Consider the following 281,038-nt stretch of genomic DNA (forward strand, 5'->3'; position numbering starts at 1 on the left):
CAGAAAGCACTGGCAGAAAAAAATCAAGGAAAAGACGTTGAGATCTTTTGATATTTGTTATTTGCAGCAAACAAAAAACCACCCAAGTGGTCATGGGAAAAACTTGCTTAATATCCTTGCACTTATTTTATCATTTATTATTGTTTAAAAAATGTATTACAGGGGCGCCTGGGTGGCACAGAGGTTAAGCGTCTGCCTTCGGCTCAGGGCGTGATCCCGGCGTTCTGAGATCGAGCCCCACATCGGGCTCCTCTGCCGGGAGCCTGCTTCTTCCTCTCCCACTCCCCCTGCTTGTGTTCCCTCTTTCACTGCCTGTTTCTATCTCTGTCAAATAAATAAATAAAATCTTTAAAAAAAAAATGTATTACAGATCGCTGGGGGCCCATAACCTTTCCACTGCTTAGTGCCTCTACAAGTCTTAAGCTGGTCTTGGATGCAGTCAGTTGCATGGTAAGGCTGAGAATCATGCTGGGATGGCCCCCGGGCCCAGCAGCGCTGCTACGAGCACGTCTGCGTGGTAACAGGAGCCTCGGCCTCCTCGCCAGCGAATTCCATTTTCATTAAAATCCCTTTCTCTAGAACCTGGGCTAATGATCGTGGTTTTGCCTTTCAGCTCCAGGGTGAGGGTTTTTTCCTGTAAGGGAGCACTCAGTTACTGGCAGTAGACGTGGCACGCCTGGGAGTGGACCAAGATCCGTGAGCTGCGTGCGTCCAGTGGGGGAACAGGGGGGACACCTGGCGGAGGCGTGGGCTCCTGCTCCTTCTTTACCAGGTGAGGACTGGGCTGCTGGGCGTCCCTCTGTTGGGTGAGTCCTGCTTCAGCGGTAGGTTCTTGGGTGGAAATGATGAATACTAATGGCTGTGCCTTTTTGGCTGCCGAAGCTAGACTATTCCAAACTGCTTGAGATGGAATATTCTTGGACCTGACTTTGAGAACTTCCAGGCCCCTAGGTGACCTTGTCAAAGTTCCCTAAACCCCCAGTGGAGAGGAGACCCACCTGGCCGGTCCCTGATGAGCAAAAACAGCAGCGTTGGCTTCACGGTGGCTAGGGTGTACTGAGCAGCGACCCCGCTTTCCGAGTCTTGGGACCCGGCCTAAAGCCACCTGGTGACTCGACGTGGCTTTGCTTTTCTTTTCTTTTCTTTCTTTTTTTTTTTTTTAGTAAGTTCCAAATCAGCAGAGACATGCCATAAATGCAGGTCTGAAATATAGGAGCTGTTGTTTCGTTCCCAAAACCATCCAAGATGTCTTGTGAGAAGAAATAATCCTCTCCTAAGTTTGTGGAATTGTTTTTTTCTTTCAATTTTCAGCGGTCTTTTTTCTTGATGAGGGAAAGTCTCCACTTCTCTTCACAGAAGCTCACCAGTGAGTAACGGAGAACCTTTCCGGCACATTAGGAGACTGAGAAATAGAAAATCGATCGTTCACCATCTAGAAGACCAGAAGTATTTCCAAACAGAATTCCAGTCAACACTACGCAAATTCTAATTTCCTAGAGGTAGCAGTTTTAATTCTGATAATCTGTAAAAGCAGTACTCTGTGGTAGTTTCTGAGTAAACTTTAGTCTCTCAAAAGTTTAGTTTTAGTGGTTTAATAAATTCCGAATGTCAGCTGAGAAGTGTAGTTCTTTTACTCAGGAAGTCTGAAGTCTGTCCTAAGCACCCCTGGCCTTCAGCTCGCCACGTTCATTCCATACCCGTTGCCCAGAAGCTCTGTTCGGGAGAGAGTTAGTGCCTCGGGGTGACTATTACGTGAATACTCAGATCTGGGGTGAAGGGAGGGTTGGCTTGGAGCTACCAAAGCGGCCCCTTAGGGGAACAGCCACCATGTGGCTGAATGACTACAGGATTTTCAGAGCTCGCTTCCTCAGTTGCACACTTCCTGACAGGGGCTGCTGCACAAAGCAGACGGGACCTCCAAGAACCCAAAGGTACTGTCGGAAGGCCCCCTCATCCCTTCCCCTCTCATGTTTGGTCCTTACCAGCCTGGTGCCTCTTGCCACAGTGGGTGACGGGTCCACTCAGCAGTGAGCTGCCACAGAAGGTAGTGGACATCGAGCCTGGCCTGCCAGGGCCTATCACGGCACAGTGGTGAAGGCTGTGAAATTTGGCTCATGCAGCACATCCCGGCCCCAGCCACCCCTGACCAAGTCTGCTCCTCTGAGAAGCCAGCTGTATGGATTCAGAGGTCAGATGGAGGAAAAGGCCTCAGTTGCTTCCTTGGCTTTTTTTGATCCCTTGGTAGGTGGAGACGGCAGCAAAGGACCATCACGCTGACACCTTGGCCGTCCTGCAGCAGGCTCTTCACAGCCCCACACGCCAGCGCCCCACCCAGCGCAGGGAGTATCCTGAAGGGAGTCCAGGCATGGAGTCCAGGGGTCCTAGCATGCTTATCAGTCTAAATTCCCTTTGAAAAATCCCAGACTCGGGCAATTAGAAATAATGTTTTCAGTACTTTATTAAATGAATTGGCAAAAGAACAAGTTATGTGGTAATATCACCACCCCCTCCCCCATTTAACGCCCAGCACGTTGCCTGCCATGATGGTCGGTGTAACATGCTCTGCCAGCTGGGTTCTCAGCAGCTCCCTCAGCCTTAAGTCCAGTTCAGTCATCCTCACTAGTCCGGGGCAGGGAGAGACCTCCCTTCCTCAGGAGGGCAAGAGACAGAGAGAGAAGCTTCTGTTTGGACCTCAGGCCACAAAGGCAAACCGGGCCTTATTCCTTTTAGAGGATGGGCACGGCTGCTTCCTCCTGACGCAGAGCACTTACGCCCACCCTTGTCGGCCCTCCTGAGGAGCTCAGCCCAGCATGAGAAAGCCCTGAGTGGAAACCCAGCACTATGAAGACCCCACCCTTTCTCTTAGACCTGCCAAGAGGCTACCCCGTCATCTCTGTCCACAGACCCTGAGACCCAAGGACGAAAACAGGAGCCTACGAGGAGCCTTTGCTTTGGCAAAACCTTGGGTGCGTCCAACCCGACACTGCATATCTCAGCATCTACAGCTGTGAAGTGGGCAGACCGTCAACCTGTGGGGGGGGACTGAGGAGGAAGAGAATGTTCCAGGTAAAACACTTATTTGTTGAGCACCTTTTCTCCAAGAAGCTTGGCACTGACTCTCTACCGTGTCCTCAGCTCCTCCATGAAGACGCATGACCAGCTCACTTCCCTGGTCCTGAGGGCCGGTGTTCGAGCTCAGTCTTATTCCTTTCCTGTCCGATAAAAATAATCCCGGATATGCATTATGTCTTCTCACAGTGTATTTATAGTCACGGCAGCGGCTCACCGGGCACACTCCTGCCCTGCAAAATTGTAACAGCTACGTGGGGGGCTCCTCCCGGGGCGAGGACCCCACACATGGAAGTGGCCTCTCAGAAGCAGACAATCCGCTTCTCATCCTCAAAGACTTTGGCCTCCTCTGGCTTTATCAAGTTTCCATTTAGGCTGTTGGAGAAAAACAAAGAACACAAGTGAGATGTTAGGAACTTGTAGGAGGTGTGCCAGTGTGTGTTCCTGACACACTCCTGTTCTTCTCACGGCCCTCAAGTTATGGGACGCGCTCTCGTCGGATACTTGTTTGATAACATTACTCCTTTCCAGCTGTCGTCACTCTCCGAGCTGGCTCTCACTAAGGTCACCAATAGCCTCTGTGAACCTGAACTTAATCTTTCAGGCCTGGTCTGTCTTGTCCTTCACAGGCATTTGGCTGTCATGCCCTCTGCCCCCTTGAAACACCACACCTGCCTGGCTTGATAGTAGGCTCTCTGTTTTCTCCTGTGTCTGCCACTCGGTCTCCGTCTCCCCTCCCCTGTTCTCCTGCATGTGGCCTCTAAATGTTGGATTTCCTTCAGGCTGGGGAGAAGGGCCTATCACCGCCCCCAGGTGACCTCATCCCGACGTCAGTGGGCTTGCAGCCCAGACCTCTCCGGTGTGGCCCCACCACACCTTCGCTTGGGTGCCACCCAGGCACCTCGGGGTGGCCACGCTGGCCCAGGGCCCCTAGCTCAGTGTCGGACACTCTTCATCCAGCTGTGTAAGTTAGTGACTTGGGGACCAGCCTTGACCCCTTCTTCCTCATCTTCATATTCTATCTATCCCAGAGTTCTATCTTATTCTCTAAACATCCCCAGAATGCCTCCCTGGAACCTCTCCATATCTTCACCACCACAGGGTGGTCTGAGCGCCATCATCTCTGGATCCCTGCTGTGCCCTCCTCGCTGGTCCATTTACATGTACTCATCTAACTTCTTCAAATCCGTTTTCCTGGAGGAGCCAGAGTGGTCTTTTTATAATGCAAATTGGATCATATCCCCCTTTGCTTCAAACCCCTCCATGACTTTCCATTGCTTTTAGGATAAAGACCAGAATATGTAACACGACCCACAGATCTCTTTTGGTCTAGTATACCCCAATTCCTCTCCTCCCCCCTTTTGCCCTTTCTTCTATACTGTCTGAACCCCAGGGCACATCAACATCTTGCTGTTCTTCAAGGATAACATGCTCCTCTTTCCTGCCTCAGAGCCTTCACATATGCTGTTCCCTCTACCTGGAACACTTTCCTCTCACCTCAGCTGACTAACTCCTATTCATTCTTCGGGGCTTGGCTTAAATGCCACTTCCTTAGGGAGAAGTTCCCTGAAACCTCATCTGTATTAGGTCCCCTTCTTAGCTTTCTCCTTTATAGCAATCGTAATGAATTGCTTGAATGATTTTTTTCTTTACTCTGCGTCTCCCTCACCAGGTGGCGGACCCATGAATGAGGGCAGGTCCATTTTGGTCACCACTGGATGGTGCTAGTACCGTGCCTGGCACTCAAGCACTTCGTTATTCAGCAAATGAAGATGTCACGCTAAGCCCTGGGGACACAGTAATGACCACTGTTTTTTTTTAAATGAAACTCACAGGCCCCAAGTCAGTAAACCAGGACTCAGTACCTAATTGAACTGCAGTCTCACCTCCCCGGGAATACAGCCTTTAGCCGGGCAACCTGACCCGCAAATTTCCCGAGAGACCCTTTCTGCTCCTTAGGAGAGCGACCTGGCCTGCGCACTGCATTCCTGGCTAGTGAACTCCCTTTTGTTAATGCCTTCTCTGCCTTTCTCTCGTCTGGCTCAGCAGAGCTCCTCTCTACTTGCTAGATGGCATGCTGCCCAATTCGTGAATTGTTTAATAAAGCCAACGAGACCTTCCCGTTCACACGGCTGGATTTTGTTTCACAGCCGTGGTGGTGGCACTGGATCGGCAGTGAGCTGCTGGCGGCCGTCGGGACGAGGAGAATCACAGGCACGGTGCCCCGCGAGCCCGTCTGCGTGCCCTGCCTTTCTTGCAGCTCCCCAGGCGCCGCCGGTGAGTCCTCTCGGTTTCTGCTCCCCTCTTTGCCTTCGAGCTACTGACCTAGTGCGCTTTCTAGCCCAGGGTCCCCGGGTCAGCATAGGCTGATGGGGGGCTGTCACAGAGCGCCAGTCCACACGGGAGTCCCTTCCCGGCTCCCGCCCGCAGGCCCGTGTACTGGGCTCTGCTGCTTGAGTCCTTTCCCATTTCCAGTCGGCAGTCCCCACGATGGGTGGAGGCTGCTGGTCATCCGCGCGGGAACGGCCCGTGCTGGGCGCGCCGTCTCTCGGCCCGTCCGCGGCAACGCCTGGTGCGTTACTGCTGGTGCGTTAGGTGCGCATGTTTAATTGTCTCGTTCGTGTAAACAAAGCCTTAGCTAATAGGATCCTTAAGTTCTGAAGAGTCAAACATGCCACCTTCCGGCCCCCAAACCGAACAGGATGCAGGTTTACACTGGCAAGCAGAGCTCCAAAAGGTTTCAAAATTCCAAAATAGTTTCCTTAAAAGAGTAATTAAAAGATTTAGCAAAACACCCAGGAAAATTAAAGGTAGAAGAGGGACCTAAAATAAGACGGAAGGAACTTCTGCTGCCCCTCTCTGTCCTCTGAGCACTCGTTCTGCTAATCCTCGGTCTGCATTGTCTTTCCCGCTCTGAAAACGCCACCAGAAACAAAATTCGCAAGGTGCTGGCCTTACAGGCGCCCCCCCTTAGGCCCCTCTCAGAGTTAATGGGACTGAGGAATTTTTTGGTAAACAGCTACAACCAAAGGGGAGGGGAGCACACCTGGGTGGCTCAGTCACTTAAGCATCTGCCTTTGGCAGCTCAGGTCATGATCTGGGGGTCCTGGGATCCTTGGGCTCCCTGCTCGGCGGGGAGCCTGCTTCTCCCTCTCCCTCTGCCCTTCCCTCCGCTGGTGCTCGTTCGTTCACACGTGCTCTGTCTTGCTCACTTGCGCTCCCTCTTTCTTAAATAAATAATGCCTTAAAAAAAACCAAACAGCCAATGGGAAACTCCAGTAGATAGGAGAGGCCCCACAGGGGACCGTGGAAAAACTGGCAGAATCACTTCCTCTGAACGTGCCTGCAGTGCCCCGTGGGGAGGGGAAGAGAACTGCACGTCACCCTTTCCTTCCTGAATCCAAACCCACTGTTCGTGGATGCCCCCTCTCCCAGAGGCAGCTGTCACCCTCTTCCTTGTCCCATTTGTGTAGCCAGGCTTGGCTTGCTGCCTGCCCGGGACGTGCAGGCGGTGGTTCTTTCTTTTGGCTGTCTTTGGGAGTGACTCTGGATCTCGAGAAGGTAATATCCTTTGCTCCCTCTTTGGGAACCCATCTTAACACCCCCGGGGGATTACTCAGTACTGCCAGAAGTATCTGAAATTCAAATATGTACCCAGGGGGAAAGAAAAGGAATTGACGTTAATAACGTAGTTGGGATAGGCGGGCCGACCTATCATGTCATTCAAGTTACAGCCCAGTTCTTTGAGAGATTGAGAGCAACTGTCTTTATCTTACAATTTTTTTTTTTTTCAAAATAAAAATCCGCTCCAGGCACAATTCAAAATTCACCTATCCCTTTACCTGTTCCGAAACTTCCCTCATTTATCTCAAAGGCTCGTAAATTACTGGTCTTGGGAAACCCAAGCCCTTCTTGCAGGAACTTACATTCTTTCTCTGTCCCTTGAAGTTATACATCTATCAAACACAGCCCATCAATCACCTGAGACAGAGGGAGACAAAAGGGGGGGAAAGAGGCCTTTTTAAAGTACAAACTGCTAAAAAGGGCTCTTGTGCCCAAGCTCTAGCACAGCCCCCTTAAGATTGATTCCAGGGACAAATACAAATCTTAAAAAAATCTTCTCCACAAATATTAGTAACTATAGGATTTTTGCCTTTTTTTTTTTAATTTTATTGGAGCGAGAGAGGGCACACAGAGCGAGAGGGAGAAGCAGACTCCCTGCTGAGAAGAGAACCCGGCCCGGGGCTCGATCCCAGGACTCCGGGATCATGACCTGAGCCGAAGGCAGATGTCCGGTCGAGCCATCCGGATGCTCCTGCCTCTATGGTCTGTGGGTATGTCATAAATGTGAGATATTGTTTCTAGATAGTATTACTAAAATCAGTTTGTGAAAGAGCAGTCGTGTAAACAAAGCCTTAGCTAATAGGATCCTTAAGTGCTCGCATGCCACCTCCCAGCGCACCTGCTCATCTTAGGTCTAAAAACCATGGTGCTGGGAGAGCTGTGAATATCTACAGAGCTGGTGTGTTGGTTTTGTAGGGCAGGCTGCTCCTGAATGTGCCACTGTGGCATACTGATTATTTTAAATAAAACATATGTAAGGGACAACCTGTACAAGAAGGGCCCTCGGACCCTCCTCTGTACCCCTGAACCTCTGTAACCCTGAACGCAGGAGATAAATCTCCCATGTGAAAGGCACCCTCCCTGTGCCAGGGAGGTAGAGACATTCTTATCACGAGAGAGAGAAAATTCAGAGCCAAAAAAGCTGTATCAACAATCCTGGTTAATTTTTACTAATATCACACCCTAAATTCTGCCTAGAGTTCCTTACTAATTGGAGCTCCCAAAGTTAAGTTTTCTTCGTCCCGTCAGTTCCTCATGATTTGTTGTCTCTAAAAGTATAAAAACTGCCTGCCTTGGCCATCTCTTTAGGTCTCAATTTCATTATGTGTACTGTGCCCACATAATTACACTCTAGTTTTTTTCCTCCGGTTAATCCGTCTTATGTACATTTAACTCTCAGTCCAGCTGGAAGACCTTGAAGGGTGGAGGAAGAATTTTCCCTCCCCTTTGGTTGGCGTAGTCGGCGGATACTCCTTCGCGGGACGGCTGCTCGCCCCAGGACCGCGGACACGCAGCCAGAAGGTAGGGTTTCCGACCACGCCAGCCTCCCGGCTTCTCCGTCTGCAGGGTCTGCTGGATCGAGAGCGGTAAGAATCGGTCTCTAAATTTAGTTAGCAGAAGAAAATGCCGTAGAACTAGTTCCTTGGGCTGAGCAACTTTTGGTAAAAATTTGGTAGCGTACTCTTGGGTGACTGATCATTTCCTCCCAGAGATGGTTTCTTTCATGTGTGTCTTTTACGTTGAGGGTCACAGGAAGGAATTCTCCCAGGACAGAATGCAGGCTTCGGCTAAGCCTGCTGTGTAGCTGTACTCACGGACTGGTGAGGTCACGGGTCTCCTCAGTCCAGGGCGTGTTTAGACACATGCTGCTGTGGGTTACCGCACGTGTGAGGGAAGGGCTGTTGCTGAAGAAACATCTTGGCAACCCCAGCTACGGAATTGGTGGTCATGGGTCAGCACTTAGAAGCTGTTAGCGTGCTTATCATCTAACTCAGAGACCCCCGTTAGGATAACCTGGTCACGGAATGGGTTAGGTTGACACTCGGCCCCTTGCCAGCCTCAAGAAAATGTCCATGCAGCAAGGTACACGGTAAGCACTGCACAGTCCCTAACCTCAAGGCACAGTCCTTCTGGGTATTGGTTTGGCCCCCAGAGACCCAAGGCTTAGGCAGGGCTGTCAACGTGAATAGATTTTTCCTCTTGTTCTGTGTCCAGCGAGCGTATTTTCTCTGGTCTCCGTCACTTGGGAGCGCCTACTTACCAGGGTGCATCTTGGCGGCCGGTCATAGACCGGGGGCCCGAGAGACACAGTTACGAGCAGCGCCCTCTGTCCAGCCATGCCAGCTCGCAGGAAAGCTTGTCACAAGAGGTCCCAGCCCATAAGGGGCCTCTGTTGCTTCACCCCTCGTTGCTCCTTAGTACTGGAGAAATCTCATTCCAGGAGCACCTGCCCGATGTCACAGATTAGCAGGTCTGTGACTAGAGGCGTCTTACGTTCTGGGAGACCCGAGGTACCGTACCCACTACCTCATGCTTACGGCCTGTACAACGAAGATGGTGGCTTTCTCAGACTATTCTTGGGAGTCAGCTTTTGGGTCGGGGGGCGGCATCATCCATGCTTTCTCTAGGGACACCTCATGAATCTTGGATTAGGCCATTAAAAGGCTTGTGGGTTTGAGTCACTACTGAAATTAATAAGATCCAGTCTGTCAATGGCCAGACACTAGATCCTGTAAATTGACTATTTGGAAGAGAAAAATTATCTGTGAAGAGCTCTCAATTGTCTTATTAGTATAAGGGTTAGTCTTAGGGATTCCCTTGACAAGATGAAAGAACAGAAATTAGACTTAAGACAGATAAATGTCTACATTCCATGAAAATTCCCCTTCTTAAAATCCAGCCCAACCTCTAGGTTCAATCCAGGTTACTCTTATAAATGCTAGAAGCCAGAAAGTGAATTTAACAGAAGGACTTGTTTACTGTGATCGACCTCTGTCAGCCTCAGACATTTCTGTATGCTCACCTTTGCCAGGTGTATCCTAGACCCCGCCCCCTACTGCCAAAAATTCATGTCCCCCAGACAGCAGCAGATCTTTTATAAAGCCTCTTTTCCTCCATTTCAGAAGATCCTACCAGACTTAGAGAAACATTAAAAAGATTTGGCTGTTCACAACTTCCTCTTCACAGAGGAAAGAGATGACCAATAAAATTTCTCCTAGGCCCGCCTCGAAATGATTAGAGGAAGGCTGATGCTGAGGGGCTAACAGAAGCCAAGGCTGAACTGTGTAAGCATGAAGAAGGCTTTTGTTAAAATGCTTTATACAGACCGTGCAAAAGCATCAAATTCCCCTTGATATAAAGAAGCAAATTTAGTTAAAAAGGTAGGCCAGTCCCTTGATATTCAGGCTGGAATCCAGTTCTTTGGGGGAATTAAAAACAACGGTCTTTGTCTTACAAATCTCCATAAAGCCAGAAATGCAACCCTAGCAGTAAGTCAGAATCCACCTATCTTTACCAGTCTCCAAACCTCACCTGCTCCTCTCAGAATACTTGTGGATATTATCAAAGGTCAGGATATTGGAACAAAATTGCCCTGTACTTAAGCGGGGAAAAAAGGCATTTTATTTCATTACAACAAGGAAGCACTCACCTATTCTCCCCTTAAATGCCATATTTGGGCAGAAATAATATTCAGGCCTCTACTGATAGTTTCCAGAGCATTATTCACCATTCAGGACCCAAGCTATTGGGATTTAAAATCACTTCTGGCAGTGTACCCCAGGATGCTAAATAAACAGGCCTCCACCCACATCACTTTGAATTTCTTGATATCTTGTCCTGTGTTCCACTGCCCGTTGGAATAACTGAGCTCCCTAGAAGCATCTGAACAATAGCTAGGTATGTGCCCAAGAACCCCGCACCCTCCATGTTGTCAGACGTGAAGAGGTTACCTGCGCAAGTCAGGATCTGATCCCCAGTAAACGGTGACGGCTTTGCCAATACACAAGACTGTGCTCTTCCATGGCTGGGAAGGGAGACTACCACAGCTGACAGGTGTAAAAATAGGTCAAGTCCCAATTGCCCCCAAAACTCTTAGAAAAAAAGTTTTTTTGCATTCTTTCCCTTTAAGTCATAATCTTGTCTTTGAAATATGAACACAGGACACCACTGCCTGAGGCTTAAGGAAAAATGGGAAAGAGGCCTTTCTGTTGTTGGGGGGGGGTGTTATGTTCCGTTAGCCAACATACAATACATCACTAGCTTTTGCTGTAGTGTTCGACAGTTCGTCAGTGGCATGTAACACCCAGTGCTCATCACCATCACCAGCCATCAGGGAAACACAAATCCAAACCACAAAGAGGCCTTTTTAAAATACAAACCGGTACCAGGGTCTCGTGCCCACTCTAGCCCCTCCGGTAACAAGCAGATATGCTCCAAATCTCCACCTTGGACAAAACTTTGATACGTTCTCCGTCCATTTTCTACCCCATCTTCTCTAGGACCTAGGTAGGAGCCGTTCTTTGAGATGCAGACAAGAGAGGGAAGCTCTTCATCAGAAAAAGGAAGAGAGGGGGGTATTTGGAATTTGGGCCTGTAATCTCTCTACAAACATGAGTGAAATCAAGAGCTAGGAGATTTGTTTGCCTCTGGTCTGTGTATTTGTATGTGTGTCCATGTATGTTGTAAATGTGAGATTTTTTTTCTGTACTTCTGGATGGTATGGCTAAAAGTAATTTGTACAGAGAGCTCTAGTTTGTCTGAAGGCAAGCACTGGTGAGAATTGGGCATTCTAAAACTCAGAAAGCTTGGGGCGCACCGGGGAGGCTCAGTTGGTTAAGCATCCAACTCTTGATTTCAGCTCAGGTCATGATCTTGGGGGTCATGATCTCAGGGTTGTGAGCGGGAGCTCTGTGCTCCGAGGGGAGCCTGCTTGAGATTCTCTCCCTCTGTCCCTGCCAACCACCACCCCCCACCTGCACTGTTCTAAAATAAATTTTTAAAACTCAGAAAGCTAAAAACTAACCCAAATGTTTAAGGTCACATGATCTGGGAAGATATCTGGTATTAAAACTAATTTAAGGTTATTAGTTTAATTAAAAAAGACCTGTCTTTAGAGTTATCAGCATTAAATATAAACCTTTTATTCTGCCTGTGTTTACTGAATATCAGGTGCGTTTCATGTTCTCTCTGTTGCAAAATCTGTCAGAAAAAAACCAAAACAGAATAATGGTTGAGTCTAATGCCTCATGAAGTTTTATGGGTAGTCCAAATATAATAAGAACAAGTAAATTAAATAGGTGTAAATAAGATTTAAAAAAAGTTTACCTAGAAAACTGAAGATTTTATTTATTTGAGAGAGTGAGAGCGAGCACGAGTCGGGGACAGAGGCAGAGGGAGAAGCAGACTCCCCACCGAGCAGGAAGCCCCACACGGAGCTCCATCCCAGGACCCTGGGATCATGACCTGTGCCGAATGGAAGACGCTTAACCGACTGAGCCACCCAGGTGTCCCTCTAGGTAAACTTTTAAATAGCTTCCAAAATTTTGGTGGTAACCCAAAACTTTAAAGTTTTACTAAATTAAATGGATGGTTAAATTGAGTATCTAGGGGCCTCTGGGAGGCTCAGTTAAGCATCTGCCTTCGGCTCATGTCATGATCTCAGGGTCCTGGGATGGAGCCCCACTTCCGGCTCCTCCCTCTCCCTTCGCCCTTCCCGCCACTAGTGCTCGAGTGTGTGTGTATATGTGTGCACGCACACAAGCAATCTCTCTAAAATAACTATCTTAGGAAAAATTCATTGAGTATCTAGATCATTTCCAAATAAGAAAATAATGTATTAATATAGGTTTATCTACTTTTTCTGTATAAAACAAATTTGGGTCTGTTAGCAAAACCTGTTTTGTGGTGGTGTACTATGAAGAAACATGTTTCTAAATTATGAAATGTATTCATAAATTTGCCAATCGAGGGGCACCTGGCTGGCTCAGTCAGTGGACCATTTGACTCTTGATCTTATGGTCATGAGTTCAAGTCCCACATTAGGCATACAGCTTAAATAAAAAAATATTTACTTAGTTTTCACTAGAAATTAAGGTTTCTAAGAGTTAAGAATTCTAATAAATGTAATTATAAGGGTACTGAAAATAAGACAAATCTATATGCAAGAAAATTAAGATACGTGTCTTGGGTGCGAAAAAATATGAGGAATAAAATACCTTTTTGTTGAGGAAAAAGAAAATAAGTCTGAGGCTGAAAACTTAGGGCAAAATCTGGATGTAAAAAAAAAAATTGTCGGTTTACGGGAAAGAAATCTTTGGAAAGAAATATTTTCTGTGTAGCCAGTACTGGGTAAGATAAGGGTAAATTTATTATCAAAATTGTGGTGCAAAATTAGAATTGTTTTCTCTTTGTTTAAAGGTCAAGGTTTTCTTGAACTTTTGTTTATATAATTTCTTACTAAGAGCAGACCAAAAGTTTTTCTTTAAAGTTATCGGCCTAAAAAACAAGGATTCTGTGTTTTGCCAGAATAACTTCCTATGTTTACCAGGTCTTTCATTACCTAAACTGAGTCTTAAAAGGGCTAAATTTTGCTCACAACTATGTAACCTTCTATACTGGCTTTTATAATCTGTCACTTGGGTTAAATGGATAACTATTGTTTTATAACGAATCATGATCCGATTTAACCACATGTCCAAACCTTTTGATATTTTTTGACATACTTCCCAAAAGTCAAATTCTAAAATGAAGTCCTTCCAACCCCAACCTAACTGAAATTTTCCAGAGGGCCCCTTGAACATTTCAAAGATTTTGTGAATAAACTCATTAAGCTTGTTTGCTCTGTTTAGTCCCATAGACAGAACTGTCAAATAAGAGCGACCAAACTTTACATTTGTGTAGATGTCGGTTATCAAAATAAGTGTTCTAAAACGTATGTGAAACTCCAAACAATCTGATACGTCCTGGTATGTTATTATCTTAAAGTGTTATATGTCACAAATATAACCAAATTTCCTTGCCACCTGCATTGTAATAAACTCCAACCACATCTTTAACCATGGCCATTTTTAAGACTTTTATCCTTTACAGTTGTACTTTTGCAAAAGCCTCTTGCAAATGTATTTTGTCTTACATGAGATTCATGGAAAGACCTCTCTGTCCAGGTTCCTAATAATCTTCACCTCATAAAACTAAACTGGGTAAGAATTTCCAGAACTAATGGAAGAACTAAATTCAAGAACAAGAAAAACATGTGATTAAATGAACTAAGGAGGATAATTTTTATAACTTTTTAAAACATCGCTGATTTTTTCTAAAATGTTGTTTTTCCAGATTTAAGGAAGTTTTTATCTTAAAACACTAAAACATTTACCATACTGGTTTATCTATGTTTGACTACTTATTACAGAGAAACTAAAAGCTATTTTGATATGTTAGTGCTACTTTGGGAAATTAAAAAAGGCATATACTTCTAGAAACTATGAAACATATTCATAAATCTGAAAATCTAAAGAATGCTGACATAACAGTTCACATTTGCTTACTTATTAGCTTTCACTGAAAATTAAGGGTTTTAAGAACTTTTTAAAAAGTTCTAATGTACTTGGCGCCTGGAAATAAGAGAAACAACTCTATGCAAGGAAAGAAGGAGATGTGTGGTTGGTAAGAAAAAATATGAAAAACAGAAATACATCTTTGATGGAAAAGAAACTAATTTTGTCCTAAAGTGAGACTGGGTATTTAACAAGGGAAAACTTAGGACACAATTTGAATGTAAAAAAAGAAAGTTCTAGAAGGTTTGTGGGAAAGAAATATTAATACGTGCTCAAGGGGACTTTTGTGCAAGGCAGCAACAAGATTCTATAAAGATGTGGACTAACTCCATTCTCCTCCTGCAGAAAATGGTCCCTCAGGGCCAGACGTTTGCCATCCTGACGTCCTTACATGGTCTGCTCCAGAAGCAGAGAAAGTAAACTAACAGACTATGGGAAACCCAGGACGGCCGCTTGGTTCTTCCTCACTCCCCTGACCCCGTTTTTGGTTTTTGCCATCCTGCGCCCATCACGGTGCATTCAAGATGACTCAAATAATAAACAGACATTAGCGGGTGAATGTCTATAAAATTGCAAAAACAGTCTTTCAGCCATGTGTAACTGGTCAGGTCCATAATCCTGAAAAAGCTGTTTTTGTCCCCAGAGGCCTCAGCCCTCCTGCTCTGGCCCCTTTGAACACCTGGAGCTGCACTGCATTCAACTGCCTTTGGGTCCGGGTCACCAATAGTCCTGTTATTGCATGTGTGTTTTCTGGAAGGCTTGAAGCCTTTCCGTCCCACAAGACTGGTGCCTTCACAGTGGGAAATAAACTATTAAAAGTGTTTCCCACTTGGGGTATACCTTGTATAATCTCCAGTGATCGAGGCGCCCTCTTCACTTCCTGAGAACCTTGCAGATTTCCTGGAACTCTCTGCGGGTACAACCTTCTGCTGCTCCCTTGTTTCATGCCAGTGTGACCAGCCACTGTGAGCCTTTGGTGTCTTGTGCTCCAGCCTGTTATGAACAGCTTCAGGAAACCATCTGGGATCCCAGTTCAAAGGGTCCTGTTAGTCACAGTCTAGAGCCTTCTGAGGATTAGGGATTCTGGAAACAGCACCAGAGAAAAACAGCTCTTGGGACTTTACAGAATGCTCCTGACCACTGACACCGCTGCACAACCAGAGCACGGAGCCGTGAGTCCCCATCACACCGCTGAGGAAGGTTCCACCCGGGCCCTGGTCCTGTACAAACGCTGGAGACCTACCAACACCCTGACCAGGGAGAGAAACAGCTGCCACCCGATAGACCGCCTCCGCTCGCGACGCCGGATCAAGACTTCCCACTGGAGCTCAACAGGACACCATTTGCCCTCTTTTCCTTCCCTTCCCTCTGGCATTGGCTTGGCGAGATAACACCCCTTCCCTCCCAGGCCACCGCTCAGGGGGCAACCTCCGGAATTCAGAGGCCCCTTTCGTTTCAGGCTAGGAGAAAAATCGCACTTTCATCATTGGTCGGCTCCTGTGAATTTACATCCTGAGTCGGAAGGGAACTACCAGGAGCCTTGCATGATTCAGAACGCTCCTTCTGGCAGATCCTTACTTCCAGGGATAAATAGCATGAGGCTATGATCAGGAACTTCTCCTTAATTCTTGAAATGTTGGCCGAACTGCCACTAGCAAGACCCGCCCCACAAAGACCTTCGACTCCCGGCCACAGTTGTTCTCGGCTGTCGTTCAGCTGGGCACGGAGGCGCCTGCAGCCAGAGCCTCCCTTCCGGGAGAGTTGAAACTCAGTTACAGCAGATCACGAAACAAGCCACTTGCCTTAAAAAGATGACTCCTTCCAGGGGGTCTTTGATTTATTGGATTTTGATTGGATTGGAGACGGTGGCTTCAAAGTGCCCTGCAAACACTGGGAATTATCTTATCATCACAGATTTTCAGTGCATGTTTGCAGCCACTCACCACCAAGCAAGTGGTCTCCCTCAGACTGGACCAACAAACAGGCACAAAGAGGACAACCGACTTAAAGGCATATAAATCCGAAGTCGTAACCTGTGGATGGCACAGAGATACAGCCCCAACATCATGACCCAAGAATGTCAAAGGTCAGCAGAGGCGTGCAGAACCACAGGGCAGTCGCTGAGAGGAATGAATGGAACCTTTCATCAGTCAACCTAGAATTTCCTGGTCAATGCTAGGAAATTTGCTGAGAGACGCCTTCAGCTCCCCTTAGGAGGGCAACCTTGCATAAAACAATGCATTCCCTGCTAATCAATTCATCTTTGTTTATGCTCTCTGCCTTTAAGAACCTTTGTCTCGTTTGGCTCAGCAGAGCTCCCCTGTACGTGCTAGATGGGATGCTGGCCAGCTCATGAATTCTTTAATGAAGCCAGTTAGACCTTCCAGTTTACCCGGTTGAATCTGTTTCTCCAACACCATGACCCGGGCCGCACCCTCAAAGAGCTCACGGTCTGCAGCAGACCGCCTGGCAGGATAAACGTGCGTGACGAACGCCGTACAGTGTCAAGTCAGGAACACCCGACCTGCCTTTGCAGCAGAGCCCCCGGCGGGACTTGAGACTGCAAGGGCTTCTGGGCCACGGGCAAGGCAGAACTAGACGTCCAAAGAACGAGTCACTGTGCCGCCGGTGACTGCAGCCAGAGCGGCTCCCTCACCCCCCACCCTCGACAGGACTTCACGGAGCCCCGCTCCATGACGTCACCCACGTGGGGCAAGCCAGGGACTGAAGGGAAGACGCTGCCAGGCCAGCACCTGAGCCTCCTTCTCAATCTACCCCCTGCCCCCCATCCATGCACAAAGTGCCCTCTTCCGGCTCTGGGTAGCACACCTGGGAGCTAGAGACACCGGGCCCTGCACAAACCATGCTTGTGTAGGAACAGTGGTCCTTCAGAGGCAGCAAATGCACCTTTTCAAGCTGACAGAGTTCCAGAAAGCAGCTGTGTGTCCTACAACTGTCCTCATCAGCCCCTGAGAAGAGTAGAGGCCAGCCGTTGTCTGCAAACTTCTGCAGCCTGGCCTGCCTCCTCCCTGCTCTGCCCGCCGTCCTTGGACAACAGAAGTGGTGGGAGATGAAGGGCTTCTGGGGAAGGGGCCACAGGCAGGAGGGGGGCTGGAGATGAGCACGAACTCAAGTCCCATCCGCTCTCACATGCCTTCTGGACGGAGGAGCGGGCAGGGCCCCGGCGCCTCCGTCAGGCTTGCTGGAGCTGGCCTCTCTCCTCTAGGACAGTGTTTTCCAAGCGTGTTTTCAACCATGACCCAAATAAGAACTACGTTTTACACTGTGAACCAGCATCTGTTCAGAGACACATGCCCATATCTGAAACAAGAGTATAAAATCATACTTCGGACTACGCACGGTGCCTGCGGGTACTCTGCTCGAGTTCGTTTTTTAAATAATGCTGGTTGCAACCCACCAAACTCATTTTCTGACCCGCTGACAAGTTCCAAACCAAAGTTTAAAAAGCACTGTTCTTGGAGCCAAGGTCAAGGGGCTGTACCTCAATTTACTTTTTTTTGGCTGGGAGATTCTCCCCAGTCATGAAGAAATAAAGTAGTTAATGAGTAACTACCCCCTGAGCGGAGGATTCGAGTGCACAGTGAGGCTGCTCCTTGGATCTCAGAGAAGCCACAATGAGAGCGTGAACCCTTCCTCCAGTCTGTGTCCTAAGGGAGGTCTGGCTCTGCCCCCCTGCCGGGTCCCCCACACCGTCACTCTGCAGGGCTGTTTCCGCCCGACGCACAAGACAAACTCCAGAACACTCAGCAGTCTGTTCAGCCCCCTGTTCTCAGCTCCGGGAAGCCAGTCCTCTTAAGCAATCAGGGTCCTTTCTGTCCGGCTAACTGCCATTTCCCCAGCACCCAAGCCATGGCTGCAACTGTTACTAATGGGAATTCCCCTCACCCCCACTTGGCCCAGCACCTTCTACAGGCCCCGACCCAACAGGGGTGGCAGAGGTATACGGAGTGGAATGGGGCTCAGTGTTGTAGAAAGCAAAGGATTTGGCTCCCTCCCACTAGCCCCATAAGCAACTCCTCAAAGCAGAAATAGGAAGCTGAGGAAGAGCACAAGTCAGTTCAAATCCAGCATGGAAGCATCTCCACAAGCCCAGGAAGCCCAGAAAAGGAGAATGAGCCCCCCACTCCAGCTAGCGCGTTCATCTCTCAGCCTCCTGAGTCTCCGAGCGATTCCCTTCCAGTGGGAATCCCTTTCCTGGGCTGCTTGCCCCATGCAGCCCCGGGGGGCAGATGAGGACAGGTGGCCTGGGAGGAGAGCACTGACCAGAGTCAGGCAGCCTGGACCAGACTCCAGCTTCTCCTCTTAGGTCGCACCTTGGGCAAGTTTCACTTCACTGCTCTGGGCCTCAGTTTCTACATCGGCGAAATGGAAACAATACCAGCTACTTTACAAGATAATGGGAAAGACGAGGAGTAGGTGCACAGGGCTCCACACTGTGCCTGGCACCCAGTCAGTGCTGACTGAGTAAGCACGGTTATCATTATTATGACGTGTCTTACCAAATCTCCATGATGCCAGTGTTCCTCTGTAAGGCGTCTGCCAGCTGGGCAATCCCCTTGGCTGTGATCTGGTTCTGGATAAGCCTGAAAGAAGAACATGTCTTGCAGCAGATACTTAATACTGGATTAACTCCGCCCCCTCCGTTAGGGAGCTGTTAAGGGTATGGTGGGAATGAGACAGGGTCAGTGGACGAACTGTGTCTGCGTCCTTGTAATCTGGCTCAGATGGTCTTGATCAGATCCGCTAGAATAAAGGACATCCTTTCACATGTTTAATTTTTTGGTGTATTTTGAGAGTGAGCATAGTATATCTGTGTATTTATACATAGATAATTTAATACATGAATACATGTAGGTGTGTGCGTTGGCATTTTTTGCTGCAGGGGTGCCCCATCAAAAGTGTTTGGAGGCGGGGCGCCTGGGTGGCACAGCGGTTGGGCACCTGCCTTCGGCTCAGGGCGTGATCCCGGCGTTATGGGATCGAGCCCCACATCAGGCTCTTCCGCTATGAGCCTGCTTCTTCCTCTCCCACTCCCCCTGCTTGTGTTCCCTCTCTCGCTGGCTGTTTCTGTCTCTGTCAAATAAATAATAAATAAAATCTTTAAAAAAAAAAAGTGTTTGGAGGCCACCAGGCTGAACAACAAACTCTAAGAAACACCCAGGGGACAGGCAGTCTGGTGGCTTTTTACAGTTAAGCAGCTGCCAACTGGCTGTTCACTTCTTTGGGGAAACAAAGGCTTCTAAGAACGCACCATGTCCTTGCCAACATCTCGTGGGGGGAAGGAAGAGAGATTCTCCGGCTGCCTCTCATGGGTCCCAGCAGGAAAGCATCGATACTGGGGCCTCTAAGAGTGTACCCCATGATGTCAGCGGTGATCCAAATGAAACAAAGGTTTCTGATACAGCTGGGGAGCGTGGGCAGTTTCTCAAGTGCTCCCCTGGGCAGCAGGGCTTCCAACCCAACCAAGAGCTACACACCGCACGAGGCACTGATGGGTCTATGCTTCATCACACACCCACTCCTCGCTCCTGGCTGTTTGCAGTATAAAGCTACTGCTGAGCTTGCCCCTAAGAAATTCTGGGCACCGACCCAAGAAAGCAGCCCTACGAGGAAGATGACGGCTTCGCCATCGTGATTGATGAGATTATAGAAATTAGGTGAGAAGGGGCCAATCCCCGAAGAGGCAGGACAGCATAGTGGCTCAGAGCTCCCCTCCTACACACACCTACTCCCCACTTCCCCCCCCACAGATCCTTGAAGAAATAAGCTCATGCTATCTGTGCCTCAGTGGCCTCATCTGTAAAAGGGGAGCAAGAGAACACCCCCTCCCCGGGTGTGTGAGGTCTCTGGGAGGATGTGTATGAAGGAAGTGGTTCTCACAGTTTCTGCCCCTGTGCCCGGGGGCAGGGGGCTTGTCACCATCACTGCCCCAGCGCATAGGACTGCGTCCCAGTCTCCCAGCCACATCTCCCAAAGTGGGACCCCTGGGCTCTGCGGCAGAGGTGATAACCCCCTGGTAAGTATGACCACAACATAATTTGGACATTTTGGCAAAAGGAGCAAAGATAGAACCTGGAAGTGGACCCAGAACCGTGCACGGGGTTAAACTGCTGCTTCCTCGTCACCTCCGTGGCTGCCACCACTGGCATCACCTCCACTTTGTGGGGAGAGCTGCTTCCAGCCAAGATGCGGCAAGAGGCCGGGTAGTAAGAGAGCCAGAAAGGGTGGCACTGCTCAGGGACACATGCCGCCCAGGGCTTCCTTCACGAGGGCCAGTGTGGTCTGTGCGAGCGCACAAAGCAGCAGAGACTCACTCTCTAGCCCTGGTCCAGCTCGGGGCTCCCTGTGGGGGCTGGCCGGGCACGAGGGCAGGAGATAAAGTCGACAGGCCAGGAAAACGGCAACGACCGCAAAACAGATGTAAAAGCACAGGCTGGCTGTTGTACAGAAACTGACAAGGTGAGCTGAAATTCATATGGAAATACAAGGGACCCAGAAGAGCCCAAACAATCTTGAGAAAGAAGAACAAAGTTGGAAGAGTCACACTTCCTGATTTCCAAACTTACTGCAGTTAGAATAATCAGGACAGTGTAATCCTGACATAAGGATAAACAGATCAGTGAACTAGAATAGAAAGTCCAGAAATACACCCATATGTTTACGGTCAATTGATTTGTGGCAAAAGTGTCAGGGCCATTTAAAAGGGAAAGATCGTCTTTTCGACGAGAGGTGCTGGGACAGCTGGAGAGCCACATGCCAAAGAATGACTCTGGGCCCTGTGCCTCAGACCGCGCACAACAATTAGCTCCAGAAATTAACATTTACGGTCAAAGTCCTCAATGCAAGAGCCAAACCAGAACACTTAACGGAAGACCTGGGTGTCAATCTTAGTGACCTTGGATTAGGCAACAATTTCTTGGTAGGACACCTAAAACGCCACCCAAGAAAAAAAATAAATTGGACTTCCATCAAAATTAAACACTTTTGTGCTTCAAAGATCACTAATAAGAAAGCAAAAAACCCCACAGAGGAAATACTTTCAAACTGTCTACCTCGTAAGTGTCTAGTACCCAGAATATATAAAGAACTCTAAGAACTCAATAATGAAAAGACAAATAAGTTAAATCTATTAACATTTAGATTAAATCTGGGGGAAGGATGTGGAGACATTTCTTCAAAGAAGATACACGAAGGCCAACAGGCACATGAAAAGAGGCCCAGTGTTAGCACGGAAACACAGATCAAAACCACAATGAGAGGCCACGTCACAACCACTGGAGTGACAGGATTCAAAAAGATGGACAATGACCAGTGTTATTGGTGAGGGTGTGAAAGCTCGGAGCCTTCCCACAGTGCTGGTGGGAAGGTGAAGGAGAGCAGCCGCTTCAGAAAATATTTGGGGGCGCCTGGGTGGCTCAGTCATTAAGCGTTTGCCTTCGGCTCAGGTCATGATCCCAGGGTCCTGGGATCGAGCCCCACATCGGGCTCCCTGCTCGGCGGGAAGCCTGCTTCTCCCTCTCCCACTCCCCCTGCTTGTGTTCTCTCTCTCTCTCTCTCTGTCAAATAAATAAATAAAATCTTAAAAAAAAAAAAGAAAAAGAAAAAATATTAGGCGGCTCCTCAGAAAGTTACATACAGAGTGGCCATATGACCGGCAATTCTCTTCCTAAGTGTGTACCCAGGAGAAAAGAAAGCAAACATACGTCCACACACAAACATGCACAGGAATGTTCAGGGTAGCATTATGCACAACAGTCAAAAAGTAGAAACAACCCCAGTGCCTACCAACTGACGAACGGACAGACTGTGGACGAGCCGCACAAAGGGATATCAGCCACACGGAGCCGTGAGGTCTGACACGTGCGAGAACGTAGAGGAAGCTTGGAAACACGTGCCAGGGAAAGCACGCAAGTCACACGTCCTAGGGTTCTATTTTCATGAAATGCCTGGAATAGGCAAATGCATAGGGATGAACTAGTCGATGAGGGCCTGGAGGGGAAAGACGGGGAGGCACTACTTACCGCATGGGGTGTTCTCGGGCTGGGGGCGGTGGGGAGTAAAACCGACCTAGTTGGATTGTGGCGCTGGTTGCACAACCTTGTGGGTACACTACAGACCACTGACCTGTACGTTTTACTGAGATTTAACTAATCCTCTACACCCAACGTGGGGCCCGAACTGACAACCCCAAGATCAAGAGCCGCCTGCTTTACCAGCTGAGCCAGCCAGGCACGTCGTCTCAAAAAATAGGTTTTAAAAGTAGCCCAGCCTGAAATTCGGAGGTTCTCTGAGTTACCATAAATGTTTCAACGTCTGGTTGACTTTCAGCATCTCCGCCAGGCTCTCTGCCACTTCATCGTTGAGTTCGTTTTTGGTGAGCCTAGAAAAGAAAGGACGTGTTTACCCAGGAGAGCCCCTACCTGGCACACATTTTTAAATGCGTTCTCAGAAGTGGGATCCCAGCCCAGATCTCTCCAGCTTAGGCTGCTAATCACTTGCTGGCCCGAGCAAGCAGCCAGGTCCCAACCCCAGCCTCTGAGCCCCTTAGACAATAAAGGGTGATTCATTCCTAGTGCCAATCCTGTTCCCAAGCTCCTACTTCTTAGCTCTGCTGCTCTAGCAGAGCCCATGCTCCCTCCCCATCTTTGCTGGGGCCTCAGATCCCAGAAGATAGGGACCTGCTTCCCGGGCCTCTTCCAGCCCCCAAGGCCCCTTGAACACCCTGGACAGCCTGTTACCAAGGCCAGTCGTAGGAAGACTTAGAAAAGCCTGTCATCTACGTGTTGAAATGTGCTCAGTGCTCTGCTCTGAAGCCTGTTGTGAAGGACCCACATTCAGGGACTCAAAGTTCAGGAAGTCCTTCAGCTGTTCTTAAAACTTGAAGTGGTCTGGATAAAGCACAGAGGGCTAGAAGCTCCTGGGTGTAAATAGGATTGGACCCCGTTGTACCGTGGATGAAAGAATAAAGAAGAAGAATGAAACAGAACCTTAAAATATCATTCCTCAAAGGGCAACTTGGTAGTGTCGACCTGAATTTCAAATGTGTTCTACTTTGAGCCCACGATGGCACTTCTGGACGCTGACCCTGCGGCGGGAAAAGAGCTGTGCAAAGATCTGTGCACGCGGTACCGACCGCGGCGTTATCAGTCGTAATGTGAAATGTGGACAGCAGTAAATATCAGCAGAGGCTACTGGGAAACTAAATTGCGAACATCCATTCAGTGGGACGTTGTGCAGCCTTTAGAGGGAAGGAGGTAGAGAGAACAAGGCAGAAGAACACGGCATTGAAGAGTACTCGGGAGCCAGACACGCCCGGTGTGTGTCGCTCACTAGCAGGACAACCTCGGGCGGGTGGTTTAACTTCTCTGCGCCTGAGTTTTCTCAGACAATTAAGGGTGAACAGTCACAGTATAGACGTTATGGGGTGGCCGTGAGGGTGCGTGAACACCTATAAGGGGCTGAGATTAGGGGCGCCTGGGTGGTTCAGTCGGTTAAGTGTCCAACTCTTGATTTCGGCTCAGGTCATGGTCTCACGGGCGTGCGACTGAGCCCCATGTCGGGCTCTGCACTGGGTGTGGAGCCCACTTAAGATTCTCTCTCTCTTCCTCTGCGCCCCACCCTACTCACACACTCTCTCCTGCTCGCTCTCGCAAAAAAAAGTAAAAGTAAAAGGCCAAGAAGAATGCATGGCATACAGTCAGCACTCGAGAAATGCTCGGTACTAACATTGTTACTGTCCATGTAGAGTATTGGTTCTCAACTGGGTGCTTCTCCGTCTACAGGACATTTGTCAACATCTGGAGACATTCGGAGCATCAGATTGGATCTAATGGGTAGATGCCCAGGGTTCTGCTAAACACCCTATAATGGACAGGACAGCCCCTCGCAAGAATGATTTGGACCAAAATGTCAACAGTGTTGAGACTGAGAGACCTGGACATAAAGGACATGTAAAATGTGGACAATACATGGTTAAGATTTTTTTTTTTTTAAGATTTGAGAGAGAGCGCGCGAGAGCACGCACAGCGGGGAGGGGCAGAGGGAGAGAGAATCTTGAGCAGACGCTGCACTAAGTGTGAAGCCTGACACAAGGCTCGATCTCACGACCCTGAGATCATGACCTGAGCTGAAATCAAGAGTCAGGTGCTTAACCGACTCAGCCGCCCAGATGCCCCTTAAGATATTTTGTAAAATACAAAAATTCTATTTTGTAAGAAAAGGGATATATATGAATACACATTCAAATGCTAGGAAAAAAAAGTTATATCTGGAAAACACGAGGGAGGAAGTACTTTCACTTCCTACTTTCTGACTTCCTTACAGTTTTTTAAAAATAAAGTATTTTTAAAGATTTTTTTTTTAGAGGAAAAGAATTAAAAATGCATTTCATGGCCAGCAGGTCTACTAGGAGAACTCTCAAAATGACATTGTCAGTATGAACGAACTCAGCTGATAGGTGCCCTGAGTCCCTAATACAGTTCTCTCACCCATAAGGAATTTATGATACAGGCAAGTAAATAAAAATTCAAATAAATTAAATGACAAAAGGAAAAACAAAACAAAACAAAAAAGCACTGTCAGAAGGCAACCTACACTAAATTAGTCCCCCTGGAGGGCAGAGGAGGAGTGAGGAAGTGGGCTTTCGGTGACTGGTGAGCTGGACCACGAAGGACCAGACTGTGATGGGGTGCGTGGGGGGGAAGGCGGCTTAAGAGGAGGAAGGGAGAAAAGTTTGAGGCAAGTGCACTGAAGTTGGACTCTGCAAGCTTATCTGAAGGTGCTCCGAGGATAATCCTGACAGAAGGGCCAGCCTTCAGGTTTTCCTGAGGTCTGGGCTGGCAAAGAAGGCTAAGGTCCAACCCATGCTCCTGGGGCCCCCTTCCCTCTTCTGTACCTGTTTGTGCTTCAGGAATGGCTGTTTTCTTTTCTAGGAGGAAATTAAACTCTCAACTCAACACTGAGGAAAGGCCTAGAGCCTTTTCAATTAAAAAGGTGGCTTTTCAGTTAAGATTCCAGGCCATGCAGTCTTTGGAATGATCCCTGAGACCCAGCCTTTCAAGAGGACTCTGGTTCTTACCAGAATATTCTCAGAGTGGTGTTGTGCTGCAGGGCCTGTGCGAGGCTCTTTCCTCCTTCCGTGGAGATGCCGTTGAAAGCAAGACTGGGAAGGAAAACATGTGGGGTCAGTCATGAGAGACACGTCTACATTTGGCTTTGGCTTCAGCAACAGAAGCTCCCAGAAGGTGCTGCCTGGAGGTGGCCCCTGCCCACAAAGGAAGTGGACTTCAGGCAGGAAGAAGTGCTCAGCCTGGCCAGCAGCGGCTCCAGCTTTGTTGCTCCAGAGCCCACGCTCCGAGCGTGAGGACAGGCACAGGCCCGCTCAGGGAGAGGCCAGGCAGGACATGGAACGTCTGCAAGACCTGGTCCGAGGCACATCAGGGGCTGGGAGGACTCTGCTTCAGGTGGCTGACCAACGTTTGCAAGGTGCCCATCAGTGAGACCTGGAGAAGCGTCCTCTGCTCTGGGGAAGAAGAAACTCTGCTATCGTCCCCACTATCTTGGATTCTTTTTCAGTGTCAGGAAGAACCCAGGCAACAGGGAGACACCCGAGGCTCTGGGATTTGGCCAGTGGCCTAAAAGAAGGCCAGGGAGGAGCAGGTCTCTACAGAGATGAAGGTTCCCCTCTGTGTCAGCACCATCCTGTGAATGAGGAAGGGACAGCATCCCCTTCCAGTGTCACCTGGACTTGAGAATCCTCCCTACGTCCCCACTGCCAAGGGGCCCGGGGCAAGCGCTGAGGGGCTGGCAGAGTCCTAGGTCTTGATCTGGGTGGTGGTGACACATGACAAGTGGCCGAGCTGAACGGTAATGTGCTCTGCCTCTTACGTGTCCATAAAATGGTTTACAAAAGAAAAATCACACACACACACATACCTTCTCCGTTAGGCAAGCCAACCCCCTCCCCTTGGCTGCTCCCCTGGCACAGCAGGAGGCACACGGAGTGCCCAGGCTGGACCCCGGGGACGGCGGGTCCCAGAAGGCAGCAGTACCTCAGGTTGGTCAGGCTGGGGTGGTTCCTCAGAGCCTCCGCGAAGGCCGTGGCTCCCTCGTCCCCGATTCTGTTGCCCCACATCCTGAGGGCAGAGGCGAGACGGCGGGGTGAGCTCGCACTCACCCCTTGCTTTCTGCCGGGGCCCGTGCTTGCCGTGTCCTCACTCGCAGGCAGAGGTCTTGGCTTCGTCCCTGGAGCTCGGCCTGGGGAAGACTCCCCGGCAGCCCCTTAGTGAGGCTGCTCCAGGCTTCACAGTCACAGGGAAGTGTAGGGATAGGACCGGCAGAAGCCTCGGGGACAGAAGCCCAGCGGGCAGTCGCCCAATTAGAGACCGACATCGCCGTGCGCTTTCGGAGAGCTGTCAGAGGGCCTGGGCACACGACTGTCGCAGAAATGCCCCCGCCGCCAAGGAGACGGGGTGGCAGCGGCCGAAAAGGGAGGCCTGTGGCGGTGCCGACTGCCAGCGTCCATCTGACCCGCCGCGGGCTCCGAGACGTTCGTGAGGACACGGTCGGTCTTCCAAGAAGCAAAGACCAGGAAGCACCCTCAGAAACCTCACCGGCAATGCCGCTTTAGGGTGACGAGGGCCCTGCCCTGCGTGCGAGTGGGTCGTTGCGGGCTGGGGGTCTGGGCAGGGAGCTGCAGTCACGAAGCCCCACACCTGCCGTCCCCACCGCGGCTAACCTGCGAGGCTCTGCGCGGCAGGACGCTGGGCTCCTGTTTTAACTGGATTTTTACCTGGATTTAACTATGTAATTCACATAATCTCTTGGACCTTAGCCTCCTCATCTGTAAAATGCAGCTAATAACATTCCCCCAGAGTAGGTTTGGGGTTAAGTTAGTTAATTTATGTGCAAAGCACTTAGAAAGGTGCCTGGCCTACAGCACGGTTTTTAATAGGCTGAGAGCACTGTCTGCCCGGCCCCCACCCAGAGACCTGGGGCTACCTGGGCAACGGGCTCTCACCAGACCAGTGACCTGCCACCATCCCCTGCAGATGCTAGAGCCCTGCAAGGAGTTCTCAGTGTTTTGCATAAAAAGTGTGTATCCGAGGAGGATGCAGAGAAAGGGGAAGCCGCTTGCACTGTGGGTGGGAATGCAAACTGGTGCAGCCGCTCTGGAGAACAGTGTGGAGGTTCCTCAAAAAGTTAAAAATAGAGCTACCCTCTGACCCAGCAATTGCACTACTAGGTATTTACCCAAAGGATACAAACACACAGATTCGAAGGGATACATGCACCCCAATGTTTACAGCAGCAATGTCCACAATAGCCAAAGTATGGAGAGAGCCTAAATGTCCATCGACTGATGAATGGATAAAGAAGAGGTGGTGTATACACACACACATACACACACACATACACACACACATACACACACACACACACATACACACACACAGAGGAATATTAGCCAACAAAAAGAAAGAAAGGTAGTCATTTGCAACAATGTGAATGGAGCTAATGAGTATAATGCTAAGTGAAATAAGTCAGAGAAAGACAAATACTGTAGGATCTCACTCATGTGGAATTTAAGAAACAAAACAAATGAACACGGGTGGGGGGAGGGAGGCAAACCATAAAACAGACTCTTAACTACAGAGAACAAACCTCAGTTTGGAGGCAGGTAGGTGGGGGATGGGCTAGATGAGGGATGGGCATTAAGGAGGCACTTGTGACGCGCACTGGGTGTTTTAAGTGATGAACCACTAAATTCTACTCCTGAAACGAATACTACACTATGTTAACTAACTGGAATTTAAATAAAAAATTGAGGGGTGCCTGGGTGGCACAGCGGTTAAGCGTCTGCCTTCAGCTCAGGGCGTGGTCCTGGCATTCCGGGATCGAGCCCCACATCGAGCCCCACATCGGGCTCCTCTGCTATGAGCCTGCTTCTTCCTCTCCCACTCCCCCTGCTTGTGTTCCCTCTCTTGCTGGCTGTCTCTATCCTGTCAAATAAATAAATAAAATCTTTAAATAAATAAATAAATAAATAAATAAATAAATAAATAAATAAATAAAAAATTGAAACTATGAATAAAAAACTGAAACTATAAAAAAAGGTATGTTTACCATACAATTGAATGGTATCAAAGTTTTAATAGAGTGGAAAGCTACTCGTGATAGGAGATTAAATGAAAAAGAATAAAACTCTGTACATGGTTTGACCTTTCCTGTACTCAGAGCACACACCTGCATGTGAGAGCGAGAAAGCTTACCTGACCTCAAATGTTGACAGTATTTCTGAGATGATTTTTAATATACTTTTCATAGTTTACAGATAAATTATGTGTTTCTTTCATAATCAGATAAAAATTATAGCAATATAAAAAGGTTTAAAAAGCCTCCAGAATCAAAACCACAGTGAGATACCACCTCACACCTGTTAGGATGGCTACTAGCAAAAGAACAGAGAATAACAAGTGTCGGCAAGGACGTGGACCGTCTGGAACCCTGGTGCCCTGCGTCTGGGCATGTAACGCGGGACGGCTGCTGTGGGAACCGGTGTGGCATTTCCTCAAAAACCTCAGAATAGAATCAACAGCTGACCCAACAACTCCGCTTCTGGGTGTACAGCCGAAAGAAGTCCAAGAGATCTGGTGCACCCATGTTCCCAGCAGCAGCCCTCACGACAGCTCCAGTGCGGAAGTCGCCCAAGTGCCCACTGACGGACAAAATGTGGCGCGTACATACAGTGGACTGTCACCCCGCCTTAAAACGGAAGGAAGTGCCAACACAACTGCGGCATGGATGAACCTTGAGAACCCCGGGCTGGCTGAAGAAAGCCAGTCCCAGAGACACAAATACTGTACGGCGTCACTTCTACACTCCCAGGGACAGAAGGCCGGGGGTGGTGGGCGGGGGCTGGAGGAAGGGACGACGGGGAGTTCTCCTGAACGGGTGGAGCGCTTCTGGTTTGCAAGATGAAGAGTTGAGGAGATGGACGGTGGTGATGGTCGCACAACCATGAGGATGCGTAATGCCCCTGAATTGTGCCCCTACAAATGGGCAAGATGGGGATTTTTATATTATATGTATTTTACCACAAAAAAAGGAATTAAAAAAAAAAAAAAAGGCCTCAGCCCCTAGGTGGCTCAGTCAGTGAAATGTCTGCCTTCGGCTCAGGTCCTGATCCCAGGATCGACACTCGCATCAGGCTCCCTGCTCAGCAGGGAGTCTGCTGCTCCTTCTCCCTCTGCCCCTGCTTGTGCTGTCAAATAAATACATGAAATCTTAAAAAAAAAAAAAAAAAAAAAAAAAAAAAAGCCTCCAGGGACTATAGAACATCGCCAGGGTGAAGGCCGTCTGCCTGTGGAAAGCTGGCGCACGCGGCTGGATCGGGTCCTCCGTTTGCTGGCCGTGAGACTGACGGACTCTTGCATGAATGAAATAAGTGTGTGCAAGGGAAGCTGCAGTCAGCCCCAGGGCTTTTGGTATATTTACGTTCGAGAACAGCGGCTGGCGCGATCGTACACAAAACAGCGTGTATCTCTCTCTCTCTCTCTCTCGCCCTCGCCTCTACTCACCCGATTTCAAAGATTGACTTGCTGTTCTTCACAGCCAGGGCGAGGCACTTTCCTCCTTCACTCGTTATTTTGTTCTCCCCCAGTCTGCAGAGAGAGCCGTGCACAGGTCAGCCCCCAGCGGTGGGGGGACTCCACCATCAGCACCCTTGTGCCCCGCACAGGGCCCCTCCCGCCCCCCATTCTCCTGGGACCTGCCGCGCCCATGCCCGGGCTTCCTCCCAAGGAAGGACCCACCGCCCTAGAGAGAGCCATCAGAATCCCCTCAAGACGTGGTCGCTGTCTCTGCCAAACCTTAGGGACTTAAGCTTTCCTGGGAGTTCTTTAAGTGGCCTGCAGAGTATCGCTCATTTCCATCAGCAGACCCGGGGGGTTCCCGTCTCAGCTGCAAGTGGCCAAGGTCTCCAGTGCAGCACCAGGGGCTCCTCCGAGCCCGGTGCTCGGTCACCTCTGTCAGAGCATTTCCGTGACAAGGCCAAGGATCAGGCTCTTACTGGCAACTAGATGGGTGCCATGTCTGAACGTTTGTGTCCCCCCAAAATCCATATGCTGAAACTCTCAACCCCTCAGGTGATGCTATTAGGAGGCAGGGCCCTTGGAGGGGATGAGGTCATGAGGACGGAGCTGGTGTGAATGGGATCAGTGAGGCGCCCCCCAGAGCTCCCTCGCCTCCTTTTCCACCGTGTGAGGACACAGCAGAAAGGCCCCGTCCGTGAACCAGAAGCCCACCCCTCACCTGGCCCTGTGGAAACCCGAGCGTCCCGGTCAGGCCACGATTCCTCCACGCGGACAGCTTACCTGCCACACACAGTTCTCCTCACTGGACCAGTGTGACTCTGGGCAAGCAGAAGGCTTTAGGGTGAGCGCTCTTTATAGTGGCATTTATTCTTTGACTAATGAAGGGGTGACCACAGAGGCGACTGAATAGCCTGCCACGCACACCCCACTTACTTCAGGTGTGTGAGGCCTTTGCACTCGTCCAGGATTCTGGCGATGTACCTGGCTCCGACATCAGTGATCTGGTTGCTGTATAGGCTTCGAGAGAAAGCACAGCATGAGACTTTAGGATCCCAATGTCAGCTTTTTTCTTTTCTGTTTTTTGAGTTGACGCAATGTCACATTAATTTCAGGTGTACAACACAGGGAAACCGCAAGTTTATAAGTTATGCCATGTTCCATACAGTGCAGTTCCCATCTGTCACCACAGGATGCTCTGCGACATCACTGACTAGGGGAAGCCTCTCGCACTATTGGTGGGAACGCAAGCTGGTGCAGCCGCTCTGGCAGACAGTATGGAGGGTCCTCAGAAAGCTGAAAAGAGAGCTACCCTGCGACTGAGCAATTGCACAACTGGGTATTTACCCCAAAGATACAAATGTAGCGATCCAAAGGGGCACCTGCACCCCAATGTTCACAGCAGCAGTGTCCACAATAGCCAAACTACGGAAAGAGCCCCGATGTCCATCAACAGATGAATAGATAAAGGAGAGGTGGTGTGTGTGTGTGTATATATGTGTGCATGTATAGACACACACACACACTAGAATATTATTCAGCCATCAAAAAATGAAATCTTGCCTTTTGCAATGACATGGATGAAACTAGAGGGTATTACGCTAAGCAAATAAGTCAATCAGAGAAAGACAATTATATGATTTCACTCATGTGGAATTCAAGAAACAAAACAGAGGATCATAGGGGCAGAGAAGGAAAAATAAAATGAAATCAGGGAGACAAACCATAAGAGACTCTTAATCATAGCAAACAAACAGGGTTGCTGGAGGGAAGGTGGGTGGGGGGATGGGGTAACTGGGTGACGGGCATTAAGGAGGGCACGTGATGTAATGAGCATTGGGTGTGATATAAGACTGATGAATCACTGACCTCTACCTCTGAAACCAATACTACATTATGTTAATTAATTGAATTTAAATTTAAAAATATTTCTATTGAAAAAAACATAACAATATCACTGATTTATATTCCTTACGCTGTTCCTTTTATTCCCGTGTCCCAGTGTCATCTTAATGACCCCCATTTTTAAAGTGGGGTATGTGCTGGCTGCCGATTTCTGAGGTCTGGGCTGAAAGGAGAGAGGAAGGACACGGAGAGCAGTCTGGGGCTCCGGGGTCCCGCAGGCCGGGTGGAGAGCCCGCTGTGCCTCTGGCCCGGCCTCTACTTCTGCACCCGCAGGAAGGAGCAGGAGTCAGGGCTCCCCCACAGGCGCATTGGGACAACCGCGGGCGACCGCTCCAAGCCCGGGTGCACAGCCAGCGGCCCTGATGGGTATTGTTCCATTACGGTTACAAGCGGCATCTCGAGGGGAAAATGTTTTGAGAGTTGGAGCCTCCTCACTCCTCCCTGTTCGTCATGTTACCACCTGATACCAGTTCAACAAGAAGGCAGAGAGAAGCTGACAGTGGTAACCAGACAGGTTTCAGGTGTCCCACAGTCACACACAGCTCCTGAGCCACACGGCCGCCTGGGATCACCCCAGCACGGAGGGAGGGGGGGCCCGGGGGCTGACGACAGGCTGCTGCGCTCAGCCAGCAGTGGCCAGGGGCCGGCTGGACCGGCCGCCCAGCGCTTACGCTCCACCTCCCAGAGGCTCTGAAAACCCAAAGCTTTTCACAACAGTTCTGGCCACTGATGTGCCACCATTCGTGGTCTTTATCCTAACTGCTTTGACTGTTCATCCACTTTGCTGCCGAAATAGTAAAGTACTTGAAACCAGGGTGCATGCCCTTGACTTTGCCGGTCCTATCACCACGATAGAGCATGTACACTGAACTCTGATTGGTGTCTTGCCCTCAGGGTTCTGGATGAGAGATCATGGGCCCATAGTGGCGAATCGAATGTGTAAACAGTATCTAGCATTTATAAAACACGTCCCCAGGGGCACCTGGGTGGCTCGTTGGTTAAGCGTCCGACTCGATTTCGGCTCAGTTCATGATCTCAGAGTCCTGGGATCGAGTCCTGTGTTGGGCTCCACTCTCAGTGGAGAGAGTGCTTAAGATTCTCTCTCCCTCTGCCCCTCCGTCCACTCAGCTCGCTCTCTCTAAAATAAATAAATCTTAAAAATATATATATATATCCCCAGCTATTCCCTCAGCAACCCCCAATCACCACTCGTAAAACACTTGCCTATATGAGGATCCCAAAACACAAGTGAAAAGGCTGCAGCTTCACATTTCCTGACTTGCTCAAAGAGCGGGCTGCTGGCCGAGCCAAGAGCAGGACCTAGGACGCCCGGCTCCCCGTCCGGGATCTTCCTGGCGCCTCAGCCATCATCCCAACCGTCCAGTGACCCACACGAATGGCAGTTCCCCGCTCCTCTGTCTTACGACTGCATCCCTGGCCTGGCGCTGGTCAGAAATACGTACCCTAAGAAGGTCAGAATTTTGTACTTGGTCAGCTCTTCATATAGCACCTTTACCCCACTGTCTGTGATCTGGTTTACGCTGAGTCTGAAACAGAACAGCAAGGAAAGTTACAAGTCACGGCAGCTGATCACTATGAAGCAGCATTAATGCCACAAGGATCCAGAAGCCTGGAGGTCCCGGAGTTTTCCCAGCTATAAACCGCCTGAGAGGGTGGCCAGAGCAGTCAGCCAAAGAGCTCCTAAAAAGCCCGGTCGTCGTGGGGCCGACAGAACCACCCAGAACCCACCGGTCAGCAAGGCTACGGCACAGCCCCGACCCAACAGTAGGGCAACGAGGGACACATAAAGGACGCGCGAGGCCAGCCAGCTCTGACATCCATCCTTTGTGGGCGGCCTCTGTGTCAGCCAGGCTCTCTTTGCGTTTCTCACTGCACAGCAGGGGCCACGGGATTTGGAAACACGTGGAGCTGCTTCTAGTGATGGAAAGCTGGAGGAGGAACGCTCCCCTGTCTTGCAGGTGAGGCCAGAGATAGTAGGTGTCCTACAAGAAGCAGACAGTCCCCACGAGAACGGTCTCACCCACAATGTCCACAGCCTCCCCCTCTGGAAGTCCCACTCACAGAGAGGGGCGGGAAAAGCGAGCCTTCTCGATGGCTGTCTCCTGCACGAGGGCCAGCCCCTCGCCGGAATTGTTCTGCACAATCCCTATACTAACAGGATATTTTGATGTGGCTAAAATGTGAAATACTATTTTTTTACTACCAAGTAATCTGTGTAACAAACTACCATGATTTGTTCAATCCTCCACCCCATCATTTAGGGGAGGCTCAAAAAACAGCAAGGCTCAGGGATGGATGAGAGTGAGATATCAGGGGTGGGCGAGATAATAATCCAAGGGTCAGCAAACTTTTTCTGTAAAGGGCCAGAGAGCAAATATTTTAGGGTCTGCGGGCCATGTGATCTCTATTGCAACTACTCAACTCTGTAGTGCGAAGCAGCCGATGCGTAAATGGTTTGGCTGTGTTCCAATAAAACTTTATTTACAAACGCAAGCCTTGGGCCAAACTGGGCCCACAAGCTGGTCTCTGTAATAAGTGAAAGGCTGAACAAGTAAAAGTTTGATTTTCTGACCTGATCATTTTGATGTGGCCTGATACTCAGGACCCCTCCTCCCCTCGTGCCCACTTCGGTGCTGGGGCACAGGGCGTACACACACTGCATGGCCATCTAGGGTGACAGAGGCTATTAGTCACTTCCGATATCTATGCTTTCTTAGAAATAAAATCCGCCGGGGGGCGCCTGGGTGGCACAGCGGTTGATCGTCTGCCTTCGGCTCAGGGCGTGATCCCGGCATTACCGGATCGAGTCCCACATCGGGCTCTTCCGCTGTGAGCCTGCTTCTTCCTCTCCCACTCCCTCTGCTTGTGTTCCCTCTCTCGCTGGCTGTCTTTCTCTGTCGAATAAATAAATAAAATCTTTAAAAAAAATAAAAAAATAAAAAAAAATAAAATAAAATCCGCCATTTCTTTAACTGGGCACATGGGATTAAGTTCTACCCCATGAAATCTAATTAGCAATTAGAATTCTCATTAGCAATAGCTGAGAAGTCTTCTTAAAAGAATGAGGTGTGTCCTTTGCCCATTCTTCTTCCTGGTGGCTAGAATGTCAACTGAATGGCTGGAAATGAGCAGCCATCTTGGGCCAAGAAGTGGAAATCAGGAAGTGAGGGCAGCAGGGCCACCGCAAAGGAGAAGAGAGCCTGGGCTCCTGATGCTCGTGGAGGCACACAGCAGCTCTGAACTGCCCTCCTCTGGACTCTTCCATGAAAGACAAGCTTGTAACCTATCTAAGCTTTCGCCAACTCTCAGTCAAAATAACCCTAATTGATGGTCTCAGGGAGCTCAAAATGCTTCTCTGGAGTTGCCCATTTCCTCCTGCTGCCTCTCCTTTGCTGGTGTGGAGGAAAACGTCATCCGAGGACAGCCGCCTGGGGCAGAAGCATCGCCCTGGTGCGTGCCATCTCGTGAAATGAGCACAGGGGGGCCCGGAATGTGAGCATGCCCCGGGCTGAGAGCACAGAGAACAGGCCAGGGCAGCCTCAGGCTCCCTGCATCCCCCGCCCCCACATATCGTACACCGGCACTGGTGTAACAGGTGAGCAGGATCAGTTCCAAATCCCCTCTGCTCTTCAGAAATGAGGAGCCGAGTTAGGAGAACCGAGAACTGAAACCCTTGTAGAGATTTACAAGGTGTATTTTATATAGGAAATGCTAACAGAAGAAAACAGACGGGCCTCTCTTTCCTCTAAACCATCAAACAGGAAACCACTCAAGAGTCAGCATTCTGTACTAAGATCCCTGGCAGCTCAGGGCTGCTGGCTTTGATCATGGAAAGTAACTGAGGCCAAGAAGCACAGAGTCTGCGTTTTCGGCAATCACAAAAGCTCCCACGCGCCAGAAACTTCACGCGCTATCTTTGAGCCTCCCATGAATCTCGAAAAGGTTGGTTCTTTATGATTCTGGCTCCATCATGGCCCTGCTGTGTGACCTTGAGAAATCTCTGTGCCAACACTTCCTCGTTTGCCAAAATGAAGATAATAGTACCTACCACTGGGGGAAGGTTCGATCACGTAAAATTCGTACTGCACTTCACCCATTCTCAAGAAACGCTGGTGGTTATTACTGTAACTGCTAGGATACCAGCATCTCTTTTTTCCAGATGAGGAATCAGAGAGGTTAAGCAACTCATTCAAGGACGCCCAGCCGGGGCCACCCGCCACGGAAGCTTTGTTCCTTGCCCTCTGCCACCCTGAAACAGAATAGGTCCGGGGGTTCCAAGACCAGTGGTCACGAGCGCCAGGGTAAATCAGGAGCTCCCACCCCTCGAGGCTCGTCCTGGTGTCTCCCGAGCCGGGCCCGCCCCGGCCGCACGGGCTGCTCCCCATGCCTGGCGCCCTCACCTGATGACAGTGAGGCGGCTGAAGCAGGGCTGCAGCTCCCGCACGCCGTAGTCGTTGAGATTGTTGTTGTCCAGGTCGAGGGCGAGCCGCTTGCGGAGGTGGTGCAGGACGAAGGAGAGGGCGCTGCAGTCGGCCGAGCACGCGTTGCAGTAGGTCAGCTTGAGGTAGTTGGCGCAGATGCCCCTGGCCGCCAGCCGCGCCACCTTCTCGCTCTGCGTCTCGTAGATGCAGCGCAGCATCCAGACGAACGTGGGCATGGCCTGCACCTGGCTGAAGCCCTCCACCTGCGTCCGCGGCAGGTTCTTCAGGTGGGCCCGCAGGCTGGCGAGCAGGTGTGCCCACAGGGCCTTGCGCTTTCTCCGCAGGGCCGCGGCGGGCACCAGGTGCCGCAGCAGTTTCTGCTTGGCCTTGGACAGCAGCCCGCACAGGAAGAGGTTCGTGAACTGAAAGTGCTCCTTGTTCTTGAAGGGGTCCTCCCCCGCCAGGCCGCTGCCCTTCAGGCACTGGAAAGGGAGGAAGGAGGGATAGCAGGAGTCGGCCCCTGCCCCGCCAGGAGGCGCCCACTCCTGGAAGAACGTGAGCAGCTGCTGGGTGCCCACCTTGCCGTCCACCACGAGAAAGAAGGCGGTAAAGAAGGCCTGCAGGGTGAGGTGGAAAAACTCATAGGACTGCTGCTCGCCGCCCAGGCCCTGCTCCGGCACAGCCCGCAGGAAGCCCAGCTGCAGCTCCCCCTCCTGCACCTCGGCCGCCTGCACCTCGGCCGGGCCGAAGACAAAGAGGTTCTTCTCCATGCCCCAGTGGGCCACCTGCCCCAACGAGCGCAAAGTGCCGCGGCCGGCGCGGAATGTCTCGGTCCGGCTGCGCGTGTTCCGCTGCACCAGGCTGGTGGGCTGCGTCCTGTTCAGGTGGACCTCGGTGACCAGCAGGAAGACATCGGTCAGGGTCACCGTGCAGTCGGGCAGCTGCGCAGAGCCCTCCCAAACGCTGTGGAAGTGCTGGAAGCAGCGGAAGATGATCCAGCAGAAGAGGGGCACGGCGCACAGGCTGCAGAGGCTGGGGCTGGCCTCCAGCTGGGCCAGCAGGCGCTCCTGCACGGCGCGGTCGGGGAACATCCTCCGCGCGTAAGTGTGCAGGTGGCTGGGGGAGAAGCCCCGCAGGAGCACCTTCTTGCGGAGGAACTGGCGCGGGATCTCGATGCCCGTGCGGGCCGTGAGCAGCTTGCCGGCCCCCTTGAGCAGCTTCCCACTGAGCAGGTTGGCCAGCAGGACCAGGGGGTGGGCGGGCTCCCAGGGGGAGCAGGTGTCCGGCGCACCGCTCAGGTCGAAGTCCGAGTGCAGCTCGTCCAGGCCGTCGAAGGTGAAGAGGGCCGTCTGGGGGAAGCGCAGCAGGAAGGTGAACACCTCGTCGGGGTCCTGCTCCGGGTAGCAGTAATGCTTGAAGAGCAGGTCCTGCAGGCGCAGCATGTCGCCCTCCTTGAAGCAGCTGAACACCCGGCAGCGGAAGCAGAAGAAGAACTTGAACTCGGCCTCCAGCCGCCCCGCGGCCCACTGGCTCTGCAGCCGCTGCAGCAGCACAGACTTGCCCACGCCCGCGTCCCCGCAGATGAAGACGGTCTCGCCCTGCTCGCTGAGGACGCCCGTGGAGTGGTCCAGGAGGCAGGCCAGGCTGCCCAGCGGGCCGAGGCTCTCGTTCTGGAAGCCCACCAGCTCGGCGATGGTGTCGGTGTACATCTCCTCCAGCAGCAGCTCCTCCTTCTGGGCGTAGCACAGCACGAACTTGGAGTCACGGCCCAGTTGCTGTCGCAGCTTCTCCGTGTACCTGCTCACTGGATGGGGGGGGGGGGGGGGGGAGCAGGGAGACAGCCAGTTCCCCATGAAACGCTTTTTTTTTTTTTAAAGTGTTTGTATTTAGTTAAGGTCTCTCTACACCCAACGTGGAGCTGGAGCTCCCCAACCCCCAGATCAGAAGCCGCAGGCGCCGGGGACTGAGCCGGCCAGGCACTGGAAAATTGGGTTGCTGGGGAAGAAACTGCCCTAGCCTTTCTTTCGCTTGTCGCCCTGCTCCAAAAACAACGGGAAGTCCCCAAACTAAATGCCAAAACTTGGGGCGCCTGGGTGGCTCAGTCGTTAAGCATCTGCCTTCGGCTCAGGGCGTGATCCCAGAGATCTGGGATCGAGCCCCACATCAGGCTCCTCCGCTGGGAGCCTGCTTCTTCTTCTCCCACTCCCCCTGCTTGTGTTCCCTCTCTCGCTGGCTGTCTGTCAAATAAACGAAATCTTTAAAAAAATAAATAAATGCCAAAACTTTCAGGGAGAAGACACAACATTCGACAATAATCTAGATTACAAATGAGCTGCGCCAAAGCACAAAAAGCGTAAACAAAGATAAAAACTACCCTGTTCAACGACGTAGCGCACAGCAGCCCCGGGGCCCCCGCCGAGACCTGGGGGCCACTGACTGAGCACCTGCCCGCCGGGGAGCAGACACGGCAACATGCAACATGGGCCTGGAGCTCGGCAAACCTGAGCTAGAGATGGGCTTACTCTGAGAGGGAGGTGGTCCTTCCCCAAACAAGAGGTTCCATAAATTCCTTTAAAATACTTCTGGGATTTTCACTGTAATTTTGTTAACATAAGTGAGACACACATGCCCATTTCCAGATTCATCTATAACTTTTTCCCATCAACTGAGTCCAACTTGATTGCTCAAAATTTGTGAATTTTATCTCTTACATCTTTAATAAGGCATAATTTACATACCATAAATTCACATTTTTTACAACAGGCATTGTGTACTACTCAATGATTGTTAGTAAATTTATGGAGTTATGCAAACATCACTACAACCCGGTTCTAAAACCTCTCTATCGTAAGCCCACTTCTAGCCAATCTCTGCCCCCGGCCCTAGGCAACTGCCAGTCTGTTTCTGTCTCTATTAATTTGCCTTTTCTGGACATTTCGTATAAATAGAATCACACAATATGTGGTCTTTCACATCTGGCTCTGTAGAGTGACTTATACTTTAAAAGTTACTGAAGTAGTTGGCTAAAGAAACCAGGGGAGGGGTGCCTGGGTGGCTCAGTTGGTTAAGGGTCTGCCTTCGGCTCAGGTCATGATCCCGGGGTCTTGGGATCGAGCCCCGCATTGGGCTCCCTTCTCATCTCACCGGGGAGTCTGCTTCTCCCTCCTTCTCTCCTTCTGCCTACAGCTCCCCCTGCCTGTGCTGTCTCTGTCAAATAAATAAATAAATCTTTAAAAGAAAGAAACCAGTGGAGACCTCTTTTGAAAGAATGATCACAGGCAGGAACATTTTCCTTTGCTCCTGGGGAAGGAGGCAGAACGAAGTGGGAAGGAGCAGGAAGAGTAAGAAGCTAACAGCAGCCACAGAACAGCTGGGCCCTGACCCTGCTGGCTGGCCCGGTTTCCCCCAAACACACCCCTGCTGGTCTGGGACACTGTCCTCTGTTTCTGTGTTCAAGGTCACACTGGATTCTTTAGACAGCAGAGTTGGGGATCTTGGTGCTGGTACACTGCCAGCAAGTGTCTGAAGCTAGAGGGCACACGGGCACAGAAAAGCTCCCCGGGGCCCAGTCCAGATCATGGCCCTGATTACATGCGCTCACGGTAGCCTGAACTCCTCTCGTCCTTGTCACCACGTGCAATCACACATTCGTGTGACCACTTACAGTTGGGCCTCCTGCACTGGCCTCCAAGCTCTCAGAGCCAGAACCATATCTGGTCTGCTCCCCATCATACTCCTGGCATCCAGAACAATGTCTTGGCACAGTGGGGACACCATCACTACTTGTTGAACGAATTGATTAGCTAATGCAGTCCCACTAGGCTTTGGAAATCAGGACTGGCCACTAGGGCTGATAAAGGAATACTTTGCTTAGGATAAAATTTGGAAAGATTTTTAAAAGGAAAAAAAATGCACCCTTGAATTTGCGTGACCATTAAAATGTCTATATGTGTCCGAATGGGAAGCAAGCAAGAAGCCAGAAGAGAGGCCATTCCCACACTTCCACAGACCTCACTGTAAGTCAGACCAGCTACATGTGGTCAGCTCAGCCACAGTCCCCGGGCAGCACTCGGATGACGGGGAACACAGCACCTGGGCCGACTGTGGTGGACCACCACCCCCCCCCCCCCGTTCATACCCTGCTGAGACCACACGCCACAGCATTTCCAAACCCCAGGGCTTTGCTTGGTGTCTGCAGTCCTCCCCGGGGCGGACTCATACCTGGGTCGGTGTTGACGACAACTCTGCTTTGAATGAGCTCTGACGGCAAGAAGCCAGTCTCCGACAGCCAAGGCCTGAGATCCACATAAGCATCTGCGAGCTGCTGGAGAACGTAGAGGAGGAACTCGGCCACCTCCTCGCCCTTGCTCTGTACCAGGTCCAGAATTTTGCGGACCTGGTGGAGGCACAAGCATGAGGGGGTGAGCTGGTGCTTGGGGAGTCCTCCTACCAGAGAGACCCACACGCAGGGCTCCAAGCTCCTACCACAGCCTCGAGCTTGACCGTCCACCCAGCCGGGTGAGATGCTACCTGTTGAAGGCCTAGAATCTGTGAAAGGGACCCCCCCTTAGTAAGGAATTAAGGCACACAGCTCTAAAAAGCCAGGAGGCTTCCATAAACCTTAAAGTAAAAAGGCGAGACTCACAAACGAGAGGTGTGCCCACCCCTGGAATTCTCCGTGTCTCCTGTCCCTCTAAGCTAACACTACTGCTGACCAGAATGAGTGTTGCTGGGACAGAATGACTGCACAAGCAGAATGAGGTGGGTGCTGGGCCACACAAGGGGCTAACAGCTCCCCATGTAAATTATACCCTAAAAAAGGCTTGTTGTATTATTAAAAATGCCGGGGGGAAAAAAAAATCACACATAGTCAGCTACTGTACTTGCCCCCAAGAAACCCTCTGGTCTCCCCAGAGCCCGGCAGGATCACATTACAAACAAGTTCTGTCACCCCCCCCACCCAAAGAGTTTTGGGTCTTGCCAATTCTATTTTTCGGGAGATGACACAAAGCTGAAAGGAAACTAAGGGCTGTTTAGACTTCCCATGGTGGAGTGTGGAGAAGTCTTTACTGCGGACCCAGCCTGGGATGCGTTTGCTCCCAAACCAGAGGCAAGGCCGTCCTCAGAGTCTCACCCAGCAGTGAGCAGCTCTCTGGAGTTTAAAGTCACTGAATGAACACCACTGCTAGTGTTTAATGGTCATTTTCGTTTTCCCTCCTCCTAATCAAAAGTGGATTTGAAAACAATTGGTTTGGGGGCGCCTGGGTGGCACAGCCGTTAAGTGTCTGCCTTCGGCTCAGGGCGTGATCCTGGCGTTCTGGGATCGAGCCCCACATCAGGCTCCTCCGCTAGGAGCCTGCTTCTTCCTCTCCCACTCCCCCTGCTTGTGTTCCCTCTCTCACTGGCTGTCTCTGTCAAAAAAATAAATTAAATCTTAAAAAAAAAAAAAAAAGTGAAAACAACTGGTTTGGGAAGCAATACACTTAAGCAAGGAGAGCGGAGAGGTAAGCGGAGTCTGCTCTCCACACGAACACAGAAGTAAAATACGGAATCGTGTCATAAGCTGATAACTCAAGTGTTTCTGTTCTATAAATGACCCCAACGGGAAATCCCGCCAATGTACTAAATGCCCAGAGGTCCTCACTCAGGTCAACGGGAGAAGCCCCTTCCGCCGACCAAGACACACAGCCCGCCAAGGCCAGCCCCTGTCACCAGCACCTTATCGGGCTGCGTGGGGCAGGCACACACGATCTCTGCATCTTCAGAAGTGAAGTAGTCGTTCTTCAGCAAGTTGTCCACCAGACACTGAGTGTTGCGGATGTGAGTGACCAGAAGTTCCCGGTTGATTTTCAACAATTTAACGTGGGAGTGAGGCTCTGATGGGATCATTCCCATCTCACGGTGGCCCTGCTTTTCCATGGCTAAAGGAGCAAGCGGCTACTTTGTCCAAATTCATCTTCGGCTACATGCGTCTTCCTGGCAGAAGGGCAATCAGGATCCAGGACGCCCGCCTCTCTCTCAGTGCCGCCCCTGAAGAGACAAACGAAGTCACCAGTGAAGCAAAAGCCATGGGAAAGATCCCTCCCCTCCTCGTTGGTCCTGGAATTTCTGTACTTCAAGGCAGAGGAGTCATGCTTAAGATGGTGATCTGAGGGGTGCCTCGGTGGCTCAGTCGGTTAAGCACGTGACTCCTGACTTTGGCTCAGGTCATGATCTCGCAGTCGTGAGATCGAGCCCCACTTCGGGCTCTGCGCTTGCAACAGCCTGCTTGAGATTCTCTCTCTCCCTCTCCCTCTGCCCCTCCCCCTGCTCACGTGTGCCCACACACACTCTTTTAAAAAGAAAAAAATTAAAAAATTTTTAAAAAGATGGTGATCTGAGATACATTAAAGGAAAAAATCATAATTGAATTGTTTCTGCTTGTGGGTTACATGCCTAGAGAGGGTGACCAGAGGTAGACAACCCTTTTGTTTAGCAAAACTTCTTTATTATCTTTTAAATAATAAGAAAAGTGTGCCTCAATCCCAGCCTGGGATACAGATAAAAGGTGTATTATTTTCCGTAAAAAGGAATTGGGAGCATCCAGAATTAGAAGCAGAGGAACCATGGTTGGGGGGCGTTGAGGGTTGATGGGAGAGAGGGTCTGAGCCCAAAATGGCCTGAGGAGGGAGAAAGCCAGCATGAAGTCTCCTATGGTAGCCAGAGCCCAGGAACCTGGGAACAGGGACGTTTCCATCACTGTTGCCCATTCCGGGTTGTGCCGTGGCCTTCCCGCACCCCTGCTCCAGCTATCCTCACACCTCCAGCAAAGTTTGCCTTTTACCAAGCACCCTGGGGAATGAAGGAGGAAAAATGGCCATGTGTGGAGTGAAGCGGGACATACAACTGACCACAGTGGAAAAGGCTGAGTTAACATCCAAGAGGCAAGCATATGTCTAATACAGTAGTAACTAACCAGTCATTTCCATCCCTGAAAGTTCCTTTCTGATCTATTTTAGGAACCACAACTTAAGAAAACTGTTCTCTGAAGGGATACCAGTGGATAATATCAAATTAAAATTAGGGGTTAATGATACCTTTTTAAGTTTCCAGTATTATTCTTTGAAGTGAATCAAAATATTTTAAAACAACTGTCTCTTGGGAAATCTTCAATCTCCAATTTCTTTCTGGAATTTGCAAAAAAAAAAAAAAGACAAGTTTCTTTAAAAATACTATCGTAATGAATGGTGAATGAACAAATGAAATTGATGACGGGATAGTTTAAATCCAAAACTCTAGGACGTTGGAGTCCTCTCTGTACCTTCTTCCTTCAGGACAATGTTTTCTAAATGTCATTTGGGCGACATATTCACTTAGAAGTATATCTTTTTTGGCCATAATTGAGTCCTACCTATACTTTATTTGCTTAACTTAGTGCTTTAGAGGGACTGTTTTATTTTTTTGTTTTTCATTCGTTGCAGTTCCAGTATAGTTAACACACAGTGTGATGTTTCACGTGGACACTACCGTGATTCGACACTTCCGTATGATACCCGTGCTCGTCACGGCACGTGCACACCCTAATCCCCGAAAATTGACTATTTTAAAACTCAGGTTAATTTTAAAGGAAACCTTAGATCAGCATTATAAATGAAAACTATCATCTCCCAGAAATAAAAAAGTAACGCAAAAATAAATTCGCTGGAAATAAACCCAGGCTATTGTATTGCACCTCAACAGTGCTGCCTGGAAAGGTCCGAGGTCTGAGGCCCGTGTGCTCGCAGAAGCATTTGAGGGTGTTAAAGACAGAGTAGCACAAAACTGCAACCTTCTTTACGCTGATCCTTCATCTGCGAGAACTGGAGGGGAAGGGCCTGTCTACTTCATGGGTCAGTGTTTCGCAGACACGGCTGCTGTGCCAGAAGAAGGCCCGGAATGGGTGTTACATTTCATCTGTTCGAACCTAATCCACGTCCGTCCTGTTTTACTCACAGCTCTTGTCTCTTCCAAGCCTGGGAGTCCCACAAAACCAGTGATTTCTCCCCTCAGCCTGCCCGCACTGACCCCACAGACGTCTCCCCCTCTTGCTATCCGAGGCAGAAACTTCAGTCTCCTGATTTACGGCCACCTAAGCCAAGCAACAAATCACGTGTCAGCCAGCTGGCAAGGAGGCTGTGGTTCTCTCATTTTCGAAGCCCTGGTTTGAGATTTAATCAGATTTGCGGAATTAGCGCAATTCAGCGAGAACTTAAGGCGTAGATGGTGCAAGAGGAAACAGAAAGCTGAACCTGCCCTGGGAAACAGAATTCAAGGGTAGACCAAATCTATATCCTGGGGCACCGCAGAGAAATTCACTTCATGGGCATCTGGTTACTACCAAACAGAGCCAGGGATCTCCCGGCCCTGATAGGGGATCCATTATGGTCTTCACCTGGTAAAAGGTGGGTCTGGCTAGTGAAGACGGTCAAGTTGTCACATCCAGGCAAACAGAAGACCAAGGTTGGGCCGGAATCAGGTTTGGTGAGCTGAATCTGCTCCGATGGCTGGGGTTCCCCCCCTGGGCAGTGGTGTAGAGCAGAGAGGACTGAAGGTGGAGATCCCGGTGAGGAAAGGCCAGGGAACAACCAAAAGTATCCATTATGCCAATGGAGATGGCCAGAAAACAAGACCAATCGCAGAATAAAAGAGGAAGATGAAGCAGAGAAATGAAGGAGAAAAGATCAGGGGAGGGCTGGTCTACCACCTAAAGCCATCTCTTGAGACAAAGGCAAGTGGGGGTAGAGCCTATTGGTGGGCAGGGAGCCCCTTGGGAACTGAGGGGTTAGATGGTACCCCCAATGCGTCCTCTTTTTTCCCGGCTTTCTGATCTGCCCTCAGAGAGGTTTAGTTCCCAGGTAACAGAACCCCAGGGTCAATCCACTGCCTTAGGCTCCTTATAGAGATCTGTGCCTAGGTCCCATCTTGCAATCTGATCTTCTGAACTAAATATAAAGTCTGCAGAGCCTCCGAGAAAGGCTAAGGGAAGCTTCTCTGAAGAAAACAAAGCGAGAGGGCAGGCATTCAAAGGGAAAATGAAGTAGAGACAGGAGAGAGAAACTCTGTAAGGCTATAGAACACTGTAGATTGTTGAATAGAAATAAAATGCAAGCCATGTGTGTAATCTAAGATTTTCTAGTAGCCACGTTAAAAGTAAAAAGAAATGAAATTAATTTTCCTAATGTTCCGTTTAACCCAATATACTAACTACCTTATTTCAATACGTAATCAATATAGAATGAAACATCTTCCATTCATTTCTCTCGTATGAGGGCTCTGAAATCAGTGTGCATTTTACACTCACAGCCCCTCCCAACATGGACCAGCCACACATCAAGGGCTCAACAGCCACCCGTGGCCAGTGGCTACTGCGCGGGACAGTGCAGCTTTAGAGCCCCACTGGAAGCCGGGGTAGGAAGACATCAGAGCTCCTGCCCCATCCCCCCTGCCATCTAAAAGACTGATGCCAGGAGGGAGTTAAGATGGCGGAGGAGTAGGGGAACCCTTTTTCAGCCGGTCCCCCGAGTCGAGCTGGATAAGTACCAGACCAGCCTGAACATCCATGGAACCAGCCTGAGACGCAGGAAGATACATCTGGATCTCTACAAATGAACATCTCCAGCGCTGAGTATTGAGGTACGAAGCGGGGAGCCATGAAACCGCGCACAGATATCGGAAGATAAACGGAAGGGGGAGGGAGACTCCGCGCTCGGGCGCCGGGAAGCAGTAGCCACCTGCACAGGAGAGCGGGCGGGGCTCGCGGACGGCACCCGCAAAACAACAGACTGAGACCGTGAGCCGGGTAATGCACGCCACCAGACCGAAAACCGGAGCTCCGGTGCGCTCACTGGAACCAGACTGAGACCGGGAGCTCCAGAGCGCGCGGGGTGGCTGGCAGCTGGCGGTGTTAGAAACACAAAGGACAGACGCGCTGGCCCTGGAAGTGAGGGCAGGGACGCCGGGTGTGGGGCTCACATCCCGGGACGCTGCAGGGTTGAGCAGCACCAACAGAAGCAGAGTGAAAGTGGCCAGAACATCAGTGGAGAATGGTCCGCGATCCCTCTGTTCTGAGATAGAGGCTGAGATTCGGCCACTGCAGCTCTGACTCTCAGAAGAGGCACAGCAAACCGCCAGGGAAAGCTGCCAGAGAACAAAAGCCTGGAAACACCGGCTCACAGTGTGCCCATCCCTATCCCCCCTCACAGGGGACACAGAGACTCTACCCAAACAGGGTTGCCTGAGTATCGGTGTGACAGGCCCCTCCTCCAGAAGGCAGGTGGAGAAATCAAGAAGCCCACATCCCTAAGATCCCTATAAAACAAGGGCGCACGGCCTGGGTCCCGGTCAATAATTTGGGCTCTGGACAACCCCGCAACCTCTCCTCATCAGAATGACGAGAAGAAGTCCCCCCTGCCAGCAAAGAAAAGACAATGAGTCTGTGGCCTCTGCCACAGAACTAATGGATATGGATATAACCAAATTATCAGAAATGGAATTCAGAGTAACAATGGTCAAGGTGATGTGTAGACTTAAAAAAAAATAACAAAAATGTCAATGAGAATATAGAATCTCTAAGGGCAGAAATGAGAGCGAATCTGGCAGAAATTTAAAATTCTATGAGCCAAATGCAGTCAAAACTAGAGGCTCTGATGGCCAGGGTGAATGAGGCAGAAGAACGAATCAGCAAATTGGAGGATGGGTTAGTAGAAGAAAAAACTAAAATAGAATCTGGACTCAAAAAAATACATGCACAGGAATGTAGGTTACGGGAGATTACTGACTCAATGAAACGTTCCAATATCAGAATCATTGGCATCCCCGAGGGGGTGGAGAAAAACAGAGGTCTAGAAGAGATATTTGAACAAATTGTAGCTGAAAACTTCCCTAATCTAGTGAGGGAAACAAACATTCGTGTTCAAGAGGCAGAGAGGACCCCTCCCAAGCTCAACCATGACAAACCTACGCCACGTCACGTCATAGTGCAATTCGCAAATATTAGATCCAAGGATACAGTATTGAAAGCGGCCAGGGCAAAGAAATTTCTCACGTACCAAGGCAAAGGTATCAGAATTACGTCAGACCTGTCTACACAGACCTGGAATGAGAGAAAGGGTTGGGGGGGCGTTTTTAAAGCTCTTTCAGAGAAAAACATGCAGCCAAGGATCCTCTATCCAGCAAGGCTGTCATTCAGAATGGATGGAGAAATAAAGACCTTTCAGAATCGCCAGTCATTGACCAATTTCGTAACCACAAAACCAGCCCTACAGGAGATATTAAGGGGGGTTCTATAAAAGTAAAAAGGCCCCAAGAGTGATACAGAACAGAAAGTCACAATCTATAGAAACAAAGACTTTACTGGCAACATGGCATCATTAAAATCATATCTCTCAGTAATCAGTCTCAATGTAAATGGCCTAAATTCTCCCATAAAACGCCACAGGGTTGCAGACTGGATAAAAAGACATGACCCATCCATTTGCTGTCTACAAGAGACTCATTTTGAACCTAAAGATACATTCAGACTGAAAGTAAAGGGATGGAATACCATTTTTCACGCCAATGGACCTCAAAAGAAAGCTGGGGTAGCAATTCTCACATCAGACAGATTGGATTTTAAACTAAAGACTACAGTTAGAGACACAGAAGGGCACTATATTATTCTTAAAGGATGTATCCAACAAGTGGCTATGACAATTATAAATATATATGCCCCCAACAGGGGAGCATCAAGATACACAAGCCAACTCTTAACCAGAATAAAGAGACATGTAGATAAAAATACATTAATAGTAGGGGACCTCAACACTCCACTATCAGCAATAGACAGAGCACCGGAGCAGAAAACCAACATAGAAACAAGAGCTTTGAATGCCATACTCAACGAGTTGGACCTCATAGATATATATAGAACACTACACCCCAGAACCAAAGAATACTCATTCTATTCTAATGCCCATGGAACATTCTCAAGAATAGACGATGTTCTGGGACACAAAACAGGTCTCAACCGATACCAAAAGACTGAAATTATCCCCTGCATATTCTCAGACCACAACGCTCTGAAATTGGAACTCAACCACAAGGAAAAATTTGGAAGAAACTCAAACACTGGAGACTAAGAACCATCCTGCTCAGGAATGACTAAATAAACCAGGAAATCAAAAATCAATTTAAACAATTTATGGAGGCCAACGAGAATGAAAACACAATGGTCCAAAATCTATGGGATACTGCAAAGGCAATCCTAAGGGGGAAATACATAGCCATCCAAGCCTCACTCAAAAGAATAGAAAAATCTAAAATGCAGTTTTTATATTCTCACCTCAAGAAGCTGGAACAGCAACAGAGGGACAGGCCTAATCCACGCACGAGGAAGCAGTTGACCAAGATTAGAGCAGAAATCAATGAATTAAAAACCAGAAGTACAGTAGAGCAGATCAACAGGACTAGAAGCTGGTTCTTTGAGAGAATTAATAAAATTGACAAACCGCTGGCAAGACTTATCCAAAAGAATAAAGGACCCAAATTAATAAAATTATGAATGAAAAAGGAGAGGTCACGACCAACACCAATGAAATTGGAAGGATTATTAGAAACTTTTATCAACAGCTATATGCCAATAAATTAAGCAATCTGGAAGAGATGGTGGCCTTCCTGGAAATCTATAAACTACCAAGACTGAAACAGGAAGAAATTGATTTTTTAAACAGGCCAATTAATTATGAAGAGATTGAGTCAGTGATAAACAACCTTCCAAAAAACAAAACTTCAGGCCCGGACAGTTTTCCTGGGAAATTCTACCAAACATTCAAAGAAGAAATAGTACCTATTCTCCTAAAGCTATTTCAAAAAGTAGAAACAGAAGGAAAGCTACCAAACTCATTCTATGAGGCCAATATTACCTTGATCCCCAAACCAGGCAAAGACCCCATCAAAAAGGAGAATTACAGACCGATTTCCCTAATGAATATGGACACCAAAATCCTCAACAAGATCCTGGCTAATAGAATCCAACAGTACATTAAAAGGATTATCCATCACGATCAAGTGGGATTCATACCTGGGATGCAAGCGTGGTTCAATATTCACAAATCAATCAGCGTGATACATCATATCAACAAGAAAAGACTCAGGAACCATATGATCCTCTCAATCGATGCCGAAAAAGCATTTGACAAAATACAGCATCCTTTCCTGATTAAAACCCTTCAGAGTGTAGGAGTAGAGGGTACATTTCTCAATCTCATAAAAGCCATCTATGAAAAGCCTACAGCAAATATTATTCTCAATGGGGAAAAGCTGGAAGCCTTTCCCTTAAGATCAGGAACACGACAAGAATGCCCACTCTCGCCACTATTATTCAACATAGTACTAGAAGTCCTTGCAACAGCAATCAGACAACAAAAAGGTATCCAAATCGGCAAAGAAGAAGTCAAAATGTCTCTCTTCGCAGATGACATGATACTCTATATGGAAAACCCAAAAGAAGCCACTCCCAAACTATTAGAAGTTATAGAGCAATTCAGTAACGTGGTGGGATACAAAATCAATGCTCAGAAATCAGTTGCATTTCTGTACACGAATAACGAGAACGAAGAAAGAGAAATCAGGGAATCCATCCCATTTACAATAGCACCAAAAACCATACGTTACCTTGGAATTAACTTAACCAGAGACGTAAAGGACCTTTATTCTAGAAACTATAAATCACTCTTAAAAGACATTGAGGAAGACATAAAAAGATGGAAAGATATTCCATGCTCATGGATCGGAAGAATTAACATAGTTAAAATGTCCATGCTACCCAGAGCAATCTACACTTTCAATGCTATCCCGATCAAAATACCGATGACATTTTTCAAAGAATTGGAACAAACAGTCCTTAAATTTGTATGGAACCAGAAAAGGCCCCGAATCGCCAAGGAACTGTTGAAAAGGAAAAACAAAGCTGGGGGCATCACAATGCCGGATTTCGAGCTGTACTACAAAGCTGTGATCACAAAGACAGCATGGTACTGGCACAAAAACAGACACAGAGACCAATGGAACAGAATAGAGAACCCAGAAATGGACCCTCAGCTCTTTGGGCAACTAATCTTTGACAAAGCAGGAAAAAACATCCAGTGGAATAAAGATAGTCTCTTCAATAAGTGGTGCTGGGAAAATTGGGCAGCTACATGCAAAAGAATGAAACTTGACCACTCTCTCACACCATACACAAAGATAAACTCCAAATGGATGAAAGAGCTCACTGTGAGACAGGAATCCATCAAAATCCTAGAGGAGAACATAGGCAGCAACCTATACGACATCAGCCAAAGCAACCTTTTTCATGACACATCTCCAAAAGCAAGAGAAACAAAAGATAAAATGAACTTGTGGGACTTCAAGATAAAAAGCTTCTGCACAGCCAAGGAACAGTCAAAAAAAAACTAAGAGGCAGCCCACGGAATGGGAGAAGATATTTGCAAATGACACTACAGATAAAAGACTGGTATCCAAGATCTACAAAGAACTTCTCAAACTCAATATGCGAGAAACAAATAAACAAATCAAAAAATAGGCAGAAGATATGAACAGACACTTCTCCAATGAAGACATACAAATGGCTAACAGACACATGAAAAGATGTTCAAAATCATTATCCATCAGGGAAATTCAAATCAAAACCACACTAAGATACCACCTTACGCCAGTTAGAATGGCAAAAATAGACAAGGCAAGAAACCACAATTGTTGGAGAGGATGTGGAGAAAGGAGATCCCTCCTACATTGTTGGTGGGAATGCAGGTTGGTACAGCCACTCTGGAAAACAGTGTGGAGGTCCCTTAAAAAGTTAAAAATTGAGCCACCCTATGACTCAGCCATTGCACTACTGGGTGTTTACCCCAAAGATAGAGACGTAGTGAAGAGAAGAGCCATGTGCATCCCAATGTTCATAGCAGCATTGTCTACAATAGCCAAAGTGTGGAAGGAACCGAGATGCCCTTCAACAGATGACTGGATTAAGAAGTTGTGGTCCATATATACAATGGAATATTACTCAGCCATCAAAAAGAACAAATTCTCAACATTGGCTACAACATGGACGGCACTGGAGGAGATAATGCTAAGTGAAATAAGTCAAGCAGAGAAAGACAACTATCATATGATTTCTCTCATCTATGGAACATAAGAACTAGGAAGATCGGTAGGAGAAGAAAGGGATAAAGAAAGGGGGGGGTAATCAGAAGGGGAATGAAGCATGAGAGACTATGGACTCTGAGAAACAAACTGAGGGCCTCAGATGGGAGAGGGGTGGGGGAATGGGATAGACTGGTGATGGGTAGTAAGGAGGGCACGTATTGCATGGTGCACTGGGTGTTATACACAACTAATGAATCATCGAGCCTTACATCAGAAACCGGGGATGTACTGTACGGTGACTAACATATAATAAAAATACATTAAAATAAAAAATAAAAATAAAATAAAAAACTGCACAGAGAAAATAAATAAATAAATAAAAGACTGATGCCAGGAAGGACTCTGAACTGGCTCTTCAGATTGGTTTCTCAGAAAGTCAGTGAGGCAGGTAAAGAGGAGAGATCACGGACAGTTCTGTGAACTCAGAAAGGAAATAAGTATGGGACCCACTGGTTTATAGTCAGCGTACAATTCCTTTCAATGACTAGATAAATTCAAGCTTTGCACGCTGGAAAAGACTAAAAATAAGAACGATTTTTTGTCAAAGCATTTTTGTCAAAAATGCTATTGATAGTACAGTGAGACAGGGACTTCCGTACACTGTGGGCAGGGATGTATCCTGGTGGAGACCATCTGGGAACTCATTTCAGAGTATGTATCAAGAGCCTGTGAAAAGTTCAATTTAGTAACTTCCCATCCTAGAAACCTGCCTCCTGAAAAGATTCAGAGGTTCTGACAATTTTGTGTTTGGTTTTTCTTAAACAAGTTTCTTCTAGTTCTAGCTGTGATACAGTAGCTTGGGACTTCCACAGAGGCCAACTGTAGGTGATCAAAAAATTGTAGATCACAGTCACCGGAGCATATGACTCTTAATCTCGGGGTTGTGGGTTCAAGTCCCACGTTGGGGATAGAGCTTACTTAAAAAAACAAAACAAAGTCATACTTTTGCCTAGTATCAGAAAGTGCTTTGCCTTAGAACACTTTAAGTCCATTTATTCATGGACTAACTGTAGATCAAAAAATTGGGGTACATTCATACAGTAGAGCACTATTCAGTAATATGAATGAAATGCTCCATGAATATCACAGATATTATGCTGCATAAGAGAAACCAGACTCCAAAGAGTACATGATATGTGATTCCATTAATATAAGTCTAGAAATCTGACCCTGAAATCAGAGCAGTGGTTTCCTAGGGTAGAGGGGTCGGAAGACAGGAGAAACTGACTGCATAGAGAAACAAGGGAAATTTCTGGGAGATGGAAATACCCTTTATCTTGACTGAAGTGCTATATATAGGTCACATATATGTGTGTATGTATATAGAGAGGGGTTTGCAGGTAGAAGAAAAATCATCCTAAGACAAAAACAAAAGGAGAGAAACAAAGTTTAATGTGAGTAAATAGAAATGTGTATTGACTGAACAAAATAATACTAATATCTTGTGGAGTCTAAAATATACACAGAACTAGCATGTGTAATAGTAATATCACAAAACGTGGAGGGGAATAAATGGACTTAAAGTGTTCTAAGGCAAAGCACTTTCTGATACTAGGCAAAAGTATGACTTTGTTTTGTTTTTTTAAGTAAGCTCTATCCCCAACGTGGGACTTGAACCCACGACCCCAAGATTAAGAGTCATATGCTCCGGTGACTGAGCCAGCTGGTTGCCCCAGTATTACTTCGTTTTAGACAGTAATAATTCAAAGATCAAATTATTATAAGATAACCACTAAAAAAAAAATAGTAAAATACATACAAGACAATAGAAGGAGGAAATGGAATAATAAATACACTTAATTCTAAAAGAAGACAGAGAGATAAAAAGGTAAAAAAAAACAAAAAACCAGCCAAGACGAACAGAAACCAGACAACAGATACAAATCCAAATGTATTAATAATCCCATTACATGTAAATGCCCTAAATACACCAATTACAAAACTTAGTTTGGCAGACTTTTTTTTTTTTTTTTTAAGATTTTATTTATTTGACAGATAGCCAGCAAGAGAGGGAACACATGCAGGGGGAGTGGGAGAGGAAGAAGCAGGCTTCCAGCAGAGGAGCCTGATGTGGGGCCCGATCCGAGAACTCTGGGATCACGCCCTGAGCCGAAGGCAGACGCTTAACGACTGAGCCACCCAGGTGCCCCTAGTTTGGCAGACTTGATAGAAAAAAACTACATGCCGCCTAAAGAGACACATCTTAAATGATGGGGTTTAATTAATTAATTCATTGATTTCCCCAAATAGGAAGAGAAATACGAGGTATACCCTCACCAAAAAAGAGCTGGCATAGCTGTATTAAATATAAAGAATTTAAGGGAAGAAATGTTACTAGAGATAGAAAAACATTTCAGAATGATAAAATGATCAATTCTAAAGGATGATACAAATATTTTAATTTGTATGCACCTAGTAACATTTTCAAAGTAATAAAGCAAAAATTGACAATCATAAGAGAACTAGACAAATCCACAATCACAAGGGGGGACTTTAATACATGCCTCAGAGTAACTGAGAGAACAAAAAGAACAAAAAATTAGCAAACAGTAAGAATATGGGGAATCTGAACAGAATAACAAGTCTCCTGACTGACCTCTGTAGAACATACACCAACAGCAACAGAATGCCCAGCATTTTAAGTGCACGTGTAGTATTAGTCAAAATTGACATAAAGCAAGTTCTTAACACATTTTTTTTTAAAGATTTTATTCATTTATTTGAGAGACAGCTAGCATGAGCGGGGGTAGGGGCAGAGGGAGAGGGAGAAACAGACTCCCTGCTGAGCAGGAAGCCCAACACCAAGGGCTCCATCTTAGGACCCTGAGATCATGACCTGAGTAGAAGGCAGATGCTTAACCGACTAAGCCAACCAGGCGCCCGGCAAGTTTTTAACACATCTTAAAGGACTGAAATCATTCAGAATATATTCTCTGACCATAGTGGAATCAAGCTAGAAATCAAAAATAAGAAGATACCTAGAAAATCCCCAAACAACTGGTCAAAGAAGAAATAGAAATTAGAAAATATTTTGGGGGCGCCTGGGCGGCACTGCGGTTAAGCGTCTGCCTTCGGCTCAGGGCATGATCCCAGCGTTCTGGGATCGAGCCCCACATCAGGCTCCTCCGCTATGAGCCTGCTTCTTCCTCTCCCACTCCCCCTGCTTGTGTTCCCTCTCTCGCTGGCTGTCTCTATCTCTGTCAAATAAATAAATAAAATCTTAAAAAAAAAAAAAAAAGAAAAAATATTTTGAACTGTATGATAATGAAAATGCAACATATCAACATTTGTGGGATACAATTAAAGAAGTCACAGAAATTTATAGACTTATTTGCATATATTAGAAAAGAAAAACATGGGTGTCCGGCTGGCTCAGTCAGTTAAGGGTCTGCCTTCTGCTCAGGTCGTGATCCCAGGGTCCTGGAATCGAGACCCGCATGGGGCTCCATGCTCAGCGGGGAGCCTGCTTCTCCCTCTGCCTGCTGCTCCCCCTGCTTGTGCCCCTCCTTGTGCTGTCTCTCACTATGTCTCTCTCAAATAATAAGTAAAATCTTTAAGGAAAAAAAAAAGAAAAAAGAAAAACATGGGTGTCTGGGTGGCTCAATCGGTTAAGGGTCTGACTCTTGATTTCCGCTCAGGTCATGATCTCAGGGTTGTGAGATGGAGCCCTGCATCTGTCTCCACACCTAGCGTGGAGATTCTCTCCCTAAGATTCTCTCTACCTAAGATTCTCTCTCTCCCTCTCCCCCTCCACCATCCCTGGTCTCCACCCCCCCAAAAAAGGGAAAAACAAAAATTCTCTCAACAAAGTGGGTTTAGAGGGAACACATGTCAACATAATAAAGGCCACATATCAAAACCCTGCAGCGAACATATTCCGTGATGCAAAACTGAGAGCTTTTCCTCGAAGATCAGGAATTTATTTAGAACAACGAGCATATGGTCAATGCAGGTCCCTGGGTTCTCTGGCTGCCACCACACTCTCTTCACCGGCCAGCTGCCAGCAGAAGCTGGAGGGCAAGTAGGTGAGGAGTAGTGCGAAGCCACACCTTCCAGAGAGCTCTGCTGCAAGGCAGTCTTGCTGCAAACGGGTCAGCAGCCCCCCTCCCCCGGGCTGAAGAGCAGAGTGAGGGTAAGCAGGCCGGCCCGGGAGCAGAGACCTCAGGGTCATTCCTTTGTTCATTTACACTCCTTGTGCATAAAGGCCACTGTCACCCTGCCATGGGGGGGGGGGGCTCACAGATAAGAGAGACAGCCTAATCAACAGATACCTGGCAGACCACCAAAGGCAAGGAAAACAAAATAACTGAAGAATGGAGGAAACAACGCGAAGACTTCTGCCTGAGGTGGACTTGGAAGCCCAGAACGGAGGGAGGTCTTCATTAGCCAGAAGTCTGGGGAAGGCAGGTGAGGTGGGGGGGGGGGGCGGCTAAGTGGGGCGCTGTGGCTCACCCACGGTCAGAATGCATGCGACGAAGTCACAGGGACAGATCGGGGAAAGGATTCACTTAGAAAGGAGTCCTCCCTGGGGATGGAGCAGCCGGGACTCCTGTGCAGACACTGACTGACTCCTGTTCCCCTTTCAGTCCCGGAATCTCGGGGAGGCCCTTCCCCTCACACTCAGTTTCACTTTCTAAAGAGGGTTTTGCCCAGTGCTGCTGCTTTCTTCCCTCTCTACTATCCCCAGGGACCCTGAGAGTAAATGTGCGTGCTTTGTGACTGAGATGCTAAGATAAAAAGCACTTTCTAAGGATGTTCATCTCCATAGATGTTCCTTTTTATAATAACTTTCCCCAAGTATAAAAGCAATTTATCTGCTCACTGTGGAAGCTCTGGGAAATGCACACCAAAAAAAAAAAAAAAAAAAAAAATTAGAGAAAAAGCCAAATCACCCACACCACGGTTACCATTCTGGAGTATTCCCTTTCTGCTTTGCTCTGCGTGCAGTTATGCCTACACTGATCTTTGCTTGCTGGCATCACACTACATACATCTGCTGCACCTTTACCACGATCTTGTGTTGCCAGGGAACCACCTTCTCTTTCGAGCTGCAGAAGCTAGTTTCTGACAGATGCTTTACTTCCTGGGTTTCTATTTTATAAAGAAAAGCAAGAGCCACCTGCCACTCTGATCTTTTAAAGCCCCGTAACTGAGACATTCCACGTGCCAAACTAGAGGATCAAAGACGACACCTAGGAGTCACACCTGCCCCCGCTCGGCCGGCCTGCCTGCCTGAACCACCTCAGCAAATCCAGACGCTCCCATCTGCGGCCAGTCGGCAGGACAACCTGCTATCACCGATGGGCCCCGCGGAAGGGCCACAGGGGACCAGGTGGGGAAGGGGCACTGGGAAGACTCCAGGATGCCGGCCTCCTGTGTCCTTCTCCAGAGGTTCGGGGTCAAGCCCTGTGCTGCGTGGTAGCCCCAGCAGGACACAGAAAGACCCTCACTGAGTAAGCCCTTTACTAGGGGCCCAGCATCCGGCTCCTGCTTTCCACTCCCCAGGAGAGGGACAGTAACACAGGGCTAGATGTGGTCTCTGGAGCCAGCCAGGCTGAGGGGCCCACCACTCATTAGCAAGTTAGCCAGCCTCTCTGTGCCTCGGTTTCCTCACAGGGACAGTCCCCGCCTCAAAGTGTTGCTGTAAGGACCAAGTTCCTATTCGAAGTGCCTAGACCAGGCATCGAGTAAATACTCAGTAATGATCACCTGATTTAATCTTCTCTATTATTTGACTCAATTCTCAGGACAACACTAGGTGGCAGAGAGGCCATGGTTACCGCCGACTTACAAATGAGGAAACTGAGGCACACGAGGTTAACTGTCTTCCCAAAGTCACAGAGTTTATAATCCGGCAGGACAGATGGACAGAACAAGAGGTTTCAAGTGCGGTGAGCACACCAAATGAGAAATGAGGCCACAGCGCCAGCCTGCAGCTCCCCGCAGGGCTTCCCTCCACCCCGCTAGAGCCTCTGTGGCCGCGGGTGACCGGGACAAGTGCTTCGAGCCCCTGTCCCCTAGGAGTTGGAATGTGAGACACACAGAGTCCCAATAACCCCAGCACACAAGTGCTCGGTCAAGGCTGCCCACTGCTGAGGGACACAGTCTCCCCGGCCACCCAGGGGTGCCACCCCCTATCCTGTGCATCTTTATGATAAACCCCTCTGAACAGAGAGAGGCTCAGTGTTGTCTCTCAGACGGTGAGTTAGATGCTGGCAAACACGTCCGCTCAGCAGCAGCTTTGCTCTGTGCAGAATCACCCGGCAAAGCCAGGGTGCAGAGCTCACCCGGCCCAGTATTCCTATGAATGTCAACTCCCAGGATGAGTAGGACAGAATTTGGCTTCCAGAAACCTCAAGAAAATCATTTCCCGTCATCTACACGGGCCTCATGATTTCACTCTTTTCTTAGACGCCCAGTTACTGGGAATCCTCTTTCACTCTGGGCCTGAAAGAAAGAGATTTCAGAACAAATGACACAGCTTTCCACAAACTGGTGTTGCAATAGCAAATAAGATCCCTAAGGGATCTGAGGCCTGTTGCTTCAAACATTCTTTAACAATGCAGCAGAGGCAAACTTAGACTTACAACCCCGAGTGTTCTCAACGGCGAGCTCTGCAGTCAGGCCATTCTGCAAGCATTTCTGCCTCGGACACTTTCCACACGGAGATGGGAAACAAACACGAACAAACCAAAGTCAGCTTTGCCGGCGTCAGGTGCTGTGGAATCTGGCCAGCGCTCTGAGCCTCTGCACCCATGCTGACCCCGTCGCCACCTGCCACGGCCCTCCCCTGGCCCCCTGCTGCCAAGTTCTGCTCATGTCTCAAAATGTGAGTTCCAAACAGGCTGCTGCTCTCTGGAAACGTGGGAGGCCACAGGGGAAGAAAATACATAGGGAGGATCAGCATATGGGATAGGATTTCATTGACTGTGGGACAGTTTCACAGACTTTCCTCCTGCTTCCTTGCAAAATAACACAGTGATAGAAGTAGGTGGCTCATTAAACAGTTTGGACTCGTTCAGTGCCTGGCTGGTTCATTCGGCGGAGCGCGCGACTCCCGATCTCGGAGTTGTGAGTTCAAGCCCCATGTTGGGTGTAGAGATTAATTAAGAAAAATCTTTTAGGGGCACCTGGGTTGTTCAGTCAGTTAAGCGTCTGCCTTCGGCTCAGGTCATGATTCCAGGGTCCTGGGATCGAGCCCCACATCAAGAGCCCTGCTCAGCAGAGAACCTGCCTCTTCCTCTCCCTTTCCCTGTGCCCCTCCCCTGCTTGTGTGTTCTTTCTCGCTTTCTCACAAAAATAAAATAAAATCTTAAAATAATTAAATAAATAAATAAATAAAATCTTTAAAAAAAACAGTTTGGACTCTCTTCCTGGGTACAAGGTAGGGTTACACTTCCCTCCCCCCTTGAAGTCACTTGCTTTGACTCATGAAATGTGAACGGAAGTGGAAGGAGTTACTCTGGGTAGGAAGCTCTCAGTCTCGTCCCCACGGGTGTCAATGTGCAACTGCTCTTCCTCTGGCCCTCTGACCAGCTCCTTCAAGATGGCGGCTGCTCCATCCGCCTGGGCCCACAAGTCACAGCAGTGAGGACCGCCTCCTGCCAGGTTGTGATGGGCACAGTACAAGCAAGACACAGACCTCTGTTGTCTGAGCTGCTGAGATTTGGGGATTATCTGTAACCTAGCCCAGCCTGACAGATACCATGCTTTTGGGCAAGAAAAGCATTCAGCACATTAGGAAACTGAGGCCCAGAGGGGTGAAGTGCGTCGTCACAGGCCAGACAGCTGGCTGGAGGCGGAACAGGAGGCACATCACAGCCCTCGCCCTTCATTCTCAAGACAGCCTTTCTCTAAGGCACGACCCCATGACATTAAAGGACCACCTGTAGTAATGACAAGCCGCTACAACTGTTTTTCAGGTACCATAAAATTGACTCTATTTGTTGAGTCAAGAGGTAAGTTAAAATAAAACACCATTCTCCGCTTACCTCTCGCTTACAGTCACCTATGAAAAAAATACTAACATCTTAAAAAGGGAAAAAGGCACACAAGGAAGTCACGCATACTACTGATTGGGGCTGAGGCGGCCGCATCTGCGGTGGCCCCACATCGTGTCATTTCACCCAGTTACTTGTCCCAGAACCACTGCACCACGGCCCCGGCCACCGTCACCACGACTGTCAGGATGGTCGGGTACGAGCCACCATCAGAGATGAAAAAGAACGTTACGGAGCTATATGTACTGACACAGAAAGATCTTCAAGACATAGCATCACCTGAAAAGCTCAAGTTGCTGAAAGAAATACAGAGGGTAACATTTATAGAACTTGCCCATTTCGCCTGTCCTAGAAACACACAAAACACTATATATTTTCTACAAGCATACATGTATAAACATAAATGCAAAGAAGAATCTCTGGGAGACGATACACTCTGAGAATAGCGATTACTTCTGGACAGGCAAGGAGAGCACCAGGATTGCATAGTACTTTCATTTGCAATGTTTTAACTTCTCAGAAAAAGAATACGTACTTGCATAAAGTTACTTTAGAGTTGTTTTTTTTTTTTAAGATTTACTTATTTATTTTAGAGAGAGGGAAAGAGAGAATGTGCACACATGGGGCAGGGAGGGGCAGACCTAGAAAGAGAGAGAGAAACCCAAGACGACTCCTAGCTGAACATGGGGCTCGATCCCATGACCCTGAGATCATGACCTGAGCTGAAACCAAGAGTCAGATGCTTAACTGACTCAGCCACCCAGGAGCCCCACTTTGGAGCCTTTTTAATCTTCAGGGCATCTCAGGACATTTTGAGACAGGTCAGTGAAACATTCTCCGCAACATTTTGTCCTAAGGAACTTTGACTTTCAACTCAAAACCCCATCCCCCCAGACAAAAAGGCCCCGTCCCCATTAAACGAAATGACAGTTCACTGAAACCAAACAAACTCAAATAGGGTGCTACGACTCTTTCTGCGCACCTGTGAATAAACAAAATGCTCCTTCTGGTCTGACGAAATATCACAGTCAAGCTGACAGGTGTGTGGGTGGGAAGAATTTTATTTTGTCTTCAATTTAGTAGGAGGCTGTCCACTCATGGTATTGCCAGTAAGTCTGGTTTGAAAGAAGGCATCTGAAGTGAAAACATCAATCTTCACACAAAAATTACTCACACAAAAATTACAGAGCAAAAACACCAACAAAACTGACTTTCAGGTAGGTGGTTTTCAATTTTAGGACCTCGAGCAATGCCTTACGGAAGAAATGCTCCATGATTACTAAATACTTCATTTCCCTTTACGTTTCCCCTTCCTCTCATGTAGCACAAAGCTCTGCAGTTTAAAGCAATACCGGCTCAACTGCCTTTTTTTTTTTTTTTAAGATTTTATTTATTTATTCGACAGAGATAGAGACAGCCAGCGAGAGAGGGAACACAAGCAGGGGGAGTGGGAGAGGAAGAAGCAGGCTCATAGCATAGGAGCCTGATGTGGGGCTCGATCCCATAACGCCAGGATCACGCCCTGAGCCGAAGGCAGACGCTTAACCACTATGCCACCCAGGCGCCCCTCAACTGCCTTCTATGGAACGTTCTGAGCCTGAGTGATGTTTTCATTTTGGTGGATGAGGCCAAAAGGACCTCATATTTTTCCACCCAATATCTGCTCCCCACCCAAAAGGTACCATTACCAATGAAACCGTTTTAGATTCTTTGCTCTTTCCGACACGAAGGTCTAACCGGCAAACACCATCTCTGGCAAAGCCCCAGGCTGCCATGCACAATATGGGTTTCTAAAACACACTCACTGCCACGGACCTGGAGGACAGAAATCGATCACCGGTATCAGATAATAGGCAACTGGTACTTATTGAATGAAGATTTAAGATCAGTTCAATAAAGCCACCATGCCCCGCCTACTTCAGAGATGGTACCCGGATTGTAAAACGCCAGTTCGAATGGACCCCGCCAGCCTAATGGTTACACCCCAGCAACACTTGAACCCACACACCCATGAGCATTGAGGGCTGTAGCTGGATTCTCCTCAAGGAAATCTCTCCTCTCTTGAGTAAGATTCATTTTGACTATGACCCATAGCCTCCTCAGACCAGTTTTAAAAGGCTGAAGATCATTATACTGTGTGTGTTGACTTGAAGCACCGGGATACTCAAGGTATCCAGCAAGGTGGACTAACCCATCCCAACGGCGAGCTCACAGAACGCGAATGCCCAGCCTACTTCCACACCATCTCGGTAGAACCGTGCCGAGAACACACACAACGGGTCAACTCAAATTGGCTCCCACTTTCCCTGCTGCATGATCCACAAAAACATTAGTTCGATTATGCTCCCAGGCTTCTGACAGGAGATAAATACAAGCCGCCGTTCTGAAATGGGTCTACATCCCCATCTCACGCTCGCGTGCTCTCTCTCTCTCTCTGTTGTTGTCTTTTCATTTTTCTTCTTTGTTTTTAATTTCTTATCCTGGAAAACAAGCCCACTCCTGCATGCCTCTGTCATACCAGAAAACCGCGGACAGTTCCCTCTGGAGAAAACGCAGCAGATGGCTGAGGCCACAATGACTATTTGAAGCTTTCGAGCTCCATTAACACTCATTTACTTTAAGGATCTGAAAGCCCTTAATCCCTCAGAATTTCAAAGCAGATACAGAAGTCAGTCAGTCAGTCTCTCATAATCTCCCGTCTCTTCCCCCCTCTCTCCCCTTCCCCCTCCTTCCATCTAGCTCTGTTTCTATCTTCCTTTCTTGTGAAAGCGCCCCAGGACTCCAGATACGGACGCAGCCATGCCTTCAGCCGCCAGGACCTTCTGGGGAGTCAAGTGTCTGACTCCACGTCCCTCACAGTCAAACCTTCTGGTCAAGAAGCCCTGTGGAGAATGCAGGCCGAGCCAGCCCCTCCCTTCTCTGCCGGAACCATGGACTTCCGGAGTGGAACAGAATGTCGTTCAATGCCCCCATTTTAGAGGTGAGGAAACTGAGGCCCAGGGCAGCGTGGATCCCCCAGAACCAGAACCCAGATCTCCTGGCACTGAGGCAGATGCTTCTGGTTAGAACAGCTGCCTGGGCGGTGGCAGCACATGCCCCACCCCCACTCCCCAGCAGGGGCTGACACCTGTCCGATTGGGGACGGGTGGGGCCCCCTCGCCCTCTTCGTCCCCACAGCCCGGCTCTCCCGGCTGGGAACTCCCACAGGACTTTATTCCCATTTCTCTCAGAGGACAGGTACTTCACCTTTTGCTTTCCTGACTTCTCCCTTCACATTGATTGATGGTGGCAGTGAAGGGCCAAGCCTCGAAACCCAGCTGATCCGATGCCAACCACTAGCTCCGTGAGTTGGACAAACGACACCGTGCCACCCTTCTGCGCGTCAGGGCTCTTACCTGTCAAACGCAGGTAAGAATTGCGCCTGCCTCCTAAGACCGCTGGGAGGGTTCAAGGAGTGAATATACACACAGTGTTTGGAATAGCACTGGCCGCCCTGTAGGCACGTATCAGAGTCAAGAAGGGAGACTAGGCTAGGACTTCAGCCTGGTTCATCCTCGAGGCGCAGCATTTGACTCTGAGGGACGGTGTCTCTCTGGTGAGTCACCCTCTCTCTAGAACGTAGAGGCTGCTAGATAAAAAACTTCATTAGCATGCGCTGAACGGATACGTGGATTCCCCGAGTTAACACACTCACTTAGGGAGGTCACCTGCTAAGTGCATTAGTGGATAAATTCAGATTCGCAGGCACCAGTACTCGCGATTGCTCGGAGGCATTTATATTAGCTGCTGCCTTAAGTTCAACCAGAGCTCAGCTCTCCACTTCCAGGGCACTGTCTCTGCACGCTCTCGGCACAAAATCACCTATGCTTTGTGACAATGCCCCCGCGATGCCTTAGGGGGCTGATGTGAGACTGTTGATTGTTATTTTCCTGGTGTTATCCAGGCTTTGAAACACAAAGTTCCCAAACCACCCTGCTTGGTATTCATTCCGAGGGGCCAGTGAACAGAAATATCTCAATAAAGAAAGCCAACAGAAGACAACAGAGCCTTGAACCCGAGACCCGGATCTGGAACTCTGTAAGTGGGTTCAAGTACTTAGGCGGGAGAAAGCGTCAGGTCCGGAAGCCCCAGGACATCTGGAGATGGCATTCAGAACGAATACACAAAGTGTCTGGGGCTTCTCAAAGGAAAGGCACTCCTTAAGAACAGAATAGGTCAGTCACCTCAGAGGCTTGAGTTGCAACTTGACCCTGAGTAAATAAACACTGGTGACTGCCGGCCAAGACACTTAGCTGGAGACTCTTACATTCACCCCACTTGATCATGCCGCCACAGTCAGAACCGCCTGGGACACAAATCTATCACAGAGCCCGGCCGCAGGGTATCTGGGATGTGTGTAGTGTGGCCCTGTGGGGTGCTGAGAGGTTGAGAAGATGCCAAGTTCCCCCCACGAGGCAGCAACACCCCGGCCTGGGCCCTCCAGAGTCCTCACCCAGTGTGTCCTATCTTAGGGAGCACACCCACCCACCAGCCAAAATACACCTGCCCTGCCACGGCCTCTCACTCTGGGACCTACAATGTCACAGGAGTAGGGAGAAAGGGGGCAGTGCAGATCTCCCCAGAGCAAGCTGGCACGCCATGTGAGGTCTTGGCCCCTTCTGGTTTGCAGGCTTTTTCTGTGACCTAAAAGCTCCAAATAAAGAGCTTCCTTTTTTCCAAACTCTGTGCCTTTTAAGTGTATGCAATTTCCCCAGTTAACGAACATGGTGGAGAAAGTACCTCTTTGAGGGCTTTTGGGCAAAAGCCAGCGAGAGAGCAGACTAGCATGGAAGACGGTCCCATGCCCCTGCCCTTGGCCGGGGGACGGGATTCCCCGCATTTTGCACCTGCAGACACGGATGCTCTGACAACCACACTCCCAACGTGCCTCTGCTCTTCGGTTTCCAAGGAGCCAGGAAGGACTGGAATCCCCCGCCGCCTTCCACGGAGGCTCCTGCTGAAGGATGCTGGCTTCCAGGAGGCCCACACGCACTTACACACCTACCCCGGAGAACCACAGAGCCGGTGCCCCGATTCCTGGCTCTGCCCTCTTTTACTTTATTCTGAGCCTCAGTTGGCTCATCTAGAAATTGAAAACCATAATTTCTGTCTCCAGAATTGCCTCACATATCAAGACAAGGTTTATAAAGCTTAACGAATAGGGGTCGCTAATTATCTTTTTCTTGTAGATTACAAACAGAAAAGGTCGGGGAGGAAGGAGCTCCTCCAGGCCTCCCATTGCCTTTTAGAATAAAATTCCAAATCCGTTCCAGCCCAGGAGGCTCTGCTTGGCCTGAGTTTGGTTCATTCTTTAGCTCTCTCTGCACATTCCCCAACACACCCAATGCTTTCCCACCTCTGAGCCTTCAAACAGGCTGTTCCCTGTGTCCAGCATGCTTGGACTCCTTTCCATCCCGAGTCCTAGTCAAAAAGACTCGTTCTTGAAAAGGCGTATCCCAGACTTCCTGAATCCTAGTCTAGCTCTGATATCCTGTCTCCGGACATTCTATTGTTTCCACTTAAACACTTAGCCCAGTTCAGAACTGCGTACTGGTGTGTCCCACCCCTTCCTCCTTCGCTAGCCTGTGAACTCCCTTCCGCCAGGCACTGGGTATCTTCCATTCACTGCTGTAGCCCAAATAATTTCATGGACTCCTGGCACTGGCAAGGTCTTCTGATAATATTTGTTGAATTAATGTGAAGAATTGAAGGCCCCGTGAGCCAAGAGGAACCAGGAGCTACAAAGAGCTTTCTAAGAGCCCTCGACACCAGGCTGGGGAGCCAGCAAAGCACTTCACACCCAGGGGAAAGCCCGAAAAACACTTGCCACCTCATTCTCTGAAAGGCGTAAACATCCACAATCCACTCGATGGAGATTCCGATTATCTGGGCCAGGGCTCCACTGGCTCACGCCTCTTGGAAGACTGCCAGATTCCCCAAAGAGGCAAAAGCTACTGAGTTGTACAGAAGAGGGAAGAGGAGTAAGAAACTTCTGAAAAGGCAATCTACTTGGGAACGGGCCCTGCACTTTTGAGGGCATGTTCTTTAAATACTGTTGTGTCCCCCTGAGCCCCCATCTGGAACGTCCAGGCCTGGTTTCTGTCGCCCCAAGTACCCCACACCCCTGTCTGGGGGAAGATAGGTTTTACTACACCCAGCTAACAAGCTCAGTGCACGGAGATGACATCTTTATCAAAATAAACACTATAACCCACTCTGAGAACAGTAGTCCAGGTGAACGGCAGGGCTCCCCCAGCCCCACCACACCCAGTGGGTATCAGCTCGGCCAGTGGAAGCGCCCGCTGAGACTTAAAAGCTGCAAATCTGGGGTGGGGGAGGAGTCCCACTTTCCCTTCATAAGCAGACGATTCTTTGGAAGTTGGGGCCCTGTGTGAGAAATAGAGCTCCTCGATTACAAGGAGGCAGGCATGGGGACGTGGAGGAGGTGAGCAGATGGAGGGGCGCTTGTGGAGTTCTGCTTCGGGGGGCCGGGGGCCTGGTAACAGGGTTCAGCTTCAAACCCCAGGTGCGGCGTTTACTATCTGTGGACTCTGAGCTAGTTATTCCATCTCACTGAACCATAGCTGTCGCGTCTGTAAAATGAGGGAAACGAGAAGCGCCTGGGTGGCTCGGTCGTTAAGCGTCTGCCTTCAGCTCAGGGTGTGATCCCAGAGTCCTGGGATCGAGCCCTGCATCGGGCTCCCTGCTCCACTGGGAGCCTGCTTCTTCCTCTCCCACTCCCCCTGCTTGTGTTCCCTCTCTCGCTGGCTGTCTCTCTGTCAAATAAATAAAATCTGAAAAAAAAAAAAAATGGGGGCAATGACAACTAGCCCGGAGGCTTGTTGGATCAGGGTTGCACACGGTAAATCTCCGTGTCTGCTCTTACTTAGGGTCTACCAGATCAGGGGCATCGTCAACTCATCAAGCCTCCAAGCACTCCTTCCACACAGGTAGAGGTATCCCCATTTTACAGATACAAACACCGAGGCTCAGGAGTGTTAGGTACCTTACCCAAAGCCACACAGCTCAGACAGGGCAACCCCAGCACTCCAACCCCAGCAATCTTCATCACCATCATCATCATAACGACCATTGCCTGAAAGCCAGGTGGTGGGCTGAGCACTTTACAACAATTACCTCATCCAGTACTCAAAGCCACTCTGTAAAGAAGGAACGCTTATCGCTATCTGACAAAGGGGGACACAGGGGCCACTCTGTAAAGAAGGGACGCCTATCGCTATCTGACAAAGGGGGACACAGGGGCCACTCTGTAAAGAAGGGACGCCTATTGCTATCTGACAAAGGGGGACACAGGGTTGGAGAGGTTGAGTGTCTTGGCTGAGGTCACACAGTTAAGGAACAAAGCAGGGGCTTGAGCTCAGTTCTGACCCCCAAATCATAGTCTTTTCCGCTTCAGTCCTGCCTGTCTGGATTTGTTATAGACCTTACGTCTCTCCTTGAAACCATTGACGTGCCCGAATTCCTATTAAGCATTTATTCCTTGATAAATGGGGTCCATGAGTGACTCCATCCCAATGAAAGAGCCCACTGTCATGAACTGTACGAAGTAAGGATATCCCCAAAGAAAAGCCTAGCTTTCCACCAAGTTCCTTCTAGAAGGTTTGGTTTGGGGTCATAGGCTGTCCAAAACGGCAGTTTACTAGACTACCCTTCGGATTTGCTGGCTTTAGCACACGTCCCTTGTGAGGGCACTAGAGGCCCAGGACGTCCTCAGGGTGACAGCCCCCCAGACACGGCCGGCATCAGCGGCCCGGCAAGGGGAGGGCAAAGGCAGGGGTGGTGACGAGCCTGGTTTGGCCAACTCTGCAACATAATCTCTGCTCACACACAGTTTGGTCTGTGGCCATTCTAGATAAAACACAAGAATAAGAATTCAGGCCAGGAAGTCGTGCTTCGACAAACTGTACAGCATTGGGTAAAAACCATAAATTAATTGATATTTAGTTTCAGTGACTACTCACTTCTAAGAGGCAAGTTTGGAAAAAAAAAAAAACCCTTGTCCTCAATGAGCATTTGATGCACCAAAGACTTGTCCCGCAAAAAAGTTCAGACTTTGTGGATGAAAGGCCCCCCTTTTTCCCCTAGCACTCTTTTTATTAAAATATTTTTAATTATATTACGTTAGTCACCATACAGTACTTCCCTGGTTTTTGATGTAAAGTTCGATGATTCATTAGTTGCGTGTAACACCCATCCCCATCTCCCCTCGCAGGGGACAGGGAGACTCTACCCAAACAGGGTTGCCTGAGTATCGCGCAGGCCCCTCCCCCAGAAGGCAGGCTGAAAAATCAAGAAGCCCACATCCCTAAGGTCCTGATGAAAGGAGGCCCTTTGTGCAGGACACAATTGACTTTGCCCAGACCATGAAAGAAAACAGGACTTCTAGAAACATGCAAAGCATCTACAGTTCTGCATGACAAAAATTCAGCACAAGGACAAATTTTAGCTTTTCTAATTTCATCTTGCCTAAAATCATCCCAAAAAAAGAGAATCGTAAAATAAACCGGTAACTTAAACCTCAAATCCTAGGCTTAGGTCTTATATTTTGAAGAAGATATTGAACTCTTTTCTTCAGATAAAAAGAGACAAGAATTTAATATTCTTGTTTAAGCAAAAAAAAAAAAAAAATCACCATTGCATATATACTGTAAAAACACCTGATCTTAATTTTTATATGACATCACTGTTCATATCATCAGTGTCTAAACCGTGCTACTGTTACCGTCAGTGATCCTGACAGTGACACACACAGCAGGGTGAAAGGTCCATCTGGGATGTTGGCACTGACAGTTGTAGGATCTGGGTCCCCCTTCCCCAAATTCTGGACGGTGCTTGGCCATTGAAGAACGATTCATTGTCCCTAGGCCAAGAGTCAGAGGCAAAACAAGAGCAGCCCGGGTGTCCCCTGGGGACACTGCCAGTAGGAGAGCCACATCCACTCCAAGACCCTACAGACAGCCCAGCTTTCTTGGGAGCACATTTTTTATCTATGGGGCAGCATGATGGAGAAGTCTCAAGATTAAGGACTGCTTTCTTTTGTCAAGAAGTTCATTCCCACCACATGGAGTAAAGCTGTATTCCAGAGCCATCAATTAGCCCTGGGGGCAGGGGGTGGGGGGAACTGGTGGCCTGAGATTCCAGAACTCAAAGCACCCAGAGGCCCAAGGGGGAAGGAACCCTCCCCTTAGCAGGGCAGGAGAAGAGCTGGGGAATGGAATGTTGAGGGAGACAATTTCTGGACAAACACTCCCCCACCCCATCGTGGCCATGCTAAGAAAACAGCTGTCGGACACAAAGAACCACCACTCACAGAGCACCTGCCACGTGCCACCTGCCCTGCCAGGCATTTGCTACACGTTATCTCCTTTAACTATATTAGTCCCAGGACAGAGTTACTATTTTTATCCCCAGTTTTCAGGTAACTTACCTATGGTCACATATCAGAAGGGACAGAACCTGATTTCGGGTCCAGGTTTGATGGACTCCAAAGCTCAGAATTTATTTCTCCACGCCACAAGAATTAAAGGTACTCTTCTTAAAACCTTTCGAAGTCCTTTCTTCCACCTCCCGGTGTTTGCTTGTTTCAAATCCACTTTTATCTGCCCTGCACATGTGGTAGAAGTCTGTGTCTTGTCCAATGACCCTGCTTCTGGGATTATAGCTACTTCTCCCCACCGTCTTCCCGGGGATGAGGAAGGGTCCATCCTGTGAAACCCACTCCTCTGGGATATTCACAGTAGAGTCACCCTTCGCTGGATATCGTCTAACCCAGGTGGAGGCTCTTAGAAGGAGGGACAAACCCAACCCTGTGGCAAACACACCTGGCCTCACCCTTAAAGCAGATCACCCAGAATTTGTTGAAGCCGTGAGTTTACTGGTTTTCCCCCAACTTCATTTCAAATGCCACAATGGTGTCACCTTCCAGAATGCAGAACCAATCAGGGACCATAAGAGAAGGACCCGCAGTCCTTCTGTTTCTCACAATGGGGCAAAAGACTGTGAATATAGGAAGTTCCTTGAACACGTTATTTACCCTGCCAAGCATAGTCACATTCCCCTTTTTGCCGCTCGGAAAGCCGGAGGGAAGCCCGCTGCCGGGTCCCCAAGACCACGCAGGACACTGGGTGCAGCGGGATCCGTCTGCCGCTGAACTCCATCAAGGTCCTTGCCTGTTTTCCACCCTCCTAGGCAGCCAGCCTTTATTTGATCATTGGTTATTCCCAACCCCGGCTGCACACTGGAATCAGCTGGGGAGTTTAAACGCTAGAGAGGCCTGGGTCCCACCCCCAGGGATTCTGACGTAATTGGTCTGGGGTGCGGACCGGGCATTCTAAATTGCACGCAGGATTTAGAAATCCCCTAACAAGGGATCAATGATTCCGCAGACGCTGAAGTTCATCGTTTGAACTTTTCCTGCATTCCTCAAACTGTCTGCGGTTCTCCTTCTTGTTCCCCCGGAGCTCTTCCAGGGGAGTTTTGCATTCCACCCACAAACACGATCCCTCCTCTCTGCGCCTCCTCGCTAGCAGCGCCCAGGACCCCAGGAAACTTCACCGTGCGAACCATCCCCCGTCGCTAGAACTTACTTGGGCTCCACGTGTGCAGACCTCGCAGCAGCTGAGAACCAGAGCGAGAGCTGGGAGTGCGGAGACCCGGGAGCGCCGAGGCCCGGGAGCGCGGAGACCGGGGAGCGCCGAGGCCCAGGAGCGCGGAGACCGGGGAGCGCCGAGGCCCAGGAGCGCGGAGACCGGGGAGCGCCGAGGCCCAGGAGCGCGGAGACCGGGGAGCGCCGAGGCCCAGGAGCGCGGAGACCGGGGAGCGCCGAGGCCCAGGAGCGCGGAGACCGGGGAGCGCCGAGGCCCAGGAGCGCGGAGACCGGGGAGCGCCGAGGCCCAGGAGCGCGGAGACCGGGGAGCGCCGAGGCCGGGGGAGCCCGCAGCACTGGCAGCTGCGGGAGGCTCAGAGCTGGAGCAGCCGCGCCCCGGCCCGGAACGGGAACTGGCCGGGAGGGCACTGGCGGCCGCGCCCGCTCGCCTTGGCTGGCGGCGCGGAGGGGCGGAGGCGGTGCCAGCGCGGGGGGACGAGGCGGGGTCGGCGCTCGGGCCGCTGGCTCGCGGGACGTCGGGAGACGCGGCGCGCGGAAAGTGGCCGCCAGCAGCCCCAAGGGGCGCTCCCGGCCGGAGAGCGAGCGGCGGACCACCGCGCAGGGCCCAGTGAGCAGGCGGGAGAGTTCGCTCAGTGGTGGCAAGCCTGGGAACTCAAAGCTCCAATTGGACCACGGTAGCCAGGAGCCCAAGCCAGTTCCTTTAAAAGTACCCGCCCCCTCGCCCCGATCCTGCAACCAGAGGCGAAGCCTGGGCGCGAAGGTGAAACTTGTTAAAATAGCACACGTGCGCCTAGATGAAAATTAGCTCAAAGTACTCAAAGTTTACATCAGAGCATTTATTTTGATTTATACTTTTAAAAATCCAAGCCTTTCTTCCTGTTCTTAAATTTGTTCTTGGCAGTGTACATTTTATACTGTATACATTAATCAGTGATTTCCCCAATAAAATAAAATTTAATAAATTTCCCCAATAAAATATTTTTAAACTACTTATGTTTTTAAAGATTGTATTTATTTGTGTGAGAGAGAAAGCGCGCACTCTGGGGGAGAAGCAGAGGGAGAGGGAGAAGCGGGCTCCCGGCTGAGCAGGGACACCTACACTTGACGCCAGGACCCTGAGATCATGACCTGAGCCTGAGGCAAACGCCCAACTGACTGAGCCACGCAGGCGACCCAATTTTCAAACTTTTAAATGGGGAAGGTCTACATAAGGCATACCGATTCTATAAATCGTCATTCACACGAAAATACATTCAGTCACGTGACCACAAATGCTCCTAAGTTCCTACCAAAGGCTATCTTCTGAGAAAAGCGTGCTCATAACTCAAAAGTAAAACTTTGCAAATGTAAAATTGAAGGGATAGAAAGTGCAACTTGTAAACACCAAAACGAAGACAATAAAGGTATTGATTCTTTCAGTTTAACCTTATATTAACCTCTGGTAGAAAAATTAGAAAAATTATCTTTCCTTCTAGGATTCTGATTTCTATCTTCCATGGCTTTTAAACGCTCCTATTTTCCATATCCTGTTTCTCTGGCTGCTTTCTGAGTAATCTCTTCATTTCTGTTTTTTCATTCATCAATTATTTTGCAAAGATTTGAATCTGCTCTTTAACCCATCTGTGGTAGGCAGAGTAATAAATACCCTTCCCGCCATGATGTCCATGGCCTATACCTGGAAACTGAATATGGCAAAGCAAAATTAAGGTGGCAGGTGGAATTTAGGGTGCTAATCAGCTAACCTTAAGATGGGAAAATTATGGTGGATTAACCAGGTGAGCCCAATGTAGTCATAGGGGTCCTTATAAGTGGAAGAGGGAGGCAGAAAAAGGAGAATCAAAGAGATGGTAAGCAGAGAAGAATTTGGCCTGGTGTTGCTGGCTTTGAAGATGGAGGAACAGGGTTCTGAGCCAAGGACTAAGGGGGTTTCTAGAAGATGAAAAAGGAACAAAATGGATTCTTCCAAAGGAACAGTCTTGCTGACATTTTGATTTCAGCACAGTGAGACCAATTTCAGACTTTTGACCTTCAGAAATGTCAGAAAATAAGTTCGCATTGTTTTAAGCCACTAAATTTGTGGTAACTCGTTACAGCAGCACTAGGAAACAATACACCATCCATTTAAGTTCTTAATTTTAAAAATATATTTATTTTCTACGCATTTTGGTTCTATTTCTAGTTTTCTTGGTCATTTTTAATAGTTTCTTGCTCTTTGCTAATTCCATCACTTTAAAAAATGCATAGTTATTTTTTGTTTTTCATCACTCTTTGAGATAATTACAAATTCATATGCAGCTGGAGGAAATAATGCAGAGAGATCCATTCACCCTTAACCCAATTTCTCCCAGTGTTAATATATTCCAGAACCACAGTGTAAGATCACAACTAGGATGCTGGCCCTGATACAGTCAAGATACAGAACATTTCCATCATTACAAAGGTCCCTCACTTCGCTCTTTTATGCCACATCGGTTCCCTTTCAGTTACTGGCAACCATGAATCTGTATCCCATTTCTATAATTTGTCATTTCAAGAACGTTGTATAAATAGGCGCATACAGTATGTAACATTTGGGGATTGGTTTTGTTTACTCAGCCTAATTCCCTGAATATTCAAGGTCATCGCATGTATCAATGGTCCTTTCCTTTTTATTGTTGGGTAGTACTCCATTGCCTTACCACACAGATTACCACAGTTTGTTTAACCATTCACTGTTGAGGGACATCTGGGTGTTTCCAGTTTGGGGCTATTACGAATAAAGGTGCTGTAGACATTCACATACAGGTTTATATGTGAACATAATAAATGTCCAGGAGCACAATTGCTGGGTCATATTGTAGTTACATGTTTAGCTGCTGCTGCTGCTCCTTCTTTTTTAAGAGGGGGAGAGAGGTGCGGGCGGGGTAGAGGGAGAGGGGGAGAGAGAATCTTAAGCAGATTCCACGCCCAGTGCAGAGCCCCACAGAGTTCTATCTCCCAACCCTGAGATCATGACCTGAGCCAAAATCAAAAGTTGAGAGGCGCCTGGGTGGCTCAGTTGGTTAAGTGACTGCCTTAGCTCCTGGTCATGATCCCAGGGTCCTGGGATCGATTCCCGTGTCAGGCTCCCTGCTCAGCCGGGGAGTCTGCTTCTCCTCTTCCCCCTGCTCCTGTTCTCTCTCTCTCAGTCTCTCTCTTTCAAATAAATGAATAAAATCAAAGTCGGACACTTAACTGACTGAGCCACCCAGGCGCCCCATATGCTTAGTTTCTTTTCTTTCCTTTAAGATTTATTTGAGAGAGATGGAGAGAGAGAGAGAGAGAAAGAGTAGGGGTGGGGCAGAGGAAGAGAATCTTCAAGCAGACTCCCTGCTGAGCACAGAGCCTGATGCAGGGCTCCATCTCATGACCCATGAGCTCATGACCTAACCCGAAACCAAGAGTTCAGTGCTCAACTGACTGCGCCACCCAGGTGCCCCCACATGCTCAGCTTCTTAAGAAACTGCCAGATTGTTTTCCAGAGCCGATGTGTCACTTTACATTCCCGGCAGCAATGTGTGAGTGATCCAGTTTCAGAGAATCCTTATCAGCATTTGATGCTGTCACAATGTTTTATTGTAGCCACACTGATAGGCGTGTGGTGATAGTGATACATCACTGTGGTTTTAATTTGCTAATGATGTTGGACATCTTTTCATGTGCCTTCTTTGCCATCTGTTCTCTCCTCTTGGATGAAATGTCTCTTCGCATCTCTTGTTCATCTTCTAAGTGGATTGTTTGCTTTTTTACTATTGAGTTTTGAGAATTCTTTATATATTCTAGAGACCAGCCCTTTGTCAGATACGTGGTTTGCAAATATTTTCTTCCACTCCTAGCTTGTTTTTTCATTCTCTTAATAGGATGCTTCACAAAGGATTTAGTTTTGATGAAGTCCAGTTTATCAATTTTTCCTTGTATGAATCATGCTTTTTGTATGAAGTCTGAGAACTCTTTCACAAGCCCTAGATTTCAAAGATTTTTCTCCTTTTTCTCCCTAAAAGTTTTATAGTTTTATGTCAGACATTTAAGCCCATGATCCATTTCAAGTAAAATTTTGTAGGAGACTTGAGTTAAGGTTAATTTTTTCTTTTTCTTTTCCTTCTTTCCTTCTTTCCTTCCTTCCTTCCTTCCTTCCTTCCTTCCTTCCTTCCTTCCTTCCATTGTTGCTGGCCTGTGGAGGTCCAGTTGCTGCTCCAGCACCATTTGTTAAAGGTTATGGTCCCCCCAGTCCTCCATTAAATTACCTTGCACCTTTGTGCGGGTCTATTTCTGGGTTCTCTGTTCTGTTCCACTGATCTATGTGTTTATCCCTTTGTTAATTCCATACAGTCTTGAAATTGGGAAGATTCTTCCCATCTTATTCTTACTTTTTAAAGTCGCTTTACCTAGGGCGCCTAGGTGGCTGAGTCAGTTGAGTGTCTGACTCTTGATTTCAGCTCAGGTCATGATCTCAGGGTTGTGAGATCGAGCCCCACATCAGGCTCTGTGCTCAGCATGGAGTCTGCTTGTCCCTCTTCCTCTGCTCCTCCCCCACCTCCAAATAAATTAATAAATAAAAATCTTTAAAAAATTGTTTAAAAAATTGCTTTAACTATTCTAGTTTCTTTGACTTTCAACATAATTTTTGGAAAAATAATCTTGCTGGAATTTTTTTTAAAGATTTTATTTATTTACTTATTTTTTTATCTGACAGAGAGAGAGAGAGAGCACAAGCAGGCAGAGTGAGAGGGAGAAGCAGGCTCCCCGTTGAGCCAGAAGCCTGAGGCGGGGACTCGATCCCAGGACCCTGGGATCATGAGCTGAGCCGAAGGCAGACACTTAAATGACTGAGCCACCCAGGCACCCCTTGCTAGGATTTTTATAGGAATTGTTTTAAACCTGTACCAGGGAGAATTGACATCTTAATCATTTTGAGCCTTACAACCCGTAAACATGGTATGTCTCTCTATTTATTTAGATCTTTGTTCTTTCATCAGAGTCTTATCATTTTCAGCATACAAGGCTTATATATGCTTTGTAAGATTTACATTTAAATATTGCATTTTTTAAAAAAGCAATTGTATACATCATAGGCAGGAATGTAAAATGGTTCAGCCAATGTGGGAAATAGTTTGGTGGTTCCTCAAAAGTTTAAACATAGAATTACCATATGATCCAGCAATTCCACTCCCAGGAATAAACCCGAAATAACTGAAAAGAGATACTCAAGTTCTGGGAAGGCGGTGGACTAGTGGGATCTTAAGCTGACCTTGTCCCATGGGCACACCTAGATAACAACCACATCAGTGCCTCCAACCCAGAAAATGACCTGAAGACTGGCAGGACAGACATTCCACAGTCAATCATAGAGAAGAGGCCACATCAAAAAGGGTAGGAGGGACAGAGACAGGGATAGGAACCAAACTCCTAGGGAGACTAACCACAAGCAGGAGGGACACCACAAGCACAGAGAAGGGAAAGAAGCAGACCCTACATCAGGCACCCTAGACATGGTCAACTTGCACTGGAAAGATGGGTCCCCATAACATTTGGCTTTGAAAACCAGTAGTGCTTAACTTCATGAATTTTCATAACCATTGGGGCTTAACTCCACATACTTTAAAAATCAACAGTCTGGAGGGTGCTAGGAAACTGAGTCCCCACTCTTAAAGAGATAGTATAACAAAGAACCCCACTGAGACACAGCATAGAAGCAGCAGTTTGAAAAGTGCCTGGGGTATGCATGAGGGAGGTTGATTTACTAATCCTGCGATGTGTGCTGGAGGGGCAGGGATCTTTAGGAGACTTCTCTAAGAACAAATGAGCTGGCAAGAGCCATTTTCTCTCCCCCTCTACCTCCCCAGGCTAGACAGCCAGACACCTGCAGGAAACAGCACCAACATTCTCCACCTACTTGCTAACACTACACGACCCAACCCCACATTCTCCTGCAGATCTGCCCCTCCTACACGCCTCCCTAAGTAGGAGTGCTTCCAAAGCAGCTCCTGCCACATCTCATCCTACAGGCAGCCCCTGCAAGACCACTGGCACTCCAAAGTAAATCCTGCCCCAGGGAGAAGGGAAGATAACAACACACAGCAGTATACTCACAGCCCCAGCAGCCCAACCTTATAACTGGCAGTGCAGGGAGAGTGCCCAGCCGATCAGCGCATCTGCAGCCCCAGCAGGCATCTGGCCTGATGCCAGGCCCACCCACTAGCAAAAGCCTCTCAGGGGACGAGGCAAGAAGAGCACCTTGCAAGTTGGTGCTACTGCAGCCCCAGCAAATGGGCTGAGGACAGGCATCTGGTCTAACTGCTGACACTACCCAACTACAAGCCCATGACAGTTTCAGACTGGCCCTTTAACAGCACAGTGATCAAACCTGGCCCACAACACACAAAGTGAGCCATCGCAGCCAACTGCCATGAAGGCAAATGAGGCTCAGCATGTGAAATCCACATAGGAGACACCCTGAAGCCCCTGGTTCTGGCGAAGAGGGGACATTGTGCTGTAGGGCTCTACAGGAACCCTTCTTCATAAGGTCACTACTTTCAAGGTCAAGAGATGTAACTAACTTTCCTAATAGGTAGAAACAAACACAGAGTTAGATAAATGAAGAGACAGAGGAATATGTCCCAAAGGAAAGAACAGGACAAAACCACAGCAAAAGAGCAAATGAAATGGAGATAAGCAATATGCCTGATTAAGAATACAAAGTAATGGTCATAAAGATACTTACTGGCCTTGAGAACAGTAGAGGATCTCAATGAGACCCTCAATGAAGAGATGAACAATATTAAAAAGAACCAACTGGAGATGAAGAACTCAATACCTGAAATTAAAAATACACTGGGGGGGGGGGCGCCTGGGTGGCACAGCGGTTAAGCGTCTGCCTTCGGCTCAGGGCGTGATCCCGGCATTCTGGGATCGAGTACCACATCAGGCTCCTCCGCTGGGAGCCTGCCTCTTCCTCTCCCACTCCCCCTGCTTGTGTTCCCTCTCTCGCTGGCTGTCTCTCTCTCTGTCAAATAAATAAATAAATAAAATCTTAAAAAAAAATACACTAGAGAGAATCAACAGTAGACTAGAGGAGGCAGAAGAATGGATCAGCATCCTGAAGGACAGAGTAATGGAAAATAATCAAGTGGACCAGCAAAAAGAAAAAAGAATAATAAAAAATGAGAGCAGGTTAAGGGGACTCAAGGACATTATCAAGTGTGATAACGTTCACATCGTATGGGTCCCAGAAGGAGAAGAGAGAGTAAAGGGGGCAGAAAATTTATTTGAAGAAATAAAAGCTAAAATTTTCCCCAAAAACCCACCCCAGGAGGTCCACACCAAGACACATAATAATGAAAATGAAAAAAAGTAGTGATTAAGAGAGAATTTTTAAAAACAGCAAGAAAAAAAAAAGTTACATATGAGGCAAACAGCTGATTTTTCTGCAGGAAATCTGCAGGCCACAAGGGAGCAGAATGATACATTCAAAGCGCTGAAAGAAAAAGAAACCTGCAATGAAGAATACTCTACCCAGCAAGGCTATCATTCAGAATAGAACGAGAGATAGAGTTTCCCGAACAAACAAAAGTTAAAGGAATTCATCACCACTAAACCAGCCCTACAACAAACATAAAATGGATTATTATTTTTTTAATTTTTAAAAAGTAATCTCTATACCCCGCATGGGGCTTGAACTCTCTACCCTGAGATCAAGAGTTGCATGCTCCACTGACAGAACCAGCCAGGTGACCCTAAATGGAATTCTTTGAGTGGAAAGAAAAGGACATAATCAGGAGTAAGACAATTATGAAAGGGAAAAACTTCAGAGGCAACTATGAATATAATAAAAGTAGTCGGTTAATCACTTATAAAACCAGTACAGAGGTAAAAAGATAAAAGCAGTAAAATCAATTATATCTATGAAAATTAGTCAAGGGATTCGCAAAATAAATGGATATAAAGTATGATATCACATACATAAAATGTGGGTGATGGAAGTAAAAATTTAATGCTTTTAGAACAGGTTCAAACTTAAGTGACCATCAGTTTAACATAAGATGGTATATATATCGTAATGGTAACCACAAATCAAAAACCTGTAAAAGGTACACAAAAAATAATGAGAAAGGAATCGAAGCACATCACTAAAGAAAGCCATCAAACCACAAGGGAATAGAGCAAGAGAAGAAAGGAACAGAAAAGAACTATGAAAGCAACCATAAAACACCTAAAAAACTGGCAACAAGTACATACCCGTCAATAATTATTTTGAATGTGAATGGACTAAATGCTCCAATCAAAAGATACAGGGTGATGGGATGGATAAAAAAGCAAGGACCATCTATATGCTGCCTACAAGAGACTCACTTTCAGACCTAAAGACACATGACGATTGAAAGTGAAGGAATGGAGAAACATGTATCATGCAAATGGATGTGACAACAGCAGAATACACGTTCTTTTCAAGGGCACATGGAACATTCTCCAGAACAGACCACTTTTTAGGCCACAAAACAAATCTCAATAAACTTAAAATGATAGGAATCATATCATGCATAGAAATCACATTTAACTAGAAATTTACCTAGAAATTAATCACAATAAAAAATCTGGGAAGAGGACAAATACATGGAGACTAAACAAAATGCTACTGAACAATGAATGGGTCAACCAAGAAATCAAAGGGAAAATTAAAAAATCATGGAGACAAATGAAAATGAAAACACAATTCAGCTCAGGTCATGATCTCAGGGTCCTGGGATCAAATCCTGCATCAGGCTCCACACTTAGCAGGGTGTCTGCTTGAGGATTCTCTCTCTCCCTCTTCCTTTGTCCCTCCCCCCTGCTCATGCCCCCCCTAAAATAAATAAATCTTTAAAAAATATCAACAGCATTTTTCACAGAACTATAATAAACAATCCTAAAATTTGTATGGAACCACAAAAGACCCGGAATAGCCAAAGCAATCTTGAAAAAGAAAAGCAGAGCTGGAGGCATCACAATTCCAGACTTCAAGTTATATTACAAATAGTAGTAATCAAAATAGTATGGTACTGGCATAAAAATAGGCACACAGACCCATGGAACAGAATAGAAAACCCAGAAATAAATCTACAATTATATGGTCAATTAATCTTTGACAAAGAAGAAAAGAATATCCAATGGGAAAAAGATCATCTCTTCAACAAATGGTGTTGGGAAAACTGGACAGCTACATGCAAAAGAATGAAACTAGAAGACTCCTACATCATACACAAAAATAACCTGAAAATGGATTAAAGACCTAAATGCGAGACCTGAAACCATAAAAATCCTAGAAGAGAGCACAGGCAGTAATCTCTCTGACATCAGCTGTAGCAACAGTTTTCTAGATTTTGTCTCCTGAGGCAAGGGAAATAAATGCAAAATAAACTATGGCTAGAATCCAAAAGAAATAATAAGTGTTGGTGAGGATGTGGAGAAAAAGGACTGTTGCTGAGAACATAAACTGGTGCAGTCACTGTAGAAAACAGTATGGAGGTTCCTCAAAAAATTAAACACAGAATTACCATGCAATCCAGTAATTTCACTGGGTATTTACCCAAATAAACAAATGATAAAAGGGTAAAGAGAGAGAGAGAGAAACCAAGAAATAGACTCTTACTGTAGAGAACAAACTGATGGTTACCAGAGGGGTGTGGGTGAGGGAATGGATTAAATAGGTGATGGGGATTAAGGAATGCACTTGTCATGATGCGAACAAGGTGGTGTATGACATTTTGGGGTTTTTCGGGGTTTTTTTTAAGATTTTATTTATTTATTTGACAGAGAGAGAGACAGCCAGGGAGAGAGGGAACGCAAGCAGGGGGAGTGGGAGAGGAAGAAGCAGGCTCACAGCAGAGCAGGGAGCCCAATGCGGGGCTCGATCCCAGCACCCTGGGATCACGCCCTGAGCCAAAGGCAGACGCTTCACAACTGAGCCACCCAGGCGCCCCATGTATGACATTTCTGAATCACTATATTGTACAGCTGAAACTAATATAACATTGTATGTGAACTACTTGGAATTAAAATTTTTTTAAAATCCCATTTAAAATTGCACCAAAAGGAATGAAATACGTTGGGGGAAAAAAAAGTAACCAAGGAGTTGAAAGATTGTACTCCAAAAACTGTAAAATAAATGATGAAAGAAACTGAAGATGACACAAACAAATGGAAATATATTCCATGCTCATGGACTGGAAGAACAAATATTATCAAAATGTCCATCCTACCCAAAGGAATCTATAGACTTAATGCATCCCCTATGAAAATACCAAGAGTGTTTTTCACAGTAGAATAAACAATTCTAAAATTTGTATGGAACCACAAAAGACCCTGAATAGCCAAAGCAATCTTGAAAAAGAGGAACAAAGCTGAAATCCCAGATTTCAAGATATACTGCAAAGTTGGGGCACCTGGGTGGCTCAGTTGGTTAAGCGTCTGCGTTCAGCTCAGGTCATAATTCCGGAGTCCCAGGATCAAGCCCCACGTCGGACTCCCTGCTCAGTGGGGAGTCGGCTTCACCCTGTCCCTCTGCTCCTCCTCCTGCTTATGCTCTTTCACTCACTCACTCTCTCAAATAAATAAATGAAATCTTTAAAAAATAAGATATACTACAAAGTTGTAGTGGTCAAACAGTATGTTACTGGCACAAAAATAGACACAAAGATCTAGGAACAGAAGAGAAAACCCAGAAATAAACCCACATTTCTTCATCAATTATTCTATACAATGGGAATACAATGGGGAAAAAACATTCTCTTCAAAAAATGGCACTGGGAAAACTGGACAGTTCCATGCAAACGAATAAAACTGGACCACTTTCTTACACCACATGCAAAAAAAAAAAACTCAAAATGGATTAAAGACCTAAATGTGAGACCTTGAACCATAAAATTCCTAGAAGAAAACATAGGTAGCAATTTCTTTGTCATTGGCTATAGAAACATTTTTCTAGATATGTCTCCCCAAGCAAAGGAAATAAAAGCAAGATTAAACTACTGGGATGGGGGCGCCTGGGTGGCACAGCGGTTAAGCGTCTGCCTTCGGCTCAGGGCATGATCCCAGCGTTATGGGATCGAGCCCCACATCGGGCTCCTCTGCTGGGAGCCTGCTTCTTCCTCTCCCACTCCCCCTGCTTGTGTTCCCTTTCTCGCTGGCTGTCTCTATCCTGTCAAATAAATAAATAAAATCTTAAAAAAAAAAAAACTACTGGGATGACACCACAATAAAAAGCTTCATACAGTGAAGAAAACCATCATCAAAACCAAAAGGCAACCTACTGAATGGGAGAAGAGATTTGCAAATGATATATTGATAAGGGTTAATTTCCAAAACATAGAAAGAACTAATACAACTCAATGCCAAACACATAAGTAATTTGATTAAAAAATTGGCAGAGGACCCGAAGAGATATTTTTCCAAAGAAGACAGATGGTCAAGAGACACATCAAAAGATGCTCAACATCACTAGTCATCAGGGGCATGTAAATCAAAACTACAATGAGATATCACTTTAACAACTGCCAGAATGGCTAGAATCAAAAAGAGATAATAAGTGTTGGTGAGGATGTGGAGAAAAGAGAACCCTTGTGGCATTATTGGTGGGAATGTAAATTGGTGCGGTCCCTGTAGAAAACAGTATGGAGGTTCCTCAAAAAATTAAACACAGAATTATCATATGATCCAGTAATTTCACTGAGTATTTACCCAAAGAAAACAGAAACACTAATTCAAAAAGATATATGCACCCCTGTATTTATTTCAGCATTACTTACAATAGCCAAGATATGGTAACGACCATAGATGATAGATAGATAGATGATAGATAGATAGATAGATAGATAGATAGATAGATAGATAGATATAGCTAGGTGGATAAAGAATATATATAAATAATACAATGGAATATTACTCAACCATAAAAAGTACGAAATCTTGCCATTTACAGCAACATGGAGTCTTGGAGGGTATAAAGCTAAGTGAAATAAGTCAGACAACGACAAATATCAAATGATTTCACCCACAGGTGGAATTTAAGAAGTGAAACAAATGAATAAAGAGGAAAAGAGACAAGAAAAACACCTATGCTGTGGGTGGTGGGGGATGCTGAAATAGACAAAGGGAATTAAGAGTACACTTACCTTGATGAGCACTGAGAGATGTATAAACTTGTTGAATCATCCTTTTGTATACCTGAAACTAACATAATATTATGTTAATTATATTTAAATAAAAAAGGAGATACTCAAAGGTATGTGCACAAGTGTTCATAGTAGCACTATTACAATAGTCAAAAGGTGAAAACACTCCAAATGTCCAATAAGGGTTGGATCGATAAGCAAGTTGTGGTGTACACATGTAATAGAATGTTATGCAGCCATAAAAAAGAACAAGGTACTGATATATGCTAAATATTGGTGAACCTCAAAGACATGCTAAGTGAAAGAAGCCAGACACAAAAGGTCACATTCCTTTTATATGAAATATCCGGGATAGGTAAATCCAGAGACAGAAAGCAGATTGGTGGTTTCCAGGGAATGGGAGGAAGAAGGAATGGAAAGTAATTGCTTAATGTATATGTGGTTCCCTTTGGGGTGATGAAACCATTTTGGAAGTAGATAAAGGTAGTAGTCTGGCAACATTGTGAATGTACTAAAAGCCCCTGAATTGTTCACTTTAAAATAGTTAATTTTATGGTACATGAATTTCATCTCAATAAGAAATATTAGTTTTACAAAAGGCAATTATAAATGGTTATTACATTTTTAATTTCAGTGTCCATGTATCTTAGTGTATAGAAATACAATTGATTTTTATATGTTTATCTTGTACCCTGTGACCTTGCTGAACTCATTTATTGGTTCTAGGTGATACTTTTTTGTAGATTCCCAGGAATTTTCTGCATGGACAATCATGTCATCTGTAAATAGGAAATGTTTCATTTGTTCCTTTCCAATCTGTATGCCTTTCATTTTTTTTTTTTTTCCTTATTGCACTGGCTAGAACTTCTAGCACCAGCTTGAATAATAGTGGCGAGAGCAGATATCTTTGCCCTGTTCCCGGTTTTAGGGGGAAAGCATTCAGTCTTTTACAATTAAGTATAATGTTAAGCTGTAGGTATTGTAGAGATGCTCTTTATCATATTGTTGAAGTTCTCCTCTGTTCCTATTTTTCTGAGAATTTTTTTAAAGATCTATTTATTTGTTTGAGAGAGAGAGCGTGCACATGTGCAAGTGGGGGGAAGAGCAGAGGGAGAGAATCTCCAAGCAGAATATCTGCTGAGTGAAGAGCCCAGTTGAGGGCTCCATCTCACAACCTATGAGATCATGACCTGAGCCGAAACCAAGAGTCGGATGCTTAAGTGACTTAGCCAACCAGGCGTCCTGAGAATTTTTTTTTTTTTTAATCATGAAAGGATGTTGAATTGTGCCAAATGCTTTCTCTGCAAAAACTGACATGATCATGTGACTTTACTTTTTTGCTTGTTAGTACAGCGGGTTACTTTGATTTTCAAGTATCAAGCCAGCATTGCATCTCTGGAATAAACCCTCTTTGGTCATGATGTATAATTCTTTTTATGTAGTGCCGAATTCTATTTACAACGATTTAGTTAATAATGTTTACATCGATATTCGTGAGGGATATTGGTCTGTAGGTTTATTGTTATTTGCTTGTTTTTTTCTGTTGCCTTTGGTTTTGGTACCAGGGTAATGCTAGCTTCATAAAATGAATTGGTATGGGTTACCAAAATTCCCCTCCATCTCTGATCCTTTGCTTTGCTTTGAAATCTACTTTACCTGTAATTAATTTCCCTTAGTGTTTGCAGCATATATATTTCTCCATCCCTTTACTTTCAAACTGCTTATATTGTTATAGTTGAAGTGAGTTTCTTGTAGACAGCATAAGGTTGGATCAAATTCTTTTCTTTTAAAATGTTTTAAAGATTTATTTATTTATTTTGAGAGAGAGAGAGAGAAAGAGAGCATGTTTAGGTGGGGAGGGACAGAGGGAGAGAGAGTCTTAAGCAGACCCAAGGCTCAGTCTCAGGATCCTGAGATCATGACCTGAGCTGAAACCAAGAGTTGGGTGCTTAACCGACTATGCCACCGAGACACCCCCAAATTTGGATCATATTCTTTTTTTTTTTAATTTTATTTACTTATTTGACAGAGACAGCCAGCGAGAGAGGGAACACAAGCAGGGGGAGTGGGAGAGGAAGAAGCAGCCTTCCAGCGGAGGAGCCTGATGAGGGGCTCGATCCCACAACGCTGGGATCATGCCCTGAGCCGAAGGCAGACACTTAACGACTGCACCACCCAGGCGCCCCTGGATCATATTCTTAATCCACTCTGCCAATTTCTGTGTTTTAGTTCATGTATTGAGATAATTTATACTGACTGTAATTATTGATATGTTAAGGTTTAAGTGTGCCATTTTATTTTTTGTTTTGTTCGTCTGGTTTTCATTTCTCTGTTTTCTTTTTTATGAGTTTCTTTAGGTTACTTGAACATTTTTTTGAATTCCATTTTTATTTATCTATAGTGGGTTTGTTTGTTTGTTTGTTTTTTAGAAGCGGGAAGGGGTAGAGAGAGAGGTAGAGAGAGATTCTTAAGCAGGCTCCATCCCCAGCACAGAGCCCAAAGTGGGGCTTGATCTCACGACCCTGAGATCATGATCTGAGCTGGAATCAAGAGTTGGAGGCTTAACTGGACGAGCCACCCAGGCACCCCTCTATAGTTTTTTTTTAAGTGTATCTGTTTCTATACCTTTCTAAGCTGTTTCTTTAGCTATTACAATATATACATATAATTTTTCAGTCTACTGGTGTCATCATTTTTACCAGTTCTTTTATAATTACTTTAAATATTACTTCTACATATATTTAGAAGCACAAGGTTATAATTTTTGCTTCAACCATTATTTCAGAAATTCAAGAGAAGGAAAGTCTATTTACCCATATATTTGCTTACCATGTTACATTTTCCTTTCTGTTGTTTTAGTTCCTTTTTTTATTTCTTCTTTTCTGTCTAGAAAACCTTCTTCAGCCATTCCTTTAGGGTGTTTGCCAGCAACAAATTCTTCTAGTTTTTCTTCATCAGAGAATGTCTTGATTTTTCCCTTTATTCTCACAAACTTGTGAGACTATTTTTCTAGGCTATTTTCACTGGATTCTGATTTGACAGTTTTCTTTCAGCACTTGAAAAATATGCCACTTCCTTTTGGCTTTCATGGTTTCTGATGAGAAATCTGGTGTCATTTGAATCGTTTCTCCTGCAGGTGAGGTGTCATCTCGCATTTGTCCCTCTTAAGAACTTTTGTCATTAGTTTTTACAAGTTTGACTATGAAGTGTCTGGTGTAGATCTCTCTGGGCTTGTTTGGGGTTCACTTAGCTCCTCCTCCTAATGTTAACTACTTACTAGGCAACAGCTGTATTCTCAGGCACTGTGCTGGGGATTCTATGTACACTTTTGCTAATTCCACCCACAAACCTGGGAGTTAGGTTTGTTAGGTTAAACCACATGAAACTGTCATGGCTTCACTCAGCTTCTTGAATCTATAGGTTTGTGTCTTTCCCCAAATTTAGAACATTTAAGCCATATTTCTTTGGATATTTTTCTCCTCTTTTTTCTTTCTTTTTCTCTCTTTATTACTTCTCTCCTTCTGAGACTCCCAAGACACAAATGTTAGATCTTCTATTATAGCCCCGCAGGTCCTTGAGGCTGCAAGTTTTTTGTCAGTTTATTTTTTCTCTGCTATGTAGAACAATTTCTATTGTTCTTTGTTCCAGTTCACTGCTTCTTTCTTCTAATATAACCTAATTGTTTTGGCACCTACTGATGATCTTTTCTTATTTAGAGATCTTCCTGGCTCTTCGAATGAGTGATTTTTAATTAAAACCTGGACATTCTGGAAATTATAAGCCTCTGGATCTTACTGAAATCTACTTTAGCTAGCTTAACCTGAAGCCACTCCAGCAGAAGGCAGCAAGGGTCATGGCCTTGATATTGCTAAATGGTGGTAGAAGTTCAGGTTCTCACTTAGCTACTGTTGTCACCTAAGGAACTTGGGTGGAGATGGGAGTTCCAGCCCTCCCAATAAGCCTCCACTGGTACTTCCCCAGCTCCTAGGAGGAGAAGGAAAGCCTTATCACTGCCCACTATATGATGTCCACTAATACAACAGGGAAGGGTGGCTTTTTTACCACTGGGTGGTGATAAAAGTCCTGACCTACCACTTGGCCTCTGACACCACCGCAGCAGAAAGGGAGACACCTTGTTAATGCCTGATGGGCAGTTTAAGTCCAGGCTCCCTGCATGGTCTCCACTAACACTATAGGGAGTGGGGGAGAGACAGGGCCTATTACTGCTGGGTGGCTCCCTACTCAGCCTTTCCTGACACTGCACTGGTAGTTGTGGTGTGGGACAGTATTAGGGTGCCCTGTTATAGCTTGGTGAGGGTGGAAGCCTAGGCTCCCATCTTGACCTTTCCTGACATGGGCAGAGGTGGGGGGCCCGGAGGTCCGTACTTTTTCTTTGTGGTGTTTGGCTGGAGAACACTTATTCTCTGAAAGTTTTGTCTTGCTAGATTGTCCATTTCCTAGTCCTTTTACTACAGAATAGGTTTTCTTTGTTTTGCTTGTCTGTGCTCATTGGTACTTGTAGATTGCTGGCTCCTTCAGCTATAAGTCTGAGATGCAGGAGGCGAGAGAAAACCCAGGGAATTCAGTACCATGTTGTGTCTTGTCCCTAGCTAGTCTTTCTCTCCCTTTCAGAGTCTTGTTTTATATATAATATTTAGGGATTTTAGTTGTACTTAATAGAAGGAATAAGGAAGAGTAAGTCTACTCCATCTTTCCAGAAGTCAAAGTCTCCATATATGATCATTTCAATATCTCAAAACCTTGGGGATCTAGATGCTTTTTCTGTTCTTACTTATGACGTATTATTTTCCTTATTATCTTTTAAATTTTCAGGTGGACATTCTGAGGACCTATATTAGAATCGCTTTCTTCAGAGAGGATTTGCATTTGCCTCTGCTGGAAGCCACGAGGCTTATAGAGACCATTCTCGTTCTCTTCAAGGGTCCTAGTTTCATACAGAGTTTTCAGGTTGTTTTCCTGTCCTGAAGCAGGATTGCTCAAGGGTTAGTAGTCAAATTCCAGGGTTATTATTGGCATTTGTACCCAAAGATGTCAGCGTCACTTGTTTACCAGTGCTGGAAAAGTTTATCTTTTTCTTTTTGTGGGAAGCGGATTGGTATAACTTGAAGATTTTCCTTATTTTCTTGCAAGCCCAGAAATGCTTTTCCTAAAACTGTTTGTTACAGTTTATCCAGTTAGTTGTATTGTGGTTAGATGGCCAAAATCACTAGTAGAAATGCAAATTCCTTGCATATGATATTTGGTAGTACTACCTTGAAATCGACTGGAGAAACAGTCTGCTTCATGATGACCAGATTTTGGTTAAAAGGCCAGACACGAAGGTTTTATTGTTAGTGTTTTAAATTCCTTAATGAAAGTTGTCATTTTAGGTGGGTAAGATAGATTACGAGAATAATATTCTATTTTTATATCAATACTGAGCCTTGCTCACTATATTACCATAACTGAGTTTTGGGTACTGACAAACTTGGTCTTCTTGGGAGGAGTTAGGAACTGGAGAAAACTAGAACATTAGAGGGTATACTTGAAAACAGTGAGGTGTAACAGCTATAAAACATGATCTGACCTGAAGTCTGTGGTTCAGTCCCACTTCAACAGCTGTAGCCGAAAAGTTCTTTGGTTATTTTTCCCAAGGGAACAAACCAAATCTTTATTTTATGTTCCTGCAGCTAGCTCACTTCATTCCAATAACCTGTTTCAAAAGTCTAGCTCACTGCATTCCAGAGACCTGATTTTTTGATAACCAGTGCTATTTTATTCATGATTCTTCTTTCCTTTTGCTCAGGAAATAAATTTATGAAGCCAAGAGTCAAACTAGAGCTTCCATAAAATCTTTTCCCCTCGTAATTCTAACTCTCCTACTTTAAAATCCTGTTCCAAGGATGGTTCTGTATGAATTTAATTCTTCAATGAGAACATTAGTGATTTCTAATATTTATTATGTGCCAGGCTCTGTTCTAACCTTATTACATATATTTACTCTTCAAAATAATCCTAAGACATAGGTGTTTCAACTGCCCTCACTCAATAGCTGAGCAAACTGAGGCACAGAGTCAAATAATCCCAAGTCTCCCAGCTAGAACATGGTAGAATTGACAAGTGATCCTAGGCTGCCTGGTTCCAGAGTCTGTGCAATAATCCTCTGGTATGGACTGTGTACAGCCAACACCAGACCCAGGGTGAGTGATGATATGAGTCTCTAAGAAAGCAAAATATCGTACTTTAGTAGGGAATACAAGTTAAACCACAAATACATTTATTTCTCTAAGAACAGTATGCCATTTTTAAATTTAAAAAAATTATTATCAACTGTCTCTGCAATTTGCTAGCTCTTATTAAGCCGATTAAAAAACTCCCAAAGCAGAGCAATTCACCAGCACGATCATTAAGTTGCAAATCTCTCCTTTGTCACAGAGCAAGAATACACTCAACTCCAGAAAACAAGTGTTCATAGGAGCACCTACTTCCATTTGCCACGCATTCCAGAGCCTCATGGCCTCCTTTTCAATTATCTAATTTCTTTTTTTTTTTTTTTAAGATTTTATTTATTTATTTGACAGAGAGAGAGAGAGCACAAGCAGGTGGAGCAGCAGGCAGAGGGAGAAGCAACCTCCCTGCTGAGCAGATAGCCTGATGCGGGACTCAATCCCAGGACCCTGGGATCATGACCTGAGCCGGAGGCAGACGCCTAACTGACTGGGAAACCCAGGCGCCCCTCGATTATCTAATGTCTAACCTAGTTTCCTTTTAGAGTCTGAAAACAAGGAATCACCTAAGTAAGATATCCCTTCAGAGCACCGTTGAAAATATATTAAACATAGAGATACCTCAGATCTCTTTTCTAAATGTTAAAAATATATTAGCACATACAGAAAATATCTGTGTTTTCTATTATAATTGAGATTTCTAACCAAAATATCTATTATGTTCTAATGAGCTTTTCTTTCTCCCTTTTTGATAATGTCTTCAATTTCTTCTGAGACTTCTCCTTTGTAGTCATTTGGTTCTATTGCATTTAACTTCTTTTGATACTCCAGTGGCAAACCATTTTCTTTTGCACCAAGGCAAATGACCTAGACATGGTTAAAATAAACAAAAAACACCTTTTAATTAGGAACATAATTTAATATACCACAGCTTTATGTGCAGTATCAGAGTATGAAATATTAGGTTTCAGATAACTCTAGAATAAACAATTATAGAACAAAATAGAGACAGTCATTCCTCTCATAGTGAGCATGAATGTACAGGGAGTTTTCAAAGCCACATGATACATTCTCATGGAGTATCAACTTTACTCAATAATAAGGTTTAAAATATTTTTTAAAACTGAAGTATAATTAACATACAGTGTTATATTAGTTTCAGGTGTACAATATAAAGATTTAACAATTTTTTACATTACTCAGTGCTCATCATGATAAGTGTGCTCTTAATGCCCTTCACCTATTTCATTCCCCCCACCCGCCTCCCCTCTGATAACCACTGGTTTGTTCTCTGTTTGTAAGAGTCTGGGTATTTTTTTGTCTGTTCATTTGCTTGTTCATAGATTCCACATATGAATGAAATCATATGGTTTTTGTCTTTCTGTCTGACTTATTTCACTTACCATGATACCTGCTACGTCCATCCGTGTTATTGTAAATAGCAAGATCTCTTTGTTTTTTATGGCTAATATTCCATCGTATGTATGTATGAGTATATATATATACACACACACCATGTCTTATTTAGCCATAACTATGGATGGACACTTGGGTTGCTTCCATATCTTGGCTATTGTAAATAATGCTGCAGTAAACATAGGGGTGCATATATCTTTTCAAATTAATGTTTTGGTTTGCTTTGGGTAAATATCCAGTAGTGGAATTATTGGGTCATATGGTAATTCTATTTTTAATTTTTTGAGGAACCTCCATATTGTTTTCCACAGTGGCTGCACCAGCTTGCATTCCCACCAACAGTGCACGAGGGTTCCTTTTCTCCACATCCTCGCTAACATCTGTTATTTCTTGTGTTTTTTATTCTAGTCATTCTAATTAAAAATATTTTTGTATTAAGATAAAAACTTATTATACAGAACTGGCATGATCTATTAAGAAAAAACACCATTCTTTAAAAAAAATGTGAAGTTTAGGGGATCAGTTTTAGTTTAATCTGGGAGTCTACTCTACCTCTGATATGAAATAAGGTAATAAAAGGCAACTATGTTCAGTGGTACTTCCCAGATCCATACCAGGCTAATTCCTCTAGGTTCCATACTAGAATATTCCAGATTAGGCCCTAGAACTGGGTCATCCACTCCACATGCCATGTCCTGATTGGGCCTTCCAATAGTATCCAAGTTTGGGTTTCTAAAAAGGGATGTTGGGGTTTCTATCCCACGTTCTCTTCCTATGTTTGTGGGAGTGGTTTCTCTGATTTTGAAAGCGTGATTTTTTTCCCTCCATCAAGGGATGGAAAACATATCAGCAATAGGAAATATGTTTTTTCCCCATAAAAATGAATGTTGGTGTTATGAAATACTGTTTTGTAGAGAAAAAATGATTACAAAAGCCTATGTATAGAATAAATCTACTAAAAATACATGCATACATGTTATTTTCTACTTTAGGAAAGAAAGCACATATCTAGAATTATGGCTCATATAGATTTCCAAAGTCTTTTTTTTTGGGGGGAGCATAAAAATTGATAGATTCTTTGTTTTTTTTTTTAATGTTTTTTTATTATATTATGTTAGTCACCATACAGTACATCCCTGGTTTCTGATGCAAAGTTCGATGATTCATTAGTTGCATATAACACCCAGTGCACCAAGCAATACGTGCCCTCCTTACTACCCATCACCAGTCTATCCCAAAGTCTTTTTTAATAAATCTGTTTGAGGAACATGGTTCTATCATTCCAAATAAATCTGAGCACTTTTCAATTTGCGTGTTAGGTAAATAACTATCATTTTCACATTAAAAACATTTTGATTAAAATGAACTGTTCATAAGGGTAGGGCAGGCAAAAAAAATAAGAATGAAGTGTTTGTATAGAATTAAACGCACATAAAACCTTTTTAAAACAAGGTATTTTTTTAGTTTAGCTCAGTGAAAATTAAAAAGGAATTGCCAACAGTCTTTGTAAGCAGCTTACCTTTTTATATTGGGGAGATGGGGGCGCACTCTCATAATTTTTCATCTGATAACTTCGACAGGTTATTTCTTTTCCTTCTTGAGTATAAACATTAACTTCTATTGGGACATATGTTCCACTTTTAACCCCTTCTTGCCTGAAAGCAGAACAGCCAAATTTTAACCATATTTGACTTAGCCAAGTTAGTTTACTGGATTAAAAATTTAACTATATATGAATGTACTTGCTCCCTATGTATTTTGGAATATGGTAGAACATATTATAAATATTACCACATCAAAAGTAAACTTAGCATTTCAATTGGAAAGCCCCAGATTTAGTATTACTTGGTATACTTCTAACAGATCTCTATATTTATCCTATCTAAACCCATGCTTGAATACAGTTATTTTAATCTTTATACCCCTCAACATCGCTCTCTAGGTTACGAAAAATGACTATGTGTTCTGACAAGAGAATATCCACCCACAGAAAAGTAGAGAGAATGGCTCACTCTCATTCACCAGTGACATAAAGTATCAAGCATATCAGTTAATGTGTTCTTCTCAAGTCCTACTCTTTCCTGCCAACTTTCTTTGTATAAATGCTCTACCACACAGAAAGTTGGGAGTTCTAGTTCTAAAAAGTATCAGAACATTTCTAGCATGTTGTCCAAGGTTTTACAAATTATTACTTTTTTACTGATTCAACTGCTGCCTTAAAGAATTATTTTTTAAAAACACTCTAAAAAAAACTGAACTGCTTTTGAAACCAATAAAAAGATGCAACAATTACAAACATCTTCATGCCTTTTCGCAATTTGAAACTAAAAAGAGATTTTTATAAAAGATAAACAGAACAAAAATAAAGACTTCCATTTTTTACAGAAGAGATTATAAACGTCCCCCAAATCTCAACCGGAATAGTGACCCTTCTAGGCTTTTTTTTTTAATTTTAAAGGTAGGCTCTGTGCCCAATGTGGGGCTTGAACTCACAACCCTGAGATCAAGAGTTGCATGCTCTTTGGACTGAGCCACTTGGGCACCCCGAGGCTTTTCTTTTTAAGATATGCACATTATACCTTTTATGTTACTTCTAAAGTATCAAGAATGTGGTATATGGTTTCGAAAAAACCAACATATATATATACACACACGCACACACATCTTAGCATATGATCCATTTTCTGAATTAGTTACGAATTAACTTATAATTAGAAGTCACCTACTCATCCAGAGAACTCAAATTGCTTTTGTTCATTTTCCATACTACTCCCCATACTTCATCGCCAGGACTTTGAAAAATGGTGGCTATACCTCCATGCCAAGTTTCACTTGTTTTGCCTTGGGAATTGCCAAAGTCAAGCTTATAATCCTACAAAGGAAACCAAAATGATATGATCAATATCCACTTGAACCAAAATTTCCCTCCTCAAAATAAAAAAGATTCACCTTGAACGCCATGCAATTAAGACAGAAACTTTGAGTTCCTTCTCTGCATAAGAAGCTGTAAAAAATACAAAGATAAACAAGGAACCAGATCTCAAGGACTATATTTTTTCATATTTTTCTTTAAAATGAAACGTATATTGAATATATAATATGCATCCATAGACAGGTTTTAAAAAAAGCCCATAATTCCAATGCCTTAACGTATCTATTTTCATTTTTAAAAACTGCTTCCCAGTCTACCTACATACACATAGATTTTAACTTATAGGCAAACATAGTATATATACATAATTGTTAAAGCTGGGTAGCTACATAGGGGTTATAACCTACTTTTATGTATGTAGAGAGTATCCTTCTAGCATATATCACCATGTCTGCCTTCAAGAAGCTGGCATTTGAGGGTGATGTGTATACTTACGAACGTTAATCTAACATTCATGAATTACACTATTATATCTATAATAAACATAAGAGCAGCTAACACTAGTACATTACTAGGTTCTATAACTGCACTATGAGCTTTATGTGGACTGTCATTTTTATCCTGCCAACAACTTTATTATACCCATTTAACAACAAGAAAAACTGTGGCTTATAAAGATTAAGCAATTTGCCCAAGGTCTCACAACTAATAAGTAATGGAGCCAGGTTTCTAGTTTAGCTTCTTCCCTACAGCGATGGGTAATCAGAGGAGAGAATCCTGGGGAAGATTAAAAACCCTTACTTGGCCATTTGGTGTAGAGAATTTCTTTCCATCTTTCCAGAGCTTAGTTTCCTTAATAATAAAATAAAAAACGTTGGACTAGATACTAAATCTAAGGTTTATATTTTATCCCTGTCACCTTTATTTTCTTAAAAATATCAGACATTTCAGGAAAAAGGTTGGTTTGAGCGACCAGTATCTTCAGTTGGTATAGTGGATATTGTAGGACCAAATAGCCCTGGCAGGACATCAAGAGAGCTGATAAAAAGTCACAACCACATTAGGTACTGGTTATCTACTGCTAAATCCAATAAACAATTTTCAGTTCTCCTCTTGCTCCACTTTTCAGCTGCTTCTCACATAGTTAACGACCCTGTCTTGATCTGCCTCCTTCCTGACTTTCAGACTCTTCCCTGATCTCAATTCCCTTTGCTAACTCCTCCTCCATACCTGGTCTTTAAATGGTAGAGTTGCTAAGGGCTCAGTTTAGGCCCCTTTTCTTGTTCATCAGCAATTTGCTCAAGACTATCTATCCCCTCCAATGACTTCAAATACCAACCAATATTCCAATCATCGTTTAATCCAACCCAGATCTCTCTTCTAAACTTCAAAAGTGCTTAGAACAGGGCCTACCACACAGTGAGTACTTAATAAATGCTCACTAATATTTTCCTGCTCACTTGGATGTATAACAAGCACCCCAAACTCAGTATGTTTAAGCTCTGCTTGACCTTCCCTCCAAAAATGATTCTCCTCTTCTCTTTACAAATATCACCATCATCCACCCTATTGCACCAAAAACCTTAGTCACCCCTGTTATCTCTTCCTCCCTTCACAATCAATCACCAAGGCCTAACATTGTTATCTCCTAAATATCTCCCCAACCCAGTTCAAGATGTCATTATCTTTAGCATGGATTACTACAAAAGCTTTCTAACTGGGCTCCCCACATCCACTGTTGTCTCCCCTTCCAATCCATTTTCCACAGCAGCCAGAATGAGCTTTCAAAGTTGTAAATCTAATCTTTCATTTGCTTAAATTCTGCCATGTATCTTTTCATTGCTCTCAAGATAAAGACCAGTCTTCTTTGGCCTCTGGGGTCCTGTAACACATGGTCCTTCCCTACCTCTTTAGTTGTCAAGCTATATCCTCCTCACACACTAAACTCCAGGCACAGCAGCTGGATGATCCAGCTGCTTCTTTCCTGAGGTCATCTGTATGTGCTGTTTCTTTTCTTTCCTCTGACTCCCCCTGCCCAATCATTCAGGTCTCAGCTTAAAAGTGATATTTTCAGGAAAAGCTTTACTAAGCCTTAGGTCGGGACCCCAAGTCATACACTCCCAAAGCACCTCGTAGGTTTGTTTTTTTTTTTAAAGACATCACTTTTTTTAGAGCAGTTTTAAGTTCACAGCAAAACTGAGAGGAAGTTACATGTCTCCTTTTTAAACTCAGCATATCTGTAACTCAATAATCATTTGCTTGATAGCTCTTCCACTTGTCCCAACTATAAATATCTGAACTTCTTTTCCGCATTTGGACAATTCCCTACCTTAGGAGTCCGGGGGGTAGAAAGTGCTAGAGCCCAACTCCCATTTTTTGAGGCTTCAAATGTCAGCAGTTGGTTCTCCCAGTTTGCTTGCACTCAGGGCATGGGCACGTGGCCAAGAGTTTGCCAAACAGGACACCCACCTGGGATTTGAATTAGAAGCTAGTGCTAGTAGTGCCCAAGGACAGCAGAAACTACACCCTGGAGGTGGTGGCTACATCTAGGTTTCAGGAACTGCAGGGGTGTAGTGACAGTAGCAGGCAAGGTCCAGAGCAGGCAGAGTCAGTGATGCACAACGAAGTGTTCATGTTTACCAAGTTCAGCAGTGGCACACCAGTGGCCTCCTGGGCTGGTTCTAGCTGTGATACTGGCTGTTGTGGTTGCTGTGCCTCCCTTTATGCCTGCCTGTTTTTAGTTTTGTTTGTTTTTAAAGTAGCCTCCGCATCCAAAGTGGGGCTTGAACTCACAACCCTGAGATCAAGAGTCCCATGCTCCACCCGCTGACTCTGCCAGGGTCCCCTATGCCTCCCTGTTTTATCAGCTCTGTGGTCCTACCTTCCTGGTCATTCTGTGACTCCTCCAACAGTCTTTCAATGCATTCTTTTTCTGCTTAAATCAGCCACTTTCTGTTGCTTGCAACGAAGAACTCTGACAACCACAGTAGAGACCATGTTTGTCTAATCCAACAATGTCAAAAGGTTTTGTACATAATTTTGGGGGGTGTCCCTCCTATAGACGTGGACAGGTCCTCAAGGCAGCCCACTTTATCACTTTTTTATCTGCAGGAAAAAAAATCTACCAAAGGAATGAATGGACTGTACTGAAGAGCAATTATTCTTTTTTATTTATTTAAGTAATCTCTAAGCCCAACGTGTGGCTTGGCTCGAACTCAGACGCTGAGACCAAGAGTCCCATGCTCCTCTGACTGAGCCAGCCAGGCGGCCCTGAAGAGCAATGACTTTCACCAAGGTGGGTCACGGTTCAGCCAGCCACCTGACTTAACTGAGCACAACTCTTACTATGATTACGACACGGTGCCAGCTTTCAGGACCTCTCTCATCAGGAGCAAACACACAGGTGAACGGAGTTTTACAATACCAGCTGACAAGCCCTATAGCGAAGGTGTGATGGGGAAGAGAAAGCAACGGATTCCCTGACTTGGGGCAGAGAAGGCGTCTGGGAGGCACCAGGCGAGCGGATGCTGTGAGCGCGCCCCTAAGTCGGTGGGCAAGAGAGGCGGCCAGGTCTGGGCAGAACGAGCCTCCCGGGGCAAGTTAGCAGGGGGGCTCAGGGAGCCCGGGGGTGAGGGGGCGGGCGGCGGGACGCACAGCCGCCGGGCGGGCACAGTGCTGTGGGGGCGAGGCGGGCTTGCCCAGGAGGGCAGAAGCCAGACGACGAAGACAGCCCCGACGTCCTCTTATCGGCAAGAAGTGCATTCCCAGCCCCGAGAAAGCGACTTCTCAAATTCCTGCCCCTCGTCAGCAGGGTGGGCACGACGCTGCAGGGGCCGCACGCGGCAGCACTGACCTGCAGGCGGGCCACGCAGCAGAACGCGGCCGACGGGTTTCGGAGGTGGATCCGCTCAGTCAGCAGATTGCTACCGTAGGCGAAGTACAGAAAACTCTCCCCCTCCTGGCCCCGGAGGTCCTCACAGCCCGAGTTCGCCATGTTCCACCAGACACCCGCGCGGCCCCGGGGTCGGCGGGAAGACTGTGAGGAGACGACTGTGAGTGTCCCAACTCCTGTGGCTAACGAGACTGGGCTTCCGGAGTTAGCGGAAAGGCGGGAAGCGTGGGCCGGGCGAGTCGGCGGCGACCGCTCTTCTGATTGGCAGCGACCTCTCTTCTGATTGGCTGCCGGTCCCAAATGTGGAGTCTCCCCCTATGATTGGCCAAGCCCGCCACCTCCTCTCTGCTCTCCATTTAGGATTCTGAAATGCTCAGCCCTGAGGCGACCGGGAGCCGATTTTTCATTGGACATGCTCCTCTGTTGTCCCGCCCCGAAGCTCAAGGCTCCCTATGATTGGTGGGTGGGTGGCTGGGCGGGCGCTACGCGGAGGCGGGTCAGGTCGGGTGGGTTCGGTTTAGGGGTTACGCCGCGTGGGGTCCTAACCAGTTTTCCCACCTTCAGCTGGTGCATGTGTGGTTCCCTGGCGTTTCGTGCTCTTTAGAGAGCTCGCGCCCGCCCTGCCCTCCCGATTTGAAGCAGTCGGTCGCGACGGGTCAATTCCTCCATATGCTGGTTCTCGCATCCCCATCCCGGATCACTTACGTGGAGAAGCCCCTCCGAAGGTCTCCGGCTCCCTTCCAGGAGGAAGTAGCGTGCCAGGTTCAAATCCCGACGCTGCCATTTACCAGCCACGTAAGGTTGGGCACCTCTCATCGGTTTCCTCCTCGTAAAATAGAGATTTTAACATAAATTATGATCACAGTTATATAACTTATGATCCCCTATCTCACAGGGTTGGTTTAAGTATTTAAAGAATAATTTTGTTAATGATATTAGGTGCAAAAACTCCAGTGTAAAATAAGATATAAAAGTATAAAAACAAGAAATAAAACCTTATATTGTTAACTTTGAAATGAAAATATAAATTTGAACTCAGGGCAGTGGTCATCCTTGGCACCCAGATTTTGATCTCTAAATACCACTTTTCACTAAAAGGTCCCAGGGCTCCTTGGAGAAATGGTTTATGCCAGGTCAAAAGCTGGGAATGAATAGGAAAGCTTGGGACATCTTGTGACATCTTGTGACAGTAAAGTCTGGAAGTATCCAAGAAAAACGAGGTCCTTTCAAAAGGACATGGGAGCCAGCTTGAAGGAATGCCCACTGGCCAAAATTAGAACAATTTGAGCCTAAGAAGAATGACTGAAATCGATTGAAAATGTCAAACATCAAAGTCTCACCAAAAGAGTAAACCAAATATAGAAAACAATTTTTAAAAGCCTCATTTGCCATGCTAACTATTACAGCAACTCTTTACTCTGAAAAGTGGTAATTTAAGAAAATAAATTAAACATTTTTCCTGCCCTTCTACTTGCATCTGTATTTCAGGGTAACCAAATAGTCCCAGTTGATGAGGAAACAGTTCTCTTTATAAAAGTATGCCAGCTAAATAATGTAAGATGAATGATAGAATTAGAAAATCACCATACTGTAGCCCCTAATGAAATAACAGATTCATTCCAGGATCATCAATGAAACCATTTGGTGAAAGGGTGACAGGGAACAGAATATTCACTTAGGGCCAAATTATCCTCCAGGGATTGCTAGCTGTAGTCAGAAGAAAAACATAATGAAAATGAAGGAATCTGGTCCCTTCCATTTTAACCTAGATCAATTTTATAATCACTAAAAGCGAACCAATCTGACGTTATGTGCCTCCAAATGTGATACAATATAAAGCCCCAGTATTGTCTGTGAAGTATTTGTTCCCAAATTCTTTCACTTCTGTATAATCAAGCTCAACCAGGAACTACAAGGATAGAAGAATAAAATGACACCAAGAGGAAACAATCAGAAAAATTCTGAACAAATGGTAGGACACCCTGCCAAACAAATTTGGCTGTCTCTTAAATTAAGTCAGTGTAATTGTAAAAAACAAAAAACAAAAAACAACAGGACTGAGAGCAGGCTGTTCCAGATTAAAAGAAACCTAAGAGACATAATAACTACATGCAATGGCTTGTCCTTGGTTCTGGTTCAATAAACCAGATATAAAAGATTTTGGCGGGCGCCTGGGTGGCTCAGTCATTAGGCGTCTGCCTTCGGCTCAGGGCGTGATCCCAGCGTTCTGGAATCGAGTCCCACATCAGGCTCCTCCGCTGGGAGCCTGCTTCTTCCTCTCCCACTCCCCCTGCTTGTGTTCCTTCTCTCGCTGGCTGTCTCTCTCTCCGTCAAATAAATAAATAAAAAATATTAAAAAAAAAAAAAGAGTTGCCTTTAAAAAAAAAAAAGATTTTGGGGACAATTAAATCTGAATACGAACTAGGGCAAGAGAGGCTATTAAACAATTGCTTTTTTATTAGGTATGATAATAGCGTGCTTATTTGGAAAAATGTCTCTATTTTTAGATATACATATTAATGTATTTTGGGGTAAAATGTTTGATATCTATATTTTTAAATAATTTAGAAAAATTTAAATATGAAAAGTGTTGACTGTTCAATTGATTGATGTGTATATGGATGTTCATTTTATTATTCTATCCTCTCCTATATATTTCCACATTTTCATGTTAAAGAGTCAAAAAAGAAATATGGTGATGTGATGTGTGTAAAGCACTTGGCATACAGTGAGCACTCAATAAGCAATAACGTTGTTACGTAATCGGAACATAGGATGGTCCTTGCCCTCTCCCATCCCCCATGCATCAAGGTAGAAATTGAAATACGTACTTGGTTACTTCAGTGAGCAAGCTGCTCTTGTTGGCAGTAGTGCTCTACTGCGTCATGAATCCCCAAGGCCTCTGCTTTGGAGTATTCCCACTGAAAATGGCCTTCTGCATTTTAAATTGCTTTTAGACGTTCTAAATGTATTATTTAATTATTTTCACCTTTTTTCTCTTCCTATGTTTCTCACTCATTGCTTAATTTTATGGTGACTGATTTTTCTTAACACCATTTTACAAAAATTTTCTGAAGCACTGGTGTTTCCTCAAACACTGAAAATCTTTTTTTTTACGTCCCTTAAGCATTTTATTTAGCTGTGTAGATTGCTGTGTACTGACCCCTGTTGGCTAAAGCAAAAGAGAGCAAGGGTTTTGTTCTTCCAAATTTAACCAAAGCTTGGTTAATAGTTAACATTCACTGAGCACTTACAAATGCCAGGCACCAATCTAAACTCATATATATTGACTCATTTAATCCTGAAAATAGCCCTATGGGGATAGTACTAAGATTATTCTCATTTTACAGTTGAAGAGACTGAGGTGCAGAAGGTTAACTCACTTGCCCCAGGTTGTAGCTAGCAATGACAGGCACATAGTTTAACAGCCAAACCCTCTGATTCTAGTCATTCCTGGGTACTGATTCCCAGATTTCTCAAACTGTGAAGCCTCGTGGTCTCAGACCTGGTGTCAGATGGAATGGGTAGAGGAGGCAGGTGACCTGAGTGACTGAGAAAAAAGCAGACCACACCTAAGGAGAGAATGGAGCTAGAGAAATCCAAGCCCTGAGCTCACTGAGGTCCCTGGCTCCAGTTGTTACTGGACCCAGCCGAATTTCTCACTTTGGTTTTCACAAGATAGTCTCATAAGCCTTATATTCCAAACCACACTAATAATGAAATGAAAGGTTCTATTAAATGCACATAGGTTATGTGAAATGCGGCATTTTTAATCCCACAACATTTTAGAGTGTGTCTTGAATCCTTCTAGCTCCCAAGTATTTTGCTCTACCTGTATTATTTTAAATAAATATATACTAGTGACCTAAAGTATAGAGAGATCATTAATTATATGTGGTCCCAGGTTGGGCAGTAGGAAATAAATACACCCTCCAACAACTGCAAGGATGAGGGATAAGCAGTTATGGAGAAGGAATTGGGTTTGCTGCCTCAAGCCTAAAATGAGTACCTTTGACTCATCTCTTTCTTTCAAACCCTGTGTCCAATCAGGAAGATCTGCTGCCATCAGCCATCCTCTGCATTCTCACACTCACTACCTCTCCCTGGTGGCATCAGCCCACACCTGGATTATTGCAACCGCTTCCTAGCTGTTTTCCCTGACTCTGCTTTTCTCTGGAGATGGGGTAGAGGTGGGGGATCTCATGAGGACAGCACAGAAGGGGTTGGGGGAATGGTAAATAGTTCAATTTCAGTGGAGTAAGTGGGTTCATCTTAAGGAAGGGGAGACAAGTCTAGAAGTCTTTTTTTTTTTTTTTTAAAGATTTTATTTATTTGAGAGCGAGCGAGCACATGCATGAGTTGGGGGAAGGGACAGAGGGAGAGGGAGAAGGAGACTCCCTGCTGAGCAGGGAGCCTGAAACAGGGCTCAATCCCAGGACCCTGGGATCCCAGGATCAGTGACCCCAGATGAAGGCAGACACTTAATCAACTGAGCCACCCAGGCACCCCCAAAGACATTCTTTTAATTTGCTTTTATCGTATCACTCCTTTGTGCAGAAACCTTGTGAGGCTGGCTGGCGTTTACTACTTGATCAAGTTCAAGCTCTTGTGAAAGCTTTTTCTTATCTGATTCCATTCTATTTGGCCAGTCTGATTTCCCACTGATGGTAAGCCCTGTGGAGGCAGGGACTACATCTTATCTTCTTGAACACCTACAGTGCTTACCACAGCATAGATAAATAATAAATATTTCCTGATTAATCGAATCAGAGTCAAAATCTCCCCTACCCTTCACAGAGACTCCCAAACCCTTTTTTCTCTATTTTTTTTTTCCGGCTTTCCTTGACTTACTGAGAGGCATATGTCCTTCAGCTCTGATTTAAGATTTAAAAATTCATACTAATGCTTTAACATACAGGATTCTTCATATATTTTATTAGCCATAATGGTATTTATATTTATATCTCCTCCCAGCTCATGGCCACATGACTGGGAAGCCTGCCAGAATATATTAAATCAGAAGTGTTCTGGGGGAAAAAAAAGTAAAATTCTGGTAGGCAGTAATTTCTCAGGATGCTTGACAGAGAATCTGTATTCTTGTTTTGAGATTAACCCTGGAAAGTGGTTCCAATACAGTTTTTTAGTGCTTAGTAAAAAAAGAGTGCTTATCTCTATATGTATTTATATCTATAACCATACACTTTGGAAAGGCATGCACCAAACTGCTAACAGTGCTTACCTGTGGGAAGGGAACGGAATTGGAGGGCTGGGGTATAGGGAAGCAGGTTGGACAAAGAGCTTTCATTTTCTTCACTCTGTATTCTTCAGTATTTTTTTCATGTTCAAGCATGTATTCCTGTATTACTTTTATTATTTAAAAATACATATATTATTAAATTCATATCCTATGGAATTTTAAGTCAGAATCTGGAGATCTAATGTCAGGAGGGTAAAAAGAGGGTGATTAAATAAATTGTCCAAAATAAAAGCAGAACCAGCAAACACATTCCCAGTTGGGTCTGCCTCTCAACAGGTCAGATAATTAGGCCAGAGCAGGTCAGCCTTGCTCTGTGGAAGGGTACAACCCCATTCTGAGAGGCCTGCAGTGGCAGAATCTCAATGTGTCTATCTGGATAGTCCCTCTTTGTCCTGTGGGATGCCCGTGGATATAAGACCTAGAATATTTTCCCAGTCTGGTTTAGGGGAAGGCCACACATATATTCTAGGACAATGACCTGCTAGATCCTACTGACAACCTGAAGTCCCTTCCAAGAGGTTCTGGAAATACAGCAATTCAGCCGTCTCCATGTCATTTACCGTAGCTACATTAGATCAAGATGTACCAATCCCAAGATTTACTACTATTAATGTTAAAGTTGGATAAACTGAATCATAATTAATATACTCATCTCCTCAGTTTATATGTCCATATTATTTGTAACACTTTAAGTTCAACTGAAATTAAAACATAAAGGAAGAATAGTGCTGCATGTTTCTACTGCCAATAATAGCTGTAATAGAAGCAATAACACTTTAGAATGTAGATTTACTTTAGTGAGAATCCCAATGTTTCCCTTGGTGATAGACCTCATTCTTTTCTTCCTGGTAATTTAAACTCAGTAAAGTCTTAATATCATGTATAATAATTAGAGGAGAGCCAAGGTTTTCTCCATGTCCCCATAGGAAGAATGGCTTTGGAGTGAGGCCTAGATTAAGCATTTGGAAACATTTATGGAAAGTGAGAACTATGCTTGAACTCTCTGCTTAATTAATGTGCTTGGATTTCATGTTTTCAGTCTATTCAACAATATTTAATCAACAATTAACACTTCTCAGAGACATACACTCAAATGAAGCATTTTACTTGACTGTAAAACAACTCTGGATGTTTGGGAATCTTTCCAGAATAGCTGATCTAGTGCTGGTGTCAACCTTTTTTCTTCCTCATTATTTTCTGCTTTCACATGAATACAACACATCCCAATAATAGAGCTCCCAAAAGGCATCTCTACTTATTGTCTTTGTTAAATGCTTATTGGCTGAGAAAACAACAGAAACTCTAGATAGCTGAGTAACAGAAACTCAGATGGCTCGCTAAAAATGACAGTTGTTCATGAGAGAAATAGGTATGTTTTGTGTGGAGGAGAAACTTGCTTCAGTAAGTCATCCTCTAAGCTTCCTGAGGGTAGTGCATTTTACATGCATCTTTTTTAGATGCATTAAAAACTGTCTCACGCTAGCTAAATCATATGAATTTTATTAGAAACCATATGCTTTAGAATTTTATTTCCATGATCCAACAATTCCACTCCTAGGTATATAACCAAACAAACTGAAAACAGGGACTCCAACACTTACTTGTGCACGGATATTCACAGCAGCACTACTCACAACAGCCCAAAGGTGGAAATAACCCAAAGTCCGTCAGCTGATGAATGGATAAATAAAAGGTGGTATATCCATACAATGGAATATTATTCAGCCATAAAAAGGAATGAAGTACTGATACATGCTACATGGTGGAGAACCTAAAAAAACCCATTATGGTAACTGAAAAAAGCCAGACATGAAAGGTCACGGATTGTATGACTCCATTTGTATGAAATATCCAGCACTGGTAAATCCATAGAAACAGAAAGTTGATTGGTGGTTACCAGGGGCTAGGGGGAAGAGAAGTAACTACTTAATGGGTACAGGGTTTTATTTAGGGGTGATGAAAATGGCTTGGAACTGGAAAGAGGTGGTAGTTGCACAACATTGTGAATGTCCTACATGACACTGGGTTGTTCACTTTGAGATGGTTAATATTAGATTATGTGAATTTTACCTTAATTAAAAAGAAAAGAAAAGAAAAAGCCAAAAAAAAAAAAAAACACAAAACAAAACAAAAACAAAACCCTTCTATTTCCAGAGTTTCTCATCAGTGCTGTGAGAAGTGACAGTAGAATGTTGGTGGGTAAAGGAGTAGGGGTTGGGGGACAAAAAAATAATGTTGGTGGATAACTGGGACATCAACTTCCTCTGATTTGAGGTGAGGGTGAGGAGTTTAACAGATTTGACATGTCTCCCTGACAGGTCACTCCAGTTCCCATATATACTCACCGAAGGGATGTGATGCCCTTACTGTTTTCAAGGGATGACGGCAGAACCTTCGCCTCCAGTAGGTGCTTGGTGGATGTTGTGGGAAGGGAAAAGCAATCATTACTAACATGCTGCTCCTGCCCTGGAGTCTCCTTATAGTGCCCGGTGCTCCATTAACAATAGGGGGTGTTCAAGAAAAACAATTATACTTGAACAGCAATAGTTTCCAAAGTATGATGCTCGGGACAATGGCCCCACTAAATGGTCCTCCATCCAAAAACAGCTGTGTAGTCAAATGAGCTGGAAAACAGTATACTCTGTATTTCCTTTTAGAGATTCACGATGTCTATTACCACATGAAGGAATCCGAGAATGCCTGTAGTGAAGAAACCTGGTGACATGTTTGTCTGACTTTCCCACACCTCTTTAGTCATAGAACCCCTTGGATGTGGAAAGCATATTACTCAGAGTGTGGAAAATGCCACTCTGTGTTGACCTTGATTTGTTTAGGATGACTATTAAAGAATCATATTAAATAAAACCCTAAATTATCCAGAAAATTGAAGACAAGCAACAGTGTAAGCTAGAAAGGGAAGATTCTAAATCTTCGTACTGTCTGGTTTGCCACTGACTGGTTTGGTGGGTGATAGATAACCTCTTTTCACAGATTGACTCATGGAAATGGTGCATGCCTTTGATGGTTAAATACCTGATAACCAGAAACTGAAGATAACTGATAATTTGCAACTGCAGAGTCATGTTTAAAAATACCCATCAACCATCAGCTTCTATTAAATGCAATAATGGTTGCAAGCTGGTAAAAATGAGAATTTGACTGCAAGGCTGAAAGCAAAAGTGATAGTGTCCAAAATTCTCAAATTGGAAAAAGATTCGGCTTCTTGGCTCTATTTCCCACCCTTCTTATTTTGTTCCTTTTTAGTTCCTTTAAGATTGTCAAAGAAGTTTACAGGCTTAATAAAACAGGTTAGACAACTTCATGGAAATGTACCTAATTACCATTGATAACAATGGCAGGTCTTGTTAGGCCAGTAGCTTCTTGAAACAAAATGCTTGAGCTTACTCATTAAAACATTTTAGTAAGTGTCAGTACTGATTCATGTTTCCTGTTGCAAAGAAGAGTTCTTTCTAAATTCCAGTTTGGAGAAAACCGTTGGCTTAGCAAATTCTACTCCCTGGTGTAATATGATTTTCCAAGCCGTCATGCAATTAAAGATTTTTTTCAATATATAAAATCACTAATGAATTGATAATGACAAATTAGATTTACTGCATTTGGCTGCTGCAAGTCCTCCTGCCAATCTGGTTTAGTGTGTACAAAATCTGATGTTCTCCGAAGTGAGCAAATGATAGTAAACACCGGTGTGGCACAGAACAGGGTGCTTCCTGGGTTTTCAGCCAGGCGTCAGAGAGGAAGGTTTAGAAGTAACAGGGAGGGGCGCCTGGGTGGCACAGCGGTTAAGCGTCTGCCTTCAGCTCAGGGCGTGGTCCTGGCGTTCCGGGATCGAGCCCCACATCGAGCCCCACATCGGGCTCCTCTGCTATGAGCCTGCTTCTTCCTCTCCCACTCCCCCTGCTTGTGTTCCCTCTCTCGCTGGCTGTCTCTATCTCTGTCGAATAAATAAATAAAATCTTTAAAAAAAAAAAAAAAAAAAAAGAAGTAACAGGGAGACCATTTTTAAGAAGAATATCTTCCATCTGGCTTAGAAATGAGAATATTTCTCAGGAAGAAACTTAAAATACATCCTTTTTTCTTGAATCAGTTTCATTCACTCTGTCAAAATTAATCTCTTTTGTAGAATTGTTTTGAATCTACTTTGCCAAGCTATCACTGCCTAGGGAACAAAAGAAAAATAAAGTCAAAAGACTGAAACCCAGTAAAATATTGGTTAATATTTACACTAGCAAAGTAGGATTAGGCTGGAGTGAAAGAATCCCACTAAAAATAAGCCCTGTGCATAGTTTCAGTCTGCCTGCAAAGACTTTTCCTACTTTCCTGGAAAACTTTTATCTGTTCTTTAAGATCAAATTAATGTTGTTGCCTGTATCAAGCCATTCTTAACTTCTAGCTAGATTCAGTCTTCAATGTTTATAACACTTGATTGATTCCTTTACTCTTGCACTAAAACCATTTTATTTTCATCATTTGTCGACATGCTTTCTTCCCCTACTAGACTAGATGCCCACAAAGGGCAAGTACCATTACTCATTCAGCACATGTTTATAGAGTGCTTAGTGCGGGCCTGCACCCCATGTTGCTCCTCCTTAAAACCACAACATTCTTCTTTTGATTCCCAACACTTAGTACATGCCTGTCCCATTATTGAGTGGGCACTCAGCAATGAGTTGCTAAATAACTGAATAACTGAGTGAGTGAAAGGATGAATGAATGAAAGGACTTGATTGTATAAGGTAGAAAAGGCACCAGTTTTGCAGGGACATTTTAGCTTCCCAATTTGCAAACAGAATCAGTGCAGAGAGAAGTTAAGCTCCCAAGGAGAGCAGGACCTATCATTCTGCAAGGAGACCTGTGACTTAATTCCTAGTGGATCTTAGAGGTTTAAAGACACAGGGCTATAACGTGGTATAACTTTAGAAGGGGGCAGTCCTAGCCTAGTGTCTTCCATGTGCTGGATCTGTTCTGAGATAAGATCGAAGGCTGGCTAAATCAGGATTCCCAGGGCTCCCCTGCTAATAACTAGAGTTGAGAGAAGAAAGAGGTAGCGGCACTGGACTGAGGATGAAAGAATAATGCAAACGAGACATTTAAAAGACTGTGGGTTTCCCCCATACTGCAATATGTTTGTTGCAGAATACGCAACGCTTGTTGATTTTTCTCTTATAATACTTCCTCTGATACTCTCTCTCTCTTCATAAATAATGTGCTAGGCCCTATATAGCTGCTGCAAATCACTTTTGACAGCAGGTAGTATTTCTCCAAGATGAGCCTGGGCCATTCTGAGGCTTGAACTTGCTCGTCAGCAGTTTGCCCACACGGCAGTCTCTGGGGCTGGCCCAGACAGGCTACAGTGCCTCTGAATTTCACACTTGAGCTGAAAGGTCATTACGTGGAGTCTGATCTAGTTCCAGTAGCAAGTGTGATTTCTGTGGTTGGGTTTGGCATAAAGGAAGACAAGCACAAAAGAAAACCATCAATCTTATGTGCGTTCCTGGTTGATTTCCTTTCCTGTTTTCCGTATGGCTTTCAACCTCCTGCCAGTCTTGTCAAGCCACCAAATGCTCAGCAAGTAGCATCCCTCATATTTTAATTTACAGAGGAAAGAGAGACTGTCTGGCATCTACTTTCTCTCCTTTTCCATATCATGCATGTCTTCACCTGTCATTCTTCAATTTCCTTCTTACTCAGAGAAAGAAGTGGTAACAAACTGCTGTGTAACAATCGTAAAATTTAGAGCTTAAAAGAACAAACATTCATTACCTCACAGTTTCCATGAGTCAAGAATTTAGAAGCAGCTTAGCTGGGACGGTCTGGCTTAGGTCTTTCATGCAGTCAAAATATCAGCTGGGGCTGCATTCAACTGAAAGCCTGACTGGGGCTGGAGAACCAACTTCCCACATGAATCTTTCATGTGGCTGTTAGCATGAGACCTCAGTCCCCGACCACATGGGCCTTTCCACAGGGTTGGTTGATTGCATGTTTTCATGAAATATCAGCTGGCTTCCCCTAGATTGAATGATCTAAGAGAATGAGCATGGGAAGCGTGGCAATGCCTTTTATAACTTCCTTTCAAAAGCTCCACATTGTCACTTCCACCTCATTCTATTCGAATCATTAAGCACTAACTACACTCAAGAGGAGGGGAATTAGCCTCTATCTTTTGAAGGCAGGGGTATCAAAGAATTTGTGGCCATCTTTTAGAAGCACCACAGAGGGATCCTTCTTCCTTTTCAGGGCTAATTCATCCACCTATAAGCTTGATTCTATCATTTCCCCTCTCCACTTGACTAATCAATTATGCTCTCTCTTAATCTCTTAATAGTAGATCCCATTTATGGAGCATTTGATATATCCTGGCTACTGTGCTAAGCACATATGTGGATAATCTCACTTAATACATACAACCACATGAGGTAGGGGAATTACTCCACTTTTACAAATGAGAAGACCCAACCTCAGAAGGCTTAAGTGTCAGATGGGTAGTAAGTAGAGAAGTTACTATTTAAATCCAGCCCAGACTGACTCCATAGCCGTGCTTCCTTCTGCTAATCTACTTTACACTGCCTTGCATGGACCTTCAATCTCTACCTCTCCATCAGCTTCTTCTCCTTCGGTTTCAAACAGGCTCCATTCCTCCTCATACAAACATTACCTTCCTTTAAACTCTGCCTCATCTCCAGTTTCATCATATCTTCCCATCACAAATTTCTCAAAATAGCAGTCAGCGTGCTGTCCCTACATCCACACCTCCCTTTTGCTCCAGCTCACGGCCATCAGTTCTGCACTTACCAGTTTCATGAAAGGGATTTCTCTAAGGCAAGCAATGCCTTTCTAATTTCCAAACCCAGTGCTTTCTTTTCAGCTCACATTCTGCTGTATTTCATCAGTCCTAACACACACAATTTTCACATTTCTGAGGTCATAATGTCTTAAAATCAGTGGTACTTTGTATTTCGTAAATCCAATTTCTTCACCCTCTTTACATTTCATACCGTACAGATTCTCTTCTCCTGGAGACTCTCTGCTCCTGTGCCACAGACATCCCTGTGAACAGGCTTCCCTCTTCCCCCTGATAGCTCTCTGCAGTCTTCTTCATTGACTCCTCTTCCTCAGACAAACCTTTAGATGACAGTGTAGATAATTTGGTGATGGTTCACTCTTTTTCCTTCTGCATTGTGGGTAGTCCACTTTAAAATACCTCCCATACCACTTTTGTGTTAATAACTCCTAATTTCTTCTCTAGCCTCCATCTTCCCTTTTAATTAATTACTTATTTCCTGCCTGTCTTACAAGTACCACAAACGCTGCATGTGCTGATCCTTAACCCCTTTCCAGATTATCTGCCCTGCTTTTATTGACTATCTTGGATGTGGACATCATCACTGTCAAAGAATATCTCACAGACACGTAGTTTAAAGCACAGATGACGTTTACTCATACAGGGGAGATCTTGTCACATATAGATTGTCATCAAAGAGGCAAAACAGGAACCCTTAGTTGGTGGAACAATGAGAAAGCTTTTTGTTTTGTTTTGAACTTAAGCATGCTAATTGGCTGAAACCATCAAGGGAGCAATTTGCACCCAAGCAGACTGCATTATTACCAGGATAGACAATTATAGTTCTTTGTGATTTTCCCCCCAGAAATCCTGTGATTTCTGCTATGGAATATGTAGGAAATATTTTCATTTTTGATAATTGGCTGCTGATGTCCTTCCTTTGGTATCTATACCATAGTTAAACTAGGACTGTCCCATTTCTCTCATTATAATTACTCACTCCCTTCTTGTGGTCAAACTCAGACCCAGCACCATGGCTGACCATGAGGACTTTAGTGTCTTCCTGATGCAGTAGCACCCACTGGATGTTGCCTTGAGATAATAGCTCAGAGTGGTTTTTAAGTAACTGGATATCAGACAATAGAGGAGCTCACAAAGTATGAGAACAATCACAAATAAAATAAGAAACATTTGAAACCCAGTTTGTATCCAAGTTTCTTAGTTGGCTTAGACCCAACCAGGCGAATAAGTCTCTTGTCTGTCTTTTTTTTAATTTTTTTAAATCCCTCATATTCCTTGAGTTCCTTTGAAGCTTATGTAGATTTCAGTAACAGCAGCTAGTGGTTAGAGGCCAAGGGTTCAGTTAAGATGTATAGATGCTGGGGGGTCTTATTAGAGGAGTCTAAAGCCATTGACAAATCCATCCATTATTAAAATTGGCAGCCATTGCAATTGTTTGAGGTAGGTGAATTAGGGAGTTCCAAGAGTTTATGGGAGAGAAGATAGCTGAGGGAAAATAAACAGGACTATGGCAGTTATTTTATAATCTCACCCTTTGACCCACACAGAAGAAAGCATATAAGTAATAAAGGAGGAGACAAATAACAAAATATGAATCCTAACCACAGATCTTAATCTGGAAGCCTGGGGTAGAAACTGTCTACACCTCATATCATTGCTTTGATTCATAAATCTTGGAGTAGCTATCTATTTCCAGAGCTTTGTGCTTCTAAAAGCTTTTTACTAAGCCTCAGGGTTATATATCTTCAATGGGATTGAATGTCCAGGTTGTAGAATCCTGAGCATGTTTAGAGTGGAAATCGTGAATCCATTGAGTATATACCCTAGAGTTTAAGAGCAATGGACAGTTCAAAGTCCGTGATATGACCTCTCCAAGGCTGATGTCTTGACATCCTTCTCAGTATTCCCAGTTTCCTGGTTTTATATCATGTAGGAATGTATCTGATGTCATCATTTTCCAAGTGCAGCTTGCACCTGCTGGGCATGTGATTGAGTACCTGGTGTTAATTTTGACAATAGCTGACAAGATTGGATTGTAACAAGGCAAAGACTGTTGGAGAAGGAGTCAATCTGAGCCTCATCAATCTTCTTCTTCTTCCTTTTCTTTTTAAGTAAACTATGCCTGACATGGGGCTTGAACTCACAACCCCATGATCAAGAGTCACATGCTCCACCAACTGAGCCAGGCGCCACCCCCCCCCCCATGGGTCTTCTTATATGAATTTCCTGTGGTGAGAGTTTGAGATTTTTATAGTGTACATCACATTACCATCAGATTATTTCTTGATCTTTAGGTCAAGAAAGGTTAAGCTCTTCTAGAAATTTTTAACAGTTTTGATTTTAAAATATCATTAGTTAAGTTTTACCTTTCTAACACTTTGGAGATAAAATGGACAATAAAGTTTCTGTTTTATTCAAAGATTCTACATAGATCCTTAAGTATAGAAACTGTAAGCTCCTCCTTTTGGGTAAAAAAACCCAAAATCCCAAGTTTGTTTTTTAGAATCAATTAAAGTATTATCCTTTTAGCAGAATAAAGTGTTTGTCCCAATAAGAAAAACTGTAAGAAAATTCTACTATTGGAACATATTTAAAATTTTATCACTTGGGCAATAGAATGAATCCGCTTGTGGGGCACCTGGGTGGCTCAGTCGCTTGGCTAAGCACCTTCCTTTGGCTCAGGTCATGATCCCAGCATCCTGGGATTGAGCCCCACATCAGGCGCCCTGCTCAACGGGAAGCCTGCTTCTCTCTTTCTCTCTGCAGTGCCCCCTGCTTGTTTTCTCTCTCTCTCAAATAAATAAATAAAATCTTAAAAAAAAAAAAAAAAGAATGAATCCACTTGTAAATGTTTAAGTGAATCTTTAGGTGGGATTCTGAACTTTGCCCTTTCTTTACAGTTCTTCCTGGATTTTGATACTTATAGACAAAGGAAGTTTCAGGCACATATTGGGCCTCAGGTAAAACTTCCCCAACCATACTTTTGCATTTTAGATGAATTCATCCTTGGCATCATCGCAGATGCTTCCCTGTAACCAATGTCATAAAGGTTTGCAGGTGTACTTGGGAGCCACCCGGTGGCCATCACGGGAAGTCCAAAACCCAAAGCTCTGCATGAGAGTTTAGATATAGTTATCACCTTTTTTCCTTCTGTAGGGGCAGATCATTGTATTCAAATAAATCCTTCCGGATTGATGAAATCATATTAAGTAGCTCTCCCTATAATAACAATCATGGGAAAATCAGTAAGGGCTGTTGGTTTTGCATAGTAGATGGCTGGGGCACTTCCTTTAGCTTCAAAAGTATTATTAGTCTGTATTTGTAGTAGTATTTGAGTAGTATTTTTAACAGTATTTTTAAAATAATACTTCTTTCAAGTGTTGTCTTGCCCCTAGTTAGTTATTAATTCATTTTCCATCTTTGATTCAGGTGCCCAAGGAAGTTAGAAAACCCATTTGCTTTCAAAACATGCCGAGATCTTGAACGATCCAAAGGCATATCTACTATCAGGGTGTTTTGAATTCTTAAATCTTTAAAGGGATGGCATGTTCTTGTTGAGAGGCAGAGAGTTCTGAAGCTACAATTTATGCGGCACAGAATGTACTTTGATCATTTTTAAAATCAGAACCATGAAAAAATAATATATCAGCATTGCCAAGGGAATATCAGTCAGGAGGGTGAATGTTAAGAGTTTGAATAGTGGTTCAGTAGTCATGGGATTCACTTTTATTAAGAGGGCGGGCAGTTATTAGATGGGTTTCCTTAGATTGGATTACTGAGGTTGGAGTGGTGCTTGACAATTACATGGGAAGTGGACAATGAAAAGGTGTCACAGGTAAAATGCAGATAACTGTGCATTGTTTTGAAGCAGTTAGGTTTGAAGGACAAATTTGATGAGGGCAGTGGGTGAGAAGTAGAGCTAGAATAATTCCTCCTGAGGTTTAACTGTTTTAGCCACAGCAAGGAACAAGGTACAGAAACCTATCCAAGGTAGGCCATAGGCTTGTGATGCATTTCCAGCTTTTGCACAGCACTTGCCTTTTCTGTACAAACACTGCAAAGGATTTAGCATGGTCAGGTTGCCTAAAGTCAGGAGTTGCTATAATGTCTGCTCAGGAAAGGAAAAGGCCTGTTTGACATCTGGTTCCCAAGGCGGGGCGGGGGGGGGGGGGAGGGACAGGGACTCTGGAACGTGGGTTTTAGGTAGCTCCTGGAGTGATTCGGCTAAGAGAAATATGGAAAAGCCAAACATGTCTATTTATCTCTAGTATCTCTCCTTGATAAGGTAAAGAGACAAAAGACGGTGCTACTCTGTAGCCACCTAAAGAGTGTCAAGATTGCAGAAGGTATCTTAACAGTTTTACCATCTTGAATTAGAGCTTGAAGATGGGAAATAAAAGAGTTATCAGGTGAGATAGGAACATACATAAAGATAAGAGCACAAATGATAGGTACCTAAAAATAGAAAAGTTACGACAATCTCTGTCAGATGGACAATTTATAATAAAAACAGTAAAAAGCAACGATGATTCCAAAGAATCCTAACTTTCTCAGAAGTGAAGAATTTTTGTTCAAAAATGATCCCGAATCATGACAAAAGCAAAGTGAAGGATATTCAAAGATCATCTTTTCCTGAACGGTTTTTTATCATTCACAAACTGTGTTAATCCACATGACTAGATGTATATGTTTAGACATACACATATAGTTAAGTGATAAATTTATAGCTTTAGAAGATAAAACATAAACATTGAATTGACCATCTTAAGAAAACTACAGCAATTTCCTTGAAAACCCAATGAAACATACCCATCACCTTACATATTTGTATCTCTTTGCAAATACTATTTAGGTACTCATTTTATGACAGCTTTTAACCAAAAAAGTTAACTTCTGTTCCCTCTCAGGTGCAGAGAAAACTGGGAGGGAAGTAACTGAGCACACTCGGCCATACTCAAGTACCTTAGCAGACCAGCTCTACAAGGACACCTGGTTGTGTACTGTAAACACAATTCCACATTCATTCATTCATTCTGCAAGTCCTTAGTGTGGCAAATGGTATCATGCATGCTCATATGACCCAAAGGCATTGGTATGTCACTTAGTAATCTACTAACTCATGGTCACTCTCTAAAGAATAAAAGTAGGAGGCAACGGCAGATATATTAAAACTATGCTCGCCTGTTTTTATATTCTTTTTGGAATTTTGATCTGCTAAGAAATCGGGCATCCAAAGATTATTTATTAATTGATTCAATTAGTCCTAGGTCTCAAAGTCAATTTAGGATCTTGGTATTACGATTTAAGCTGAGGCTATAGAATAATACAATTGCTGTTGCCATCAAATATTGTCAGAGAGGTGATATTATGAATTTTATGTGGCAGTGGAGTAATTCGTTCTAAATAGGCTTTAACACTGTTTGAAATTCTTAAAAGCAAATCTTTTAAAAAATCTAATTATAACTCAGTGTAGTTGGGCATATGCATTTCTTAACATTTTTATATCATCAAATAATCAGTAACATAAGCTTATCTGAAGAGCAAGACTAGTAAATGATTTAGGAAGTTCAGATTAGTAAGACTTTCCATGAATAAATAAATCCAGGTCTTGCAAAAGCTAGACTATTAGTTACCATTATTATTTTTATTTTTTTTCTTGTTAAAAACAGAGAAAACATATTACTGTTTTTAAATCAAAATAGTCAAGTCAGTAGACCTACAGCATACAGAATTAAATAGTTTTCTTTTCTTGAATTCTCCCATATTTATAGGAAAGATTATTTGTTTCTGGTTCAATGCTCATGGATTGGAAGAAACAATCTTGTTAAAATGTCCATACTACCCAAAGCAATCTACAGATTTAATACAATCCCTGTCAAAATACCAACAGCATTTTTCAGAGAACTAGAACAAATAATTCTAAAATTTGTATGGAAGCACAAAAGATCCCAGATTTCAAGTTATACCACATAGCTATAGTAAGCAAAACAGTATGGTACCGGCGTAAGAATAGACACACAGATTAATGGAACAGGAGACAGAGCCCAGACAACCCCAAGCTTATATGGTTGATTAATCTACGACACAGGAGGCAAGAATATATGCCAGGGAAAAGACAGTCTTTTCAACAAATGATGCTGGGAAAACTGAATAGCTACATGCAAAAGAATGAAACTGGTCCACTTTCTTACACCATACACAAAAATAAATTCAAAATGGATGAAAGACCTAAATCTCAGACCTAAACCATAAAACTCCTACAAGAAAATATAGGCAGTAATTTCTCTGACATTGGCTGTAGAAACATTTTTCTAGATATGTCTCCTCAGGCAAAGGAAACAAAAGCAAAATTAAACTACTGGGACTACACCACAGTAACAAGATTTTGCACAGTGAAAGAAACCATCATCAAGACAAAAAAAGCAACTTACTGAATGGGAGAAGATATTTGCAAATGATCTATCTATCCAATAAGGGGTTAATATCCAAAATACATAAACAACTTATAACTCAACACCAAAAAAACAAATAATCTGATTCAAAAATGGGGAGAGGATCTATACAGACATGCAAAGAAGGCATACAAATGGGCAACAGACACGTGAAAAGATGCTCATCGTCACTAATCCTCAGGTACACACAAATCAAAACCACGAGAGGGGCGCCTGGGTGGCTCAGTAGGTTAAGCGACCAGCTCTTGGTTTCAGCTTAGGTCATGATCCCACAGTTGTGGGATCCAGCCCTGCGTCGGGCTCTACGCTGAGCACGGAGTCTGCTTCAGACTCTCTCCGTCTCTCTGTCCCTTCCCCCACTTGTGCACGCGCACACTCTCTCTCTCAAAATAAAATAAATAAATCTTAAAAAAAAAAAAACAACCACAATGAGATATCACTTCACACCTGTCAGAATGGCTAGAATCAAAAAGACAAGAGATAACTAGTATTGGTGAAGATGTGGAGAAAAAGGAACCGTCCTGCACTATTGGTGGGAAGACAAATTGGTGTAGCCACTATGAAAAATGGTATGGCGTTTCCTTAAAAAATTAGAATAGAATTACCATATGACCCAGTAATTCCACTACTCGGTATTTACCCAGAGAAAATGAAAATACTTATTCAAAAAGATTTATGCACCTCTATATTTACTGCAGCATTTACAACAGACAATTATGGAAGCAACCTAAGTACCCATCAATAGATGAATAGATAAAGATGGGGTATATATACACAGTGGAATATTACTCAGCCATAAAAAAGAATGAAATCTTGCCATTTGCATCAATATGGATGGACCTAAAGGGAATTATGCTAAGTGAAATAGGTCAGACAGAGAAAGACAAATACCATATGATTTCGCTCACATGTGGAATTTATGAAACAAAATGAACAAACAAAAAAAGAGACAAACAAAAAACTAGACACTTAAATACAGAGAACAAACTGATGGTTGCCAGAGGCAAGGTGTATGGGGAGATGGATGAAATAGGTGATGGGGATTAAGAGCACACTGATCGTAATGAACACTGCATAATGTATAGAATTGCTGAATCGTTGGGGCAGTTGGGTGGCTCAGTTGGTCGGGTGTCTGCCTTTGGGTCAGGCCCTAATCCTAGGGTCCTGGGATCGAGCCCTGCTCAGTGGGGAGTCTGCTTCTCCCTCTCCTCCCCGCTTGTGCAGGGATCTTAAAAAAAAAAAGATGGTTTCTACAGGTCAATCAAAATAGAGGCACCTTTAATTTTAAGGTGTTTTATAATGCAATTTATAAATTCTCTCTGGAGGTAGGCAAAGATATACCAATCCATTTGTTTAGAAATTATTTATACCCTGTATTCATTAGGTTCTCCAGAGAAACAAACCAATGGGATATGTAGATATAGAGAGAGACTTATTATAAGGAATTGGCTTACACTATTATGGAGGCTGGCAAGTCCAAACCTTCAGTGTCAGCCAGAAGGCTTGAGACCCAGGAGAGTGGATGGCGCACATAAAGTCCAAAGACAGTCCACTGGTGAATTCCTTCTTGCTCAGGGAGGCTGCTCTTTTTGTTCTATTCAGTTCTACAGCTGAGTGTGTAAGGCCCACGCACATTTTGGAGGGTAATCCAGATTTAAATGTTAATTTCATCTCCAAACACCCTGTAAATTGACACAAAATTAACCCATCACATACCCATACATTGAAAATATCTAACAAACTGTCAGGAAAGCTAGATAACTGTTAGAAGAGTTTTTGAGATGTGAGTTCCCTCATACCTTGACATTGCTCATTTGCATGTATTTCTGTTGAACTTCCCTATTTCTTTTAGTAAGAGAATGGAAGAAGAAAGAGCCTTGTACACAGAACCTTTACAATTTCTTGGGATGTCATGAAGCTCTGACAAGCCAGAAGCAATCATTCCTACTCCATCTGTATTCCCAAACACATGTTCAGTATATTTATACAGTTGCTATCAGAGCTCTTTTTTTAAAAAAAGATTTTATTTATTTATTTGACAGAGAGAGAGCACAAGCAGGGGGGAGTGTCAGACAGAGAGAGAGGGAGAAGCAGGCTCCCCTCTGAGCAGGGAGCCCGATGTGGGGCTCGATCCCAGGACCCGGAGATCATGACCCGAGCAGAAGGCAGACACTTAACTAAGCCACCCAGGTGCCCCTCAATTAGAGTTCTTTATTTTCCAAGTCATGAAAAACCAGTTTCAATTGTTTCTTTTTTCTTTGTATACATTTCCCTCACCATTGATAGAAAATATGCCTGTTTGAATTAGATTATAACCTATGGTATTCACAAATGACAAAAAAAATCTCGTGGCTAATTAATCTCCAATAATTAACCACCCCCAAAAAAGCTGTCTGATGGGACTTCTGGGATGCTGGTGTGAATGACCAAAACAATTTGGAAACAAACAAACAAAAAGAATAAAATCAGAGGATTCACAAATCCCAATTTTAGAACTTACTACAAAGCAATGACAGTGTGGTTGTGGCATAAAGAAAAACATACAGATCAATAAAGTGAGAGTCTGGAAACAAAACCTTGTATTTATAGTCAACTGATTTTTCAACAAGGGTACCAAGACAATTCAATGGGGGAAAGAGAGGCTTTTCAGCAAATGGTGTTGGAACAACCAGATATCCAAATGCAAAAGAATGAAGTTGGACCCTTCTCATACCACATACAAAAATCACCTCAAAATGGTCATAGACCTAAACGCAAGGGCTAAAACTGTAAATTTCTTAGATAGAAACATAGGAATAAGTCTTTATTACCTTGGGTTAGGCAAAGTCTTCTTAAATGTAACATCAAAAGCACAAGTGAAAAAGAAAAAAAAATAGACTTCATCAAAATTAAAAACTTTTGTGTTTCAAAGGACACCATCAAGAAAGTGAAAAGAAAATCCACAGAACGGAAGAAACTACTTGCTAATCATATATCAGATCGACATAGCTAGCCCTCAGAGAAATACCAAACACAATGAGAAACCACTTCATGATGAGGGAACAGGAGGCAAGCTAAGGACAAAGCAGAAGCTGACACCCGCAACCCCACCCCCACCGCCATGGGATGTATGTGACATTCCTCAGGCACTCCTGGCTGCCCTAAAGGAAAAACAAATAGTTAACCCATGGAGACCAAAATCCTGCAAGCCTGAGTCTTCCTCAGTTTATAAAGGTCTTAGCAGTCTACAAGAACAAAGCATTTCTATCAATAACCTAGCTTCCAGAAGGGAATGTAAATACAATTAAATGTCTTATAACCTGCAGCCCACACACAGATACTTGAAGCCGGAAGAGTGTAATGTTCCTCCAGGAAGTTCCCAACTATCATCATGTTAACGCCTTAGGGGGGGGGGGGACACAACGTTAACTTGGCAATAGCAAGGCCTTTGGTATCCTGTGAGTCTTCTTTAACATATGAAAGTGTTTTCTCAAAACCTCCCTTTTTCCTTATCTCCCCCAACCCCATAGTATATGATCAGCCACCCCTCGGAAGCCTGGGGCAGCAGCTCGTTCTGCCTGTCCCCGTGCTTTAATAAACCACCAATTTGCACCAAAGACATCTCAAGAATTCTTTCTTGGTTGTCGGCTCCAGACTCCACCCCACTGAACCTCACCTATATTCCAAAACCCAGTCACTTCATACCACTAGGATTGTCAAAAAGAGAGTAATAAGTGTTGGGAGGATACGCAGAAATTGGAACCCTCATACACTGCAGATGGAAATGTAAATGGTGTAGCCACTTTGGAAAACAGTTCGGCAGTTCCTCAAAAAAGTGAAACATCGAGTTACCACATGACCCAGCAATTCCACTCCTTGGCGTATTTCCAAGAGAAATGAAAACACATGTCTACACAAAAATTTGTATACAAATGTTCATAATGTCATTATTCCTAACAGCCCAAAAGTGGAAACAACCCAAATGCTCTCTGACTGATGAATGAATAAACGAAATGGTATATCCATACAATGGAATACCACTTGGTATAAAAAGAAAGTACTGACATGTGTTACAATATGGATGAACCCTGAAAACATTAAGTGAAAGAAGCCAGTCACAAAAATACCACATATTGTATGATTCCATTTATATGAAATGTCCAGAATAGGCAAATCTGTATATAGAAAAAGTAGATAAGTGGTTGCGTAAGACTTGGGGTGGGGGTGGGGGTACAGCTGTTGGGGAAGAAAAGGGAGTGACTGCTAATGAGTATGGGGTTTCTCTTTGGGGTGATAAACATGTTCTAAAAGTGTGGTGATGGCTGCACAACTCTGGCTACACTAAAACATACTCTATTTTATGCTTTAAATGAATCAAGTTCGTGGTATGTGAATTACCTCTTAATAAAGCTGCTTAAAAAGATTTTCACAAATACTTGGGGTGCCTGGGTGGCTCAGTCAGTTAAGTGTACAACTTTTGACCCCAGCCCAGGTCTTGATCTCAGGGTTGTGAGTTCAAGCCCCACACTGGGCTCCACTCTGGGCATGGAGCCTACTTAAAAAAAAATAAAAAATTTCCACAAATAGGGGCGCCTGGGTGGCTCAGTCGGTTAAACGTCTGCCTTCAGCTCAGGTCATGGTCCTGGAGTCCTGGGATCGAGCCCCGCATCAGGTTTCCTGCACAGTGGGAGCCTGCTTCTCCCTCTCCCTCTGCCTGCAGCTCCCCACCCCTCCCTGCTTCTGCTCTCTCTCTTTCTCTGTGTCAAATAAATAAATAATATCTTAAAAATTTTTTCCACAAATACAAAAGAAATATACTTATTAATAGACTGGTTCAAAAAGGAAGTATTTCCTTCCTTTGCAAGGAGGGGCAAGGTTTTTTTCATTTATAGATACTCAGAGAATTGACAAAAGTAAATACAGAGCAGAAGACAAAGAACACAAAGGATTCTATTAGTAGTCAAAAAATACAATAGATCCAGTGTTGGATACGACATAACTGAATTTTCAACTTTATAGCTGGGGTGGCAAGTGCTTGATTAAACCATTTTCTTGTGATCTCAAGGCATGCATACCGGTTTCCCAAATATTAGAATCTTCAAGAAAAACAGGAACAAAAAAAGACAAAGAGACACCAGGCTCCCAGTCATTTGCCACTTGATAGAGATCAGATAATCAAGGCTTAACCACCAGCTTTTCTTCCACCAATGGAAAAAAACAACAAACCCAGCTGCTGTGGAGCCAGAACTGCTCAGAAGCCAGGTTTAGCAGGCAAGAGTCACAAATCTTAACCGCCACCCAAGGAGACCCACCGGAGGGGCTGAGGGAAGACAATTCAGAATTCAAGGTGTCCAGAAGAGATGCCACATAGAGGCTCCATGGGAGAAAGAAGGTGGGCTGATCTCGACGGAGATTCCAGAACATTTCTCCCAGCAGATATGTACTCACATATGCAGGAGACCGGTCAAGCACTGGCCAGCATAGAACAAGGGCAGGGCAGGGTGTATCAAGGCAAACACCACACAGGAGGTGACACCGTGAAACTTCCCTTTTGCCTTTTGACAAGCTGACTGCCTGAAAATTACCATGAGAGCGGTTTGCACCACAGTAGCAGAAGGAAATTTCAGTGATTTACAGATTTTCAGAGAAATCTTGTGATTTCGACTAAGAAGTGCATACGGTGTGCTCTCCTCTATGTAACGGCCCCTGTTGCCCTTCCCTGGGCATGTCCGTCTTAAGTTGGGACTGAACCTATTATTTTTTTTTTAAGATTTTATTTATTTATCTGACAGAGAGAGTGAGAGAGCACAAACAGGTGGAGCAGCAGAGAGAGAGGGAGAAGCAGTCTTCCTGCCGAGCAGGGAGCTGTCGTGGGGCTCAAGACCAGGACCCCAGGATAATCACCTGAGCCAAAGGCAAATGCTTAACCGACTAAGCCATCCAGGCGCCCCAGGACCGAACCTCTCCATTCCTTACCACGAATCCAGTTGTCTAAGCTAAAAGTCTAGCACCCCCAATTCTTCTGTTTTACTCCCTCCGATGTGGGAAACAAAGGCAGAAGGAAATGCTAGAAATGTCCTTATAACCTGCAGTCCGTTGACAAATACCCGAGTCAGGGAGAGTATAACGTTCCTCCAGGAAGCTCCTGATTATCTTAGGTTGAAATCCTTACTAGAAGGGAAAACAACCTTAGCAACAGCAATAACAAGGCTGCCAGTATCCTGTAAGTCCTCTTTAGCATGTGAAAGTCCTTTTGAAAATCTTGCTATTTCCTCACCTCCCCCAACTCCCAAGCACAAAACAGCCATTCCTCACAACCCCAGTGCTGCTTTCTGCCCACGGGTCCTGTCCCTGTGCTTTGATAAAATCACCTCTTTGCACCAAAGACGTCTTGAGTTCTTTCTTGGCCTTGGCTCTGGACCTCACCAATATTCCAAAACTGCATCACCTTCCCAAGCCCCACCAATTCTGCTTCCTTAATACCTCTTAACCCCATTCTCCCTTTCCACCCTCATCATTTGTTCTAGTTCGGGTCCTTACAATCTGCAGTGTCTTAACTAGGCATCCCCATCCATCTGCCACATGGACACCAAGACTATAATAAAACACAGATGTTGGACATTCCTCTGCTTAGTATCCTGCAAAGACTCCATGTTGCTGCTAGAATGAAATCCAAATGCCTCATAAAAATGGCAAATAAGGGCCTTCACAATCTGGTCCCTGTGGACACGGGCAGCTCCACCTCCACCAGCCCTCCTCCGCCATCTGTCGGCCCCAGATGCCTTCCCCTGAGCTACTCCGCATTCCGAAACCTCTCCCTCCACCTGCCTATCTTACTCCTTCTCTGTGAGGAAAGCCTCCACTCACCCTACAATGTTACCGCTTCTGTGAAGCCTGATTTGCTTTTCAAAGCAAGTCACTTCCTTATTGTATTCCCAAGGTACTTTGTACGACTTCCATTCCTTTACTTAGCACTTACCACACTGTATTTAATTACTTGGCTGCTTTTCTCACACCCTGAGGCCAGTGGGCAGTGGCTGTCTTGTCCTTGTGTCCTGCAGCACCTATCTTCTGCCTTGGCAGGAAAGAGCCTCTCAGTACGTACATGTGGGGAGCATCAATGTGTCATCTGTCCCCGGATTTTGCAATGCCTGCACCAGCACCGCAGGTGACCGAGGTCACGGTCTGGTGGAGGCTAAGAGAGCTAAATATGAATACGACAAACCATACAGCAAGCCAGAAGCCATAAGAGAATCATAAACCAACTCTTAGGGGGTCAGGTGGCAGAGAATGGTTCTCAGAGACACTTGTGAAGGATTTCTAGTTAGAGGGTGGGCCCAGCTGATGGTGGGAGGGGGCAGAAAAAAGAAGCTGTTTACAAATTTGATGCTAGGACAGACTGACTGACATCACTGTCAATGGCAAACTCTGAAATAACGACTCAGTCGATAGTAGGGATTTTATCAAAGGGATGCACTCTCTGGGAATTCCCTTATCTTGCACAGACAGAGGAACTGGAGTGCTTCCTTCCGCCTCCGTCAAGGTGAGCTGCCTCTTAACATATTTGGTAAAGGGTTCTCACTGTGATTCCTGAGCCGGTTCGCACTGTGGAAGTGGCTTCCCTGTTGTTACCTGCCACTCCTTGCTTTCAGCCTTGATAGTGGGCACCCCTGGAACTTCTGGACCACTGGCCCCCTTGATCTGAGAAGGCCATTGCCACACTGGCCTGAGCAGAGGGGAAGCAATGAAAGCGGCACTTCCCATGGTGGCCCATCCTTTCATACTCCTGCAATCCACCATCACTAGACTGTCGGGCTGAGACCCTTCAAGGTTTGATAGTGAGAGACTGAATATACAAATGGACAATGGCCAGACCACACAGACAAAGAGACCTCTAACCTACACCCTACAGCAACCAGCCCAGGGAGCCAATCCACTCTCTATGTCAGGCTTGTAGGAAGTCAGATCTCTCTTTCCACCAACCAGGCCAGGAAGTCAAGCAATAACCCCTGGAACAATCACACCCAGAGGGTCAGCACTTTATTAATAACTGACAGCCTCCCTAATTCTTGCCCCTAATTTTGCCAGAGAAGGCAAATGTATATTTCTGACCAGCCACATAAAATACCCCATTTCTAGTTAGCCAGCCTACAGCTCGCACATGCCAACAGCCTCCAACCAGGCATGGCCACAGCCCTCCCCTCATTCCATGATAAAGCTTTCCCATGCCTCTGCCTGCTTTTGAGTCTCTGCCAAAATGTGTGATGGTGACTGACTCCTTTGCTATAGCAAGCCCTGAATAAGTGATCTCATTTGGTTGGTCTCTGTTGATTTTCACAGCAGAGAAAGTGTCTAAAAACTAGATGCTTAACTATTGCTCCTAGAACCAAAAGGGGAAAACGAGGGGCGCCTGGGTGGCTCAGTCAGTTAAGTGTCTACCTTCAGCTCGGATCATGATCTCAGGGTCCTGGGATGGAGCTCTGCATCGGGCTCCCTGCTCAGTGGGGAGCCTGGTTCTCCCTCTGAGCCACCCATCCACCCTCTGCTCATCCTCTCGCTCTCTCAAATACATAAATAAAAGTATTTTTAAAAATAAAAATAAATAAATTTTTAAAAGGGGGAAATGTTAAATGCTGTATAAGAGTCCTCTCATGGGCATAGCGAGCTCTAGCCTCACTTGTGGTTTCTCAAAGTGAACCGTCCTCTTCGGGGTTAGGGAGCCTGTCTGGGGAAGCATACACAGGCTGGTGTTGTTCTGGGATCTGTACCTTTACCCTGTAAACCACAGCAATCTCTTTCGGGGCGGGGGGGCAGGGAGTTTGGTTTAGGATCCGGTCACCAGAGAGCTCCAACAGAGGAGCCCAGGGTGGGCATTGCATTGTTCCTGGTCTCTCAGACCCTGCGAGCTCTCTTCCCCGGGGCCAGGTGATGTCACAGGGCCTCCTTTCCCCTGAGATCCTCCAGCCCCCCTGCAGGTGACTCTTGGCCAGAAGCCCACATATGCAGCTTGCAGGATAAACATTGGCTCAGAGAAGGACAGCGGGGACTCCATGTCTACGAAGAACACCTTCCTACAGTAGTATGCGTGGAAATAACATCCTCTCCCTTCTACCTTACTATGCAGAGAAGTTTTTACTTCCATTTTTCACTTCCTCCTCTATCGAGCCCTGCCCCAGGTTGTCCCACCCACCCACAATGGAGTTCTTGCTGGCTTCCTTCTAGACGCTGAGCCCCTCACTCAGGACACCCTCGCTGACCACATGGTGAATTAGCAGAAGCCTGCAAAGTTGTTTTTCTCTTCCAGTGAGTTCATGTTCTCAGGCCCAGTGGGGTCTTCCTACCAGGTCAGATTAAGAAGAAAGGAAGATGGTAAGCTTTGCTCTCCCAGTATCCAGAGCAAGCCCAGGGGCTGGGGCAGGAGGAAGACTGAGGAGGAGTTTTTCTTGTCTAACATGTGTATGAAGGTACAATTTGAACTATTTAAATATTCCTGCTTTAAAAATGTTCCTAATTGTGGTAATGTACAGATGAAATTTACCATCCTAATCATTTTTAGGTGTGGTGTAAATACATTGCTGTGCAACCAATCCTTCGAACGCTTTTCATCTTACAATACTGAAACTCTATGCCCATTGAACAATTACCCCGTTCTCCCCTCCCCCCAGCGCCTGGCCACCACCCTTCTACTTTGCCCCTATGAATCTGGCTATGCTAAGTCCCTCATGTAAATGGAGTCATGCAGTATTTGTCCTTTTGTGGCTGGCTTATGTCACTTAGCATGATGTCCTCAAGGTTCATCCATGTTGTAGCCCGTGTCAGAATCACCTTCAAAGCTGAGTAGTGTTCCGTTTATGCACACATCACACTCTGCTTATCCATTCACTTGTCCGTGCACGCTTAGGGTGTTTCCACCTTTTGGCTACTGTGCATAATGCTGCTCTGAAATATGGTTGTTGCTTTTCTCTATTCCCTTGTTTTTGACTCTGCTCTGTCCAGAGATACTAACAATACCCCAAGTAGTATTATTAGGATGAAATTAATCAACGCTCAGTTTTTAAATTGAATTATTTTACTTCTGAAATCCACTTCAAAAGGAAGGTCTGAGGACAACAGAGCCCCAAGTTTATGCCAAAGCAACAGATTTTGATAGAAAACAGAACAGAGCTTCTTGGCTCTGGGTGCACTGGGGAGATTCGAAAAAGTACCCAGTCCTACAGCCCTGAGAGTCTGAAATAATTGATCTGGGCCTGCTGGAATCTCCTGAGAGCTTTTAAACAGCACCAAAGCCCGGGCTGCACCCGAGACCCATTAAATTAGAACTTCTGGGGGTGGGGCCCAGACACTGATGTATTTTAAAGGTTCCCCAGGTAAGTTTACTGCTCACTGGGGCTGCCAACCACTGGCAGAGCCCACACCTCCACCCCAGAGGGACTAAAGATGGGCCACCTGAACTAGGATGGAGTAGGGAGAGGGCTGGGGCATAAGCTTATATAAAGGGTGGGGACCTCGGTGGGGTCCAGATGGAGGGGAGCCATCCCCTGAACCTGTTCACATCTCTATTAATGGTCCTTTCACTAAACTCTCCTCAGGTACCTTGTTTGAATCACCTTTTCCTGCCAGATCCTCACTTACGTAGTGTCCTCACCTAGATAAGGTTGCTGGTTAAATACTTGGTGGCAAAAATCAGAGATGGTCTGTTTGCCATGAGCAGATGCTATATGGCTACATCTGAACAAGACCTTTTTGAGACTGGCTTATGTCACTTGGCATGATGTCCTTAAGGCTCATCCTCATAACAGCAAGTGACAGGATTTTCTTTCCTTTTTTTTTTTTTTTTAAATGTTATTTATTTGAGAGAGAGCATGAGCGGGGAGGAGAGGAAGAAGCAGACTCCCCGCTGAGCAGGGAGCCCAATGCAGGACTCAATCCTAGGACCTTGGGATCATGACCTGAGCGGAGGGCAGACGCTTAACTGATTGAGCCACCCAGGCGCCCCTCATTTTCTTTCTTTTTAAGGCTGAATAATATTCCATTGTATGCATTCACATATATATTTTTAAAGATTTTATTTATTTATTTGAGAGCGAGGAAGAGAGAGCACGAGAGAGCATGAGCAGGGAGGAGAAGGAGAAGAAGGCCCACCGCTGAGCAGGGAGCCTGACATGGGACTTGATCCCAGAACCCCAGGACCACAACCCAAGCTGAAGGCAGACACACACTCAAGCGACTGAGCCACCCAGGCACCCCTACATTCACATATTTTAAATATGAAATTTAAATTCAATGAAATGAAAAAAAACCTTAAGTGCGTATCCATTAAGTTTTGACAAATGTATAACCCCAAGTCACTCCCAAATGTTCCAGTATTCCTTCCCAGCAAATTCTCATCCTCACCCTTCCAAGTCCCGGAGGCAACCACCATTCTTCTGATTTTCTGCTATAGATTAAATTTGCTTTTTCCAGAACTTCATTTAAACCCAATAATCTTTAAGTGTTTTCTTTCATTAGATGTGTGGCAGTCTAGAAAGCAAAAAAGTGCAAAATGCTAAATGAGAAGCCTCTGCTAATTGATTATCAATCAGAAATTCAATTGGAAAGGAAAGATACAGGGGCTCCTAATTCTAGATTTAATTTAAATCAATAGGAAATCTTACTAGGTTATCCAAGTTCAATTTAAACGCTACTCTTTGAGAATGTTAGTTACCTCTTCACATATCAATTCAATGACTCACATCATTATCCAGAGACAGTAATTTTCAAACTGTGCTCCCTGGAGCCCCTAGGACTTTCAAATTTAAATCAAATGTTTGGAGTGGCCCAAGGGAATCTTCAGAAACTTAGGATGGGGGTTTAAAGCTAAAAAAGTTTGAAAGCCATTCTCCTACATCACTGAAATTTAATAACAAAAAAGAACGTAAAAATTATATCTTTACATGCTTTTACTATTCCGATAAGGAAAATGAGAGCCAGGGGCATTAAGTACCCAAAACCACCAAGCTCTTACAGGGTAGAGCCAAACCCAGAACTGGGGGCAGAGGTGGGTGTATGTGGGGCTGCGGGGGTGGGAGGGGGAGGAATTCCCTTATTGTTGCCCAGTGCCCTTTCACCTTGTCACACAGACTTCTATCTTTAGTTGGGTCTGCAGGTCTAAAGGAGAAAAGGATGAAAGTCTGCCTGACCAGCATCATCACTTATTAATTTATTTAAAGCTAATAATTCTGATTAATTCCTAATAGTAGTGCATGCGATGTTGATCAACATTAGAGAACCCCATGATTTGAGGAACCTCCTGAGGGGTTCCCAGCAATGATTTTGAACCTTCTCTTTGGGTATGCATCATTTGCAGAAGCTGATGAAAGCTCATGAAACTCTCCCCAGGAAAAACACACACACACACATTTTCAGACAAACTCTATTTTGCCTAATATTTGGGGGCTCTGTAGACTCCTTGAAGTCCACCCCTGAACCTGAGATTCAGTGCTTATGTTCTACAATATATCTAATCCCACAGACGTCCTGCATGGGACTTTTCATCTGTCTTTGACAGAAGACCCAGAAAACCGAAACTTTTTTGTTTTTGACGTACATCTCTTTATTTTAAACTTATTTTGTCTAACGAACGGAGATGTAAAACGATGATCACAATCCTCTAAGTTATGTTCAAAAAGAGACTCACAAGGACAAGTGAGTCAGGTAGTCAGTATGCATGGGCGCCTGGGCAGGAGGGCCTCCTGCTGTCATTAGTGCTGCAATGATTGAGAGCGTCTCGTCCCAGGCAGGGCAAAACGGACGAATCCAACACACGGCACGTTGTTTTGTTTCATTTCGTTTTTAAAGTAATCTCTATACACAACGTGGGGCTCAAACTCACCACACTCTACCAACCGTGCCAGCCAGTCACCCCCCAGATGGCACTTTTTGATCCCTTACTCTGTGCCCTGCTCTTGATGTTAGATGCCAGTCCACCAGCTCCTGAACATGACCTAGTAGATCCACTAAGTACTGAAGATGCGTGAACATCAGAGGTAATTTCATTATAATAAAGTATAGAAGAAAACATTTTTTATGATTATAGGAAAATATACATAATCTGAGTTTCTTCATCCCCTATCAGGTTATAGGGAGAGTGAGGGGGTGACATTAGCAGTTATAACTCTTGTCCCTACCTGCTAATGCAAGACTTCCAATTTCTTGTAAAGTTCTCTCCAAATATTTCTCCTCCTCCCAGGGAGTGTTTTCAGGGCTGGTCTTGCGGGACACAGTGTCCTATATCACTAGTGCCACTAGGTGGCAGCACTACCTTAGCAGGCACTGCCTTCTGGCTTCAGGGTGCCCTCCTCGCAGAGTGACAAAGAATTCTTTTCTGCCCCTTGCGTTACTACTAAAGAGTTCTCAAAGAAACCCAGTTTTTCTGTTTTGTTTTGTTTTTATTTTTAGACAGTACAGCTAGTTCAGCCCTTGTCTCTCCATAGGAATTGGGCATTAGTCCCCTGAAAGTCCGATCTGAGCTGCAGCCATGAGTTGTATTCAGAAGTGCCTTGCCCCTGTGGTGACAAAGCCTTGGCTGCTGGGTCCTTCTGGTCCCTGGGCTGCTTGAGAGCTTAAGAAGAAGACACGATGAGTCTTGGATTAGTTCTACCTCTGCCAATTCCTAGTCATGGGATTTTGAGATTAACCTCAGAACCTGTTTCTTCATCAGTAAAACGAGGACGATGATGGTGGTACCCACTTCATAGGGCTAATGATGAAATGAGAGTCTAGCACTAGAATGCATTTAATCAATGTCATTGTTTATTATAATCAAATATATTTACAAAAAAACATTAACAGTGATTATTTCTGCTGGCAGCATTAGAGACAATTTTAAATTTCTTCTTTGTTTCCCAAATTCTCTTCAATAAGCATGTATTGTTTTTATAATCAGGAAAAAAAGTCAATTAAAATATAGATTTTTTTTTTAAGATTTTATTTATTTATTTGACAGAGACAGCCAGCGAGAGAGGGAACACAAGCAGGGGAAGTAGGAGAGGAAGAAGCAGGCTCCCAGCGGAGGAGCCCGATGTAGGGCTCGATCCCATAACGCCGGGATCACGCGCTGAGCCGAAGGCAGCCGCTTAACGACTGAGCCACCCAGGCGCCCCTAAAATATAGTAGATTGTTGATCCCAGTTCCTGATGATTCCTCAGAAACATGCTTTCTCCACTGCTCAATGAGCTCCGGGCCTAGGTCTCATCTTTTTTGGCACCGTTAGCAGGAAGTACATCATTTGGCACCCAGTAGGTAGTCGGTACTCATTTCCTAAACAAAAATCTCAATGGTAATTGCTTCAGGTTTTAATTTCTCTGTGTAATGAAACATCTTTTTCTTCTCCATGAATTCTTTTTCTTACTTAGGTCCAATTTTTAATCCTTTTATCGATTTAATTGAGTCCTTCCCAAATTTAGTCCTCTCCAAATTCTCCCCATCAGAATTCCTCTTAGACTGCTGAGCTGGGTTTAGGTAGGTTTTCAGCAAGCATTTCATCTGAGCTCCTCACAGCTCATGCCAATAGGTGATATGGATGGAACTCAGTTGAGATCAAATCTTCTTAGTAGCTAAATGAAGACCCAAGGGCCACAGTAACCTAGATTATGTAAAAATTATAAAAGGAATAGACATTTCCAAAGAAATATCATATTTTAACTTGAAACCCATAGTGAAAAGAGTGGTTGGTTGTTTTTTACCCATGGTAAAGAGTATAGGGTTATTGATGATTAAGTTTGGCGATTGGCTGGGGCACTTGGGTAGCTTAGTCAGTTAAGTGTTTGCCTTCGGTCAGGTCATGATCTCAGGGTCCTGGGATTGAGCCCCAAGCGGGGCTCCCTGGTCAGCTGGGAGTCTGCTTCTTCCTCTCCCTTTGCCCCTCCCCCCAATCATGCTCACACCCTCTCTCTCTCTCTCTTGCAAATAAATAAAATCTTAAAAAAAAAGGTTTCGCCTTTGCTATCATTTGGTTCCTTTGACCTTAAATGAATAAATGAAATGGTCAGGCAATCTCCAGGGAGGACAGGCTCAAGCATGATACTGTATTGGTGTTTATTCTATAAAAGCAAAAGCAAAGCAGACGACATTAGCCTTTGGCAGCTGATGTATGTTAGTTCTTTTCTCATATTATTGATAAACATAAGGCTCTCTCTCCAGGAATTTGAATTTGAAGGGAAGTCCAAAGAGGATTCCGGCTGAGCCACCTGAAGCAGGGCCCCATCTATACAGAGGCTGATACTCAGTTCCTCCTTTGATCTTGTGATCTACAATAGATTCCACTTTGATTAAGATGTTCAAACATTTAGACTCCTAACTAGGTCTTAAAAGGTGCTAGGCCAAGCTTGGGTCCAGGGCCAGGAGGCGGCCAGGGGTGGCAAGATGTGGGGAGGGTGGTCCTGTTGTTGACGGCGGCACAGGCAACATGGAGAAGGTGGAAGGAGAAAGAAAAGCTTGGGTGCCTGCATGCGTTGGTCAGGCTGGCTTCTGTCCCCTGTAACCTAAGATTCCAGTTCACATGATGCCAAAGCAGGGCTGCGTTCCTCTCGGCCCCTGTTCCTGAGCCCCTGATCCTGGCAGGGCAGGAGAAGCGCTTGCCCTCTCTGCCATGTTGTGGTCTCTCACACGAGCATCTGGCCCCAAAGCAGAAGAGCTCTGTCTTCTGCTGCCTGCAGCAACTCTCTCCAGACTGCTACAAACCTGGTTCTCATGAGCCTGGCTGCACACACCCTGTCTTTCCACCCTCTCTCTCTGCCCCCAGGCAGTGGGACATAAACTTCTTCTCTCAGCATTCAGGCAGCAGATGAATACATAAATGAAAATCAAATCATGCAAATCTCCTTGGCAGAGGGAGTTTGGGTTGCCAAACTTGCCCAGACATGCCTAAGCTGAGAAGTGAAGGTTGGTCAAGCTCATGTGTAAACCCTGGGTCATCAGGAAAATCCAGCTGATGAGGAGCATTGCTCCAACCCCTCCCACATGACGCTCCTGCAAAGAGCTGGTCCGGGGAAAACTCCACTTGTTCCAAGAGGATTCATCAAGAGGAAAACGCAAAGGATCTCTCCATGCCCAGGAAACGGATAGAAAAAGCAAGTGGCAGATGTGAAACGCTTCCCAGGAAAATGCTGCCATAGAGCAGACAAAAGCTATAAGCGAACAACTTCCAGCCATTTAAATGACTTGACAAAGGGACTGCCTCTAAGGAGAAAGAGTACAGGGAAAAGATGGTAAGGCATCAGGAGGTGAACCGTGAGCTCAGGACAAAAGTAGAAAAAAGAAAATGAAGAAAAACAGAAAACAGCCCAAGGGAGAAAAAACACTGCTGAAAATATTAAGGACACAGAAGGCAGGAATGACAAAAACTCAGCAAAATAAAATGGAAATAAAAGAGTTTAAAAGAATGAGATAGGCAAAGAAGCCCAATGACTTAACTTATTGAGCACCCGTGATGTGCAGGCACTGTTCTAGGCACTAAGGAATACAGCAGCTCCATAACCGACGTGGGCCCTTACAGCCCTTGAAACAAAACCGTGTTTTGTTTTCAGCTTTCCATACTGCCTATAGTTGATAATGCAGAGGCCACCCAAGAGACGGCCCATTGTCAAGATATGTCATGGTCTGGTCCTGCTGTCTGTCATCTGCAGGCATGTGGCATTATCCGACACTGGAACAGTCTCCTTCAAACTTAACTTGCAGACATCTAACTTTACCCCTGTCACCTCCTCTCAGCTGGGTTACTATTACAGGCTGAACTGTGTTCCCCCTAAATTCACAGTGAAGCCCTAACCCCCAATGTGACTGTATTAGGAGACAGGGTCTTTAGGGGTGTAATTAAGGTTCAGTGAGGTCATATGTGGGGTCCTGATCCAGTAGAACTGGTATCCTTACGAAAAGAGGAAGAGACACCAGACCATGGATAATACCAAAGGCCATGTGAGCACATGGTGAGAGGGTGGTCCCCTATAAGCCAAGGAGGGGGCTTTTACCAGAACATGGATTTGCCAGCCCCTTGATGGTGGGCTCCTCCAGAAGGGTGAGAAGGTAAATGTCTATTGTCTAAGGCACCCAGGCTGCAGTATTTTGTTATGGCAGCTCAAGTCGATTAATGTTCACTCAATGTGCCCTGCTTAGCCTGGGACCATCTTTCCTTGGTGCTTCCTGAATAATGATCAGGACAAAAGGGCTGGTGAGCCATATAAGTCTATTTTGAAAATCTGGGATTCTATCCTGACCATTCCTGATCATCATGCTCCTTTTTTCCCCTAAAAGTAAGAAAGGGACCCAAAAATGGAGCGAGAGGACACAAATTTAATTGTTTCAGCTACCTGGGTTTTCTCGTTGACCTGAGATGGTCCTAGATCACAAAGATGATGGCCACCTGGTTGAGAGCTCTGCTCACTGAATCCTCTGTGGTAGGTTTCTGTAAATCCTGTAAAAACGCCCTTGTCACTCTTGCACTTGTCCCTTCTGGACAGAAAGTCTGGGCACGTGGTGGGGGCGACTGAATGCAAGATGAAGGTACAGGTGGTAGAATGGCTTGTGCCGATTCTGTGGGGTCAGGGGAGAGCAATACCCCCAGTGCCTGGGGAGGACACACCGTGGACCCTGGAGGTGCTGCGTTGTGAGGGCAGGGGTGCCATGACTGCATTCCTTGTTCATGAAACTTGGTGCAGTCACACGGTCTGCCTGGGCCAGGCGGCCCCTGCTGCTACCACCTGCCATCCTGCGGGGTTGGTCATCCTGTCTGCATGCTACAGAAATAGGAATATTCACAAGGTCATGGCCGTTTCTCAAGCACTGATGCTCCGATAGCAATCGCGACCACGCGTCTGAACACCCCCTCATACTGTTCAAACACCCAACTGGGACAACCTTTCTACCCGACTGATACAAATTCACCTGCTTCTCTTGATGCCCAAGTGGTCTTGGGTGAGGCCATGTATGGCATTCGGAGACCTGCTCTTGTTCCTCAGTCAAACCCATGTAAGACTGACCCAAATCGAACTCAACGACAAAGCCCAGCTGCAGTGACCTGTGCTCCTTTAAACTGCACCTCTGTGTGTGAGGGAGAAGGGCCTCAGAAGGTCCCTCCAGGGGGTCTGACTCTCAGCGGGGGGGGGGGGGGGGATGGCCCTTCCCAGGTCGGTTTCTTTCTTGGGTCTTCTGCCTCAGGGCTAGATTAGCGCCGGCTATTATATCCGCCATGCCTGTAGACTTATAAAAATTGTGGAAAAATTTACATAAATAAAATTGATCATTGTAACCACTTTTAAGTGTACAATTCAGTGGCATTAAGTACACTCACAATGTTGGGTAACCATCACCACGATCTACTTCCAGAACTTCTCCATCATCCCAAACTGAAATTCCATCCCCATTAAACAGTAAGTCCCCATTCCCCGTCCCCAGGCCCTTGTAACCTCTATTTTACTTTCTGACTCCATGAGCTTGCCTTTTCCAGGGGCCTCATGTAAGCGGGATCATGCAGTATCTGTCCTTTGGTACTTTTCCCGATTTCGCTTAGCATACTGCTTTCACAGTTCATCTGTGTTATGGCGTATGTCAGAATTTCCTTCCTTCTATGGTGGGATAATATTCCATAGCATGTATATAGCACATTTTGTTTTCATCTGTCCCTATATTTTTTTAGAGCTCTCCTTACCCCTTGGTGGTCAAGCCTCTGTTATCAGTTAATAATCATTTACATTCAACTCTCCCTGTTAACATCGTGTAGTTTCTGTCTCCTGACCAGAACCCTGACTGACACACTTGCCTTTGGAAACTGCCTTTTCACTCACTCCATGCGACCTTGGTGGGGCCAGTCATGGAGCCTGATTTCCCTCATCATGAACCATACTGCCCCACCACTAGGATAACAGTGATGGGTCATAGGGCAGGCATATGACCCAACCAGTGCCAGTCAGACTCATTCTCCAGGATCAATAGATGGATATGGGGGAAATGTGTTTCCATAACGTTTGCCACATTGGGGTTCTTGCCACCACGTTCCCAGACATGTGTAGAGGGCTAATCTTGTGGTAGAAGAAACTGAGACCAATACACAAGGGAAAATAGAGATGGAGAGGTTCCTAATATGTCCAGAGGCAGTGTAGCCTAAGAAGAAGGTCAGAATTTAAGGAGGCAAGGGAGGAAATAAGAAGAATGGGTAAGAGCAGCCAGAACTGCAGAAGAAGGTAGAGGAAGGTGGTATCAGGCTATCTGGATCATTGTGGTATCAAGAGAGGATTTTTTTAAAAGAAGGAAAGGGGGAGGGCGCCTGCGTGGCTCAGTCAGTTAAGCCTTCGACTCTTGGTTTCTTGCGGTTGTGGGATCGAGCCCCACATCGGGCTCTGAACTCAGCACGGAGTCTGCTTCAGATTCTCTCTCCCTCTCCCTCCCTCTTGTGCTCTCTCTCTCTCAAATACATAAATAAATAAAATCTTTAAAAAAAAATAAAAGAAGGAAAGGGGTTAAAAAAAGGGGGGGGGGGCTGGAAACCGGCTCCTGGATTGGGCAGTAGGCTGTGGCCGACTGGAGCGAGAGCAGCGGCAGCGCAGCACTCTGCTTCAGCCTGGGCATCTCTCCCTGTCCGTCTCCAGCACCCTCAAGAGCCCTGGGCTCGGGCCGTGCTTGCCATTCTCCAAAGGTGCCACAGCTCTCGAGCTTCCCCAGCTCCTGCTCTGGACCAACTCTGACTGACTGCCAAATTCAAGTCAAGCTCAGCTCATCAGAGAAGCCGCGTAGGTCAGTTCCTGGATCCCGGGGAGGAGCGGCTCCAGCAGCCCTGTGTCTGTCCCTTCTCTGGATGACTTAGGATGCGGATGGCTGGGCACATCCGTCTCCTCTGCCAGCCTGAGGACTCCTGTAAAGCAGGGGGCTTCCGTTTATGCATCTCTGCATTCCAACCCCTCAGCACAGGGCCTGGCCTTGAAAGGAGCTTAGTGCACGCTAATGGATCAGCGCCTGCAGGGGTGCACTCACCAGTTCTCCTGTTACAGGAGAATGAGATCTGGTTGCCATGGTGCTGAGAGAGAGATTTCTCCACCTGCTGTTTTCAGGAGGAACAAATCACAGAGAGCTGAATGCATCTTGGCATCTGGCCAGCAGGAGGATGCCAGCCAACCCTGAGATGGTAGAGACACCTTTCCAGCTAAACAGATCTTTTCACCCTTTTCTTCCAGGCAGGTGAACTGTTGAGTAACATCAAAGAATTTCCTTTTGTCTGTCCCTGGAAGATTTAAAGGGCTTCTCTTTTGCCAGTATCCCACTCTGCTCTCGTGCCAGTTTCCTCCACTCTCCTATTACCACCCCCCCCTCCCCGTACCTTCTATCCCTTGTCTGCTACCCTCAGACAGAGGCTTCCAAACTACAGCCAGGGGGCCAAATCCTCCAAGGGCCTCAGTCTTTGTCTGAAGGCCTTCAACGGACGGGGTGAGGTGTACCTCCATTACGGAGGTTCACTTTACTGGCCTACTGATTTAAATGCTCTTATCTAAAAACTCCCTTACAGCAACATCCAGACATGTTTGACCCAGTATCTGAATGCCATGGCCTAGCCAAAGTGACACATGAAATTAACCATCACACTGAATGACCCAGTTCTTGTCAATGAGATGGCAGAAGTTGCTGCACATGGCTTCTGGGAGGGTGCCTGAGGAGGGAGGGAGCTGTGCTGGCTCATGTTCTGGTCCTGCTTCCTTATCCTTTCTGCCTAACATGTGGGTCTAATGCTTGATGATGTGAGGAACAAAGGCAGAAGAGAAATTACTAAATTTCCTTACTACCTACAGCCCACTGACAAGTCCTTGAAACAGGCAGAGTGACATTCCTCTAGGGACTCAACTGCCTTGATGTTAATACTTTGCTAAGGGCAAAGGCAATCTTAGCCAGACCCCTCCAGGATCCCGAAAGTCTACTTTAACATATAAAAATTCCTTTAGAAATTTCTTTTATGTCTAAACTCCCCAAGACACGTATTGGCAATCATCCCCCAAGTATATGGCCCACCGAAGGGTCTCATGAGTAAGGTTTTATTAGATGGTAGTTCAAGACCTTTTCCCAACAATAGCTAGCCCCTCAAGGTCCTGGAAACCTTGCTTCCAAAATTCCTTAGAGACTGCACTAACCCTAACCCCCTCCCAGCTTGAAAGTATATAATCGGCCACTTCTCATGACTCTGGTGCAGCTCTTTCTACCCACGGGTCCTGTCCCTGTGCTTTAATAAAACCACCTTTTTGCACCAAAGACGTCTCAAGAATTCTTTTTTGGCCGTCAGCTTCGAACCCTGATGTCTTTCCTCCGTCACTTAGCACTTCATCAACCATCAAGAAGTCAGCCCCAACATCCTCAAGTCTTGAGCCTGCCCTGGATTTCTCATCTTTGCGCTTCTTTGTAGATGGCTGAAAAACAGAGCACTGTGTTGTTCTGTGTCTGTTTTTCATGTGTCTGTGACTTACAGTCAAATGCAAGTCTTACCTAATACACTGGCCTCCGCTTCTTGGCCATTCAGAGCTGCTTCATTCTTGAGCCTGGCCTCCAGGCTCCTGCTGACTCTGTGAGTCCTCCTGCTGTCCCCCTAATACACGTCCTGTCATTGGGGCTAGCCTGAATAGGATCTTGTTTGTATCCAAGAATCCTTCCTGGTAGACGGCATATGCTAGGTGGGAGGGTGTGATGGGAAAATAGAGATGAAAGAAAATCTTCCAGGTATGAATACACGCAGAGGCCAAAGGCAAATGACCACTCCTCTTATAAGTTAGTAAGGCTGGATCACACAGTGAGTGGGGAGTGAGGCTAGGAGGCAGGCCATGGTGACACTGGGTTTCATCCTGAAAACACGGGAGTGGGTGGGTAGGTTTTGTGTGTGTGTGTGTGTGTGTGTGTGTGTGTGTGTGTGTGTAGGTCACATGATCGTATTTCCAAATCAGGAATCTCGCTATAAGTGTAGTGAGGAGAAAAGATTGCTGGGAGCAAGTCTAAAGACAGGGAAACTTGTCGCAGGGATCCAGGTTAGAGATGATGGAGCAGTGGCGAAAGGAGAAACAGATTTTAGGGAGACTTGGAGATAAAATCTATTCGATAGGTAAAGGATAGAAAGAGGTCAAATTCAGAAGCAAGAATTCTCGCTTGAGCACCTGGATGGATACCACTCCTTCCTCTGGCAGGCAGTTTATCGTCCTCGCACCACCTCTGTACCCATGGAAGTGTTCCTGATGCCAAGGAACTTATTATCTCTCATCCCTCTCCTGAAATTGTAATAGTCACAGTCTTTCAGGTGGTCTTAGGCTACATCATCAGAGGTACTGAGTTCAGAACCAGGGAGGTGATGCTCTTGACCCCCTGACTCTGGTTAGAACAGACACCAGGTGTATCATGTCTAATCTTGGTCCCTAACTACAAGGGGGAGTTTAACACCTGGAACTGTCTAGGTAAGGGGGTCATCAGTAAACTACACCAATGAGGAAGTTCTGGGGGCTTAGGGACCAGATAATTTTTAAGGGTATAAGGCTCCTGTGTGCAAATGTTTAAAGGCAGAGGGTACAGAGGGTTCTTTGTGGCCCTAGAGTACACAGCAAGGACTGGCAGGCTGAAGCTGTAGGGAGGCATATTTTTGTCCAACATAAAGAACCTTCTCTGGGTCAGAGCTGCCCTGTGTGGACAGGAAGCCCAGAGAGGAAACAAATAGCCCATATGAGAGGTGTTTGGGAGGAAGCTGAGGGATTCTTCTTCCCAATCCCAAGGGAGCGTGGAGCAGGGACCACAGCTCAGATGCTCACAAGGGCCAGGTGAGGCATTAGCAGGAGCAGTCCAGCTCAAGGTGCACACATTCTAAATGAAAACCGAGAGCAGCACAAATGCGGTGCAGTGTGACAAATCCTGCCACAGAGGCGGGGCTGAGTCCACTGACGGCTTCGGCCATGGAAGGTGAGGGGTGGAGGGTGCGAGTTTGCCGGGGGTGCCGTAACAATGCCCCAGACTGGGGGACTCAAACAACAGAAACGTATTGTCTCCCTGCTCTGGAGGCTGGAAGTGTTGCAGGGCCGTGCTCCTTCTGAAGCTGGTAGGGGAGATTCTTCCAGCTTCTGGCAGTTCCGGGTGTTACCTGGCTTCTGGCAGCACGATTCCAACCTCTGCCTCCATCTTCATGTGGCCATCTTCCCTCTGTGTCTGTGTCTGTGTCCAATTTCCCCTCATTTTATAAGGACACCAGGCATATTGGATTAAGGGTCCACCCTAGTCCCATAAGAACTCAACACATTATATCTGCACTGACCCCCTTCCCGATAAGTTCACATTCTGAGGTGGCCTGATCTGAGGGCACAACGGAAACCACAACCCGAAGTCTGAAGTCCCATTCCATTGGAGACTTGTCAATCTAGGAGTAACACCTAGCTTCGGTGAGCTTTTTGTTTGTCTGTTTTGCCCTGTCTTGTCTTTGGAACTTATATAAACTTCCTCCTTCCCATCAAACTGGCAAAGCTAGAGCCCCACTAATTTTCAGTGGCTGACCCACCCTTTCTCTGCAGGAGAGGCATGGTGGGCCTGAATGACTTCACAGGGCTGAGAAGGCCTTGGAGGGCTTCGCTGTGCTCACCATCTTGGGGCAGGGTCTCTCGTGCTGGAACTCTGGCTCCTTTCTGCTCTGAAAGCCTCTGAAGGCTGGGCCTGAACGTGCCTGACACAGCCTGCTCGCTATCTAGGTGCTAGTTTGTGGGGAACTGCTCCCCTCTGCTGGACAGAGGGAAACCTGCTCTCCTTCCATTTCTTAGGGGTTTGTTTCCCAAAGTCACAAGTTCATAAACCCAAAGTAAGAGTGGGAAGGGGCCAGAGGTCAGCGGGACCAGTCCCCTTCATTGTTCAGAGAGGGAGGCTGAGGCCAGAGAGGGGAAAGGCCCTGTTGAAGGCCACAGAGAGAGTTAGGGGAGGAGCTGGGATTAGACACGAGCCTCCTCCCTCCCACACCAAGGTCTGGGAAGCATCTCTTAGGATCCTAGAGGCATGGGCTGGAAGAAAACAAGAGTGGGGCTCCTGGACTTCCCACACATACCTTAGCTTGGAGGACAAATAGCAGGAGAAGTCAAAATAAAAGGGGTGGGTACCTCACCACAAGCAGAGGCATGAGAAAGCAGGAGAGATACTGGCCCAGAGAAGTATACCAGGACCACCAGTCAGTCTACTCACTCGGGATAATTCCCCATCAGCCTGTGTGAGTGATCCCAGCACAACCCAACTCCATACTCCTAAAAAGTCATGTATCAACAGAACTTCTATAAGTCAAATGCTCTCTTCACTCTCTCCCTCCTTCTCCTGTATCCCAGACATCTTTACTATCTTCCTCATAGCTGGCCCATGGCAACTTGGTAGCTCGGGCAAGCTTACTGCTCTAACAAATAGAGCAGAATGTATCACAGCTCAAATGCAATAGAAATTTACTTTTCACTCATGTCAACACAGTTCAAACAGCTTATCAGGAAAAGGAAGGGCAATGGGCTCTCAGGGACCACAGTCACTCAGGGACCAGGCTCTGCCATCTTTAACATGTGCACATCAACATCCAGCCAACAGAGAGGTAAGGGCACAGAGGTCAGCACACAGGAGTTCTTCCAGGCTGGGCTGGGAAGTAGCATGTGGCAAATTCAAGCATGTGCCGTTGGCTGGAACTCGAAGGATCCAGAAGGGACAAGACAAAACTAAATCTAAACCTGGGTTAAATGTTGATTCGATGGGAGATGTGGCACACAAGAATGTGGCTCACAGAGCTCCTACTACAGGGAGCATCACTGACCGAGGACCCCAACTGTGACGGTGAAATCTGTGACGGTGCTGGTGTGGAGGCAGGCTGCTCCCTGCCAGTGACTGAGTGCAGCCCACACGCTATGACAGATGGTTCCTATGAGTACAGGGGACTCTTGTGTTGTCAGCTTGGTTCCAGAACTCCCCAATGGCTTTGCTGAACCTTCCTGAGACCACGTGGCAGGGCTCGGATGCTTTACCCGGTTGTTGCTCCCTCGCCTTCACTCGGGGTCGGACTGGCATCATGGTCTGGTGGTTCTCCTGGCCTCCCTGATTCCTCCCTACTTCCTTTCAGTTTCCCTAATCAAATCCTGGCACACTTAATCCTGCCTGGTGTCTGCATCTTGGAGGACCGAGTCTAACACAGGAGTCAACTCTCTGGAATTGACTATTCCAAGTCCACTGGGGTCATTTAGAGCAGACGGTGAAGGCAGACAAGACACGTTGAACAAAAGATGCTCTGGGTACACCCAGAACTTGCTAATGTCATATAGCGGTACCAGGGGTTAGGATACCACATGTTTTGTAGGGGACACAATGTGACCCAGAATAGTCTCCACGCTCAGCTGGGTGACTCCTTTCCACATTTCCCCAGCAGGATTGCTCTTCAGTTCTTCACAAGGGCTTTTCCAGACCTTCTCCACCCTCCGCAACATCACAGCCAAGAAACAATTCCCCTTGCACGCAACAAATGACTTTGCCTCCTCCTTCACAGAAAACCAAACACTAACAGCAGGGAAATCCCTTACCTGCACCATCGGTCTCTACGTGATCCATCTTCTACTCCTGCCCTCCCCCACCATATTCCTCCTCAGGTCTAATCCAGACCCTGTTTTATGAATCCCTTTCCTCTGAGGCAGGGATGTTACTTCTCCCCACTTGTCTGCATGCCAGGAAATGACACCCCAATCTACCCATTTGCTCAGGCTCACAATATCCACAAGTCCATCTTCGTGATTTTCTTTTCCTGCCTCTCCTGCTTCCTCTAACATGACTAATCCATCAGCATGTCCGATTTGCTTTATCTTCCAAGTTTTTCCAAAACCAGCCTGTCTCAGCATGTCCACTGTTACTCCTCTGATCCAGAAAACCTAACTGATAGTTACCAAAACCTCTTAACTGCTTTCCCTGTCTCCATTCTTGTCTCATTCCAGCCCAATCTCTGCACACAGCCAGAATGATCATCTTAAAACAGACGTCAGATCATTTACTCCCCTGCTTACAATGCTTCAGCAACTCCCTGTTGCATTTTTTTTTTTTTATCATGGCCTACAAGATCTATATGATCTGGACTTTGCAGACTTCTCTGATCTTATTTCATATCTTTATGGCCCCTTGCCACTCTTACTTATGATAATAAGATATAATATCTTGTTTATCTTTCCCCTTTTCATTCACAACATTCCAGACACATGGGTTTTCTTACTATTCTTTACACAAGCCAAGTAGGCTCCTACCTCAGGGCCTTTGTACATGCCATTACTTCAGATCTTCTCGTGGCTGATTCCTTGTTATCTCTATATCCTAGATCAAATGTTGCCTCCTTGGAGAGGCCTGACCACCTATCTAAAGACTAGCCTCATCTCATCTCATGCTTTACCAGATTTCCCTGCTTTAGTATTATTATTACTATTATTATTATTATTATTATTAGAGAGGAAGGGAAAAAGAGAGGGGCAGATGGAGAGAAAGAATTTCAAGCAGGCTCCACAAAGCCTGACGTGGGGCTTGATCTCACAACCCTGAGCTGAAATTAAGAGTTAGACGCTTAACCGACTGAGCCACCCAGGTGCTTCTCCCTGCTTTATTATTATTTATATTATATTATATTATATTATATTATATTATATTATATTAAATTATTAGAGTCCTTATCACTACCTGAAACTATTTATTAACCAGCTTATATTTATAAAGATTTTATTTATTTTATTTTAGAGGGAAAGAGAGAGACAGTACGAGTGAGGGCAGCGGCAGATGAAGAGGGACAGGCAGAGGATCTCGAGAAGACTCCAGGCCCAACATGAAGCATGACCTCACAACCCTGAGATCATGACCTGAGCTGAAACCAAGAGCTGGACGCTTAACTGACTGAGCCACCCAGGCTCCTCTAAGCATCTTATTTTAATATTGCCCGCTTGGTCCCAAAGAACCTAAGCTCCTTGTAAACAGGATGTTTGTCAGTTTTGTTCATTGCTGTCCTCCCAGTGCCTAGAAAAATGCTTGGCACATAGTAGGTGCTTGGTAAATGTTTATTGAATAACTATGTGACAGGAGCCAGGGCTCTTAAGCATTACAGAAGTTTCAGGGAGGACACTGTGACATTCCCTGTCCAAATCCTAGGAGGTACCTTGGAGGCCAACAGTGTAGTCACTTTTGTGCCAAGTTGCAGCAAAGGAATTCTTTCAAAGGCGAGGAGTCCCAGCACTTGGATCCAGCCCCCCAAGGGGTACCACAGTAACCACCTCTCACTGAGACTCTGGCACTGTGACCAGATGGTATTTGGGAACAGCTGCTGGTCTCCATTTCTTCTGGATCCACAGACCTCTGTTCCTCGTCTCAGAGAAAATCTTGCTACTCTAGCCACTTCTGCTTCTCACTGTACAAGTCCCTAAGTGGCTATCTTCCCCTGACTCCTAATTTAACAGTTTTAGAAGATTAAATCTTCCCTTACCTATGCCCTGGGGATCAAGGAAGGAAGGGAGGATAAGCCATTCTCTTTTTTCCCAATGTTTCCACACCAGTGAAATCAAAACAGAAATTGATCTTACAGTAAATTACCCTGCCTTAACCACTGACCGAATCACTAAGGTTTCAAGGGACCTTACCTCCTTGTTGTTGCAGAACAGAAGCTAAAACAAATCTTTGCTAAGGGATGCTGGAAGTTGAGGCAAAACTTTGGGGTTAATGGTTCAGGGGCCAGAAAGGAGAGTCAGTGCCTGAGAATTATGGAAGTCAAACCACATGGGTCACAGGCCAGTTTCACTCACCCTGTATTTAGAATCTTCTTCAGGGCACCTCTCTGCTTTAGCCTCCACTGTAGCTGCCTGCACCTAAGGGGAAAAGACCCAGAAAATCAAGCCATGGAGTTTTCTGCTTCTTAGGTAAAAGGGTAAATGTTTATTGAATATGACAGGTGCCTGGTTTTTCTGTAGTAGGGAGATTCAGGGGGGTTATTATTCTCACTGCAGTGACGATCACTATCAAAGCCTCAAAAGGTGCCTTGAAGGCCAGCAGTCTGGTCACTCACCTCTCAAGAAAAGGGACTGTACAACCAGTTCAGGGAAGAACCCTGTATTACTTATCCATTGTTGTGTAACAAATTACCCCTGAACCTGGCAGCTTAAAAAGCCACAAACATTATCTCCAGCTAGGTGGTTCTGGATCAGGGCCTTCTGTAAGATGCAAGACATTGACTGGGGCTGCAGTCATCTGAAGGCTAGATTGGGGCTAGAAGGCATGATCCTACGTGGTCCACTCACATGGCTTATGGCAGGAGGATCGGTACCCCATTAGCCCTTGGCACTGACCATAAAAAAGCTTGAATGGCTATATTACTGTGAGTCTAAGTAGATTTAAAGATAAGAGATATATTTAGAGATGAAGATGAACATTCACAATAACAAAAGTATCATTCAGCAAAAGCATGCAACAATTATAAATGTGTATATGCCTAATAAAGTCAAAATACATGAAGCAAACATGACAGAATGAAAGGTAGAAATAGACAAATTCATTATCAGAGATTTTAACATCCTCTCTCAGTTATTGATAGAACTAGACAAAAAAGTAGTAATGACAAAGAAGATCTGAAAAACACTATCAACCAACTTGTCTAACTGACCCTTATAAAACACTATGCACAACAACTGCATAATGCATATTCTTTTTAAGTACACATGGAACATTCACCAAGGTACTGCCATATGCTGAGTCACAAAATTTACTGAAGTTGATAAATTTCAAATGCTTTTTTCCGACTGCATGGGAATTAAGCTAGAAAGCAACAATAAAAATAACAGTATATGTTTACAGGTTTCATATATTTGGAAATTAACATTTTTCTTTTTTTTGTAAAGATTTTATTTATTTGAGAGAGAGAGTGAGTGAGACAGAGCATGAGCAGGGGGAGGGGGAGGTGTGGAGGGAGAGGGAGAAGCAGACTCCCCACTGAGCAGGGAGCCTGATGTGGGGCTCCATCCCAGGACTCTGGGAACATGACCTGAGCTAAAGGAAGATGCTTAACCGACTGAGCCAGGTGCCCCCTAAACAACACTCTTCCTGATAACTAATGGATCAAAGAAGAAATCATACAGGGAATTAGAAAGCATGTTAAATTACACGAAAATGAAAACATGATGTACCCCAAATTTTGGGATTCAACTAAAGCAGAACTTAGAGGCAAATAAATAACTTTAAATGTTTGTTTTAGAAAAGAAAAAAGGCTTATAATAAATTATCTAAGTTTCTACCTTGAGAAGGTAGAAAAAGAAGAGCAATTCAAACCCAAATTAAGTAAAAGGAAAAAATTATAAAGTAGAAATCAGTGGAACAGAACATGGACAAAACAATGGAGAACATTAACAAAGCCAAAAGTTAGATGTTTGAAAAATTGGTAAGTTGGTAAACATTTAGCAAGACCGATCAAGAAAAAAAGAGAGGAAGAGAGAAAAAAAATTAATTACTGGTATCAGGAATGAAATAGGGGATTTTATTCCAGACCTTACTTGTATTTAAAGAATAATACTGGAATGTTATGAGCAATATTATGCCAATAAATCCGACAACTTATATGAAATAGCCAGATTTCTTAAAAAACAAAACTTATCAAAAAAGACAAAAGAGGAAATAGAAGACATGGATAGCTTCATTTCTATGAAAGGACCTATTCATAAATTCACTGGTGAACTCTACCAAACGGTTATGGAAGAAATAATACCTATCTTACAAAGACGGGTATTTCAGGAAACAGAGGAGACTCTTCCCAAATCATTTCATAAAGCCAACATAAACTTGATAGAAAGACTTCACAAAAATATTACAAGAAAAAAAATTATAGGCTAATATTGCTCATGACGAACATCCTTATCAACATATGAGCAGATCAAATCCAACAAAATGTAAGAAGGATAAAACCAAATGGGATTTATCCTAGCAATGGAAGGTTGATACAACATTTGAAAAATTCAACAATGTAGTTGAGTATATTAAGAGAATCAAGAAGAAACACCCTATAGTCATCTCAGTAGATGCATAAAGAGCATTTTATAGAATTCAGTACCCATCCATGACAAAATCTTAAGCAAGCCAGGAATAGGCAGGAACTTCATTAATATGATAAAGGCATCTGCTAAAAATTCTGCAACTAACATGATACTTACCTAAAGAAACACTGAACACTTTGCCTCTAAGATCAGAAACAAGGCAAGATGTTCATCCCCACCACTTCTATTCAGTATTGTACGAGATGACCTAGACTATACAGCTAGGGGAGTTAAAAAAAAAAAAAACATAAAGATTGGAAAGGAAAACTGATTCTATATGCAAATGACATGACTATATGACAAATGATGTATTAATGTAGAAAATCCCAAGGAGTCTATAAAAAAAAAACCCAACTACTAAAATTAGTAAATGAAAGATCACTAGACAAAATCAATTGTATTTCTATATATTAGTAACGAGCCATTGGAAAACAAAATAACACTCAGAGTTAACAAGTAAAATACCTAAAAATAAATTTAACAAATACATCCAAAGCCTATATTGTTAAGCTGTCAATTCTTCCAAAATTGACCTATGGATTCACAACCCCAGCAAGTATTTTTTTAACTGACAAGTCAATTCTAAAATTTCTACAGAAATGGGAGGGACCTGGAATAGTCAAAAACAATTTTGAAAAAGAAGGAAAGGTGGAAAATGTATGTTATCTGACTTTAAGACTTACTCTAAAGCAATAGTAATCAAGAAAGTGATATTGGCATAAAGGTTGATAGATGGATCACTGGAACAGAATAGGGATCACAGAAATAGCCTCACACTTACATAGTCCATTTATTTTCAACAAAGGCACCATACCTCATCAATGATGAAATAAATATTGTGAGCTTTCTTCCTTCTAACAATTGGTGTTGGGGAAGATGGTGAAGTAGGAGGACCTTAAACTTGTCCTGTCCCACGCCTACAACCAGGTAACACTCACAGCAGCTTAAATAACCCCCAAAACAATCTGAAGACTGGCAGAACAAACTCCACAGCTAAAGGTTGAGAAGAGGCCACATCAAAGAAGGTGGGGAGGGTGAAGACGCAGTCTGGGAGCAAAATGGACCACAGCCATCTGTAGTGGGGAGGAAGCCAGTGTCACGGAGAAGGGCAGAAAACAGACTATACCACCAGAGAGCCCATAAACAAGGGAGGATGAATCCCCACAACATTTGCCTTTGAAAGCAGAAGGGGCCAGTTTCACACTTCTTAGAACCAGCAGGATTTAAAGCCTAGAACATTAAAAATCTGCATGCTCAGCTCTGGGAGAGCCTGGAGGCGGTTAGGAAGTGGACTCCTTATCCTTAAAGAGACAGCATGACAAACAGTCTATGCAGATACAGCATAGACCCAGCAGCTTGACAAATGCCAGGGACAGACGAGAGGGAGAGTGATTTGCTTATCTCAGAGGCGGCCCAGAGAGACAGGGTTCACTGCAGGAAGACCCCTCTAGGAACAAAGGAGCTGGCAGGCATTATTTCCCTCCCTTGCCCCTCAGCGTGAACAATGGCCACCTGCAGGAAGCAGCACTTCAACAAAACTCTCTACTTTGCACCAAGCCCCGCCCCCCATGCTTCACAGATCCACTCTTTCCAGTCATGCTCACTTCAGTCCTGGCACTGAGGGACCCTCCCACAGAAGACCTGTGCAAATCCTGCCAACACCCCATCTCCAGGATTTGTGCATTTTGCAGGACCTCAGTTCCAGTGGCGGTGGGGGTATGCCTTGTTTCACAAGCAGGCTACCCCACACCTTGTTAAAATGCACCCCACTCCCACTGGGGACCAAATATTGCCCACAAGAGGCAAAGAGAGCCTCTGCTAACAACTGGACTGAAGGAAAAATAGGCCAAGACTCAAGAGCAGAGTGCAAGCAACACACACAGTAGATACTCCCTGAAGTGCCAGCCCTGAGGAACAGGGGACACTACACTGCAGGGCACTACAGGACCTCTTCCTCATAAGGCTGTTATTGTTAAGAGCAAGAAAAGTAGCTGACTTTCCTAACATAAACACAAAAAGTCAGACAAAATGAGGAGACAGAGAAATATCTCCCACATGAAAGAAAAGGGTCAAACCACAGCAAGAGACCAAAGTAAAATGGATATAAGTAATATGCCTGATAGAGATTTTAAAATAATGATCATAAAGATACTCACTGGACTTGAGAAAACAGTGGGAAACATCAGGGGCACCTGGGTGGCTCAGTTGGTTAAGCATTTGCCTTTGGGTCAGGTCATGAACCTAGGGTCCTGGGATTGAGCTCCCGGATCTCATCATCGATCTCATCATCGCATCATGGGGATCCCTGCTCAGCGGGGAGCCTGCTTCTCCCTCCACCCTTCCCCCTCTACTTGCACTCTCTCACTCTCAAATAAATAAGTAAAATCTTAAAAAAAAGAAAAAAAGAAAAAAACAATCTCAATTACAATTGCACCAAAACCAACACAATATGGAATAAACTTAACCGAAGAGGTGAACGACCTAAACAAAACAAAACAAAACACCCCAGAAGTGAAAACTATAAAGCACTGATGAAAGAAATTCAAGACAATGCAAAGAAATGGGATGGTATTCCATGCTCATGGGTTGGAAGAACAAATATTGTTAAAATGTCCATACTACCCAGAGCAATATACACATTTAATGCAATCTCTATTAAAATATCAACAACATTTTTCACAGAAAGAATAAGCAATCCTAAAATTTGTATGGAACCACAAAAGACCCCCAATAGCCAAAACAATCTTGAAAAAGAAAAACAAAGCTGGAGGCATCACAATTCCAGACTTCAAGTTATATTACAAAGTGGCAGTAATCAAAACAGTATGGTATTGGCATAAAAATAGACACATAGATCAATGGAGTAGAACAGAAAATGCAGAAATAAAGCCAAAATGATATGGTCAATTAATCTGTGGCAGAGGAGGAATGAATATCCAAAGGGAAAAAAGACAGTCTCTTCAACAAATGGTGTTGGGAAAACTGGACAGGTAGATGCAAAAGAATGAAATTAGACCACTTTCTTTCACCGTGCACAAAAATAAACTCAAAATGTATTAAAGACCTGAATGTGAGACTTAAAACCATAAAAATCCTATAAGAGCACAGGTAGTAATCTCTCTGAAATTGTCTGTAGCAACATTTTTCTAGGTATGTCTCCCGAGACAAAGAAAATAAATACAAAAATAAACTACTGGGACTACATCAAAATAAAAAGTTTCTGCACAGGGAAGGAAACAATCAATAAAACTAAAAGGCAACTACTGAATGGGAGAAGATATTCACAAATGACATATCTGATAAAGGGTTAGTATCCAAAATATATAAAGAACTGATTCAACTCAATACCCAGAAAACAAATAATCCAATTAAGAAAATGAGCAGAAGACATGAATAGACATTTCTCCAAAGAAGACATACAGCTGGCCCACAGACACATGGAAAGATGCTCAACATCACTCATCATCAGGGAAATGCAAATCAAAACCACAATGAGCTATCACACCTGTCAGAGTGGCTAAAATAAAAAACACAAGAAACAAGTGTTGGTAAGGATGTGGAGAAAAAGGAACCCTCTTGTACTGTTGGTGGGAATGTAAACTGCTGTAGCCATTGTGGAAAACAGTATGGAGGTTCCTCAAAACATTAAAAATAGAACTACCCTATGATTCAGTAATCATGCTATAGGGTATTTACCCCAAAAATACAAAAACACTAATACAAAGGGATACATGCACCCCTATGTTTATTTTTTTTAAAGATTTATTTATTTATTTGAGAGAGAGAGAGAGAATGTGAGCAGAAGCAGGGGGGAGGGGCAAAGGGAGAGCAAGAAGTTGACTCCCCGCTGAGCAGGGAGCCTAATGTGGGACTCGATCCCAGGACCCTGGGATCATGATCTGAGTCAACGGCAGATGCTTAACCTACTGAGCCACCCAGGCGCTCCACCCCTAGGTTTACTGCAGCATTATTTACAATAGCCAAATTATGGAAGCAGCCCAAGTATCCACTGATAGATGAATGGATAAAGAAAATGAGGAGAATATATATACAATGGAATATTATTCAGCTCTAAAAAAGAATGAAATCTTGACATTTGCAACAACATGGATGGAGCTAAAGAACATAATGAGCTGACAAAATAAGTCAGTCAGGGAAAGACAAACACCACATGATCTCACTCATATTTGGAATTTAAGAAACAAAGCAAATGAGCAAAAGAAAAAAAAAAAAAGACAAACTGAGCTTCATTAAGTTATACATTAAAACAGCCTCTGCCTCCAGCTCACATTCTGGTCCTCTACTCAGTAGTTGTGTGACCATGGCCAAGTTATTTATATCTTAGCACTCTGAATCTTGAACCTATAAAATGGGAATTATTATGGAGTCTACTCATTGGATTGTGAATAAATTTACAGGAGATAAATTCGAATGTTAACTTGCACATAGTACGCCCTCAATGAATATAATCTATTATTATTGTCTTGTAGATGTAGCTTCCCACGGGAAACCACTTAGGAAATTCTGCTAAGGGCCGTGTGGACCTATTGAAGTGTCCTGAGCAGAGAAGCAAGATGCACAGCTTTGCCTTTTAGAAATAATCACTGAGGCAACAGTAGGGAGGATGAACTGGAGGGGGGAAAATGGATTTGGAGACAAGAGCTGGGACTGTCCTCATGTGAAAATCGATGAGACATTATTGATCTAAAGAATTAAAAATACACATAGAATTATATTCAAAATATACAGAATTTGAATGTTTTAATAACAATGTAAATAAAAGTATATGTAAAGATTAAAATTGTTTTTCATCTTTAAAAATATTAAACTCAGAATTACCTATTAAAATGAAGCCAACAATGAATCGATGGAACACTACATCAAAAACTAATGATGTACTGTATGGTGACTAACATAACATAAAACGAAAAAATGAAAAAGAATAAATAAAATGAAGCCAAATAAAATTGCGGTTAATGTCAAATCTTGAAATAAAAGTTTTTAAAACCCGAATGGTTTAATACTGCAGAAGGTTTTTCTGCACCTGCCCTGCTTTTATGCTCAACTGTCAGTACTTCTCCAGAACCACAAATTGGGACAGGAAGAGAATACAGACTTCGATAATACTGGGAAAGGCAACTTCATTCTGGTGAGCCTGTCTACTCTCCTAAGCTCCTGCGGTGGTCACAGGGACGGTGTGTATGGTTGGCTCTAAGAGATGCCATCAAACAGTTCTTTAAAGCAGCGTACAAGCTGACACTGCTCTCAGCAGTGTGGGACAGTCCCAGAGCCTCACTTGGCATTTTCCAACACTTTCATTTTAGACATTCTGGAGGGTGTGGGCGATGCTATTCTATAACCAACACTTTATTTTTCTATTCTATCGCTGGAAAGGGAATCCAGCTTTGCCTGCTCACCCACCTTTGGGGCAGCAGGGAGGAAGGAAGCCCATCTCTGGAAGGTAGTCAGCGGGGGCCCAAGCACAAGAGGGCTGGTCTGCTGAGGCAAGGCCATGAGGAGGGACTCACGGGCACCTAGATTTTCAGCTCCATTCCCCTGCATTATCTTGTTCCCTAGTCTTTCCTCCCCTCTTTGCCTCTTGCCTTTCCTCATTTCTACTGGTTCAAATCCTGCTCGCCCTACAAAGGTTGCTCAGAACTGACCTTCTCCATAAAGCCCCTCACCTCTCCTCCGCTTTTCCCCAGCTGTTTTCTTGACGCGGTAAGGCATGGGTGTGTTATGATGGGCAACTCATTAAGCTCTTTCGTTTCATCATACGAGGAGCACGAGAACTTGAGCTACATTGAGTCTACGTCCCTGAGTGGAGGTGATATGAGCCTTTAAGGCCCCAGGGCTGCACGAACACAAACAGAAGTGTGTATTTCCGTGGGTGAGCCCGAGTGTCAGTGCCCAAAGCCTATGCTTTGAAGGTCCTTGTGCGTCTCAGTCTGCAGGTCTCGGACCGGGCTGCGTCCCGGAACGTCCACCCTCTTGGGGTGGCCTGGCTCATCTTTGTGCAGGTCTGTTGGCGGGTTGTTACCTGAGATCCCGCAGCCCTCCCAGGCGCCCAAGGTGGAGCGAACCCTCTCGAGTCTCTGAAGGACTGCGGGTTCTGTGTCGAATCTGCCGGTCGCCGCGTCGCGGGGTGGGGAATGTGCGGCTGCGCACGCGCCGCGGCGTTTACGCGGCGATTTCATCATGCTGCCGGCCCCGCGGCGCGCGCCGCTTCCGCCGCCGCCCGCTCCGCACCGCCCAGGCCCGCCGGCTCATGCCCTCTCTGCGCTCGGCGCTGCTTAGAGCCGCCCGCACCGCGCTGCTGCTGTCGCTGCCCTCCCGGCTCCCTGCCCGGCCTCCGTTCCAGCCCTGCCGACCTCTCAGCGCGCGCGCCCGCGCCCCGACCTCATCCCCCGCCGCCGCCTCCCGGAGCAGCATGGACGGCGCCGGGGCCGAGGAGGTGCTAGCCCCTCTGAGGCTTGCGGTGCGCCAGCAGGTACGGGCATTCTGCGCCTCCCCTGGGCCGCGGGCTCTCCTCTCCTGGTCTGCTCTCCGTCATCCTCTCTCCTCCCCGGGCATCCGTCCACCGCGCCGGTTACCCCTCTCCTTCATCCGCTGGAAGCCCTTGGTTTCCTGGTATCTTCCTCGCCTCCCCCACTTTGGACTCCAGTCCCCGCGTGCGTCGGCCACCTTCCTTGCCGTGGACCCGCGTCCTAGCCTCTCCTTGGGTGACTCCCTCGGATCCCCTCCGACATCCTGCGTCCCTCCCCTCGCGATCTGCTGTCCTTTCCCAGTCCTTGTTAGTGTCTGCGCCTCTCCTGTCTGCGATGGCTGGAATCTGTGACCTTTGGTTACTTCTGGCCTAGCTCAATCTCCTCAACTTCAGTTTTCCAGTCTCTGCGGTGTTCTTTGTGCCACTTGGGTGGCGAGGTTCCTAATTCTTCCCCGGTCAGAGGCGAAACTGTCGGTTCTGTCTTCTTACGACTGGACTCTTTTTTAATCTTCAGGATGCTTTGGATAGTGTTTCCTCCTTGACACCTTCCTTCATTCAGTGCTTAGTTAGCCAGATGATCGGCTGAGAAAATAAAAAGTTGAAACGTGGATGTGAGGAGGTGTTGAACTTCTTTTTCTGATCATGGTGTGAGTTCATTGTCCTTCGCTCTTCATCCTTCTCTCGCTCCTGTCATCTTCTCTGGGTTCCCAGAAGACTGTTTGGAGTGAGTGAGCTTTCAGATCGTAAACCTAGGAAACTGTAAACGTTGCTGAGTTACTGGGTGAAGTCAGCCACCCTCTGTGTGGAACATTTTGAAATTTGATTTTGGGGTATGGAGGGAAGTTTCTTGGGCTGGAGGGCTTGGTGATTTAATACAGGCCTCCTTTTCCTAGGGCGCTGCATGAATATTAGAATTTAGAGAGGGCAGGGAAAAAGATTAGCTCAAGTGGATTCTCAGATCCAGTCAGGCAAAGCCAAAAGCTTGGAATAGGACCCGGGTGTCTGTGACCTAGTAGTAAACACCAAACGGGTTTCTTCCGCACCGGTGCCTGATGCAATAACTTGCCTTAGCTACGGAGGGTGGAACCCTGCCTCGGAAATAATTCATTGGGGGCAGAGTTGCCAAAAATTAAGCAAATTCTGCCACTTTGTAATGTCTACTTCTCTCCAGTTTGAGCCTGATTCAGTACTGTTTCGTTTCGAAATTTCACTATAGGCTTCATTTTTTCTTATTTATTATTGGTATCAGAATGCTGTGTATGCTTACTCTCTGTCTCCCTCCACCCACCCTACCCAGATAAAATTAGGTGTTGTTCCTTTGTCTTTTCTGTAACTCTCAATTTTTTCCCCATATCCTTTACTTGAGGAGGGAGAATACATCTAATTTGGAAAAACACACACCCAAACCCCTCCCTCTGCCACGTTAGCCTGAAACTGCAGTGCAAATTACCCGTGTGTAGTAAGACTGTGGAACTAGTTAACTGAAGTAAACTTTGATCTTGGAACAGCCTTCTGATGTGATTACTATTTAGTGTATTGTTTATGTTGGCTTGGGTTTTTGTTCTGTTTTGTTTTTGGTACTTTTAAGATTTTTTTCTGAAGGTCTTTGTTAGTTCGAGTTCTTTTTCTGTTTCTCCAGGACCACACATGTATCAGTTAGCTACCGGGAACCTTGAATCACACAGATTCCGGTGCCAGCTGGAAGGGAATTTAAAGATCATTTAGTTAAAGCTCTTTTTTTTTTCTTTTTTTGCTTATGAGGAAATGAGACACATTGTCGCATCCCTCCGTTTGACATATTTCCATTGCAAAGTTTGTGCAATTGAGGACATTCTTGGAGTGGGATTTTTAAGGCACTTAACTGGTCTTGTTAGTGGCATGTGGTTTATATAAATTTGCTAATCTGCTTGACTACGTGGATGCTGTTGCCTTTAAAGGTTGGTCTTGTTGATCAACTGAAATGTATTTTCCTGTGGCATTTTTTTTTTTAAAGATTTTATTTATTTGACGGAGAGTGAGACAGTGTGAGAGAGGGAACACAAGCAGGGGGAGTGGGAGAGGGAGAAGCAGCCTTCCCGCTAAGCAAGGAGCCCGATGTGGGGCTTGATCCCAGAACACTGGGATCATGACCTGAGCCGAACGACTGAGCCACCCAAGCGCCCCTCCCGTGGCATATTCTTAGTTATTTTCTGGAGAACTAGTTATGGAACTTGCAGGAGGGCTTCAGAGCATCTGGAAAACACATTCATTGTTTGATCACGGGCATCCTGGGGCACTTGAGGTATTTATTTATTTATTTTTAAGTAATCTCCTCTCCCAACTTAGGGCTCGAACTCACAACCGTCACTTGCACCCCAGGGCAATTGAGTTTTTTTTTAAAAGTTGGGAATTGGGGCATCTGGGTGGCTCAGTCCGTTAAGCATCTGACTTGGTTTCTGCTCGGGTCATTCATGGGATCAAGCCCTGTGTCAGGCTCCATGCTCACTGGGGAGTCTGCTTGAGATTCTCTTCCTGTGCCTCTGCCCCTCCCCTGCTTGTGCTCTCACTCTCGCTCTAAAATAAAATAAATCTTTTAAAAAATAAAATAAAATGTTATTTTTTTAAAAAGTTGGGAATTAGCATAGTGTGGCCAGCCATCATTTTGCCAAATAAGAGTAATAAAAAACTAGTATAACCCTCAGACTACCATCTACTTTCCCCTTTTATTTTATAAAAGGACATTTTAATACAAAAAAAGCGGGTTATAATTCAAAAGAAAGAGCAGTCTTTTTAAAAGATTTTATTTATTTATTTAATTTATGTATTTTTTTTTTAAAGATTTTTTTAAATTTATGTATTCGACAGAGATAGAGACAGCCAGCGAGAGAGGGAACACAAGCAGGGGGAGGAAGAAGCAGGCTCATAGCGGAGGAGCCTGATGTGGGGCTCGATCCCATAACGCCGGGGTCACGCCCTGAGCTGAAGGCAGACGCTTAACCGCTGTGCCACCCAGGCGCCCCTTAATTTATGTATTTTAAAGATTTTATTCACCCATTTGACAGAGCACAAGCAGGGGGAAGCTGCAAGCAGAGAGGGAGAAGTAGGCTCCCTGCTGAGCAAGATTCCCAGGACCTGGGATCATGATCTGAGCCGAAGGCAGATACTTAATAGAGTGAGCCACCAGGTGCCCCAAGGTTTTATTTTTAAGTAATCTCTTCACCCTAGGTGGGGCTTGAACGTACAACCCTGAGATCAAGAGTTTCATGCTCTACCAGCTGAGTCAGCCGGGTGCCCCAATTTTTTTTTTTAAGAGCAGTCTTTCATGTTTAGCTTTTATTATTTTATTTTTAATTTGAAAAAAAATTTAACTTTTGTTCAGCTTTTTTTATATTTAATAGGTATAGGTTTGAAAAAAAGACCTAATACATTGCCTTTTTTTTTTTTTCCTTTTACCGTGTGTTGGAAAAACCTCTGTCTTGGGGTGTCTTGTTTGGGAACAATTACCGTAGGGCAGTGGTTCTCTGGTCTTCACACCCTTGGAGGTCCTCAAAGTCAAAGCCATTTTCATAGTAAAGTTGAGATGTTATTTCCTTTTTTTACTGTGTTATTTGCATGGAAGATATAAAAGTAGTGATGGATAAAACTGTCTGCCCTTGAACTAAACAAATAAGACACCAAGTTATATTGTCATATCCTAAAAGGTAAAAAAAAAAAAAAAAAAAAAAAAAAGTTTTGCTTTAGAGTGTCTTTGATGGAGCAGCAAAAATTATTAGTTATTAATTATTAATTTTATTAAATCCAGACCTTTGTTCGTACAGCTTTTTAGTGTTCAGTGTGACAAAATGGGAAATACACATAAAGCATATGGAAATATGATGATTGTCTCGGGAAAAACACTTGTACGATTGTTTGAGTTGCAAGCTGAACTGTCTGCTTATTTTCATTGAACATTATTTGCAAAATTCAGTTTTGGATACTGGGCATTCATTTTCTGAAAAATGAGTGAAGTGTGCCTGTCATTTCAAGAAAACAACTGATAGTATTTGTAGCCAATAATAAAACCAGGTTTTCGGTTAATTTTAGAGTTTTGGAAACCTTATCTGCTGCATGAACTTGGCAGCTTCACAGCACTTACGGACTTTTCTGATGGGATGGGTAGTGATACTAACAAATTTATTTTTTTTGAAATGGTGTAATAAGTGGGTCAGTTTCTAGAGGATCTGCATAACTCAGTTAACTAATATTTTCCAAATGACAATGCATGATGTTATAGAATCAAATATTGGTAAAAGATTTATTCAGAGTCCAAGATACATTAATGGATTTAATGTAACGGTATAAAAAGTTCATTGGTATAGTTTCCAATTACACATTGCTAGTAACCTTTATGAAATAACCTTTAAGAAACTACCACTTGTCAGAATTTTGGTGTAGTCTAAAAGAAGAATATCCACAATTATTTGAAAAAGCTTTTAAAATTCTCCCTTTTCTAACTGAAGGTATTCTTTGTATACTTCACCATTAAAATGCTTTATTGCAAAAGAGGCAGATGTGCAGATCTAGCTATCTTCTGTTAAGCTAGAAATTAAAGTATTTGCAAAATTATAAAACCTGTTCTCACTACGTTTCGTTTTGTTTTGTTTTGGAAAGTACTGTTTTCACAGAAATGTTATTTTATGTACATTGGCACATATTGAGCTTTTACTGTTATTTAAATGAATTAATATTTTTAAATTTGAATTTTAATTTCTAATATAGTAAAAATTGGTAGAAATAAACCACAATAACAAAAACTTTTTTGGGATCCTCAGTAATTTTTAACAGTATAAAGAGGTTCTAAGATCCAAGAAGTTGTAGAACTGATGTTTTAGGGGAATGGAAGTATCTGATTTATATGAAGACGGATTTGGGCTCTTGTCTGGAATGTAGCCCCCAGTATCTCCCATTTCCTCAGCCTGTTTTTCCCTTTACAGCTCAGTGTTTTCTCTTGTCCTCTCATTGTCTCCGCATTCTTATTTCTCATTCATTCCTTTATCCACTGCTCTCTGTCCTTGGCCTCTACTGCTGCCCTTTCCTGGTACCCTAAAGGGTGCTTTTCAATAATCATCATTTTACCTATCTAAAGCATTTAATCGTGTTGATCACACTCTCCTGTCAAGAATGCTTCCCCCCACCCCCAGCTTTAGTCTAAACATGAGGTGAGATTCTGTAGCTGAAGAAATATATATCTCAAGGTCTCAGTGCAAACAGGATCTGTTGAAATGACTTTCACTTGATCTGGAGGTTTAGGGAGGAACTGGTGTAGAGATTTGGTTATGTATTTTCAGTATCATTGCTTGGAATTAAGAGGTCACTGAAATGATTTCGGTGGATGTAGCTTGATGCTCTAACAAAGTAATTAATATAGAGAAAAATAACGAAGAAGAACTTTTTTTTTTTTAAACCTGTAGTAAAATTTAATAATTGTCAAGATAGGAGAGGTTTTGCAGAATTGCTAAATGGGCTTTCTTCATACCCTTGCATATTTTTGTGTTAATGCATCTAGTAATAAAAGTGTAGGCTTTATGGCGCCTGGGTGGCTTAGTCAGTTAAGCGTCGTACTGTTTATTTTGGTTCAGGTCATGATCTCAGGGTCCTGGGATTGAGCCCCGTTCAGGCTCCAGGCTCAGTGAGGAGTCCACTTGAGATTCTCTCCCTCCGCCTCTCCCCTCCCCCCAGCTCTCTCTTTCTCTCTCTAATAAATAAATCTTTAAAAAAAAAAAGTGTAGGCTCTGAAGTTGTATTTCCAGAGTTTGGATCTGACTCCACCATCTGCTAGCTGGTGATGTTCCGCAAATGATTTAACCTTTTTGTAGCAAGTTTCTTCATCTGTAATATGGGAATGGAGTTATAAACATTAAAATGAGATAGTTTCTGTGAAGTATTGAGGATGCTGCCCACAGTGCATATAGTAAGCTCTTGCTAAAATGCTATATATTGTTCTGAGATGATTGTGGCTTACTGGGGGTGCTAGTTTTACCAAACCATTGCTGGCACGGAGCTCACATTTTCTTGTGATTGCCAGTTTGAAAACATTTTGCACCTTTAGGAGAGGATTGATGTCTTCTGAATTTGGTGAGATGGGGTGCTAGAAAAGCCTTTTTAGTAGTTTCTTGGGAGGTCTTTTGTAATGATTTACCATCTGAAACGCTAATGGTAGGAATAGATCTGTGAATAATAAATATTACTTGTGTCTCAGTATTTCACTTTTTTTTTTTTTTTTTTTTTTTGCTGTGATTGGGAAGACAGAGATGAAACTCACATCTTGGTAGTAGTAAGACTTAGGGTGAAGAGCCCTGGATTTTTCTCTGCTTTGATTTTCTGGACTAAGAGTACCCATTAAAGCTCTTGCTTAATCCACAAAGGGTAAATGAAAAGTTTATGAAGTTTTTTTCAATAATTATAAAACATTTGGGAATCTGAGATGAGCTCAATCTTAACAGAATTCTTCTACCTACATATATGTAAAGCTAGGTGAGCAAATGTTTTCTTGTTGGTTTTGCTTGGCCGGCTGAATATGCACCATGATGTATATGAAGGATCCGGGAAGAAGATCCCTTGGAATGATTTCTCATCTAATAGCTACTCCGCTTTATAATCACAGGCACTTAGTTCTAATATATGTCTTTATGGTAGGAATGTATCCAGGAACCAAGCTTCTTAAGGATAATTTAGAGATACTTCACATCACTTGTATTCAGCACACATACACATGCATGTAAGCACAACCCAAAATACAGTTAAGCAGTGAACAAAGAAGGAAGAAAATAATTAGGTATTAGGACTGTTTAAGTACCTTCATTCCATGTTTAGATCATCTCCAGGTCTTTTGTTTTCAGGATTGGATCATTATAAATCATGGTTTTATTATTCTGTTATTCAGAATAAACATGATTATTTCCTTTCTTCACTGCATTTTACAGATGATTAACTCAGCATAGGTATCCTTACTCTCACACTGTTTCTGTTTATTTATTTTTAAAGATTTTATTTATTTATTTGTTAGCACAAATAGGGGGAGAGGCAGGCAGAGGGAGAGGAAGAAGCAGGCTCCCTGCTAAGCAAGGAGCCCAACAAGGGGCTTGATCCCAGGACCCCAGGACCATGACCCAAGCCAAAGGCAGATGCTTAATCGACTGAGCCACCCAGGTGCCCCACACTGCTTCTTTTTAATAGCTGCATTTTCCTTGATGTATGTGTTCTATGCCTGAATCTTAAAAGACAACAACAAAAAAAGTGTTTCAGGGGAATTTATTTTAAATTCTTCCTGCCTCTGCTTGTGGCCTTGCTTGCTAGTGTTCTCTGAAAAGCTTCAGAAGAAAAGGTAGATGAAGTATGTGGGAATGCTAACTCTTGACACAGAGTGGTTAGATATTCAAAAGAACTACTTGCTTGCTTCTTCAGACGTTCAAAAAGAACTACCGTTTGCCAACCTCTTTTCAAAACAAAGGCTCTCACGGAATTCTTATCCTCATGAAAAAGCACTGTTAGTGAACATTTATGAGATAGGTATTCTGATAGGTAGAGGAAAGGAAAAGCAGCACTGAGTAGAGAGTAAGTCAGTAGACATTTACTGACTGCTAAGTGCTTTGTACTTTGCTAGGTTTAGGTTGTGATATCAGTCAATAAGTATTTGAGTGCCAGAACTGACATGTCAGAATTCCCATCTTTAAAGAGCCTATTTTTATTCTGACAGGGACAAATAAAATGCATGTAAATAATAAGCCACTGCATTGATTGTGTGACTTCAGTTATTGTAAGTGTAATGAAGAAGCCAAAATAAAGTTGGAAGATGACTGAGGATGTTGCTTTAGCTAGAGAGGTCAGGATAATAGAATAGAAACTACTAGTGTAATAACAGACCAGACTTACTTGCATATGATAAAGAATAAGAGGAATAACTAATTCAGTGGCTCTGAACTTTCAAACCCAGTGTCCCCTTGTACACCAGATATTTTGGAATTCCCCATTACTATCCAATAATGAAATTCATACAAAATATCTACAAAATCTAATGAAAGAAAAATATGTATACACATAATGTTTTAAATGTAATACAAAGAAATAAAGTAATTTATAATAAAATAATGTGCATTTCAATATGTAAATTCTTGGGTATGAATCCACTGGAAGTTACGTGGGAGTAAGCAGATGCTTCTACCTATACATAGATTTACAGTGAGTGGAGTTGCAATGGGTACACATTGATAAAGGGATAAAGGTATATCCGGCTGGTTGCTCAGATACCAGACAACATTGCTATTGGTCACATGTTATTTTTTGTTTGTTTCAAATAATAACTCTCTGTAAAATTGTGAACAAAATAGTATATAGTCTTCCTTTAAATTACTAAAAAATTACTTAAATTACTAAAAAATTCCTTTAAATTACTAAAAAATTACTTAAATTACTAAAAAATTTTTTCCTGGGTTCATTCCTGGAAAACTCAGTGTATGTTAAAACTGGGAGAATACTTATAATTACATGTAAGCAGAGTTAGGTTCTAGGTTAGATAATTATGAACATCTTTGTCACCCCCTGACCAGGACATTCTGAAGTAGAGTGAATCACAGAAAGGAAAACTGTTACTGAGTGAGGGGAAGTAAATGGGAGCTTAAGAAAATGTCAACAAGGGGAAAGGGTAATGACCGGCCCTTCAAAGGAGCTTGGGTTTTAGAAGGAGCAAAGAAGAATCAGTTTGAAAGTGCACAGGGGAATAAGGAGGACATTTATTCCATTTCCAGCCTCTGAGGATCAAGGACTATGGGAGAAAACTCAGCCTTTAGTTGAAACAGCATTGAGGGAAGCAGTTGTAAGGTTGGGACATTCAGGAAGTAAATTTCGTTAAGTGAAGGGAAGTGCTTTTGGATAAGAGGATAAACATCATCATCATCATCACCATCATCATTATTATTAAATTTTTTTAGAGAGAAAGAGTGCCCGTGCATGTGCAGTTGGGGAAGGGTGGAGGCAGAGGGAGAGAGAATCTTAAGCAGGATCCACGCTCTGTGGGCAGCCTGGCATGGGGCTCTATCTCATGAGCCTGAGATCATGACCTGAGCCGAAATGGAAAGTCAGATGCTTAACTGACTGAGCCACCCAGGCACCCCGAGGGTAAACATTATTGAAAGCATGGGGGTAGGAACAGTCATCAAATTGGGAATGCAATGTGCTTGTGAAAAGATTTACAAAGGTCAGAGTGAAATGACATGCATTAGGGTAGTTTGGGGTGAGCATATCTTAAGTGTAGACACTTTTGGATGAGAACCAAATTGGTAATCTGTTTTAGCAATCTAGTCTATGGGGTGTGAAAGGGAGAGAGAAGATTGCAATGTGAAATTGACCAGATATTGGCGGTAAAGAAGGATAACTTGATATTTCTTGTTTGGGAAATAGTAGGGTTTTTTTTGTTGTTAACGTATGGAAAGCAATACATAGGAGAAGGAGCAAGTTTAGGACAGAGAAAAATAATTCGGTTATAAACAAGTTAGGTTTGAGTGTTTGAAAAATAACTCAGCGACAACCAAGTTGGGGTGTTTTATAGTATGATAACTGTAATTTTTTTGTATGCTGTTTGTTAGGTGCTATTGAAAATATTCTACTTAAATGGTTTCATTTACTCTTTATAACAATTTGGTGAGGTCTTATCCTGATCATACAGTTGAGGAAGCAAGCTCAAAGAGGTGTCAGCTTGTTCAAGGTTTCACAATTAGCTGATCAGGAATTAAAACCCAGTCTCTAATCTCTCATAAATACTATGTTTTACAGACTTGTTTAGGTGTAGGGTTTTTTTTTTTTTTTTGTATGTTTGGATTTCATGGTGCTTCCTAAATCTGAGAATTCGTGTCTTTGAGCAGTTATGGAAAAATTCATAGTCATTATCTTTTCAAATAGAACATTTAATTTTCTTTGAGAATTCCGGTTGGATGAATGTCAGGCTCTCTTTTTTCTGTGTCTCATTACCCTGTTTATATTTTTACATCTTTGTCTCTCTGCTCCATTCCATGGATTATGCATGGATAATTTTTTCAGGTCTGTACTCTAAGTCACTAATTCTCTCTTCAACTTCGATCTGCTGTTTAACCTATCCAGTGAATTTTTAATTTCAGTGATTCATTTCTAGATCATCTATGTGGTTCTTTACCCCCTTATTTATGTATTTATTTATATTGAAGCATAGTGACACACAATGTTATATAAGTGTACAGCATAGTGATATGACAAGTTTATATGTTATGCTATGCTCACCACAATTGTAGCTCCCATTTGTCACCATACAGTGCTATTACAGCACCATACAGTACCTTATGCTGTATCTTTTATTCCTGTGACTTCCTCATTCCATAATGAGAAGTCTTTATCTCCCACTGCCTGTCACCCGTTTTGGCCCTCCCCCACTCTTCTGTTGTCTTCTTGGACCCGACCCTGTGTGGTCATTTGTCAGGTTTCCTGATTGTTTTTGATAGTTTCTAGTTCTTTGCTCATGCTTTTGACTCCTTTCCTTTCCCTTCTTTTCCCTTCTTTTCCCTTCTTTTCCCTTCTTTTCCCTTCTTTTCCCTTCTTTTCCCTTCTTTTCCTTTCTTTTCCTTTCTTTTCCTTTCTTTTCCTTTCTTTTCCTTTCCTTTCCTTTCCTTTCCTTTCCTTTCCTTTCCTTTCCTTTCCTTTCCTTTTTTAACGTCTTAAGCATTTACAAAGTGTATTTGATCGTTCTAATACTTTGGAGGCTCTCCTTCTGTTATTTGTCATGTCCACTGAGTCTCACCTATGGTGGCTTGAGTTGAATGCTTACTATTTAGGTGAACTTGACCTGTGAGAATCCTAATAGGCCTACTTCTCTAGAGAGCAGTTACTTTTGTTGGGAACCCAAAGGCTCTATGAATTCGACAACTTTAATTTCTCAGCTTGAAATTTCCTAGACCGTATAGGTAATGTTTTGTTTGTTTGCTTTTTCGGATTACTTATTCCACCGCATTACCATAAGTGTGGGAATCAGTGTACAGGTGGTAGGTTGTTGGAAGTGAACAAAGTATTTCTAGAGAAATCATCAAGGAAAAATTCTAACAATTAAGAAAAGGGCAGAGGAATATGAGTTAATTGTGACTAAGAAGAAATGGTCAAAGTAGGTGGAAAACCAGGAGGGTCGTTTTTGTAAGTCAGAGAGAGATTCAAGGGGAGGGTGGTTTATTTATTGGTTCTCTGTGTTCTCAGTACTAACCTTGTTCTTCACAGTTTTTATCAATGCTTTCCTCTCCTCCTTTTCCACCTGTCTCCTCTCCCAAAAGGAAAAAAAGTACAGTAGTACTAACTACCCTTAGAACATAGTTATTTGTATACTTGTGCATTTCGCTGGATTATAAATGCTGAGGGCAAAGACTTTCAGTTATTTATAATGACATCTCACATAATAAACGTTTGAGTGCCTCATTCTTACACAGATACTTTTTAAAAGGCATGCTTAAAAACACATTCATAACTTTTCTTGACTTCCGAAACCAATCCTGAATATAAACTCTCTTTGTTGGCTAGGGAGATCTTGTACGAAAACTGAAAGAAGATAAAGCACCCCAAGTAGATGTCGACAAAGCTGTAGCTGAGCTCAAAGCCCGGAAGAGGGTTCTGGAAGCAAAGGTGAGTCTTGGGATCCTAAAAGAGGAATGTCATCTTTATTTAATCTCTTTGGGTGGGAAAGACCTAGAAAAGTTTCTGAAGGGGTATCATTTGCCTTATCTCTATTTATCCAGCATACCTTCCTATCCTCTACCTGGCTGACTTCTGCTTTCACACCACATCTCAAAATGTCACCTTGTCTATGAAGCCTCTCTGAATACTTCTGACCCACCCCTCCCCTAAATCCTAGATTTAATATACTCCGTGAATTTCCCTGGAAGGCATTGTGCTTGCTCTTTTTTTTTTTTTTTTTTAAATGTGCTTGCTCTTCTTCATGAATTCTTCTATCCCTGGAAATAATGGTTTTGTGTTAAACTTTTTTTCTTTTAAGGAAAAGGTGTATCCATCTGATACCTGCTCCCAGATCTTTCAAACAGTAAATCTCCCATTGGAGTTCTAAGTCATTGTCTCACTACAGTGGTCCACTAACAATTCAGATATTGCTTATCAGTATCTGCATCTAAGTAAGCTTAGTCTTCCTAAATAATTAAGTTAAAGGTATCTTTTCTGTAACTGAAAGGGGGAAAAAACCCTAAGGTTTCTGTTTTTTAAATGCATCAAAATCTTGTCTGATAAATTTTATATTGAATTTTGCTGAGGAATAAACCACATTCACATATATAAATTCGTATTTCCTCTCACCCCAAATAACATGTTTTCTGTTTGAAAATCCCTTACAGGAGCTAGCATTACAACCCAAAGATGACATTGTAGACAGAGCAAAAATGGAAGATACCCTCAAGAGGAGGTTTTTCTACGATCAAGCTTTTGCTATTTATGGAGGTAGGGGATTAATGATGGAGCAATTACGTTGTTGGTGGCTTTACTGTCGTTCTTAAACCAAAAAGATGGCTTTTCAATTGATAAGTAATTGTATCAGGTCACATAAAACAGAGAATATTTTGCTTTTGTTTGTTTAGAACTGGCCATTTGGTGTGAAATCTGTTTATTCCTTTCCGCCCTACTTCTTCTCGAAGACTGCTTTTTTCCATTAGGATGTAGGGAATTATTAGGGGCCCAGGTATGAGGCACTTAATATGTCCACGTACCTATCAGATAGACTCTTCTTTGGAGCAGTCGAGGGCCACTGTAACACTGACCAGCTGTATCGTACACCTTCACACAAGGGCAGTGAGAAGCCAGGGTTCCTAGGTTATTCTTTACGGCAACTGCCAGGAGAAAACATTCTTCATAGGTATGTAGGTAAATCTCTGCATCTTTCTGAATGCTTTCTGAAGGTATGTAGGTAAATATAATTCACTGATTAAATGTACAGTGGTATTTTTCATAGTCAGTGGAGATCATTGCAACAGTATTAGAGTTTTAGTACTTTGCTACTGAAACTTGATTCTAGTTTGGCTAAGCAGATCTCTAAATGTTTAACTTGAGGTTTAAATATAGTGGCTCATCTACCCAAGACGATCCTGGCTTATATATCCAGGAATAAATTAGAGAATCGGGTGCTACAATTCATCATTGTTATCAGCTGATGCAACGAGTTAGATCTATGGCAGAAAACTGTAATCTGTTTTTCATTGTTTCTCATATATGGAGGAACATCTTTTGCTTTTAGTTTTTTGCTAATCCTACTTGGAATTCTTAATATAGAAGTAGTAAATGGAGTAAGAGCTCTTTAATTTTACTTCCGTCAGCTAGCTGGAAATACAGGGTTACTTCCAGTAATCCCTTCAGTATTGAGGGGTTTGAATTGTTGACTTTAATACCTCTTTAGAGAATATGTGAAGTCTTACGGTTTCTTACATCTCCTCGCTTTAATTTGCTCAGAGTGACAAGGTAAAGTACGGATTTTCCTTGTTCATATTTTATAGGTGTTAGTGGTCTGTATGATTTTGGGCCAGTTGGATGTGCTTTGAAGAACAATATTATTCAGACCTGGAGGCAGCACTTCATCCAAGAGGAACAGATCCTGGAGATTGATTGTACCATGCTTACCCCTGAGCCAGTTTTAAAGTAAGAATTCTACTTTGGGGGCTGAAATTCATTAATATGCATATTTAAGTAACTTCTCCTGGTGACAAAAACTACTCATAGTCATTGTAAAAATGTGGAAAATAAAGAAAAACAAAGAAAATATACACCTAATGTCCATAGGCAGCCATGTCAAAATTGTTGTGTTTTCCTGTCTTCTTTCTCTGTAAGTCCTTGTACATACATCAATGTTAGCAGCATGTTATTCATGTAATACAGGTGAACATTTGTTTATGTCATTAAATATTCTTCTAAAGCATTTCTAATGACAGCATAGTATTTTCTTGTGGATATACCATAATTTATTTAGCTACTGCCATATCATAGGCATTTAAATTGTTCCTGGGGCGCCTGGGTGGCTTAGTCTGTTAAGCAGCCTACTCTTGGATCTCAGGGTCCTGGGATCGAGCCCCACTTCAGGCTCTGTGCTCAGCAGGGAGTCCGTGTGAGGATTCGCTCGCTCGCTGGCTCTCTCCCTCCCCACCCCCCTCTTGTGCGTGTGCACTGTCTTCAAATAAATAAATCTTTAAAAAAAAAATAAGTTTTTCCTGATTTTTGAGTCCACCGAACATCCTGATAGATGGATTTTGTGTATATATGATATTTCCTTACTCTGAGTTTTTAGAAGTCCTGGGCAAAGGTGTGTATACATTTAAAATCAACTGCTATTTGTGTTGAAGTGTTAGTACTGAAATTTATTTTATTCATACTAACATTGTTGAAAGCAGGGCAGGATTGCTAGAACATAGAAAGAAAAATCCTTATATTTTCTATCTCATCACTTCATTTAGTGTTGCCTGGTAAAGAGCTAATTTTCACTGTTTGCATCCTTTGGGCTCTCTCAATAATTTCAGCCAATAAAAATAAGATGAATTCCTTATGATGGATCTCAAAGATCAAGACAACCTATTCTTTAGCTGCTTGCTCCGCTAATAGGAACTATGTAAGAGAAAATACCAGTGTCCATACAGTTTTCGGTGGCAGAAAACTCCCTCCTGAAGATTCAGGATCTATACTGAGTTATCGTGAATTCTTGCCTAGTCAAATTCCCCTTGGTTTTGGTCTTTGCGTAAATCATTAATAATGGGATAGGCATGGATTAATTGATTCTGCAAGGTAGCACATACTTTATGACAGCTTGTGGAAGAGTATAATCTAGTTGATGTCTCTTTCCTGTGGGAAGGAAGAGCTTGGAAGAAAGGGTGGAGATAGATTTGAGGAAGAACTTTCTCTGGCTTACGTTATTATCTACTGTGGGTACATCATTATATATATGGGAGCTTCCATCTTCCAGATACACAGATATAAGCTTGATATACTACATATAGAAGGGGGATTATCTTAGAACAGAAAGTTTATGTATTAATTTGTATGAAAATGACAAATTGGCTTGGCATTTGTTAACATAGGACCTCTGGCCACGTAGACAAATTTGCTGACTTCATGGTGAAAGATGTAAAAAATGGAGAGTGTTTTCGTGCTGACCATCTATTAAAAGGTATGGTTTTTCATCTCGGATAAATATTCTTCCAAGTAAAATTGATCAAAACAAAGGGTTTAGGTTAAACTTTTCTCATATTTTTTCTGTTAAAGTTTTTTTGGGGCATAATATACAAAGAGTAAATTGCACAGATCTTAACCATACAGGCAGACCTCATTTTATTGCCCACTACCTGTGCTCAGCAGATACTGGCAGCCCGGGGTCAAGCAGGTCTATCAGTGCTGTTTTTCCAACAGCTTTTGCTCACTTTCTCTCTCTCACATTTTGGTAATTCTTGTAATATTTCAAACTTTTTCATTATTATATTTGTTATAGTAATCAGTAATAAGGACTCGCTGAGAGCTCAGGTGATGATTAGCCTTTTTTAGCAATAAAAATATGTTTTAATTAAGGTATACATTTATTTTTTTAGATATAATGCTATTGCATATTTAACAGAGTACAATATGGGGCAACCAACTTTTATATGCACTGGGAAACCAAAACATTCATTTGACTTGCTTTAGTGCAGTATTTGCTATATAGTGGTGGTTTAGAACTGAACCCATAATATCTCCGAGGTATGCCTGTACAACTTGAGTCCCTTATTTAACAAAAAGAAGTTATAGATGATAATTAGGAATTCTAAGTCAGCAAAAGAATCAGGACGGTATCATGATTCTCCCTGTAAAATCAACCACGGTATTTATATAAAGTGAGAACATTATCCTTGGATTCATTTTTTACCTCTCCAACACTGAAACTCAAAGTGCATTGTCCTTTTAGCCATTGATTGAAATTGACATGTACCAACACTGTTCCTGTAGCTCATTTACAGAAATTGATGTCTGATAAGAAGTGTTCTGCTGAGAAGAAATCAGAGATGGAAAGTGTCTTGGCGCAGGTGAGTACTTTAGAGATGTTATCACAGCAACACAGGTAGGTGCTGTCTTTCTTACAGTGTTGGGTGCCTGTTGAATTCCACATTGTGCTGACCTAGGCCACAATTGTAAGGAAGTGGAGTTTACCTTCTGTCTCTCTTTGAATTTTTATTTTCTTCTCTCTCTACCTTTTGTGGCTAACACTTTAGCCCAAACTAGCAATTCAGTGTAAATAGGCATGAAATTTGTTCTATATCTTTGGAAACCAATTTTCTGGATTTAATAACAAAAACCAGAGGAGTGACTAATGATGAATAGTGTTCAGTCTCGATGTGGAGGTTTGGGGACAGATACCCTTATGAACACTGTCTTATCAGCCACTTGGTCTGCTTCTGGTTGTGCTGTCCCTGACTACATGCAGTTATTCTTTAGAGCCCGATGAGCAGACCCCTGCTTTTCCTATAGATGAAAAGTTTTACAATTTCTATTTAAGTAGGCAAAGTTTACGGAAAACTTAAAAGAGATCATAGAGATAATCTGTTCTGACTTTTACCAAGTGCAGGAATACATTCTATATCAGAAGTAGTTCTGATCCCTTTTTTGGGTCACAGATCACTTTAAAAATATTATGAAAACGGTACCTGTTTCCCCCAGGAAGATGCACACATTCATGTATGTATGTTGCTGATCTGTCACCTTCTGTACCCATTTAAGCAAAATATGTTTCTCCAACACCATGTTTGATCATGAGGTCCACCAAGGCTCACCTCTTAAATTTTATTTACTTCCTTGGGCAAAAAAGTACATACACACGCAGAAACCAGTGCTATATTTATACATATTTTCTTTATATTGGTATATATATGTGTGAGGCTGAATATAGGAATCCCTACCTCTGCATTTTCTCATGAGAATTTACTGGATACTTTTCCACTGCTGCGTTGTTTTCTAAAAATATGCTGATTTTTCCCTGTGGTATCTAGGTTTCTAACAGTAGCTGAGAAATTTTCTCCTTCCTCATTTAAATTGAAAGAAAATCTTAATTTGGCTGTTGACTCATCTGCCAATTTATTTTAGTCCTTGTGAGGTATATTTTATCCTTTGCTTGAAGCTCATTGCTTTAGTATTGTTGCTCATGGTTTAGTAAATCAATTCTTAGATTTTTTTTTTTTTAAAGATTTTATTTATTTATTTGACAGAGATGGAGACAGCCAGCGAGAGAGGGAACACAAGCAGGGGAAGTGGGAGAGGAAGAAGCAGGCTCATAGCGGAGGAGCCTGATGTGGGGCTCGATCCCACAACGCCGGGATCACGCCCTGAGCCGAAGGCAGATGCTTAACCGCTGTGCCACCCAGGCGCCCCTCAATTCTTAGATTTTGACACCGTTATAGCCAAACATTCATTTCTAATTTCCTTTCTTTCCCAAAGGCATGACCTTTATTAGAAAGAAGAAATGAAAAGCACTTCTAATTACCCCTAAGTTACTGTTTCGCATTTAGAATGTTAGACTTACTAAGCTTTTGTGAGTATGTGTCTTTGATCTCAACCGTTTCTTTCATTTCCGTGTCAATTGTCAAAGCAGGAAGTAATTAGTTGATTAATTAAGTCATTTATAGTTTGAACCGTGACTTTCTGTCTCCTATCCATGGTCTTAGAAGAGCAGTCTGTTTTTTTTGTTTTTGTTTTTTAGAGAAAATGTATGTGTGTGCTGGTGAGGGGAGGGGCAGAGGGAGTGAGAGAAAGAGAATCTTAAGCAGGCTCCACTCCCAGCGTGGACCCCAACACAAGAGCCCAATGCAGGAGCCCAAAACAAGGTTCAGTCTCATGACCCTGAGATCATGACCTGAGCCAAAATCAAAAGTTGGATGCTTAACCAACTGAACCACCCAGGCGCCCCAGAGAGCAGTCTGTTTTTTGGTTTGCCATATCAGATATACATACAAGCTGTCAACATAACCTTCAGTGAAAAGTTGGGGACTGTGGTCTAGTACTCAGAAATGGCCCCAGTGGATTCATGGCCAAAGGCCCATGAACCTCCTACAATGTTACCAAATTTTGTTGAATCCATTTCCTGCCTCCTTTTCCTAAATTATTTTGAAGTACATCTAAAACATCATTTTATTACATTGTCTTAAATGTTAATCAGGTTTTCTTGTTTGAATTGTGATCCAGATAAAGTCCATACTTTGTGAGTGGTTGATATATTTCTTAAATCTCTTTTGATCTTTAGGTTCTTTATCTCTAATTTTCCTTGTATTTTCATTAAAAAATTATTTTTTAAAGTTGAGACATTTGCTTCTTAGTGTTTTCTAACATCTAGATTTGGCTGATGGCGTTATTTTGGTGCTATTTCACATGTTCTCCTGTTTCTATATTACTTGTAATTTGGTAGTCCGACCTAGAGGCCCAATCAGATATTTTGGCAAGACACTTAGTAAGTGGTGTCGTGTATGCTGTGTGCCAGGCCCTGTGCTAAGTACTTTACATAGTTAATCTTCATAGTAGCCCTTCATAGTGAAGTAGATGCTGCTTCCCTATTTCACAGATGAGCAAATTGAGGCTCAGAGAGGTTAGGTAAGAACTTACTCTTGAGTCATACAATCTGTAAGTGGTTGAACTGGGCAGTTTACCCAGGTTTTTCTGACTCCAGAGCCTCAGATCTTATGGCCACGAGTTGATTTATCTAATTATTTTGCTTCTGTTAGGAGATTTTTTTTTTTTAAGTTTTGAATGTTCTTCAGTATTAAATGGTTTGTCATAGTCTATTTGAATTGGAGGTCATACATCATTTTAGAGAGTTTCACATTGGTTATCAATTATAAAATGTGCAGTACACTGGAACAAGCAGACATGAATAAGAAACAGTTTCTACCTTGAAGTGCTTAATATCTAGTGGGAAGGAAAAGTTATATGCACATTTAATTAATAGACAGGGAAGTGTACCTGACTCTTAAATATGCAGAGTGGTAAAATGCAACCTCGAAAACTTATTTATGGGACATTTATGGGTGGCTCAGTTGGTTAAGCGTCTGCCTTCAGCTCAGGTCATGACCCCAGGGTCCTGGGATCAAGTCCCATATCGGGCTTAGCGGGGAGCCTGCTTCTCCCTCTGTCTCTTCCTGCCTCTCCCCCTGCTGTGTGCTCGCTCTCTGACAAATAAATAAAATCTTAAAAAAAAAAAAAAACAACTTATTTAATATGATTTCAGATTCTTGCCAGTCAGCAACTATTATAATTGAGCCAGAGATATTTTTCTTTATCTTTCCTTGTAAAATGGTGAATGTGTGAGTTTTAGGTCGGTCCCAGAAAGATACTCCATTTTTCTGAAATGCTAAATGGTAAATTGAAAAAAAGAAAGTGAACTGGTTATGATTTTAATTTGGGTTTTTTGAAGGTTAGATTAACTTTGTTGTTCTTATTTTGGGTGACTTTTAATGATGGATGGGTTTTATATATACAATACTTTTATGCCCTGTTTTTTTCCTCAGTCTTTTATGTTAATTATTTTCTTTACCTCTCCTTTAGCTTGATAACTATGGACAGCAGGAACTTGGGGATCTTTTTGTGAACTATAATGTAAAATCCCCCATTACTGGAAATGATCTCTCCCCTCCAGTATCTTTTAACTTAATGTTCAAGACCTTCATTGGGCCTGGAGGAAACATGCCTGGGTATGTATCACTTATTCTTTATGTAATAAAGTTACTAAAATTGTTGTAATAAAAAGTAAACATCAAATCAGCCATGAAGGAAAATTTTTGAAAAATGATATGTAGAAAGTACAGGTAAATATTTTAAGGAGAAATAATAACAGACATATTCTTAAATTTGTTCCTTCTAATTCTTTCTGAATATATTTTTTTTAGTGTATGTGATCATTTTTTTTGCTACAAAATAAACAGAAGTCTGTGATCATCATATCTTGTGGTGATAAGGCAGCAGAGATAGTTGAAGAATGATTTTGAAAGTCATTGAACTTATTGCTAAAGGAGACTTAGAAACCATTTAGTTTAGATCAACACTGTCCAATAGAACTCTCTGCAGTGGTATAAATACTCTATAATCTATGCTATCCAATATGGTAGCCACTAGCCACATGTGGCTACTGAGCACTTGAAAGGGTGTTAGTGCTTCTGAGGAACTGAACTTTAAAATGTATTTAATTTTAGTTAATTTAAATTTAGGCATTTGACTAGTGGCCTACCATACTGAACAACATAGGTTTAGCTTGTTATTTAAAAGATGTGGTTTTCACAGTAAAGAAAGGTGAACAGTTTATAGTATGATCCAGAACTAGAATTTATATTGACAGATTCCCTCTCAGTGTTAACAAACTTAGCCAAAGTATTCCACTTCATAACTTCTGATGTTTTTCTTACGGTCTCATTGTAGGGTCATCGAGGGTAGGCTTTGGTTAGATGAAGCTAGATAGATCATGTTTCCTGGAGTAGAACTAAAGAATAATAAAAATTAATTGTGACAGAATGTATGACTGGAATTATTTTAGTCACACACTATGTCAACTTAGGATATTTTATGGAAAGAGGCCAAAGGTAAGCCTTTCATTTTGGCAGTACACACAGAGAGTCATTAAATGGGCCAGACCCTCTGACCTGTCCGCCCACTCCTGGGAATTTATCTGAGGAAATAATTCTAAAGGAAAGGAAGCTATATTTATCAAGAGTATATAGATTAAAAGTAGAAATAACTTACTTATCCAAAAACTTGAGATGGTTAAGTAAGTTATAGTAAAGTAGATTGTTTTAGTAGAATACTCTGCAGCTGTTAAATATGAGAAATTTTTATGATTATTTAGAAAATGGAAAAATAAAGGATACATCATTTTACACATTTTACTTATAAATCATGCACAGAGGAGTGCCTGGCTGGCTTAGTTGGTGGAGCATGTGACTCTTGACCTTGGGGTCATGAGTTCAAGCCCCGCGTTGAGCATAGAGTCTACTTAAAAATAAATTAAAAAACGAAATTTAAAAGTCTTAACAGCATTTAAAAAAAAATGCGTGTCAACTGTAGTTATACTTCTTTTGGATGAAATCTGGAAAGGACCGCCAGAACGACGAGTTGGTGTATGAGAGTGAGAAGAGGGTACAATTCTGTTTTATTTTTTTCTTTGTTTTAAAGTTCTTTTCATAAAATGTTTATTTTGAAGTAAAGTGTTGGGAAACTTTCTTAGCTGATGTGTTTGCAAATAATATTTTCTGTAAAATTGAGAAGAGGACAATGGCTATCATGGTGTATTTGCTTGACTGCATCATTAAAACATGGAGAAAAAGAGAAGCCGTTCTCTGGCTGGAAATGTAGACTACCACAAAGGAGAAAATGATGGGAAAAACCTTGAAATTTGCCTGGCCTGGTGTGATGATAGTGATGAGTGAGCTCTAATGCTGAGTGTGAGCCCATCCGGGCTTCTTTGTAACCACAGTTACACTCTGATACCTGGGTTAACAGGCATATACTTAGGCAAGGTCTTATTTTCAGAAGAATCTGAATTGTTGTCCGCCTCCATGTAAATAATCAGGTTTTAGGGACATTGAGAGAGAGGTGGTATATGACTTACTGGACTGATAAAATGGCATTTCTAATATTAATATTTCCATACCTGTTGCTTGATATATTCTCTAACACTCGCCTGAGAATGTTTGGTACCAAGGAAAATGTCTACTCCTCCTAATCCTTTGCTTTAGAGCATATACGTACTGCTTTGTGTGAAAATAGTATATTTAGGACTAGGATTTGTATCTAGAGTTTCCGATTTTTGGAAAACTTAATTTCTTTCCTTCTAACAGACTGATTTATTTACATTTGTAGGTACTTGAGACCAGAAACCGCACAGGGGATTTTCCTGAATTTCAAGAGACTTTTGGAATTCAACCAAGGAAAGTTGCCTTTTGCTGCTGCCCAGATTGGAAATTCTTTTAGAAATGAGATCTCCCCTCGGTCTGGGTTGATCAGAGTCAGGTACTGCCCATATTATTCTTCCATTACAATTTGTGAATGAGCTCAGCATTGAATGAGAAAGGGAACCTTGCTATGTTGAAACAGTTCTGCTTCATTCTTACGTGACCATGTCTTTATTTTTGTCCTCCAAAAAACGATGTTTTATGTTTGTAATCTCTGGGATATCAGGTAGTTGTGAGTAACTCATGAGAACTTGAAGTGAGGGAAGGTGAAGGATAGATCACATTTCTCACCTGCTCCAAAATGATCTTTCCCCCTTGTTTGTCATATGTTTAGAGGATGGCAGGATCTTAATTGTCTAAACCAAGGCATTTTCTGGCAGTGGTGATGTATGTAAGTGTAGGGTGAAGTGGGGCTGCGTGACAATTATGAGGGGAGTGTCCAAGGCTGGGTGTGTCCTGCTGGGTGTCCAAGGCAAACGGTAGTGCTGGAGTTGGGTGTTTCCATAACCAGCTGACATTCCTCCAGACCCTTGAGGTGCCTATATGACAGGCCAGCTAGCAGGCTGGCTTCTGTTTACTCTAGTCTGCTCACTTGTCTCAATTCTAATAACCTCCTTTTGCCGGATATATCCAGGAGTGTGTGGGAGGGCATCTTAGCACTTAGTTATGGTTTTCTTTAGAAATTTACTGTGATTTAGCTGCTTATGACTTAAGCTTTTTGTGATTTCTATGTGTTTTCTTACTGATACCCTCTCTTGGCGTAATAAATTCCATGTAAAAAATAAGATATGTGGGTAAACTTAACTATCTTAAAGACTCCAGAAGGATTTTCCACAGCCCCACCACCCCACCCATCTCTTCTTTTTTTTTTTTTTTTTTTAAGATTTTATTTATTTATTTGACAGAGATAGAGACAGCCAGCGAGAGAGGGAGCACAAGCAGGGGGAGTGGGAGAGGAAGAAGCAGGCTCATAGCGGAGGAGCCTGATGTGGGGCTCGATCCAATAATGCCGGGATCACGCCCTGAGCCGAAGGCAGATGCTTAACCGCTGTGCCACCCAGGCGCCCCTATCTCTTCTTTTTTCTAACTCACTATAATTACAGGCTTCAGTCATAGCATATCCCAACCACTGACTCTACATCAAAGCACCCAAAGCACCTGCCTAATCTTGTTAGTCCCCATGACAGCCACTGAGGAAATGCCCCGATGTATTGACCAAACTGATTCTTCAGGCCTATGATTGGTTCAGCCTTCTGAACCAGGGGGTACCACGTGGAGGAAGGGCCTTACACAACTTAGAGAAATGGGGTGGGAGGGATCCCTGTGGGCCTTCGTGCGGAAAGAAGAGGTAGTCAGAAACTTTAACCAGCTATAATAACAATGAAAAACTTGTCAGGCTTGAGTCTGTTTTACTTCCTGGCGTCTGGGTTTTTCTGCCTCTCTTTTTCCTATTGTTTTTTGGCTTTCCATCTGTTCCAGTAGTGTCTTCAAGCATGCTTCCAAAATACTGAGGAAGCCCAGTAAGACTGACTTTGTCTAAAGCCAGTGTTTTGGACAGGATTTATATAACGTAGAGTAGCTCTTGGAAGTTATAAAAGAACCACAAAGTAAGGCAAAACCTGGGGGCTGTGGAATAGAAAGTGGTAAATCGAAAAAGCTCCTAACTGAGGAGTGATCCTAGGAGCTAACTGGTAAAGCAGGTCCGTGGGGCTTCCTTGGTCATTTTTAGATTTTGGTTATTTTCACTTTAAAGCATCCTATCTGTATTCTGGCTGGTTTTTGTTATATGCATCTGTAAGATCCTGACTCAAGTCCACTCATTCTTCCACAAGCCAGTATCCCGACGGTTTTTGTTCCATGGCTAGTATTTGTTTAGTGTTGCGATTTCTTCTTGATGACGTAGAGTTACCAGGTGATTAGTCTTTGCATGGCTGTGATTTCTTTTATTTAGGTTGGGAGTTAGACTGTTCATACGAAATTTTTAAAAATTTATTTTTATTTTGATTGGCTGGTTCTGTCTTCTAGACTATATGTATTACAGTTTTCCATGGTTCAGGTACAGTCTCTGCACTCAAAGACAAGAGACCACTGGTAGAATCACTGTTAGAGTTGATTTCCATCTCCTGTCTGTGAGCTGGGATTATTTGACAGAGCAGATGGAAAGGCTTTGGCAGCAGATTATTTTGGGATTCTGGGCAGAGCCCTTTGCATTTTGATATGCTTTGCATTTTAGATGTTCTGTTGCTATCTGCCAACCTATAAGCTATGTGAGGGCAGACATTGTGCTTCGTCTCTGTCCTATTTCTGTGCACACAGAAGATGTTTGATAGTAGTTGAAAGACAAGATATAGGTGCTATAGGACCAAGTAAGAAATACTATTAAAAGATAACATTAAAAAATCAGAGCTCTTTTGCAGTGCATTTCATGTATTTTTAGGACTCATTTAAACAATTTTTCATTACTTCTAAAACATCTGAGATAATCATGAAAGTGCACAAGTAAATGTGTGTGGCGGAGTGTGTTTAAAGAAGAGAGATTTGATTTTGACTCATAAAATTAACTTAAAACACTTTTCCCCAATAGCTGCTTAATTGCCATTCAGAGAAATCTCTTTGGGAAACCATTACTATATGCATATTTCTTTGATCATTATGCAGTTAGCTTGATGCTAGCCTGTTCAATTCATGTCTTATGTCCTCCGCCTTGAATAACACTTTATTCAAGAAGCTGTTACTCTAAAGAATCCAGCTGTATGGTACCATTATCAGTCATTTACTTGTTCAGAGTAATAAAAAGGAAGAAACCAAACTACTATAAAAGCTAAAGAACAATTTCACTTCACTTTTAATTTCCCATTCTTTGAAAAGGAAATATCGGGAACTTCATTTATTATGTATTTATAAAGACTTGCTAGTTCTATAAGGAACACCATTTGATTTGGAAGTCAGTATTCAGTATCTCATTTCTTTTTTGTGTCTGACATTTGCTTAAGTTTTCCTAATATTAAAAACTATCAATCTGTTCTTTAGAAGTTACTTTCCATTGAAAATAATAATCTTTTGTTGTTATGCCTAGTATGGAAGGAAGAACAGATGGGCTGTAGTTAAGATGGTAGAAACAGATTTTATTCAAGACTTAGGGGAAAAGAGATCTCAGTATAGAACAGGGCTCAATTTTGAATATAGCATGGGCAAGAGAGGATTTATAGCCAAGGTGTGGGGTGAGGGGGGTCAGTGGCTAGAAAACTACTAAGAGGGACCATCAGGGGCAAGGCAAGGGGGATTCTGGCTAAACCAACGAAATGGGATCTTGCTGGAAACAGGCCAGGGTGATCAGACACCACCTGGGGGATGGTGGAGGATGACAGACCCACAAAAGATACCAGAGGTGATCACATAGCGGGGGGGGGGGGGGGGGATTCTGGTTAAACTGACTTACCAGGGTTCTTGCTGAAACTGGATTTTACAAAGAACTATACAGATGGGCCTAGGAGGAGGTTTAGGAGCCTGACTAAAATTTGGGCAAGCAAAGAGTCTTTGTCATTAGACAGAAGTTAATATTTGTGGGAAGTTTGATCGTATTTATTTATTTAAAATACTATTTAGGTGAGTTGTAAAGTTTTCATTAATATGTTTAAAAATAATAGCCACCCAGACAAACTTAATCCAGCTTTTTTTTTTTTTTTTTTTTTTTTTTTTTGCCATTCCCTTAGGAAACAACTTTCTGGTTTAGTGATAAGAGATTCCTGTAGTATGAGGGCCTATATACCATTGTAAAGTTGAAAATGGGGGTCTAGTTTATTTTTTATACTTGAGCATGCAGCTTTTATCCCTTATATTTTTGCTTCCAGAGAATTCACAATGGCAGAAATTGAGCACTTTGTAGATCCCAGTGAGAAGGACCACCCCAAGTTTCAGAATGTGGCAGACCTCCACCTTTATTTATATTCAGCAAAAGCCCAGGTCAGCGGACAGTCTGCTCGAAAAATGCGCCTAGGAGATGCTGTTGAGCAGGTAAAATTCTGTAGGTAACTTCATTTAGGTTGTTCTGATTTAGGGTCTGCAGCACTTAGCAGATTCTGTGTACTGGATGACAAAATACTTATTTTAGTAGTCATTTTAGTTTTTATATAGTATTTGTTTTTATAAAGTATTTATCCTACACTGTTATTATAGTGGGAGGAAATTATCTGAACATGCCAATTTGTAGCCAGGGGCTAACATGAAACAAATATTGAGCAGAGCACTTGGAAAAAAGATCTTGGTCTGAGCTGTGGCCTATCAATCCAACTTTTATCAATATGTACTACTTTCGGGGAGACATTTTGACTCACGAGAGCAAGTCCTCTGGATTTTAATCTTTTCTGTGTTACCCGTAGCAGTTTGGATAAAGTCTTGCATAGACTAGAATTTCTCTAATCATTTGTCTAGAGAAGTGAGCGAGTGAAAACTTTCTCATAGTGGCTGCTGCCTGATAGTGGAATGAATCGCCCCAGGGAACAATGAAGTTCCTGCCCCTGAAAATATTCCAGTGGAGTTGGGTGATAACTTGCCAGCCATTTTGCAGAGAAGAGCCCTACAGTGGGTAGGAGATGGGGCTAGATGATTTCTAAGATCCTTCTGGTACTGGAATCATCAGATGATATATACAATAAGGGGTGCACAGACTTCAATGGATAAGGGTATATTAAAATCCCTTCAACATGTCTTATTACTTTTGTTAATTCAGAAGAAATATATCTGCCCCTCTGTAGGGTCATTATTATGAATGGCATTTTGAGTACTGTAGACTTAGAAGGTATGAGGTATTGGGTTGAAATTTTGCTGACCCAGTGAGTATGACAGAAAGATTTTGAATAACTAACTCTGTTATTATCAGCTTGTTAACTTCACATTAACCCCTTTAAAAATAGCCATAATCACATCTGGGTATTTGAGATTGTTCTGAAAGCTGGATAAATTAGTTTACCTTGTGTTTCAAATATTTTCCAGTAGAATGTGAATAAATCGAGAATGGTAGATTGGTCTTTGAAAGAATGTGTGTTTTTTCCTTCCTCTCTGCTTGTTTGCATGTTTGCTTTCTTATTTATTTACTTATTTATTCATTGATTTTTAGGGTGTGATTAACAACTCGGTATTAGGCTACTTCATTGGCCGCATCTACCTCTACCTCACGAAGGTTGGAGTGTCTCCAGATAAACTCCGCTTCCGCCAGCACATGGAGAACGAGATGGCCCACTATGCCTGCGACTGTTGGGATGCCGAATCTAAAACATCCTATGTAAGGAGAATGGAAGGGTCGTTAGCGTGTGATCTTCACACTTATAACTTAGGAGCATAGATATCAAAATTGCTCTTTGTGTGCTTTATGTCAGAGTGGAACAAAGAGAAAAGAGGGCTTTTCCAAAGCAAAATGGAAAAAGCAGTTGCCTCCTGCCCTCTTATAAGAAAGGGGTTACTCTTGTGTCCCAAGAGCCCTTTGTAGACTTAGATGGCTTTTACAGAGACAGAGAGTAAGAGAGACAGAAAGGGAAGGTCAGTGATGGGGCAGTGCTGGTGTGTACATTCCTGGGGTGGGGGGTGTTTTGGGTAATATCCCTGGATACAGCTAAGGTGGGGTGGCCTCCTTCTTGACAAGGACCCTAGCAAACGTTGAAAATGGTGGTAGGCTGAGTAAAGAAAGACATAGTGCTCTTTGTTTAGAGAGCTATTTGTTAGGTTTTGGTGATAGACTAGTGGTTATGATCTCTTGTTTAGGAACTACCTTTTCTCAAATTCTCATGTGTTTAATAATAATTCAGAGAAGACCTCCAGGCTACCGCTTAACTGTACTTTACCACCCCCACCTCCCAAACATGAACGTTCCTACTGGAGTTTAGGATTGACAGATATTTGGATATAGGGTATGTGACTCTAGATCTCAGGGTTGTGAGTTTGAGCTCCATAGTGGGTGTAGAGATTACTAAAAATATATAAACAAACATTTAAAAAAAAGTTCAAAAGAAAAAAAGACATTTGTATGTAGAAGATGCTTTCTGCCCTGGTGGCGGTGGGAACAAGGTGGCATCCAGAACAAGGGGCCTGAGAGCCTCCTGGCATTTCCCTTTGGAGCTAGAGAGGCTCCTCAGTGACTTTTGACAGTCATTCGTTCCCAGGTGCCCTTGGTTTCACTCTTTACTTTTCAAAATGACTTTCTTTTAAATCATTTTTAAGAATTAGAAATAAAAATGAGTCATTTTAAGTAATGAGTCCTTTTTGTAAAATAAAAGGCAAAAGTAATTCTGAAGAATATTATGTAGAAAGTGAGACTTCCAGTTGTATACATCTCCCCAAAGTGATTCACGTCTCTCCTACATCAGGGGTCTGCAGATGTTTTCTATAGTAAATGTAGTAAAAATACTTTGGGCTTTGCAGAATTTTGTTGCTTCTTTGTTGTTGTTTCTTTCCTTTTCTTTCCTTTTCTTTTCTTTCTCTTTCTTTTTTCTTTTCTCTTTTCTCTTTTCTTTTCTTTCCTTTTTTCTTTCTTCTTTCTCCCTTTAAAAATGTAAAAACCATTCTTAGCCCTAGGGGTTTTTTAGAACTGTTCTAAATGGCTTTACATGCATTACAAACATACACGCATGTATACATGCATAATGGTATGCAAATATCTGTAGTGGCTGTTATTGATGTTGTTTTAAATATATTCTTTTTCTTTTGTGGATTTAGGAAAGAATTTCTATAATCTGTTGGGTTTTTCTTGTTACTTTATTTTCCTCACAGATTTGCTTGACATACGTACACCAAGATGATAGTAGTAGTTATTTTTGGAATATAGATGAATATTAATTTCTTTACATGTTTTAAATTTTCTAGAATTTCCTCGTATTTGCAAATCAAACCAATAAAGTATTTTCTGTGTTGTGTGAGAAAAGATTATTTCTCTTCTCTTTGTTGCATACCAGTTCCCTTTCTTAGTTTGCTCTGACTGTAATTTTGTTAAAGCAGACACAGATTCTTGCTATCTCACTTGAGATTCTGAATGTGGCCTGGATTACATTTTATTTCCTTCATTTGTTTGTTCATTCAGCATGTATAATTGGGAAGGGCTGTGCTTACCATTCTAAATGCTTCATATGTAGTATCTTATGTAATCCTCATCACAGGTCCTATTTCTGAGACAACTGAAGTGCTGAGAAGTTAAAGCAATTTGCTTGAGTCTCACAGTGAGTGGTAGAGCTGGGGTCTGAACCAGCTCCAGGCCCGTGCTCTTAACCATTGTGCTACACTGCTTTAATAGACCCTATGACATTCCTGCTCATGCTTTTCTGAGTGTCACTGTGAGCCGTGGCTAAATCGTCAAGTTTTGAGAATCAGAAAATGTGGGCTTCAATCCTGGAGGTGTGATGACCATCATGGTGACTTGTAGTTAATAATGCTGTGTTGTGCTAAGAAAGTAGGTCCTTTAAATTCTGGAACCACGGATGGTGCCGGCTGTTAACTAGACTTACTGCTCATTTATGGTGCTCACTTTGCATTATCTACAAATACCGAATCGTTATATTGCATACCTGAAACTAACATAATGTTTCATGTCAGTTGTACGTACATTTTTTTTTTTTAATTAAAGAAGAAAATTGGAAAAAGGAAAGTGTGGGCCCAGCATTGAGATTAGGCTACAGCATTTTATGTAAGGTCATTGGAAAATTACAACCAGAAGCTCGAAAGTAACAGGATCTTTCAAGGAGAGGGGAGAACTCCTTTAAAGCCTTTTTATTGTTTTATTTTTATTTTTAATTTTTTAAATTTTATTTATTTATTTGACAGAGAGAGAGAGACAGCCAGCAAGAGAGGGAACACAGGCAGGGGGAGTGGAAGCGGAAGAAGCAGGCTCCCAGTGGAGGAGCCTGATGTGGGGCTCGATCCCATAACGCCGGGATCATTCCCTGAGCTGAAGGCAGACGCTTAGTGACTGAGCCACCCAGGCGCCCCAGACTTTTTATTGTTTTAAGTCCTCACAGTAGTGATTTTGTTAAACTAGTTGCTTTATAAAATGTCATAATTGTTAACATTTTACCAAACTGTAGACAACTGGTGCCATTTTCTGAGCATGTTTTATAAAGCAAAGGAAATGCCAAAACCCTATTAAAGTTGTTCCATTGTAGCCCAAGAGAACAAAGGAGAATTGTTTCTCACTCACTTTAATCAGGGAAATAAAACAGGTAAAGAGTTTCCCTCCCCCATGTGAAACATTCCATCAGTAGAGCAGTCTGATAAATAGAAATTAGACAATCCATGCATTCAAGAAAAGACTTGAACACTTCCTTTTTGAGTGCTTCATATTTTATTTTTTTAATGAAAAAAAAGTTACTGAGGCAGCTAATGCTGCACCCTTCTCTTCTTCCTCAAAGGTAACCACTATCCCAGAGTTGTTGCTTGCCGTTCTCGGACATGTTTTTGTAATTTTACCTTTTAGTATATACATATGTTGACATCTGTGGTAAATCTCAGATGATCAGGTTACATGATTTTAGGTTTCGTTCTTTTAATTTCTGTTTTGTTGTTATGTGTTGGGGTTTCTGAGCTTGTGAGGTTTATATTTGCCCTCTTTATAGTCTATGCACCCCATGTGGTAACACGTGCTTGGAAAGCTTAGCAGTTGTGACAGTTGGAATTTTTCATACTGTTTGGATTAAAGGCAAAATATGAATATTCATGTGGACTAACTAGATATCTACTAAAATAAACCTTTAACATATATGTGGTGGTGTTGCTGTTAAGTTTAATTCTGTGACTTCAACGTTACCTGCTCTTTATTGAGATTTCTTTTGTTGTGTAAGAAACTGAGTTGAACACAAATGCCCACGTTCATGGCCAGCTGAGTTGTGTGTTTAGCACAGCCGTGTGATGCCAGGTTGTGAGAGCAATAGACACTTCATCCAGAGAGACTAGTGGTTTCTGCCAGATTCATTTTGAATCATGGTCTCAAATTTGAAGCACATCTACTGGTTTTGTCTAGGTTCACATTTTATTTCCATTATTAAATCCTAGAATATATTAGCTTACCCCACATTCACAATATGGCAAAATAAATCTGCCCAGGAAATAAGAAGACAACTTTGTGTACATGCGTGAATTATATTTTATAGGGTTGTTAGCTGCCTGATGTATAGAACTATTCCCATTTCAAACATTTGTAAAAGTTGAGTGGAGATGCTAAAGTAAATTATCTTTGGGTATGTGAAAGTTACTTATAACCTGCGTGCATCTGTGAATGAACCCAGTGCAGTAAGTGTTTTTATCTATTATGTCTCCTTAGGGCTGGATTGAGATTGTCGGATGTGCTGATCGTTCCTGTTATGACCTTTCTTGTCATGCTCGAGCCACCAAAGTCCCACTTGTAGCTGAGAAACCTCTGAAAGAGCCCATATCCTTTCTGGTCACTGCAGCAACTCAGGTCTAAAGTGTAAACATCTTGAAAATGGATAAATCCGAGTCTACACATTCTATGGATAAACTGAGATGTTTTGGATATTGTGGTAACACTTATTTAAACCTATTACTCTACCCATCTCATTGCTCCTTTCCTAGTCTCTTTGTAATTTGACATACCCACCCAATGTTTGGTCTTTAAAAGAAGCATATTCATTCAGAAGAGTGCTCTGAATGTCTTTCCGAGTGTTGGCCAGTTATTCTCAGCTATTTCCACTGTGCATTTCTCCACGCCTGCACCTACCTATGTGCTCTGTAAATAAAGGGTACCTGGTGAATACTTCTGTTAAAAGATGAGTGCCATTTTATGGCAAATAAAATAATAATTTAGCTCATTTGATCTGTAAATCAAAGAAATTTCCATTCTTATGAAGTTGTGAACTCATCTTAGGGCTAGGCCAGTGACAGAAAGTAGATCCTGTTGTCTTTGGGACATTTCAGAAATCAGTAAATGGTAAGCAGAGGTAATTACTCTGTGTATCAGGTTATGTTGCTGAATAGATAATATCCCTTTTATCTCACTGTAACTTTGTAGAAGTCTCTGTTGACAGTGTTTACTTATTTTCAGTGAGGTTTGTCTGAATGATTCTGTGGGTAGTTATTTCATCTTACACTTGAAGTCGGTGTAAACAGGATCTAGGGTGCCAGTAGAGAACTAGTTGTTGTTTTAATTTGATGATGTTTTGTCCTCGAGATTGTTTTCCGAAATACTATGGCAGTTCTCTGTGTTTTTTGGTTCCTTGACTACTTCATACAAAACAGTCAACGTTGTTCAGTTTGAACCCAATAAAGGAGCGATTGGGAAGGCGTATAAGAAGGATGCAAAGCTGGTGCTGGAGTACCTGGCTGTTTGTGATGAGTGTTACATTACAGAAATGGAGAAACTACTGAATGAAAAAGGGTAAGATATAAGATGTGTACTTTTATGTGGGCTCCACTTAGATAATATCCTCTCTGCAGGTTCTGAAAGGGTAAGATCAGTTTCTTTAGAAATTTTTTGCAAGTAAGTATTATCTCTATATTTAAAGAACTGTGTTTGCTGAGATTTTGGCATTATAGCCTGGAAATAGATTTGAAATTATCTTCCCTCTCTCCCCCCCGCCCCAGTTACTTTCTTAGAGGAGGAGGTTTGTCTAAGGAAGTGACTGAGGAATAATTAGAAATGACATTCTCTCAGTTATTCTTTTTTTGAACTTTGGTCTCTGTAATTGTTTGAAGCATAAAGATAAAAACAATAGAGACAGATCTGTAAAGGAATATGACAAAATCCAGTACTAAACAATGTAAAATTAACTGTATCTGACAAACAAAAAATTTCTAAACAGAGGCGCCTGGGTAGCTCAGTCAGTTAAGTGTCTGACTCTTAATCTCAGCTCAGGTCATGATCTCAGGGTTGTGAGTTCAAGCCCCACATTGTGTTCCACTCTGGGCGTGGAGCCTACTTAAAAAAAAGTTCTAAACATACGAAAAAGCATGAAAACTTGACCTGTACTGAGGAGGTCAGTCAAAAGAAACACCTAGAAGTGACAAACATGATGGAGTAAACACATGAGGATGTTTCAACTGTAATAAACATACTTCATATGGTCAAGGCTGTAAAGGAAAACATGAACGTATAAGGTGAGAAATGGAAATATATATTTAAAAGAGAACCAGCGGACATCTAGAGGCAGTTAACCAACTGGGGTTAACAGTAGATTAAACATTGTAGAAGGAAGATCATTGAATTTAAAGAGAGCAATAGAAACTATCCAAAGAGAAGCATAGAAAAAGGAGACTGGGGGAAAATGTCCTTTAGATCAATATGAGGCAATCTAACATATGTGTAGTTGGGAGTCACAGAGAGGGTATACAGGGAAAATATCTGAAATACATAGGATAGGTCAGAATTTTCCAAATTTGATGCAAACTGTAAACCCAGATCAAGAAGTTCAACCTTGGACAGAATGAACACAAAGAAAACCACATGAAGGTACATTAGAATCAAATTGCTGAAAGCCAATGAAGAGGAAAGTCTTTAAAGTAGCCAGGAGAACAAAGACTCATTACATTAAAATGAGCAAAGGTAGGGACGCCTGGGAGGCTCAGTCGGTTAAGCATCTGCCGGCTCAGGTCATGATCCCAGGGTCCTGGGATGGAGCCCCACAGGCTCCCTGCTTAGCGGGGAGTCTGCTTCTCCCTCTGCCTCTCCCCCCAACTTGTGCTCTGTCTCTCACTCACTCACACTTACTCTCTCGTTCAAATAGTTAAATAAAATCTTTAAGAAAAAAAAGGGAGCAAAGTTAAGAATGATTAGAGTTCTCGTCAAAGGCTGTGCAAGCCACAGTACAATAGAATGAAATCTTTTAAGGTGCTTAACAGCCAGAAGCCCTGTGCCTAGCAAAATACTTTCATACAAACAAAAGCTAAGAGAATACATTGCCAGTAGACCTATACTAGGTGAAATGTTAGAATAAGTTCTTCAGGTAGAAGTGTGGAAATTTAACTACCCAAAAAAATTAAGAGCTCTAGAAATAAGTATGTAGGTGAATATATTAACATTTTCTGTAATTTCTTTGAAATGACATCTCTTAATTTCTTTAAAAGATAATGAACTGTTTAAAGCAAAAACGGGTGCCTGGGTGGCTCAGTCGATTAAGCAACTGCCTTTGGCTCAGGTCATCATCTCAGGGTTCTGGGATTGAGCTCCGGGTCAGGCTCCCTGCTCAGTGGGGAGCCTGCTTCTCCTTCTTCTTTGTCCGTACCCTCACTTGTGCTCTCTTTCTCTCAAGTGAATAAAATCTTTAAAAAATCTTAAAAAAATAAAGCAAAAACAGTAACAACGTATTGTGAAATTTATAACATAGAAGTAAAATGCCAGCAGCTCAAAGGATGAGAACAAAGAATTGGAAAAATACTGTTTTAAGGTGCATACATTATATGTGAAGTGGCATAATACTCTCTGAGGGGAGACTACAAGTTTGAAAAAGTACATACAGTAAACTCTAGAGCAATGAAATAGCTATCGATTGTCAGACTAGTTAGAAGAATCAAGACCCAGTTAAATGCTATTTATAGGAAACTTGCTGTAATTGTAATACACCAATAGGTTTAAACATAAAAGAATCAAAAAATATTTCCCATACAAATATTAATCATTAAGCTAGGACTGGCTGTATTAATATCAGTCAACTTCAAAACAAGGGAAATTGCCAGGGACAGAGTTACATTTCATAATGTTAAAGGGATCAGTTCATCAAGAAGGCATATGACTTCTAACTGTGTACAACTAAAAACAGCCTCAAAATATATAAAGCAAACGTGACAGAACTGGAAGGAAAATAGACAAATCCACAATTATAGTCAGATTTCTACACCCTGCTCTCAGTAATTGGTAGAATAAGCAGACAAAACAAAAATCAAACAGGAGTTTGAAGTTACAAACATTATTAATCAACTTAATTGCCATTTATTGAATACCTAATAACGAGGAGTACAGTTTTTTAAGTAAACTGGTAAAATCTTTTATATTTTTTTTGTACAGTCCTCCGACTGAATTTTGTGTTTTTTTTCTGAGTGTTGTTTAAAAAAGCAAAGAAGGGGCCCCTGGGTGGCTCAGTCAGTTAAGTGTTTGCCTTCGGCTCAGGTCATGATCCCAGGGTTCTGGATCTGAGCCCCAGGGCAAGCTCCCTGCTCATCAGGGGGTCTTGTTCTCAGTCTCCTCTTCCACTTCCCCTGCTCGTGCTCTCTCTCCCCTCTCGCTCTCAAATAAACTCTTAAAAAAATAATAATAAAGAATACGAGAGACTGCATATGGCCTGCAAACTGTGAAAGAGTTCATATTTGGCCCTAGACAATAGGCAAAGTGAAAGAAAACTGACACAAAAGATTATATGTAAAACTAGGGAAGATGAATCGAGTTTATAGTGGTAGAAAGCACATCACTGATTGACTGGGAGTGAAGGGGATTGAAATGGAGCCTTGGGGGATGGGGCTGCGTGAGAACATTGTCAAAAGAAATTTTGTAAGATGAATGCTTATAACAAGTTGAAGATATGATCGTCCATTTCAGTAGGAAGATTTTAAAACATTCTGGTCTTAGAGAACGAACATCTATTTATGCTAAAACAACATCAAATGCCATTAAAATGGACGAGTTAGAGCACTGGTTAGATATTATCTGTCATAAACATGACATTTTCCTTCATTAATTATTCTCAAATAATGGCTCTTTGCTAATTTCAGATTTTTTATAACTTTTTTTACACTTAGACTGTACTCACAGAATATATATGATAATGTTTATGTAATGGAATTTTAATGTACTTACAAACTTCAGACAGAATAGTAAAAATGGAGGAAATTAGTGAAAACCACTTATGCATGAGATTATTAGTGCTAGAAACTAGCAAAATGCAGTGCAGATGTGCCAACTGCACAGCGTAAAGACAGCCACATGAGGGCTCTCTTTTCCTGGCCCTGAGCTGCTTGTGAGCCAAGACAAATCCAAACCAATCATAATGTGAGGAAATACCTCATAAACTGAAACATAGTTATTACATGAAGCACTTGAAAAAGGTGAATTCTTATAACCAGAAGTAGAATGGGCATATCTCAGGATACAAACATGAGGCAGTCACTGATTTTTAGAGAGATAATGTAATGTTTATTTATTTATTTGAAATTTTTTTTTTTATAAGATTTAATTTGACAGAGACAGAGAGGGAACACAAGCAGGGGGAGCTCGAGAGGGACAAGCAGGCTCCCCGCTGAGCAGGGAGCCCAATGCGGGACTTGATCCCAGGGCCCTGTGATCATGACCTGAGCTGAAGGCAGACGCTTAACGACTGAGCCACCAAGGCGCCCCTAAGGGATAATGTTCTATATTGACATATCTAACAGAATCATTAAATTTCTTTAAGCTGATCTTCAATATAAGAGTCAAAGTTTATTTTAGAATTAGTGTGGGGGTTTTAAAATTACCTTCTATAAGATGACAAGCTGGTCATTTTTACATTTGTTGGGACAATAATGAGAACAGTGGTCTTTTTGCCAGCAGGCCTGTTTCTGACAAATTTATTGTAATTATTCTAAAACTAAATTTTTTTAAAAAATGGTTTTGGCTTTATTTTGATCTCAAAACCAAAGGAATTAATCACTGAGTCACTTGTGGAGTTTTATAAGACTAGTCATGTTTTTGGGTGCTTCCCAGACTACTGTTTGGTGCCATTGTTAAAGTAATACTTAATTTGGTGTTCCTTATGAAATAATTTAAGTTTGACTTCAGCTATTTTATCTGGAGAGTTGCCCAACCTGTATTACACTTAAAGTGAAAAGAGTTTAGCAGTTGGTAAAACTCCTTTATATTAAGGCATAAGGGTGCATGTTTTCACTAATACATGATGCGTTTTCTTTGTAGGGAATTCACTATTGAAACTGAGGGGAAAACATTTCAGTTAACAAAAGACATGGTCAGCGTGAAGAGATTCCAGAAAACACTACATGGTAAGTTTGTAAAAATAATTAAGAAACAAAAAATCATTACGCCTTAAAGTTTTTTTTAGGTTTTATGACATACCCATTTTACAGAAAATTTGGAGAAGAAAAATAAATCTTTAATGCCACAACCCTAAATTTGATGAATATGCTTAATGCATTATCTTTTGCCTTTTTAAAAAACTTAATCGTATTAATACTGAAAAATTGTTTATAATGGCCACCTTTATATTTCCTATGACCTGAGGTACGTATGAAGAATACCTCTTTGATTAAAACCATCTTTTTGTTTTCTCCCATTTTAAGGAAATGTCCTTTTGTTTTTTCAAGGAGAGAACTCACCCCTTCTCACTTTCGTGGCAAATTAACCCTTTAAAAAGTCATTTAGATTAGTGATCTTTCGTGCTTTTTTAAAAGATAAGGAGGTGATTATTTTTTGTAGAATTAATTATATGAATTGGGATATGAGTGTTTTGGAGAATATACAAAGGATGCTTATGGTTAACTGTGGCTGAGTGGAAGCTTCTGGAAACAGAGTAGTAGGTGGGTATTTGAGAAGCTACTGCTATTGGAGAGAGTATGCCTACTTTTCCATTTGTTTTTGGCCTGCCCTATAGCCAGGCTTCAGTGAGCTGTAAAAACCGTCTGACCAGTGACCAGAGTAAGCAGGGGATCCTTCTTGCTCTGGGGCTTTTTAGCCACCATCCTGGCAGCTGGTTCAGAACTGTACTTCACCATTGCTTGGGTGACCCAGAAGGATGGGCAGGAGATGCCTTGGTCATATTTTTAAAAAGTTACTCTTTATCACAGACAAAAGAAACAGCCTCTCTTTTCCTCCACATATGTGAATTTTTGGTTCTACTCATCTAATTTCCCTTGAAACTATCCAAGGTTAAGGTCAGTTACCTTAGACCCAGTGCTTAGAATCCTTCCTTTCCGAATAATAAGTAATAATGAATCCATTTCCTGTGTGTATCACAGGTGTAGCCTCCCCCATGTGAGGCCTCTGGTAAGTGTCTTTGATTGAGTGCAGATCCCCAAGCAAACTCTTCTCTCAGGGCCTCTTGACCCCAGAACCTTACGATGGCAGTAACTCGACTTTCTTAAAGAGTTCTCATCAAGATAGCAAGATAAAAAGTAAAACACAAAGCACGTGATACTTGTGTGTAGGAATTGTTTTTGTTAATTTTGCCAGCTATGGTGGTAGGTTTTTGGTTCTAGCAAAGTCTTATAAAAGCTCGAGAGTTTTAATGCTTTCTGTAGGGCAAGACAAATGATGGAGTAGCTGCTGTTGCTCATAGCTTCCCAGCTGTGGCATACTATGGGAGGAACACTCTGGTACCTTGTTTCAGTTTTATGCTATAGAAGCAAAGAAAAATTCGGTGAAAAATTTTTTCACTCCAGCTTTCTCTTTAAAGGCATCGTGTTTCCTATCAGCAAATAGTTTTAAGGGATGTTCTGACTTCCTTGGCCTGATGATGGGATCAATCAAGTCCACCTAGAATAGAGGTCTTTTTAGTGCTAGTACGAATTGTTGAGAGAGGACCTGCAATGCATTATGTAGGGTTTGAGAGAATGTTATTGTATTTCTATCTCTTTTGCAGTGGAAGAAGTTGTTCCGAATGTAATTGAACCCTCCTTTGGCCTGGGCAGGATCATGTATACGGTATTTGAACATACATTCCATGTACGTGAGGGAGATGAGCAGAGAACGGTAAGTTGTCTTGGATAGTAGGCTATTCTCTCGTAGTGTCAGGGAATGAAATTTACTGAAGTACGTTATTAATAAGACTCTGGAATGGTTGGTTAGTTATCAGATGTACTAGCAGCATTAACACTCATCTTTGCATAGGTGTTCACAAAGCAAAACACTTTCTTATGTTAGCTCACTTGAGCTTTGGGAAACGTAGGTTATTCTAGATGGGGTCCTTTCAGTTGCCTGGTGCTTTTATTCTGAGACAGAACATATTACTGTGGGGGAACTATCTGTATTGCACTAATGGAAGATACTGGCACTTTCTGGATATACGCATGTTTTCAGAAAATTGGGAAGAAGGAGATGGCTCAGAGAATTTGGACAAACCAAATAACTGTATCTATGCACTGGGGAAGGGTTAAAGGGAACTTCCTTAAACTGCATAAAATTCGGGGACTTTTGGGGTAAAGGTTCTGGTCCAGAGATACTGATTCACAGACCGAGGGATCTGTATGTTCCTCCCTCCCTCTCTCTCTCTCTCTCTTTCTTTCTTTCTTTCTTTCTTTCTTTCTTTCTTTCTTTCTTTCTTTCTTTCTTTCTAGATTTTATTTATTTATTGGACAGAGAGAGACACAGCGAGAGAGGGAACATCAGCAGGGGGAGTGGGAGAGGGAGAAGCAGGCTTCCCACCGAGCAGGGAGCCTGATGTGGGGCTCGATCCCAGGACCCTGGGATCATGACCTGAGCCGAAGGCAGACACTTAACGACCGAGCCACCCAGACAGCCCAGGGATTTATATTTTCTTGTAAGCCCAAGTGATTCCAGTGTGAGAGATCGACAGGTAGTAAATTGGGCAGTGGTATTTGGGGTATATATAGCCTTTCCTAGCATTCAAGCACTGCTAAAGGGAAATGTTTCTAAGAAGTGTTCGTTAACTCCCACACACTGTCTTTTGGCCGTGGTGCTTCTGAATCACTGTTCCATGCCTACCACTTATCTCTTCACTCTGCCTTATCCCACCTTTCTCACCTCACCACTGCCTACAGAAATGACACTCTTGTCACTTATAGGCACAGATTTCCGGGAAAATCAGTCAGAAGACTGGCTAGAGTGGAGAGGTTGTAAATGCCAAATTACGGAAATGAAACATTCTTATCTGCATGACCATTCTGCAGCAGAGTGTACATAATGTGAGACATCAATTCTGTAGTGCTTTCTAGGACATTGACCCTTGAAGAAGAGACGGATGAGTTCTTGGTGCCAGTATTTTAAAAAGTCTGATACACTCTTGGTAATAATGTAGCTAATTAACATAACTGTTTTATTCTCTGCCCTGATTGCATCTTCATTTCCTGATATTTAAGGAATAGGTTTTCATTCATTCAGCAGATAGTAGGAACCTGGTCTAGACACCAGACGTGTAAATACGGGCATGCTTATTCTTGAGGAATGGTGGCACACTGAAAGTGTTCTTTTTAGATACCAAGTTTGCTTCGAGCCTTTTCTGTTTATTTTTCTAATAAAGGTTTTTAAAAAATCTTTTAGTTCTGTCTTTGATTCTAACAATATTGATACAGATCTTCAATAAAAATTTTATAAGGGCTAAGCAAGAGCAAGTTAGTGACTGTTTTATGAATTGCATAGAGATTACCCTCATGAAGAGAAATTTGATTAGGCTCTGAGAAGCCAGAAATGTTGCTAAATTTTTATCACATAGTCCCTTAATCCATTTTCCTATAAATTTGGTATAAAAACATTGCCAGTGAGATTTAAAAAATTATTTTTCTATAAAGACAGGTCCTCGCTTCTCTCTCACCAGGTAGAGGAGAGGAGTGGAATTCTGAATGTTCTATGATTCAGGCAGCCATGGAGTGTAGGGCTAACAGCGGGGATAGTCACCACTGCTTGGCATTTACGGCTAATGAGGCTTTTGAGGGACTCAGCTGGAACCCGTGTCAGTGATTTTTGTGGGACCTATTCCTTCTGAGTTCCATATTCTTACATTCCTGTGGACCTTTTGTACAAATATTATTTAAAAACTGGCTTCAGCTCTTATTTCCAACTCAAACCCGTAGACTAGTTCGCCTTCCAGAGTATCTTTTCTTCCTTTATTTTTCAGTTACTCTAAAACCTACTTTAGGAGCCATTTAGGAGGGTTGTAATTTTCAGTATAGGAATCCAAAGCATCTCTTCTTGTTTTTCCCTATTTCTTTTGGATGTACATTTGCAAACTAATTAAATTTTTCTGTTTTACCTGGTCACTGAGACTCACAGCTATGCTGAATTTCTTAAAGGACAGAACGGGATTTTGGTTTTTGGCACTGCCACTTACTGTTGGATGAGTTGGAGAGAGGTTGTTCAGGGGTCTCCACGGAAAGAAGTAAGGCTTTTATGTGGTTCCAAGAAGTGACCATCCTCCATGGTAGCTTTCTGAGTGCTTTCACATCACTCAGCTTCTTACGGACGTGTGAAGTAGGCAGAGCATGTGGGAGAGGCCCGCTTTTCGATTCAGAGACTAAGATCCAGAGTTCACTAGGGCGGTTCGAATTTAGAGCTGAAAACCAGATCCTTCCGGGTCTGATTATCTTGCCTTCTCTTCTGTCACACTGCTTTTCAAATCATGTTTTCTGGTATTTTGAAAATGAAGTTTGGACATTAATGTTTAGATATTTATAAACTAATGTCTTTGGATTTCTTTCTTTTTTAAAACATGTAGTTCTTCAGTTTCCCTGCTGTCGTAGCTCCATTCAAATGTTCGGTCCTGCCACTGAGCCAAAACCAGGAGTTCATGCCGTTTGTCAAGGAATTATGTAAGCAAATCCAGTTGGGTCATCTCCGAGGGAACTCTGCCAAGTAGACTGAATTTTAGGAAATGTATCTTTTTTTCAATAAAAATACATACAGAATAAGGAGTAAATCCAACTGATTTTAGCCTCTGCCCTTACTTCTAAAAGAGAGTGTGCTTGTTCAGAATGTTTTCTCTTAGCATTTGAATTAGTCAGGGTAGGACCCAAGGGTCAGATTTAAAATATCCTTGCTTCTCCTCTTGACCTTGGCGCTGCTGCCTTCATCAGGGGAATCTTTGTGGAGTGTTAAAACCCTAGTGGATTTGCATCCACTGGACCCATAGCGCTGAACGGGCTCCTAGTGGTCATGTGGTGGGGCCCACTGATTTCGGAGTTTGGAAGTGGGAAGAGTTCATATTGAGTTGCTTGGGGTCGTGCAGGTGGAGGTGGGGGAGTCTGGATGAGGCCTCCTGGCCTTGGCTCTTAGTGTGATACTCGTTCCCCTGCAGCCGTGTGAGATGTACGTAGGAGCTACAGTGAGGCACTTAGTAAACTTTGGGGGTTTTTTCCTTCTTTTGCAACTGTTACTTATTGCTCTCTCGTCTCAGTCCCTTTTGTAAGTTTCCTGAGCTTGTATGACAATATGTAGATGACATTGGGACTTTGTCCATTTTTTGTTTTTAATTTACTTAATTTATGTTGGATAGCGGAGGCCCTGACCAGGAACGGCGTCTCTCACAAAGTAGACGACTCCTCTGGGTCTATTGGAAGGCGCTACGCCAGGACTGATGAGATTGGTGTGGCTTTCGGCATCACCATTGACTTCGATACAGTGAACAAGACCCCTCACACGGCAACTCTGCGGGACCGAGACTCCATGCGGCAGATCAGAGCAGAGGTGGCTGGCCCTCTCTTTGGCATTTTTAGTCTTAGAAATGTATACTGGTTCTTTCTGATTGGACCTGGATGTTGTTATGTTTATGCTCCCCCCCTTTTTTTTCTTTGAATTTTAATCATAGGCTTATATCAGACAGAGCACAGATTCCCAAATCCCCTTGGTTTAATTATGAAAATACCTGTTAACAGTTATCTAATGTTTTATAACCATTTGGCTCACTCTGGGCTCATTCTCCAGCAGTTTTCTTTTATGTAGTTGTTTGTTTATTTGGGCAAGAGAAGTATGATCCCGAGTGGTTGCTGCCATAGTTTTATTGGCAGGCTTTGGGGGACTTGGACATTTTTATCTTTATATTTCTATACAATTGTGTGCATATGTGGGGATACATATGTATGTATAAACTTTTCCTGTTAATCCATTCAACATAGCCAGTAATGTTTCAGTAATTTTACTTAATGGGAAGGGATAATGGAGATGGGAGAAGTACGGAAGGGGAAGGAAAGAACACCCACTTTAATTGACAGCTGCCTGACTAATTGATTTTGAGCAGAGGTTTTATTTAGCATGCCTGTTATGTGCTCAGCTTGCTACAGAGAGTTAATAATAGGAAAACAGAAGTAAAAGACTGCTTTTTTTCCAGAGGAGTTTATGGTCTAATTTGGAAGTCAAGAATTTCTGGTTTGTCTTTTTACAAAGCCAGCTCTGGCTCCTCTGGACCTACAGTGTCATCTGATAGTGGTTCTCAGAGTGTGGTCCCTGGACCAGCAGCATTCACATCACCTGGGATTTTGTTAAATAAGCAAGCTCTTCACCCCAGACCTACTGAATCAGGAACAGGTGTGGGGTGGGAGATTGGAGACGGATAGAGAGTGGGCGTGACGCGACCCCTGGATGAATCGGATGCATGCTCAAGTTTAAGAACCACTGCTGGGTGGTAGCCAGTGTTTGGTAATGGCTGAGGAACAGCGGGCCCCTTGGTTGGGGCTCTCTGGTTTACCAGTCTCCCCTCACTCATGTTACTTGACTAGCTCCTCTTCTTAGAGTTAAAGTTAACGCTCACGACGTAGCTTCCAGTGACAGCGATTTAAAATAATTAGGAAAGGCTTTGTGGGAGAATTGAGTGATCCAGGGGAGCTGGTAGACGTTCTGGGCTGGAAGAAAAGCATGAACCCAGGCCTGGGTGAGAGGTGAGTATAAGTAAGTAAGGAGGCTTCTGCAGGAGTGACGGGAACCATTCCGTGGGGACCAGTTTGCAGAGGGATCTTGTCATTATTTAGACACTGATTTGGCTCTCTATAAGGTCTCCTGAGTTCAGGGTGAATCTTCTTTTCAACAGTCTAATCAAGTTTGTTGATTCTTGGAATTCTCTTTCCTTTACCCAGGTCTCTGAACTGCCCAGTGTGGTCTGCGATCTGGCCAATGGCAGCATCACGTGGGCTGATGTGGAGGCCAGGTATCCTGTCTTTGAAGGGCAAGAGACTGGTAAAAAAGAGACAATCGAGGAATGACGACAATTTTGGCGACTTTCGACCACTTGCCCTAATTAAAAAAATAGCTCTTATCATGTCCACTTTACAAACAGCATTGCGATTACTCCTGGGGACTGCATTTTATCCTCAGTGGCTGCCTGATCTGACCCCCACAATTAAAGTTGAAGAAATTGTGAACAAACTTGTAATCCATTTGCTCATGTTTCTGCATTTTCAGCAGAGCTGTTTTTTCCCACCTTTGGGTAGACCTGCTCGTGACTTAACGTTAAACACAGTTAATACATTTTTTTTCAATTAACAGCTGTATTCGGGTAAAATTCGCATTCCATAAAACTCACTAGTTTTAAGTGTCCAATTCAGTGATGTTTAGTGTATTTCCAGAACTGTGCAGCCATCACTGCAATCCAGTTCTAGAACATTTCCATCACTCAGAAAGAATTACATGTGCATTTAGCATCACTGTCTATTCCAACCCCAGCCCCAAGCAGCCACTTACCTACCTTCTGTCTGTCTAGATTTGCTTCTTCTATTCTTTGTCTTTTTCTGAGGAACTGGTGCATTGTGTTAAAGAGACAGCGTTTCCTCAGCAGCTAGAACCACTTCTAGGGAAAGCTGAGGGGGGGATGGGCAGCAGGAGCTGCAGGGGAGGAAGACGCATGCTGCTGTGTTGGCTTAGGGCTGCCAGCAGCGACAACTTCTCAGGTCATAAAGACTTTGCTCTTCTGAGTCTCCGGGAGGGGGTGCATTGGCAGAAGCTGCTATTTTAAGGCATTCTTGTACGTGGCTTCGCAAGTAGCCCTGGCGATCATTGAGCTCCCGATGCTGGAGGAACCCCACCTGACTCGTTTCACTTAGCAATTCTCAACCATCATGGTGCCGTGATTCTAGCCTAGCAGTTTTGGGCTCAGCTTTTGAGGGACTTGACTTCTATTATGTTTTTGTAGAGAACACTCAGAAGGCATATATTTATTTGTTAGGAAAATATTCAAGGATGTGCAAATTTAAACAACTCTCTCTCCAGAGTTAGGACCTTGTCTAGTGTCTCAACCTCCTCTCAGACAGTATAGAGTAGGGCCAGGTGGTCTCCAGAATGTATCCTTTGTCTCGGGTATGAAGAATAGTTGAAGTAGTGGATCCCCCAGGGGTTCCCTTCATTTTTATCTCCTCTCCGATGATGCCAGCCACAGTACTGCACGTAGTAGGTATTCAACAAATAGACTTTGGATGAGTCTTGAATTTTTGAATTAACTTCTTGGGGAAGAAAGCCTTTTACTGAAGCTTATTTCTCTTCTGCCTGGTGCTTTTTAAAGCATTCATTATTAACTTAGAAGGACCTAGATTTTGAATAAACTGAGTGTTCATTTTGTAGGGATTCCTTTCACCTCAAATTTCTTATAGCTCTTGACTTGGCATATATTCTAGCATTCTTACATTGGGGCTGGGGGTCGTCTTTGCTTATTTTCATTTCCTTCCTTTTACAGCGAGGACCTCCATAGTCAATCAGTCACTACCACCTCAGACCTTGTTATGAGCTCATTAATAGTAAAGATACATATTTAATACATAGTGGGATCTGCCCACTTTGGATCATAAAGGGATTAGAACTAAAGCTGTCTTCACTTTTCACTGGCAAATACATCTGTCATGAGTTCAGTCCTGGATAGTAATTCTGGGAGCCCTCCCTTTCCCTTCTCTATTCTCCCCCAGGGTCAGTGCGTGATTTCTCCTGAGTGAACACCCGCTGTCTCTCAAGTGACTGATTACCTGAGTGGGGAACGTGGGCCGGTAGCAGAGCTCACTAGTTTTGTTTGTGCTGTATGTGCTCAATTCTGAGCACAAGCCGGTGAAGGACTGTCTTCTGAATGAAGAGGCTCTTTGCGTGTGCGCGCACACACACACACACATACATACCCCTCTACTGTTCAAGCTCGTTATGTATTTAAAGCCAGAGTCTTTCTGGCTTGATGCTCTGTGAGGCCTTTTTCTTAATTATTTGTGTATTTGTGTGTATCAGACTGTGGGCTAGTTCAACGAGAGCTGGATAAACATCACTGTCTCTCAGAGAAGTTACTCCTGTTCATCACTCTCTCCAGAAATCGTGATGGGGAAGGGTCAGATTCAAACTGGTTTCCATGGAATATGTGTAAGAACACAGTAGTTCCTTTAAAACCTAGGTTGGAATTCAGGGCATTCAAATACAGTGAGGAGGTATGTCTAGAGAAGTGATCTGTGCCTGACTTGTGCAGGAATCCAGAACCTTAATAGTGCTTAACAGCTCATAGTAGTACAATACTGGATATAGGTGGATGTTCCAGAAAAGGAATTCATTGCCAAGTCATAAAAATATAGACATGATCTTACTAATTGCCTGAGGTAGTGCTAGAGATGTCAGATGTCAAATGATCTCTGTGACAACAACTTGCAAAATTATTTTGTTCAATAAATCACTTGAAATAGATTCCTTTTAGACCTCTATTTACTTTTCCCTAAACCAGTATAAACTTAGGGTAATGGTAGCGACTGTTTTAGCCAATGGAATCTATTCATGAGAGAACTGGGTGTCCTGGAAATAATCCAAATTATCTCGATATAGTTCCACTTAACCTTCTATCACGAGAAAAAAACCATTACTCTGTATCTCTTGACTGAGGCTAGGATGGAGAGGTTTTGATAGCATTGCTTTCATTAAAGAAACTTGCACCAGTATCTTTGCTGATAGTCTGTTTAAGGCGGGTTTTAATTTGGCATTTGGCCAACACCATGAGGAAATTGAGCTGATTCAGTAAGTGAATGGATGAACAAGTTTTCTGTGCTTCAAAATTACCCTCTTGTTGCGTCTTCAATAATTCTTGGTTATCGGGCTGCCTCTAGGCAATAATGGTGTTAAAATCCTGTGGATGGAATTTGGTCTCTTCTGGAAATTGGGATATAATTTGGGAGCTTCGACAGGAATTGCTGGAAAGCAGCAGCCTGTGTCCCCGACCTCTTGTCCAGGGTCTCCTCTTGTGTTTGTGACAGGCTGTTCTCCCAGCTGGCTGCTGTATCTTCCTCGCATGTTAAAGGACACATCTCTTTCAACCTGCGCCGCAGTGGAAGATGTTAACCCTGACTGCAGAGTAGAATGACTTGAGCTTTAACAAAATACCCATGTCTGTGTCCCCCTCAAAGTGTAATGAGTTTCTCCAGAGTGGGGCCTGGGCATCGATACTACTCTAAAAGCACGTGGGAGAACCACTGCTCTAATGGAGGTTTCAGCTCAAGCCATAAAGAGCCTGAGCCCCCTCTCCGCCGTACTGGGGAAAGGTCTCCTGAATGAAGGATTTCTTCTGACAATAGGGGTCATGTCAACACCAAAGTTTCCAGAAAAAGATGAATTTAGCCGGCATTGTTTTTGTGGTACTCCGCTGAGAGGTCTCTAAATGTGCTCTCACAAACCCTAAGCATCTCTCCGCTTAGGTTCTGCTTCCCTCCCCTGGTGTTGGGGGAAGAATTCCCCTCTGTCCCACTTGCCCGGCCTGCTCTGATTCTGTCCAGAGACGGCAGTGCAGTCTTACAGCACAGTGTTTACAGAGGGAAGGGCCCATTTGTAGGGTGCCTCCCATGTGCCACGCTGTGTTCAAAGAGGGTGCCTATGTGTTTTAACCCAGACAGTAGTTTATCATTATTGTCCTTTTACAGAAAAGGAAAAGAAAGCTAAACCTTTCCAGGTTCACTCTGAGAGCAGAACCAGTTTTGAACCACGTTCAAAATACATGATCATGTCACACTGTGCTGCCGTCTATGTTTTGCTAGTTTCTACTTCTGTGACTAGGGATGAAGATAACTTGAGAGAGGGTGTCCTGAAGTGTCTAAGAAAATCTTGCCTTTGAAAAAATGTTTCAGGATGTTCAGCCTCAGTGAACGAGGGGATCCACATGCTCTCCGACAGCAGTGGGAACGTACCTTCTCAGATGTTGGAAGGGCCTAAGCTCTTGGAATCAAAATGGCTGACCTTGAGGTAGAGCCATTTAATCACTACTGTCTTAGAATAGTTGGTTTTGTGGCTAACAGGACTACCTGAATAGGCCTGTAGATCTGTATGGGATGGGGCTCCTGGAGAAACCTACTAACTTACTTCCCATCCTGGTCACTATCCTCACTGCACCAGCGTCTTACTCGGTCACTTAGGACAAAGTTTCAGTAGTTTCTTGCTATCAGAATATGCTCGTTTGTATCTAACCCTGCCCCGTAACTCAAGACCTTTCCTTCTTGTCCCATACTTCGGAGTTTGTAAAAGCTGATTCTCAGCCAGGTTAGGAAGTCTAGTTGTATCAGTCATGACTTCTCTCAAGAGAAACTGTAGATCTCTGCTTGAGGAGGGTGTTGCTAACAGTAGAGAAGAAGATGAAAGAAGGTATAAGAAGACCATTCGTAGGCTCACTGTGCGCAACAACTATTTCCTGTCTCCGTGCGCCTCAGTTTCTGTCAGCCACTGACTTTGCTTAGTGCCCTAGCTAGCTAATTTCTTCCTCTTCTGCCCTCCCTTCTCCTCTCTTCTCCTCCCTGTCCCCTTTCTCCTGTCTGATCTGGCGCTTGCTCCTCTTCCTGCTTTTACCGCCTGTCTGCTGTGCGACATAAGCCCACTTGGGGGTATTTACCACGAAAGACACACAGTGTTCACTCAGCATCAGGAGGTTCTTTCAGAGCATTCCTGTTTGCCTTGATACCTAGATTTACCAAAACCATTTAGGTATTGTTTTGTAAAACCATTTCTGGTTCTGAAATCTGGCCAGAGCTCGTGTCCGAAAACCGAGTCTGTGGCCCAGGCAGTTCGTTAGATGTGCTGTGCCGTGATGGGTGCTAAGGAAAGTATTATAAAAGGAACCGTAAGGGAGGGCCTCTGCTTGGAGAGGGGAGAGCTGAGTTGTCACTTAAGTCACTTGGTCCTTTTGCTACTGTCCGTGAGGGTTATTTCATTTTCTGAAAGCTGGTTGAACAGAATGGGTTCAGTGTTTAGTTAGTTTGCCCATGAAACAGCTGAGTGTCTGTCTTCCCCCTCACTCCCTGAAGTTTGCCATTCGAGCTGGTTGAGAGGAAAGTTCCTGTCCTTGGCCTCAATTCTTTACGTCCATGTGTGACTCGGGCTCCGACACTACATATGGGTACAGTCATCTTGGAATATTTGTATAACCTAAAGCTGACAAGCCTTCACCATTAGAGAAACTTCATGTCCTCATTTAAAAAGAAAGAAGAAGCCCTCTGTCCCCAGAGCTTTAGGCAGATAGGTGGACCTGTGTTGGGCCCAGTGGGGTGGCTGACACTCGTGTTAAGTGAAAAAGGCCAATGAGTGAGCCTTTTTTGGCTTGATTTTTAAATCTAAGGCCACTCCAAGCTGTCCAGAGAGGAGACTGTAGAACTACAGCCCGGGACACTGGCTTGAGAGGCCTCAGGCCTCTTCATGTGCAATTGGATTTCAAAGAGAAAGGGGTCTGTTTGAATTAGGGAATGTCCATCTACTCTGTGGGAGCCCTAACTCTGTAATGGTGTGTCTGGGGGGCAGGGACAGTACAGTCAAGATGAGCTGTGGAGGATCCCTCGGAGGGAATTGTAGTCCCTTTCGGGGTTTTCCCTACTGTTCTACGGTTGAGAACTTTCTTACCATGTGAAATGCTGGACCCATTGCTTCCCGGAAAGGGCTTTCCCTTGAAAATGTAAATTTATAAGAACCTGTATCCAGTGAGATAGTTCGGTAAGTGGGGCAGGGTGGAGGGGCAAGTGTGCAGTGGGGTTTCGGTTTCCCTGGGTGATCTCACAGAGCTACGAGCTTACAGGATATGGGGGTGGGGTGGGGCTGTGCTGGACATAAAGTGCGTTCTAGTTCCGACTCTTCCACCGTCTAGCTGTGATGGTCCTGCTCTAGCCCTCCACGCCTCTGTCCCAGGCTACAGCCTGAGCCTGAACCTAATGGAAGTTTCGTGAGCGTGAGGCTGGGAAGAAAGAGCCCTTCTTTCTTTGGGAGCCAGAGCTCTCTGCCTCCTCTTGTAATGTTCTGGACTTGGTATAGAAGTGAGCCCGCGTAGAATTTTTCCAGACAGTGTCTGCATTTGTTGTCTTAAAACTCAATCGCCAACAATTAACGCAAAAGCAGTTATGCTAACTAACACAACTTAGCCTAATTAAAACCTTTTTTAGTTCATCAAAACCCACTGTTCTGCATCTGAGTGCGTTAATTGATAGTGAGATTAAGCACAGCGAGATTGTGGGAAAGGAAAAAAAACACACAAGTTTAAAAAAAATCCTTATTAGCATTCTTTTAAAAATTGAGACCAGACCTTCCGTTTTTCTCTAAAGAATCCTGAAGCAAGCTTGCAAACCTGACCTCTCAGATAGTAACAGCTCCCCAATGCCCATCCTGACTGCTTTTCCTCTTACGTGCCGCATGCAGGCCCTCAACTCCAGCCTCACTGGATATTCAGAATTGGGCCACCACCCTGGTCCAGCCACCACCATCTCCCCACTGGTGTGTTGCAAGACTCTTATCTGAGCTCACAATCTGTTTTCAACACAGCAGCCGAAGTGAACCCATTGGTCCTACAAATTCAGACTCAGTGGCTTTTCTTCTCAAGAATAATACCTGCATGGTCTCCCCCATCTCCCTCCGCAGCAACCTACACACACACACACACACACACACACACACACGGAAGCTGGGCCCTGGCACTGACTTTTCCATCTGTCTGCAACGCTTCCCGCCAGGATTGGATGCTCACAAGTATTGCCTCTGTTCTCAGGACTTGATCCAGCAGTCACCCCAATGAGGCCTCCGCAGTGATTCCACTTACAGTCTTAACCTCGAGCCAAATCTTCCTCCCCTCACATTCAGACACACACTTTATAGCCCATCCCTCGTTTATTTTGTCGCCTTTATCGCTTAACACTGTATAACATATTTTCCTTCTTTATCTTGCTTAATTTTCACTCTCCCCGTCAGAATGTCGGTTCCACGAGGTTTGGGATTTGGGTCTGTTTTATTCATGGCTATATGCTTGTTATGCTCAGAAGAGTGCGAGCAGTGAGTAGGTGCTCAAGAAATATTTGACTTCAGAATGAATATTCTCCAGGGCAGCTTCCACATTCAGTATTTTGGTGTAAAAACTCGCTTATTTCACGACATCAACTCTTCAGCGCACATGTGTAACTCAACTCTAGGCTCAAAACGCAGGTCCCCACTAGAAAAGCCCGGCAGTCGCTGAGTTGTTCGTGCCAAGGCAGGTGCACGAATTCATATCATAGTGACCTTAACAGAGGACACAAAATCTCAAAACTCCATGGAATACATTAAGGAATTCCCAGTTTGAGGAACTGCAGCTAATGTTTTCTAAGATAGTTTAACTACCTTTCAGTTGATGCTTTGAAAAGGGTGTTTTAGGGTCAAATATTTTTTAAGATGATTACTTAATTTTTAAGACTTTCATTGGCTTTTTAAGATTATAACAAATGAAAGCAGTAAATTTAAAAATTCTTACAAAATCTGTAGACTCTGAGAAGTTGGAGGCAGAGAAGCCCTAAGACTTCAAGGTTCTTTAGGGACAAGAGTTCCCAGGTCTGGGTTAGACTCCCTGAAAGGAGCTGGTAGCTCAGGATAGCGAGCGTTTGTTTTGTTTTTTTCTTTATAAGCTGTTTTTTTCTATATTGCCAGATTTTTAAGAGGATTACATAAGAAAGTACATGGGAAAACGTTTAGTCCGGTCTGCTATGCTGAGGCATGTGTGGTGTTCACTTCTGTGCTTTCTCCCTCCAAGTTCAGCACGCTGACACATCTAGCCCTGCTATGTGCTCTAATTCGTGTACTGTCTTGTTTCATTCCACTGTGCTTCGGTAGAAGCTTCCTCTAGCAATCTCACTTAGAAAGCTCCTTCCTACCCGGGGCACCAAGAGGAGAGAACCCAAGGAACGAAGATTGTGTAAATTCAGTGGTTTTCAGATTCATGCTTTTGGACCCTTGGTTCAAATGAAATCTGTCTTGGAACCCCGACATTTCCTGGGTCCTGGCAGTTCAGGGCCGGGGCAGACAGGGCTCCAGCTGGAGACCCAACCCGCATAGAGTAGGTGGTGCGGGAAAGGCAGACCTGTGCCCTGCAGGGGAGAGGTGGATGGAGCAGGAGATGCAGGGAGCTAAGGGCCTTGTGTGCCAGGGAAGGAAAGAAGGAGGGAGGGAGGGCCTTGTGTGCTGGTGGCTCCCAGGGCCCTCCTGGGTGAGAAGCACTCCTGGAGCCTGTTAGAAGTGCGAATTCACACCCCCTGGGACTGTGTTTCAGGAGGCCTGGAGTGGGCTCAGAAACTGTGTGACGCAGAACGCCCCGCTGTCTCTGGCACAGGCAGGCGTGAGCACCGCCAGCGTGGGACACTCTTTCATTAGCTGCATGAGAGCGTTTTTATTGTCTCTTGAGGTCATGGGCTTTTCAACTTGGTTCTGTGGTTCTTTTGAGAATTTCTGTAGAAATTTTCTGCACTATTTAATGCATAGTATTTGTACATTTCATATATTTGTGTTTTTCTAGGTAGGGGAAAGAACCCACATTTCCAAAGAAGGACTTTTTCTTCTCATCCCTTCAGGTGGGAATGTTGAGGGAAACAAAGGCAGGAAGAATATGACTAAGAATTAATCTGACACAACACGCAGCCCACTGATGCACATCTGAGACACGTAGAACGCGAATGGGACATGCGTCAAGGGTCTCATGACTCATGTTTTGCTAGATAAGAAAGGGTAACCTTATCTTGACAACAGCCAGACCTCCAAGATCCCGTAAACCTCACTTTCAACATACACAAATTCCTTAGAGACTTAGCCCTAACCCCCCACTAACCAGAAAGTATATAATCAGTCACTCCTTACACCCACAAGGGCAGCTCTTTCTGCCCGTGGGTCCTGTCCCCGTGCTTTAATACAAGCACCTTTTTGCACCGTGAAATGTCTCAAGAATTCTTTCTTGACCTTCACGCTCGACGATCCCGCATCATAAAGACCTTAACATTTAGCTGTGCAATGTTGAGGGTGTGTGTGTGTGGGGGGAAGCCCAGAATCTGTTTCAGACCAAGGACTGAGACAGGTCTGGGGGAGTTCGTTAGCTTAGGGTCTAGAGGCACAGACTCCATTGTGCATGCTTTGGAAAGCCCCAGAAGGACAAGCTATTTGGGCCAAGCTAGAGGAATAAGGAAAGGGTCCTTATCCTTCACGGGTCTGCCACCAGCCTTCTCCAGAGGACAGGGAGACCAGAAATGGGGGAAGTAGGAAGAAATGACAAGTCTCTGAATTTCTCTGTCTTCTTGGGCAGAGGGGCCTCCATGGGGATCCGTGATGCTGGATTGTTCATTGCATGCAGTTGAGCCTCAGGGAGCCAGGGAAGGCTTCCCTTGGTGCCCTGCAGAACTAATTATTAAGCACAATTAATTACTTCTTGTTTTCACAGCAGAAGCAGAGGGGCAATTTTCTTCCAGAGCTGATGCCCCTTCCTGCTCACTCATTTGTCCAACCAGCAGTTATCAAGACTGGATGCTGGACTTGGCCTCGGAAGGTCCCTCTGCTTGGGTTCTCTTTCCAAAGTGTAGTAGCTAACATTTCAAAGTTTCTGGGGCCCTGGCTTTAATCATTCATTTTTCCAAGCAGCATTTGTGGCCCCTGCTGTGTCCTTAGACAAATGTGAGGTTTAAGCAGGGTGATCATAAAGTCAATTGGCTAAGTCAGGACACGTGGTTGGGAGAGGTGCTTCCACTCCCCCAGGACAGGACCATGGGCACAACCCTAGACAGCAGGGGCACAAGTCTGGTCCCCTACCTCCACCCAGTAGGAAGTCAGGGCCCATCAAGGCATGGGGCTCCACGGTGTGAGAGTAATGGGCGGACGCCTGCAGGGGAGTCTTGGAAGGATGAGGCTCTCCTCCAGTTTTCTGCCTGCATTTGGAGAGGGGATGCCCTCAGGCTGGGCCTGGCCCCTGGGCTCTAGTGGTGGTGGGGTGTGGAGCAGGAGAATGGCTTTTCCCCCAGTGTAAAGCTAATAGATCTCTGGGATTCTTTGTACCTTTGGTCTGTCCTGCTAGCACTGGACTCTAGCCTGTGAGTTACCAGCTCCGGGTGGAACAGATAACGCAAGGCCGGTTTATTCAGTGAACGTTTCTAGAGCTCCTACTGGGTGCAGAGCTCTTGCTGTGGGTGTAAGTAGCAGCACAGGCCTTGAGCAATTCTCAGCCTGGCGGTGGAGCCTGGCAAGGATTGCCATAGGGGCTTCCAGGCGGGACTTGTCTGACCGACGCTGGTAGGAAGACTTCCTAGATGAGAGGCTCTTTGGGCTGGGTCCTGTAGAATGGACGGGATTCTCTAGATGGGGTCCACGTTCTGTGGTGAGGGAAGCATGCCACAGCTCTGTGGGAGGGCCTCTGGCTCTGAGCAAAGAAATCCCTACCAACAATATCTGGGGGAAACTCAGTCAACATGGGGCGGTGATCTCTGCATGCTCTCAGCCCCATTCCTCCTGCTAACTAACATCTCTAAGTGGGGCAACTCCCTCAGGAGAATTAGTGGCATCTCAGGGGCAGAGCTGGAAACCATAATAAGCATATTGATGAATAAATTTACATGTTTTGTATCTGCCTCTTTCCTCCTGCTATAGCTGCCTTCCCTTAGAGGTTTCCAGAAAGGCAGGTCAGGTCACTCACCTTCCCTTTCTATAGTAGAGTGTGTGTGTGTGTGTGTGTGTTGGGAAGAAGAGACGAGATATTTCTTTGTGCAGTTCAGCGGTTCTCACACTAGACAGCACAGAAACACCTGAGGGGCTTGTGAACATGCAGATTCCCAGATCCCACCCAGTCTGGAAATAAAGGTTCCCGAAGTCTGCTCTTGAAGAGCAGTCCCGTGGGTTCTGATGAGCCACCCAGGTGTGTTCTCAGAGCCCCTGGCCAGGCTCCCTGGCTTGAGGCAGAGCTCTTTTCCAGAGACCTCTCCCTGACCCTGGCTGAAGTGTCACTCTAGGAAAGGACTCCACTCGTGCCTTGCAGCCCCCAGGCACGCCTGTGTCGGCCTCAGACATGGGAAGGGAGCGACCTGCTGTGGCAGCCCCCCTTCCCAGCCCGTTGCCTCACTGCCCATGCACCCCATCTGCCCACTTCGCTCTGAAGGTGCTCAGGAAGGAAGAGCAGCAAACACTGGGCTCCTTTTCTAGTTCTGTCTCTGGACTATGGGACATGGGCAGGGAACAGGGGAGGGCAGCTGAGGTTCTTGTGTCCCCTAAACCTTGCCTGGCTTGAGGCCGCCACGGGCATGGTCTCAGAGATGTGGAAAATGCAGGGAGCTGAGGAAAGCGCCAACCGCAGAACCTGACTTGTTTTCCGTCCCTAGGCCTGACCCTATTCTCCTCACCACAGCAGACAGAAACGGACACCGGCAGACCCAGCCAGCCAGGTAGGGACACAGAGCACATCCTTCCTCCTGCTTCTACCTGGTGCCGTTAGGGAGCTATTTCTTCTCAAGTCAATTCTGGGTTTCTTGGAATAGGGACCTTGTGTTATGCGTGCTGTTATCTCCGTACGTGGCACTCAGTGGTGCTCAGTAAATGGGGAACGACCGACTGATGGACATGTGTGCGTCTGGGGTCTGGGTGCACCTCTGCGTGTCCCCAGGAGTCTCTCAGTGTCCATCTGGGCCTTGTAGTCTCAAGCCTTCCTCGGCTTTATAAATCCGGGGAGTGAAAGGGTTAAACAGGAGAGCCCAAGGGCCCGGAGGGGTGTGGGTGCCAGAACTTGCCTACTAGGGAGGAGAGTCTGCCAAAGAGGCCACTTTCCAGGAAAGCCAGCTCAGCGAGGGCCTGCCCACGCTGAAGCAGGTGCTCACGAGGCCTGGCTTGGCTGTGAGGAGCAGATGGCTAACGAGGTTACCCAGTGCGGGACCCACAGAGGGCTAACAATGGCTCTGGGGTGGGGGCACGCCCGAGGGCCCCAGGGGTCAGGGGGTGCACGGTCGGTCCGCGCAGGACCCAGGAGGGGCCTTCTCTGAACTGAGGACGGAGCAGGCCAAACTGCCTGCTGAGCACAGGTTCGTGACTCTGGCGCTCTGCAGGCCGGGAAACAGGGCCGTGGGGCAAGGAGCCACCTCTGAGGAGCAGTGATGAGTGGCAGGGACCCGGTGCTGAGGCCCCAGCTCTGCCACGGCTGCTCTGATGAGCCCTGAGCTCCTTGCTCCACAAGAACCCCTGTGATGCTAACGGAAGCAGCTAGTACACCACCTCCGAGCGCACAGGGAGGCTTCACAAGACACACAAGAGTTAGTTCCGGGTCTCTAGAAAGCACAACGTCAGGGAGCCGCACTGTCTTCCTGCTGACAGAAGCAAAGCAGGGGGCCCGGCCGCCTGTCCCTCAGGGGCACCGCCCAGCCATTAAACTCCGCGGCACCCAGCCGCCTGTGGTGCAAGATGGGGGGAGCTCCGGCCCGGGGTAGCCAAGCCTTTGCAAGTCAGATGGTTTTCGGTTCATTTCTTTGAGCCAGATTTAAAGGGGACTTAATCGAGTGGTGGGCTGGCACATCATTTTTGATGCTGGATCACTATGCAGTTCTCGGCATCGTCCCAGAAGGAGGTCAGAGACCTGAGTGACAGCTACTTATTTATGTGAAAGGGCTGCTCGTTCTCAGCCGGTGGAGCTATACAAATGAAAAAGAAAGGAAAGATGCTGAGTCCTGATTCATCCCAGCAGTGGGGTTCCACCCACAGATTCACGAACCATTAAATTCCTATCCATTCCGTGAAGATGTGTTCTCAGTAATTTTTCCTTTTTAGGTGTAACATTTGCCTTACAAAAACTTCCAGTGTCTATGTGGTATTAATCAATTGGACCCTATATTTTACATCAAAAATAGTTGTGATAACTCAATCCAGAAGATGTTTCTTAAAAAAAAAAAAAAACTTACAAATTTTAGTCACAGAAAATTAAATAATTCTATTTCAATTTCTAAATATATTTTGTGGCAGGGAAGTATGATAAGGTGAGCAAGGAAAGACTTTCAACCATAAAAACGCTGCATCAGCACGCAATTCTGTGGGGGACATGGAATGAAGATACTAGTTCAAAGGGAAAAGGAACAACGTAAAACGTCCAGCCGTTGAGGAAGAGCTGGTTAGCTTGCTATTTTTTCAAACAGAAGAGGGTGGCTATTAAATCATGCTGTGTTTGGATTCTGAATGATGTTAACGTGCTGTGGCAGTTTTATTTTAAAATGTAAATATTTGCCAAAAGCCAGAAATCACCTCTCTCGCCAATTTAAAAATGTAAAAAAAACCCCATTAGATGTCAACTGAAAAATATGCAAGATGGGACACATAATTATAAAAAAAAAATATTTTGGGGGTATTCCTAGAGCAAAAGCCTTTTTGAACCCTGACCTGATGGCTCCTGCCTCCTCTCCTCCGCTCCCACCCTGTCCTGGAAACGTCCTCATAGTTGTTCATGGATACCGTGGGGCCTTGTCTACACTTGCCTCCGGATTTCAGAACATTGGCCTTTGAGACTAGCTGTGGTGTGCTGGGCGAGCTGTACCTCGCCTCTGTGCTGGATTAAACTGCCCTCGGTAGGGGAGGAGGGTAGAGACTGTCCTGGGGGAGTAAGGGACAGGTCGGAGAGAACCAGCCCTAGGCCAGGGCTATGGACTCTGCAAACGAGAATGGATCCAGCCCCCCATTCTTGGCCACAGCACCCCTTCATATGCCTGGTTGACTTGACCTGAGGGGAGGCTGTTTCCACAGAGGCATGGTTTATTTCACAGAGAGCCGAGATGTTTCTGAAGGGGAGGCTGAAATGGGGCCTAGTCAGGTGGGAGCTGGGAGATTCGTTCTAATCACCAAAGACCTAATTGGTTTCGTACTCCTTGCCCCCGGCCAGCATGCTTCTCCTCCTCGTTTCATCCTGCACTATGTATCTGGTTGCCCTAGCTGGGTCTTCCTCCCCTCGTGTCCCTCCCTGAGTCTGGGGACTAGGACGAGAAGAGGTCTCCCAGGACAGGAAGCAGCATCCTTCCCAGGACCCAGGGACAGGAGGATGGCTGGGGAGGGGCAGAGAGACGGCCTGCCCTGGGCTGGGGTGTAGGTGAGAACCCCTGGGATGAAGCCAAACTAATTCTTTGCTTCCAGCTGCTGTGACCCCCTCCACTGTAGAGGGCAGCCCTGAGCAGGGAGGCAGGGAGCAGGGAGCAAAGCCGAATGTCACCCTGCTGTCGGTGGGGAGGCCCACACAGAGATGAGAGGACCCTGCTCTGCCACGAACGAGCTGTGTGACTTGGGCAGGCCCTTCCTGGCGCTGGGCCTCAGTTTCCTCGCCTGTGAATGGGGCTACAGTGAGGATGCAGGGAGAGAGGCCCGTGTGGGCAACTGCCTGAAGACATGCGACCTGCTCTTCTAGGGGGGTGGTCCCTGTGACATCCCTCTGCTCCCTCTGCGCTGAGACTCAGGGCCTAGTGGGCCTGGCTCCTGAGAGCCTCTCGAGCTGCCTGTGGCCACACACCTCTCTCCAGCCGGCAGGGCTGGCCAGCCGATCTCTCCCTCCCTTCCGCCCCCACCAGGGCCTGAGCGGCAGAGTGGCAAAGTGAACCCAGAGAAAGGCGCCCCGTGAGGAGAGGGAAGCTGTCCTGATGGAGGAGTGATGAGTGAGCGGGGTGACGGAGGGGTCACAGGGCGGCCGTCTGCTTGATGCTGTGGAAGCTGATCCGTGTGGGCGACGTGGGGATGGACGTGGCCCGGGCCACGGGCACTCGGAGGGAGTGATGGTCCTGCCAGCGGTGCCACCTCTTCCTCACGGCCGAGCGCACCTGTGGGGGAGGCAGAGGCTCAGTTGCGCCTGCGGGGTGGGGGGCCAGTCCTGGGAACTGGGAGTCTTCTCCCCTGCTCCCTGCCCTTGCAGGGCCCTTAAAGGGAGGCTGGGGTGCCCTCCCAGCCGCCACCCTCATACGCAGGGAGGGACTGGCTGGTTCCAGAAGCAGGTCCTTCCCCTGAAGCTGTTAGCTTCGGAAGCTCCTGCCTCCGTCCTCATCCGTGTCCTGGATAAGCTCCCCACTGACGCTGCCTTGGGACACGCTGCCTTCCCTGCCCCATCCCCCTGCCACCTCCTCTTTATGGTGGGACCCAAGCACCAGCTTCGCACATCTGCCTCTCGCTCTCCCGGGCATCCGCTCAACTGTGCGCTCTTCTCGGGTACTTGGCATCCCTCTCCCTCCTGAAAGCCCTTCTTCCAGCGCCCTCCAGAGGCGGACAGACCCTGCCTCAGGGGCCATAGCACGTGCTGAGATGGAAAGATAACAGTTCCAGCCGTTTCAAAACCTGATCATTGCGGTGCCGTAGTATTCGCATCCATATTGCACCTAAAGAATTGTTCTGCAAAACCGACTGTGTTCCCATATGTGAGTCTGTTCCCATAGGCGAGTCTGGCCCACGGCTGGACAGACTCAATTCCCCAGAGGCATCGTGTGTTTGCTTTAGATGCTCTTTCTCCCCCTGCCCTCCAGCCCAGGCCAGTCTCCACTGTCGGACTTGCCCATGTGCGGTCTGCTTTTAATCGACAGAGACCCAGGTGTGCAGGGACACCCCACTGTCACCCTCTGCATAGGCAGGGGAAGTGCCTGAGGGTGGCGGTGGCGTCCCTCTTGAGTGTTTGGAAGCTCGCAGGACCTGGGGCTGTGTCTCTTTGCCACATAACCCACTGTGTGTCCTCACCCACCACAGGCTGGTGTGAGCCTCTCTCCCAAGCTGCTTACGCCAAGATTCTGGGCTCTGTGAGCTAAGCAGGCTGTCCCCAGTCCCTTGTTCCCTGGCGTCGGCCCCAAGGCGTGTGGTCTGCTCTGTGGTGGGAGAATGTGCTGGTGTCTTTCCTGCTCCCTGCGTCCACCAAGGCCTGGATGCTTGGCTCACACCTGACTCGCTCCTGGAATGCCTTCCCCTGTTACCAGCTGTGCTCTGGCTTCTCTCTTCTGTGAGACCCTACAGCCTGGACTCCTCTGCTCACCCAGCTCTCCAAGTGCCTTTGTGAGGGGCTGGCCTATTGTTTCCAGCCTGCACAGGTGACCTTCTAAACTGGTTCCATGCCCTCAGGCAGGATTCCTGTTTCCCAAAGTTTGGTGGTTTCTCCGGCCTTCCCCTCCCCAGCCCAGGGCAGAGCTGAGCAGAGCCAGGGACCCAGGCACTCCCAAGAGGCTGGGCGGCTCCACTGGGCTGGGAACTGGGGACTGCCTCGGAGCCTGGTCTCCTACCTCTCCATTGAAGAAGCAGTAGAAGACAGACACAAAGAAACCCTGGAAAAGAAGGAGGGAGGAGTCAGTGACCTGCCTGGGGAGCCACTCTGCAGGTATGGCTGGGAACACCTCGACCCAGGACCCCAGAAGCTCAGAGCTGGGGCCCACTGCGAGTGACGGGCTGTCAGAAATCCTCAGAACAGGTGCTGGGCCACCAGTAGGTGCAGGCTAGGGTGACCAAGACCCAGTCAGGGGGTGAGGAAGGAGCCCCAGGTGGTCCCACACCCCACCTGGAACGACTGCAGGAAGGAGTTGAAATAGATGAACACGATCTGCGACAGGTCGTCCTCCCCAGGGTTGACGAAGAAGAGCATGTAGGTGATGCCCAGCAGGGGCAGGAGGACCAGGGTGGCCTTCACCGCCTTCCTGGGGGGCGAGAGGGCGACAAGGCAGTCTGAGCCCACACCGCAAGCAGGGCCTCACTCGGGTGCCATTTCCCGTGGGAAAAGCTCCCCGGCTGAGGACTGTGAGGCTCTGGAGGGCCCTGCCCAGATCCCCCCCTCATCCCTGCCCCCAGGGGTTAAGGCTCCCATCCTTCACCTGTACTGGATCGTCTCTGACGTGGTAGATGCTCGCAGTTTTGTCATTAGGATCCTGACGATGTTGAAAAGAAATACAAAATTGATCTGGAGAGAGGGAAGGCAAAAAAGAGAAGGACCATAAGGTGGGGAATGAACTGAGAGGCAGCCACTTCCCCCTGCAGCCCACTGAACCCCATGTCCCATGGACACATCTGTCCTACCCGTCACCGCAGCCCCTGCCTGTGGTCCCAAGGCCTCTGCTTCTCCCTCACGAGGACAGGCAGATGCTTCGTTTGCTCAATTCCCCGTCCCCCGAGGGCTCCAGGGCCTGCTTCTCCACCTCCAGACCCGAGGGGGGAAAAGCAGCCTTGGAATTAGTGACCAAGGACACAGAGGCCCCCTCTCCTGAGGCGCAGCTCCTCAGAAAGTCCCCAACCCCCCTGCCCCACTTGGGGATGCCGCAGGAGCTGGCCAGAGCTCCACCCCAGTCCCTTGCCCTGTCCCCTGCAGGGTCCCCTCTTGTCGAGTGAGGGTTCCCCCGAGGCCCTGCTACCCTGGCGGAGTGGACCTGGCCAGAGGGAGTGACTAATCGCTCACCATCCCTCCCTTGCACCCAGGAAAACGCTTCCCAGGCACGTCTGAGGCAATGAAGATGAATGGGCTGCTGGGCTGGCTCCACGGCTCCTGGAAGGGCCTCATTTGTCTTCGTTTTGGGCCTTTTCTCGGCATCAGAACGGACGCACCCAGTCTCTTCCCAGGACCTGCCCGGGCCGCCCGAGCCATGCTCGCGCTGTGGATGGTCACCGCGGGCCTGCCAGTGTCCCGTCCGTCTGCACCGGCTTGTCTGCGTGACTGCGCTGCCCTCCAAACACTACGGGGGGGTCTGTTCTCTGTGCTTGTGTGAGTGTCTTCATATGAGAGCCTGTGGATCTGTGGGCGTGGGAGAAATGCCAGCCTTTCTCCACATCCGTCTCCAAACGTGAGCAGACAGAAAAGTGAGGTTCCCTTTCTTGGGAATCTCTCCCGAGGTAGTGCCCATGGTCAGAGGGCGTCTGTTGGCTCATGCCTACACACATGTGTGAGCACATATGTGTGCACATACACACATTCCGCCCAAGGCTCTGTCCCAAGAATCTGTCACTTCTTAAGCCCTCCTAAGTTCTGGATCCCAGGCTGAGAGTGGGGGGACACTGGCAGACTTCATGGGACAGAGAGCCCTGTGGCCTCTGCATGACCCCAAAGCTGGAGGATGCTCTGGGGGCCTGGAGGGCTCAGGCTTCTCCTCCACCACAGCCTGCTGCTCTCACACCCACGGCTGGCCTGGGAGCCCAGGGTAAGGGGTGGGGGGGAAGACTTCAGCCAGTGGTCTGCTACAGCCTGCTTCTTAAGGCTCCTCTAATTTCTAGCTCCTGGGTTTCTGGTGTATTCCCTTGGATCACAAGGTCACCGTAACAGATAGGTCAATCCTAATTTTTTTATACAAGTGGTACAAAACACTTGACCTTTTCTGATTCTTCCCGACTTCTGTGAGAGTAGAGGCTGCTGGAATCAAAATATATTCTCGTTTCTGGTACATTCCCTGCATTCAATCTATTTACCCATTATCCATCAACCCACTAACCAGTTCATTCAATTATCCATCCATCCATCCGTCCATCCATCCATCCATTCATCCATCTAAATACCTACTCAATAATCCGTCAGTTTGTCTACTCACCCACCTACCCACCCGCCCATGCATCCATTCTGTCAGTAAGTTGCAGGGCACCTCCTGGCTGTAGGGTCCTGTTCCATGTGCCAAGGCAAGAGCAGGGACAGGGTCTCATCCCAAGGAGCTGGGATACAAGCCTTATCCCCTCTACTCATGTGAGGCAGGTGGTCAGTGATGCTGCCCCCATTCCATCTCCGGCCTAGGTCTATGAAGCCTGAGAGTCACTCTTTCCTTGCAAGTGTGGTCCCCAGCCACCCCTTCACAGCATCTTCTCCACTCCCTTCCTCCAGGGAGCCTCAGGCCCCCAGCCCACACTGAGCTTTCTACTCTTGGACCTTCCTCTTCCCCCCAACCCAAATACCAGTTCTTCAGTGAGCACTGGCTATTGTACCCTAGCCTTGTCCAGCCTAGTTTCATTCATTCATTCATTCATTCATTCAGTGAGCTGACTTGCCATGTGTAAGGTCCCTGCTCCCAAAAGTCTTATGGTCTGGGGGAAGGGGTCAGAAAGGCCGAGAGAAATGGCACTTGAGCTGAGGGCTAAAGGAAGGTGGGGGATTTCTTTTCAGGCAAAGAAAGGCCCGGGGGGAGATAGGCCAGCTAGCAGCCACTGTGGCTGAGATGAGCCCAAGCAGTGAAATCTACCTCCTTCTAGAACAGCGACTGCAGGGCCCTCCCAGCCCAGAATGTTCCTAGGGCAGCCCACATGGCAGGGGCTCTGGGAATGCTGAGGGGAGAGCGTACGGGGTGAAAGGGTAAGTAAGGCCAGACCCCCTAGAGAAACTCCCCCGGAGAAGTCCAGCCTCGCTCCTGCCCCGTGTTTCTTGGAGCTCTGATGCTGGGAGCTCGGGCTCCCGTTGGCACATTAGTTCCTAATGAGGCTCTGTGGGAGGGGGGCCCCAGCCTGGTCAGAGCCCCGGTCTGGCAGGCGGTGGTGTGTGTCAGGCCCAGAGTCAGGATCTGGACATATGGTTGCTACTAGGACGGACAAGGGAGGCTTAGTGCTCCCTAATGTGGCCCAGGACACACATCATTCCCGGTTTTGTTACAAGCACTTCATGGCTACTCCTCAAGCAGCAGCCTTATGCGGTAGGTGTGATCATTATTCCCATTTTACAGATGCACAAACTGAGGTTCAGAGAGGCTCTATCACTTGCCCACGCCACATAGGACACACTGGTGTCAGGATTTGAGGCCTCAGCGTCCTTCTCCGGACCCCTGCCTCGTGCTGTGGCTCCTGCAGGAGTTTATGAAATCTGGGCCAGATGGAAGGAAGCAGACGGACGGCACAGGCCACACTGCCAGGGATGGGTGACCAGAGCTCAGGAGAGCACTGCGAGGCCCATCAGCACGGGATCCAGACCTGTGCCTCCAGGTGCGAGGAGGACAGGCCGGAGGCGGAGCCCCAGGGCTACCATGGGTCCTCCCGGTGACTCCATGAAGCAGGGCCAGGCATCATCATGTTAGAGGTGAGAAACCGAGGCTCTAAGCGAGGAGGTTCCTCAGGGTCACAAATCCCAGGGGGCCACAACCAGAGCTTGTTCTAGGATGCCCCACAGCATACCGCCTCCCACCAAGGCAGGGCAAGTAAACAGAGCCAGCTCCCCGGCGAAGAGCACCCTGGGCCACCCCCCGCCCCTTCCCCACAAGGTGAGGGTACTTGCTAAGTCTGGTGCTCACGGGAGACCCTCCTCGAACTTCGCTGTGGCTTGTGCAGAGGCAGGCAAGGAGGGAGATGGAAAGGGACTGACGTTCCTGCCTCCTGGGCTTCGGACATGGTTCCCAGCCTCAGAGATAGCCCCTGCTCCCTCCAGTTCTGGGTATTGGGCATGCTTGTTGGGGTGCTGCCAACACAGCTCAGGTCCCTCCTCTCACTGCTCCCCTGCTCTCAGCCTCCCGGACTGCACATTCGCCGGGTCAGTTCAATACGGCCGGCCGGCCTGTCTGTCCCACGTGCATCTGTGGACCCCAGCGACTTGGCCAGGTGGACTTGGGGGTACCTCCAGAAGCCTCGAGACCCATCTGTTTCCCGGCGCCTGGGAGCCTGCTCCTCACCGGGTGCCTCTGCTTTCTCCTCCTGTTGGCATGCTCCAGGCGGGTGAAGCCTCACAGGCCCACATCCCGAGACCCCCTGCGAGCAGGGCCCTGGCTGGGCCACGGAGAAAGCCCGGACGATGCACATCCCTGCCTGGCAAGGCCCCGGACACCATGGCTCTCCGACTTGGGCATGCACATCCAAGGTACCCGGGGCCCTTCGTCCAAATGCAGATCTTGGGCCCACCCCAGATATTCCCAGGGGCAGGTGGGGGGGCCCTGGAATTTGCATGTGGACGGGGGGCTGCTGGGACATTGCTGGGAGAAGCACTGAGCGAGGAGACTTTAGTCAGACAGACCCGATGGGCGTGTCCTGAAGGAGCCGAGCTGGGGGTCCCCTGCAGCTGCTGGGGACACTTCTCAGCCTCAGGCTCCCTCTGTGCCAGGGGAGCTAGCTCAGGCTGACAACTGAGGGGCCTGGAAATGGGCGGGTTTCCTGTCCCCTGGGCAACTGCCACTGATGAGGCGGGAGGTGTGTGGAGAAGTAACCCAGCTTCCCAACCTTCAGTGGGGGACCAATCTGAGACTTCCACGTGGTTGTCCCCATGGAAGTTAGCTCGTCACCTCACCTTGGCTTCCTCCCTGCCTTGACTTCCACTCCCACCCCTCACAGTGCTTCCTGGGAGGTGGTCCCAAACGAACACCTGGCACCAAGTTCTTGTCCCATGGCTCTAAGTCTGGCTGGGCAAAGGGCACTTGCATGGCCTTGGGCAAGTTGCTTCATTAACCTCCCTGAGCTTCTGCCTCCTCAGCAGTCCTAAAGGGACACCACAGAGCCTGTCTCAGAAGGTCGGCATGGGTTAAAATTCTCATGGAGAGCCCTGAGCCCTGCACCTGGTCCAGAGCAGGACCCAGTAAGTGCCACATGCCTTTCCCATGACAACACCATGACAACAGCCTCCTGCAAACTGAACCAGCCAATTCACTTCCCAGAACCCAGAAATAAGCCTGGTCGTGTCTTTCAGCAGCAGAAATGCAGCCATGAACCATCAGGGGAGGGCAGGGGTGGTGGGGTAACTGTAAGACCAAGGGGACAGGCAGGGGGTGGGTGATGGGCCCCTGCGTCTCAGTTCAGCTAGCTGTTAGTTAGTGGTGACCTTGGGCCGTCAGTTTCATCTCTCTCAATTTCTTCAGCTATAAAATGGGGATCATAATTCCTATTTCCAGGCATGGATGATGTGAGATCTGGAAGTAATGAAGATGGAGCTTCTGGACAGGTCAGTGGGGAACCTAGAAGCCCTGTAAGTGCAATAGCCGGGTGTGGGGTGTGGGCTGGGCCCAAAGGGAGATGCAGAGGGCTCTTGGGCCAAGAGGTGGGGGGCGGAAGCAGAAAAAGGGGCCAGAAGGAGCAGGCGGGGAGTGGGGGCTGACACGGAGCCCTCCATGCCCAGCTCCCATTCTCTGTTCATTTCCTCACGCTGCCCAACATCCTTGCAATCGGGGGCTCCCTCCCCACTATGGCTGAAGCCCCACCCCAGCCAGCCTTCTTGGCAGGGTCCCAGATTCATGAAAAGCCCTATCCCTCCAGGATGGGCTCTCAGCAGCTGGCTGGGGAGGAGATGGGTCTCAAGGGGTTTCCGTTCACACTGAAGCTGGGGATAAGTGACTCGTTGCAGCTGGGGACTCCAAAGACAGTCACTCCCCCTACCCCGCTGACTGCCGAAGGACTGGCTTCTGCCTCTGAAATAAGGTGGAATTTCTGATGGTGGAATTTCAGGCAGTGGGTAGAAAACCTCCCTAGTCATCTCTAGTTCATATACATCAAGGGCACTCCAAAGATGGGGGAGATGAACCCCAGAAGAAGTCACAAAAAGGAGGAGTCAGGAAATGAAAGAGATAAACACTAATTGTCTCCAAGGTAGACTACAGAACCCCCATTAGGCACCTGCTGTGTGCAAGAGGAGGATGGCGTGCTCTCGTTCTCTCTCTCTCGCTCTCTCTCTCTCTCTCGCTCGCTCTCGCTCTCTCTCCCTCCTATGTACCCCACAAGGAGCTGGTGGCCCTTTAAGGCAGCTGGTGCATACAGGAGCCCGAAATTACCAAGCCTGAAATAAGTCTTACGTAAATGCCGATTTCTTATGGGGCTTTTTTGCATGTCTCTTTTTCAAAATGTATGATATATAATGGGTTCATTTTTGTAGAATGCAGCCTCTAGTTAAACTCTACCTTAATTAAAGCTCGTTGTGGATTAAAGACGTGCTGGCAATTATACCTTAAATGCGAATACATTTGGCAAAGGGCAGGGAGCCAGGCAAGGAACAATCGCTCATTATGCCTCATTCTGGTAGCTCTGCTCCAGGCTGGGGGCGGTGGGCTGGGTCCCAGAGGGGGTCGCTGGGGACAGAGGGGGGTATAGGTCTGGGCTGAACAGAAGTCCGCACACCCTTCTCTTGCCATCAGCCGCCCCCTCGCCTGGCTGTCTCAGTACCTGGCAAGGGGACGTCAGATGTGGGAGGCACTAGAAATCTGCCAGTCAGACCGATTCTCTGCCCAGAGGAAGAACCTGAGGGCCAGAGGTGAGGGGGCTGCACCAGGGGATGGAGCATAGAGTAGGGAGAGTGGGAGTGGGGGTGCCAGGAAGTGGGGTGGTATGTACAGACGGTGTGCAGGGGGGCCACCCTGGGCCACATTCTTCCCCAGCATCTCTGTTGGGTGGGTCCTCTACGTCCTCCCGGTGCCCAGCCCCATCCCGGTCCCCACTGAGGACCTACCAGCAGCACGAGGATGATGGGGCCTTGGTAAATATAGTCCACCAGGTCGCCGGGCTCCTTGCCAAACCAGCACCTGCAAAGATGGGGTGGCTGTAAGTGGCCTGCTGAGCCACGGTCTGGCCACCACAGTAGACTTGGGCCCAGGGTTCTCTGGCTTGACCCTTCCTGAGACCCAATCCCTGAGACCCAATGCCTGGGTGGATGGCCCCGGCCCCTCTGACGATCTCAGCACACCCTTGGGCTGTCTTTTGCCCTCCATGGAGGGTCTGGTGTTACCAGCTGGACTGAGGGCAGACCCTGGGTCTCCTCCCCCTCCTCCTCACTCCCCTACCCCATTCCAGACTGTGGCACCCGGGGCTAGGCATGCAGGAGGCTCACGAATGAAGGGAGAGCTGGGCTCCCCCCTGCTGGCCCAGGGCCCAGGCCCCCGGTAGCACATGCTTCTGCATTGCTTGGAACCTGCTACTCCACGTGCCAGGCACTCAGCCGCACAAAGCAGCAGATGTAGAGGCGGGAGCCTTCTCCAGCCCTGAACCCCAGCCCTTCTCTGAGCTGCGCCTCATTCACCCAGTGAAGGGGGCCTGCTGCTACCAGAGGCTTGCTTACTCTCTGGGGATGATGGTGGGTGTAGAAGCTTCAGAGTCCAGGGGAAGGGTGGGGCCAGGACGCAGACTGGTTCTGTCAACCACTCCTACTAGACTTCAGGAAGGGCCACAGGGACTTTGGGAAATTCTGACCGTGTCCTCCCTAACTTTAGAGGTCATCCAGTGCACACTGCCTTAGATAGGAATCTCCCCTGGTGCCTCCCAGCACTGGGGTTTCTGGTCTTTGCTTGAACACCCCCTTTGACAGGAAGCTCACTACCTTTCACGGCAGCCTTCTTATTCTCAGGTAGTTTTAATCATTAGAAGCTCTTCCCAGCGCTGGGTTCTTGGAGTGTACCCCAGTTCTGTCCCTGCCCCCAAATCTCATCCGTTCTCTCCAGGCCTCAGAGACCTCTTGGAGACTGACATTCCCCTGTCCCCTCTTGTTTCAGCTGGTGGCACCCAGCTTCTCAGCTTACTCCTTGGCTGACCCACAGCCAGAATTGCCATCATCTGGGTGTGGCTTAAATATCAACATCTCTGATGCAGGGAGGGTCGCAGGATGGGACACTACTCCAGGCCGAGACTGGGATGACAGCATAAAACAAGGGCCCGCTTTCCCTGGCCCAGGGGTCTGTGACAGGCTCACTGACCCAACCTTGGATGTGCTCTAGGCTAACAGCCTCCAGCCCTTGGCCTCCTCTATATACCCCAGGCCAGACCTGCCACTGTGAGGAGGAGGCCTTACCGAAAGCCAAAGGGGTCATGCATTAAGGCCCCTAAAAGAACCATGACTCCTAACTCAGGTCAACAAAGTCGACTTGACACCTACCACATGAGTATCTCTGGGAGCCAGGGATATTCTCTCACTATAGGGACAATGGGAAGGTCAATCTGTCCTAGTAGGGCTTCAATTCCTGCCCTACGGCTTGGCTGGATCCCTTGCCTGAACTTTCCTGACACCCCTCTGACCCCTGCAGGTGGCCGGTCCTACTTACTGTTCATTTTCATAGTAGAGTTTGCCAATGGCCCAGGCAATGATGATGGGGCAGGGGATGCCTGAAAGAAGGACAGACACAGGCTACAGTGGACAGACAGACAGACGAGGGCCCTCATGTAGAATACAGGGTGAAGGGACCACAAGGGGCCTGGCACCAACCATCCAACTGTAGAGCATCCATGGCCCCACCCTGACCCCCCCCTTCTCCCTCTCTCAGCAACCCTCTCTAAGCAGGTCGGACAGAGGAGGGCATGGCATGATTTTCTGAGATTGTTTGATAGAGAAGTGGAGCTGGCCAGCTTCTCTTTCGAAGCCAGAGACGTAGGTCTTTGGACTGGTCTTCCAAGGCAAGGAGAGGAGGGCTGTTTGTAACATGTTCTGTCGGAGGGACTACTTGCTTCTTCCTCCCCCACAATGGAAGGGAGTGGCCGCATCCTCGGCCTGTCCTGGGGACGGCAGGGAGGGCTGTGCACCTGTCCTTGGACCCAAGATGCAGGGAGGTGACCTTGTCAGCACTGCCCCCTCCCCACTAGGCCCTGCGGCCCCCAGGGACCCTCACACCATCCGATGAAGAGGAAGAGCCATTTGCGCAGGCGCTCGGTGGAGTAGGTCATGACGACGGCCGTGTGCAGGTAGCAGCCCTCGACGAACATCCAGAAGAAGTTGGTCACCACGAAGTAGTTGAAGATGGTGGTGACACAGCGACACCAGACCTGTACGGGGCAGGCGGCGGTCAGGGGCTGCCTGGGGCCAGGGCCCCAGTGCACGGCGCAGGCACTGGCCAGGCGTTGCCTGGTGGACGTGCATTAAGTACCCCCCAGTCTCACTCTGGGAAGCCCCATGCTCTACCTAATTCTCTCTCGCTGTTTGGGAAGAAGTTAAGGCGCCAGCCCGCACCAGTCCCTTCTCTGGCTTCTCCCCCAGCACTTTCTGATCTTTTTCATCAAGAAAGAGGGAGTCTGAGCTTTCTGCAGGCAGAGGCTAGAACTGAACAACATTGTTGTGTTTTCATTGTCAGTTTTTTTAAGAGTCACCTTCAATCCGCAGCGAGGTTTTCATTTAGGGATGACATAGGAAATTTCGTGTAGAAAAAAAGCAGTGAGTCAATTAAGAGGAAGTTGTTATATAAATAATAATAGTGCAGGGGTTATGAAGGTGAGCTGCAGCCATCGAGGTGATTCTCCAAAATCTCTGGTTTTGGAAGATTCTGGGCTTAGGATGATCACTGCTGGCTCTGGGTGGAGACTCACCATCTCCGGGGCAAGTCGCTGTACCCTGAACCTCACTGTGACATGGGGAAGCTTCTCATGGCGTCTTACAGGGTAGTTAAAGGAGATGAAGGCTGGCTAAGGCAGACACCAAGAAATGAGGGTTGTTGCCATTTGCCTTTGTCCCTGTCCCTTTGAGCAGGGCTACTTACCCTCCCAAGTACCCTGCAGACGGGAGGTGGGGGTATGGGCAGAGAACAAGCCTGTCCAGGGCCACAGAGTGCCATGGCCAGCTCTCAGGCCTCCTGACCTGGCCATCTTTCCCCGGGCTTCATTCCCAGGGTACCCTCAGAGCCGAGGTTGGGGTCTGGGGAACAGTGGTCAGGGAGCCCTGTGATGGGAGTACTCTGCCCCGTGGACAGTGAGTCCCCTCTCTGTCCGGCTCTGATGACTCTGGCTGTCAGCTGGCCCTGTGCTGAGCTGGTCTCTGCCCACATGGCTTTCCCCCAGGGTCCCAGCCCTGATCTTGGGCCCCACATGGTTGTCTGCCTCCTCTTCTCAAAAAATCTTGCTGCGGTAGGAAGCTAAAGACCCCCTCCTCCCAACCCTGCTTTTTCTCCAAGTTAAGAGACATCTTATCAGTTCAAGCTAATATGGGGCTGCAGGGCCCCCCAAATTGGACTGAACTCAGCTAGTGCTGAGGCAGGGCTTAATGGGGGGGGGCAAGTTAAGGGTCAAACCAGGCTGGGTGTCTGCTCAGGTCCACCGTCCAAAGAAAATATACTGGGAAGTCTCTAATGGTGTGCCACAGGACTCTGCTTGGCCTCGTTCGTCTCGGGTTTTGCAGGGACTTGGAAGTAGAACAACAGCAGTTGGCACAACTCCAGGCTGGGCAGCTAATATGTGACGGGGGGGGGGGCTGGTCAAGATCCTGCTGGCTTAGATGTGGAGGCATCGTTACAGTGTCACGTAACCTCCCTGAGCCTCAGTTTCCATGTCTGTATAATGGGGAAAATAACCCGACAGGTCTCTCACTGGAATTGAGATAAAGCTCAACAGAGCTTAATTCCAGCCTCTTCTTCTCTAAGGGGTCTTTGGGAGGTCCTGGATTCAGAAGATGGGGAGTGGAACAGGCTAAACCAGTCTGGTTTGAGGTCGGTGCTGCTCTCAAGACCCAGGCCTGGCAGTACCCCCTGTCCCACCCCTCCCCAGCCCTACCTCTGGCCCCAGCTTGGGAGGGACAGTGATTGGGGTAGAGGTGAGCTCAGGTGCGGGCTGACACCTGAGGACTGGGCAAGAGAGGTTGGTGCCCCCCGAGCCCGGAGCTCCCCAGCCCCCAGCCCTGGCCCAGTGACCTCATTGCTCTCGTGCACTTCGTGGTCGATGAGCTGCAGCAGGAACCACACGACGTTGCGCAGGATGAAGGTGGTGATCAGATTCCAGTGAATCACGTTCCGCAGACAGCGGATACTCCTGTGGGAGGCCCGGGCCAGGGCTCAGCCGGGATCGGGAGTGAGCGGGAGCCTCTTCCCCGGGCTCAGGAAACAGCTGGCACTGCAGCCCCCGAGGCCAGCCAAGGGCCTCCGCCGTGGGTGAAGGCAGGGCTGCAGCAGGAGCCACATTCCCCCGGTGGTGGCCACAGCTGGATCTCTCGGAGCCAGCTCCCCTCTTGCATCCTGCCTGCCTGCCAGCGGTCAGTGCCCTGGCCGCTCCCCCGAACCCCTCCGTCCACTGGCTTCAGGGCTGAGTGGAGGCGAGACCCTCTGGGGGGGGAGGGAAAAGCAGCAGGCCGTGGCGGGGTGGGGGGGACTCACCGCAGGACCAGGAAAAGCAGGAAGGCGGCCACGAGGGCAGCCACAGAAACGCAGTGACCCAGGTAGTTGACAACAAGGGCGATGCGGTAGTGCAGGTCATACTTCCTCTGCTGGACAGACAGACACACACACAGGTGGATGGAGGCATGGGGCACACGGAGGGTGGGGCTGGGCACGCCTGCTATGGCCACCCTATGTGTTGTGACCTTGGAGGCAGAAGTGGCTTCGAGTGTCATCACCACATCTGGCTCCTAGCGCTCCCTCCTGTTGGCCATGGGCAGCTCTTGGCACAGACAGATGGCTGCAGTCAGACCCCCTGACAGGCAGCTGGGCGGCCGGTTTGCACACAACCTCTCCTGGGATACGCCAGCGGTGTGGCTCTCTAGATTTTACGGTCTTTTAAATTCTGGACTGGGAGCTGCCACACCTGTGTTTAACCTCAGCTCACAGCCTCGCTGGCTGAGTGACTGAGGGTGAGTTGATTTAGATCGCTGGCCCTCAGTTTTAATATCTGTATAATGGAGCCAACCTGCCCTCCTGCCTCAGAGGCAGCAAGCTCTGGGAAGTCTGGAGGGCGCCCTGGGATCAGTCTGTCCCGGATGTAGCAATGAGGGGACGCAATGTCTGTAGAGAAGTTTGGAACAGTATTAATGCCAAATAAAAGCCAGTCTCCTCTTTATGGTCACTGTGTGCTGGCAATTCGAAACAGAAGCAGTGATCAAATACTCCTTCTTGCCAGGGCAGACTATCCCACCGTGGTCTGCCCCTGCTCAGAGAGGCTGTTGGCTGGAGAGGGGAGGACAGAGGGCTGGCGGGAGCCTCCTTCTTTATGAGCCATCCCATCGCCACTCCTGTGGCCCCACCGTAGACCCCCTTGGGTTCACATTTTGTGGCATCCCTTTCTCAGGGGGGCTCCATGTTTTTCCTCCGAACTTGGACTTCCTGGGGAAAGTTGCAGCCTCACTGGGGGCTGTAATGGGTGAAGGAGGAGGGGGGTGGAGGTGGGACGTGTCATTTTGGGTCAGGGGTGAGGTGAAGCTTCAAAGGGGAGGAGGCCGGCACTGCATGCAGCCTGGAACCCAGTTCCAGAGCAAGGGGGCTGGCAAGGTGTAAGCGGGACCCAGATTCCCGTGGGGCCCAGCCTTCCAGAGGCTGTGCTCGTTCCCAGGTGGAGTCACAGAATGAGAATGCTAGATGAGGAAACTGAGGCCCAGAGGAGGAAGGAAGTCACACAACCTGTTAGATATTGGGACACTGGTCATACCGTCATTCCCTTCTTCTGTCACATGCCAGACATGGTTGTGTCCTCTGCTAGCCAGAGCTCTCCCAAAGGTGGGGGTCTGTGTCCCCCTTCTCTCCCCTAGTGTCAGTGAGCAGGGGACAGAACGTGGAGGCAGGGGGAAGAAGTGCAAAAAAGTGTGGTTGGGCTGCACAAGGACCGGTTCTGTCACCCTTGGGGTCCTCTATGCTCAACCTGAGTCCTATACCTGTACAGGGATGAGGGGTGGGGCAGGTGGGGGCCACTCACCTTATCATCCAAAATGGGCTCACACTGTGAGTAGTTGATCCGTGAAGCCCACGTCCCATTCTCCAAGCACTCTCGGTAGGCATTGCCTACAAGAGATGTCAACCACCAAGAGGCAGGTCACTCCCCCTCCTCAAGAACACCCCCTGGCTCCCAGGTACCCACAGGATAAGGTTCATACTTCTCCGTCTCCCTAGGCCACGAAACACAACAGACGTCTAAAAGTTCACGGGAAAGTCATTTAGGTGAAAATTGTGCAAAAGGCTTACCACACATGGTAGTTACAAGGCAGGATAAAACCCATTTTTGATATAATCTTTGACTAGCATTTTGTCTACTTTCTTTAATTTTGTTTGAAACTGAGCCTGACTGGTAGCCCTGGGTTGTGGCTGAAGATTCGCCGCTTTCAACACCAAATAATTTCCATTCTTCCCTCACTTTATATGTATGACCTCCACACGTCCTCCCAGCGGCATCAGGACTTCTGTTTTAATGCCAGCTACCCTTCACAGAGGGGGTGTTCCCCACAGACCAGACTGTCTTTCAACCACCGTAGGTACGCTCGTCCGTTCCATCCTCCCAGCAACCCCATGGGTCATCGTAACCCATGTTACAGAAGAGGAAACTGAGGCACCGAGAGATTAACCTACTTGTCAAAAGCTATAAAAATGAGAAGAGGTAGAGCCAGGATTCAAACCCAGAAGGTCTGGCTTCAAGCCGCATGTTCCTAACCCCTGGCGACCGAGCAGTGGGACACAGGAATGAGGGGCACGGGGGGAAACAGGACTGTGTTGCCAATGTTGAGCTGCACCTGCCCGCGAGAGCACCGTGTGAGATCTCTCAGTGTCTGGCTGGAATCTGCCCAGACACTTCAGAGCACCGATGTCTGACGTACACAAGGGTGGGCTCCATCGGCGGGGAACGTAGGAAGGTCGGAGAAGGCTCATACTTACTTTCTTGAAATCCTAGCTTGACTGTCAGTCCTAGCTCCTAAGTCACCACCTCCAGGTAGCCCACCCTCAACTTCCAGCCAGGAGGAACCCCTCCCACCTGAGAACTCCACGGCCCTTCGGCAGTCTCTGCTTTGCCCCATGACTGTGTAGGTGACCTCCCCCACTTCATTACGAACTCTGAACCATCTGTTGTTTGAGGGTGATTTGTACTGGGGTTTTCTGCTCTCTGGCTAATGGGCAGCTGTCTGTGGATTTTTCTTTTGGGTGGCTGTTAGATATATACGACAAAACTAATCAAAATAAACAGCTCCTGGAGCACAGAGCCACAGAGCTGGAGGGGGAACTTAGATTGCTTCTGGAAACAGTGAGTTCTGAAATAATTAAGTTACTTAAAAAACCCACTTCTGTTGAGCTGACAGCGAGTTCAAAGCGATGGGATTATTAAGGGAGCACTTGCCGAGGAGCAGAAACAATGGGGGAGAGTCTATTCACTTAATTGTGTTTTAATGTGGTGCTCTGAGCTCAGAGATTTTTCAGATTCAGGGTTGTTACTGGCCTGTGGCTGCCACCCTGGCCCTGGTGGGAGTCGAGGCAATCCTGACCCCAAAGTGAGGACACCAGCCCCTTACCCCTCACCGTGGCATCCACATCCACTCTTGGGTTTTCTCCTTCCTCGGGGCTGTTTCATTACAGAAAGGTTGTGTGTTAAGAGCATTTGGTGCATAGGGTTAGTGATGTTACTGAAGGACAGAGTGTGGGGTGAGTCAAAAGGACCCACGTAAAGGTATCGGGGGCGGGCTGGTCCTTTTGTAAACTGAAGAATCCCTTACTGGTAGGGGTTTAGGGTCCCTCTCAACAGGACTGTCTGAGGTGAGACAGACCCTGATCCCGGCTCTGGTTCAAAGGGCAGAACATTTATCTTCTAGGGATGTGTTCACAGATGTTATCCAGCTTTCCTGAAGTTCAGTGCTAAGCCCCTTCCTCCAGGAAGGCCTCTTTGATTGCTCCCATCTCATAGATTTCTCTCTCCTGAGTCCCCCATTCCACCCCACCCCAGAGTCCCGATAGCCTGAGCCTCACACTCCAGCCCTTGCTCATAACCTGGCCTGAGTTGTTTAGGAGTGTGAGTCTGGTCTTGCTGATCTGCATGGGGCTAACCAAGGACAGAAACTCAGAATACTTTCCCAAGTATGGTATCTCCCCATGGTACTAACCATGGGGTGGTCTTGAGGATGGGAGGGAGTCAGGGTAGAGATGCTGCAAATCTGAGACTTTTCTGGTCCCTTATGTCAATGCCCACCAGGGGGTACCAAATTTTATGACTCCTGTGTCCTGGCTTTCTTATTCTGGAATCCATCCCCCTCCTGCCGCCACTCCACATGGCACTTGACATTTGCCCTAGCAGGCCTGGCACATGGCTGGCTCTATACTGAACCCCCTCTTAAAACACCTTCCTCACTCTTACCCATGGCTCACCGAGAAACTCCTTCCTATCCTCTAAACCATAGCTCCAGCGCCATCTCCTCCCGCAGGCTTCCCCAACACCCCAGGCATTTAAGCAATCTCTTCTTTTTTTCCTCTAAATGCCTCCTCTAGGCCTTGCCATCTCTTGAAACATGGGCCTTCACATCCGACTGTCCTCGAGCCACACCAACACATCCATGTGGTGTCACAACCCAGCACACACCCACCCACACCCTCACCTCCACCCCACACACGCCCTACATGAGTGAGGCCAGTTTCACAAAGCAAAATTCATCTTGACCACAGCTATGAGATTTTTCTTCCTATTCCAGTCTAATGAATTCTATTCATTTTATATACAAATGCTGGTCATGACTCACTAATTTGACTTCGCCATCCACCATTGTGCTATGACCCATAGTTTGAAAACCAAAAATCTATTTTAGAGCATTTGCCATAATTCACTATGGGTTTCGTCTTTCTGGGCCTGATCCTTTTTTTCTGGTCTTTGCTCCTGAACGTAAGCTCCCTAGGGACAGACAGGTAGGCAGAGACCATATGGGCGTCTCCAGCTCCCCCTGCAGGAATTAGCCATCACGTACATACGGCCTGCATCAAACTGACTCCGATGTGCCAAGCCCTTGGAAAGCAGGGTCTGAGATGTGGGATGTGGTGGTGGAAGGGTCTTCCCTCTGGGGGCCCAGTCATGCCTGGAGATGAGCTTCTGGCTAGAGACTCTAGGTACCAGGGGCCTGGAAGACAGATGTGCCCAGCTCTTCGGGGGAGCTGCTAATGAGGACACTATGCCCTCAAGCACAGCTTTGGATAGGAGAGAGTAAGACAGAGGAGTCCCCCCCTACCTGGGAACCATGGGAGAATGGGCACAGAAAGTCTGAGGGCAGGTGGCCAGACCAGAATCGCAGGGCTGGATGCCGTGAGGTGGGTGCCTGTTGTCATAGCAACCCAAGTGCCCCTGCCGAAGATCAATGCTGATGGTGTGCGGTGTGGCCTGCCAGGGGCATTAGGGTCTGGAGGATGCAAGCAGGATCCTCACTTGCAGGGCTCCGTGGCTGGGGAATCCTGGTCCCTGTTCCTTGCAGGGTGCCAGGTCTCCTCTCCCGAAGTGCCTCTGGCCTGTCAAAAGCCCCCATTACTGTGGCCTTTCCCTCTTTCAGATGCCAGCCCCTTTCTGATGAGAGTTCCTGGTTCAGGCAGTCACCTAAGTGGTTCAGAAGCCTGGTTGGGAGAAGAGGGGGACTGCTCTTCTGGCTGTAGTTTTGTCTCTGGCTGGCTGGCTGAGTGACCTTAGCTAAGTCCCTTCCCTCTTGGCCTCAGTTTCTCCTCTCAGTGAAAGTGATGTACTCTGTTTCTCAAAGATGCTACTGGCATCTCAGGTAGGTCAGGTATCTGTTGGGTAGGACTTTTCGACCCGCTGAACACCAGTACTACCCTCGAGCTATGTGACAACACCAAACATCCCTGTATCCCTTTCAAGTGCTCCCTACATTGGCACGTCTATGTCTGACAGTCTAACTGACAAGGCATGGGGGACAGGGACCATGAGGGACCATTTTTAGGTGGCAGTTACCAGGGAGAGAGTGTAAGAGACAGGTTGGGCACAGAGAATGAGTGGGACTGGTGGAGGGGCAGCAACACGGTCCTGGGCTATCTGGGGAAAAAAATGACAAGAAGTTAGGGCAAGAGGTGCTGGCAAGGAGGTGGGAAGGGCCAGAAGCCCTATTTACTGAAGGAATGAGGTCACTGTGTAGGACAGGAACTTTCAGCACTACGGACAGCACAATGCTACCACTCTCCACTCCTCACTCCCCACCAAAGCATGTGGGTGACCTTGGAGAGCTTCTGAGACTCAGTCCTCCAGCCCTGCTTTGAGCCCAGGGCCCAGCCCAAGATCACACTGATTTGTGCCGCTCTTCAAGGCCCAGCTTCTGCCATAGCCCCTCCAGGTGGCTCCATGGCTGCTCCAGCCCCCTAAGGGGTCCACTGCTCAGGGCTGCTAGCCCACCCTGGGACAGGACTGCGCTTTCCCAGCTAGCCCAAGGGAGTGGGGGTGGGGAAGGCTTAGGCGGCCCTCTCCTCTGGCCCTTCCCTAAGAGCTACCCAGAGTTGAGTACACAGGAGCTCAGGACGGACCACCGAGGTGGTGCTGTTGGCTGCGTGACTAGGGAACTCTGAATGAGGCTGGGAGGCTTGGAGTGGGCCAAGAAGACAGTCTGCCACCTCAGGCGCCCAGGCTCTGCCAAACTGCACAGCAAATGCCAAACAGTCACACCTGCAGGAGACACCTGGGTCTCCCACACAGGCCACAGGGAGGCTGAGCACTGCTGTCAAAAGCGCTGCCACCGTGAGTACAATCCCACACGGAGTAGGGGCTGTCAGTCCCAAACAGCAAACCCACAGTCAGCCATCCTCCCACTTCCAGGCGAGAGAGTCTTCCCTGTTCCCAGGAAAGCAGACTGGAAACCGAGTCAGCAGGCATCTTCCTGGGACTGTAAGAGGGGGAGGCAGCTTTTCCCTCATTTGGTCTGAAGGGGCCCAAAGAGGGACAATGACATGTTGGGGGTCACCCAGCCACCATGTTCCAGAAGATAAAGCAATTTGTGCCACGTGTGCAGTGTCTTAGCCACTTCCGTCCATATCCCCAGGGCAGAAAATGCCCGAGGGGCCAGATGCCCCACCCTCAGCTCCCTTACTGACTTTCCTTGGGAGGTGGGCTGCTCCTGAGATGGCTATGACCTTCCTGCCTGGCTTGAGGCCTTGCTGGGAAATCTTTGCCCTTCACCTTCATTACCTTTCTTATCTTTTGTGGAAAAAGTCTCTGCTGCCCGGGGAGGCAATGACGCTGCGGGACATGACGAGTTCCTTTTTGCCTCCAGTTAAGACACTATTTGGGCAAGTGTGGCACAGGCATGGTGCCAACAGCGCAGTTCCCCCGAGCTTCCCAAACGGGGAGCTTCTCCTGGAGTTAACACTCCTGCATCGCTTAGACACTGCTGCAGCTGACTAGGGCTGGCCTGCTCTGGGGCCCAGCTGGAACATTCCCTGTCTTGGTCTGATCACAGTCCGTTGCTGGTGGGGGTGGCAGCTGGTGATGCTTCTCCAAGCTCCGAACCAGCCTGACCTAGAAGGAGTGCTGGGTTCCAAGACCGGAAATCTGCCATCATCAACACAAACCTCAGGCTGGGAAGGGCTTCCCCAGGGCCAGCTGCTTCTGACATCAGGGATGAGAGACGGGGAATTTTTATCCCATTTCTTCAGTGTTGTGTGGACACTGCTCTCGGGGTCCCAACCGTCCATCTGGACCTCCGAAAACCCTCATCTCCTTATTTCCAAAGGACTTTTCACTCATGATGCCTTTTCATCCCTGAGTATGCATGGCAAGGGTAAATGTCTAGACTTACAGCAGACAGTGGGGAAACTGAGTCAGGGAGGCACAGAGCTGTTTAATGGAGCCCACACTGGGCCCATGACACAGGAAAGAAGTGTCACTGGAATCCAGCTCATTGTGTGAGATCACTGTCCTCCCCAGGGTGGGTGCAAGTGGGAGGAGGCGCCTACCACCCGGCTCCAGCCTCTATTGTGCGGGTCTGCCTCCTTCTAGTCATCCCTAGCAACGCTCAATGGGCTTGTCGCCATGACGCCAGCCTGCGACCTGCACAAGGAAACAGGGAGGAGAAGGCAAACGGGGGACCCCCGAGGCAGGGACTACTGTGGAGCAGAGAAACATCAGCGTTTGGGGACCATGAGAACTCGTCAAGCTCACCCCCCACCTAATATGGAGAAACTGGGGCCCAAAGAGGAGAAAGACCTGCCCAAAGGTGAGATAAGCTGTCAGAGGCCAGGCCAGAATTCGAACTGGCTTTGGACCGTAGCTTCTGTGAAGTCATGTGGGGTGAAGACACCTTTGGTTTGCAGAATCCTATGTCCTCTCTTTACCAACAACAGTATTGCTCCGGAAGACCAAGGACGTGCCTCTCTCCCAAGGTCTTTGGGGATCAGACCCTCTGAATGTAGACAGACTGCTCCCTCTTACAACACCATCCAGGGGCCACAGACTCGCAGTGGCTCTCAGAGATCACAGAGGCCACACCACTCAGAACGAGGACAACCATCCTTGGCATGAACGGGACCCTCAAGGGCATGAGCCCAAGGATACAAATGTGCCTTATTCTGGTCCTTAGTCTTTGCTCCCCCTGCTGACAACACTCCAGCTGTCCACGGGAACCGCAAGCAGCAGCGTGTCCCTGGTAGTGACAGGGCCTCACAAGGGTGGCATATTTTCTGTCCCCTCCACACAGATGAGGACACTGGGACGTGGATGAGGGGGAACTCCCCATCAATCAGTCAATCAGGGCACAGCCAGGACTTAGAATCTGGGCCCGAGGTCGTCCTGCTTCGCCTCACCCCTACCTCCACCCCTGCCGGTGTGTAACAAGAGCTCCCTCCCAGGCTCTGGAGCACCTGGTTTCGGGTGGGTAGACTGCACTTGGGGCCCTTGGGGATGGTCCCTGAGAGTCACTGGCAGTGGGGGGGGGGGGCTCTGCCATGGGGTTCCAGACTCTGCAGGTGGTTGCTTGGGGGTCGAGGGGGGTAGGCAGGAAAGGGTGCTACACCTCTGACTTTACTGAGTAGGAGGGAGGAGAGGGGAAGGGCAAGGTTAAAGTTCTCAGCCAGACTGGATTTCGATTTCCAAGGTACATCCTGAAAATCAAGCAATGTCCCACCAGAATATCCTGTTCCTGTACCACAGGGCTACGGATAAGCAGCTGGGGGCACTACTACCAGCGGAACTGAGGCCCAGGGCCTGGACTGGCATTCAAGGCCTCCATGACCCTGTTCCCTCTACCCACATCTCCTCTCCATCTGTTCCCACTCTCCCTTCCAGCTGGCACATCACTGGCCCAATTTTTCAAGGCCCTATCCAACAACATTTCTTCTGTGAAGTCTTCCCAGCTTACTTTCCCCTCCTTTTGGAATCAGCCTCCTCCCATGTGCTCCTACAATCTTGACTGTGCTATTTCACTTGAAGAGCAATTATCAGAAAGTTCTTTTCAAGAATGCCTCTCTCTCTCTCAGGGCCCCTGGGTGGCTCAGTCGGTTAAGCATCTGACTCTTGATTTCAGCTCAGGTCATGATCTCAGGGTTGTGAGATCGAGCCCTGCATCGGGCTCCACTCTGGGTGTGGAGCCTGCTCGGGATTGTCTCTCTCTTTCCGCCTTCCGCCCACTAGTGTGCTCTCTCTCTAAATAAATAGTCTTTTTTTTTTTTTTAAGTCTTTCTCTCTCTCTTTTCCTCTAGAACAGGAGCCCCAGGAAGGCTCAGGTCTTTCGCATGTTTGAAGAGCTTGTTTCTCTTAAGAAGAAGGCAATACTCTCACGAACCCAATAATAGGTAAAAGTCTGAGCAGGATAAGGACGAGTAAGCAGCCGGAGGTTTCCTGGGAAGAGAGGGAGGGAGATCAGGAGTGGTTGCACCTTTGGTCCTCTCTGAGATGAAGGGTCCTCAGGCAGAGGGACAGCTGACACTCCACCGTCACGCTGCTCCCGCCTAGGCCTAGGCATGCAGAGGTGGAAAAATGCTAGAGCAAGGGCCAAGAGCTCTTGCAGCCAGCAGAGGCCAGTCAGTGCCCTGGCTCTCTGTGGGACCCTGGGCAAGTGTCTCTTCCTTTCTGGGCCAGTCATTTTTCACTCCTAATTAGCAGGGAAGGGGAGGGCTGCCCTCGAACAGAAGCCCCAGCCACTGGGACGCTCCGGAATGTCTGGCTGGCCCGAGGCGTATCCACTCTGCTCTCTCTTTCTTCCCTCCTCCTCCTCTTTGCCGAACTCGCAGTGATGACCAGGCATGTCCCACTTGCCCTCTCCCCCAGCACGAAAACCAGTCTCACACAGACTTAACTTGCCGCCCTGGTCAGGGTGTGAACAGGTCTCACTCGGGACTGAGAATATAGACCTGAGTTTCTACATTCACAGCTTCTACTTCCTCAACCCAGAGGGGAGGTTCTGTTTGGAACCCTCTCTGAGGCTCATACCCTCATACGACACAAACGTAACGTCTCCACTGCTCCAAGACCTTCAAGAACCGCTCCCACCTCCTCCAGGAAGCTTTCCAGGAATGCTCCGGTACCCACCAAGCCCCTCTTTCCAATCCCTGACTGTTGGTTTGTGTAAGTCTGGTCTTAAAGCAGCCTGGGGCTCTCTGAGGGCAGGGCTCAGCCCTTCTTATCACCGTGTCCCCTCAGAGCTTAAGAGGGGACTTCTACACAAGCAGCTGACCCAATGGGAAGATGCCACTGGCTGGAGGCCACTCCGTTTATGTGTCCCCAACACAGGCCATGCTTCAGCATGTCTCTAGAGTGGGGCTCTGGGAAGTAGGGGCCCCCAGGCCTCCCCATGGGGTTCGGTCAGGTGGGGTATCTTTTTTCCTCTTGTCTGGGCGGATGCCTCAGTCAGTACACAGTTGCCAACAGGACATGGTGGGAGCCTGAGAGCAAGAGACTGAAGCTGAGCTGCGCTGGGTTTAGCAATTCGCAGCGGGCAAATGAACCCTGTGCAGGAGGGGGCAGCCCCCCCCCCCTTGCAGCCATGAGGGCCCCGGGAACAGGCAGGAGGAGGTGCTGGAGCAGGGAGGATAAAATGAGGGGTGGGAGGAGGGAGAGACAAGGATTGAGGGAGAAGGGGGGGAGGGGTGGAGAGGGGAAGGGAGAAATGGAGGGAGGAAGAGAGCTGGAGAGGGAGGAGGAGGGAGGGGAGGAGGGAGAGAGAAAGTGGCAGAGTTAGAAAACAAGAGAGAAACTGGAAAGCAGAGACATACACATAGAAAGAAATAGAAAATACATCCAAAGACAAAGATGGAGCCACGCATAGAGAGAAACACAGACGGAGACGGAGACAGAGACAGAGAGACGCACAGACATGCACACACGGACATGGGCTCAGAGTCCACACAAGATAGAGGGAGGTGGCAGGAAGTGGAGTAGATTGCCTACTTTGGGCTTGTCCATTTCCTTTCTCCTTGCAGACAGGGAGACTGAGGCCCAGGAAGGGGATCAGACTTGCTCCAGCTGCTACCGTGTAAAGACATTATGCTAGAGTTTGAACGTGCAGCCCTTCTGGGCTCGGAGAAACCTGGGGGCAGGCAGAGGCCACCTTCTGCCCCAGAACTGAAATGCCACGTCCTCACTTTCCAGGGCCCCCGTGTCACCAGAGCCGGAGTGTGACCCAGAGCCCCCCACATTCTCCCGCATCAGATGCACCTGCCCCCAGGGGATTAGTTAGCTGGGGGTCCACAAAAAGGTGACAGGGAGAAAGGCTCCCGGTAGCCACTGCAGAAGTTTCAGCACTTTGGGAGGCTGGTGGCAGCAGGGCTGTGGCCCAGCCGGTGGCCAGGTCTCACTCAGGGAGAGTGAAGTTCCCTCATTGGGCCAGCTCTGCCCTGAGCTCTTGGCTGGGGACCCCAGATCTGGTTCTGCAGCCCACTCGGTGATTCTACAAGCTCCTTGATATCCTTTCAACTAACCCCTTCTCTGGTGAAGCCAGCACAATCGGTCTCTGAGAGGCGGCAGAGCTCGAGCTGGAATCCTTACTCTGTTACAAGCGGTGTGACTTTCAGAAAGTCAGTTAACTTCTCTGTGCCTCCATTTCCCCATATGTAATATGAGGATAATACTTCATCTCCATTAAACTGTCCGTGTAAAGATTAATAAGTTAACACAGGTCAAATGACAACCCAGGTGCATGGAACCTGGGCCACAGCAGTATGGGTGGTGGGGAGAATCCTGGAGGGAACTTGGATACACAGACATTTAACTTGCTCCTGCAGGGACTAGCCTGGATGGCCATGGACAAGTCCCATCCCTTCCCTTACACACACACACTATGCATGTGAACATAGTCTCTGGGTGAGAAATATCAAGGCTCTGAGCGGGAGTCCCCAACTGCCCCCTGCAGCCGTCAGCTAACCACACATTCAAGAACACCTTGTCTCTAGCAGGGGGCGCTCTCCTGGGCTTTCCCCTTCCAGCCGACTGCGTTCTGATGGACATCTGCACTCGGATGTCCCTCCAGCTCCTTAGGGACAACATACCTCCGCCTATGCTCAGCATTTTCCTGGTGTCATCCCTGACTCCTCCCGTGTCCCAGTCCCACCCCAGTCCTGTACATCCCGAGTGCCCCAGGTCTCCTGCATCTGTCCCCTCCTCCGCTCCCACAGCCCCCATTTGACTTGGGCCAGATGCAGTAGCCTCCTGACCCCTCCTCTTGTCTCCAGAGGCTCTGTGCCCCAAAGCTGAGCTCCTCTGCCCCAGGCTCCCCCCCAGCCTGGTGGCAAAGCCCGCTGCAATGCCCTGCACCATCTCACCAACAACCAGCCTTCTGCTCTGGTCTGTTGCTTTCTCCTCCTTCCTATGCTCTGTACAACACTCACCAGTCCCGAGGCACAAAGCCTGGTTCCATCTCCTCTGGTATACCTGTTCCACTTGCACCTGCTAAAATCCCACCTGTCCCCAGAAGTCCAGCTCTGGGGCTAAGCCCTCCCCAGCCCTCCGGGGTGGAGGCATGAGTCCTTCTTCTGTCCCTCTAAATGCTCCCCAAGAACGGTCTATTTTTGGAGGCAGTATTGCCCTGTGGTTAAAAGTGAGGGCTGTGGATTCCTCTGCCTGCACTGGTGCCTAGGAGTGGATTATAACTTTGAAAAGTCACTTCACGTCTCTGAGCCTCAGTTTTCCTGTCTGCAATATGGGCATAAAAGCGGTACATAGCTCAGGGGGCATTCAGGAGGTGGGAAGGAGTGGGATCACATGTGCAAAGCTCTCTCCGTGGTAGCTGGCACCTGGAGAATGATCCACACTTGGTAGCTTTGTGGAAGATTCTCTGTGCTTAGCTGAGTGGAAGTAAGTTCACGTGGACTCGTGACTAAGCTGCTATCTTACACCGGGACTGCCCGCCCTCTGAAGAATGAGGCTTCAGTGGGGGCTTGGCTGCGGCAAGGCCAGACCCTTCTTCCTCTTCCCCAAGGCTTCTCATCAGAGCTGTTTTCCTCCCTGCATCCTTTGTAAAGGTAGGATCCCACTGAAAAGGCAAACGGGGCAAGAGGAAACAGCGGCCAGGAGGCAGGGCAGGGGAGGACTCAATCACCGCGTTTCCACGGCCAGCAGCTTCTCTGCTCTTCCCACCTCGGCTGGCTGCACTGGCTAATGGCCATGCTCCCAGCACCCCGTGCTCCTGTTCCCCAGCAGCTGTAGTGTGGCCCGCACTTTGGTCCAAATGAAGAAAATTGCTCATTAGATCCCGGGAGCTAATTGGCACTACATTTGCCAACCTCAGTGGCGCCCTGACCTTTCCTCAGCCTCTCACTTGATGTGACGGCAGTGGTCTGGTATGCGCTCCAGCACCTCCTTTGGGAAATCTCCCCTGCCTCGCCTGTCCCCTTTCCCCCGTCCTACAGCCTCCTTGCTCTCCTCCATCAGGGCATTTATCACTCGGTATTTCTTTCCTCTGTTGCAATCATGAGCGAGGGCCTCAACGACAGTGCGGTGGCTGGTACGTAGTAGCTGATTAATAAACTGAAGAAATGCTGTGCTCAGCTCTGAAGAAGAGACCCAGGCCCTGCCCCTGGGGAGCTCCAGGCTGGTGGGGAGAACAGGAGACAGCCCAGGCCGAGGGAGGAAGCAGAGCAGAGCTCCCTTAGGTCCACGGCTATGGGGTTGAGATGCCTCATCACCTCACTTGGCCCTTTGTCCCCAGGCCCAGTCCGACCTAGAGACCCTAGGGTCCTGTGATCCAGCTTGTGGGACCCTAGAAGTACAGTTTTATAATCTCAGGACTGGAAAGGAGCATGAAAGTCATGCTTCTGCTTGTACACCTCCTGGGTCAGGGCCCTCACTTCCACCCAGGGAGGTTTGTTTTAATCGTGGATGGGAAGCATGTCCTCAGCGGCTCCCCTACCTCTACCACCTGCTTCCATTAGGAGCACCTCTGCTGCTGGACTCTTCAGAGCGCGGCTCCTCCCCAGGCCCGCCAGAGAGAGCCCTCGGCTGGTGCAGACAAGCGAGTGCGGTTAGCATCAGAGGCGGGCACAGCTGTCTTGCTCTCTAACCATCTCTCTCAGCGAAGGCCTCAGCCCCTGAGAGTTTGGACAGGTGTGTGTGTGTGTGTGCGCACGCATGCCCCTGTGCGTGTGTGAGGTGATGGGGAGCTGTGCTGCTGTTCAGACACAGACATGCAGAGAGAGGTTGCTACGATGTTTCCAGGACCAGGGGCTTCAGATAAGCAGCCCCACCCCCCTGAGGGTCTCAGGAGGACCTCTCTCCGCTGGTGGGGTGGGGCTAGAGATGTGGGTGGCGGGTCAAGGTGAGCCAGTGATTTCTGTGTCCCATAGCCTTACAAGACACTCCCACTTGGTAGCCCACAGACCTTCCACAGAGCATAGACCCTCCCCCAGCCCCACACCCAGAGCCTGTGCTGAATTACCCCACCAGCTGCTTCTGCTGCTGCCCTCCCCAGAGTTTCAAGCCAGCCAGTGATTTGCCAGGAGGAAGGACGGCACAGGCTGTTCTCCCTGGGAGATGGGGGGTGGTCCTGATTCAGACACCACGCATTACCTGGGCAGTAGGAGTAACGCTGCCCAGGAGCCCTGACTCACAGCCCAGAGGGCCAGGCTGGGACATCCAGGTAGGGATGAGGTGCCACCCACACACTCTGGCCCAGAAGAGTCTATTCTCTGCATGCCCCCGCCCAACTCGAGTGCTCACCCCATCTCTCCTGCCTCCTGCCCTCCTTCCGCTCTGGTAGAAAGAGTCTGATCACCGCACTCTCCCTGGGGTTTGGGAACCGAGCATATGCGGAGCGCCTCCCCCCACCCCCCATGCGGGTAGCATTGGTTAAACAAAGAGGGGGAACTTCAGGCACCCAGAGTCTATAACGTGTGAGAGAGATCTGCCCTTAAAAGAGAGCATTTCCTTTTTCCCTTCCTGGGCTCTGGGCAAATCACCGTCTTACTGAGGTCTGAAGCTATAGTAGGGTAAGGGACAGAAGGAGCGCCTCCAACATTGTAAGGGGTCCTTAACGCCAGCGGTGTGACGCCGCCGCGGCCCTCAGCAGGTCTCCGACGCTGGGTCCGGAGCCGTCCCCGCTCCCTAAACCGCGGTCTCTTCCCGGCGTCGGGCGCAGAGCCCGCGGCGGAGGATGAGGGGCACTCACGGGTCGTGTTGTACTTGACGCCGTTGAAGTACTCAGGACACGGCCTCTCCACCAGGGCTCCGGCCGCGCTCCGGGGCCAGCACGTCCCGATCTGGTCCAAGGTCGTGTTGCAGTAGGAGTAGGGACCTGGAGCCAGGAGACAGAGGAGAGGGGCTCAGGCGGGTAGCCGGGGCGCCCGGCGCTCGGAGCGCGGGGCCTGGGGCGCACTCGGCACGCCGGGGAAGGAGCCCGCGCCGCCCGCGCCGCTCGCCTCCGCCTACCCTCGGGGTCCGGGGGCAGCCCCCAGCCGTCCAAGAGCAGCTCTTCGGCCAGCGCCAGGCTGCAGTTGGCCTCCAGCAGGCTGTAGAGCAGCGCCGTGTCCATCGCGCCCGGCAGCCGCGCGCCGAGAGGAAGTGTGAGTGCGCGCCCGGCGTGGCTGCGAGGCACTGGGTGCCAGAGTGAGCTGTCGGGAGAGCGCGGGACCCGGCCCCGGCCCGCCCAGCCCCGACCCCCCGGGCAGCCTCGCGGGGTGGCGCCGGACCGCCCGGGGCTGCCAAGTCGGGACCCCGGCTGAGAGGAGCTGCGGAGCGCAGCGAGCCGCGGGTCCACCGGCTCGGTCGCGGCCAATGGCGGCGCCAGGGGGCGGGGCCGGGTGGCTCCTGTCGGCGGGGCCCAGCCTTCAGCCCCCCCCACCCCCGGGCCCCCCTGTCCCACGGGCCCCTGGCCCCCAGCCCCGCCCCGAGTCCGCCTTCTCAGGCCGGGGCACCGTCCCGACTAGATGCGCCTAGGGTGCCAGAATGCTCCGTCCGAGGATCGAGGATCGCAGGCCCCGGGGCTGCAAGGGGCAGCAAAGCGCGCTCCCCCGCGCGGAGGAACCCGCTGCAGCCTCCCTGACCGAGAGAGCCAGGACTGGGCGGCCTGACTTTACTCTCCCTGCGGCGGGACGCGGGAGCCGGGAAGCAGGGGGAACGGAGAGACCACGTGCAGATCTGTGCTCTAGAAAAGCCGCTGTGGCCTGTGGGAAGGAAATGGATTGGAGGGGCTTTGAGGGCAGCAGGGAGGCCACGGAAACGTCTAGTGAGATCAAACGGCCTGAATGGAGGCACATTTGGACCAGGCCGTGGGGCTGGGATAGTGAGGTATTTAGGAAGACAGCCTGCCCTGGTGAGGAGGGATTGGAGGGAGGAGTCGGTGAGTGGGTTCCCCAGGAGCCAGGAGGCCGGGATAGCACCAGGTCTCCCCCTGGGTGACTGGGGTGGGAATAGTGTTGTCATTTAATGGGAGGGGAAGTCCAGGGGAGAAACTGGCTGAAATTATCTGGAGAGCTTCAAATAACCTCGTCTTGCTGCCCTGAGCTCCAGAGAGAACAAAGTGAGAGTGAGAATGTGTCTCTCACGTTAGCCCTCCTCACCTGAAACTAGCTTCCATACGAGAGAGAGAGAGAGAGAGAGAGAGAGTGTGTGTGTGTGTAGGACCTTAACACCATTAGATGGAATTTGCCCAGGCCCACTCGGACTGCCTGCCGCCCCACTATCTGAGTGCCCAAGGTGGGCCAGCTGGTCGTGCCTGCCGAACTGGGGGGGGGGGGTCTGGGCTCAGAACATAGGGCCTGGGTATGGTATTCCTCAACTCAGGCTGGGTTCTGGTCTTGCCTCTGTGTCTACTCTCCCTGCATGTTACCCTATTCTTGGGGCTGTTTCTCCAAGACTGAAATGTTCTCTGAGGCCCCTCCCTGCCCCGAGAGTCTCTGGCTCTGAGTTTCCAGACGCAAAGCCTGAGGAAGATGTACGTGTGTGTGTGAGTGTGTGTTGAGTGTTTCTATCTTTAGAGGGCAGGGGAAGCTGGGACCCAGTCCCAGGGGACCTAGTCTTGTCCTTCCCGCTGCTGGCCTCCACTGGGAAGGAAGCTGCCAGAGAAGGCCAGTAGCACCCTGAACTAGCCCTATGCCCTAAGCAGAGAGAGGGGAAGAGGGGGGCTGGGCTGCCTTTGTGTGCTCCAGTTCCACCAGTCTCCATATTAACGCTTCTGTCACTGCCAAGGCAGAGCCCGAGAGCACTGAGACCGGGGATGAGCACTGGCATCTCTCCAAGGCTAGCTGACTGGCAGGTACCAGGTGCAGATCCGCCAGCCGGGTCTGTCTTCTATCTCTTGAATGGACCGTTAGAGCCCTTGGCTCAGCTCTGGGCAGCTGCCGGGGCAAAGATCCCTGGGCGTTCACAAGAGCCTGTGCCAGGAGCAGGGGAGGACAGGTTGAGTCCCAACCCCAGCCTCTGACCTGAGTCCTGAACCCAACCCTAGGCAGAGTCCCGTCCCCAGTCCCAGGCTGAGCCCTACCCCACAGCATCCCACATAGGCTAGAATGTGGCTGGCAGGGTCAGGCCATCTCTTCATCGGGGGAATAGTCTCCTTCATGTGCAAAGGAGGGCCCTTCACAGTCCAGGGGAAAAGAGAGAAATCAAGCTTAAGTTATTAAGGTGCTTATCACCAGAGCCACTGCGCGGGGCTGCTGAGTGCCCAATGACCAGACGCCAAGGACTTCCCACCTCCCATACAGCTTTCTGCAGAGTAGGATGGCCTGGGAGCCTTGGATGGCTCTTAACTGAGAGAGCACACGTCATAAAGATCCCTCTGGGAAGTGCCTATCTCAGTGGCAGGACCAAAGGCTGTTCTGATCTGGACTGGACAGTCAGGGTCCGCGCACAGACCCGCAGACCCGATGTGCCCTGGTTTCCAGGATGCAGGGCCATTTCTTCGTGGATCCTATTATTATGAGCGTGATTGCCTGGTATTCTAGATGTGGCAGAGAGGGAACTGAAGGCAGCAGCTTCGGCCCAAGTTGATTTTACAGCTCGCTTGAGTGTTTGTAAATAGGTAAATGAGGAAGAAATTGTAGAGAGCTAAAAATTTCCTCAATTAGATTAAATCCAATGACAAATAAACAAAGTCTGGGCCATTATGCTAACTAAGGAAGCAGCAGCGGATGGCAGGCCCCTGGGATGGAGATGGACTCTCAGGCCAGGACCGGGGGGAGAGGTATTGGGATGGTTGTGTGCCCCCAGGCTAGGGAGACAGGTTGCAAGTAGGTTCAGGGAAGTGTGACAGGTGCTGGGGTGTGTCAGGAGCAGCATGGGGTGAGGCAGGTGTCCCCGGCCCACCTCTGATGTCAGCTGCAGGGGCAGTGGACGGTTGGTTGCAGGCAAGCTTGGACGCACATCATGGTCCTACAGCACACAGACGAATAGGCATGCAGAGCAGACTGGAAACACACACAGCGTCTCGCTGTCACGTGTCTTTACAGCATCACACATTCCCTCATTCATCCCACCATCCATCAAATGTCAGCTGGAAAATGGGATTTAAGGGGATAGCGTCTGTCTCTGCCTCTCTGTGGAGATATGCTCGGTCAGCCTGAATACACAAGGAGCAGGCAGATACGGGTCAAGGCTGTGGGGTTGACCGGGAGTTATAATGAGGTTGCTGAGGTTGTGGAGTCTTGGGAGAGGCCAGAAGGTGCCCCACTCCTCCCCCACACATCCCACTCCACCTTGGCACAGGGGGGAGATGGCCAAGGGGAGATGATATCTTCAAGTCCAAACATGGGACCAGGCAGCACCCTCAGCAACCTTCCAATCCCGCATTCTCGCTGATATATGGACAAAAGGAATTTCCCCCTCAACCCCCTGGGCCATCCTCATCTCTGCAGCAGTCAGACTAGGCTCCCTGTCTCTTCCACTAGGCAGATGAAGTGATTTTTCTACAATTAAGATTATGTCATTCTGGGGCGCCTGGGTGGCACAGCGGTTGGGCGTCTGCCTTCGGCTCAGGGCGTGATCCCGGCGTTGCGGGGTCGGGCCCCACGTCGGGCTCCTCCGCTGTGGGCCTGCTTCTTTCCTCTCCCGCTCCCCCTGCTTGTGTTCCCTCTCTCGCTGACTGTCTCTGTCTCTGTCGAATAAATAAATAAAATCTTTAAAAAAAAAAAAGATTATGTCATTCTTCCCCTAAGAGTGGCTCCCCATTGCCCTCAGGATGGAGCTCAGCTCTTAAGCACTGCAAAGAACACTCTTCCAGATTATCTATCCTTCGTTCTCTCCCTACTGCCAAACTTCAGATGCTCTTTGGAACCACATGTCCTTCCCTGGAACCATTCTATGCCTCTGTCGATTTGCATATGCTGTTCCCTCTGCTAGGAATACCCTTACCGCTCTACACTCCAGGTAGCCTAGCTGACTCCCACTTGCCCTTCAAACATTCAGCTTGGCGTTCCCCTCCTTTGTCTTGTCTGGGTTGGGCGGCCCTCCTCGTTGCCTCCATCTCTTGGGGCTGGTTTATGTCACACCAAAGTTGTCAGTTTTTCTACTGTCTCCTCTACCAGCCCAAGGTTCCGAGGGCAGGGCTGGTCATGTTCCCAGACTGACCCCCAGCACCCGTTGGAATGCTCCAGGCCTGGGCAGCAGCTCTGTCTTCCTGGCCAAGGCTCTCTTCCCATTTGACCAGCCCTGTGGTCTCTGTGTGTATATGTGTGTGTGTGTGTGTGTGTGTGTGTGTGCGTGCGCACGCGTGCACGGTGTGTATGGATGCACATGTTGGATTGGGGAGTTATTATATTTCAAGGGATCCCTGAATCCATTTGACCCCTTATATTGCCATTGACTGAATAAATGACATGCCTTACGATCTGGGCCCTCTTAGGTGCCTCTGTGACGAACAAAACAGAAATAAACCATTTAAAGCCTATCTGAGGTTTCTTGTGATTATGTGTGGTTTTCTCAGAGGCATATAGTTTAACTGGTCACAGCCTTTGATTTATGACCACTTGTCATCACGAGCCCACACATGGCCTAACTATCTTATTCCAGTTCGTTCTTTTACGGAAGTTCGAACGTAGTAGTAAATAGAAGGAAGCTGTCACCGAATCCAAAACTAGATCATTGCCAATCCCTTACATATTTATCTAAATACTCCTTCCCCAGAGGGAACATTCTCTTGAATATTTATTTCCTTGCTCTTAGTTTTTCAGTTTTATCGTATGTATGTATGTCTAAACAATAGATTGTTTGGTTTTGCTGGTTTCTGAACTTACATTAGTCATTACGCGTTTTCTCAATCAGTGGACACTTAGAAGGAGGTCAGTTTCATGTGGGGACCTGAGAAACTATTCCTCAGGTCCAAGGGCATTCTAACTGCCTGTGCTTCCCAACTTTGGGGCGTAGTGAATGAAGGATGACGTGTCCCCACGACTGTTGCTGGGGAGCATTGTCAGTGATATGGTGGATGCATATTTAATGACACGGGGAAGTGTTCACCTGAGTTATAAGAGGAAAAAGCAGGTTACAAAACTGTGGACACAGGATCATCCCCATTTTTTGAAAAAACAAAAAAGAATTAACATGAGGCTCTATAGATCGATAAACTCCTGGGGGATATAAACATTGTAAATATGCTCAGGTTGTGGAATAATGAAGAAGCATTGTCTTTGAGTTTTAAAAATACTTTTTCCAAATTGTATCAATGTAATGTATCCCATTTGCAAAGAGATGAATGATATTATAAGTTAAGCAGGGGAGGCCTTGTATTTGGGGAAGTTGAGTCCCTTCCCACTCAACTCAGAGGAGGGTAGGGTAGGGTACCATCCGCCAGGGGTCCTGGGGAAGACGAGGGTCTGTGCCCTGAGCTGGAGGGCAGGGCAGGGGGCAGGCAGTTGGTCTGCTGCTAAACCAGTGTTGCCTGTGAGAGCAGAGAACTCTGGTGGGGGGAGGGTTGGGCTCTCCTGGAATGGGGGGCTTCCATTTCCTGGCTGATGGGAGCTTGACCTGGCCCATGCTGGGTGTCTCCATGATCTGTCATTCAGACTCCACAGTAAGCCTCTGAGGCAGACTTAGACCTGTTTCTAACAGAGGAGGAGACTGAGGCTCAGGTGTTCTTCTGGGCTGAATTGTGTCCCCCTAAATCTATAAGTCCTAACCCTCAATACCTCAGAATGTGACCTTATTGGAGATTAATAAGTAATGAAATTAAAATGAGGTCATCAGTGCCAGCCCTCCTCCAACGTGACCGGGGTCCCTGTGAGAAAGGAGCCTGGGACACAGACGTGCACAGAGGGAAGACGCAGGGCAGAAGGCGGCCATCTACAAGCCAAGGAGAGAGGCCTCAGAGGAAACCAACCCTGCCGACACCTTGATCTTGGGTTCGTAGCCTCCAGGACTGTGAGAAAATACATTTGTGTGTGTAAGCCACCCGGTGTGTGGGGCTGCATGGCAGCCCCCAGCCAACGAACGCAGACGGCTTGGCTGACTCATCGGGGCCACGCTGCTTCTAGGTGGAGGAGGTAAGATCCAGGCTTGAGTCTGTCTGATCCCACACCTGAGCTCTGGACCACTCCACCGTCAGGAAGGCAGGCAAAGAGGCTTTCCTCTCAGACACCTGATGCAGGCTGCGTTTGGTGCTCGATCCCACTGCTGGAAGCACCCTGACCTCCCCGTGGTCTTGGCAGCAGCCCCGGACCCCTGGGCACCCCCCAGCCCTCCTCCTGCCCTGCTGTTCTGTGGGTGCAGAACTGACAATGCTAAGACACTGGGCGGGGCCTGGAGACAGCTCTCTGGAGCCCCCATGGCTCTTCTGAGCTCTGTGGCGGCTCCCCCTGACTCTGAGTCGGCTGCTGGAAGACTCCGAGGGGTCAGAATTCAGGGGCCCGGCTGCTGCCTTGCAAGTCCTTACCCACAGGTGACACCTGTAGTCACGGCAACCGGAGAATGCAGTTTACACCTTCTGCCGGTCTTGCTCAAGTTTATAAGCAGAGGGGCGCCCCCTCCTTCGGCTCTAGAATGCCAGCCAGGCCAGCTTCCTTTAGATGCACACAGCCGAGAGCTGAGGGCCAAGGCCTTCATCATTGGTGAAGGGCCTGAACCTCAAAAGGGGGAGGGGCTGGCCCAAGGACAGAGACCAGAGCCAGGACCGGAAGCTGGTCACCATTCCCCACCCCGCAGAGCTGGGGCTGGTCCAGGAGAGCTGCCTCCCCTCTCCTGGCCCTGAGGCCCCCCTCATCTCCTGGGGTCTGCCACTGGGTAGTGGCGGTGGACATGCATACCTGAGACGTTGGTGAGGGTCGTGACTACATGGCAGTACTGCTCCAACAGTGCCCACGGGGGCTGGTCCATGGGCGCCTGGCTCGTCCTGGCAGCCTAGAGGACAGGAGGGATGGGGGCAGAGATCAGGCCCTGGTTAGCCGCTGACAGCACCTGTCTGTTCCCCCTACCCTGTTCTGTCTCTCATCCCTTACCTCTCTTACCTCTGTTGTATAGAAAGGGAAACTCAGAAGGGAAATGCCTGGCCACGCAGCAGGATGGCAGTCTGACCAGGCCTGGAATGCTGACAAGGCCTTAGAAAAGGTCCAGTGCAGCTTGACCTCCAAGACAGGAATCTATATTGTCCAGCCCCTGGTCCCCAAAGCTCTCCTCCTTGGGATGGGTGGGTGTCTACCAGCTGTTCGTTTACCCAACCAATATTTATAGAATGCTTACTGTATGTCTGGCCCTGGTTGGGAGACCCACTGGGTGTCCTTGGGATGGTCCCAGGCCAGGTAGGGATTCCCTAAACTTAGAAGGCACAGAAGGGAGCGGAAGAGAGCAGACAATGTATCTTTGTTTCCCTGTTCTACAAGGTAAACAGGCAGTTACAACAAAGGGTGTCTCCACATGGGGGAGACACCTAACCTGGACTTGGGAGACCAGGGAGGGCTTCCTGGAAGAGATGGCACTTTGGGGGCAAGCAGAAGAAAGGAAGGGATCACTGTGCCAATGTGGGCACTCACCAGGGAACAGACATGCTTGATGCGACCATGGCAGTTCCATCTAAAAGATAAAGACCATCCAGGACCCCATCTCCTGGGAAAAACCATGAGAATGGGTGCTGGACTGGACATAAAGAAATAAAGCAAATGTGGTTATCTTTACCCCTGAGGGACCATCTTCTGGTGGGAAAGATGGATGGGTGACCAAGTTGTTACAGCGTCTACCATTTGCTGAGGTGGAATGGGGTAGCATCTTGGAGAAGGTCATGCAGATGTAGGCTTTGAAGATGGAGTAGGAGTTTGCCCAGCTGATAAAGATGCTGCCAGGAAGAGCATCCTAGGTAGAGAGCACAGCATGTGCAAAGGCAGAGAGGCTGGGGAATGCATGACATGAGACTGAATGAGACCTCTGCACTCTAGAATTCTCTTGTCCCCTATTCTTCCCAAGGCCACCATTTTTCCCACTCTGTGGCCAGTACGTGTGTGTGTGAATGCATTTGAGTGCCTGTGTGTGTACAACTGTGTATGCAAAATGACTTTTGTGCTCTCCCTACCCTGACATTCCTGACTGCAGGATTCTAGTAGGCACTGCCCACCAGCGGGCAGCCCCTCTCCTCTCCCTTGCCAGTCACATATTCCCTCCCAGGTAGCTGGGACAATGTTTGCCCCGGGATGTCCCTGGGCCTAGAGCCCTACAGCCCTCACACATCACGTTCCCCACATCTGGCTCAGTCATTTCCTGCGCAGGGGCTGGAGGCTGCACATTTCACCTCAGCACGCTGGCCTGGGGCTCCTGATAAATGACCCCACCTGGCCAGATGGGCGAACACGGGCTGCTGCTCCTCAGAGCACTTCGGGCGGTAGGGACACATTCCTAGGCCGTCACTGCACCTGAGACCAGCCGACTGTGTCCCATGGGGCTGGGTACGGAAGGAGGTGCTGGGGAGCAGAGCCATGTGTGCTGTGCGTGCTCAGTGTGTGTGTAAGGTGTGTGGGGGGTGTGTATTATGTCTGTGTGTCATGTGTGGCTGTGTGAATAGTATGGGTGTAGTGTGTGTGTGTGTGTGTGTGTGTGTGTGTGTGTGTGTGTCTATAAGGGGCTCCCATGAGCCGGGAGCTCTGGCTCTCGGCCTGCAGGACAGACAGACACTAGGGGCCACGGTCTTGCTGTTCACATACCCCGGGGGCTTTTGGGAGCAACTCAGCATCAGCTTCTTGGGCGTCTGGAAGGCCTTGCTGCCCAGTGAGCCCCTGCCAGGGGTGAGGTGGGCTAGGAGGGGGAGGGGACAGTCTTTGTCCTGGGATTTCCAAGAATTCTGCCGTCCCACCCTTGGCTGGGTCTGAGGAGAGTGTGGGCCCTAGGCTCGACCCATCACACGCTTCCCAACCCCCTTCTTGCCCCTTCTTGTCAGAGGAGCAGCTCGTAATGCCCTCCCCAGGAGGCCAGGATTTCTGGTGAGTCAGCATCCGGGGGAGGTCATGGCAGAGGCAATGCTCAACCCAGACGCACATGGTGTTGATGGCGGACCCTCGGGCTGGTCCGACTCGGCATCTTAGAGGCAAGCGCCTTCTCTCAAAGCCCCCAACTGCCACACCGTGAGCCCATCACTCAGGGGTCACGTGTTCATGTTTGGGCGGGCGGTCTGAACGCACGGGGCAGGGGGCGGGGGCATTGCTGGGCTGTCCCTGCATCAGACGCTATGGTCTGAGGCTGTGGCCGAGTGTCCTTGGTGGGCAGAGCCCTGGGGCGCGGGGCGCTGTGCTCAGTAGTGAGGCGTGCTGTTCAGAGCTGGGCAGCTTGGGCGAGCAGATCAGACGGGGTTTGGGACTAACTCCCAGATCTGGCCTCCGTCTTCTGTAACTTCCCCACCGGTCCAAGAGCCCAGCACAGCTAACGATGTTCGTTCTCTTTGAGGGGCTGAAGGGTGGATTTGACTGAGTTCAAGCCCACAACAGACCTTGGAAGTGCGTATTTTGGGCAGGGCTGCGGCTGCGGGTGGTGCTGGGTGGGCAGGGAGGGGGCAGAAGAGGCTGCTGCTCTCAGAAAGCACACAGTGGGCCACGGAAAGCAGAGACACGGCCTGGGCCACGAGCTCTCAGAACCAGTAGACTGCAAACCTCCCCACGTCCAGGGTTCTGGGTCAGCTCTGTGGCCTCGGCCGAGTGGCTCCACTTCTCTGAGCCTCGCTCCCCTCGTGTTGAAAGTGGAGATAATACAAACCCCATAGGGTTTTGGAGTACCTTCAACAGGTTACTGGAGGTGAGGGGCCTGGCATGTGTGAAATGGTGGCCCCTGTCAAGGCCTTTAGGTGGGGTCCAATTAAAGAGCTCAGAGATGGGGGTGGGGCTTCAAGCCTCACTGTGGGGAGTCCCAAGGCCCAACTCAAATCCTTCTCCTTCAGAAAAGCTTCCTCAAACCCCGTGTTCCCCATTCGCCAACTCTCTAGCCAGCACAGATCCCCCTTAGCCCTCAGGACCCCTCCCAGCACTGGACCCCTGAAGATGCAGCCTGAAGCCCCCTCATTGGGCACACCGTTCAGCAGTGCCCAGTGCATGCCGGGCGGGCGGACTGAGGGCTCCATGGAGGGCTGGGCGCTGGAGCTCAAGTCCAAAAGGATGGAAGCTGTGTCCAAGGTAAGGGGAACGATAAGAGCAGAAAGAGATCCCTGGGGCAGGAGCTGAGCAAGCAAAGGCCCGGAGGTGAGAAAGCACAGGCCTGTCCGGAGGCAGCCGGCCTCTGGCTGGAGGAGGCCATTCACAGGGCAGAGGGAGACAGGTGGGAAGGAGAGACCTCTCTAGCGGGAAATCAGCACTTACAATGTGCTGGACACAGCTCAAAGTGCTTTACCGCAGCTCATTCAAGCCTCACAACGGCCTCTGAGGTGGCTGCGAATAACCCCATTTTCTAGAAGAGGCAACTGAGGCCCAGAGAGGCAAAGTCACCTCCCAAGGCTGCACAGCAGGTAAGGGGCTGAGGCAGGACTAGACAGACGGTCTGGTAGCTTACGGCTCGGTCAGATACACAGAAGAGCTGGTCCTGGGTGAGGAAGTGAAGGGTGGTCCAGAGATGCTGAGAGCCCCAGATGGTCCCTGACAGGGTGGCTGTGGGGCTCAGGAGGCCACTCTCGTAAGAAGCTGTCCTCCCCAGTGCGGTGGGGCCCACAGGCTCAGGAGGCCACTCTCGTAAGAAGCTGTCCTCCCCAGTGCGGTGGGGCCCACAGGCAGAGGGCTGGGTCACCCGAGGAGTGTATGCAGACACAGCCGGCTGGGCAGGGCCTTGCCCGTGGAGAAGTTTGGGCTCTATAACTTAATCTGAGCCCCCCCCCCCCATTATTCTCTCTTTTGCAGGAAAACCTTAGGCTTCTGCATCCAGCTCTTGGATGTCCTAGGGGCAGAGTCACCCGCCACCCCTCACCTCTACCCAGTGAGACTATAGATGACCCACATCTGTCTGGTTCACATCTGTGTCCCCAGTTCCCAGTCCAGAGCCTGGCACATGGCAGGTACTCAATAAATGCTTGTTGGCTGACTGGATGGATGAGACCATGGTCCCCTCAGCCAGGTGGAGCTGCACCCCTACCCCCAATTCTGGGAGCTCAGTTTCTGGGCTCTTCCCACTTGTCAGATTCCTTCTCTCTCAATTTTCACTTTGAGGCCAGCCCAGTTCCTGGTTCCAGCCCCTGTGTGCCTGGAATTGGAAGGCTTCATGTTAGAAAGGGCAGGGGAGAGGCCCTGGCAGGAGGAGGAGGCAGCAGGTCAGGGCCAAGATGCCAGCTGCTCTTGTACCTTGGGCCCTGTCCAGGCAGAACCTGTGCCCCAGGGATAGGCCTCCTTGGAGCCAGGGTGTCGGCCCAGCCTGGTGCTCCCTCCTGGGCTGCCTACAAAGCTTCGTCTAAATTTAGCCCCTGGTCTAAGCCTGGGAGATTTACAGGACCACAGGTCCTGTGGCCAGGCTGCCAGTCACCCGAGGGGAATGGGGTGAGCTCCCTTCCCGCCTCCTCCCTCTCGGCCCAAGGTCAGAGAGGACTCCTCCGGGAGGGAGAGGATTCCTCCGCACTGTTTTCTTTCATTCACTGGTTTCATTGAGCCCAAGCTAGGGCTAGAAGAGAGAGGAAACTGGGCCCTGTGGGAGGGTGGAAGGGTGAGGGGAAGAGGAGGAGAAGGGGATGCTGGAGAAGGGGAGAAGGCCGGAGAGGGAAAGGGAGGGAAAGGTGAAGGGGGAGAAGGGAAGGAAGAGGAGCAGAGGGGGAAGGGAGAAGGAGAAAGGGAGGAGAAGGGGGAAAGAGGAGGGGTGCGTGTGGCGGGGGTACAGCAGGGAGGTGAGGCTGAGATGGACTGAGGCAGAGGGTAAGGGGCTGGAGGCCATATGAAGGAAGTAGGTAATTATTTTCTGGAGTATCTGGGCAGGCTTCCTGGAAGGGGAGACTGGATATTCGATTCTAACTTATCAGGTGCTGGACTTCAAGTGAGGACCCCCAGGGCCCCAGCAGCTTCCTGTGGCCTCCCCCATCCCTGAGGGCTCCAGCAGGTACCTCTTCCTAAGATGCCCACTCTCCCACCCAGTTCTAACGGCCAACAGCTCACCCGCAGAAACTTCTAGGCCTCTCCTTATCACGTGCACTTTCTCCTCTCTGATAGCCTGTGGCTCTTTCTTCTCCGTGCCTCTCCCCTTAGCTCTGCCAAGCCCTGGGCCCTCACGAAGATGTCTGAGGATGGAGGAAGCTCTGGAGAGGGGAGGCCCGATAAAGGGGGAGGGGGCTAGCTAGCAGGAGGCCCTAGAACAGGTCATTAGGTCTACAATCTTCTCCTTAATCATCAACTCATCTAATGTCCAGTTGACCTGAAAGTCACTCCATTCTGATTTGTTCTGGCATCTGGTTGAGTATCCTAATTAAATTTTTGTAAAGGGAAGAAAATCTGGAGTCAGGCTGCTTGGTTTGAATCCTGACCCTGCCACGACCAGATGAGTGACCTTGGGCACATGACCTCGCCTCAGCTTCCTGATCTGTAAAATGGGGGTAATGATGGTCTTATCCCCTAGGGGTGTTATGAAGCTTAAAATAGGTAATGCATATCAGTGCTTAGAGCAGTGCCGAGCATGTGGTAAGCCCTATGTAGGGGCTCAAGGGAATAAGCAAAATAGGTTTATTGAATAATCTATCCTTCCCTCTGGCGGGTTTGAAATGATGTCTTAAAAAATATGAATTTTGTATAAAGTGACTTTGGACAAACTGGCTGAGGACTCCTAATAATGGCTAAAATCAGATAAAGTAGAAAATGACAGCTCAGAGGGTACAAAATAGTCCTGTAATTCGTAAAGTGCTGCAAATTTAAGACTTAACAGGAATACAAAATTAAGTAAGCAGTGCTCTCAGACAAATTGGTATTTTAAAAAGTACATAAACATCAACAAAGTGGCAAAAAACAGAGAAGAAATTGGATGACTGGCTTCGTCAACTACGCAAAAAGTAGTTGAATTTTGGGGGAAAGTTATTAGATGAATTAGCTTCTGGCAAATGACCCTTGAGCCCCCTGCCCACATGTCACAGACCCTGGGTGTGTGGGGAAGGGGTGCAGGGTCTTGGCCTTGGGGAGGGCTGTGCAGCTTAGGGAGGGGCCAGGCTTCTGGAGCCCCTGACTTCTCTCCTAGCTGAGCCTTCTCGGGACAGATGGCGCCCACCGGAAGGCGGGACTTGGAGCAAGAGGCCACAGAAGTGCTGTTCTGAGACCCTGGGGGTGGGGGATGGGGGAGTATTTTGCTGCCGAAAGGTCCAAGAGGCTGGACCCAGCCAAGAGGGGCTGGTAGACTCCTGGGTTCTTCATAGACAAGAAGGTGAGTCGTTCAAAAAGTTAGAATCAAGAGTTTTGGAATCTAGCGGCCATATTACGTAGCCTCACTCAACCTTGGTTTCCGCCTGCAAAGAACTGTCTCACCTTCTGCGCTTAGCCCAGTGCCTGGTGCACAAGATAGGCTTCATGATTACATGCTGCCTCCTGAAAGCTGCTTCCCAAAGGCCTTGAAGGGCAACCGGAAGCACCAAGGTCAAAGCTCCTCTGCGCTCGTGGAGTACAGGCGGGTCAGGGTGTTCCCCCGTTAAACCATCAGCTGGAACTTCCATAATGGCAAATCAGGGGGGCCTCTCCCCTACTCAGGAAGCTCCCAGAGCTCCCTGTGATTTCAGGATAGAAACCAGATCCCACCAGGCTCACCAGACCCCCAAAAGCTGGCACCCTCTCTTCTCAGGGTTGGGGCTTGTCTGGGCCTTCCCCCTCTGCTGGCTCTCCCCTCGGCTCTCCTCCGGGGCCGCCCGGTCCCTTCCCCAGGGGTCCTGTCCACCTCCCAGCAGACTTTATCATAACCCGCCCACACTTTTCTTCGTTCCAAAGACCAGCGTTTGTAAATGCACACTTGATTCTTCACCATTATTTTCTCCTGCCAGCGGTTCCTTCTAGGTCATCAACTCCACAGGGCAGGAGCCATGGGCCTCCCCTCTGGTCCCCACCGTGCAACGTCCTCCTTAAATACCAGTTCGATGAACGAGAGGGCTGGAGGCCAGGTCCTTCCCCAGGCACCTTCCCTCCCACCGCCGGCTCTGGGCCCCATGTTCTTTTCTCACAGTGAGCAGAAATCTTGGAATAGTTGGACAAGGACCCAGAAATAAATGCCGTTACAACAAGGAAACCCGCACTTCAGGGCCAGAGAGATCACGGTTTAGTTCCTCTCCCGGGAGTTATATGTAACCAGTCTTCAGTCTCAGGCTGGGGTCTCCCACGGAGCTAGGGGTAGGGTCTGATCGACTCTACGGGGATGCAGACTACTGCCTCTCAGGTTCCTAGTTCTGACACCCCCAGAACCCAGGGGACCCATCCACAGACCCCCCCTGCCAAACTTGGCCTGGCTCTGGGGCAGCAGCCAGAAGCCCTCTCTGGCTCACCAGCTTATGCAGTCTGCATCATGGCTCCCCGAGGGGAGGGTCAAGGGACAACCCCGGGCCTAACGTCTGGCTCCCTCGGAAGGCATGTCTCAAGAACAAGGGGCAGGTGGCAAAAAGAGCTAAAGCCCAGGGCATGTGGGGTAGCGTGGCGGAATGCAGAACCCACTCCGCAACCTCTGCTATCCCAAGTACAGCTTTCAATGTCATTAAAAGGACCTGGCAGGTATCAGGGCCGGCTGCCCATAGACGGCACCGACCGGACCCCCTGGGAGGGCAGGGCCCCTAGGGGCATCATGCTTTGTCTACAGTGCCTGGCACAACACTGAGCGCTTACTCTGTGCCAGGCAGGGTGCTGAGAGCTTTACTTACATTATCTCAACCATTCCTCATGATAGCTCTCTCCAGTAAGCACTGATACCCATTTTACCCATGAGGAAACCGAGGCTTAGAAAATCTGAGTAACATGTCTGAGGTCACACGCTAAGCAGCAAAGCAGGGATTTGAATCAGGTGTGTTGGCAAAGCCACTTTGCCACCGGCAGTGGCTGCTCACTGCCCATCTGTTGAATGAGTGTTAAAAAATGAGTTGTCAGTGTGTGTATGAGGACATCGAGGCCCAGGAAACGGTCCCAGAGGCTGGTGCGTGGTAGAGTCGGGACAAGATGGGGTTTCCTGACTTCTAGCCTGGTTCTTCTCCCCGGAATTGTGTGGCCTCTGGGCCCCTCTTGCCTCTCTGAACCCTGTTAATGTTGTGGTCCTTCATGAGAAGCGTGACCTAGAGCAGATGTCCCTCCATTTCTGAGCGTTGATGTCCCCATCTGTAAAATGGGGAGAGGGTTAGAGGTGGGTTCCTCCTGCATCTGTTTCTGGGAACCATTCCCTCCTGGCCTCGCCCCTACTTCGTCAGCCCTTTCTGCATAGCCCAGCATCCACTTGCGCACCCCGACTCGGGCCGCAGGGCAGGGGTTGGGGTGCACCCACTGTCTTCAGGAGCCCTGGGCTAGGCTGATCCTCCCAGTGCCTCCTCTGTCCCATTGCTCAATTGGAACTGGGGAGTGTCTGGTTTAAGGCGCTGAGAGGAAGGTAGGGACAGGGTGGCAGGAAACAGAGGGCTGGTCTCTGGTGTTCCCTTGTGGGGAGGGCTAGAACTGGGGTGGTCGGTGAGGGAGGGTGAGATGGAGAGATGGAGAGGGACCCACGGGGGAGGGGACAAAATGCCAGGGGATAGGGAATTTCTGGACCTGAGGAAGGGCATGCCCTAGACACTGGAGATTCACCCCTAACGCTCTGCTCAGCCCTACTGGGCCTCCATGTCCCATCCCAGCAGGCGTCAGTTGCCTCTCCCCTCCACCTGTCTGCCTCATCCAGGCAGGAGATCCATCTCCACCCCTCATCCCATACAGGGATCCCCAACCTCAACCTGGTCCTGAGACCTCCCACAGCCAGCTCCTAACTGGGCTGAATGAAACCGGGTCCAGTAACCAAGCACTGAGTCCCGCCTCCCACCCTGGAGCTCCAGGCGCCCGAGCGCCCCTACCCTGAGACCGACCCCAACTCCCCGCACTTACTTTGAGCAGCGGCGGGAGGAGGCAGAGGAGGCAGAGGAGGGGGTGCGGGGCGTGGAGGAGGCGCGGGGGCCCAGCGGGACCTCACATGCCCACTGGCGGCTAGGGAAAGGAGCGCACCTCCCCAGCGTCAAGGTCCCGCCCCGCCTGCCCCTCCCCCCACCGGAGCCCAGTTGGCCCCTTCCCTCCCCACCGACTCGCGGAGGCCAAGGTTAGGCGCGGGGCCCAGGGGGCACTCCCCCACCCCCAGGCCCCGGCGGCGCGACACCGCCCCACAGCCTGTCCCTCCAGGTTATTTATAGCGGGTGCTGGGCAGCGGCAGCTCCCGGGGCGGCCAGGGGCCAACCTCTGCGTCCAGCCTGCAGACAAGGGGTTAAGGCCGTTTATCAGCCCGCCCCTTTTGCCAGGGCAGTAGCTCCCCAGTTTGGAGAGAGACGGATTGAGAAAGGGAGGAGGAGGACGGGGTTTGGGGTTGTGGGCACAGCACAGAGTGGCTTAGGTGGGTCTCATCTGGGGCCTGAGGACATCTTCTGATTATCTGGGGAGCTTTATCGGGCTCCAGCGCCTATCGGGATCATTGATTTTTGAATGTGGAGTCTGGATGAAATAATAGTACCGTATCAATGTTCAACTTCCTGATTTTGATAACCACACTGTGGGTAAAAGACTATTCTTGCTTTGAGGAAGTACACATTTAGGGATAAAGGGCACCGTGTTTCTAACTTACTTTCAAATAGTTCAGAAATACACAGAACAATCCAGCAAAATGTAAATTATTGGTAAATGTGGGCAATGGGTCTATGGTATACTTCTGATCATTCTTCCACCTTTTCTGTAAATGTGAAATAAAATGCTAAATTAAAAAAAAAAAAACCCAAACACTAGTGACAACGAACGCATGGATGCCAGTCCCCACCTCCCACATGCCCCCCACCCTGGGTTCTGATTATAGGTTGGGTGGGGGGTGGGGGGACAATTCAGGCATTGGTGCGATTCAGTGTGTTGCTCAGGGATCCTAATGTCAGGCAGGGCTGAGCAGTATTGGCCTCGGGTGTGGACTGGTCCAGCCTGGAGCAGGGTCAGGGCTCAGGAGGTGAGACCTGCTGTCTGGAAGGGACCAAAGCAGCCCTTGGAACTGTTCTAAAGGTGGGCCTGCTGTAGGGAGTCTAAAAGCTTTAAGCAGCAGTTCCAGCGTCTTAGGATGTGAGGGGAAAGCATTTGAGGAATGTGATTAGTGGGGCATTTAGCTTTTCCTGGAGGTTGCAGACTAGGTGGGTACAGGCCCTGGAGAACGCAGCCTGAGTTCAAGAACCGTAGATACTCTGTGTTTACTCTGGTCTCTCTGCCTGGGACACTTTTCAGATCAGGTCCTCCTCCCCTCTATCTGCTTCCTCAAGGCAGCCTGACCTGACTGTGCCAGTCCCAGAGTATGACCCTCCCCTGAAACCTCACAGGTCAGAGTCAGCCCTGGGCTCTTTCTCAATGTGGACTCTTCTCTCAGTGCCCCTGGGGCAGTTGAAGCTGGCCTCCCACCAGCTTGGGTAGGAGGCAGGGATCCCTTCCTGAGGGCAGAGCCCCGGTCTTCTCCCCTCCTCTGTTTATTTCTGCCCCCACCTCCGTTGCATAGAGCCTGGCCCCAGTGGTAGTGGGGAATCTTTATGGGAAAAAATGAGGAGGAGTTGACCAGATCTCCCCATTCATTTGAAGGTGACAGGATGGAAACCCCATTCCAAGTCTTGGGCTAGGATATGGCTTTGCTGGACCTAGTCAGATGGGTTTGGTCAGAGCAGGCTCCTGGAGGGAGATGATAGTGTGGCAGGACCCAGAAGGGTGAGCAGACTCAGAAAGAGAGGTGATGGGTTGGCACAGGGCCCACTGGTGCCCTTCAGCGCACATCACTGGGCATCTCCACGGCCAGCCTCACGACGGTCCTGTTCAGGGGCTCTGACCTTAGGGCCAACCTCACAGCCTGGGGAGTGTGGGGAGTGTGCCAGGAGAGGGGAGGGATGTGGAGCCCATGAGGTCCGGGCAGAAGTAACTGTGATGGGAGCTGAGAGACAGTACACGGTGTGGGGCAGCTCAGGGAGTGACGAAGGGGACTTCAGGGGAAGGTGCTGCAGAAGCACCTTAAGGGATTTAAACGACGGAGAAGGGCAGAACTTTACTCCAGATGCAGGAATCAGGGTGAGCAAAGGCAAGGAGCTGGCCAAGCGCAGGCGGGCTAGGCTGGGGTCCCGGCTGGGTGGCACAGTGTAGGGCCAGGGCACGGGGGACAGGCTGGAAGGAAGCTAGATCCGCTCTGGTTCTAGGAGGGTCTGCAGAGCGGGCGCATAGGGGCTTGGCCGTATTCCTCCCTGGCAGGCCATTCCTTGTGCTTCCAGACCAATCCCCTCCTCTGACTTGGAGTGCTCTTGGGAAAACTAGAACTGTATTTTGTACGAGGTGGGGATCCCCAGGTATCCAGGAGTTTGCATCCGCCAATCCTCAAATGCCTGCTTAGCCATTGACTGGCTGGTGCTCCTTTGGCTGGAGGCAGATGAACTCTGGGTGTAATTAACCCTTGGGGCTTCTGTGGGGTCAAGGGAGGCTGGGACTTGACCTGGCATCTCACTGCTGTGGGACTTGCTTGCCTTCTCTGTCCTGCTCTGCCCCTTCTCTTCCCAGTCTCTCCTGGGAGCACTTCCCGTAAGTACTCCCTGCATGTGAATCCTCGTCTCACCTAAGACTTAATGGGGCCTAGAAGGTCACAGAAGTCTGAACTTGACCTCTCTAAACATAATGGGTTAAAAACAAACAACAACAATAACAAACAAACAAAACCGTGGAGCCTGTGGGGTGTCCTCCGGACAGCCCTTCTAGGCTTTCAGAGTCTGTGCTGGTGGACGAAAGCCTGCTTACAGCTGTGATCAGGGCAGAACTAACACAAAACTCTCCTTTGTGAGCTTTGTATTCCTCAGGGCCGACTTCCGGGTAGAGGAGCATTTTCCTTTTGAAATGCCTTCAAGGCTCTTTTTGATCATGAAAGACGAACTCAGGGTGGTCTGGAAGGAAGGTGGGCGGTTTGCTTGGTAAAGTCAAACAGTGGAAATGCCTAGATTTAGCTTGGTATCCAAGATGGAGAAGCATCTGGGCTAGGGATTGTCTCGGGGACTCAGAGAGAAAAGAGGGGACAAGGACCAGGTCCAAGGGGGACGGGATGGGCAGGAACGGCTTCCCCAAGGTGTGAATGGTCAGTGAACATGAGTGAAGCACCGTGCACACCATCGTGTGCATGGCGCTTGGGAATGAGGAGGGGGTGCTGGACTGGGTGAGGATATCTGTATCCTGTTGGAGAGGGGTCAGCAGCGGCAGGAAGTGGAAGGGGGACTGGACGTTTCTTTGTTTTGTCCAGAATGGTCCCATCCTTCTGAGACGTGTGTCATCCTCTACTCCAGTGTTGCTCAATATTTACTTTTTTTATTATCACCACCCCTCTTCCCCCGAAAGGAGCCCTTTTAGACTTTTTCCCTAATTGCCCTCCCCACTATGAAATTTTCATACTATCTGGTTGTGTGTTGTGGCTCTTTGGAGGCACCAACCATTATCATATTCGAGATCGTTCTGCCTTCCAAGAACTGCTGTTCCCTTCTTGGGGCCACTGTTGCCCCCTTGAGAGGGCATGCCCTACTCTGGCTACGTGATTTGGTTGGCAGTGGGCCACGGTGGATTGGCCCAGTGCAGTCGACCAAGTTAACTAAATGACAGGCCTCGCTGCACTGACCACAGTTGGTTGGTACAGGAGCGGACAGCTGATCTGAACCGACTCAGTCACAGTCCTTCCCTGGGACTTTAAAACTTTGCATCGAAGAGAGACTATTCGTCTTGGAAACAGTGAGAGATGCCAAGTGCGGCAGCTACATGACTGCTGGCTACCATTAGGAGCAGGCCAAGCTGAGAGGACGAGCTCCCACACACAGGGAGCAGGGGAGAGACGGGGAGAGGAGGTCCCGGTGGCCTTCCAGGCTCTGGCGCCAGCCCAGCCAGAAGCCTGCTTTGCCTCTGCCCCCAGTAAGGGAACTCCCTGACAATTCTTCCCTGATGCTTGAGCTAGCTTGAGGGGTCTCTGTCACTTACTGTCCTAGGAATTCCGACCAACACAGAAGGGATCAGAAATTGAGCAGCAGGGGCGCCTGGGTGGCGCAGTCGTTAGCATCTGCCTTCGGCTCAGGGCGTGATCCCGGCGTTCTGGGTTCGAGCCCCGCATCAGGCTCCTCGGCTGGGAGCCTGCTTCTTCCTCTCCCACTCCCCCTGCTTGTGTTCCCTCTCTCGCTGGTTGTCTCTCTCTCTCTCTGTCAAATAAATAAATAAAATCTTTAAAAAGAAAAGAAAAGAAATTGAGCAGCAGTAGAATTCAGAGTGAAAGGTGACTGGGAAAATGTGTGGGAACCACAACTGTTGAAGGGAGTCCAGACTTTCTGTAAGGCTGACGGGCTGAGGGCCGTGGAGTCGTTGTGTGCGGCTGTGAAAGGAAAGGGTGACTTTGAAGGACTGGAGTTTTAAGAGGGACTTGGGTTGAGCAGGGGAGGAACAGGGTTGCATCTGCGTTCTAGAAGGCTTGCTTGAGCAGCAAGGCGGTCTTGGGTTGGAGACAGCAAGCCTGGAGCTAAGGAGAGAGCAGAGCAACGGTACAGCAGTCCAGGCAAGAGAGAAGATGGTACCACAGTGGGGTCTGTGGGGAAGGCAGGGCCTGCGCCACCGAGCAGACATTAGCCAGCCTCCCTGTCCTACCTGTGGGGGTCCCCACATGGACCCCCTGTCTTGTCTGGGGCTGGGCCTGCTCAGACCATAGCAGATGAGGGGGTGCTCCCTGTCCCCATATGGCCAAATGACATCCTGTCCCCCAGGCTTATGACGCTCTTTATTTGAGCCGTGGTCACACCAGTTTGGTCTCAGACTGCAGAGTATGCTTTCGCAATGCGGTTTCAGAATACAATTTTATTCTTGCGGTGGAAGAACAGGCATTGATTTTGCTCATTTTTTATTTTTATTTTTTTCTGTGGGTTCTGTTGGATATCACTGTATTTCTCTCTCTCCCTCTCCCTCCCTCCCTCCCTCTTGAATCCTGCTTGGGGAAAGTCAGGTCTGAGCAGGAGTTGTGATCAGCTATGTTGTCACTCAACTCTAAAGAAAAACAAGTCATCATGTCGATTCGTAGGGATTAAGTCAGCTCTGGCGGAGTTTCTACCTGCCCATGAAGGAGCCTTGAACTTGGCGCCTGGAGAACAGCTGTGCAGCTCGTATTTTCCGGAATAGTTCGGTTCCAGTGTCGAGTGGCACCCCAGGTCTGGCTCTTGTTTGTCATGTCTGTGGTTTCACAGTCCCCCGTCCCCTGCGCAGGCTCCTCCCAGGAGCCGGCCGCATGGGCTTGGGCTGTGCGGAAGCCCCTGGAGGGGATCCCGAGGACAGTGCGGCACAGGCCGACGCTGCCTTCTGGGAAGGTGTCCAGTCCCTTGGTCCCCTCCCACCTCTCCCCCGCCCCTCCCCCCGCTCCAGTGTTCACTGGGGCCCCTGTGATGATGAATCACCATTTTTCCTCAGTTCCTCCTCTGCAAAATGAAGTGACCCCTGCCGAGGAGGGCCATACTGTTATGAGGACTGGGTTCTCGAGAACAACCGCTCCCTAGAAATGTGAGATTTCATTATTGTCATCGTTTCTTCCAGTTCAGAGTCAGCTGACATTGAGGACCCACTATGTATGAGACTCTGTGCAGGGCATTACGACAGGTGCCCCGATTCTGAACAAATGTTTGTGAAGGGAACACATGAAAGGGGATGATGTTGGCAGTCTCAGGGCAAGAGCCTTGGAGTGTCAGGGACAGAGGGACTTGAGAAGCCCCTGAAGGTGTGGGCAGCATCTGGATGTTTCCACTTGGGTCTGTGTTTCCTGAACTCCTCCAAGAGTGCTGAGCTGGAAGGCAGAAGACTGTGCTCAGAGCCACATACATTTACTAAGCACCTATTAAGCACCGGGTGTATGCAGAGAAGACACCGTGGCTGTCACAGCATGGGGGGATTGCAGACCAGTGATCAGGTAAGGGCTCTGAGGACCCGTGAGTTTGGGGTCACCAATTCAGCCACCAGGGGCATGGAGGATGAGCTCAGCTGAGGTGAGGGTGAAGGTGTGGAGGCCAGTGGAGGGCTGGTCAAGGTGGAGGAAGGGCCTCTCAGAGGACGAGACAGGCTCAGGGATGGGCAGAAGTCTGGAGCTGGAGTCCATCACAGATGGCAGTGGGGTCTACTCAGGGGACCCTGAGCAGTGGACAGAGCCCCAGCAAGGGGGCACGCAGGCCGGGTAAGGCAGCCACTGAGGAGTCCGTCATGGAGGCGACATGGTCACGTTGGCATTGGAGAAAGAACTGGGTGGAGAAAGACTTGGCTGAGACGGGAGAGAGGCAGCAGGCCAGTCAGGAGGCTGTGCAGAGGAGAAGTAGTGATGGCCCGAGTTCTGGTTCTGATTCTGCTCCCCAGACAACATGGGCACGGGAAGGGACCTTCACAATCAGTCCTGTAGTTCGCATTCCTGTTTTACAGACAGAGTGAGCAGAGGCAAGGACATGCGCCCCTTTCTCTCCTTCTGGATCAGTCTGCGTCTGTTTTGTGGGGACTTGTGTGTTTCCCAGAGGGCAGGAGCCCAAGACATAAGATGAAAAAAGGTGAGTGGTCTGGGAGGCTGGCAGGGCCTGGATTCGGCCTTTTGCTGGTCAAAGGGCAGGCCAGTGGCTGGGTGGCTCGGGGACCATCTGACTGAACCTGGGAATAGGAGCAAACTTGGGGACAAGGCCAAGGCTGGTGGTGCCAGACTGGCAAGGCGAGGCCTTTGCTAATGGAGTTCCCTGGGGCCACAGGAGGGCAAAGGAGCAAGCCAGAGGAAACCAGAGTCGGGAGCCACATCTACTTTAGACTCTTCTCCCGGCGGCCAGGGGGATGGGTTTGGGAGTGTGGTAGCAAGGCGTGGTCACAAAAACTTGTCCTCTGCCTTACTCACATGGCCCCACGCCTGGACTGGGAGCGAAGGTTCCAGGCCTGCTGCATGACTTACCAGCTGTCAGCCCTTGGAACAAAGCTTCCCCCTCTGGGCCTCAGGCTTCTCATCTGTCGAGTGGGGATGAGGACCATCTGGGTGGCTGGGCTGCCTTACATCACCCCCAGGTCACGGAAGAAGCCAGAGAAGTTCAGATTCCCGGGGGGGTGGCCTCCCTGTCAGTCTCTGCTTGGCCACTGTCCTTGCTGGCCTCCTGGGCAGACACTGTGATAACCTTCCTGGCCTCGTGGTGGGTGGCAGCCCTGCTTTGCTCCTCAGCCCCAGCCAGCCCGTGAGCAGCATGGCAGAGAATCCACTTCCTTCCACCCCGATCTCTGCTCCACAGTCCTCAGCTGTTTCTGGAACAAGACAAGGCCCTGAAAAGTACAGATTAGGGGGTTATGACAGTTTAAACTAGCCCCTCCTGATTCGCCCCTTCCCACCTTCCCAAGACATATGAAAATCGTCAACAGTGCTGAAGACCAGAAATAAGCCAGAAACAAGGAGACATCTGACTAATCAAAACTCCAAGAAAGGCCTGAAGCAGGACACTGGGCCCCCTCTGTGCCCTGCCTTCCGGCCAACATGCCTTGGCCCGTGGAGAGGAGGGAAGCCGTGTCCCAGCTGTGTGAGGGCCGCATTCTCCTCTGCTGTCCTCATCCATAGCTCTTTCCGTGGGATGACAGTTGTCCTTTGAGATTTAACTCAAGTTGCTGCAAGCACGCGAGCCTGCATCCCCGGGGAGGTTCTATGACCTCCTCGGGGGGTTGTGTATTCCAGGGAGCTCATGTTCTCATGGGCCACCTCTGGTCAGAGTCCCAGTTTTGGCTGGTTTCTTCATCTGGCTCTTTCTGTCCTCCCTGATTTGCGCAGACTCATGCACGGATTTGCCCTGATCCCCCGACCATGGAGTGGGGCCTTGGCTGTTCTGTGCTGGCTGCGCTGGGATCTGTGCCTCTGACTTGGCGGTGGCTGGGCCTCGGCCCCACTCGCCCTCGCCTGCGGACGGAGGCTCTGCTGGGGACAGCACGTTGCTGACTGTGCGCGCTGCTGACGTCCCTGCAGCGGGCTGGTGAGTAGGGAGGGAGAACAGTCTCCTCTCCCTGATTTCCTCTGTTTGGAGTCCCCCAGCAGGGAGCTACCGGGACAGCTCCTGGAACTGATAAATGTGGCCACAGGCCACCAGAGAGGCAGGGTGGAGGTGGTCCAAATGACAGTCATTGGGGCACACTGAGGCCATTCCTTTCCTCTCGATCCCCTCAAGGGATCGAGGGTCTCAGAGCATCTCTGCCATTTCCCTTTTGCCTGTGTTAGGCAGGGCTCTCCAGAAGAACAAAACCAGGAGGATATGTGTACACAGAGAGAGATTTATTTTAAGAAATTGGCTCACACAATTGTGGGGGCTGGCAAGTCTGAAATCCAGAGGTAAGCTGGCACGTTGGAAATTCAGGTAAGAGTTGATATTGCGATCTTGAGTCTGAAACCTGCAGGGCAGGCCAGGCGGGCTGGAACCTCAGGCATGGTTTCCATGTGGCATTTTTTTTTTTTTTTAAAGTAGGCTCCAAACCCAGTGTGGAGCCCAACATGGGACTTGAACTCATAACCCTGAGATCAAGACCTGAGCTGAGATCAAGAGTCAGATGCTTAACCAACTGAGCCACCCAGGCGTCCCTGGCAGTGTTGTTTTTGTTAACTGAAGTATAGCCGACCCACAATGTACATTGGTTTGAGGTGTACAACATAGTGATTCGGCGAGTGTAACTTTATGCTGTGCTCACCCGAAGTGTAGCTACTGTCTGTCACCAGCACTATTACCATTGACTGCACCCATGTGGCAGACGTGAGGCTGAATTCCTTCATCTTCAGGAAGACCTTAGTTCTTCTTCTTAAGAACTTCAACTGATTGGATGAGGCCCACCCACACGACAGAGGCTAATCTGCTTTACTGAAGATCTACTGATTTAAATGTTAGTTACATCTGAAACACACCTTCACAGCGACATCTTGGCGGGCGTTTGACCAGTCAACTGGTCAACCCAGCCAGGTTGACACCTCACATTAGCCCTACACCTGTTTAGGTCATAGGCCTGGGTGTCTGAACCCTGAATGTGGTGGGCTCGGCTTTGAGTTTTCCCGGGAGTCCCCTAGACCGTCTGTAAACACCCAATGCTAGCAGTTGGGTGTAGACACAGGGTGCCTGACTCCTTTCCTTGGCTCTGACCGAAGCTCATGCATCTGATATGTCTATTATGAGAGGATAGAACCAGGTTGTCACACACAGATAACTCTGGATCATGGGAATATTCATGATTTCTTACTTTTTTCTTTGTGTTTTTCAGTATTTTCCAAAAATTTGCAAGGGTATATATTACTTTTAATAGTAAGAAAAATATATTTAAAAATGTAGGAATTGGCCTTTAGCAGGGGGAGGTAGGTTTGCTCTGGGGGTTGGGAAGGGGTTTCCTTCAGCCCTGCATTTGGGTGGGTTAGTCTGGGCATTTGAGCAAGGGTACCATGGGGGAGACCACAGACCTCCTGACCCCCGGGCCTGAGCTGCCCCCACCTCACTGCACAGCTTCACATTCCCAGTTCCAGTTGGAGACTTGGAGGCTGGAGGCTGCAGAGAGAGTGAGGCCTCTGGGTTCATTCAGGGCCTTGAGCCTGGGGACCTGGGGATCCCCCACATCCAAGCCCACAGGGTGTGGTGGGAGATCTGCTTCTGGGTCAGATTGGGACAAAGCACAGAAATCAAACCCCAGCCAGGCTTTTGCAGAATCCTAGCAGGGATCAGAGAGGAGGCAAGCTCTTTTTGGCTAGCGGAGGCCATGTTCTGTAGACAGCTTTGTAGGTGAGCTGTGGCTAGAGTCACCCTAGGATGTCTTCATAGCAACCTTGTCACCTGTGGTCAGCTGGTATGAGTTAGCCCTTCCCCTGATCCCTTCTGGGGGCCTGGGCCTGTGTCAGCTCTTCTCAGGAAGGATGAGAACAGGTGCTGGTCCAGGAGGATAAGAAGTGGGGAAGGAGAAGCAGAGGGAAAATCCAGGCCCCCCTTCTCAGCCTGACTCCCCCACTGTGGGAGAACAGCAGCCAAGGAGAGGTGATGGGAACCCAAGATGGGTATAGTTGGATGGTGGAGGGAAAAAGGGAAAGGCAGGAGTTCCCATCACTTTGTCTTCAGGGAAGGCCATCACACTGTTCTTAGAAGGAACCATATTTAAAGAGAAAGTGGAATCCCACACTTAAGCCCTTGACTTCTGCATTTCCAAATAGCGGGCTTGGTGAGTTACCCGGGCGTTGAAATAATGACAGCTGATGGACTTATATAACCCCAGAAACCTTACTGTTGTCTGTTTTGGGAATGAAGAAACTGAAGCCCAGAGAGATTAGGTAACGGGCCCAAGGTCACAGATCCAATATGTGGTGGACCCAGGAGTTGAACCCAGGCAGTTTGGGTCAGGAGGCAATGCTCTTAAGCACCATACTCTCTGTCTGCAGGAAGGGCCCCCTAAGGTCTGTAGGTCCTTAGAAATAGCACTCTTGTGTACTCAGGGCTTGCTATGAAATCTCCCCCCCAGTTCTCCTGACAAAGTTCAGAGCCCACCTGGGCATCAACCACCTGCCCCTCTGGCCGATCTCAGCAGGAGGCTGTGCGTGGAGGAAGAACTGGAATTTCGCTCAAAAGCTTTTTCTTCCCATAAGAAAGAAAGTGCTCTCAAAGATAGCACTGGAGCCTGGATTGGGTGACAAGAGGATGTATTTGTATGGAGAACTGCCTCTCCCCACACAATCTGCTAATGTTCTCTTTGGCATGTATATAGAATATTGGCAGAAGAAATTCAAATTGTCCTGCATTTCCCCCGGCTGCTCGGGAAGAAGGAGCAATTGGTTTTTAACAGAGCGTAAATACCATCAGAGGAGTCCCCAAATATTGCTTCTGTGCAGGGTCTTGTACCGTCTGCACATAGTAGGGGCTCCGCAGGAATTGACTGAAGCCAGACTGCCCGGTTAGAATTGTGTCTGCGGCATTCTAGCAGCCTGACCTTGGGTGAGCTACTTGGGTTCTCTGGGCCACAGTTCCCCTTGCAAAGTGGAGCTCAGAATGGTACCAGTTATAGTCCCTACCTTCTCTAAGGATAACGGGTTAAGCACAGGAACGTGGCTAGTTCAATGATGGGCCCATCACACACACTCTCAGCCCGTCTAGCTTCCACTCTGACAGGCTTTATATGGGAGAGTGAGTGGAAAATGTGGCCAAGATGAAGTTCACCCAGCCACCCTGGTCCTGATGGTCTAGACTAGAAGTGACATTGATCTTTTACAGATGTTTGTGTTGTGATTAAAGTCTAGCAATAATTGGCAAATTAATATAGAGTTTTTCAAGTGACTTTAGAGAGCATCTAGTTTAATTCCCCTCATTGTGGATATGGCAATTGAGGCCCAGAGAGGGGAAGTCTCAGAGCCAGGACTCAGTTCCTCCAGATGAGAGGGTGTATTGCTTTCTAGATTCTCGTTTTTCTGTCCATGACTGTGACCTGATCCTGGGTTTGAATGTCAAAGAATCAACAACCCGCCTTTGGGAAAAGGCGAACACAACTCAAGTTAGCGTGTTTGGCACTGAGGGGATGCTAGGATTCACCTATGGAGGGACAGTAGCCATCAGTTTAATACTCAGCCCTCTCAGCTATGTGACCAATTAGCCAGGGAATTCTTTCTGGGAGGATCTCACCACGATTTCTGTCCCAGCCATTGATGACTGAATCCATGGGGCAATATGCATTTTTCAGATCACTGGAACCACAGTAATGATATCACAGGGCCGGAGATGCCTTTCCATCCAGTTCACAGGAAGGGAAAATGACACCCAGGGAAATATTTGCCTCTTAGCTAGTTAGTGATAGGTTTAAAGCCAGAACCCAGAATTGCTGACCTCACAGCCAGGAATCTAACTGCAAGAGAACCGTACTTCTCTCCGCAAACCTCCTCTTACTGATTTTCCCACTAGCGATGTTTTTGAGAAGTATTTCAGAAAATCCCCCAACTCCGGCCCGTATAAGGAAGGCCCCTATGGATATGGGAAAGAGGGTGTGACGCTTATCCAGACTGGAGAGAATTGTAGACATGACTCCCGGGAGCAGGTTAGGCTGTTGGTCATCCTTGTCTGGCTTTGACTGACCCTGAGAGTTAGAGGTCTAGGCTAGGACTCCTCAAATCAGGTGTCCAAAGACGCTCTCAGTTCATAGACTTTTGGCTACCAGTCTGCAATAAGAAAAGAAGTTGAGAGGAAGCCTCTGGAAACTTCTATGGCAATTGACAAAGTAGTTTTATGCTTGCTAAATCTAATAATAAAAATGGGACCATATCTTTGTGCAACTTTATGGTTCATTTCATTTTTTCTAGGAATCTGTTTTTTTGTGCATATTTCTCAAAAGTGCCGCTCTACAACTGATTGACAATCCCGAGGAAAAAATACCCGTCCTTCACCTTAGATGAAGTGCGAGGAGCTCTGCTGCCCGAGTCTCTTCTCCAGAGATTCTGAGGTCATTGGTTAAGGAAGCAGTCAGGGCCCTGGGTGGTTTCACAGCCTCCCAGATGACTGTGCCAGCAGCCAGGACTGAGAACCACTGCTATTCCAGCATCCGCAGTACCGGGGTGCTTGTTAGAAACGCAGACTCTGCTCCGCCCCACACCTACTGAATCAGAAAGTCTCCAGATGGGGCGTTAACAATCCTCAAGGTTACTCTGATGCAGGACTCAAGTTTAGGAGTTACTGCCTTCGACTGCATTCCTTTTTTTCTTTTTTCTTTCTTTTTTTTTTTTTTTTTTAAGATTTTATTTATTTATTTGACAGAGATAGAGACAGCCAGCGAGAGAGGGAACACAGGCAGGGGCAATGGGAGAGGAAGAAGCAGGCTTCCAGCAGAGGAGCCTGATGTGGGGCTCGATCCCAGGACTCCAGGATCACGCCCTGAGCCGAAGGCAGACGCTTAATGACTGAGCCACCCAGGCGCCCCTCGACTGCATTCCTTAAGGTCAAGGTCTGTTCACCTCCCAGCAGTGCTTGGGGCCCGGCCCGATAGGCACAGAGGTACACGTACTGATTGGGGAGCACCTAGACCTAAAGCCCAAGCATACTCTCCAGGGCCTGGAGCCTTTCCCCTCCCCAGCCCCACTCATACAGGCACACCAGGAGGACGGCAATCTCTTTATAACTGTGGAGAAGATAGCCCCCCCCTTCTTCTTTTTCTATGATGAGAAATCCAGCATTGCCTATTTTTAACTTAGTCATCACTCATTTATTCATTTATTCCATCATTTGTTGAGCCAAGTGTTTTGATCTCTCTCTGCACGGAGGTGCGGCGTGGGGGCTGGAGACTTGCAGGGAAGATGCAGATGGAGGGGGGAGAGTCGGGGGGTGGGTGGGGGGCAGGCCGGCACCTTCCTCGTCCTGGTTCTGGCCTGCCACTCTGTGCGTCTCTGGGCAAGTCACCCGCCTGCTGGTATCTATAAAACGGGTGAAGTTCAGACTAGATGAACTCTGAGGGCCCTTCCAGCTCTAGTGACTTCGGCCGCTCCAGGAGAGCAGGTGGCTGAGGCAGAGTGCTGGGCCCACAGGCACATAGGTGGAAAATGGATGTGTGATCTAATAAAGAATATGCAAATGAACAGATGAACCAACAGGGAGCCATGAGGATGAATGTGAAGTCCTCTTGTGGGGCAAGAGAGGCTGTGTGTGTGTCTGTGTGTGTCTGTGTATGTGTGTGTGTGTCTGGTCCTGGGGCCTGATCAATGGGGACACATCAAGCCCCACATCTCTGCTGTCCTGTACCTGGTCCCTAACATCACAGGCAGGACAAGGAGACTTCTCAGAAGCCAGAGAAATCAGAACACAGGAGAGGCTGGGGGCAAGATAAGCTCTCTGAGGTTACCCAGCCCCATTTCCTGTCCGGGCCAGAAGCTCTCTATGCAGCTTTCTAGGGGCTGGGCACCCAACTTCTCCTGGGGCAGCTCCTCCTCTCCAACCACTCTCCAGCCTTTGAGGGATCCCTCCTCCAGGCTGCCCTCCTTGACCATTCCAGCCCACGGTAATTTCCCCACTCCTGTGCTCCTCCAGTCTCAGGAATGAGCCTCATACTCCAGCTCTGTCTTCAGCCTGGACCCCAGCAGCTGCCCCCAACAACCTAGAAACACCTATGAGTATTCATAAATGTTTACTTTAAAAATTATATTTAAAAACATAAGAAATACACACAAATACATTATCATCATTAAAACAAATAAAAATAAGACAAACATTCCCAATACCATCCATGTCCCCAAAGAATACTTTTTATGTTTCCTGAGTTCCTTTCCATACCTTAAAATTTGCATTTACAGTGAATTTTTGTATTTTCATTTTTCATGAGGTCGTTTACACAAATACCGTACTAGAAAGGTGCTCTTGCGCTTGACGATATGTCTTAGAGACCTCCTAGTGCCAGGACTTTGGTGCTATGTGTCATTTACCTATGTCATCTGTGTGTACTTTCTATGTTATGGCATGGATGTGGCATAAAATACCACTTACGGTAATGGCTGCCTGGTGTAGCAGAGCAAGGATACACGGCTCTTGTTCGTGGGGGTAGGGTTCGTTCCCCGAGTTCCACAGTTACTGACAAGGCTGCAGAGAACATTTTTGCACGTGTTTCTTTCTCTAACACATGCAAATATTTCTCTCGGGTACAAACTCAGAAGTGGGATTACTAGATTGGAGGATACAGATATTTTTTATTTTTTAAAAAAGATTTTTACTTATTTGACAGAGAGAGAGAGAAAGAACGAGCACAAGCAGGGGGAGTAGCAGAGGGAGAGGGAGCCTGATGTGGGGCTCGATCCCAGGACCCTGAGATCATGACCTGAGCTGAAGGCGGACGCTTAACCGACTGAGCCACCCAGGCACCCCACAGACCTTTTGTATTTTAATATATGCTGCTAAAGTGCCTTGTGGATTGCTTGCTTCCCAGCACCCGAGACCCCTGATATGCCCTACCCCTGTCTGTAACAGTTATGATCAGTCTTCATTTTGCCAACCTGATAAACAGGAAGGTAAATCTCATTCCTGCTTTAATTTGCATTTCCCTGATTACTCATGAAGCTGAGCATATTTTCATATGGTTATTGGCCATTTGTAGAGGAAGTGCTCATTGAATGAATTAGTGTTTTGTAAAGATCTGCTAGAAGAGGAGAAGAGCAGTGTGTATTGTTCAGGGAAGATTGTTCTGTGAGGTTCCAGATCACTGGGCTGGTAGGAGCAATGCTCTTGGGACCTGGGTGGGGTGCAGGGTGAGGAAGGCCCTTCTGACACTTAGGACAATAGAGTCATGCAGCCAATCAGAGATGAGGCCGGGATGGGAACCCAAGGCCTCCTTGGCTTGTGGGGTCTCACCCTAACTGGGTGTCTCTCACTATCAGAGCTGTCGCTATCCGAACTCAGGAACCCAATAGATGGGAGTAGCAATTTTTGGCTTTTGGGTTGCAATTTGTTTCAGTGATCTGTTATTGCATAATAAAGTGCTCCAAAGTGTAATGGTTAAAAAAACAATAGTCATTTGTTTGCTCAGGCTTCTATAATTTGGGGAGGGTTCAATGGAGAAGCTCAGTTGTCAATGATCAGCTCTATGAGTTGTCTGCTGGGGCTAGAACATTCAAGAAGGCTTCTTCATTCACGAATCTGGAGCCTGGGCTGGGCTGGGCATTTTTCTGGGGCCTCTCCAAGTGGCTTAGATCAGGCTCCCTCACAGCATGGTGGCCTCCGGGAAGTGACAGTTTTGACCTGGCAGCTGGCTGCCCCCAGGATGCAAGGGTGGAAAGCTGTCGGATCTTCTTAATGCTGGTACCTGGAAGCCCCCGACTTTCACTGACACCTCATGCCATTGACTGAGCCCATCGCGGGGGCAGGAGGGAAGACAGACATCACCCCTTGGTTGGGGCTGGGGGTGGCCAGGGCCCATTGCAAAACAGTGTGTGGGCTGGGAGAGATTGTTGTGGTCTCCGGAAACACAATCTACCATACGATTGACATCGTCTCGAACCACATCGAGGAAAGGGGAATTGATTATAGGAGAGGTCTTATAGGGGTGTCTCAGCGAGCCCAGGGCCAGCAAATGCAGCAGAAGGAAGGTCAGGATTGGGAAAACCATCCAAAACTTAGGCTGGATCTCCCTGGCCCCCCTGCGGGCGCCATGCTTTCCCTAACACACCTGCTCTCTCTCTGTTTTTCTGTGTTCACAGAGTCCATGAGGCTATTCCAGGATAGCACCCTCAGCACCCCCACTTCAGCTACCCCCAGTTTATGTGAATCCCAGTTGCAAACCCCGAGGTATAAGAGTGGCCTAGCCTGGGGCAGTTTCCCCCACCCCCTGGTGTGGAAAATGGGACTCAGAGACGTTGAAGGTGTTGCCCAGCACCGGGAAGTGGCAGAGCCAAGTTCTGACCCTGGACTCCAGAGCTGAAGCTCATTCCGGCTGCACTTGAGCGCTCACTGCCCCACCCCCCCGTGCCCGTGCACCCCCGCCCCCCCATCCCATCAGTCCTTGTCAAGCGCAGACCTGTGGGAGCCGAGTGGCGCTGGAGCCAATAGCCAGACCACCTCCCAATCGGCAGGCTACTCTGGCTCCTGCTCGAAGGGGGCGGCGGATGCCACGCAGGGTGAATGGGGGCCACTTACGGGTGTCATTCATCTAGAGTGAAGGGCATCAATCACCCCAGTGGGTTTTCTGCCTTCCCACTCTAGGCCAGCGTGGGTCAAGAATGTGTAGTTTCTGAAACGAGGAGCAGAAGGGGGCTGGCAGTCATGTTCACTTCTGAGCCTCCTCGGTGAAGGCAATCCATCCTCCCGACAGCTCTGATGAGAAAGCTCATTATAGCTCCCTGGGGCCTGACTGCCTGGCTGGGAAGGGCCTCCCCACGGCTGCCTCTGACCTACACCCTCTCCTACAGTCTGTGCAAAACTTTGGCTTGTGGCCCCACGATCACCTGCACCGATTTCCTGGCCCTACCCCAGGGCCGGCCTGCTTTAGGGGACCCCAGTGCTCCAGGGCCCCCGCTTCTTCCTCTTCTCTGCAGGGCATTGGCTCATGTCAACCCCACAGCTTGGAATGCCCTCCTTCCCTGCTGTACCTAACCATATCCTCCCCCCCTCCAAGGTAGGTGCAAAGGCCACCTCTTCACGATGCCTTCTTTAGGCTCCTGAGAACCCTTTCCACCTCCATTTGGATATCTGTCTCCTTTCAGCTTGGATCCCTGGATTTGGGGGCACAGGCTGTAAGCCTTAGCACACCCTCCTAACGCATTATTTGTTTATTTAGCAACTGGGCATTGAGGGCATACTGTGTGCCTGGCACTGCTGTAGCACTGGGGAACAGAAGGGATAAACATCGCTGCCCTTGTGGATTTGAGACTGTTGTGAGGGGCAGGTGATAAATACGTTGATTAATTCAAGTGCGTAGTAAGTCACAAGGAGGGAGGTGCTATGGGGTGAAATGAAGCAGGGGAGGGAGATTGGAGGTACCCCAGAGGGGCAGGGTGGTCCAATTTTAAAAGAGGTGAGGGAAGGTCTCACTGAAAAGGGGACATTTGAGCAGGCTTGAAGGAGGTGAGGGGGTGAGCCATGGAGCTCTTTGGGGGAAGGGCCTGGCAGAGGACAGAGAACAGGTGCCAAGGGTCTGGGGCAGGGGCACACATCTGAGGCATAATGCAGCAAGTGCATGTTGCTCAAGGGGGAGACAGATGGGACCAGTGAAGAAACCAAGCAAGGTCATGTGAGGTCCCGTGGGCTCTTATAAGGCCACTGGCTTTTACACTGAGAAGGGTTGTCACAGTTATCTTGCTATTATTAATAAAGAAAAGTGCATAAGTGACCATGAAATTAATAATATATAATAACTAGTAATATTATTTTTTAGCTCTTCCTATATGCCAAGCACTGTGCTAAGCCCTTTATGTAGATGACCTCATTAATCCTTGAGTTGGACTCTTACTATCTCCATTTTACAAACAAGGAAATTGAGGCTTGGGAAGGTGTAATAACTTTCCCAAAATCACACAGGAGCGAGTCAGAGCATCGAAATGTCCATCCAGGCTGACTCCTGAGGCCATACTTGGGAAGACTTCTTACCCTGCCTTTAAATTAACGAACAGGTATTCATGGACTCCCTCCCAGCTCTCATGCTGTTCTGGTCAGTCTCAAGATGAGAGCATATAGTCATGCACTGATCTTACTCTCTTAGATGGGTGCCCAGTCACCCAGCCCTCCAGCCAGCCCGCCAGCCATCCCTCCATCCATCCATCCATCCATCCATCCATCCATCCATCCATCCATCTACTCTTCCCTGCCCCTCCCTACCTCCCTCCCGTCTATTGACCCATGCACCCACGAAGCCATTCAGCATTCATCAAGGCTTCCTATGTGTCCAGGCCATGCTGGACCGGGGTCCTCAGCTGTATCCTGTTGACATTTTCTTAGTGGAGAAAGGCAGTGGGACCTGGAGAGGAGGCTCAGATTTCACCTAGCTCTCCTCTGACCAGCCCTGTGACCACTCTGGGCTTGGTTTCTCTGCCTGTTTCCAGAGGGGCTTAGCCCTGCAGCTCCTGGCACACCCCATGGCTTCCTGGCTGTTGTCCGCACTCCTCCGTAGCAGGGGAGCTGTCCCAGCACTGCTTCCGCTGCCTGTAGGGGAGGTACGGGGAGCACCTGTGCTGTGTACTTGGAGGCCCAGGTTGGGGGTGGCACTATGTTGTGCTCAACAAAGAGCTTTTTGTCTTTTTGTTCTGCCCTTTACGTGGGGGAACCATGAGCCTGTTCCCTGCCACCTTCTCTTTGTGTGAGCCCTGGGCGGGGACACCCATCTCAGTGCCGTAGAAACCAGGCCCATTGCCACCCCCATTCCTACTGCATGAGGCGGCCCACCTGGGCGGAGATGGGCCCCGGGAGCAGCGAGGGGTTTCCTCTAGCCTAAGTGGGGGGCCTGTCTACTGGGGACAGAATGATGGATTTGTGGAGAAGGACAAGATACAGGCTGACCTCAGCGTCCAGCTCACGGGCTGGCCCTGCCGTTAAAGCTCTGGTCCCGGTTACCCTCTGGGGAAAGTCCTGTATGAGCCGGCCAGAGGGGAAGGGAAGATTGTGCAGGCACTGCTAGCAACGGATTCCTATCTTGACGCCCTAACCCCACGTGTTGGTATTAGGAGGGGGGCCTTTGGGAGGTGATCACGTTTAGGTGAGGTCACGAGCTTGGGACCCGCATCATAGGGTTAGCGTCCTGTGGCGGCTGAGGGTAACATATTTGGGACTTCTGAACAGAAGCAGGGCTCAGCCTGGTGTCTGCTGATATTTTTAGGTTGCATCATGTAATTCTACCTTGAATTTGCATAGCCATTGTTTTCCTTTTTGAACTCCTGTCACATCAACCCATTCGATGCCAGCACCTCTTCCCTCAGTGTAGGTCGGCCATAGCCTTCTGTGTTCCCCTAAAACAAACAGGCTTCCCGAGGCCGCCCAGCCGGTCAGAGGAGCCCAAGAGACGCTGAGCAGCCCATGCGGACAGACAGCACCCGTCTGACGGAAACATGACTCGGTGATGACTGCCGGCCTCAGTCCCCCAATTCTCCACCGTCTGGACAGTGCTCTGGGCCCCAGTGTGAAAGCACAGGGCAGACAGAGCCTCTGCCCCCGGAAGAGGAGCTGCCCCAGCAGGGCTGCCCCTGGAGCAGCGGATCAGAACCACCTCGCTCTGGTCCAGGGCATCTTCGCATCTTCGAGGGACCTGCTTACAAGCAGCCCCAGAGCTGGAGTCATGCAAATTGCTGGATTTGGTTTTAATTTATTTGCAGATGAATATCCCTCCCCGGAGGCAGGAGGAGGGGGAGTGAACAGTCTCTTTTTAATTATTCCGGGCATTTTTTATAAAGCCCTCTGAGCGGAGGCCCTGCCTGAGGGTGATGCTGGTCTCCAGTGAGGGCCTACTAGACTTTCTTCCCCAATAACACACCCAGGAGATTGTCCGGGGCGCAGGGGGAGCCCAACAGCTTCTCTCTCTGCTTTGGCCCAGCCCCATCTCTTTGCCGCGCCCGGCCCCCCCCCCCCCCCCACGGTGTCTCCGCTCACAGAGCTTTGGTTAGCACTGCCGAGCCCAGTCCGAGGCACCGGTGGGCGTGGGGCTGGGGCTGGAACCAGAGCCCAAGAAGAGGCTCGGGGTCCCCTGGGGAGCTGCTTTCACACTCGTCGACTCACGTGGGCCTTGAAGGTTAGAACGTCTGATCACGTTTCTCCTCTGCTCAAGGGCCTCGAATGACTTCCTCCTCGCTCAGAGGAAGAGCGTGCGTCTTACAGTGGCCCACGAGGCTCCCCACACACATCCCTCTGTGCATGCACACAGATCCTTGCACAAATGACACTCATACACACGCCAAAAGTCTTGCACATCCCGTACGTGCACGCAGATGCCTGAATGAACAATGCACACAAACACACACACGTGCACATACACACTGCTCCTGGACCGTGCCGGGCGCTCGCCAGTCTGAGGGCCTTTATGACTGGCTGTTCCCTCTACCTACAAGGCACTTACATAGATACCTGCTTGGCTCCCTCTCTCATCTCTTGCCTCAGCTGTCACCTCCTTGAGGCCCTCTCTGGCCACACTGCGGCAGATGCTGGTACCCCTCACCCAGGCTACCCACCTCCATGCCTTTCGTCCTCGCACAACCCAAGGGGAAGTGATTTTATGATCACCCATATCTTATAGACGCAGAACCCAACAGCCCACTCACGATGCTTGCACAGCAGGGCTGGGATTCAATCCCGGGTCTGTCTGTCTGTGGAGTTATGCAGATGCGGGAAGCTGCCTTCCTGGCTGCTCCACCCTGGTGTAGAGAGCATCGTCTGGGCACTGAGCCCCCGAGTCACCTGCACTCACCATCACCCCAACCCGCTTCGTAGGTGTGATGGCGCGGCTATAGGGTGGAATCCCGGCGTGCCACTTACTGTGTGGCCCTGGGCAGCTTCCTTAACTTCTCTGAGCCTCAGCTCCTACTCTAGAAAATGGAGCTACTTGGAATCACCTGGCAGTTATTTACCGAACCCCTAGTATGTGCCAGGTGTTGGGGATCGACACAGTCTTGCGGCGCATGTGGTCTAGTGGGAAAGGCGGATGTGGAGCAGACAGTTCCGGGTAGCTAAACAATTGCCAGAGCTTACTAGAGCTCCTCACACAGTCTTTGTGAATCACGTGGCTTAGGGGGGATGTGAGCCCCCGTGCATGTGGATCTCAGCGTGAGTTAGGCACCTTCTCCTTCACAAATCTGCCCTCTTGAAACAGCAGGACTGAGAGGTGAGTGAAAGAACGAGCAGAGAGCCAGCCGCAGAAAGAGGACCCCCAAGTACAAATATGAGGGCAGCGAGGAAGTCCAGGGGAATGGCTGCTCTAGCCCAAATGGACACTGGACAGCCTGCCTCCAACTCAGCACCCCATTTCTGACCTAGTCCAGCCTCCTTTGTTTTCCAGCTTGAGGCCTATCCTTGCTGCTTTGGGATGAATGGGGAAACTGAGGCAAGGAAAGAGCCTGGGACCTATGAGCACATTGCTGGAGCTTTCAGTACCCGGTCCTCCTGCCCTCCTTTGCGCGTGCCCCCTCTCCTGCCCCGAGTCTTGGGAGAGGGTGAAGCCTTCCTCCATGTGGGAGCAGCGCTGAGATGGGGTCCTCGCAGGAGAGCTGTGCAACACCGGCCTTGTACTGCCCGCTGGCCTGGGAGGGCGCGCTCCGTCCAAGGCCATGTGCTCCTGCGTGGTGCGGCCGGCCGCATCCCGGGCTCCTCACTGCCGGCTGGCACTGCAGCACACAGGGTTGCCCCCGAGCTTCGAGCCCTCTCTCACGGTCCCGGTTTTCCCATCCATCATTCCGGGACTGGGGGCTGGGGAATCTGGTCTTCAAGGGTCCCGCCTGCTGCACTGGTGCTCCCCTTTCCTGCCAGCTCTTGGGCAGGGTGGGCAGTGTGGGCTCCATCCCTGGTACCCTTCTCTCAGCGACTCTGGGAATTCCTACACGCCTTCCCCCCCACCCCCACCCCTACCCCTGCCACGGCCATGCAGGAGCCAGGGGCTTTATTTGGCTGTCTAAAAGCTGGCTGGCTGGCGGGGCTCTCTTAACGGACTTCCAGAAGCGTTCTGCCTTTGCTGCCGCAGTCTATTTCCTTCCTCTGTGGTATTGAAGGAAAAACAAGCAGTTATGCCTTTTGAGGTCTAAAATGGGCACTGTCACCCCAGGGGGGTGGCAGAGCAGCATTTTGCTGGCCGGCAGAAATGACAGCTGACACCGTCCTCAGATCCAGAAGTTATCATTACAAAGAAAAACGCTTTGCTTTCTTTCCAGTGTGTCGGGTCTTCTAACAACAGTGGGAAATAGCTTTCTCACTTAATTACAGATGTGCACTCACTCTGCCTGTAGCCAGGCGGCCGGGGCCGGGGCTCCGCTGGGCTGGCCTCTCCAGCAGCAGCGGCATCTGCACTTAGTCTGTCCAGGCCACATTTCCTCCGGGAATGCCCCCGTGTGCCCTGCTTCCTGCTGCACTCAAGTCTTGCCTACCCCCGCCCCAGGCTCAGGCCAGTTCCTGCCGCCTCCACCAGGAAGTCCTCCAGGCTCCCAAGAACATGCCCCACCCTTTTCCACAGCCACAGAGAAGCATCTCACCCTCCTTGACTCCTGGCCCTCCCCTTCCCAAGGAAGAGGCATCAAGAGTCCTGACCTGCGGGACCCTACGTATTCAGACCTACCGTGCTTCTCCAGTCTCTATCTGCTGAGCCTGTGCCCACCAGCTGCCCAGCCTTTCTGACGCAGGCCCCTCACATCAGCCCACTTCCCACCGCCTTTGATCGCAGCCGTCCCTCTGCAGGCATTAGCAGCCCCTTCCTGGGCCCCGCTCCCAGCCTTCAACCTCTTGCCAGGCACCTCTGCCTGGGAAACCCCTCCAAGCCCACAAGGCCACTGCAAGAGCCTTCACTGCCTGCCCCACGGGCCCGGCTCCTACCCTCTCCTCATTCTTGACCTGCGCCCCTTCCCAGAGGCAGACACACATGTCACACCCCCACCCTCGGCCTGGGACTAAAGGGGAGCCCAGGGGTTACTCCTCTAGACCCACTTCCCTCTGTGTGCTGGGCTGCTGGAGCCCCTCTTCACCATCCTGCAGGAGCTCTCAGCCTCTGCTTGCACACCCCACGGTGATGGAGAGCTCACTCCCTTTCACACGTATGCACAGACTCACCCACCAGTGTCCCCCGTGGACAACTGCCATCCTTCCTGTGTCCTCATCACCGTCCCCCAGGGAAGACTCCTGCCCCCTGAGTTCCTCCCTCCCCCTCAGCCATTCCAGCATCTGTGGGAGAGCGAGCTGGGCAGGGGGTCACTGCCTTCACAGCCATGCCGGGGGCTTCTGCGTGGATCCCCACCAGCACGTCCTTTGCTTGCCCTGCGCTGTCGCTCTGAGGCGGAGCTCAGGACCGCCCCCCCCCCGCCCCCCCCCCGCGGATGGACGGACTCACTCAGCATGTCGTGAAGAGCCCACCCACCGTCAGCCGGGTGTGTGGGGAGGGCAGGGTTTCAGAGCGACCCTCACCCAGGTTCTCGCTTTCCTCAGAAGAATCGGAAAACCAGACCAGGTTCTTACCACACCGGCCGCATCTGGGAGAGAATTCGGCCAGCCTTGAGTACCCCTGTCTTCTAGAAGCTACCAGAATCCTCAGCTTTTGTGGGTCTGCAAGTTGGATTCTAAGGCTCTTGTCATAGTCCATGAATACATTCCCAAGTTCAGTAATTCCCAGAGCGAACACTTTTCTTTGGTGTTTGGCAGGTGGGGCGGGAGCAGGACGCTGGGCTCCACCTCCCACCACACTGCGTGTGTCCTGAGAGGTGGTGATGGCCAATGTGAGGCGGCCTGGGACCAGGGACGCCTCTGCAGCAGGAGCCAGGAGCTGCCTGCATGGTGCTGGGCCCATCTCATCTGTCCAGCCCAGCTAGGCTTCATCCCCTGATGCCTCGGCTTTCTCTCCCTCTGTCTCCCCAGCACCTCCTTGCCCGCCCCACCCCCACCAGGTCCTTTCCTCCTTCTTTGGGATTATGCCGTTCTGCAAACCTGATGCTCTCCTTCTCTTCCTCTGCCAGGGTCAAGCTCTGCTCTCCCCTGGACTTCAGAGGGGCTCCCCCAGCCCCCACTGACCTCCTCAGGGGCCTCACAGCTCTGAGAGCAGGAACCCACGCTCCAGCCCCACCTCTGAATGAGCCGCTCTGTGATCCCTGGATGCCCAGCAGGGCCGGGGCTCCTCCTCTGTGCTCACTGGACCTGTGCTGAATTAAAGGGGAAAGCGTCCTAACCATGGCCAATACTTCATGGCACTTGCCTTGGGCCAGGTGCAGTGCTGAGTATGTAACATGTATGAACTCATTTTATCTCCATATCATCCTCATTTTTCATGTGACAAACCAGAGGCAGAGAGAGCTTAAGTAACTCACCTAGGTTCACATACCTGAGTGTCAGGGTCAAGATTGAAACCCTCTACTGCCCCCTGTGCTTTAGCGATCAGATGGACTGTGGAGGTCTGGGGTCTCCAGGGACCCTTTCTGGAGCAGGGGTCCTGTGACCAGGAACAATTTGCTGATGGGACAATGGCTGAGCGAGGATCGTACTCACTTAAGACCCATCCCCAGCCTGGTAAAGCTCATAGGCTCTTGGGCAGAGAAGACAACGTGTCAAAGATCCTTGCAGAGCCATGTAACACCATGTGGGTGGTGAAGGGGGAAAGCAAGATGGCTCGAGGCGGAGCTGATAAACTACTTGGGCTTACAAGGAAGGGAAGGATCTACACCATGTGGCCACAGCCAAGGCCAAGGGCATGAACAGCAGTGCAACCAGCACGTGCAAAGGCCCTGTGGCAGGGAGGACTGAGGTTCGGGGAACACTAAAGTCGCTGTGGCTAGAGTGTGTAGGGTATGCACGTGGGGCAACCGCCAAGGAAGTTTGGAAGAATCCTTGTTATCTGTCCGTCTGTGATGTGGGGCAGGAGTGGAGCTCCCTTTCTTTCCTGAATTCCAGCCTCCTTAGTTAAAGCTTGCATTTTCCTTTCCTGGATCTCCTGTTTTCCTGCTATTTTAATCCCCATTTGGCTCCAGCAGGACAGAATCTGTTCCCTGTGGATGCCAGGGCCAAAGAGAGGGCAGCCCCATCCAGAGGAGGTCTTGGGCTGGGTGGGCTAGCTGCCTCTTGGAGATGGGGCACCAGCTTAGGGCCCAGCATGTGGGTCATGCCTCCAGAGCCAGAAGCATGAGGGACAGAGCAGCACTTAGGCAGCTGAGCCTGGTCTGGGAGAAACATATGCGGGGAGGGCTGGGAGGAGCACAGCAGGGAGGGCTGTCGGTAAAGTTCTCCATCCAGCTCAGGCTGGGGTTCATCCCTAGTTTGGAAGGGACAGGGCCTGGGGTGGGGAGCAGAGACTGGGTGGAGGAGGTGAGCCACTGGGTGAGAGAGAGGGGGGGTAGGGGAGAGAGAGACCTACAGAGACAAAGACAGAGAGCAAGAAGCAGAGGGGAAAAGGTGGAGATGGAGAGAGGGAGAGAGCCATGGGAAGGAGAGACAGAGACGCAGACATGGAGGACAACATAGACACCTAGAAACGTAGGAGGGACACACAGCAACAGAGTGAAGGAGAAACACAACTCTAATGATCCTAGCTAACAGGCGGCGAGCGCTTGGCTGTGCTAGGCCTTCGGCGCTTTACACGTGCAAACTCATTTAATGGTGAGCGGGAGACGATGGGGCAGACAGACGGGCTTCGAGGAAACACTGCGAGTACATAGGGACCCGGAGAGCTGGGGGCACAGACAAGGGCAGAGACGTGTGTGCGATGTTTGCGATACATATTTATGCGGGGGCGTGTAAGAACGTGTGCATGTAGGTGCGTGTATGTAGCGCATGATCATGTGTATGCACGTGGGTGTGTGCTGTGTGTGTTCCACAGACAGTGTGCGGACGATACGTGCGTAAGTGTGTGTGTGATGTGTGCGTATATAGTATGCGTACATAATTGTGTGTGGTGTAGCATGTGA

The 281,038-nt window shown here is 47.0% G+C and overlaps 4 protein-coding genes, 1 long non-coding RNA gene and 1 other non-coding gene across 26 annotated transcripts; 2 read left to right on the forward strand and 4 right to left on the reverse strand.

Annotated features, from left to right (window-relative positions):
- Window positions 1–2,440: 2,440 nt before the first annotated feature.
- On the reverse strand, window positions 2,441–85,718 carry NOD1 (nucleotide binding oligomerization domain containing 1). 13 transcript variants are annotated; one of them, XR_008956396.1, is made up of 15 exons: window positions 70,052–70,627; window positions 43,281–43,370; window positions 41,923–42,234; window positions 40,426–40,600; window positions 36,184–38,008; window positions 33,226–33,309; window positions 30,794–30,877; window positions 29,846–29,929; window positions 26,318–26,401; window positions 25,345–25,428; window positions 22,564–22,647; window positions 18,767–18,850; window positions 15,087–15,329; window positions 6,996–7,050; window positions 2,441–3,444 (listed from the first exon to the last, which is right to left on the reverse strand). XR_008956396.1 is itself a non-coding variant. In XM_057304404.1 (14 exons), exons 4-14 carry the CDS (start codon window positions 42,121–42,123, stop codon window positions 3,372–3,374), a joined length of 2,862 nt encoding a protein of 953 aa, XP_057160387.1. In that variant the 5' UTR covers window positions 42,124–42,234; window positions 43,281–43,370; window positions 82,236–82,293; window positions 85,065–85,718; the 3' UTR covers window positions 2,441–3,371. The 13 variants fall into 13 exon arrangements, 12 of the variants coding, with proteins under 12 accessions (XP_057160387.1, XP_026364446.2, XP_048068709.1 ...); XM_057304404.1 differs by lacking the exons at window positions 6,996–7,050; window positions 15,087–15,329; window positions 70,052–70,627 and adding exons at window positions 82,236–82,293; window positions 85,065–85,718; XM_026508661.4 differs by lacking the exons at window positions 6,996–7,050; window positions 15,087–15,329 and having other exon boundaries at window positions 70,052–70,625.
- Window positions 6,996–19,040, forward strand: LOC130542094 (uncharacterized). The gene is made up of 2 exons (XR_008956397.1): window positions 6,996–7,403; window positions 8,093–19,040. It is a non-coding gene; the product is annotated as an uncharacterized LOC130542094 (long non-coding RNA).
- On the reverse strand, window positions 10,636–10,760 carry LOC113267238 (small nucleolar RNA SNORA24). Its single transcript, XR_003320647.1, has one exon. It is a non-coding gene; the product is annotated as a small nucleolar RNA SNORA24 (small nucleolar RNA).
- A 1,607-nt stretch (window positions 85,719–87,325) lies between the features above and the next one.
- Window positions 87,326–151,260, reverse strand: GGCT (gamma-glutamylcyclotransferase). 3 transcript variants are annotated; one of them, XM_057304411.1, is made up of 7 exons: window positions 150,891–151,248; window positions 142,954–143,016; window positions 104,245–104,309; window positions 97,348–97,468; window positions 92,605–92,750; window positions 91,398–91,533; window positions 87,326–89,329 (listed from the first exon to the last, which is right to left on the reverse strand). In XM_057304411.1, exons 1-7 carry the CDS (start codon window positions 150,897–150,899, stop codon window positions 89,186–89,188), a joined length of 684 nt encoding a protein of 227 aa, XP_057160394.1. In that variant the 5' UTR covers window positions 150,900–151,248; the 3' UTR covers window positions 87,326–89,185. The 3 variants fall into 3 exon arrangements, with proteins under 3 accessions (XP_057160394.1, XP_026364471.1, XP_057160396.1); XM_057304413.1 differs by lacking the exon at window positions 87,326–89,329 and having other exon boundaries at window positions 91,463–91,533; window positions 92,693–92,750; window positions 150,891–151,260; XM_026508686.4 differs by lacking the exons at window positions 97,348–97,468; window positions 104,245–104,309; window positions 142,954–143,016; window positions 150,891–151,248 and adding an exon at window positions 96,604–96,858.
- A 178-nt stretch (window positions 151,261–151,438) lies between these two features.
- GARS1 (glycyl-tRNA synthetase 1) lies at window positions 151,439–195,667 on the forward strand. Its single transcript, XM_057304410.1, has 17 exons — window positions 151,439–151,717; window positions 163,259–163,360; window positions 164,080–164,182; window positions 165,229–165,370; window positions 166,798–166,886; window positions 167,696–167,772; window positions 171,275–171,420; window positions 173,579–173,728; window positions 177,522–177,684; window positions 178,787–178,951; window positions 182,969–183,081; window positions 183,902–184,042; window positions 188,540–188,625; window positions 190,221–190,330; window positions 193,029–193,122; window positions 193,806–193,996; window positions 195,379–195,667. Exons 1-17 carry the CDS (start codon window positions 151,496–151,498, stop codon window positions 195,502–195,504), a joined length of 2,220 nt encoding a protein of 739 aa, XP_057160393.1. The 5' UTR covers window positions 151,439–151,495; the 3' UTR covers window positions 195,505–195,667.
- A 13,578-nt stretch (window positions 195,668–209,245) lies between these two features.
- Window positions 209,246–255,011, reverse strand: CRHR2 (corticotropin releasing hormone receptor 2). 7 transcript variants are annotated; one of them, XM_057304420.1, is made up of 14 exons: window positions 254,854–255,011; window positions 245,650–245,743; window positions 238,587–238,712; window positions 224,960–225,045; window positions 223,432–223,541; window positions 222,973–223,090; window positions 220,969–221,122; window positions 220,408–220,468; window positions 218,826–218,898; window positions 212,907–213,239; window positions 212,329–212,414; window positions 212,019–212,154; window positions 211,747–211,788; window positions 209,246–210,312 (listed from the first exon to the last, which is right to left on the reverse strand). In XM_057304420.1, exons 2-14 carry the CDS (start codon window positions 245,717–245,719, stop codon window positions 210,172–210,174), a joined length of 1,536 nt encoding a protein of 511 aa, XP_057160403.1. In that variant the 5' UTR covers window positions 245,720–245,743; window positions 254,854–255,011; the 3' UTR covers window positions 209,246–210,171. The 7 variants fall into 7 exon arrangements, with proteins under 7 accessions (XP_057160403.1, XP_057160404.1, XP_057160405.1 ...); XM_057304421.1 differs by lacking the exon at window positions 212,907–213,239; XM_057304422.1 differs by lacking the exon at window positions 212,907–213,239 and having other exon boundaries at window positions 223,432–223,538; window positions 254,854–254,992.
- Window positions 255,012–281,038: the final 26,027 nt, after the last annotated feature.

The sequence above is a fragment of the Ursus arctos genome, unplaced genomic scaffold, assembly GCF_023065955.2.
Source record: "Ursus arctos isolate Adak ecotype North America unplaced genomic scaffold, UrsArc2.0 scaffold_3, whole genome shotgun sequence".
Taxonomy (NCBI): domain Eukaryota; kingdom Metazoa; phylum Chordata; class Mammalia; order Carnivora; family Ursidae; genus Ursus; species Ursus arctos.

Excerpts from the sequence above, each read along its gene's own strand:
- GARS1 (XM_057304410.1), top strand. The coding sequence starts at position 151,496 with ATGCCCTCTCTGCGCTCGGCGCTGCTTAGAGCCGCCCGCACCGCGCTG. Across the intron at positions 188,626-190,220 it reads ATTCCAGAAAACACTACATG|TGGAAGAAGTTGTTCCGAAT; the intron begins GTAAGTTTGTAA and ends TCTCTTTTGCAG. Across the intron at positions 190,331-193,028 it reads AGGGAGATGAGCAGAGAACG|TTCTTCAGTTTCCCTGCTGT; the intron begins GTAAGTTGTCTT and ends TAAAACATGTAG.
- NOD1 (XM_057304404.1), bottom strand. The coding sequence starts at position 42,123 with ATGGAAAAGCAGGGCCACCGTGAGATGGGAATGATCCCATCAGAGCCT. Across the intron at positions 30,878-33,225 it reads AAAATTCTGACCTTCTTAGG|CCTATACAGCAACCAGATCA; the intron begins GTACGTATTTCT and ends TTTCTCTCGAAG. Across the intron at positions 3,445-18,766 it reads ACTGGCATCATGGAGATTTG|CCTAAATGGAAACTTGATAA; the intron begins GTAAGACACGTC and ends TTTCTCCAACAG.
- CRHR2 (XM_044387373.3), bottom strand. The coding sequence starts at position 238,949 with ATGGACACGGCGCTGCTCTACAGCCTGCTGGAGGCCAACTGCAGCCTG. Across the intron at positions 225,046-238,586 it reads CGTCAAGTACAACACGACCC|GCAATGCCTACCGAGAGTGC; the intron begins GTGAGTGCCCCT and ends CATCTCTTGTAG. Across the intron at positions 212,155-212,328 it reads TCAGAGACGATCCAGTACAG|GAAGGCGGTGAAGGCCACCC; the intron begins GTGAAGGATGGG and ends CTCGCCCCCCAG.
- GGCT (XM_057304411.1), bottom strand. Across the intron at positions 91,534-92,604 it reads AATTTGAGTTCTCTGGATGA|GCAAGAAGGGGTTAAAAGTG; the intron begins GTAGGTGACTTC and ends TTCTGCTTTCAG. Across the intron at positions 89,330-91,397 it reads CATCTCCCCAATATAAAAAG|GTCATTTGCCTTGGTGCAAA; the intron begins GTAAGCTGCTTA and ends AACCATGTCTAG.